This window comes from Barbus barbus (assembly GCF_936440315.1).
Source record: "Barbus barbus genome assembly, chromosome: 29".
Classification (NCBI taxonomy): Eukaryota; Metazoa; Chordata; class Actinopteri; order Cypriniformes; family Cyprinidae; genus Barbus; species Barbus barbus.
The window spans coordinates 7,615,813-7,876,876 of record NC_136757.1 but is presented as its reverse complement, the minus strand read 5'-3'; the positions used below and the strand labels follow the sequence as shown (position 1 = coordinate 7,876,876).

The 261,064-nt window shown below is 38.0% G+C and overlaps 5 protein-coding genes across 8 annotated transcripts; 3 read left to right on the top strand and 2 right to left on the bottom strand.

Annotated features, from left to right (window-relative positions):
- Positions 1-2,504: 2,504 nt before the first annotated feature.
- LOC306848915 (protein mono-ADP-ribosyltransferase PARP14-like) lies at positions 2,505-15,527 on the top strand (the record flags this gene model as incomplete). The annotated part of the gene is made up of 17 exons (XM_079383708.1): positions 2,505-2,682; positions 4,062-4,180; positions 8,852-8,882; positions 9,133-9,336; positions 9,664-9,897; positions 10,005-11,908; positions 12,101-12,337; positions 12,494-12,703; positions 12,796-12,904; positions 13,009-13,158; positions 13,254-13,316; positions 13,414-13,596; positions 13,711-13,917; positions 14,003-14,608; positions 14,717-14,865; positions 14,982-15,156; positions 15,247-15,527. 17 exons carry the CDS (start codon positions 2,505-2,507, stop codon positions 15,525-15,527), a joined length of 5,040 nt encoding a protein of 1,679 aa, XP_079239834.1.
- Positions 15,528-52,856: 37,329 nt separating this feature from the next.
- Positions 52,857-71,866, bottom strand: LOC306848911 (GTPase IMAP family member 7-like; the record flags this gene model as incomplete). The annotated part of the gene is made up of 4 exons (XM_079383704.1): positions 52,857-52,996; positions 53,090-53,270; positions 62,533-63,203; positions 71,749-71,866. The coding sequence occupies 4 exons, from the start codon at positions 71,864-71,866 to the stop codon at positions 52,857-52,859; spliced, it is 1,110 nt and encodes a 369-aa protein (XP_079239830.1).
- A 10,233-nt stretch (positions 71,867-82,099) lies between these two features.
- On the top strand, positions 82,100-192,150 carry LOC306849518 (nuclear receptor subfamily 6 group A member 1-A-like). Of its 2 annotated transcripts, XM_079384609.1 has the most exons (10): positions 82,100-82,295; positions 84,522-84,557; positions 178,635-178,865; positions 180,757-180,812; positions 185,594-185,760; positions 186,002-186,211; positions 186,314-186,568; positions 188,389-188,510; positions 188,748-188,900; positions 188,994-192,150. In XM_079384609.1, exons 1-10 carry the CDS (start codon positions 82,235-82,237, stop codon positions 189,128-189,130), a joined length of 1,428 nt encoding a protein of 475 aa, XP_079240735.1. In that variant the 5' UTR covers positions 82,100-82,234; the 3' UTR covers positions 189,131-192,150. The 2 variants fall into 2 exon arrangements, with proteins under 2 accessions (XP_079240735.1, XP_079240736.1); XM_079384610.1 differs by lacking the exons at positions 82,100-82,295; positions 84,522-84,557 and adding an exon at positions 166,337-166,490.
- A 15,377-nt stretch (positions 192,151-207,527) lies between these two features.
- LOC306849506 (nuclear receptor subfamily 5 group A member 2-like) lies at positions 207,528-221,378 on the top strand. 3 transcript variants are annotated; one of them, XM_079384589.1, is made up of 8 exons: positions 207,528-207,748; positions 209,232-209,356; positions 209,975-210,116; positions 211,080-211,564; positions 212,738-212,896; positions 215,255-215,374; positions 215,485-215,629; positions 219,186-221,372. In XM_079384589.1, exons 1-8 carry the CDS (start codon positions 207,727-207,729, stop codon positions 219,434-219,436), a joined length of 1,449 nt encoding a protein of 482 aa, XP_079240715.1. In that variant the 5' UTR covers positions 207,528-207,726; the 3' UTR covers positions 219,437-221,372. The 3 variants fall into 3 exon arrangements, with proteins under 3 accessions (XP_079240715.1, XP_079240716.1, XP_079240717.1); XM_079384590.1 differs by lacking the exon at positions 207,528-207,748 and adding an exon at positions 208,775-208,964 and having other exon boundaries at positions 219,186-221,378; XM_079384591.1 differs by lacking the exon at positions 207,528-207,748 and adding an exon at positions 208,825-208,975.
- On the bottom strand, positions 221,179-246,094 carry LOC306848910 (adhesion G protein-coupled receptor D2-like; the record flags this gene model as incomplete). Its single annotated transcript, XM_079383703.1, has 24 exons — positions 221,179-221,292; positions 221,483-221,541; positions 221,669-221,819; positions 221,915-221,968; positions 222,096-222,137; positions 224,366-224,486; positions 224,934-225,049; positions 231,600-231,733; positions 231,840-231,993; positions 233,155-233,257; positions 233,370-233,473; positions 234,199-234,322; positions 234,423-234,475; positions 235,444-235,549; positions 235,881-235,983; positions 236,101-236,226; positions 236,316-236,427; positions 237,148-237,426; positions 237,596-237,681; positions 238,147-238,275; positions 242,327-242,956; positions 243,467-243,712; positions 245,910-245,970; positions 246,053-246,094. 24 exons carry the CDS (start codon positions 246,092-246,094, stop codon positions 221,179-221,181), a joined length of 3,249 nt encoding a protein of 1,082 aa, XP_079239829.1.
- Positions 246,095-261,064: the final 14,970 nt, after the last annotated feature.

Below are 261,064 nucleotides of genomic sequence, written 5' to 3'. Positions count from 1 at the left end.
GAAGACACCTACTGGTCAAGACATCTTAAATGCAACGATAAACAACCCAATAATGGCTTCAATGAAACAACAACATGATGTATTTTCCTTTGCTTTATGTAACACACTGTAACTGTGATACCACGTATAAATGTTTTCATTTAAAGGTGCCATAGAATGCATTGATACAGTATTTTAAATTGTTCTCTGATATCTACACAGAAGGTATGTGGCTTAAGTAAGGGCAAAAAATCTCCAGAAACGATTTTACATGTCCATTTACAACCCTAGGATTTCTGCCTAGAATGAAACGGTCTGTTATTGGCTTATTTGGCAGGGTCATGAATAATAATGAGCTCTGCTCTGATTGGCTGTTTCACAGTACGGCTCATCAGCAAGAAGGAAGCACAGGGAGGAAAATATATATTTAAATACTTTCTCTCGCAGTTATATCGTCGGGTAATTATACTGTATGTAAAACGCGGGCATCAGGGAGCCGTTATTAATATGCGAGGCATTGAAACTGCTTTTGAAAGATCCATCGATCGCGTTATAGTTCACTTTCAAGAGACGCGATCACACAAACTATGTTTACATTATGGAGCAACAGTACTTACCACACATTTCACAAGATCAGATGCTTGTCAGTGGTGCTCAGGATCTGTAAGTCATTCGCCATCATCCTCATCTCTCCTTACTGAGAGTGAAATCTTATGTACTGTAACAGGCCACCGCTAGCGAGGAGCTAACCATGTCCCTTTAGTGGCTCGCGTTATTTGCTTTCTGTGCCTTTCTGAATACAGACACCAACCCATCCCTGCACTTCACACCCCCTGCACGGCCTGGAACATAACATTTATTTTGTTATTTTCGCTGTTGTCCGCGCTTGTTTATTTACAATACCTGCAGAGCTTCTGATGGTTCGGCCGGCTTAGAACAAGGGTGGGTTTATGCAAATGTTGGGGGCGTAGTGATCCCGACTGTTGCGTCACAGTCGGTGTTATGTTCTGATTCGCCTGTTTTTCAGTGGTCTTTTTTAATCACGAGATTTACATATGAAGGAGGAAACTATGGTGTTTGAGGCTCACTGTATGTCATTTCCATGTACAGAACTGTTATTATTTAAATATGCCAGGGTAAAGACAGTTTTTCATTCTATGGCACCTTTAATAGGTCTACAGAGGTGTTTATAATTCTTTTGGATGGTTTATGCAATTTCCTCGTTATATACCCGTCTTGAATCCGTGACGTTACATAACAAATTCCCGATTTGGAGGTAGGCCTACGATGAATGACAAAAAATAAAAAATGTTTTGCACCAGAACGACCAGACACAAGAACAGTTTCTTCCCTCAGTCAATACATCTCATGAACACTCAACAATAAATGTGGAACACACAACTAATACATTATCCATTCACCACACTCACTTATTTAATTTTTGTTTTCTAATTTCTAATCTGCACATACTTGACCTGTACATACATAGTTGTCTATATTATATATATTAGGGCTGGGTATTGTGACCAATTCTGCGATTCGATTCTTATTTTTATGGTTTCGATTCGATTCGATTCGATTTCGATTTCGATTCGATTCGATATCGATTAGCTATCAATATTTCATTTAAAATGTTAGTTTTGCAGACATGGGATCCATATTTTGATATAAATGCTGGTAACTGAAACGCTCCTACTTAAGTTTATTACTGAAATACACATCTACATTAATAATAGGGTGCACACAGTTGTTTTTTTTAGTGGAGCAATTCGAAAGATAAGTGAAGTGACATTCAGCCAAGTATGGTGACCCATACTCGGAATTCGTGCTCTGCATTTAACCCATCCAACGTGCACACACACAGCAGTGAACACACACACACACACACACACACACACACACACACACACACACACACACACATACACACACACACACACACACACACACACAGCAGTGAACACACACACACACACACACAGCAGTGAACACACACACTGTGGCCAAGCCTAGCCCTGGGTGAACCGCCTTCTTGATCATGGTGTCTCCCCTGCCAGTTAAGTATATCTATAGATGGTGACACCTTCAGGACGAGAGGTGAATATTCATATCCTCTTACGTAAAGCACGCGCATTAAGAATCGATTCGGGGATTTCCCGAATCGATATCGTTGCGTTAAACTGAAGATCGATTAAAATCGGAGAATCGATATTTTTTATCCAGCCCTAATATATATATCTCGTAGCTATATATATATATATTTATTTTTTTTAAAGCTCATTCTCATGAACATAAAACAAAACTAGCTACGAGTGCGGAATATAATTATTTTGTATAGGCCTACAGCTGTTTTTGGGTCAACGTTTATATAAATAACGACACTGCTATAGTGCCTGAGTTTAAAAAACAGACCACGCTCTCAGTTTCAGGGTAAATTTATGCAGAAACGAAAGTGAAAGTTAGGGCGGGATCAGCTATAAACTCTCGACTCGCAGGTCATTCCCTAGTTGATCAGAAGGATCGCGATGGACGAATATTATCCCATCATTGTAGAGGGGGGCTGGGGGCCTGAACAAGCTAAAAGTGTGAAAAATAAACTGCAGATTTATTTCCAGAGTAAGAAGAAATCTCAAGGAGGAGACTGCGTCCTGCAATATAATGACGGAAGCAACTCCGCTACGATTATGTTCAAATCGTCTGACAGTAAGTGCTGAACACAAAAGCAAATGTTGACAAAAAAAGTTTTCGTTATCAAGCTTTCCTGACACCTAAGGTAATATCGGGCTCAAATACAAAGTGCGACAAACTCTCGCAAAGTTAGCACTTACATAATCTGTGAATTTTAACGTTCAAATCATAACCAGCTAACAAGGCCTGCAGACCAGAAACATACGTGACAAAAACTGGCTTTGTTTTATTAAGGCTAGATTAAGAAACAAGCCCTTAGATTAAAAAAAAAATAATAATAATATGAAAACAATAACAACAGTGATAACACTATTTTAATGTTGTTACATTGTTACTATAACAGTAGCCTACCCGTTGTTTTACATGTTACAGCAATCACAGTAACAAGGACACATTCATATAAAGTCTGACAAAAATAATATATTTTTGATACAGATATTTAAAAATACATGACAATATAATAAAAATATACACATACAAAAAATATGTAAGATGTGTTTAATACTGCTCATACAGCGGCCCTCAATTTATTTAGATGTCAAAGACTTGTTAAATATTTGTAATATGTAATATATTTAAAAGTAATTTTGTAACATTTGGATGCATATTGATCTATAGGAGAAATATACTACTGTGGGGAAAAATGCATAAGGAGCTGTTTCCATATGTCAGCACTTCTCTTAAGAAACCACTCTTGGCGTCTCTCTGTTGTATCGCTGTCGTAAAATCACAGAACAGTTATTATCAATATTTGTTTACCAAGCAATAGCCTTTCAGTTTAACTTAATTTTAATTTGCGCTCCATGAAAACGACGTCAATGACTAAGCAGAGGCCACACTTTTATTGAAGGCAGATGGGGCCAAAAGTCTTTAAACAGAACGCATGAAATTTGACCGTGTCAATGTCCGTGTTAATGCAGCAATTTTGAATGTTTTTTAGTATAATAGACAAACACATTCTGGCTGTGTTAAGGCATCAATTATCATTGTGTTTCTTTGGTACATGTAAATACACACAGTTTTTCCTCATTAAGAAAACGAATTTGAACATGTCTCTCAACTCACAACTTGTTCAAACTTGTAATAATTTTCAAAGCAAATATACCTATAGATTTACCTACATAATAATGCTTACTTTAATTCACTGTGGCATTCCTTATACTGATATATTCAGTGTTAGAGTAAATGAACTTATATTACACTGTAAGTTGATACTTTTCTAAGAGGAAACCTTTTCAAAACTAATATAGACCATTGTCACATCATTGTTACTCATCACATTATAATCACATTTGCTAATATCACGTAACATGATATACTGTGCAGTATAGCTTACTGTGATGATTTCTAAGTGTTGTGATGTATCTGACTAAGTCTGATTGTTTGTGTTTAAGTTCGAGATAGCGTGCTCTCAAAGGAAGAACACTTTATTACCATTGACAATCAGAAAATCAAGCTGAAAGTGTACAAACCCAGTGATGCAGAGGAACAAGCAGACAGCACTGGACAACAAGTGAGTAGACTTATTACAAACCACAATGCTTTTACAATCAAACCTCAGATGAGTGGCTTTGTAACTCAAACCCTTTAGATTGGATGAAGTCACTATAAATGATCAGAAAGGTATATCATAAAAATATTAATACAGCTTTACGGTTGCAATATATTTGAATTTTAGAGTTTCTCTAAGAAGATGGTTGTCATTTCTCTATATTGTTGAAAAGGCTGGAGTAGAGAGACCAGTTAACTAAACAAACTTTACATTTGTGTGATTTCAGACGGAGCAAGCATGTGGATATCAGGAACCAAGTAAGTAAATCATCTGAACTTTGGTCTCTGGATGCTTACATGTATGTAATCTTTATTGGTTAAGTTTTTTTTTTTTTTTTTATGTTATTGCGGATGTAATATTCATTTTTGATGGTAAAGTTATAAGTTATGTAGTTAATAATTGATATAAAAGATTTTGTTTATTAACTGTATCTGACACTGCTAGCTGACTTATACAAAAATATTTAGCATTGAGATTTAATAAATATAACACATTAATTATAGATAATAAAATATCAGGTTCACTCTCAGAGAAAAGGTCACTTGGGCAGTACCTTTTCAGAAGGCACAAATATGCTCCATTTAGGTACAGTACTAATATGAAAACTTGAGGTACTAATTTGTATCTTTAAGGTACTTTAGGGTACACTCTTTAGAGGTAAATAAGGTACAAAGGTGACATTTAATAAATGTGTGTAACTTTTATTTTGCCTAAAGATCAAAGTGCCTCTCAGACTGATGTGGATGTGAAGAAGCCTGAAGGGTCAGGTGCTGTGGTCCTGGAGGACCTTTCAGATGATGTTAAACTAAATGTTTTGACTCTTCTGGTGGAGAACATCAGTAGTCTTCCTGAGAATGACTTTAGCATGGAATTAATACCAGAATTAAGAAAAGCTGTTGTGACCTTTAAAAATCCCAGTGGTAAGTTATCCTATAAAACATACATTTATATTTTTTAATCATAATTTCAACAGATTTTACTTAGTCTTTTTTTAATTTAAATTAATTTAGTTTAATCTTGATAACATAACACTTGGGGTTTATGTGATGGTCTTTTTTAGACTCTGGAAGGTATTGTTATTTGAGTTTATATCACTGAAATTATTATTATTTGTTTTTTAACATAATACCTTTAATATTTTGCTTGTATACATACTTGTATGTTGTTATTATGGCTGGATTAAATGTGTCCGGCACTTTTTTTTTTTCCCAAAATTAAATTTTGAAAACAATATTTAACTTAACAGCTGCAGAAAAGTTCCTTGAGGACAGCAGGGCAAATGAAAAGTTCAAGCAGTATAATCTGAGGGCCTATGCACTGGAGAGAAGCACATGTGTGCGGGTGGAGGATCTTCCAGCTGAGGCCAACAACAACAAGATGCTGCTGGAACTGTATTTTGAGAAATGGGGTGGTCCAGTAGAGGAAGTTATCACAATTCCATCAGAACAAGCAGCCATTATCGTCTTTAAGGAGGAAGAAGGTAAATATATTTGCTGTTGCTGATAGCCTTTGCTATTACTAGACTAAGTATAACTTGTCAATATCAATGCATTGATTCATTTTGCCTACGTCTTTCATTCTTTTCAGCCAAAGACAAAGTTTTGAAACAAAAGAACAACATCTGTGATGTTCCAGTCAAGATATATCCCTACTTTAAATCACTGGATACAATCTTATATGGTGACAACAGGCCACATTTGAAGCTGCCTGAACCCATTACAGTCAGTGTACATCCTGCCATCAGGGAGTTCATCCTCAAAAAAGAGCAGATTTCCTCCATTAAAGACCAGATGAGCTCACACTTCTGCCACATAAACATGGACAAACCTAAAGTTTTGCTCAGTCCTGATCCAGCATTACTGAAACGGAAAGGAGTTACCAGAAGACACATTGATGGCTGGAGTAAGAATGCCATTGATGCTTTTATGAAAATCATCTCAAACTACACAACATCTGAGTTTGCCGTGTCACCCGCCTTGTGGTCTACAGTGGAGAGTAATGTTAAGGAATTAGTGAAAGATCAGGTTTTCATAGATTTGGGTGCCTCTAAAGGGGTGCTGACACTGGCAGGAATGACCCATGAGATAATTGGACTGAAGTCCATACTGGAGAAAATTTTAGAGAAAGCAAAAAATAAAATAGAAAGAGAGAAGAAAAGTGTGACAGGGTATATGGACATTTCTCCTGCCATGTACTCTCTGCTTGAACAAGTGTACAAACCCAGTGATGCAGAGAAACAAGCAGACAGCACTGGACAACAAGTGAGTAGTCTTATTACAAAATGCAGAATTAGGACCACAATGCTTTTACAATCAAACCTCAGATGAGTGGCTTTGTAACTCAAACCCTTTAGATTGGATGAAGTCACTATAAATGATCAGAAAGGTATATCATAAAAATATTAATACAGCTTTACGGTTGCAATATATTTGAATTTTAGAGTTTCTCTAAGAAGATGGTTGTCATTTCTCTATATTGTTGAAAAGGCTGGAGTAGAGAGACCAGTTAACTAAACAAACTTTACATTTGTGTGATTTCAGACGGAGCAAGCATGTGGATATCAGGAACCAAGTAAGTAAATCATCTGAACTTTGGTCTCTGGATGCTTACATGTATGTAATCTTTATTGGTTAAGTTTTTTTTTTTTTTTTTTATGTTATTGCGGATGTAATATTCATTTTTGATGGTAAAGTTATAAGTTATGTAGTTAATAATTGATACAAATGATTTTATTAACTGTATCTGACACTGCTAGCTGACTTATACAAAAAATATTTAGCATTGAGATTTAATAAATATGTCACTTTTATTTTGCCTAAAGATCAAAGTGCCTCTCAGACTGATGTGGATGTGAAGAAGCCTGAAGGGTCAGGTGCTGTGGTCCTGGAGAACCTTTCAGATGATGTTAAACTAAATGTTTTGACTCTTCTGGTGGAGAACATCAGTAGTCTTCCTGAGAATGACTTTAGCATGGAATTAATACCAGAATTAAGAAAAGCTGTTGTGACCTTTAAAAATCCCAGTGGTAAGTTATCCTATAAAACATACATTTATATTTTTTTAATAATAATTTCAACAGATTTTACTTAGTCTTTTTTTAATTTAAATTAATTTAGTTTAATCTTGATAACATAACACTTGGGGTTTATGTGATGGTCTTTTTTAGACTCTGGAAGGTATTGTTATTTGAGTTTATATCACTGAAATTATTATTATTTGTTTTTTAACATAATACCTTTAATATTTTGCTTGTATACATACTTGTATGTTGTTATTATGGCTTGATTAAATGTGTCCGGCACTTTTTTTTTTTTTCAAAATTAAATTTTGAAAACAATATTTAACTTAACAGCTGCAGAAAAGTTCCTTGAGGACAGCAGGGCAAATGAAAAGTTCAAGCAGTATAATCTGAGGGCCTATGCACTGGAGAGAAGCACATGTGTGCGGGTGGAGGATCTTCCAGCTGAGGCCAACAACAACAAGATGCTGCTGGAACTGTATTTTGAGAAATGGGGTGGTCCAGTAGAGGAAGTTATCACAATTCCATCAGAACAAGCAGCCATTATCGTCTTTAAGGAGGAAGAAGGTAAATATATTTGCTGTTGCTGATAGCCTTTGCTATTACTAGACTAAGTATAACTTGTCAATATCAATGCATTGATTCATTTTGCCTACGTCTTTCATTCTTTTCAGCCAAAGACAAAGTTTTGAAACAAAAGAACAACATCTGTGATGTTCCAGTCAAGATATATCCCTACTTTAAATCACTGGATACAATCTTATATGGTGACAACAGGCCACATTTGAAGCTGCCTGAACCCATTACAGTCAGTGTACATCCTGCCATCAGGGAGTTCATCCTCAAAAAAGAGCAGATTTCCTCCATTAAAGACCAGATGAGCTCACACTTCTGCCACATAAACATGGACAAACCTAAAGTTTTGCTCAGTCCTGATCCAGCATTACTGAAACGGAAAGGAGTTACCAGAAGACACATTGATGGCTGGAGTAAGAATGCCATTGATGCTTTTATGAAAATCATCTCAAACTACACAACATCTGAGTTTGCCGTGTCACCCGCCTTGTGGTCTACAGTGGAGAGTAATGTTAAGGAATTAGTGAAAGATCAGGTTTTCATAGATTTGGGTGCCTCTAAAGGGGTGCTGACACTGGCAGGAATGACCCATGAGATAATTGGACTGAAGTCCATACTGGAGAAAATTTTAGAGAAAGCAAAAAATAAAATAGAAAGAGAGAAGAAAAGTGTGACAGGGTCCATGGACATTTCTCCTGCCATGTACTCTCTGCTTGAACAAGTGTACAAACCCAGTGATGCAGAGAAACAAGCAGACAGCACTGGACAACAAGTGAGTAGTCTTATTACAAACCACAATGCTTTTACAATCAAACCTCAGATGAGTGGCTTTGTAACTCAAACCCTTTAGATTGGATGAAGTCACTATAAATGATCAGAAAGGTATATCATAAAAATATTAATACAGCTTTACGGTTGCAATATATTTGAATTTTAGAGTTTCTCTAAGAAGATGGTTGTCATTTCTCTATATTGTTGAAAAGGCTGGAGTAGAGAGACCAGTTAACTAAACAAACTTTACATTTGTGTGATTTCAGACGGAGCAAGCATGTGGATATCAGGAACCAAGTAAGTAAATCATCTGAACTTTGGTCTCTGGATGCTTACATGTATGTAATCTTTATTGGTTAAGTTTTTTTTTTTTTTTTTTATGTTATTGCGGATGTAATATTCATTTTTGATGGTAAAGTTATAAGTTATGTAGTTAATAATTGATACAAATGATTTTATTAACTGTATCTGACACTGCTAGCTGACTTATACAAAAAATATTTAGCATTGAGATTTAATAAATATGTCACTTTTATTTTGCCTAAAGATCAAAGTGCCTCTCAGACTGATGTGGATGTGAAGAAGCCTGAAGGGTCAGGTGCTGTGGTCCTGGAGAACCTTTCAGATGATGTTAAACTAAATGTTTTGACTCTTCTGGTGGAGAACATCAGTAGTCTTCCTGAGAATGACTTTAGCATGGAATTAATACCAGAATTAAGAAAAGCTGTTGTGACCTTTAAAAATCCCAGTGGTAAGTTATCCTATAAAACATACATTTATATTTTTTTAATAATAATTTCAACAGATTTTACTTAGTCTTTTTTTAATTTAAATTAATTTAGTTTAATCTTGATAACATAACACTTGGGGTTTATGTGATGGTCTTTTTTAGACTCTGGAAGGTATTGTTATTTGAGTTTATATCACTGAAATTATTATTATTTGTTTTTTAACATAATACCTTTAATATTTTGCTTGTATACATACTTGTATGTTGTTATTATGGCTTGATTAAATGTGTCCGGCACTTTTTTTTTTTTTCAAAATTAAATTTTGAAAACAATATTTAACTTAACAGCTGCAGAAAAGTTCCTTGAGGACAGCAGGGCAAATGAAAAGTTCAAGCAGTATAATCTGAGGGCCTATGCACTGGAGAGAAGCACATGTGTGCGGGTGGAGGATCTTCCAGCTGAGGCCAACAACAACAAGATGCTGCTGGAACTGTATTTTGAGAAATGGGGTGGTCCAGTAGAGGAAGTTATCACAATTCCATCAGAACAAGCAGCCATTATCGTCTTTAAGGAGGAAGAAGGTAAATATATTTGCTGTTGCTGATAGCCTTTGCTATTACTAGACTAAGTATAACTTGTCAATATCAATGCATTGATTCATTTTGCCTACGTCTTTCATTCTTTTCAGCCAAAGACAAAGTTTTGAAACAAAAGAACAACATCTGTGATGTTCCAGTCAAGATATATCCCTACTTTAAATCACTGGATACAATCTTATATGGTGACAACAGGCCACATTTGAAGCTGCCTGAACCCATTACAGTCAGTGTACATCCTGCCATCAGGGAGTTCATCCTCAAAAAAGAGCAGATTTCCTCCATTAAAGACCAGATGAGCTCACACTTCTGCCACATAAACATGGACAAACCTAAAGTTTTGCTCAGTCCTGATCCAGCATTACTGAAACGGAAAGGAGTTACCAGAAGACACATTGATGGCTGGAGTAAGAATGCCATTGATGCTTTTATGAAAATCATCTCAAACTACACAACATCTGAGTTTGCCGTGTCACCCGCCTTGTGGTCTACAGTGGAGAGTAATGTTAAGGAATTAGTGAAAGATCAGGTTTTCATAGATTTGGGTGCCTCTAAAGGGGTGCTGACACTGGCAGGAATGACCCATGAGATAATTGGACTGAAGTCCATACTGGACAAAATTTTAGAGAAAGCAAAAAATAAAATAGAAAGAGAGAAGAAAAGTGTGACAGGGTATATGGACATTTCTCCTGCCATGTACTCTCTGCTTGAACAAGATGGCCTGGAAAGTGCTAAGGCTGTTTATCCAGACCTGCACATTGACTACAACAAAAAAATGAACAGATTAGATTTATCAGGTCTTCATACAGAAATTCTCATTTTCAAGAGTTGGGTCCTTGAGAAGAAAATAAATATGAAACAGAAGCACTTACACATTAACCGTTCAATCCTGGAGTTTCTGAGATCATGGGATTGTGATGAAATGTCAAGAGATCTCTTTATATCTCATGGAATACCTGCTGTCTACACAATCGAAAATGGAGATATTGTTGTGTTTGGGAGCACAGAAAGAGCACTTGCTGAGGCAGAGAAGAGAGTGAAAACAGTTCTCGCAACCAAAGACATCATTGTAGAAGATCAAGGTGTCCTTCAAATGCCAGAGTGGCAGGATCTCAAAAAACAATTGCAAAAATTGTTCAATGCTTCCAAAAAAACATCTGTGATTACACATTTATCTAAACAGAGTGACAAGGTAATGGTGACTGGATTCAGGGAACCAGTGATGGAGGTCAGTGCAAACTTAGGATGTTTCATTGAGAGAAACACAAGAATTGAAGAAACAGTTCGTGTCAAATCACATGCCGCAGTTGATTTCATAAAAGTCCGAAAATCACACTGGCAGACTTTTATTAAGTCTGATGAGGTGAAAGTCTGTTTTGATTCAAAGAGACCCTGGATCAAACTGTCTGGAGTGCGTACATTTGTCCAGCCAGCTCTGACCTTCTTTAAATATTTGGCAGATGGTCTCTACACGGACACACTTATAATTAAAAAGGCAGGAGCAAAGAAGTACTTTTTGGAGCAGGGTAAAATTATGCTTTCAATGCTGTTGAAGGAAAAAGGATTTGTGGTGGTTCTTCAGGAAGATGATATGCTGGAAGAGGAAGAAGCGGAATTTACTGAAGGAAGTTTTGAAGATATTGGCCAAGTCTCTTGTGAGGTTCGAATACCAGGTGGAGTAACTGTTACTGTCAGGAAGGCTGCTTATAACCCCAAAATGACTTTCCCTCATCAAGCCAAACCCCATGGGCATAGTGACTATGGACAAGGCTATCGTGGAAATGGGCGTGGAAGCTATGGTCAAATAAACCAAGAGTTTGAAGCTGTCAAAGGCCGTGGTAAAAGAAACTTTGAACACAAAGCGCACTGGAGAAGAGAAACTTCAAGCTATGGTGGCAGATCAGATAAATCTGAAGGCTTGAGTGTTCTTGAGACCAAAAATACACAAGAGGGACTAAAAATCATTCTGAGCAAAGGGAACATTCAGGATGGAAGTGTAAGTGAATCTAAGATTACTTGTTATTGTAGAAACATGAATATAGAGTTATTTATTTTGATTGAATGCCAGTAAAAAGTATCCTAAAAAACCTTTGTACAATAAATATCTATTTTAGAAGCAACTCTTCTTAAGATATTATACTTGAAAAATTCATCTCCCTTTACAAGTGTACATTTGTTTATTCTGCAGGCCGATGTAATTGTAAACACCATGTCGGAGGACTTGGACCTCAGTAAAGGTGCCGTCTCCAAAGCACTCCTACAGACTGCTGGTCATCAGCTCCAGTCAGAAATCACCAGAGCTGCTCGCTCAAAGAATGTGAATTATGGTGAAATGCTCATAACAGATGGTTATAAACTGAAATGTTCCAAGGTCTTCCATGTAGTTTGCCCATTTTGGCACGGTGGACAAAACTCAGAAGATAAGGTGAGGCATACATTTAAGCAACCTTTATCAAATGTATCCTTGTTTTTCGATCAATCATTTTTATGTTGAATTTAAGTGTGTCCCATATGTAACCAATGTATTTAGATGGTACTTTCTTAAAAAAAATAATAGATATATTTATCTACAATTTAAAAGGTACTCGTTCAGATCATTAGAGATTGCCTGAGAACAGCAGAAGCACAAGGATTGGCTTCAATCTCCTTCCCAGCTATCGGGACTGTGAATCTTGGCTTTCCTAAAGATTTGGTGGCTAGAATCATGCTGACAGAAGTCCAGAAATTTAATTTCACAAACCTTCAAGAGGTAACTGTGATTGTGCACCCTTCTGACAGGGAGAGTGTAGAGGTGAGTGAAATAAATTTAAATTGAATTTAGATATTCTAACCTAGTTGCTCATGTTAATGTTATCTTGCATATTTCTGTGTTTTATCTATTAGAGCTTTACTAGCATCTTTAGACATGGGATTAAGGGTCCCGTCACAAAAGGAGCACACCGACATCTCATGCCTAAAATGAATCTTTTTGACAAATCAGCTCAGACCTCTGGTAACACTTTCTTATCTGAAGTCCATTACACACGTTTTTGTTTTTCTGTTGTCACAGAAAACATATTGAACATTATTATGAATATATTATTTTCTTATAATTAGGGGTCATTGGTAAAGTCTCCTCTCCCTCTCTTGGGGTGCACACTATGCAGCTGGGGCAAGTGACTCTGGAGGTTTCTTCAGGAGACATAACTAAAGAAAAAACTGATGCCATTGTCAACTCCTCAAATCAGACATTTTCTCTGAAAGCAGGTCAATACAACTTTACATACATGGTTACTTATTTTGGTTTAATTTATAACTAATTTCACATTCAAAGAGAATCACAATTTGTATTTGTAATCTAGGAGTGTCCAAGGCCATTTTAGATGCTGCTGGAGTGCAAGTTGAACAAGAATGTTTACAGACGGGTTTGTATACTTTCAAATTAGCCATTTCTTCTAATTTATATTGAAACAGAGATTTGTTAAACTTAAGATGCCATTGGTAAACATATTTTTCCAATAGTGGGATCATCAAATATACAGCAAACAGAGATTGTGACTTCAGCTGGGCGGCTTCCATGTAGAAACATCATCCATGTTATTGGACGCAAAAGTCCATCTGACATTAAGGATGTTGTTTTGTCTGTTCTGAAGTTATGTGAGTCACGCCAGATTACTTCTGTTGCCTTCCCAGCTCTTGGCACTGGTAAGACGCTTTGTGCATTCTTACTTTTCTACACCTAGTGGTTGCAGTATATTGATTATATATTTATTTATTTATTTTTAACTTTTTTGGGTAAATATGTCTCTAACCCTTTAGGTCAGGGAGGTGTAAAACCAGCTGATGTTGCAGATGCAATGGTTGATGCAGTTGTTGACTTTGTAAAGAAAAAGAAACCAGTGCATGTACGGCTTGTGAAGTTTCTTATATTCCAGACGAGCATGGTGGCAGTCTTTCACCAAAGCATGTTCAGAATATCTGGTGAGAAAGTAGAGGAAGATAAAGTTCTGCTTACCAAAATTAGAGGTCAGTAATAAATTATAAAAATGCTAATCCAGTTCATTATTCTTTGTAAAAATACAGTAATGAATTCCTCTTTTTTTCCATCAAGACTTTTTTGGGGGGGAGAGTTCAGAATCTCCCACAAATGAAGAGTTTTTAATGATTTCTGAAGAAATTGAGCCAGCTGTGTTTCAACTGTGTGGGGAGACACCAGAGGACCTGAGTGAAGCCAAGAACATGATCAACAGCATGATATTACAGGAGCATATGACCATCCTAATCCGTGATCCAGCCATTGCTCATTTCACCAAGGAGGATGGAGAAATGCTGAACGCCATGCAGAGGGAGCTCACAGTCAGTGTTCGGGTTGAGAAGAAAAGCCAATACTCTGTAATCACACTGGAGGGTCTGACAAGAGACGTTCACACTGCAGAGACTCGTATTCGGGACATGATCAGAAAGGCGGAAAGGAATGAAAACCGAAGGTGTGAGGCTTTTATCATTAGCAGTGTGGTTAAGTGGCAATATCAGGAAGATGGACGGGGCATCAAACACTTTGATATATTGACCAATTATGACCTTGAACAGGCCTTTCAGAAGAGACAGCCTTCAGTGAAAATCAAAATTAATAATGTTGAATATCAAGCCTTTGTACTTCGCAAAGTGGCCACAAAAGGGCATCTGAGGATTGAGCTGAACAGAGTAGATCTAGAAGGTGAGATGATTTTAGTAATAAAAAGCAGAACAGTTAGTCATTAGCTGGATAAAGATGTCTGTTAGAAGGCTATTAAATATTAGTTTGGGATCATGTTTTTGTTCACAGTTGCAGCTCGAAGATCTTTGCCTTCACACTGGGAGGACATGAAAGGACAGTCAGTTGTTCTTGTAAAACTCACAGCAGGCTCAAGGGAATATGCAGAAGTGGAGAAGGAGTTCACAAGCACCAGACTATCCAGTATCAGTATCATTACAGTAAGACAATACTGAGAGAGAGGAGTAATGTGTATTTAATAGTTTTAAAAAGTTCTGTTGTCTAAATTTAGTACAATGGTGTAATGCTGTTTTGTTCATTTTTTTCTTTTCTTTAGATTGAAAGAGTCCAAAACAGTGCACTTTGGAGAAACTACATGATCAAAAAGGAGGAACTGGAAGACAAAAACAAACACACAAAAAATGAAAAGCGTCTTTTCCACGGCACTGGCCCTGATAAGACAGATCATATCAACAATCACGGCTTCAATCGCAGCTTCGCTGGCATGCATGGTATATCAGTCAAATTCAGTATAAACTTTATTTGTGCTTGTATCCATTTGTCTTTTAAAACAATAATGTATTACTCTTCTCTGATTTTAGGAGCCATGTATGGGAATGGTACATATTTTGCTGTGGACCCAAATTACTCAGCCCAAGGCTACTCTCAACCTGATATCAACGGACACAAACGCATGTACCTCGCCAGGGTGCTTGTTGGTGACTTCACTCAAGGAAAAAGAGGCCTTCCTGTTCCCCCTACCAAGAGCTCCAGTAGTGCTGATCTCTATAACAGTGTGACTGATAATATTAACAACCCAACCATGTTTGTGATCTTCAACGATGTACAAGCTTACCCAGAATACCTAATCACCTTCCGGTAATGATTATGAGATCTCAATTTCTGTCAGCTAGTGTTTTTGTTGTTATTTTGATGAAGTTGAAAACAATATAAAATATATACTTGGAGGAATTACAGAAATGGTTAGAATAATCTTTGCTGTGTAAATAAATAAATAAATAAATATGAGAGAACCATAAACCTACTTCCTACTTTAGTGGTTTAATTGTATGGTCCTCTTCTAACCTTATAGGGTTAATAAGCAACGGTTTGTTTTTATCCTGCTAATTTAACATATTGAGTAAAAGCCTGCTAAAAAATGGGTTCAAGCTAAGCATTTCTGCTTTACAGGGGATGAATGACAACTGTAAGATCACATCTGATTAAAAAATTATATTATGTAACATTAAATTTAACAAAAGTCTTGACTGAACCATTTAGCAAATAAAAGATTCTTTGAAACCTACTTTAATCATTTCAAATAAACCTAATTTTATGTTACTAATTACATTACATCTCTATAATGTTGCTGATAAATAAACTGTTTTTGTTCTTAAAAGAAGTGTTTTTGTTCTGGAGATGAAGTAAATAGTGTTGCTGACAACTCTTACAAATCCATTATTTATTAGCGAGCAAAAAAAAAGCTCTCAAACACCAGACTCTTCCTAACCAGCAACAGTCAATAATAGTCCAGACTATGGCCTCACGTCGAAAATAACTTTAAATCCATATTCAAACTGGACCGTGATGTGGTAACCACCAATAGAGTCCTTCTAAAATGCATACAAATACACTGTCTCAAACTCTTAGCATCAATCCAAACACAGGCCATACATGCATGTAACATCTCTGCAGAAAACATCAGCAATGCAAACTTTAAGTATAAAAAAACAACTCCTTACTTTAGACTGGGCTTAAAATGACACATTTCCCAACCAGGACACAGCACAATACCTGTGTCCCACAGTGGAGTGTGCACCCTTCGAAGACCGGATATGCAATGTGATTGCGTCACACCGACACTACGAAGACTGTCCCAATAGGTGTGTTCTACTTGAAGCGGCGCTGCACAGAATGATCAGTGTATGACATCAAAGTGCCGCAAGAGCTATTTGAAAGCATAAGGATCTGTCTGCTCTCTTATGCCTCTTGCGGTGTCATACACTGATCATTCTGTGCAGCGTTGCTTCAAGTCAACACACCTAATGTGAAGTGCATGGGCTCCGAAGTGCGTATTTGAACTGCAATTGTGTCACAGCGTCACGACGTAAGCTGTCCCAATTCAGGATGCACCCTCCGAAGACTGCATTCCAAGGCCGATTGGTTCGAAAGCGACATCAAATGCGTTCTCCGTTTCCCAGGAAAATGAAGCGCACATCTGATGGACACTTTGCACCCTACTCTATCCCAGAATTCATAGTGCACAGATGAAGACGGTGTTTATATTCAAAGAACAGGGCATGTGAGAGTTCTTTGGGGGAATTAACATTGCAATGTAAGTATTGTGTTTTCGATTACTAAAATAGCTAGCGAAAGTGTTAAGATATTTAGTGGTAGCATTTAATTGTTATATATAAATGATTTAATGTTCTATGATTTGACAGTTTAGTGATTTGATAGTGGATAAATAATGTGTTTTTTTTTTTTAATCTACAATTTATCATTAAACTGTGTCAATTAATAAATTACCTGTTTTTATGTGGTACCAACTAAAACTCCTTTATATTTGTACAGAGAAACTTGAAGTTTTTCTTCTAAAGGGGACGGTAATATGGTAGAAATTCAAGACTGATTACATTTTTTTTTTTTAAATCAAAAATAATTCTAAAGAAACATTCCAAATGTGTCATTGAAATCCTGTCTAACAGGTCTTGGTGTTCAAAAGTAATCTGTGAGGGTGCACCAGTGACACTTCTTCATAAACCTTGGTAGCCTATTCAGAGAGACAAAGCCGAGAGTTGTTGTTATATATTTCATCAGGCTCTGAAAATTCTTCAAAAAGAACACAAAGAATGGCTTTCTCAGCTGCCATAGTTGCCATAACTCTTGCGTCATCAGAACAGCGTGTTCAACGCACCACCGTTTTCATTTAAAAACTGTTTTGCACCATTTTGTCGGGGATGAACACAATCCTGATTTCAACTGAATAATATCTGTTTACTTTTGTCTTTTTGGAGCTGCTTTACAGCAGAATTATTTTCTTGTTTATCTTGTTTTGTAGAAAGTGCAAAATAAAAAAAGTGACTTGACTTGACTACAATTGTAACAAACAGTCCACTGAAGGTGAGTTGTGATGAACCAAAGTACAGCTTTTATTCAAACAAGGTGAAATCCAAAATACAAACAAAGACTTCACTTGAATAGTGAAGTCTTATATTTAGGTCACGTCCCAAAACCATTCAAGGTGGCGGTTATTAAGCCTCTTATTAAGAAACCACAACTAGATTCAAATGAACTGGCAAATTACAGACCCATTTCAAATCTTCCGTTTATGTCAAATTTTTTTGAAAAAGTTGTGTCTACTCAATTATGCTCCTTTTTGCAAAAAAATGATCTCTATGAAGAATTTCAATCAGGTTTCAGGCCCAATCATAGAACAGAAACTGCACTTGTTAAAATTACGAATGACTTACTACTTGCTTCAGATCAAGGCTGCACCTCATTGCTAGTATTACTTGATCTTAGTGCTGCGTTTGACACTATAGACCATAATATACTCATAGATCGTTTACAAAACTATATTGGTATTCAAGGACAGGCTTTAAGATGGTTTAGATCCTACCTGTCCGATCGCTACCACTTTGTTCATTTAAATGGGGAGTCATCTCAATAATCACCAGTAAAGTATGGAGTACCACAAGGATCTGTCCTAGGTCCTCTGCTATTTTCAATTTACATGTTGCCCCTTGGAAATATTATTAAAAAACACGGGATAAATTTTCATTGCTATGCTGATGATACTCAATTATATATCTCAACAAGACCAGATGAAACTTCTCAACTATCTAAGCTAATAAATTGTGTAAAAAGTGTAAAAGATTGGATGACCAATAATTTCCTCCTATTAAATTCAGATAAGACAGAGATATTACTTATTGGACCAAAAAACAGTACACAGAATCTCGTGGATTATAATTTGCAACTAGACGGATGCACTGTTACGTCCTCTAAAGTCAAAAATCTGGGTGTAATATTAGACAGCAACTTGTCCTTTGAAAATCATATTTCCCATGTTACAAAAACAGCATTCTTCCATCTTAGAAACATTGCCAAACTTCGAAACATGCTACCCGTTTCTGATGCAGAAAAGCTAGTTCATGCATTCATGACCTCTAGACTGGACTATTGTAATGCACTGCTAGGTGGTTGTCCTGCATCTTCAATAAACAAGCTACAGATAGTCCAAAATGCAGCGGCTAGAGTTCTTACCAGATCAAGAAAATATGATCATATTACTCCAATTTTACAGTCTCTGCACTGGCTACCTATTCAGTTCCGTATCATTTACAAATTATTATTACTTGCCTATAAGGCCCTAAATGGTTTAGCACCTGTGTACCTAACTTGTCTTCTACCACGCTACAATCCAACCCGCTCCCTAAGGTCGTAGAACTCTGGACTTTTGGTAGTACCTAGGATAGCAAAGTCCACTAAAGGAGGTAGAGCCTTTTCACATTTGGCTCCCAAACTCTGGAATAGCCTTCCTGATAACGTTCGGGGTTCAGATACACTCTCTCTGTTTAAATCTAGATTAAAGACACATCTCTTTAGCCAAGCATTCACATAATGCATCTTATAATCTTGTACTGCAGTTATATCTGATCAGACGTACATTATTATTATTCTTTAGCTTGGGTTGAACAATTTATTTTTGCTTAGATGGAACAGCAGCTACGCTAATCATGTCTCTGCTTGTCTCTCCGTTTCTGCCACGGGATTAACATCCCGTGGTAGCTAGGAATTACAGAACTTCAGTCTGGATCCAACCATTACATGATCTGAGATGACCGAACACCTGAGATGGAGGATCAGCGCCGGGAGATGACGTATGTGTCCCTGATCATAGGCAGAGGCCAGACACCTGGATGAACGCCAGAGACAGATCCCCATTGAGGACCCCGCCACTTAGACAGCCATCGGAAAAGACCACTGGAACCAGCTGAGCCCATTCAATCTGACTTGCTGCAGTTTGGAACTGAACTGCTGGTTTGTTTGGCCAGAGGAGAATTGGCCCCCCCGACTGAGCCTGGTTTCTCCCAAGGTTTTTTCTCCATTCTGTCACCGATGGAGTTTTGGTTCCTTGCTGCTGTCGCCTCTGGCTTGCTTAGTTGGGGACGCTTCATTTCCAGCGATATCGTCGACCTGATTGCAAAGACACTATTTAAACTTCTTGACACATTATTTTCCTTTTTTGATATTGTGCAGTGCTTTGTCACAATTTGCATTGTAAAAAGCGCTATATAAATAAAGGTGACTTGACTTGACTTGACTTGAATAGACTTGACTTGGCATGAACAGAAACACAAATTAACCAACAGCAGGTTAAACAGTTCATGTGTCATATTCTCATTGGTTGTCTTAGTCATGTGTCCTGTCTCTCATTGGTTGGTTATGGTCAGGTGTATTTTTTCATATAAATAGCCCTCATGTTGCCTTTGTTCTTTGTCGAGTATTGTCCCTGTGATCTACTGTTGGTGAGTTCATGTTTTGTTCAAGTCAAGTCGAGTCAAGTCAAGTCAGTTCATGCCAAGGCAAGTCTTTGTTTGTATTTTGGGATTACTTTTGAATAAACTGTAAATGGGTTCTTAAATTCGCCTTCAGTGGAATGTCCGTTACGGAATACTCAACCTCAAAATGAACCCAGCAGTTGCACATCTGCATTTACGTCAAGGCCATCGGACTATTGAGGATTATGTGGAGGACTTTTGCGAACTCTCTCATTGTGTGGAATTTAATGATGTGGCACTAAAGGACTTTTTTTTTTTTTTGGTTTAGATGAACCCCTTCGTTTAAGTCAGCCAGGGGGTAAGATTTGTTGGTCACTGGAATGATATATTGTCTTTGTTTTGTTGCTGGCTGGTAAACCATTTACTGTGGAGACTGCTGATGAGGAACCCTAGTCGCGTGAGCATCAAGCAGGAGATCGTTTCAGCGCTCAGTCTATTTTTGCTGCGCTGCTCACGCTCCAATAAAGTGACAGCACACTTTTGATGGACAAAATAAATATGATTTCACACAAAAACTGCTATAAGCGCACAGAACAAGCATAAAATGCACAGAATACGCATGTCTAGTGTGTTTAACAAGAATTGTTGTCAAAAGAAAATGAAGAATGCAAAATATGTAGGCTACAGAAGATATAAACCTGTTTTTAATTATTCAGTTTGGATGCAAGTATGGTGTACTGAAAAAAAAAGCCAGAAAATATGACAAACTTCTAGAGCTGATTCACGGCAGAATTGAATGTTTTTTTTTGCATCGAGAAAAAGCTGCTTTGACGCAGTTTTGGATTACATAAAGCACTATAATAATAATAATAATACATTGAATTAATAGAAAATAAACATATAGGCTCTAGCGCTACACAATTTGACCTCATTCATGTGCAGCAATGGATGACACGAGGCTGATCGTGGAGGTGGAAAAACACAAAGTGCTTTATGATCCCACCAATAAATATTACAAAGATTTATCTTCGAAGGAAAAGGCCTGGGTTGAAGTTGCTTCTGCAGTTTCTTCAGATGGTAAATTATCAATTTCATATTTAACTGTAATAAGTTCCATAGAGAAAAGTGGACTAGGCTACTACATTTCTTTCTGCCATTAAAACATCATTCGCTGTATTTTTTAAATATTGTATAACAATGTATTGATTATTTTATGTAGCTCAGTCACTTAGCACAGTGATCACCAGAGCTGGGTAGTAACTGATTACATTTAATCTGGATTACGTAATCAGATTTAAAAAATAAAGTACTTGTAATTAGAGTAAATTACATTTTAAAGTACTCGTAATCAGACTACAGTTACATTTTTATGGATTACATGATTACATATTATTCACACAATTGCAATAAATTATTCATAAATGATTAATTCTCCCTAATTTCTCTTTTTCATCTTTTGCATTTTCCTTTCTAAAATAGCCTAGCGATTATATACATATTATATATGTATATATAGTCCAGTTTTGTGGACATTCACACAGAGACAGCATTTGACCAATGGATAAAAATAATTTCAGGTTTAAGAAGGGTTTCAACATTGCATCAACTACTGATGAACACATTCATTTTTATTTGAATTATTACTCTGTAGGTTTTTTTTAACCATGTGTTATTAATTGATTAAAATGCACATATTCACATTATTTCTTAGTTACATGTAATGCAGGCATTCCAAAACTTTTTGTCATCTATACCTTATTCACCGAATATATTTGCTTTAACCCTTTGGGGTCGGCTGTATCTCCGGCGATACGAACTCGGTTTTTTTAAGATAAGTGCAAAAGACATTACAAAAGCTCTGTTGATTTTGGTCACACAAATAAGTGTTATACATCAATCTAAACTGTTAAGTGTCATTTTACCGGTCATTCACAACTCTACACCACCCTGCACACCTACAGCTCACCACAGCCCGGCAGGGGGCAACTGCGACTTCACGTGGTTTTATACCCATTGTGTCTGCACTGAAGCTGTGCCGGTCAGCAGGTAAAATACCACAGAGTTACAACAGAGAAACATGTCTGCAATCCCGCGAGGAGAAATGATACATCATACACTGAACCTCAACTCTGAACTTATTCTGTGAGCTCAAGATACAGTAGAGCCTGAGTAGGCAGTAGCTCAAGGAATGACGAAGCAAACCTTTATTTAATATGAGAAATAATAATGCCTCTGTGCACACTGAACTAGCACATTTGACTAGTTAGCAGTGTATATGATTTTGGACAGGCATACGGTTTTGAATCAGTATTGAATCAACTTAAACATTTAGAAAAGAACAGATGGAGGTAGGTAGTGATAAAGGACATTTAACACGATATGCGTGTGCATGAGCACACCTACAGGCCACAAAAAGAAAGCATCTGTGCTTATATTAGGCTTGTTTGAGATGCGCCTCACCTGAAATGTAGGCAGCTGCAGTGAGGGGAGGAGTGAAATAAGCGCAGTCAAGATGGCCATTCTGACCTCTCCAAGTGGAACGAGATCAGAGGTGGATATCGCGTTATTCTCACTCATGTGCTGTGCTGCTGATAAACATGATATAATTTCAGTTACTTTTATATGAAAATAAATATGATGAACAAGACACTCGAAGTGCTTGCTATTTAATAACATACGAAAGGCGTATTTAGCATCCATTTTTACTTTAATGCACGCATTTATTTTAGATTTTTATAGAATTATGACAACAATAATATCTCACACAGAAATCGTTAATGTTTGGGAATATTCATGCATAAATACATAATCACATGAAATCAGATAAAAAAAAAAAAACATTTTTAGAAGAGAATGCAACATCATGGTTGTCTGAACCAATGAGCATTAAACTGTGTCGTCAGTCAGTCGTTTCCCATCATGCTTTTGATCAGCGCAGTCGGTGGAGAGCAACTGCACCCGACTGCACAATCGGATAGTGATAAAGGACATTTAACACGATATGCGTGAGCGTGAGCACCTACAGTGTCCCCCTGCTCTGTATCTCTCTTGCTCTCATTCAGATCATCAGCTCAGCTCCAACAATGAACTGTATATTAAAAGCTAACAAAAGCAGTAGCATTGACAAATAACAGCGTATCTAAAAGTATGAGACAACAACAAACAAAAAACATACCTTTAAAAGCCATGTGCTTGCACAGGTTCTGCACGATCCTGTTCAATAAATCCTCTGCGTCTCATTCGGGCATAAATTGATAAGCAATATTGACAACGCCATTGTTTACAATACAACCCGAGTGCATGCCGCTGAAGTGAGGGGCATGACGTTTACGGTTTAGCGAATCATAACAATCTGAGGCCATCGCGTATTTCTGAGGGAGGGGCTTCATAAAACCAGGAAATCATCAGCGCGTTTACACATAGAACCTGGGCGAATTCCAAACGGCTTTTTTGCGCCCTTCAAGGGCACTTCGGGAAGGGGACGTCATTAGGGACGTTCCAAATGAAAGTGAGCAACTGATTCTCTTCACGAAGGGCCCTTCCAGAAGTCCATTAGCGAAGGGAACATGCGATGGTCAATTCACGGAAGTGATTTCCGTTTGTGATCATGTGATCTTCAGTTAGCAGCTCTTGCGTTGCATTTTAAAGCAAAGTTGGGCTTGATTTTGACGTCACATACAAACGTAATTAGAATAGGCAAATTAAATTTGTCTTTATTTTAATGTGATACAAAATATTTTTGTCAAGAAAATATTTTTGTCAAGAAAATATTTTTTGATAGAAATATGATTTAAGATGGTTGTGTAAGTTTAAGCACGTTTAGTTTAAAAAAGTTTATTAGTAAATGAGACAAAGACAATATTTAAATAAAATAATAATAATGAGAAGAAATATTTATTTGCAACTACTGATGGAGTGCTGAATGCTGCATGCATGCACAGCGTTGTCCTTCACCGGGAGTTCCAAATGTCGTCGTCGTGACGTATTGTCAAGTATGGTGACCCATACTCGAAATTGGTGCTCTGCGTTTAACCCATCCAAGTGCACACACACAGCAGTGAGTAGTGAACAAATGCGCGCACACACACACACACACACACACACACACACACACACACACACACACACACACACACACACACACACACACACACACACACACACACACACACACACACACACACACACACACACACACACACACACACACACCCCCGGAGCAGTGGGCAGCCATGCTGCGGCGCCCGGGGAGCAGTTGGGGGTTTGGTGCCTTGCTCAAGGGGGAGCGCTGGACATTCCCTCCCCCCACCTACAATTCCTGCCGGCCGGGGGCTCGAACTCGCAACCTTTCGATTATGAGTCCGACTCTCTAACCATTAGGCCACGACTTCCCATAGATGCAAATACGAGACAGTAATGCCCTACACCCTTAAAAGAACACAGGGCTCTGCCCTTCAAAGGGAGTAGGGCGTAGGGATGCTCACTTCCATTTGGTATTCGCCCCTTACCGACAAGAAGTGAAAGCCCAGCAGCAGCCTAGCTTCCGCCATTTTGGAGTGAAAGCGACTCAGCACTCCACTAGCTTCTTGCTGTCGCTATGGCAAATATCAGCTGCTTTGTTTAAAAAAACGTACATTAAAGCTGAAATATAACTTGAATGATGACAACGTAACGCACAATCACTAAACTAGTGATCATCAAATCCTTTTAACAAATTATTCCACAGACTTTGTGTTTAAGTCTTCCCTTTTTTCCCAAAAGCCTTTGCTCTCTAGAAACCTTGTCAGTTTCTATTGAAATTAAGTTCAAGTAGCCTATTAGCATTATAAACACTGAATTAATGCCAACATATGAAATTAAATGAATGAAAGAAAAATTAGGAATGTTGGGCAATAAATATATAACAGGAATATAACAGCTTGACAGTGTGCTGTTTTTGCAGTATTGTCTTATTTTAATGTCAGAAAACTTATGTACCATTGAGTTCTTTTATTCCACTTTTGACTTCTCTTTCGTTGTTATTCTGTCTGTGTATCTGAGCTTTTCTCTGCTACTGAAGCGCCACCTGGTGACTGTTACCAAAAAACCACCATCGCCTCTTGGTGATGAAACAAATCGTCGGAAATTGTTTCACGCGCTCGGTTTGGCCGCCTTCGCCCGTTTCAAGTGTGAACAGCGCGTGTTTTTCTTGGCGCCCATGTTAACAAATGAGTGCATTCACACCGGGAGCAGGAGCGTCGCGTGAGCAGCGCTGCATAGATCGTTTCGGCGCTCAGTCTATTTTTGCTGCGCTGCTCACGCTCCAATAAAGTGACAGCACACTTTTGATGGACAATCAAACTGTTCCATCACGTGACAGCCCCATACTCTTAACCAATGCAGCCTGAGCCAGAAAGAGAATTGATTAGTTCACCTCCCGAGTCTCGCGTTTGAGTCGCTCGTTCATCACGTGACCACTTGCCGGATCAGTATAGGCTACTATAAAGTAAAACTATATTTTTTGTATGTTGGATCATATTTAAGAATTACCATAAAATTATCAAAATATGTGTAATAAGCATTTTCCTAGAAATAAAAATGGTCTGTTCATTTCTGTCACTATGTTTTTGTTACTGTTTCTTGAGGATCTGTGTTATTTTATAAATAAATAAAAGCCCGTTATAAATAAAATATTGATTGGTGTGACACGTGTCCCGAAGCCTCATCAGCGTCGCCCTGGTAACCCACGAGGAGCACCTGAAAGTCCTCATCCCGGGCTGATCGGTCACGGCTGCTGGCAAATCAATGGCCGCCGCCAACCCGAACACAAGTGAGTGATCACTCCAGAAGACTGGATGTTAACGTCTGTTCAGGGGCCGGATTCACGAAACATTCTTAAGAAGAAATTTCTTCTTAACTGCCATTTTCTTCTTATTTTTTAACTTAAGAAAAAAGTTAAGAATATTTTGTATTCCCAAACATTCTTCTTAAGAATACTGTTATCTTTTTTCTTAAGATTGTTCTTAAGACAAAAATGAAGAAGAATTCAAATTCTTGAAAAGAATCTTCTTAAAAATCATCGTAAATAACTTCTTAAATTTAGGACAGCCCCAGACTTGTCTTAAATCCAAAACAGTAAGAATTATTTAATGAATTTATTGGGTTATTTCAAAATAATTGTTATATTTAAGCATTACAACAATGTTAGCTACATATAGCCTAATACATAGTATGACTATTAATAGCGATGTGCGCGAGTTTTCTGAAGCGACAGCGATGACTGATAATGTAAACAATGATCGGTCATGATTAGCCTAGCTGTGTGTGACACTACTGTTTGCTAACTTCAAAACTCAGTAGCAACTCTACAAAAACGAGTAAGATAGGTAACTTTAACTGGACGCTATTATTTTAGCTTATAAATACGACATAATCTTTGGCAGTATGCAGCGCATATGACTGTGTAACGCGGATACACATACCGGAAGCGTTCACATAGTCGACTATGCCACCCAGTACCCCGAGGCCGTTCCCCTACGAAAGGCAACTGCTAAGAACATCGCCCATGAACTATTCCTCCTGTGTAGCCGAGTCGGCATCCCAGCCGAGATCCTGACCGACCAGGGGACCCCCTTCATGTCCCGGCTAATGGCAGACCTCTGTCGACTCCTCAAAGTCAAACAGATTCGAACGACCGTTTACCACCCTCAGACGAACGGCTTGGTCGAGCGATTCAACCAAACCTTAAAGCGCATGCTGAGGCGGGTGGCAGCAGAAGATAGACGCGATTGGGACCAGATGCTGCCCTACGTCCTCTTCGGCATCCGAGAGGTCCCCCAGGCTTCTACGGGGTTCACCCCCTTTGAGCTCCTGTTCGGGAGGCAGCCCCGGGGCCTCTTGGATGTCGTAAGAGAGGCGTGGGAGCAGCAGCCACCCGCCCAACGAACCTCGATCGAGCACGTCCGTCTGATGCGAGAGAGAATCGACAGGGTGATGCCATTGGTCCGGGAGCACCTCAGTCAGGCACAGCAGGCCCAGCAACGACATTATAACCGGGCAGCGCAGCCACGGGAGTTCCGGCCGGGAGACCATGTGCTGGTCCTGGTCCCGAATGCAGCCTGCAAATTCTTAGCCACCTGGCAGGGGCCATATACCGTGACCGAGAAGGTGGGCCCGGTCACCTATCGTATCCGCCGGCCTGGACGAAGGCGCCAAGACCAACTCATCAGGCAGCGGCCCTATCGTGTACCGGAGGCTCGGAGACACGCCATCGAAGAGGAGATCAGGGAGATGTTGAGGTTAGGGGTAATCGAGCCATCACGGAGCCCGTGGTCCAGCCCCATCGTCATGGTCCCGAAGCCGGACGGCACCCTCCGCTTCTGCAACGACTTCCGCCGCCTCAATGAAATCTCCGAGTTTGACGGCTATCCAATGCCCAGGGTAGACGAGCTGCTGGACCGGCTCAGGAGGACCCGGTACATCTCGACACTCGACCTAACAAAGGGGTATTGGCAGGTCGCCCTAACGGAGGAAGCCAAGCCCAAGACTGCTTTCTCCACCGCCAGTGGCCACTGGCAATACCGGACCCTCCCGTTCGGCCTGCACGGGGCACCGGCGACATTCCAACGGATGATGGACATCCTACTCCGGCCGGCCCCATCAAGCCTACGCAGCCGCCTACCTGGACGACGTCGTCATACACTCGGAGCGGTGGGAGGACCACCTCGAGCGACTGCGGAGGGTGCTGGGAGAGCTGCGAAAGGCTGGACTCACTGCCAACCCCCGAAAGTGCCACCTTGCCCGGGCGGAAGCCAAATATCTGGGGTTCCAGGTGGGACGGGGCCTGATCAAGCCCCAGGAGGCCAAAGTGACAGCCATTCTCTCCGCACCACGACCCGCAACCAAGACGCAGGTGCGGGCTTTTCTGGGGTTGGCAGGGTATTACCGATGTTTTATCCCTAACTTCTCCTCCCCAGCAGCTCCCCTGACAGACTTGACCAGGAAGGGGCAACCGGAGAAGACACCTTGGGGGCCCGTGGAAGAGGAAGCGTTCCAGCGGATCAAGACTGCGCTGACATCAGAGCCAGTCCTCCGGGCCCCGGACTTTAACAGCCCCTTTCTGTTGCAGACCGACGCCTCAGACACTGGGTTGGGAGCCGTCCTCTCCCAGGTCCAGGACGGTGAGGAACACCCAGTGGTCTACATCAGCCGGAAGCTGACCCCGGCAGAACGACGCTATGCCACCGTGGAGAGGGAGGTGCTGGCCGTCAAGTGGGCAGTCCTGGAGCTCAGGTATTATCTGCTGGGACGAAAATTCACTCTTGTCACTGACCATGCCCCTCTGCAGTGGATGGCCCGGGCGAAGGACACCAACGCCCGGGTGACTCGATGGTTCCTGGCGCTCCAGGACTTCCACTTCAGCGTGCAACATCGAGCAGGGACGGCCAACGCCGACGGACTCTCCAGGATCTGGTCAGCTTTCGCAAGTCTGTCAGGGCACACTTCCCACCCAACCCCAACCTCCCCGTTGTGCAGGACGACCAGAGCAACGCTTGGGGGAGGGAGTGTGACACGTGTCCCGAAGCCTCATCAGCGTCGCCCTGGTAACCCACGAGGAGCACCTGAAAGTCCTCATCCCGGGCTGATCGGTCACGGCTGCTGGCAAATCAAGCGGCGGCCATATAAGCCGCCGCCAACCCGAACACAAGTGAGTGATCACTCCAGAAGACTGGATGTTAACGTCTGTTCTGATCTTCTCCCACAGAAAGCCCGTGACCGATCAGCACCGCCCCGCACGGACACGCCGCTCTGGGAGCACCAGGACTACCAGCACTACCAGCACTACCACGGATGAGCACCCCGGCACGTGGTTTCTTCACTTTTATTAATAAATCCACCCTTCGGGGACTTCCCTGCCATTCTCTGTTGTCGTGTGATTCCTCACCCCGCCACATTGGCTTTTCCTTTGACTGTCAAACACTAGGATTAGGCTATATAATAAAACAATATCCAAGCCTAAAATTACAAAGCACTTATAGTTTGTTCATTTTTGCTCCAATTTTGACTTTAGCTGGTATAATTGTTTTTCCTACTTGACATATTGGTCTAATATTTGTATAAGAAGATTGGTCAAAAAGGACACAATGACATAAAGTGAAAGCAAATAAAACTTTGAATTTGAATGATTAATGTTAGTTAAAAATATTAAGGTTACGATAACGTCAGCTTCAATGGTTGTAACCCAAACTGACATGAAACTGGAGAATTCAAGTGATTTACTTAGAAATATAGTCTGCTTGGGTCACACAAAGTTCAGCTGAAGGACTGCTGTCACTCAAGACTGTCACCAAGGGAACAGTGACATTCCACACCAATCCCCCTTTGTTTAGCACTAGGTGAGGGGCAGAGAAGAGCCTCAGACAGATGTTAACATCTCAGGAGAATGAGCACTAGAAAAAGGAGTGATGTTTGGACTCATTTTGTGGCAACTTCAGCCACTGAAGCAAAATGCAACATATGCAAAAAAGGAGGAAGCACTTCTAATTTGAGGAGGCACCTTAAATCCTCACATCCTACTGTGCTGTTAGCACAAGTTAGAAGAGAGACTGAAGATGATAACCCTGCAGCAGCTGGAGCTGTTTCTACCACCAGCACTTCCACGGCTTTGGCTGGCACGCTGACCTCATCTACCACATCCAGTACACCAGCAGCACCCACCACCATCCAAGGACCAGTTAGGCTTAGGAGGCCACAACAGCAAACTTCAATGAGCAGTTTAGACCCGTTATCCCAGGTTATACCGGGTTTTTACAGTCAATCCCATGTCCTACAAATAAATACACACACGGTCGAGGACAAGGTAACAAAGCTGACAATTTCTATTTTTTGTGTGTTATTCATATGCAAGTTAAATCCCTGGAGATAGATCTAATGGCTAAAGACATACCATCCATCCCGTTACGAGAGCTCTCTCTCTCTCTCTGAGGTGTTATTAGCGAGGTAAAGTCTTATTATAAATTTAATGTTTTTTTTAAAATGTTTATTAGCCTATTGAAAATGTTTGTAATAGCTATATATACAAAATGGATCGGCATTAATTTAATATCCCCTGAAATTTGAATAAACATGACGGATACAATCAAAAAGACATTTAAGCTAACTCGGAGTGATTTATATGTTTATAATTAGCTATTTACAGTGCAACATCTGCATATGAAGAGTTAATTTGCAAAAACAAATAACTATGTTTTTAACAATTCTCAGAGATCATGTTTCTTCATTGTGCATTCCAATTAATCTCAATCAAACTGCAGGTTATTTTGACTAGGTTAAAAATAACAAAAAAACAGCTAATTAACAGAACAAAACACAATAAAAACATAACATAATTAAAAACATGATTTAAAAAAAAAAAAAAACACGGAGGTATCTGTTTTTGCAAATAAACTCTTCATATCATGTTACAGTGCTTATTGTATCCTTCTAATAATGGATACAGCACTGATGTGGGCATCCTGGAGATAACATATGAAATAAAAAAACAAACAAACTTTGAAGTCGCCAGTAAAGACAAAAACATTGGATGAATTTAAAGTTTTTACATTGTAATGTAATGTAGATAAAAAACCCTTAATTGCTACATGTACTGTTAGACTTCACTTAGACTAAGTCGCTTTGGATAAAAGCATCTGCAAAACGATTAAATGTAAATAAAAAATATGAATTTATTCGAGACCTGTACATCCACTGGATCCGATACCTCTTGCACAGGGGGGCCACAGAGAAGATCCATCGGGATCCCGAACTTTCTGTTCCACTGTTCCACTTTTCCCGCATCCTGATTGGCCCGTCGTCTGTCCCGCGATTGGACGGACTGGTGTTCCACTTAGCGTGCATCTATATATGGTCATGCCAGGTAGGTTCGCATTGGTCCTTCTCGAGGTTCCACTAAGCGTGCACCCTGATTGGCCCGTGGGCGGGACCTCTAGCCAGAGATCGATTGTCATCGTCGGCATCCTCGTCATCCCTGTTTCATCTATATCATCTTTTTCGGACATTCATTGTTCACTTTTCGAATTTGAAAAAGTAAGAGGGTATGATTTCGTATGATTTGCTAATTTTCGTATGGTTTACTAATGTTTTGGTACTGTAAAGTGATTTAAAGTCAGTGCCCTTTGATGTCAATTATGCTTTTACTGCGATCATAATTGTTAAACAAAACAAAAACAAAAAATCATGTTTACAATATTATACTGTAGTAAAAGCAAGGTAATTTTGTGTGTACTGGGTTTTAATACATAGTTGAGCTATAGTTACAGTATACCCATGTTCAGCACTTCACGTTTGTTATGTACCTGATATTATTTAAAAGTATAACTATATACATTTTCTATAAGGTTACATTGCATGTTTTGTTGTACAGTAATACTTTACAAGGTGCAGGTCTCAGCAAAAGTGACCCAGCTATGTGTGGGGGATGGTGGGGTCTTAGCAGGGTCATGTACAGGTGTCTGTGTATGACCTTTCTAGCCTTTGATCTTTAGCTCTTTTTGAGTAGAGTTTTTGATTTTATTGTAAATTTGTCTTCACTCAAATTTATTTATCTGTTATTTATTTAATTTAATGGCCAAAAGTAATGCCTAGGAAAATTAGGCATTTTTCTAAGTGCATTTTGTAGTTGTACTTGGAAAACTCAAGAATAAATGCTTATTGAAGAATGCCCGGGAGAACCAATATAAATGAGAACCAATGAAATATTAATATCTGATTATACTAAAGTCAGTGTATATATTTTTTTCCTGTGCCTTTATTTTTCTATGAATTGTTTTGCACAGTAAAATAAAACCCATCAATTGTGATAAACCAACAAACTAAAAAAGCTAATATTGTGCAAATATCCCCTTTGAAATCACTTTTTGCCTCTACAGAAAATCTGATGAGTGTATTTATGTGTTTTTTGTCTTGTAGATGATGGATTACAGTGCCCAGTTCCGCAAGGAGGCCTCCGGTGAGCTCACCCTTAAGCCCTCGCCTGAGGCAGTGGCTCTTGCTGCTGCCTACAGGAAAAATCCCGCTCCGGGACGCTCCTGGCCTGCTGCAAGGGTGAAGGAGGAGGCCATCGCTCGCGTGGCAGCAGCTGGAGGTGACCCGTCCAATCACCAGCTTGTGCTGAGTGAAAGCGCCCTGCAGTTTGGCCAGTACCAGGGCAAAACCTTTAAATGGTTGCTGTCCAATGATGTTGGTTATGCAGCCATGGTGCTGGCCGTGCATCAGCGGGAGCGTGAGGGCGGCGACACCACTCAGTCTACTGTCATGGGCAATAAAGATGCCTTGCTGCGGTACGCTGGCCTGTTTCCTGATTTTCTGGCTGCCATCAGAGAGCGGAGGGTTAGAGAGGGCACCAGCCCAGGAAGACCAGGTCCTTGTTGGATTTGGTGACTTTGCCACCATGTCTTTTAAGGACCTTTAACAGAAAAGGGTATGGAGCTCTTAACAGACTACTGCTAGTTTTACTTGATCTTACATCAAACTGATAACATTTAGGGTTCAGACACACTCTCTCTGGTTAAATCTAGATTAAAGACACATCTCTTTAGTCAAGCATTCACATAATGTATCTCATAACCTTGTACTTCAGTTATACCTGATCAAATGCACATTATCATTCACTTGCTTGTATTGAACACATCATTTTTTGCTTGATTGGAACAGCAGCTATGCTAATTTTTTTTCTATTTCCTTCCTTCTTTTTTTTTTTTTTTTTCTGTTTCTCTGTGTTTTGTTTCGAGATGGGCGTCACTGAAGCTTCAGTCTGCATCCAACCCTTAAAAGATCTGAGATGACCGAACACCTGAGAAGGGATGATGCCGGCCCCTCAGAGGACCTCAGATGATGCAAACATAGAAACTTGGCTATAAATTGATCAAAAATAAGCAGAATGCCCGTCCAGGAACAAAGATGGAACTTCTGCAAAAATACTTCAAGAGAAGGGATTCGGAGATGCTGCCAGAATCGGCACCTCCAGGTAGAAATCTAACTTATCTTTGTTTTGCTTTTTATCGTATTGACATTTTTGTACGAACTTCACACAGTTATTTAACTGTACTTCATCATTTTAGCATACTGTAAAGCTCATTTGAAACAATCTGTATTGTTATTATGCACTATATATATATATATATATATATATATATATATATATATTTAAAGGTGACTTGACTTAATTAACACTGTTCCTCCTGATATTAACAGTGGCCGCCTCCAGTTCGGCTTCAGCAGAGGAACCATCGGATGAAGATCTTCTTGCTGCAGCGGCACATGTAGATGTTCCAGGTGAGCATTACCTTCTTTTTAGTGGGTTTAAATTTGTGGTTTAATTTAAGAGTACTGTGACTTTGTACATTACATAACCTGTTTTGTTATTATGCATTATCAGCCTTCATGGATAGTTTTGGAAACAGTAAGGTAGGAGGTCGTGCCGTGCCATCTTAACGTGGCTTTCTTTTTACACAATATAGCTTTTTTTCCACCACCGCTGCCATTTTCTTATTCTGCTCGGCTTTGGGCATCTATCTTTTTATCGCCACACATTTCTGCCTGTCATCGTCATCTTTTTGTCATCGCATCATTTATTATCATTACATAGATTGCTACAGCTGCAGTTATTAATCTTAACATACTACTAATGTTAAACAGTAGTACTAATATCTTGCAGTAGTAATAGTAATTGTATTAGTCATATAATTGTAAATAACACTGGTATGTGTATCACAACCAAAGGTGGTGCTACTTCTATGCATCTCATTTGCTTTTTGCTTTTCTGCCATGCAGCTGATGTGACTCAACCGTCTGGTCTGCCAGAACCCCAGAGAGCCGTGGCACCAGAAAAGCAGCGTCTGCCCACAGAAGAAGTAAGTAAAATGCTCAAATCGTTAGTCAAAATCAGCAGTGGAAGAAATAGACCCAAATCATTTCACTTTCTCTGTCTTCCTCACACAGCTGCTGCTCCCTGAAGGCTGGAAACAGACCTTGCCAAAACAGCAGCATCTGTGGGTCAGCAAGGCTCTTTTTACCAAAGATAAGTCTGGGAAGTTGGCACTGACTAAAAGTCTGCGTCTCTGGTGGTTTCCTCCTGGCCCCCGTCCTTTGTATGTTCAGCCTCCTTCATCACCTGATGGCTTTTTTCACGCCAAGCTGTTCCTGTGGGTCCCTTACCGCATGTGGGCATACAGGTTGGTATGCACGCAGACTGCCAACCTGTCTTCGCCTTGGGATACAACTAACAGCCTGTGGCATGTACAAGACTGTAAGGCGGGTCTTGGATGTCAGCGGCTGGTATTTCATGGGTACTGAGTACCTTGAATGCCGGTCCTGCAAAAAGAAGCTGGCAGCCTGGTCAAAGGATATCTTGGACCAACTAGACCTCGTCCATCGTGAAAAGTTTCCTGCAGTTTTGACCTACAGGTTGGCAGACTTTTTATTAAGGTTACTTTGAACATGAGAAAATGGTTTTACAGATATCCAGATTCATGCCAATTTACATTTATTTGCATGCTGCTTTTCACAATACAAATCATTTCAAAGCAGACAATGCATGTTCCTACATTGCAATTTACAGTAAATGGTTATCAAAAGATAATGATGCGCATATCATACATTATATGAATTTATGGCAAAATCACTCTGGACCCCTCACATCCAGCACACAACCTCTTTGAACTGTTACCGTCTGGTCGACACTACAGAGCTCTGAGCACCAGAACGACCAGACACAGGAACAGTTTCTTCCCTCAGTCAATACTTCTCATGAACACTCAATAAATAAACGTGGAACACACAACTAATTCATTATCCATTCACCACACTCACTTATTTTAGTTTTATTTTTCTAATTTCTAATTTGCACATACTTGACCTGTACATACATAGTCGCCTATATTATATATTGTGTATTTTTTTTTTTTTTTGCTGCTTTGTACATTGGTTATTGGCTATTTTTTGTTATATTACCTGTGTCCTGTCCTGTTGCTGTCTTTCTGTTGCACTGTGGAGCTTCTGTCACTACAACAAATTCCTTGTATGTGTAAACATACTTGGCCAATAAAGCTCATTCTGATTCTGATTTATGGTTAATGAGATGTAAAGAGATGTTTTTGTTGTCTAATATAACACCATGGTTTTCACTATAGTGGATGTATTAACATATTGCGCTGTATTCTTTATTCTGCAGTAGAGCCCTGCGCGGGACTGTTTTCTTCATCCCGCTCCCGCCCGCGCCCGCCGAATTTCTGACCATTACCGCCCGCTCCCGCAACGTGTGTGTTACACTCCCACCCGCTCCCGCAATATGTATGTCCACTCCCGCCCGCACCCGCAAAACTCTGAGAATTTATTCCCGCACGATAATAGAGATGCATTGATTTTGTGTCTTCTCCCGTCCCGCAGGAAAAAAAAAAAAGTATTGTATTGCTATTATTAAAGAGATTCATGTTTGTTTCTTTCCCTGACCTGCATGTATTCTGACGCACTGGTAGGGAAGCTGAATATAGCCTGGGCTATCGGGGACATCTAAAACGCTTAGGCTACCGAGCGTTTCTTTAGACTTCAAGTACTTTGATTTTGTTGACAATGACATCATGTCGCTAGGCTACCTCCCGATTCCGCAGTGTTTTTTTTTTAGCCGCCCATTCCCGCCCGCAGCAAAGTTCAAACCGCCCGCTCCCGCGAGATTTGCGTTGGGTCCCAATCCCAATGCAGCCCTCTATTCTGCAGGCTGCCCTGTGATAAGGAGGTCGTCAGGATGATGCGGGGATGCACGCTGGGAAACAGTACCACTGCCCTGTTTAGGCAACTGTGTGTCAGGCACAGAGAGCAGTGGGTTTCGCAGTCAGCCGAATACCTCTCTGTGCTTGGGAAGTTTATGTCCCACACCACAGACCCCAGCCGTCTCGCTGCCCAGATGCCACAGATGGTGCCTGTGCCCTGCCCGGGATGGCTGCTGTCAGTATACGCAAAAGATGTACTGACACGGCTCCCCGAACTAAAGGCCAGGGTCACCTCCATTTATGGCTCCATCTTAAAGATGGATTCAACAAAAAAGGTAAGATGACACAAAATCACAACTTCAGTATTACTAGAGATGCAGGCTTTTCACAATATTTAAAAAAAAATCCTATTTCAGGTCACTAAGAAGCTTGCTGGTGAGGCAGCTGGAACAGCAGCATGGGTGACCGACGTGGGCAACGAGTTTGGACAGGTCCTCATGTGTGTCCTTACGGCAACAGAGGGTGACGGCCTGCTTCCCATGTGCTCCGGACTAGTGGAGCGCTACAACAGAGCTGGAGAAGCTCCTCCAAAAGTCCTTTACATGGCCTGGGACTGCTGCTCTGCCACGGGCAAAGGCAAGGCAGCTGCTCTGTTTGCAGAGTGGGACCAGCTGGGTGTCAGGTTGGATGTGTGGCACTTTATGCGGCGGTTCGCAGTAGGGGTGACCACAGACTGCCATCCGCTGTACAGCGTATTTATGAAAAACCTCTCCGCTTGCATCTTCGAATGGGATGCTTCAGATGTGGAGAGGTTAAAGGAAGCCAAGCGCTCATCTGGCTGCCAGCCCACCTCCAAAGAGCTTGCAAGACATTGCCGCCGCCGCACTCGAGGGGCTCAGGAGACTAAACAGCTCATTGAGAAGCTGCTTAGGGACTTCAGGGGGGCGACAGACACCATGGGCGTCCAGCTTTTGGACCAGCAGAGGATGCAGGAGATCTGGCGTATCCAGCAGCGCCACATCGAATGTATCCAGGACCCTCCAGGAGTACAGCTGTACAGGAAGACTGGACAGGTGACCAAAGGAGGTGTCATTCTGCCAGTCTACCGCTGTGCACGTGGCTCGACGTCCCTGGAGTCATTCCACCTGCACCTGAATCGCTTCGTGCCAGGTTTGCATTGCACAACAATAATAGGCTTGTGTGTGCACACTTCAATGTCCTAAGTGAGCAGCTTCTGGGCCATAAAATGCTGGAGGATGTCACCAGCCCGGGTGAATACACAGGTATTGTGTTCATGCACATTTGCCACATACAAGTAGAAGCTGTTTTTCACCAATGCGTTGGTAAAACATCTGCGTTATACATGGTGATTACACTGTGTATTTCTACAGGTGAGCTCATTGGTGTGGAGTGCTTGTACTCGCAAACCAAGAGGGAATTTCAGGAAGACTTTGCGGCAGATCCTGACGTTCCAGATGGGCTTCAGGAGGAAGACCTGGACGGTGCTCTGGATCTGGATGGGGATGAAGGGTTCGAAGACTTTTATGAGCCCCTTGACTTTATGGAACTCACCTGCGATCCCCTGCAGCCCATTCACCAGCAAACTACAACCCTGCTACCTCCTGGTCTGCCATCCTCGCAGTCGGATCTAGAGTCTTCCTTGCCTGGGACAGCCACTCAGAGCCAGGTACATGAGGGCCCATATAGCAAACAACACTGAGGTTTTATGGGGTGTGGGGAGATAATTTTGATTTCATTTAATTTACATAGTAAATAAATCATTTCTTGAACATATGTGATATGACCATAATAATTGTATTTATTTATTTTTATGTACAGATGGAGAGTCTGGGACCAGATGGCCAACCTGGCTATGACCATGTAGTTAGGTTGGCCAACTGTCTGGTTGACCTGCGCCATCAGGGATTTGTCACTCAGCAAAAGGTGGATGAGATAGTCACTCTGTGGGATAACTTGTCAGAGGACAACAAGGGCCCACTCATCTATCCCCCTCGCCACCGTGACAGAGTCCTGAAGGGCAGGTTTAAAGTTAGTCACTCAGCAACCAGCGTGACTCCTGGCACAGAGAGTCTAAAGTAGGGCTGTGTATTGGCAAGAATCTGGCGATACGATACATATCACGATACAGGGGTTGCGAAACGATACATATCACGATACAGGGGTTGCGATACGATATATTGCGATACTGTAAGCAAGGCGATATATTGGGATATTTCTTATTTTAGGAATAGGATATATATTTTTTAGGAAAGCTATCATTAAGAACACACCACCATATGCAAACCTTAGCAAAAAATAAATAAATAAAAGTAGTTTAACCAGAACACACTGCAGAACACACTGGGATCTGCATGTGCAATAATCAGTCCCTATAACATTCAACATTATTGAACTACATACGTCATATGTAAGTCTTTGTTTGTACATAGGCACAATTCCCGAAAGAAGAGACAGGAGAGGGAAGTACTGCAGCAGAACACTGAGCCCTTTACAGCTCCATTGGTGGCCTCTGAACTCCTCCCACCAGTGCTGTCAAAAATTCCTGAACCACTTAAACACGGACACTCAGCCTTTGAGTTTACCATCAGTGAGGATGGTTCTGGACAAGCAAGACCCTCTCTTGAACCTACATCCACTGCCGCACCTGTACCTGCTGTAGCACCTGAACTTCTTCCACCACCTGCTGTTGCACCTGTACCTGCTGCACCCATGTCTACAAATACATATAATTTTAATATGTCTACAAATAATTTGCTTTTTTGTTAATATGTCTACAAAGAAATTGTTTTTTTTGTTAATATGTCTATAAATAATTTTTTTTTGTTAATATGTAAATAAATACTTTTTTGTTAATATGTCTACAAATTAGTGTTTTGTTAATATGTCTACAAATAAATTGTTTTATTTGTTAATATGTCTACAAATAAATACTTTTTAGTTAATATGTCTACAAATATCTGATTTATTAGACATTTCAATACATATATTTAAGAATATAAATTAAAATATTGCCTATATAAAAATCAGTGTTTAAATATAAAATATACACTATAAAATATTGGTTGTTTAAATAAAAATATTTTATGTAATAAATACAGCATCCAATAAATGTATGTTTAAATATCTTTAAATACCTTACCTCTGCAAAGCAGACAAATCATTAACTTAAAGCTTATTTTAATAATGTGTCCGTGCCACAAACTCAAAATCGTTGTGATAAGAATAAAGACACTCAGAAACTTCTTTTGCATGTCCATTAAGCCAAAATCTATTTATTGCACACAGAAATTAAATATGTTTTTAGCCTTTTTAGTCATTTTTTTTTTCTCTTTTTTTTTCTTAGAAACAAAATCAGAACAAAGTTAACAGTGGAGAGCAAAAGGACATTTGCCGTGTGCAAAAAATGCATAACATATCATGACTCTGAAGTGCTGTTTTCTTTTCCACATTCTCTGGAACAACCCTCACAGACTTTCAGCGTGCATGCCTGTAAAACTGAAATAAAATGGGTCAACATTTGCGTGCAACACTCTTACGCAATAATACTATGGCCTTGCATAATTAAGACCAAATATTACGAGAGAAAAATGCATGTAGATTACCTGCCTTACAAAGCTCCCTCACTTTGGCGACAGTTCCTTGGTTTGATGAGCCTGAAGCACCGCTACAGCCTCTTCAACCTAAACAGTGCAGAAAAGATCAATAAACAAAATCTTTGAGACTAAATGTTGAGTACATGTTTTGAGCGGGTGAACCTTGGAGTGCAGGGTCTCTGGAGACTCAAGCATGTGCAGTAGTTCAGAGTTGTCAATCTCCAGCAGCATGCCTGTGATCTTTCCCGCAAGAGTAGGATGTAAGGCCTGGATAAGTGGATACAGCCGCTCACCATGCGAACAGATTGGTCATTTTACTCATGTTACAATGTAGAATACACACTGTTAATGAGCAGAATTGTTTATTCAAGTTTAGGATGCAGGTGATATTAAAGAAGTATACCCTGTGATTAAATATTTTTGTCAGTGATAGAAATATGATTTAAGATGGTAGTGTAAGTTTAAGCACGTTTAGTTTAAAAAAGTTTAATAGCAAATGAGACACAGTGAGACAATATTTAAATAAAATAATAATAATAATGAGAAGAAATATTTATTTGCAACTACTGATGGAGTGCTGAATGCTGCATGCACAGCGTTGTCGAGGTAATATTTGGTCAGTCATTCCCTTCACCGGGAGTCCCAAATGCAAATACGAGACAGTAATGCCCTACACCCTTAAAAGAACACAGGGCTCTGCCCTTCAAAGGGAGTAGGGCGTAGGGGTGCTCACTTCCATTTGGTATTCGCCCCTTACCGACAAGAATTGAAAGCCCAGCAGCAGCCTAGCTTCCGCCATTTTGGAGTGAAAGCGACTCAGCACTCCAGGAGCTTCTTGCTGTCGCTATGGCAAATATCAGCTGCTTTGTTTAAAAAAACGTACATTAAAGCTGAAATATAACTTGAATGATGACAACGTAATGCACAATGACTAGACTAGTGATCATCAAATCCTTTTAACAAATTATTCCACAGACTTTGTGTTTAAGTCTTCCCTTTTTTTCCCCAAAAACCTTTGCTCTCTAGAAACCTTGTCAGTTACTATTGAAATTTAGTTCAAGTAGCCTATTAGCATTATAAACACTGAATTAATGCCAACATATGAAATTAAATTAATGAAAGAAAAATTAGGAATGTTGGGCAATAAATATATAACAGGAATATAACAGCTTGACAGTGTGCTGTTTTTGTACTATTGTCTTATTTTAATGTCAGAAAACGTATGTAACATTGAGTTCTTTTACTCCACTTTTGACTTCTCTTTCGTTGTTATTCTGTCTGTGCATCTGAGCTGTTCTCTGCTACTGAAGCGCCACCTGGTGACTGCTACCAAAAAACCACCATCGCCTCCTGATGATGAAACAAATCGTCGGAAATTGTTTCACGCGCTCGGTTTGGCCGCCTTCGCCCGTTTCAAGCGTGAGCGGCGCGTATTTTTCTCGGCGCCCATGTTAACAAATGAGTGCATTCACACCGGGAGCAGAGCAGGAGCAGGAGCAGGAGCAGCGCGTGAGCGTCAAGCAGGAGCGTCGCGTGAGCAGCGCTGCATCGATCGTTTCGGCGCTCAGTCTATTTTTGCTGCGCTGCTCACGCTCCAATAAAGTAGTGATGGGATTTATGGCTCTTTGAGGGGATCCGGATCTTGGCGATCCGTTCCTTTCAAAGAGCCGTTCAAAATAACGGCTCTTTTTAAATATTTAGTCAGTTTTAAGAAGCCAGCTTGGGGGCATCTCAGTTTATCCTGGAAATAATCACTGGGAGGAATGATGAGGTGAGATTTGTAGTCAAATAATTAAAACTCAGATATCACACACCAATATCTGAGTTTGAATTATTCTGAAATATTAATTATTACCTCATGTGACGGCAGCGTGCACAAGTAATGGCTCCGCTCCTACCCAATGACAGCGCAGGGTTTTTTTCCACTGGAGTACTCACGTGAAGGATGCGTGCACAAATATCATCATGCTGTTGATGTGACCCTGCGCTGGGTGCGCCCCTCCCCCTATAACTGTTCTGTCTCGCGGAGGAGCCAATTTGTGTGCATCTGTGTGAAACACGCATAGGAAAAAAAGAACGACAGAAAGAACGGCTCCCCCTCAGCCGCGACTCGGCTCCCATCGTTCATGTTTATGAGCCGTTCAAAAGAATCGGTTCGTTCGCGAACGTCACAACTCTACAATAAAGTGACAGCACACTTTTGATGGACAAAATAAATATGATTTCACACAAAAACTGCTATAAGCGCACAGAACAAGCATAAAATGCACAGAATACGCATGTCTAGTGTGTTTAACAAGAATTGTTGTCAAAAGAAAATTAAGAATCCAAAATATGTAGGCTACAGAAGATATAAACCTGTTTTTAATTATTCAGTTTGGATGCAAGTATGGTGTACTGAAAAAAAAAGCCAGAAAATATGACAAATTTCTAGAGCTGATTCACGGCAGAATTTAATGGGGGTTTTTTGCACCGAGAAAAAGCTGCTTTGATGCAGTTTTGGATTACATAAAGCACTATAATAATAAATTGAATTAAAAGAAAATAATCATATAGGCTCTAGCGCTACATAATTTGACCTGTGAAGTGACATTCAGCCAAGTATGGTGACCCATACTCGGAATTCGTGCTCTGCATTTAACCCATCCAACGTGCACACACACAGCAGTGAACACACACACCGTGAACACACACCCGGAGCAGTGGGCAGCCATTTTATGCTGCAGCGCCCGGGGAGCAGTTGGGGGTTCGGTGCCTTGCTCAAGGGCACCTCAGTCGTGGTATTGAGGGTGGAGAGAGCGCTGGACATTCACTCCCCCCACCTACAATCCCTGCCGGCCCGAGACTCGAACCCGCATCCTTTGGATTACAAGTCCAGCTCTCTAACCATTAGGCCACAACTTCCCTCATTCATGTGCAGCAATGGATGACACGAGGCTGATCGTGGAGGTGGAAAAACACAAAGTGCTTTATGATCCCATCAATAAATATTACAAAGACTTATCTTCGAAGGAAAAGGCCTGGGTTGAAGTTGCTTCTGCAGTTTCTTCAGATGGTAAGTTATCAATTTCATATTTAACTGTAAGTTCCATAGAGAAAAGTGGACTAGGCTACTACATTTTTTCTTCTGCCATTAAAACATCATTCGCTGTATTTTTAAATATTGTATAACAATGTATTGATTATTTTATGTAGCTCAGTCACTTAGCACAGCGATCACCTGTCTTTTTTTGTACAAAACATCATAAACGGTGGATGTCCTTCCTCTCAACGCCGTGGTGTAATATTAGATGGACAAATTTGACTGAAGTCTAAAAATGTTCTTCAAATGTCTATATCAAGATGTACTGTAGTATACATTAAACATGTTTATACTTATTAAATTATAAGATTTATATAAAATATAAATGTTTCATAAATGTTTAATTTGCATGTAATCTTCTGCATATACACACACCTTTCCTGGTCAATCCTTTTGTATAATATAAATGAAACATGAACAATCGATTTTTAAGAAGAATTTATTTACATAAAGAACATAATATGTACACTGTTTTAATTAACTTTTATTTACACTTTTTTTTTTTAATCTGTAAAGCACTCTATATGTTCTTATCATAGTATTCCCTAAACCATTTGGTCCTGCCATGCAACTCAACCGAAAAATGTGCAAAACCTTTCACGCACGTCATACGCTTCTCTACTCCCCCGGTTTCCACCCATGTTTCTGACCGCTGGCAGCACATTGCCTCTCTCTTCAGCCTCATCCAGCCATGTTTGGTTCTAAGATGGGGTCATGAGGTAATTATGCAAGATACATGTTGCCATTACCACAGCATCTGCATTTTCTGGCTTCATATTCAGTCTTGTGTGGAGTACTCTCCATCTTGCTGAAAGAATCCCAAAGGCACACTCAACTACCATCCTGGCTCGAGATCCCGGCTCCTATAATTGAAAATGCGCGTCCATCTTGGAATGTTGCTCCCTGGAAATGGACGCATCATGTAGGTCTTCAAGGGGAACGCTGCATCTGCAACCATGGTATACGGCATGGGACCCTGAACACCAGATCTTGGTAAAGGGTTATCTGCTGGCACAGACAAATCTTTTGACTCCATGCCCCCGCAAAAAAAACTAAGTAGTAATTACACTCATATTATGAATAGAAAGTATAGACATACATTGCAGTATCTTAATAGTCAGCCAATTACAAATATTAAACAAGTTAAAAATATATAATGAATATTCCAAAAACAAACAACAACAAAAAGTATGAGAGAACTTACCCAGTGTTTGAAATTTGTCCGCCTTCAAGTCGAAAAAGAGCACATTCTATATCGAAGTCTGAAACGACACGATCGAAGCTGTTTTCTTGGTTGCGTTTGTTGTTTACCATTTATATGCAAATGTTGTGCACCACCCATGTTATGCAAACTTTCAAGACTATCAAGTTTATCAATGACCAATTTGTACAAACAAATTTATAGTTGTCTATGTAATGAAATGCTCACCTTGCTTTGGAGCCGCTGCGGCCGTCACGCTCTACAAACGCTTCTGGTGTGAATAATACTCTGGCGAGTTTGCAGCTGCAGCTGCGCTCATGCTTGCGGTGTGAAACGGATTTGTTTCACCGCATCACGACAAAACGCTCCGCCCATTAGCTGACTGTTGCAAACACATGTCGCTCTCATTGGTCGAAAATCTTGCTGCGGTCTGAGGAAGATTTCCACGGTACATTGGTACAGCGAGCCGCAGTGCTGGAGGAATAGCGAAAAAGGTTCATTTAACCGGCCTAAAATAAGATTATTTTATAAAACGTTTATTCATAATTACACTTGTTGGCTTATTGCTTATTTATTTTAGCTATGTATGATGCGCCAGCAGCACCAAGTCACTCATATTTTTTCTGCTGCGATCAACAACAATTAAAAGACGAAATTGTTCTAAAATGATTACAATCTGCATAAGAAGTTTCCTAGATCCTGGCTTTTATGATTTTAGAACATTTTATAGAATCAAACGTAGGTAAAACTAGCTGTTAATCCAACCTTTATTTGTAAATTACCAGTAATACTGTTAACATGCTATTTCAAAAGGCAAAATGTACAACTCAACACTTAATTGAGAATATTTAGTTTGGGCTTTTGCAATGTATTGTTGATGATCATATCATCAGGTGCATTGCTTTGCTTAACTATTGCAGAATTGAGAGCAAACCCAACCTGTGCTTGAGGCTGGAGAGCTTGTGGAGACATTGAGGAGAAAGTCTATCTTTTTTAAGTGGCTAAAGGGAGCCCTTTTGTACTAAATAACCTTTGTCATGTTCTGCATCTCAACCTGTTGTTCAGCACAGCTTCTGCTCCTTCCACCCAAAGATCACATTGTTAGCCAGCCACAGCACGTGATGGTGGGTTTTTATATCAGAGTTTTTAGATGCAGTCTTGACTTAATCTTTGCATTGTTAAAAGTGATTGTGATTAACATTTACAATTTTGTAAAAAATTGCAAGATGAATATCAATGGAGCTACAGTTGGGACTGTAGCCTGTCACCCATATGGGCAACGCACATGGACAGTTTCTCAAACTACGATGTTCACAGGTACAGTAACTTGCTTTGCAAAAAAATAAAAATTATTAAACATAACAGCTATTCATGCTTAAACGAGGGGCATACATACATTCTTGATATGTAAAGCTTGCCAGTAAGAAATGGAGATTAAGTCAGAGTGGAAATCAAACACATAACCTTAAATAAAATTAAATAACAGGATTGCATGTGGAAATAAAATGGTTTAATTTAATTCTCTCTGTTGTTTATGCTCATTAGTCTTGTAAAGCTGTTGTTCACCAGATTGATGCTCAGGGATGTTCAACATCCAATGTACCTTTTAAAAAGATCCTATATTCTCTAAAAGTCTCTAAACTCTATTAACATTTACATTTATTTCACTATTAATTGTCATTCACCTACTTATAGCTCTGTAGAAAGTTATTTATCTTTGTGAGTGATTGTGATACCGTTCGTGCAAGTTTTGCATAAACACACTTACACAAACATGTTCAAAAATTTGTCAGGCAACAATGAGAGACTTGATCATTAGCTGCAGACCTTTTTAAATTATTTATGTTCTCCGTTTGAAAATATTACATTGTCAATTTATTTTGCTTATTGTTAATATTAATATTATTGCTGTAGCTGTTTTAAAAAAAGACATGCTGTTTTCATTGTTATGATATGACAATGAAATTGAACGAAAACAGAGCAGCTGCCATGTTCAGCAGCATGAATGATCTGGTGGTTCGTTTTGATAGGCGGCACTTCATGACACTGACGGCCACCTGCTCTGTGCGCTGTTAATGGCAAAACAAAGGGATGAGGGAGATGTGGCCCTTCTGCAGGAAACGAATATAGGAGGGAGCTGTAGCAATGCAAGGGCAAGCAAAGAATGAAGTCAAGAGGGCACATACTTGGGATGCACCGATACCACTTTTTCCAGTACTCGCCCGATACCGATACTTTAATTTTTGGTGCTTGCCGATACCGAGTACCGATACCGATGTTTTTATTGTATTTGTACATTTTTTAAATATTGGGTAAAGAAAACAAATGAGTATGTAAAATGCTAGTTGATTAACTTCATTTATCAAATAGATACTGTCAAACCAAAATTTATTCAGACACCTTCAACATTTCTCACATTTTATTCGCTATAGTTGAGAAAATGCTAATAAAATATTACAAGAACTCCAAGTTAAACTGTGTCAGAACAAATTTAGCTTGATAATACCTTTCTTTCTATCAATCAATCACAATTATTCAGACAGCTGTTGGTATGACAATATTTACACAACTATCAATACTTTGTCGGGCCACCCTTAGCCTTAATGGCAGCCTGTAGTCTCCTGGGCATGCTGTCAACCAGGTTCATGAAAGCCTGAATTTCAATTTTTTCCATTACTTGGTCTGAATAATTTTTGGTCTCACTTTTGTATCAATTTTACTGGTAGTCCACTGTATGAAGAATTTTTGGGTATAATTTGTCACAGTTTACTTTATCTTGCTATCCTCAGTTACTTAAATTAACTATAGTGTCCTGCACCCACTAGTAAAAAAAAATCAAAAATCAAAAATTATATCTGGTCTCTGAATAATTTTTGGTTTGATTGTATATTCTTCAGGTTAATTTTCACACTTAATTATGCCCATTACAATGTAATTTACAATTTTTTGTTACTTTCACTGTTAATTTTTTATTTATTTATTTGCTCTATGGTACATCATCTTAAATAGCATTAGAGCTGCTCCATTGCAGCGGCTCAATGCTGTAACCACGCTTTTTGCTGTAATTATGCAGGGAACCACTCGTTATAAATCAATCATTTTCAGATATAGAATTTGTTTTTTTTCCATCTGAAACATGCTGCGATTTAGATTTCAAAGCCATATAATTGCAGAAACACGCATGAAGCAAAGAAAACACGCACAGCGCGCGCACTTATGTGTACCGGAGCAGATGAGAGGGACAAGTACAGAACAGCCTAGCGCATTTCACACAGGCTGATAGTTTCACTTGTGTTTCACTCGTGTTCAATGCTTAAGGTTAAAAATAAATGATGTTTAAAGTGAATGAATGCCCCTATATGTTGTCATATTTACGATTTAGTTTTAATTCAAATGATGCGTGCTGATCGAACATCAATAAAGATCACACCACAGAAGTGCGCGCGCTCTCTCTATCTCTCTCTCCCTACTGTTAAGTAACTTGTGCATTGTTTTACTTACTCGTTTTTGACATTTCCGACCGAAGTACAAACTTTCCAGTGATATCTGTGAGAAAGGGATATTCACTCGACAAGCTTGCGCATCTGCGCCGCCGCGCGCTGGATCCACTCAGCGTGTTTTGCTTATCAGCTTGCTCACATCAGCTATACAGGCATTAATACTCAATGTTTAACATTATATTCATTGCATGTACATTTTTAGACATCCTTAATCTCTAATAACTACATTCTGCTGTCTGTTTTTCTGTTTTTGGTGTTTCTTTGTCTGAATATTGCACTGATCACATGCGTGGTATCAGCGTTTAGTATCGGGGCATTTTAACGAATACGAGTACATGAGCTCAGTATCGACCCGATACCAGTATCGGTATCGGTGCATCCCTAGCACATACAGAATACGTTTCACTAATTTTACACCTTTATCTTATCTGAACATACCAATAAGTGAATATTTTCATATGGACTTGAGCTTTCAAGTGAGCTTAATTGTCATTCTGCTGTGTGTAAAGATATACAAATGAAAATGTGTCTCACATGATATGAGAACTGTGCTACATGTGTAAACATGAATGAAGTCCTGGAATACGGAGGGGGAGTTTACTAATCCATACGACATAACGAGATACTCGTAGTGGCCAGTGGGGGTGATTTAGGCGGTCTTCCACTCGTCCCCCTCACGTATCCGGATGAGGTTATACGCGCTGCGGAGGTCTAACTTGGTGAACACAGCGGAGATGTTCTAGTGCCGCTGGGACGAGGGGAAGTGGATAACAGAATTTCACCGTAGCCTTGTTGAGTGCCCGGTAGTCTATGCAAGGTCTCAAACCTCTGTCCTTCTTTGCCACGAAGAAGAAACTCGAAGCAGCAGTGGACGTGGAAGGGTGAATGTAGCCTTGTTGCAGAGCCTCCTCAATGTACTCCTCCATGGCCTTCTTTTTCAGGGAGAGATAATGGGTATATCTTCCCTCTGGGCACTGACTCACCCTGAAGCAGATCAATGGCACAGTCCCATGGCCGGTGCGGGGGTAACTGGGAGGCCCTCTTCGGACAGAACACATCCTTGAAGGGGGCATAACAGGTAGGAATCTCCACTGACTGTTTGTCGACGGGGCTCTCAATGGAGGTGGAATTGACTGGGAGTGTAATCGATCGAGGAGATTTGGGTTGAGGTGTATGTGGAAAACAGTCAGGGAAGCAGTTACTGCCCCACTTCAGGACCTCACCAATTTTCCAGGAGATGATGGGATCGTGTTGCACAAACCAGGGGTGCCCTAAGATCACATCAGCAGTGGAATCCTCCAGAACCAGAAGATGTAGCGTTTCCTCGTGTAACTGTCCTACACGCAAGTGAAGAGGTCCCACGCAGTGACGCACCTGTCTTTGGCTGAGTGGTTTGCTGGTCACTGATTGGACTTGGTAGATGGTTTTGGTGGAGGTGGTCGAGAGCCTGAGTTGGCGGCAGAGATTCCTGGAGATGAAATTACCAGCTGACCCGGAGTCGAGGAGGGCTTGTATTGCAAGGGAGACACCGGAAGCAGTAAAGTTTCACAATACCGGTGAGGGGCTGCATATTTAATATATCAGGCTTAAAGACACTCACTATAGGTCTTGGTGGACGGATTGGGCATGTCGCAATCTCATGCCCACCGGAACTGCAATATAGACATAAACCAAGGGTCAGCCATCTCTGCCGCTCTGAATAGGACAGTGGAGTGTTATTGATTTGCATGGGTTCCTGACCTGGTTCTGGAGGGCTGATGGAGTCTGGCCGGTGAAGGAGTGGAGTGTAGGAAGATTGCAGCTGTTCTTCAAAGCAAGATTGCATGCGATTGGCACATCGGATGGATAGCTGTATGAACCTTTCCAGACCACAAGAGTCATCATAGGCTGCGAGTTGGAGCCGCAACCTTGGTTCGAGGCCTTGTCGGTAAGTAGTGAGGAGCGAGTGCTCATTCCAGCCGCTGGCCGCTGCAAGGGTTCTAAATTTCAGAGCATAATCCTTAACAGGAAGGGAGCCTTGGCGGAGCTGATAGAGTTGTTCACTGACAATGGTGTCACTTGCCGGTCTGCCAAACACTTCTCTGAAATGAGCAACAAAATTATCGAAGGAAAGGATTACAGTACCAGCTTGTGCCCATATGGTTTCGGCCCATTGGAGGGCTTGCCCCTTCAGCAGGGAAATCAGAAATGCAATCTTGGCTTTTTCGGTTGGATACAGCTGCGGTTGCATCTCGAGGACCAGTGAGCACTGAATCAGGAATACGTTGCACTGTTCCGCCGAGCCAGAGAAGGGCGCTGGTTTGACCATGGGACTGGAAATTACTGGAGGAGAAGGAATGATGTTACTGGTGCCCGGCTGTACAGGTGATGGTGGAACTGGTGGTGGAGTGAGAACCCGCTTGAGGGCATCCACGATCTCCTGGAAAGGGTCGGGTGCACTCATGATGTGGACTCCTTTGTAGGTCTGATCTTCTGTTCCGGAATGACCCTCGGACAAAGGAATAAAGGTACAACAGGTGAGTTTATTATCAGCAATGGGTGTGGGTGCAGATGAAAGGTGAGTGTCCTGAGTGATGAAGGGTTTCTTGACTTGAAGAAGCTTGTAACCTTGATTCTTGTTTCGCAGGAGATCGTGGGATGGAGATGGAAGTAAGCACACACCTCGGATGATGAGTATGGAGATGATCCACAATGCGATGGAGAGAGGAGAGGACGTTGGAGCTAGGAGCAGAAGGTAACTCTGGAGAAGACACAACAGGTAAATAAACAAGGTAGGTATCTCAATGTATCGGTAGGATATCATGGAGAGAGTCCACTATGTCTGAACGAGATCGGACATCGAGTGAAGTGAGGTGTGTGTTTATAAATGCTGGCCGATGAGGGAGTTGATGACTTGCAGGTGCGTGTGGTTAATACTCAGTTGATGGAGTGCGTTGTGATTGGGTGAGTGAGCCTGACCGATCTGTGACAATATGAACTTACACATATATAGACCATTATAAATATGGTCTAAACTCACAGTCGGTGTAAGTTTTCTCACTTTTATTTCACCTCTATATCTAAGGCACAACCTGATATTGCTGAGTGCGACATGTTCCTGGGTCAATATCTTTGTTGACTCTGGAACAGCATTGTGATTAACCAATCAGATTTCAAGAACCAGTTTATAATTTTTGTGAAGTTTAGGATTACAATCAGTGTTTGGTGCCTGTGCATCAGTGTAATTCATCTATCAGTTCCTCTGATTTTAGGGATTACTTATGGGTAAGGTTAGGTTTAGGTGTAGGAATATGGTTAAGATTATATTTTTGGATTAAAATGTTGCTCCAGGGTCAACAAAATATGTTGACCCAGGAACACGTCTAACTCGGCAATATCAGGACGTGCCTATCAGGACGTGCATATCTAAGGCCGATATGGATAAGGACTACTCACTGAATGCTTATAAATCACAATGTGTGTCTGCCTTAGTCAGGGCCTGTGCAAATACCCGTACTTGAGGTCTTGCACTTGTCCACATGTTTACTTACATGACGAATTTCCTGTATTTGGCCCAAGTGTTCAAGTGGGTGTGAATCTGCAACTGTGTGTAGAACTTTTGTTTGCCTGATGGGACACACTTATAGTGTTGTAAATCTCAGTGTTTACAGAGCTTTATTTTTTTCTCCACACTTTGCATTTCATCCAGCATGACTGCTGTCAGTATATGCAAAAAGTGTCCTAATATCGCTTCTGGAACTAAAGACAAGAGTGACTTTCATCTATGGTAGAGCCCTGCATTTCGGCCCGGGCCCGATGGGCCCGACTTTTTTATGCCTCTAGGGGCCGGGTTTCGGGCCAATTTTCACGTCACAGTTCAGACGTGGTCCGGGCCTCGGGCCTGTTTTGGGTTTGGTTTATATTGTAGACATCCATCGAGTAGTGATGAAAAAAATTGCAGCGCTGGTGGAAACAACACGAGACCGTGCCGCGACTGAGAGCAGCTCGATGGTGTTTAGTGTCCCGCAGCAGCAGGTGCGCAAGTGACTTCAGCGCAGCTGAATAGTTCTGTGTTCAAATGCACGCAATAGGCTAAAGCTTGCTGCAAATCCCCAGCAAACATAAACATGAATGTGTCAGCGGGAAATAGTAAGGAGAAATTTGAATTATTTACTAATAAACTAATGTTTTCTGAGTCTGTGTTGCAAGGATGAAGTTGCTGATCCTGACTCGCCGTCTCCTCATTAGACGTGCCTTTAGAGAGAAATGCATCTTTATTGATTATGATTAAGACTATAATAAAAGAGTTTTTGTTTTCGATTTTTTTATTTCGTTAAGTAATAATTGAAAGCTTTCTATAGATATATTTATCATGTCTGTGAGGCATGTATTCGCTCAGCTTTGGTTAATTTTTGTGAAGCGCTCCTGTTCAAGACGGCAGAAAGCGCATCATGTTTGTTTTCTTTGTTTTATAAAAGAACCTTTTGTTGGTATTGTGAGTGTACACAAATACAAGTAGACCCTTTACAGGTCCGAATGATGTATTACTCTTACCTTTATCAAAAAGTGTGATGTAAGCTATTTTTATTTGTTTCCACTGAAAGCAATCCATGTGTTTGCTCTGGTGCCTCCATGTCCTGCAGAGCGCGCTTCAGCTTCCACTCTCCACACAAACTTAGATATAGGCTAGCACACATTATTATTATAGCGCAGGTTTAACGTTTAAACATTGTTATATACTTGAACTGTTTTAGTATATCTATAGATTTTATTTTAGGCAAGTCGTGATGATATGAGAAGGCTAAATTTATCAAACATAGGCTATGATCAGCTCATGCGCTGGCCGCTTGGTCGTTACTTAAAAAAAACAAAAACTTATAGGCTATTTAACGAACAAAAATGCTCCAAACGTTTTTCTAAATTACCTTAATAAAATTTCTATTTTAATAGCCGAAACAGTAGTATAAACTGTTTTAGGAGAAGGGGGAAAAAAAAGAAGGGCTCGGGTCGGAAATTCTGATAAGCTGTCGGACTCGGGCCGCGCTAGGGCCTGGGCGTCTTGGGCCAGGGCCGGGCTAGGGCCTAAATTTGAGGATCTATGGCCCCATCCTAAAGATTGCCTCCACCAAAAGGTAAGATGACTCAGTTGACGTTTTGGGTTATTTAATTTTTTACATTGTAAACAGACAGGTTCTGGACTTTTGATATTAATACTTCTTTTCATTCAATTTTAGGTCACAGAGAACCTAGCTGGTGAGGTTGGTGGCACAGCAACATGGGTCATAGACATAGGCAGCGAGTTTGGGCAGGTCCTCGTGTGTCCTCACGAAAGCAGGGTTCCCCATGTGCTCTAGACTGGTGCAGTGCTCCTCAACAACTACTGCTCTTCCATGGGTAATTGCAGAGCAATTGCAGTGTTTGGTGAATGGGACAAACTGTGTTTTTTTTTTTGGTATCGTTCACAGTAGGCAGTAGTGTTGATGATGCACCAGGAGGTTGTATGGCCTCTGCCTGCAGCTGAATGGGTTCTGGGGAATCAAAGCTGAGCTCCATGATTTTGAGGGGCTCACCATCCAAGTCCATATCCTAAAACCCCTCATCACTCTCCAGATCACTCTCTAGGTCTTCATCATGAATCCCATCTGGAATATCAGGATCCGCACTGAAGTGTTCTTCAAAAGGTTTATTTGTTTGGGAATAAAAGTGTTCCACACCAGCGAGTTCACCTGTAGACATTCAAAGTGTAATGAGCACATGGGTGAAATGCAGGTGTCACAGCTACTAAACATAAAAGTTTCATGTGAGCACAAACATGGTACCTGTGTATTCGCCAGGGCAGGTGTAGTCCTCTGCCAAATTAAGGACCATAAATTGCTGGCTCAGGATGTTGGTGTACTGCTGCAGTTGGCCACCGCAGCAGATATCCTTTCTGCTGCCACCTTCAACAGCAGCAACCACACGAGCCTCATTCCATTGTACACGCCCTTCCAGAAGGTATATCTGAAAGTGAAGGTCACTTGCAATTGGACCATGACACATACACTCAGATAATTGAACAAATCCTCAGGTGAATTGTTGCAAATTGTTTCACGCGCTGATGAATTGGCCGCCTGATGAATAGTTTCACCGTGCCACTTCCAAACCACTCCGCCCATTAGCTGCTGACAAACTGTTTTAGACACACTTTAAAGAAGGTTCCCTTAAACTGTCTAAAATATTATTATAATATTTCAGTAATATTTTGTTACAATAGCGACAAGTTGGCCAAATACATTTAGCACCTTCTACAGTTAAACAAACACAAAAAAACTCATGAGTCATTTTTACAGCAATATTATTTTTATAATTTTTTTTCATTAAATCTAAAATATTTATAAAGCATTTAATGTTATTAAAGTGGAAAGAGTGGAAATGGCAACTGAGCTGAGTGATCCTCTGCTGCCATCTACTGGTTTTAGTGGTAATTTGTTTACCCTCACCCTCCCACCCATTCATGGATGATATCATCTCCATGAATGAAAATGAGAAATGCAGATCTTCTCATTTTTGCTCACTTTTTAAGTTAATTTTACTGCACAACTGTAGAATTTTAAAATAATAAAAGGTTAAAAATATAACATTTCGAAAAATGTGCACCATGCATGAACAGGACTTGAACATGATTTTGCATCTCTGCTTATCTGAGGTTGTCTTGTATTCAGGACCCTCCTAGAGTGCAGCTAAACACCCACCTGATGCCCCGGTCAGGCAATGGCCTAATATTAGTATGGACTGTAGAGGCAGTAGTACATCTGGAGCTTTGCTCCATTCATCCAGTGGGGAGGGTGAAGTGGGATGTTTCCTTGAACCGCTTGGCTGGGCTCTCAATCTACTTCATGACCAGGCCTTAAGGAGGCTGGTGGAGAACTGCCCTGCACTGAGGGGAAGGACCAAGATTCAGCTGTTCAAGATCAGTCAGTGGACTCTTTCTTTTTGCCAAGTAGTTTCTATGAGATCCAGTAGTAAAAGTAATTTCAGAATGTAGTAGTGCAGTTCTCACATTCAGTTCATCCTATTATTTGTGCCATGTAAATAGGTTCCACAAGTAGAAGTTGTAAGCATTACTCTGAGTTTGCCCTTAACTCAGATCAGCATGGTGTCTCACATCCCACTTCCAGTGGCCATGACATACAACATGAATGGACAACATGAGTGTCTGCTGAACCCGGGACAGGACTGCACCCTTCCCCTTTGTTGTCAACTTTGACATGTCAGGTCAGGCCATATGATGTGGGCAATAAGCTCCTCATCCTGACACTCTCCACTCCACCAGAAGCTCCAGGACCATTCTTGGGCAGGACAACACTGTGAAGGAAAAGCAGCAGAGATTTAGCTCAGGAGCGAGAGCTGCTGCAAACTGCTCGAAAAGAAGACTCATGAGAAGACCGCACAAAAGAAAGAGTTTGAGTTATTTACTATTTATTGTATAACTAATATTTATTGTTGTTTTGCATGTTGTATGTGTTTGGGATTTTTTTGGGGGGGTGTTTTGGGATAATGAAATGATTTGTGAAGGATCATGTGACACTGAAGACTGGAGCAATGATGCTGAAAATTCAGCTTAACTTCAAAGGAATAAATTATATTTTAAAGTATATTGAAATAGGAAACCAATATTAGAAATTGCAATAATATTTCACAATATTAACCCTACCATTTTTCTGTATTTTTGATCAAATAAATATAGCATTGACGAGCATAAGAGACTCCATTAAAAAATATTAAAAATCTTACTGATCCCAACCTTTTAAACAGCAGTGTATAATATAATGTAATACAAAATGAAAAAATTAAGCAGATATTGTTAATGAATTCCTTTTTTTTAGGTCAATTATTTATTAGGTTTATAATATCACATAATATAATATAATAGCCAATCATATCAAAACAAACAATCATTTAAACTAAGATCTGTAAGCTAAATATTTTCAAAGAATGTGAACATGTGAATTCTTTTATAGCTATAACATCCCTATGAAGTACAGTGTGCACAATACACCTGTGTGTGACTGTAAATATCTGAGTTTTGTTACCGTTGCCCATTATCCGCTATTTCCACCACTTAATCAAGCCACTCTTCTTTAATACAAGAGGACGTTTTATTTCACATGTCAATGCGTTTGCGTTGGCTCTCGATTTGAGCTATTTCGTCTGCAACCATTAAAGTATTCGGTTTCTACAGCGACTCATTTGGAGCACATCATTCTCTTTCTATGAAACCTGTAAACCGCATTCACCGGTTCTAATTCTATAGCGACACCAACTCTGTAGCAGTTTGCCCAAACATTGCAATTCTTTCGTTTTTACTAAAATTCTATCAAATGGCTTTCCCAATTAATTATCGCGTGTGCGCGGCACATTATTTATCTGCGCGCAGCTTAGAGGGAACATTGAGGGGATAAAGAAGGGTAGCTTGAATCACAATGCCAAATACTTTTGCCTTTGTTTGTAAAATTTAAAGTAAAAACCAATCAGCATTAGCCTAAATATTTCACTTTCTCAGTGGTTACAGTTGAGGGAAAGCATTGCAACCAATCATCACAGAGATGTCATATTAGTTTAAACTGCTCCAGTGCTGATAACCTAGAAACTACCTAAAGCGGGGGCTTCTCAAACCTGAGATCTTCTATCTCGACTCATCAGCAATAAAAGCTAAAATGAGATGGTCTAGCAAATCCACATGACTACCTCATAAAAGTTTAATTATAATTAGCCTACATATAATTAAAGTCACTGCTGTCACATTTGAATTACTAATGTAAACGGGGCCAAAATCGGCTGAAAATATCAAACATGTTTGATCTCCTCCGACTGGATGGAATGAAAGTCTCAAGCTAAAAAAGCTAAAGTCTGTGACCATCATACACATATGTGATTTTCAGTCAACTCAAATCTACAGACTGGCTCAGAGTCGGACCTTTGGCAACTAGCATCAGCTTCTTCAAACTGTAAACTGGTGGAAAACCGGGGCAAAAAAATTGTGTAGTGCATGTATTCCAGCCTTAAGAGAATATAAATAAGTTGACATCCATTTAATAAGAGGCTTCACTGTATCTGATCAAACTGAGTGCCTTGTTGCTTGATTTTAGTGTTTTGTTTTTTTAGTGATTAACTTTGTACCTTCAAATGAAACATTTTTCAATTATTCTTTTAAAAACTTTCCTTAAAATAAACAAGATTTTTTAATAAAACATGATGTGAGCTTAATGGTAACGGGTGTGCTTAAATACGGTGGCCCAGTAGTGCACAACGCAATTAAAAAAGCAAACATAAGCTCACAACACAACGACATTAAGCCACAACACAACGGAAATGCTACCGACCACAAGGGGGGCAGTGTTGATAGTTAAACCCCGATATTTTCTCGAGACATCACAAGAAATACTCAATGTAAGTGATTGACCTTAATATATGTAATCGATTTTTAAATGATCAACGTGTTTTCACTGAATGTTTTGATATCCTGGTATCTTAAATGTATCGATTTATGAATCGAGCAGAAAATAAATCAATATTATTTTCGATTTGGACAGTTTAGTTCTGCTCTTGCACACAATGGACACAATGGTTTACTTATATCCGGTGCTGTGCCGGAAGCCATTGTTCCTTAATGCGTAGAGCTTTCAAAATGACAAGAGAAGAAGCTGTATGGAGTTCATAAAGATGATTTTTCAGATTACAAGAATTTCCCCAGATTACTGTAAATGAATTTCATCGCACGAAGAAGGGCATTAAACATTTCAAGGTACATCGACAACTTTAGGGTGAGTATTGTTCTATTGTCTTCTAGCAAATCTAGCTAATAAGGCTGGATAATGTTGCTGCACCGATTTGATCAGCGCTAAAATAGCAGGGCTAAGTTAGAGTTTAGCTTTAAACTCCATCCACTGCAGGTTTTTGTAATTCCTAAGAGATAGTAGAAATAACAGCAGAGCTCCCGGTAATCCACGTATGTTTGCATCTGTGGCTCTGATAGGAACGTCTTCACTTGATATAAAGTATTTTAAATACTGTTCCCATATTTAGATTGCCATGTATCTTAATAAACCTTAAGTCTGACAGATTCTGGCAGTTATTGTTATATTTTTAGCTTTTATTATCTATAACCTGAAGCTTGAATTGCTTACATTTAATATAGACCTCTTTTAAAATATTACTGAACTCTTTACAGTGTATTGGCATGTTTGTAACATTATATAGAATGTCAATTTTTCATAATTTTTAAAATATAGTTTAATTTACAATGTAACAATTTTAAATGCAGCTGAAAGTAATTTAAAATGTACCTGAAATAAATTCAGTATGTAACCCAAAGTAATTATCTTCACAGATTGTTTTAAAGGACTCCCATCCATACTGTTGCAGCACTGTACCAGACAGCACACTATTCAGAACTGAGAATCAACGCAGTTCCTCCTGTACAGACCTGCACTGAAATGGAGCAGAGCTGGCACAAACCTAGAACAATGGTAAGTGGTAAGAGAATTATCAAATTCTTTAGTGAATGACATAATTAATAATATAACATGCCCCATTGGTATGCCTAGTGAGTCAAGCCAGGTCCTGTCAGTGGGACGGTGGTCCTGTTTGCAAGAGAGTGGTTAAGGTAGGAGTAGACTGTCTAATATTGTTACATCATCTTTTCATATCTTTCTATATTCATAATGTATAACATGCCTGTATGATTAGCCCTAGCAGAAAAAAAGATAAACACAATCATATTGAACATGGCTCAATTCATAATGTATGCAACATGTAATGACAGGGTCAATTTACACTATACCTCTGTTTTTCATCTCAGGAGAACGCTTTACAGTGGTGTCACCAGCGATCTGCCTGACCTCCTGACCAATCAGTCCTCCCAGTGGCAGAAGTGTTAAAAAAAACATACCATTACACTACCATAGTTATTAGTATTTTACATAACTATTGACCTATCAGTCCTCCAAGTGGCAGAAGTAAAATAAAAAATACAATACCAGTTATTAGTATTTTACAAGACTATTACACTGTATAAAAGTTTCTAAAATTTACATGTTTATATTTACACGTTTAGATTACACTAGTGAGCAAGAAACCGTATTAAAGTTAAATATATTTGCATTTATATTATATTTAATTTACATTTTATATTCTAGTCTGTACAAATAAAACCAAATTAATCCATCCCAAGTGTTTTGTGTAAGGCCAGATCTCTCTGTGGAAGACCGACTGAAAGGTGGACCATGAAGAGGAGGAACTCACTGAAGGGATGCAGAGACGGACACTGTCAAAATAAATTTTAAATAATTATGATACATGCATGTAACGTGTGCATCAAAAAATTAAAATATAACATTTTCTTTCTCTGTCACAAACAATATAATATCAATATTTACCATTGCATTGCTTGTTACTCCAACTTCACTCCTCGATGTAGCTGTCCTTGCTCTGGTCACACGTACCATGCTGTGGGATGCAGGTTCAATATCTCTCCAAAAGGCCATTAAATGGTTCTACATATCAAATCTAAATTGGATGAGACATGTTTTCAGACAATACACACCACACAATGCAATAACAATGCCAGTTAGTTTGCCTACACTGAACCTGAAGATTACTTTCAAAATTTACATGCAAGTACTCTTATGAAAAAAAATATTTTAGCTGGGATTTTAGCTTATTCTCCCTCATGTCATTCTAAACCATTATGAATTTCTTCTGTGGGAAAAAAAAAAAATCTAAATAGCTGATTGACAAACATTATTAAGAACATTTCTGAATGCCAATGAAGAAAGCAAGCCGTATGGGTTTACAACGACATAAAGGTGAGTATATGATGACAGCTTTATTTTTTATTTTTGGGTGAATCATCTGTTAACTCGTTAACACGTGTTGCCCAGACCCACAAAAGAGCTTTTTAAACAAACAGGCAACCACAACGACAAAGAAATTCACAATAGGCCTACACTGTGCTCGGTAATATAGTAAAGTATATTACCCCCTTTCCACCAGCTGGAACCAGGTGCTAGTTCAGAGCCAGTGCTATAGCCGGTTCTTAGTTAGTTCGACTGGCGAGCCCTTTAAGAACCGGTTGCTTTTCCACAGGCTAGAGAGCCAATACAGAGCCAGGTCTTACGTCACTGAATACGTTTCATGTTTCGGTTCACTAGCGAGGCACAACAGGCTTGTTCGAGGTGCATCAGCGCCATGCAGACCGATCGATCGGCACACAACACACTAAAGCACCGCAAGAGCGATCCAAAAGCATAAAGAGCAGTCTGCTTTCCAGTCGCTCCCGCAGCACCCCGATGCCTCGCACCGACCGGTCCGCGCAGCGCCGATCCAACCCGAACAAGCCTAAACAAACTACCAGCAATGGCGGACGTTGCGTTGCTATTGATGTTCATGGCTTTGCGACCCTACATTGGCATCCAAACACAGGGATTCACACGTGTTCGCGTTTAGCTGCTATTTCAAATATGGCGGTCCAAGTTTCTGTTCGTCTTGTTGGTCACGGTAACCCCACCCCCAGCTCCTGACGCAAGCGGTTCTTCCTTCTAGCCCAGCAATGTTTTGGTGCTACTTACGAACTGCTTTTCCTGGTTCGGAGCTGGTGCTTTGGGTGTCGAAAAACAAAGAAACGGTTTGAAACTAGGCTCTGGCTCCGAACCAGCACTGGAACTGCCTTGGTGGAAAAGGGGTATATGAGGGTTTAGATCTTACCTGGTGTAGAACCCCATGCTGTCGTCTTTCTTGAAGTATCAGAAGTGATGTTAAAATCCTTACTTCTACTAACGTTACTCTGAATCCACTTATTACGAGTTTCTTCATCCAGGGGAGAGGTGTGAAAAACCTTTGAGAAGCCTCACAAAACGGGACATGGAACTCTTGCCATGCATAGAGTCCATTGCCCGTTTCTGCAGACCAACTGCCTCCTAGTGGTCGGGAGCATTTCCATTGTGTTGTGAGCTTATGTTTGCTTTTCTAATTGCATTGTATTGTGAGCTTATGTTTGCTTTTCTAATTGCATTGTGTTGTGAGCTTGTGTTTGCTTTTCTAATTGCATTGTGTTGTGAGCTTATGTTTGCTTTTCTAATTGCATTGTGTTGTGAGCTTATGATTGCTTTTTTAATTGCATTGTGTTGTGAGCTTATGTTTGCTTTTCTAATTGCATTGTGTTGTGAGCTTATGATTGCTTTTTTAATTGCATTGTGTTGTGAGCTTGTGTTTGCTTTTCTAATTGCATTGTGTTGTGAGCTTGTGTTTGCTTTTCTAATTGCATTGTGTTGTGAGCTTGTGTTTGCTTTTCTAATTGCATTGTGTTGTGAGCTTATGTTTGCTTTTCTAATTGCATTGTGTTGTGAGCTTATGATTGCTTTTTTAATTGCATTGTGTTGTGAGCTTATGTTTGCTTTTCTAATTGCATTGTGTTGTGAGCTTATGATTGCTTTTTTAATTGCATTGTGTTGTGAGCTTATGTTTGCTTTTTTAATTGCGTTGTGTTGTAGCTAAATGTCGCTGTGTTGTGGCTTAATATTGTTGTGAGCTTATGTTTGCTTTTTTTAAATTGCGTTGTGTTGTGCACTACTGGGCCACCGTACTTAAAGGGTACAAAAATGTATCCATTAAGCACAGCCAGACTTTATGCATTTAATGATGTATATCTTAATTGAAATGCTTTTGTCATTTAAAATAAAATTAAATATTATTGTGTGAGAGATTAATATTTCTATTTTAGCATAACGTCTTGTACTGAAACCAATAACTTGGACTAAAAATGTCTCAGTGTAGATTTTGGTGAGCTTAATAGGTACGTTTACCCTATTTGTCCTTTTATGGAGCTGCTGTTATCTGCCTGCACCCGCCCTGCAGATAGAAGTCCACATAGATCAGAGCACAATTGCTTCCCTATAGAGGCTTGTGCATTGTAAGTGGTTTAAAAATTGTAAGTTTTAAAATTGACAATGCATTGCTGAAAATGTACAAAAACGATTCAATTGAATCTAATTCTATTCTACTTGCAGATTTAGAAATTTTAAATAAATCATGCATTAAAACGCGTATCATAATAGTTTTATCTTGCCTTTTTAATTTCTGTACATTTTCTATTTAAATGTTTTGATGATGGTAGGCTACTTGTGACCTTGAGTTCTTTATTCAAAGTTCTTTATTCAGTTTCTCATAAACACTCATGACCTTGAGTTCTTTATTCAAAGTTCTTTATTGAGTTCTTTATTCAGTTTCTCATGAACACTCAACAATAAACGTGGAACACACAACTATAATACATTATCCATTCACCACACTCACTTATTTTATTTTTATTTCTAATTTGCACATACTTGACCTGTACATACATTGTTGTCTATATTATATATTGTGTTTTTGCTGCTTTGTACATTGCCTATTTGTATATTTGTATATTATTCTTTTATTATCTGTGTCCTGTCCTGTTGCTGTCTTTCTGTTGCACTGTGGAGCTTCTGTCACTACAACAAATTCCTTGTATGTGTAAACATACCTGGCCAATAAAGCTCATTCTGATTCTGATTCTGATTTATAAAAAAAACAACAAAACAAAAACAAAAAACAACACACACGTATAATCATTAGGCTACTATTTTCAGATCACAGTATGCAGTTACTAAACATTTGTATAAAGAAACAGAACAGGATAACTGAGTAAGATCCATATGCACAAGTTTACTGAAAAGTTAAGCAGACAAATCATGTACACAAGGGCTGCACTCAGAATTCAAAGTGACAATAGAATAGAACGAAACAATTTAAAAGTGAATAAAAAAAGTCATCTATTATAAACAATGACAAGATTTAGCTGAATTGCATGAGTGTTTTCCCCCTTTTATTTGTTACTCTTTAAAAATCTTCAAAAATGTTAAATGCTCTTTTTTGTCATGCTGAACTTCTGAAATAATTCTGAGTATCGTCAGAATCTCAGTCTTTGCAGTGTTTAATTTGTGAGCATTAAACTGTGATGATCCAAACCTAGATGACCCAGATTTTTGGTATATTAAATAAAGTAAAATAAAATGTGTTCTATAGATAAATGGACTTTACCTAAGAATTTGTTGAATAGTTCCTTTAAAACAAGTTTCAGCTTCTCTAAAAATGAAGGGTCTCTCTCAGCTTCATATCTTGCCTGCTGAGCATAATCATAATCCAGCGTTTGTATTGCTGTTTCAAAGTTTTTTCCTTGAAATCTGCCAATAATAAGTGCTACCTCGCTCTTTCTCTGCTCCTCTCTCTCCTTCAGGATGCGTTGTTTTTTTTTCTCAATTGCTCTCTCTACTTTTTCAAGCATCTCACTGGTATAGTATCGACCACCATTTCCACTGACCATTTTATCAATCTGGTCGAGCAACTGAATGACCTGTTCAGGATTTTTTTCTTCATTGTTGAACAAATGGTATCGTCCATAGAATGTTTCGATGAAACTGAGCAGTTTTGGGCTGTCCCTCACAAATGTGTGAATGTTTTTGTCCTTCAGTCGATCTCCATGAGTGAACAGTAACATGGTGTATGTGGAAGATTCCTCACCAAAAATTGTTTGGATAATTCTTACTGCTTCTGCATCTTCATCTGTGAATCTGCCCAGTTGAATCACAATTAAGAAGACATGTGGACCAGGAGCAGAGAGAGGAATACAAAGTTTATTTCTGTTAATCACCTCATCTACAGTTAGGCTGGTGTCAAACAGACCTGGAGAGTCAATTACAAATATTTTCCTGCCATTTATAATTGCATGAAACTTTTCACATTGCTTAGTCACAGAGGAGGATGATATCTCTGATTGAAAAACACTTTGTCCCAGGATGGTGTTGCCTGTTGCACTTTTCCCCGCACCTGTTTTTCCAACCAAAAGAATCCGGAGAGGATTGCCTGGATGATGCACTGAACATTAACAAGAATGAGACAATTTTTTGAACTCTTGGTAATATATATATATTTTAAGATTTGTTTTGGCATTTTGCCTTTTATTAAAGGGATACTCCACCCCAAAATGAAAATTTGGTCATTAATCACTTACTCCCATGTCGTTTTAAACCCGTAAAAGCTTCCCTTTACGAAAAAGAAGTTTATTATTAGTATACTTCTTTTAAAGTAAAAATAGGAAAGTATACTTTAGTCTACTTTTTATGTACTTCTCAGAAATGGGCTTTATGTACTTCTCAGAAATATACTTAAAATGACATTTAAGTATACTTGACTTATACTTAGAAAAAGTCTAAATATATTTGAGGTCTACATTTCAGTGCCTCTCCATATGAAACTGGTTAAATGTACATTAATTTAATCGTACCCTGCGATACATGAACAGTGTTGATCCTGCATGTTGTCATCCGCGATCGTTATGACCGGAATATGAGACTTCTCCCGCTTGCATTGAGATCTGTAAACCCTTGCTTCAAGTTACCCACCGTGGTGGTGTTGTGCCCATTTTCGACTCCCTGCCAAATTATTATCCCCCTCGTTGAAATCGCTACCTGATTGCCTAATCCTAACCCCTCCCCCACACCTAACCCTAAACCTACTAATACTAGGGGGGTAATAATCTGGTGGGGGTCAGAATTCAGCACAACAGTGGCCTTCTGTGTCCAAAATTGTGCAAAAACATTGTGGGACAAGGTTTTCACACTGCAGCTGTCATTGTAAGACTGAGCAGCTCCCTTTGTTCATCTGAGGGAGCAACAGTAACTAAGGGGTGGGGCTTACCGATTGGTCAATTCATAGTCTTTTTTCAGTTTACTTAAAGTATGATGTAAAGTTCACTTAAATAAAACTTACGAGTATACTTGCAGTATAAACTAATAGTTTACTGAGACTATACTTCAAAGTATAGTAAAAATGCTACTACAAGTATTTAATTATTAAACTATCAGTATACCTATAAGTTCACTTTTAGTATAGTTGCAGTACAAGCTAAAAACTTTGATGTAAACTAGTTGTGTACTTAAAGTTTACTACTGGTATACTTAAAGTATATTTTATATACTAGAAAGTGGGCCAATTTAGTCCCAAGGAGTATTGAAATAGTACACTTACGAGTATACAACTAGTACACTGATATTTGTATACTTACTACATAAAGTATACTTAAAAATATACTTGAACTTTACTTAAGTATACGTAATAAAATAAACTTGAAGTATACTACTTCTTGGTAAGGGTCGTTCATCTTCGGAACACAATTTTTTTTTCACAAAGCTTTTACGGGTTTGGAACGACATGGGGGTAAATGATTAATGACAAAATTTTCATTTTGGGGTGGAGTAACCCTTTAAGATAGGACAGTGTAGTGGCGACAAAAATCCAAAATCAAAGTGGGAGGGAGAGGGAAAGGGAAAGATCGAGTCGGGATTCGAATTCAGGACACCCATAGCACAATAGCGCTAAAGGCTGCCCACAAGGCTATCGGTGCGGACAACTCTTTTTTAATATATTTACATTTTAAACATCTATTTAAAAGAACCATTAAATATATTTTAGTTTTTTTGTTAGCTTTGGTACTATTTTCACAAGCAACTGGTAAATTTTCAAAATTGTTCTAATTACTAATTTCACAACAGATCATCAAAAGTGCACTTTTTTTCAAACATTTCAGTGTATTTTCAATTGCCTTAGTACAATACACACAATCACAAAGTATTCTTTTCACTACACAAAATAAGTGTTTCATCTATATAAATGTTTAATTCACAGTGACTGCCTTTCATAAAGCTTTTATTATCAAACTCATTTCCACGTCTTCTCTTTCAGTTTAATGCATTTGTCTATTATTTCATGTAATTCATCTTAATTTTTAATCAGTGAACCAATCATTTGGAATATCTAGAGATATCTAGATATAGATTCAATAGATAATTTTTTGCACATTAAGTGATTTGTCTTAGATGATAACCACTATTTTGTATGTGTGTGTGTGGTTCAGGTAGCCCTATGTTATGGGAGCAAAATGTCCCCACAAAGATGGCAATATCTGAAATACTTGTCCTTGTGGGAGACTTTTTTTTTCTATGAGAAAAAAATTAATTGTAAGGGTAGGTGTAGGATTAGTGTAGGGGGATAGTTTGTACAGTATAAAACCCATTACTCATATGGAATGTCACCGTGTGTGTGTGTGTGCGTGTGTGTACGCGTGTGTGCGCATATGTGTACCTTCTTAATCATATTTTTACATTTTTATTTTTTTTTGGCTCTTGAAAGAAGTGATTGTTAAAATTTGAAAGAAGACCTTACTGTTGTGTTTTGGTGATTAAACCAAATGTTCTCAATACATACAGTGGGGGAAAAGTTATTTGATCCCCTGCTGATTTTGTACGTTTGCCCACTGACAAAGAAATTATAATTTCTATAGTTTATCATTTTAATGGTAGGTTTATTTGAACAGTCAGAGACAGAATAACAACAACAACAAATCCAGAAAAACGCATTACAAAAAAGTTATCAATTGATTTGAATTTTAATGAGTGAAATACAGGTGCATCTCAATAAATTAGAATGTCGTGAAAAAGTAAATGTTTTCTTGTAAGTTATTTCAAAAAGTGAAACTTTCATATATTTTAGATTCACTGCATGTACAGTAAAACATTTCAAAAGTTTTTTTTTAATTTTGATGATTAGAGCTTTCAGCTCATGAAAGTCAAAAATCAGTATCTCAGAATATTACAATATTTACATTTGAGCTTCAATTAATGACCATCACTACAGTATAAATTCCGGGTATCTCTTGTTCTTTGAAACCACAATAATGGGGAAGACTGCTGACTTGGCAATGATCCAGAAGATGAACATTGACGCCCTCCACAAAGAGGGTAAGTCACAGAGGGTCATTACTGAAAGGTGTGGCTGTTTACAGAGTGCTGTATCAAAGCATATTAAATGCAAAGTTGACTGGAAGGAAGAATTTGGGTAGGAAAAGGTGCACAAGCAACAGGGATGACCGCACGCTTGAGAATGCTGTCAAGCAAAGCTGATTCAAACACTTGGGAGAGCTTCACAAGGAGTGGACTGAAGCTGGAGTCAGTGCATCAAGAGTCACCACGCTCAGACGTCTTCAGGAAAAGGGCTACCAAGCCACTTCTGAACCAGAGACAATGTCAGAAGCATCTTACCTGGGCTGTGGAGAAAAAGAACTGGACTGTTGTTCAGTGGTCCAAAGTCCTCTTTTCAGATGAAAGTCAATTTTGCATTTCATTTGGAAAGCAAGGTCCCAGAGTCTGGAGGAAGAGTGGAGAGGCACAGAATCCATGTTGCTTGAAGTCCAGTGTGAAGTTTCCACAGTCAGTGATGATTTGGGCTGCCATGTCATCTGCTGGTGTTGGTCCACTGTGTTTTCTGAAGTCCACAGTCAACGCAGCCATCTACCAGGAAATTTTAGAGCACTTCATGCTTCCTTCTGCTGACAAGCTTTATGGAGATGCTGATTTCATTTTCCAGCAGGACTTGGCACCTGCCCACACTACCAAAGGTACCAAAAGCTGGTTCAATGACCATGGTGTTACTGTGCTTGACTGGCCAGCAAACTCGCCTGACCTGAACCCCATAGATTCTCTATTGTCAAGAGGAAGATGAGAGACACCAGACCCAACAATGCGGTTGACCTGAAGGCCGCTATCAAAGCAACCTGGGCTTCCATACCACCTCAGCAGTGCCACAAACTGATCACCTCCATGCCACGCCAAATTGAGGCAGTAATTAAAGCAAAAGGAGCAATGAAATCCTGCAAGGTCCCCCAGCTCAAGAAAGTGCATGTACAGGCCCGTCTGAAGTTTGCCAATGATTCAGAGGAGAACTGGGTGAACGTTTTGTGGTCAGATGAGACCAAAATCCAGCTCTTTGGCATCAACTCAACTCGCCGTGTTTGGAGGAGGAGGAATGCTGCCTGTGACCCCAAGAACACCATCCCTACGGTCAAACATGGAGGTGGAAACATTATGCTTTGGGGGTGTTTTTCTGCTAAGGGGACAGGACAACTGCACCGCATCAAAGGGACAATGGACGGGGCCATGTACCTTCAAGGCCAGGGCATTGAAGCCAGACAGGGCATTGAAAATGGGTCATGGGTGGCTATTCCAGCATGACAATGACCCAGAACACATGGCCATGGCAACAAAGGAGTGGCTCAAGAAGAAGCACATTAAGGTCCTAGAGTGGCCTAGTCAGTCTCCAGACCTTAATCCCATAGAAAATCTGTGGAGGAAACTGAAGGTTCGAGTTGCCAAACGTCAGCCTCGAAACCTTAATGACTTGGAGATGATCTGCATAGCGGAGTGGGACAAAATCCCTCCTGAGATGTGTGCAAACCTGGTGGCCAACTACAAGAATCGTCTGACCTCTGCGATTGCCAACAAGGGTTTTGCCACCAAGCACTAATGGTGCTTTTCCACTGCATGGTACGGCACAGTGCAGTTCAGTACAGCTCACTTTTGGGGGGTTTTCCACTGGGTGCAGTACCTGGTACTTTTTTGGCGCATTTCTACTGCGTGGTACGACTCGGCTCGGCACGGCTCCGAACAGCACGATATGGCACAGTTCGGCTCGGGTTGTGTTTCCACTGCAGTTTAGTACTGCTTTAGGGTTGGGCGGGATTATTCATGTGTCGTTATAGTTGCGCCGCCTCTACTGCCGTGACTCCTGAAAAACATTTTTAATTCCGCGTCGCTCCATTAAGCTCTCGCTGGATCCGCTCCTCGGCTATCAACGAGAGGAACGTCTGTACTTCTTCAACAGACAACGAAACAGCCATTATTTGGTTATTAAAAGAAAGGTGCGCTCATTCAAAACAGTTGCGTTTAATCCTTCACTGGCTGTGCTGATTTAAATCTAGCGGGTCTGTTGGGTCTCGTGCCGCAAGTTCAATGACGCAGGCAGTGACGATTTTCTCCGGCCAATCAGTGATCAGCAGAGTTTACACGTCATGTTTTGGTAACGGTACGGCTCACTTGGAACCTCGGCCGAGGTGGTACTAAAAAAAGTACCAGGTACCAGGTACTGTACCCAGTGGAAAACCCCCCAAAAGTGAGCCATACTGAACCGTACCGTGCTGTACCATGCAGTGGAAAAGCGCCATTTTAGTACCACCTCGGCTGAGGTTCCAAGTGAGCCGTGCCGTTACTAAAACATGACGTGCGCCATAAGTGTCAGGTATGGGTGAAGGGATGAGAGCGAGGACTCACTTGCAGGAGGAAATAGGGCTTTATTAATAATAAAATAAAATCAACAAACAAAAACTACCCCATAGGGGAAAACAGGCAAGGCAAGGCTTCAAACAGGGTAACATCAACGACGAACCGTCACAGGACTGCAAACACAAGGAGATTATAAAGGGAGCAAATGAGCAGGGTAACAAGATAACACAGGTGGGGCAAATTAACCAATAATCAGGAAACAAGGTGGGTGGGGTCAAGACAATTGACATGTGAGAAAATGACAAAACAAAACCACAAAAAAAAATGACTCACACAAAACAAAAACACAAGCACATGACCAGCAAAACAAAATCACTAGCCATATGCAAAGGAGACTCATAGGCTGCATGTTCACAAAACATGACAAACGTGAAAGCACGCAGCCAGTGAAAAAAACACAAGCTGCATGCAACACAGAACAAGACAAAACAAGAGAAAGCACGCAGCTCGTTCTTCGGCACACTTGAAGCTGCGCGTTCACCAGAAAACAAGACAAGAAGGGAGTGTCAGGGCTCCGTCACAAAACCATGAATAAACTAGACCGCAGTGACAGAACCCTGACACTAAGTCATGTTTTGCGAAGGGGTCAAATACTTATTTCACTCATTAAAATGCAAATCAATTTATAACTTTTTTGAAATGCGTTTTTCTAGATTTTTTTGGTTGTTATTCTGTCTCTTACTGTTCAAATAAACCTACCATTAAAATTATAGACTGATCATTTCTTTGTCAGTGGGCAAACGTACAAAATCAGCAGGGGATCAAATAATTTTTTCCCCCACTGTATCACAATGATCTTGTGTTCTGAAACAATGATTATGTGGAATGAAAATATGTGCAACTACAATGAAATCATGAGATCAGGTTTTGAAAGAATGACTAGTGGTGTAACAAGTGTGATCAGTTTAAAGTTTTGGGTCACACTTTATATTAAGTGGCCTTAAGTACTATGTACGTACATCAAAAATAAGTACAATGTACTTATTGTGTTCATATTGGCATATACACATGCCTCAGTATTGCAAAACACTTTTGCTGCTATTGAGGTGGGATATGGGTAAGGTTAGGGACAGGTGTGGTGGCATGGGTAAGTTTAAGGGTGGGTTAAGGTGTAAGGTTCAACAGTGTAATTATAGGTATTTTTAAAAGTATAAGTACAATGTAAAAGCATGTATGTACACAATAAGTGCATTATACCAAATGATTAGTTTAAATGTAAATACATAGTAGTTAAGGCCACCTAATATAAAGTGGGACCAAGTTTTGTACTAAGAGTTTTGAAAATGTACACCTTACTTAGGTAAATAGTACCAAACCAATTAAAAAACAACAACAAATAAAAAAACTATAAACCACTGTAATATCATTTATCATCTTGACAGAGCTTTGTGTTGTAAAATTTAAACATAAAAAAAGATAATAAATAACTTACATTTATCATCCTCATCCTGTTTTTCATCCTGTTGCTTGAAGAACAAGAGATGACTTATATAATATTACAAATCTTAACACATTTGGCCACTTACATCACATAAAACTTATAAACATATAATCAGCTTAGAGTGGAAAAATGACAAAATACACATTTAAGCATACCTGAATCTCTTTTGCAATAATAGTGACAATTATACAAAGCATCAGTAGTTCTGTGATGAAAGATGGAACCCAAGATTTTGAGGCCATTGTTGACGGTCCAGGAGCTATTAAGAAAGTCATGCAAGTTTTTTTTTTTTTTTTGTACATTTCAAATATGAAAATGCTGATAAAAGATCAATATTTTATCAATTATTTTATCAATAGTTTTGTATTTGTATTTTTTGGCTTTTGATTAATAACAGATGCAGTGAAAAGGAGACAGAGATGCTGTGACATCTTTTTCAGCAAAGTTCTATCAATCAAAAACAACACTTTAAAAATTGAATTACTGCAGAAAAGTTATAATAGGAATATTTCAGTTCTCCTATTAAAGAAATATTCCACATAGCCTTTGAGCTCATGAACAAGTATATTCCATGTCATAAGTTTTAAGCTAAATACATCTTACTCTTTTTATGGTATATAATTTCTAATCTATCTTGTATTTGTTTTATACTAACTCTGTTTGCTACTGCTTTATCTATGAATGCTTTTTCTTTCAAATGACTGACTGTAAAGACTGTAGAATGTTTTTCATTAAATAGCTACTTTAATCAGCTGATGTTTATTCAGTACAAATAGTAACCATTTTCTATAATGGATGCAAAAAAATTAAGTTTCAACTCACCTTTAAATAAAGAGTATATCGTGCAAGTATAGATGTAAACTGGGCTTGGTTTTTCTTTCCTATCAAAAGTTTCGTTTACTCCTTGTAAAACTTGCTAGGCTTGCTTTACCGGAAGGGTTAGACCTACCTGTAGACTACCATAGACTAGCCCAGTGTTTCCCAACCTTTTTTTTAATGGGTTTTGATATGTACAAAATACCACAGCACACCATAAGCATTACCAAAAACAAACAAACAAACAAACAACAACAAAAAAAAAAGATAGAAAGGGGAAAAATATATTTTTTTATTTTTTCCCCCCAATAATTAAACAGTTGGTATTTTGGCTTTATATATGATCAGACATTTGCACTTAATTTCTGAAAATCATACTCAAATGGTGCTAATGAGGTTTTTAACGAGCCAGTGACCGAGATCTGTGTTTTGTCCATCATTAGAACGACCGCATTAAATTTATAACATCACGTTTTCATCAGTTTGCAGGTTATAATGTTTATTGTAGTTATATGGGCGCTCAGTTTCTCTTGTTGTTAATACGTTTGGTCAAAATCTCACAATATAAAAGACGAACAGCTATGATATTTAAAACGTACTAGTGTATTGGCTACAACTAGACAGCAAATGCTAAGACTCTTCTCTGCTCTTCATACACACAAAAACATTAGCCATTATAGACAGCATTTCTTGATAAAGAAAACGCTATACTTATTCAAATATCAGTTCTTTATTTACCCTTGCATTGCAAAGAAGTAGTTCCCTATCGATTCGGTCACTCTACATTGCTTTGGGAAATATCCTTTCCTCAAATACTACTGAAGCCTTATTGAATCACACCAGTGAAACTGGCCAATGGTGTTCAAGCGCGTGGAATATGAGAGGGAATCCCACTCTATATAAAGCAGTGCTTGTACGTCATCCATTCAGAATCTTTTCCTTCAGCCAACCTTCTACAAGAAGCAAGAAGCCTATCATCAAGACTACTCACCGTGATCTACACGCTGTAGCAGCCATGCCTTCTCTTCCCCTGCTGTGTTCCGGTGAGCTTCGGAAACAAGGATGACTCGCAATTGCATGGAGGGCTCTGAAGAGGAGGATGATGCCATTTCGGTGGCAGCGTCTGCGAGAGAGGACTAATCTAACAGCCCGCTGGATTACACGGCGGCCCACGGCAGCGGGGGACCTCCATCACAGTGATGTGATGTCGAGCTCCTAAGCGTCCTGTCCAAGGCAGTTGATGAGCTCGGTTTAGAGTGGGCGCCTCCTGCCGAGCCGGCCAGAAGTCGTCTGGACGAGTGGCACCTCCAGTCAGATCTTGGCCGAAAGGACACCCCGCGGAGACCCGGCCCCTTTTTCCTCGAGGTGCACGACAAGACAAAGTCGTGGAACGCACCGCGCCACTCACCAGTCGGGTGCATAACCCGGGAACCGCTCTCCTGTCTTCTGTGGATGGAGCTGTCATTTGCCCCGTGTTGTCCAGTGAGTCACGCAGCTTTGCCACACAGATTTTGATAACTGGACAGTTAAATAAAATATGTGGTGCGCCAAAGAAATAGACTAAAAGGGTAATGTGGCTGCAGAGCCGAGGTACATACATATTTCTGCAATAAGCAACTAATACTTGCCATATATAATCTATGCCTACACAGAAGTAAACCCTGTCCATTTCATTTGTTAGTCTGGTTGTTTGATGAGAGGGAGATGAACGCAGGAGTTGCAATAAATGCTTTAACAGCGGAGGACTCTTATTCTGTTGCACAGAACTCAAGACAACATGATGACGGCACCATTTCCTTTATGCTTGACCAATCAGTGAAAAGGGGCGTTCAACTCCCTCCCACACGTGGAAATCGAACATTCAAGCTGTTTATCCATTTACTACCCCGGAATGTAAAAAGGAAAAATTAGGGGACCTATTATGCCCCTTTTTACAAGATGTAAAATAAGTCTCTGATGTCCCCAGAGCGTATATGTTTCATTAGCAGTGCTAGCCTTTGCAAATAAACATTCCACTATTAGTACAAGCCTGTTATCTTTACAGAAAACTACTCTGTTTCAAAGTCAGTCATCTGATTATACCGTGCATAATACATTCAGGATAAAAATAACAACATAGCTGGTCTCATGCTATCACAAACTTTATAAGTTCCACATCTGATTATGAGCTCGACAACTTCATGCGATCGACTCACATTGCTTTCATACGCAACTTTTAACTACCACATTCCTATTCACAATAATTCTGGTAGCACTTGAAGGCAGCATCAGTGAAAACAGGCAGAGACAATGATACATTTAGCAAGAAGCCTTACAGAGTGCCAAGAAGCTCTTTCAGAAGGGCAATTTGGAAAACAAACGTGTGATACTTACTTTGTCTGGAGCTGACGTTCGTGCACAAAGCATTGGTATTGATTCCTAAACATATAGGGGACGGTTACTGATTTCCTTCGAAAATGAAAAGAAACAGTGTCCTCGGCTCAGATGGGGGGAGATTATGGCGACTCCTATTTCTGTCAGGACCACTATCGTCAAAGATGACTGACAATTAGCATACAGTTTGGATTGGCGGTATGGTTCTGTTCTGGGCAAGAACTCCCGCGCATCCATGCAGCCTAGCATGGATAAGAGCAGGGAGAGCAGCAATAACCCCCCAGGGTAAACAGAACAGAACCAACATAAATGTATTGCAGGGGTGGGCGATATGAGAAAAATATAATATCACAATTTTTTTTAGAAATATCGCGATTTCACGATTTTATTACGATTCTTTGTCATGTTGGTTTTTCTATTTTGTCTGCACAGTACAGTCAAACTGATTTCCCTGTTATAAAGACAAAGCCTTTCAAGGTAACGAAATATGAATCAGAATGGTGGATATTTAGGCCAAAGTGGGTGAAGACAAAAATCTTTGTCATTATTTTATTCGTTATTAAAAAATAAGAACAAAGATACACATTATAAATACACATAATATACAAATAAAACAAACAGTGCTTTATTTTCAGGTAAAATTAGGCATAATTAGCAGGAGCATTCAAGAACTTGAATGAACAAATATAACAATAAAAGTCTATATAGATTGATTCCTATTAAAGCAACTGTATTACTTTTTTTCAGTCAAGAGTAGAGAGTTATTTTTTTTTTCTTTGCGTTTTGTTGTTTTAACATTAAAGAATAAAAATTCTGTTATCTGTCTGTCGATTCAGTCATAGTGTTTTATATTTATACTATCATTTACTCACTCAAAATTAGTTTTAAACCTGAATGAGTTTCTTTCTTCTGCTGAGCATAAATGCTATTTTGAAGAAGGTGGAAAACCAAACAGTTGCTGGTCCTCAGTGACTTCCATAGGATTTTCTTTCCCTTCTATCAAAGTCAATCGGACCAGCAAGCAGCAACTGTTTGGTTACCCACGTTCTTCAAAATATCTTCTTTTGTGTTCAGCACTATAAAGAAATTAATACAGGTTTGGGACAACGTGAGTGAGTAAATAATGACAGAAATTTAATTTTTGGGTGAACTATCCCTTTAATGACAGCCTGCTGCATGTTTAATACTGTCCCTTTAAGACGTGTATGCATCTACTTTCATTTTAGACATAATCAACTGAGTCTATATGTAAATCTTGTGTGTTTTGACAGTATTAGTTCAAAAGATAACTGATAGACAGGCGTTTTAGTGCGCGCGCTTCAGGTGTACGGGCTCAGAAAAAAGCGCACGACAGACCAGCAATGGAAAGCTTAACCGGCAAGGCTTTAAAACACGCAAATAATGTACTTTTGTGATTGCGAATAAGTGCAGTGTCCCGTGAGTGTAACTCTACTGCTAAGTTAACACTGATGTGAATGTATGTGGCGCTGTACAATACATAGAGAAGGCGGCACCAGAACTGCAGCTGATATAATGTGTGCTGGAGCACGATACTATTTCTTCAAAAGCAGATCGTGGAGACATGATTATCGTCCACGATCAAAAATCGTCATATCGAACACCTCTAATTGCAGATATCATTTTAGTTCAATATTTTAATGTAACATTTTAGAAATTAGTCTGATTCAAGGATAATCAGAAGGCTAAATCCTGACTGACAAGGGGAGGAGTCGGGGATGGAGGTGGGTAATTAGCTATTGAGCAATGTGAAGCTGGTGATAATACTGAAGGACCATATACAGGTGCTGGTCATAATATCATGAAAAAGTTGATTTATTTCAGTAATACTGTTCATAAAGTGAAACTTGTATATTAGATTTATTCATTACACACAGACTGGTATATTTCAAATGTTTATTTCCTTTAATTTGGATGATTGATGACTTATGGCAACTAATGAAAGTCCCAAATTCAGTATCTCAGAAAATTAGAATATTGTGAAAATGTTCAATATTGAAGACACAATATTGTATTTGGCTTAAAAGCAAGAGTGTTTTACTATGAATAGCCTACTGAATGGATCCGTATATTAAAGGCAGGCGATTTAATGGTCTTTGGCTTCTCCCTGTGGTCCTGTTTGGTATTGCAGCTTGACTTGTGCTAATTTGTATCGAAAACTTTTATTTAATTATTGATTGATTGATTGTGGCACTATACATACATTGTGAATTATTAAAAAGTACTTATTTATTTAATATAAATGAATAAGGGGGGTCCGGGTGAGTACTTTTTTCCACTTCAAGCACTGCTTTTGACAATGAAAACTACTGCAAAAATGTTCTTCAAGAAGTCTGTAACAAGACACAACCTTTGAAGATAAAATAGAAGACTGTATTTATTTTAAACAAAATTATGTAGTGGTTTCATTTCCTATAGTATGTGTTCTATTATAGTTCTGTGGCTAAAACCACCATCAAAATGCTTGTTTAATCTGTAACAAGACACACCCTTTGAAGCTGTGATATAAAACTGTGTCATAAATTAATTTATGAAAAATTAGATTTTCAAATTGGAGGTGGAGGCGTGATAGGCTGTGTGGTGGTGCCCTGAACCCGGTCACACGCAGACAGGTACTGCAGGGTCCTCTCCTTCCAGTCCTCACTATGCTGTTCACATAGTTTGTGATATAGCATTGTGGTGCTGTTGCCGAGAGAGCTCTCCCTCATCAACTTTGCCATATGCATATCACAAGAGAACCTGTTAAAATAGACAGACCGAGGCAAGGTTTATTAAAGTTAATTTAAAGTGTTATTTTTTTCTAATGCAAAGGTGTGATGTTTCCCACACACACAAAAAACTGGGCTCAATGGGGGGTCGTTAACTCCTGAACAGGTGACTGGTGCAGTGTCTCAAGGTGTTGGGATGCTATTGTTCTGAGTTTGACACCTCTGAAAGGTCAAGCTAAGCTCAATGGGGGGCGGGGGGGGTCGTTCACACATTCTGAATAGAACCTTGATCGGCAGACACAGTGTCTTGTGAAAAAACTTCAAAAGAAAGATAAGGCTTGCTTTTTGTACAAATTACGTTTAATTAATTTTTAAAAGTAAATGTTATTTTAAAGTAATTTAAGTTGCATTATTACCATTACAGCCTTAACTGCACCTGCCAATGTATTTTTACCTACAATAAGAATAACTTTTTCATGACTCACCGGTAAGTGAGGATAGCTGGGAACATCCTGCTGTGAGCCGGATCCAGCTGGTCCAGGATGTGGTAGGACCACGCGGCCAGCTTTTTATGGCAGCGCTGACACTCCAGGTATTCTATCGCCAGAAAATACCAGCCGTGTAAGTTCAGCACCCGCCTCACTGTCTTGTAGAGCCCACAAGCTGTCTGCAGTTTGGTGAGCTGCAGATCAGCTTGTAGGACCACATCCTGTAGGGCATCCACAAAAAAAATTCAAAAGCTTACGCACAGCTGTTATTTGTTGATTTTAGTTCTGCTTTGAACACTGTTAAGCCTCACGTTTTAATTCAGAAATTGAAGACATTGAATGTGAATCCATTTTTAATAAGATGGCATTTTTCATTGACTAACCGGACACAACAGGTTAGTGTTACGGGGCGAACGAGACGTGAGACGTGCAGATCCATTTGCAAGCTTTATTCAAAGGCTTGGTTACAAATCAAGCAAGGTTCATTCAGTAGCAAACAGGAACAACACAGGCAAGACAAAGAGTAATCCTAGGGCAAGCATGGGTCGAAGATCAGCAAACAATATCCAACAGGGCAAGACTAGGGCATAATCCAGGTACACGAGCAATAGTCCAAGAGAGGTGCAAACAGAGTCCGTATGGCAAGGCAAAGGGGTGAACCCAGAAAACACAGGCAAGAATCAAAACACTAGAAAACACGCAAGGCAAGGCTATGGTAACGGAGTCGGCTCCTTAGAGTAGCTATCGCTAGGAGAGTGATATACGCTATTCAATACTCGGCAGGGAGGAAGAGGAAGTCCATGGTTTATGTAGGGTGTGTGATCAGTGCAATCAGCTGTGTGTCGTCAGTGCAATGGATGATGGGAATTGTAGTCTGAGGTGGCGTGCAACAGTTAGTGTGGTGCAAGAGTCCATGTGGTGAGCGAGTGACCTCTGGTGGTGCGTTAACGGAAGTTCATAGACCAGATTCATGAGTTAATAATACTTTATCAGAGTTGAAAGGTATTAGCACAGGTGTTCCACAGGGATGTGTTAGTTCTCCTATACGTTTTACATTGTATACCAACGAGTGTTCAAGTTGTGACTCTACTAACCTTATAGTGAAATTCTCAGATGATACTGTCACGAGGCCGGACTGCAGGTCTGCCCTTCCCCACCAGAGGTCGCCATCTCCCTTCCTTCCGGACTCCACTCACAGGATTACACGCATACACCTGTTTCATTGCACACACCTGGCTAATCATTACACCCACAGCTGATCCCCATCACCACGGACTATATAGCTTCCACCTTCTCACCACTCTGTGTGCTTTCATTATATGTTTGTTACCCGTGATTCATGTCCTGCTTCCGTTTCTGAGATCTGCTTATGTTATGTTTTGTTTTGGTTTCTGTTTATTGTGCCGGGTTGGCCTTTGTGTTAGTTTGTTTTATTAAAGACACCTCCCTGCATTCTTGGACCCAGACCTCGTTTCTGTAACGCTCTGTGTCGTGACAGATACAGTGATACTTAGTCTTCTATATGATAATACTGATTTGTCAGTTTATTTCTCAGAGGTATCAAGGTTTGTAGAGTGGTGTAATATTTAAACAACCTTATTTTAAACACAAAAATGAGAGAGGAGATGATCTTTTATCTAAGATCAATAGGTGATCACACACCAGTTTTTATACATGAAACATCAATTAATCAAGTATGTTCCTACAAGTACTTTGCTGCATATGGATGATAAAATAAATCAGTTGGGGGATTAATGTGGATGCAATTTGTTCTCGTGTGCAGCAAAGATTGTATTTTCTGCGTAGATTTAGGATTTTTGGAGTAGAGCAGAAAATCATGTATTTATTCTATCAGGAGGTTATAGAGAGTATAATTAGATATGGCATTACGGTATGGTTTGGTAACCTCACAATTCAGGTAAAGTCTAAGCTTGCACGCTTGTTAAAAATAGCAATGAAGACCATCGGGAGAAAGAAGTATTTGTCACTGTATGAACAGTCAGTCCTTAGGGAAGCACATAAAATTTTAGCTAACCCATTAAATGTACTGCATGCAGAGTATGAATTGTTGCCTTCTCGAAGATGGTATAGATTTCCAATGTGTAGGTATAATCATTTTAAAAAGTCTTTTATACCTATGTGAGTTAAAATGTTAAATAATTAATTATTGTTTTTTCAGGGTTAGTATAGGAATTTATGTGTTTATTGTGTGTATATTGTTATTTATGGACCCAATGGCCTTGCCAATGTAAACACCTTGAGTCCAACACAAATTTCTCCTTTGGGCACAATAAAGTGTGTTTCATTTAATTTCATTTCAAACACAGCGGCCAGGTAAAGCACACGTCCGGTGATGCTGGAGGCTGATGATACTGCAGACATGGCTGAGGAGGGTACCACCACAGCACTGCCCTTCCACCCTGGTTTCGGAAGAGGGAGCAGCCGATCCACTCGTGTTGTTCCTTTGGAAGGGAGCGCTTCCAGGCCTCAGGGAGAACAACCTATACACACAAAAATATTTTATATATGAATAATAACAAATAAGCAGTGTTGTGCAAGATACTTCCAAACTGTAATACATTACAGATTACTTGTTACTGTTTAAGAAAAGTAATTCCTTACCGTACAATATTACTGTCTCAGAATTGTAATGACTCCTGTATTACTTTTGAGCTACTTTCACCAAAATATCTACAGAAGTACAACTTAACATTCTAAAATGACAAAATGTACTAGTGCCCTACCCTAACGGCAAAGTGTTTATATTTCGTTCCGGCTTTTTATTAAGTTAATTTAGAAAAAATGTTTGGAGCATTTTTTGTTCATTAAATACGTTTTTTCTTTCTTAAAGTAACGACCAAGCGGCCAGCGGCAGAATGGCAGGCTGATTATAGCTTATGTTTGATCAATTTAGCCTTCTTAAATCATCACGACTTGCCTAAAATAAAATCTATAGATATACTAAAACAGTTCAAGCATATAACAATGTTTAAACGTTAAAATCGATTCTAAATTGAATAGGCAGCCAGTGGAGGGCCCTCGGTATAGGGGTGATGTGATCATATTTGCAACTGTTTTGAATAAATCTAGCAGCAGCGTTTTGAACCAATTGTAGGCGAGTGATTTGTGATTTTGAAATACCGTAATATAGTGAGTTGCAGTAATCTAAACATGAGGTAATAAAGTAATAAATAATGTAAGCCATTACCCTGTGACAACCTGTGCCAGCAGCCAAAAATTAAAGTAACTAAAAAGAAATGAAAAAATTAAAGTAACTTCACTAGTAAATCCTTTGCAGCACTTAGTGAAGCTTTGGCTGGCAGAGTAACAGGTCTTGTTGGGCCCCATAGTGTAGTTATTTCTTTATAATTTTATATTTTTAGTTTGAACCCAGTTTTCATGGAAATATTCATAGTTTTAAACATTTGTATTTTAAATTTCTTGTTTCCTGTTTTTCTTTGCATTTATATATTTTGCTTTTTATATTTCATTGTTTTAATTGTGAAGTTAAAGAATTTCAAAAACAAAGAGCAGGTGTATTCACTCTTTGACAGATGAATAGAATTATCTGTAGAACTTAGTACATTTTTTGAAGTCTGCAAAATGCATTTACTGGGGGCATGGTGACACCTTAAGGCCACATGTAGAAATAAAGGCGTTTCTTTTGCATTCTGTGAATATGTTGCGTCAATGATTGCAACAAATACATAACTTTGGAATAGAAATAGAGAGCAAGCAGCCCATTGCTTTTTCAGCCGGAGCTCCTCTATCGGATCAAACAGTGTGATGTTGACCAAACTACAATGCAGCACAGTTCCAGTCTGTTCTATACAGCAAAAAGAAGAGACTATATATATATTTCAGAAGTGGATCCGAATGACTTTTATGCGTCTGTTTGCGGAAGGATTATTACCATTTAAAACAAGTGTGGGCTGGATGTTTGGTGAAGTCAGATTTCTAAAGCTTTGCTGACAATAACTAAGACACACACACACACACAGACACACAGACACACACACACACACACACACACACACACAGAATACGTTTAGCTGAAAAGATCAGTATTTGTTTAATTAACTTTACTTAGACCGGTTTGCTCCCAATTGTGTAAAATAAAAATAAATAAATAAATGAAAAAATAAATAAAAAACTTCCTGTTTTTCTCAACATTCACACTTATTTCTTCAACACACAATTTCACACACCACACTTCACTCAATCTTTCCTTCTTTGAAAAACCACAAACAGAGTTTTTTGAAGACTCGTAATAACCTGCAACACCTGTTCACTTACTAGCCCATCCCACATCAAATCAGCCCAAAAGTGAACTGTACGCCCCCCAAAACACCAGGAGAGGATGCTAGAGAAGAGGATGCACACAGAGAAGATGTATTTCCACAAAACGTTACGTAACTTTGGCAGAGATCTTCAGATGCAGTGTTCTCTTCTGCTCACCAAGTCTGCCTTTATTTGATCACAAATACAGCAAAAGCAGTAATATTGTGAAATATTTTTACTATTTAAAATAATTGCTTTCTACATGAATACATTTTTAAAATGTAATTTATTCCAGTGATTTCATAGCTGAATTTTCAGCATCATTACTCCAGTCTTCAGTGTCACATGATCCTTCAGAAATCATTCAATGCTGATTTGCTGATCAAGAAACATTTATTGTTATTATTATTATTATTATTATTGTTGTTGTTGTTGTTATTTATATTTTTTTATTTTTATTATCATCAATATTTAAAACAGTTGAGTAAATTTTTTCAGGATTCTTTGATGAATAGAAAGATCCAAAGATCAGCATTTATCTGAAATAAAAAGCTTTTGTAACATTATACACTATACCATTCAAAAGCTTCGAGTCAGTATAATGTTTATTTATTTTTTGCTAAAGAAATTAATACTTTTATTTAGCAAGGATGCTTTAAAATGATCAAAAGTGATGATAAAGACATTTATAATGTTACAAAAGATTTCTATTTCAGATAAATGCTGTTCTTCTGAACTTTCTATTCATCAAAGATACCTGAAAAAAAATCCACTTGGCATAATAACATAATAACAATAAATGTTTTTTGAGCAGCAAATCAGCATTGAATGATTTCTGAAGGATCATGTGACACTGAAGACTGGAGTAATGATGCTGAAAATTCAGCTTTGAAATCACTGTAATAAATTACATTTTAAAATATATTCAAAAAGAAAACAGTTATTTTGAATAGTAAAAATATTACAAAATGTTACTGTTTTTTGCTGTACTTTGGTGAGCAGAGGAAACTTCTTTAAAAACATAAAAAATCTTACTGTTCAAAACTTTTTGACCGGTAGTGTATTATATACATTCATATATACATAGGCCTATATATAGCCTAGTTAATCATATTCTCTTTTTATGTTGGTGTTCATTTCGTTAATATGCTTGTTGCATAACAGTTGTAACTTCCTTTGTAAATAATGCCACAGGAGCAAGAAACATTATTACCAACATTCACTTTTACACAAAAAAATACGATAATTTTGTTTTTGTTTTCTTTGTTAAAAAAGGTTTATGCATAATTTAAAGTAATTTATAAAATGTAAGAAATTTGGTTTCTTATTGTATTTTCCTGATAAAATGTATAAAGTATTGTTTTTACATTATAAAAAGCACATTAAAGCAGCGTTTTTTCCTGTTACGTCATCGATGGGCTGCGGTGATTGGCTGCGGAGCGTAGATAACCCCGCCCACACTGGGAGCACGCTTGTTGGACGCTGAGCTTCGAGGCAACAGCAGAAATGATGGAAGTTTGATCCTGTAACCAGTGAACTTGTTCATTTTAAACGTGGCATAAACAACAAAACGGAGAGAGTGCAACTTCAAGGAAAACAAACAAGCGATATGGTGGACAAAATACACGGGATTGACTTTTCCAAGAAACATTTTGGGACGACAGCCAATGGTAAGATATGTTATTCTTTTAATTCAAAAACGTTTTATTATAATGGCTATTATAACGGATTCATTGAGTTTAATACCCATAACAGATTACTTAAGAAGTCTTTAAGTGTCATTTTCCCCGCTAATTTAAAATGGTCCCATTACCAATGATTTTATATATCCAATTTACAAATAACAGTATTTACAGTAGGGACGATGTGGTCTTATGTTTATTTCTTTCTTTGAGAAATAAATACAGAAGGAGCGATTTTTAGGAGGACAGGAGTAAACAACAGGAAAGTTTTTATTTGGACATGGGTCACTGGTCTTTAAGTGCTTGTAAAATGTGAACTTTTGAACTTGGGGAAACCTGCACCCCCATCCAGCAAATTCTAGGATCATTTAGGGATTTGTGGCCACAACCTGGTCATTACAGCTTTATCTAAACAGCCTCCTTATCTGTACCACACCACCCAGAAATTTCTAAATTAAGCCCTAAACAACTTTTTTTTTTTTCAGTTTTAATTAAAGCTGCAATCAACGAGAATCGCCTGACTGTGCCATTATTATGCCTTGGACTAGAATAATACAACAGAAAAATCTGTTATCATTTACTCCCCCTCAAGTATTTTCGGACATATATGACTTTCTTGCTTGCATGAAGCACAAAATGTTTATAACTTTCAAAGGATGTCCTGAAGACTCTTTTCCATATAATAAAGGGGAATAGGAACCGAGGCTCTCATGCTCCTGAAAAGACAAAAATAAATCTACAAAATGCATTGGGGCAGGTCAAGATTTGGGATGGTCTGATCTGATGTCACAGCAGCTGTTATATTTGAATATATGTGGACATGTTGAGAGTTATGGCATGGGGAATTTTCAATGATGAACTCATATTGATTGATTGTCTTAAATTTCAGTTTCTTCTTGGAAGCGCACATATGACACGGTGGACTTTTCTGGTGCTTTCCATCAGTTTTGGAGCTCAACAGTGTCAGTCCCCATTCACGTTCAAAAGTATAGAAAAGAGCAGCTTGGACATTCTGCTAAAGTTCTTTTGTGTTCATCAAATGAAATCTTATGGGTTTGGAATACCTTGAAGGTGAATAAATGATGCCTGAATGTACATATTGAGAGGATCAGTTCTTTTAATGTAATTTAGTCATTTTTAAATTGAATTACAGTCTGATCAATGCAGATCTAGATAATTAATGATTTCAAATAAACCATTTGCATATGTTACACCAAACTACATCAGGATTGTCAAATAGCTACAAGTGTGTCTGTGATTTAAAAAAATATGCCAACTAACACAGCAGGTGAATACCACCTATTTTTTTCGTGGTGTGAAGTTGAAGGTGTTGGAGACAGAAGCCTGTGAGAACTGAATGAGTCGTTTCTCTCTGTCCTTCAATCCCCCAACCCTTAAGTAATTCTTCTTGTAACTGCATTAAATGTCCCAGGAGACCCCAGACGTCAAATACAGTGGCGTCAGTCGGGTCACTTGTTCTTATTTTCAAAGGTTTGTAAACAGTCAATCAATACAGCCATTCAAACCAATCTTTACAAATTAGGACCTCAATCATAATATGGCTTTATACAAGTATCTTCATTGTTGTTATTTGACAAAGTGTAAATTTGCTTGTAATCTAAAGAGTAGTGGTTTATAATTGCAGGTGATGTAACAGGTTTCCATACATTAAAATATCTGTGCTACCATAGTTTTTCTAATCTAAATGAAATCAGTGTTTTACTTCACAACCCAGCAACCGTAGTGTGACTTAGAGATGGGACTGGCTTCTTATCGACGCCTTGTGATAATTGGGATAGATAGGGGAGATTTGAGCCATAAAATTCAGTTGTTTGATCTCAGAGGGCTCTTTGATGGACTTTTGCCCAAAGGCAGAAAGAAAAGAGGGCTATGTTGTGTAGACCGCAACCTAATTCCTGGAAGCTGAGGTTACATGCAGAGCCATTGCTATGGAAATAGACCCTTATAATGTCATACAGCCCAAGGTCATTCCTTCCACCTTCGGCTTGTATAGAAGAGTGAAGGGCGAAGGCTAACCTACCTCTCGTGCTTGGCGGTCAGATGTGGTTTGCAGTGCTTTTTCATGTGTGTTTTTTTTCCTTTTTAAATATTTATTTATTTATTTGTTTTGATGTGTGTTTGAGACACATTCTGTGTCTATATTTATAACTGTATGCATTGCAAACTTTATATAATAACATTTTCTAAATGCAGATTTCCATGGTGATCTATTGGATATTGAGGAGCAAGGTAAGGTCAATATATTTGTAAACAAAGAATGAATTTTTTATTTTATTTTAATAAAAGTGTGGCTTAGATCAGTACATAGTTCATTTTTATTCTTATGGATTAATTGACTCCTGCTGTGTTCATTTTGAATAAAAAGCATTAAAAGGTCCTTTTGATAGATTTTGGAAGTAAAAAAAAATCACTATTTGATGGCAATCTCTGCTGTAAACCCAGGTTATAGTGTGTGAACATCAAATGTCCACCAGGGGGCTTCCCTCCATCTCTAAACCGCTGCTTTTCGCTGTGGTGCAACAACCAAAATGTTGCCTAACATGTATTTGTGCAGTTATGAGTGTTGTGTGTTTTTATTTGTGTTTGCCGTATTTGTAGTTACTAATGTTGCAGGGCTAAATGCAACGACACATGATAGACTTCCTCCAATCCGATTCAATCCAGAAGAAGCTGAATAGTTTCAAGCTATAACATTACACATAGTGATCTAAAAGCAGTTCTCTGTTGAAATTAAGTCATAAATGGGGAAAAAAAGAGTTAATTTACTTTCAGCTACTCCATCAGACACTGTTTTTATTCTTAATCCAGTTCACAGAATTTTGTTCACAATCCAGTCCCAGTGAACTATATATCTTATGAAACTGAATGTAACCAAATACCTTCCTGCTTCTTTACATCACTTGTGAAGGCAGCATTTTTCAGCTTTCGGATGCAGCTTGGAATTTTGTGTTACATTCCAGGATTGCGTATTCCAGTTTTGACCTCTGACCTTTGTCGTGATCATTTGGCTGGCTCCATGAACATTAATAATACACTCATGCTGACTATGCAGTTAGATTGCTTGGCTTAATATTCTTCTCAGTGTATAGATTGGTTATTTCTATATGGGAATTTCAATTTGCCTTCTGAAGTCACTGTGATTTGGACATGATATCAGTTCAAACTCAGATTTAGAGTTTGTTTTTTTTTATGGTAGATTTCCAGGTTTTATATTATGCCAAATTGTTAAATAGCCGATTTATTCATTTTTCTGAAACTGAAACTCTAGTACATTATACTCCTATATCAGAAATGTTTTTTAATGTGAGCCAGCAGGGTTACCTATTTTAGTTTTAGCCCACTAACTTTGGTTGAGTGGCCTAATAGTGGATGAATTGATTGTTTTCACAGATATCGATATGTCCAGGTTCATCTCAAGTTCATTTCTTCCTCTTTTAGTGCTGGTCATTCTCTACAGACTCTATTGCCCTCTGTCTTTCCCCCTCCTTCTGGTTTTCTCTGTTTGTACGCTGCGGTGCCAGGTGGTGGCTGTAAGAGGAAAGGTCATTCTCAGTTCAGCCATTGCTGACCTCAGTGTGACTGCTGCACATAAACCTCTGTGACGCTGTGATGAGGGAAAAGAGGCATGAGGGACCTGTTGAAGCAGCACACCAGAGAAAGGCCTCTATTGTTACTGAGGGCTGGGATTGAATTATGATGTAAAGCATGATGGGCTGTAAACGTGAGGGTGAAATAGGTACATTAGCACTGCACTCTGATGGGTTTCTGGGTGAAATTGGATATTTGACAAGAGAGAATATAAGACAAGATTTTATTTATTAGGAATTGATTAGATGGTGAAAAGTGGCTGTTGCATACATAAATGATCATACAGACTGAATGTGAGCTTGCCAAATCAGTGATGACATGAACTTTATATATATATATTTTTTAAAGGAGGACATATAATTTATATCAAAAGATTATGAGAACTAAGTATATTTACTTTGGAATAATATCCACCAATAAATCATGCACATTATGACCAGTAATGTGCATATATGAAAGTTTAAATTGACTGATTGAACCATTTAACTTGGTCTGGCATTTCAAGCTTGGTTTAATCTTTTTAATCTAATCTTTCTCTTCTCTGTAGCAAATTAATATTATGTCATGAACCATAAAGTTACCAATCCGTTTGATCACTACTAATACTGATTACTCAAAGCCACAAGCTTCAGACTTTATGCACAACATTGACTCATGCATTTCTGCTGAAAGCGAAGACCCAACTTTGTTATGCAAAACCCTCTTTCTATTAAACATATTTTATTGGACCGTCCTACTTTTAATCCAAGTAGACAACATATTTGTTCAGTAAGCTCACTTCAGGACTTTTTTAACAGAAAATGTTTTAGAAGTTTTATCATTTCAGTGTGAAATCATATTTGCTGTGCTTTTTTCTTTTTGTTTGGTTTTATTTTATTGTATCAATGTGACAATTGTTTATTTTGTAACTCTGTTCTTGCCATGAAAATAGCCTAAGTTGCTGACATGGCATTAAAAAAACTATACTGCTGTACTATACGACTCAAACTTTATGCAGTTATTTATCTGGGAGTTCTGGGAGTGCAGGCATTTAACAGTCTACTGGGAAAACAACGTCGTGTTTACAACTTCCCAGACTTTTACAATAAAAGCTTCAGTGGAAAAATTTGATGCTGGATTTGGAAATTCTAATAAAAAAACATTGAATATTAACCCTTTACTTGGCTGGTGTATGTACATGTGAATAATGTGCAATTGGGCCCCAGTATAATAGTATTAATAATAAAAGTAATTCTTTTAAAATCCAGTTTAAATTTGCCAAGTTCTTAAAATGTACTCAAAAGCTACAGCTGTGATTGCCAGAAATTTATCGTTAAAAAACAAATTCAGTTATTACAGGATGGCATACTGGTGCCTGTATATTTTACAGTAATATCATTATGTAATGCTAATATATCAAGCTACTTTAACTAGCAAAATCTGTACCTTTAAAATGTACTAAAATAGTATAACCATAATAATAGAGAGTTCAATATAAAGTCACATAATGACTAAAAACATGGCATCTATCTATCCATCTATCATCATAATGCAATAAACATTAACTAAACTGAACAAAACATTACTGATAACAAAAAATAAGAAACACTGCATCAATAAAATTATAATTATATATGGTGTCATATAGCGACTTATGTTCTATTGATTTTCACCATAAATGATAAATTGTATAGTTTTACTCGCAAAAGCTCTGTAGTATTTTATAGTAAAATTACAAATAAATTAGTTTTAAAGCATTTATGTTTACAGTTGACAGTACAGTAATAATTCAGTTACCTTATTAAGAAGGTTTTTACTGTAGCATTTTACAGTCTTTTACTGTAGCATTTTAATATGGTTTTAAAAAACTTTTATACCCTTTTCATGAGCTCTGAAATGACTCTAAAATGGGTTTTAGCATCTAAAACCACCCTGTACTTAGCCACCTCTGAACAATATAAAAAGCAAAATAGAAAGGTAAATGCATAGTGACATTAATTTTAATTGCAGTATACTATATATTGTATTTGCCGTGTTGATTTGGTAGTACTTGCGGTGTTAAGTGATGTTTTTAGTCACTGCACATCCTCCTTCATTCTGGCAAGTCTATAATCCAAATCCAGTTGCAAAGTAAATTGTCAGTTTGCCTGTGTGTGTGTGTGTGTGTGTGTGTGTGTGGGGGCATGTGTGTTTTGCAGGCTAAGTTCAGCATTAGTTTCAGTGCTAATAGAGTTGTGTAGGGCCTAAACCCCTAATAAAAGAAAAGCACTGCCCTTAATCTGAGCAACCTGTCAACTTCCTGATCCATCCCTCTGGTTTCCATGGATACTCCAGCTCCCCGTCCAATCCCAAGTGTGTGTGGCTGGCGTGACCAATGGGATTAGGGGGAAAGGGGGCCAGTCAGCACGCTGGGTGCTGTGTTAAAGCTGGGGAGGCATTGAATGTTTTTGTTTGGATTTGTGGAGAGGGTCCGCCGTTGGGATGTTGTGTCTGGCACAAGGGTTGTGTTGTGTGACCTGTCCATGCAAAGGAACACACACAGACACACACAGTTTATTCATTTGGCAAGTATCACATATACGCTGAAAAAAAAAAAAAAATGAAATGGTATTTTCTTTAACATTTTCTTCATAAAATGCACTCCAATAATCTTTTCATTGTCTTCAAAGTTTTAGTTGTTTTTATTTTTTGTGTGTGTGTGTTTTAGTATCATTGAGGTACCGTTTTTCTATTTGTTTTGATTTAGTTTTTATATGTTCTGTTTTCATTAATTTTTGGTGAAGTGTTTTTAGTTTTTAGTTTTTTTTGTCGGTTTTTTTTTCTAATTAATTTATTTTAGTTTTAGTTATTTTACATAAGCTTAACCTAAATGAAAAATGCTGCCCTGTCAGTGAAAAAACGAAAATATATATATTTTTTCTTTTTATAAAAATATTTTTAATTAGTTTTTGTTTTTAAATTTTCTATTTTTTTTTATTTTATAGTTAATTTTAATGTATTTAACATTCATTTGAATGTCTTAGTAATTTGTTTTTACATTTTTATTATTTTGCACTTTATTTTATTTTATTATAACGTTTTTTAAATGTTTAATTAAATTAAGTTAAATTGTATTTTTTTTTTTATTTTATTTTAGTTATTTTAATATATCAACTTAAACCATATGAAAATGAGAAATGTTTCCTTGGGCAACTAACTTAAAATACATTTTTAAAAATATATTATCGGTTAAAAATATTTTTGGATGACTTTGGCTTTAATTAACTACAATAACTTTTTTTTTTTTTTTTTTTTTTTTGGCCTAGATAAATTAATTACATTTGATTTAATGTGTAGAACTGGATGCAATACTTTTTTTTTTTTTTTTTTACAAAGGCTAACACTTGTAAACCAATTGCATCTCTCAATCACATGCAGCTGCATATAATGGACTTGTTCTAAATATATGGGCACCTGACAATAACTATCAGCAGTTTGCTAGATTAAGGGGTGGCATATGTTACCCACTGACACATCTTACCTCACTTTCTCCTTGTACTCCAGGCACCAAGTCAGAGTATTATATGAGCAGATGCAGTTTTGTGTGGGTTTAATTGTGATGCTGTAGTTGAGGCAAACGCAAGGGGGCAGTGGAGGGCAGTGGACCGAATATAAAGGGCTTTTGCTCCTCATGTGCCCTCGATGAACTCAGCACCCAGATGCAGACAGTTGGCTCCGTTCCAACACATGCTTCTCTGCTGTCCTCACATAACAGGACCAAACACATACCTTCCCTCTCTCTTCTTCTCTCTCTCTCACACACACCATTTCTTTCTTTCCCCTTTTAACTTTCTTATCCGTTTTCAAACGTTGGCGGCAGGTACATTCTCAATTTAAACACTTTTCATTTAAATAGTTTCCAGACTCTTTATGTTTCGGGGGTTATTTTATGAAACATGCCTTTTCCACTTTGAGGTGATTTTGAATAATAATAATAATAATAATATTTTTTTTATAGCACCTTCTGAAACCCAAGGTTGCTTTATAAAGTTAGATGACAAACAAACACCGCAAAACTAAAGTCCACAGACAAAGAGCTGAAGAGTAATATTCAGAAAAAATGTGTTTTTATTTTGTAGAATTAAGCATTCTAACAAACATGTACTGTTTAGGCAGTTATACTTTGTATTTTGCTTAAGCTATATGATCTATGAACTATATCATATGATATGAATGAACTATGAATATGAATCTATAAAATGCATTTAATATTTAAGGTAACAAGGTTGACTGTTTCATTTTGTCATTACAGGCCTTGTTTCAATTGTAAGCTAGTTACAAAGTGCTACAAAGATAGAATGTAATATTGATATTTCTATATACATCCACTTATCAGTTGTAAATGACTTACAAACACAGACAGTAGATTTGGCTGAAAAATTAGCATTTTGTAATAAAATTGTAACAAAACATTATATAAAGTGACAAAAAAGAGAGTTTACTTAAAGGAAGGATGATGTCGTTAAGAATTATTTTAAATTATTTATGGTAAATATACAGGGAAATTAAAAAATATTTTTTATTTAACGTATTTTCAACTAAAACCTTAAATTACGAATGGAATCTATCTATTTGTATGTATGTGTGTGTGTGTGTGTGTGTGTGTGTGTGTGTAAATAAATAAATGTATTTATTTAATGTACATTTACAAATACAGCAAAAAGGTACAGGAGTTTTTTTAAAAATATTTTTTTTATAGAAGTATGTCTGAAATAACACATTTTAGAACTTTAAACTATGTGCTGGCGATATGATTTGTCATGAAAGAAATGGTTTTGAACTTGAGAAATGCAAAACGGAAGCTTTTTCACTAGTTTGTTGGAAAGCATGTTTTTTTTCTTTTTATGCTTGATGCATCTTTTGCTCGTCGTGTTTGACTGGGGGTCAGGCTGCCGGAGTGCTTCCTGGTCATCCAGAAATGGGTCAGACTGTTCTCCTGTCACTTCCTGTAGCATCAGCGCATTCAGTGAGGGAGAAGGGGATGTAACTAGCATGAGTCACTGATTTATGTGACAGACCCGCACACTCGCATTTCCTCTGTGCGTTACATAGCCTGCCGCGTGATTATCTAATCAACCCATATCATACTCAAGCTATCTGAAACAGAAGCCCACTATGTAATTACACAAAACAGATTTTCATGCTTCATGCTGTCCCACATTGTGTAAATTGACTATTTTGCTTACATAAAACGCTAAATAAATGTGACAATTATGCTGTTTATGTGCAGTTCACATCCATATTCAGTGATCTGGACTGAAAACAAATGCACATTATAGAATAGAAGGATAGAAGCAAACATTTTTATAATTTACTCCCCCTTACAGTACTTTCATCCTCCTTGTAATATTACTGAATTAACATGCCACTTTGTACTCTTAACTATTTAAGTTTAATTTTAAGTACACTTTTAAACAGTTAATTTGATGTAAAATCAAAAGTTTTACTTTAAAGTATGTTTTAAATGACTGTTTTAATCATATTTTGGCATACTTTAAAGTGCACTTGTTTTGATGTGCGGACTAACATACTAAAGTACTTGATTATAGGCTACACAAAAAGTGCACACAAAATGTATTCTCGTTGCTTCATAACATTAAGGTTGAACCACTGATGTCACATGGACTATTTTAATGATGTCCTGACTACCTTTCTGGGCCTTAAACGTTTCAGTTGCGTTGCTTTCTATGCAAGGTCAAAAAGCTCTCGGATTTCATCAAAAATATCTTAATTTGTGTTTCGAAGATGATCAAAGGTTTTACGGGTTTGGAACAACATGAGGGTGAGTAATGACAGAATTTTCATATTTGGGTGAACTAAACTTTTAATGTAATTTTTAATGCACTAAAATGCAACTTAATCAGTTCAAATGTGTAATTACAAATATATGTAAATACATGACACGTTTTAACAGAAATGACAGAAGTAGTTAATCCTTAATGCTTGTCAGTACATTTGGTTCTACAATTTAACCATATTTCAAAGACAATAGAAGTAATTATGAAATTAAACTTAAAGGAGTTCTTTTTGTAATTGCATGTAATATAAGTTTAAATTATAATACATTTTCCTTTTTATTAATAACATGTAATCAAGTGTTACACTTAAGTATATTCCTTAAAGTATATTATCTCCATAATATGTACTCTTTTTAAAAGTATGCTAAAGTATACTTATTTTTCACAAAGGTATTCATAGAAAACTTTCCTCTGCACATTTATGAGAAATAACAATGTCTGATTTGTAAATGAATAGTTCTTTTTGAAATATCAAATTTTTTTTTAACCAGCCTGAATGATTTTTTTTATTAATATCAGTGAATAACAACTTAAAACATGGTCTGTCCATTTTTTTCTTGTGATTCTAGTTCAGAAGAAGCACAAGTCCTATAGACATCTAATTTAAAAATGAATGTTTTTGCCCTGTTTTAAAGCTTCAGTGCCCATTCATTGTAAATGCATGGAAAAGAGTGACCAGTCTTCTGATTTTTTTCCTTCTGTTACACAAAATAAAGAAAGTCATACAGGGTGGAAACACATGAAGATGAACAAATGATGACAAAATGTTCATTTCTGGATGAACTATCACTTTAATTAAGTGAATTTTCTGCAGCAAAAAAACAATTTATTGCTGAAAAAAAACAAGTCCAAGTAATCAGAGGCCAAGACTGCGGTCAGGGCTCTCTCTGCAGACTTCGCTTTGTTTGCATGCTGTGGGTTTTAATGCTATTATAGTCCTGTGAGTCAGGTCTCTCTCAGAGTCACAGCATAGTGCCAGTTTGGTCTGGTCACCATAGTAAAAGCTCCATATGGGCAGCAGAGACACGAACCCAGCCGTATTCCTCCTTCACCTCAGACACTTTCCACTGTAAAAGACAAATAGAGAAGAGAAAGAGCGGGACTTGGGAGAAGAGAGAGGAAAAAAATAAAACGAATGCTTGGTTTAGGCTGACTGGAAAATGTCAATGTGTTAGAAATTTCCCAGCACGTAAAGCAAACTAAACAGGGCAATTACGTTGGGATTGTTTCCAGATGATTCTATCTCTCTTCCTGCTGAAAAAAGGGGAAACAAGCTTTTCAAGAACTGAGTGTGTTCTGTTCGCTTGTGCAGAAAGGTCAACGTGGATGAGTGCGAAAAAGGTGTTGCTTAGCTCCTCAGTGGTTACTGTTGCATTTTTATACATTTATTTATTCAGGAGTGGGTTTTTGTGCTGAGTTGTCATCTATTTCGAGCCAGATTTATTTTAGTATGATGATGGTGAGAAGTCTGGACCGGGTTTAGAGGTCAGCCAAGGCACAACCCAGCAATCCACCGACCAGACAATAGTACTGTTTAGTAACCGAATACACTGAGAACTTTGTTATATGAATTTTCAATCGGTCCTGTGTTTGGTTGCATACAAAGGAAAAGTCAGTGTCTTTAAAGGAGTCTTTTACAAAAAGAAAAAGTTTTGCACATGTGACGCGTTAACCTGTGGTGCTCGTTAGGGAAATGCAAATTCAAATCCGGCTCGCAACATTTCATTCTGATATTTCTTTTCTGAAGATATTGGGAAGTTTCTCGAAGAGCTATGCAGTTGTTGAAGTGTCTGAAGAGCATTTTGTCATGCTGGAGTGTGTTATGGTAGTCATTTTTTTTTTTTTTTCTTTTTTCTTTTTAGAGATAGAAATAATGGGGTGATATTTTTTATATACTACTGCAGTTTTTACTAATATTTTGAATGGCCTTTTATTTTATTTAATATTTAGTTTTATTTAATATTTATTTTTTTTCAATTATAATTTTTATAATAATGTATATTTTATTTATTTTCAGTAATTTTAATTAACTTATTTTGGTTAGTTGCCAAGGCAACATTTCTCATTTTTGTTTAGTTAGGTTTTTCATGTAATATTTTCATTTTAATTTACACATGTTTTTTACATTTACATTTATTAATTTAGCTGATGCTTTTATCCAAAGCGACTTACAATTGCTATATATGTCAGAGGTCGCACGCCTCTGGAGCAACTAGGGGTTAAGTGTCTTGCTCAGGGACACATTGGTGTCTCACAGTGGATTCGAACCCGGGTCTCTCACACCAAAGGCATGTGTCTTATCCACTGCGCCATCACCACCCTTTTAATAGTTTTAAGTAACGATAATAACCCTGTTGATGAGGGAAATCAGTATCAGGAATTGTTGCGAGCCAGATTTGAACATGTTTTTCTTGAATGAGCACCACAATCTCATACTTTGCTTTTTCTGAAGAGAATGTGAGTGAAGTTTGCTCGCAAGGGCATTGTGGCTCAGTGCGAGGGTGTTCCTGTGCGGTTCCTAAGGCGTCTCAAATGATTTTAAGCGCTTGGAATGCAACTTCCAGTTTTCAGGGTGTTTGTATCACTCAATTTATCCATGTTCACAATGATCCAGACCAGAATATGTGAGTGGTGCGGAGCAGAAGTGGAATAGGCGGTGCATTGGTGGGATTTCGCCTCAGGCAAAGCAAGGTTTTTGGAAAACTGGAGCATTTGTGTTTGCTTGGAGCAATCTTGAAGCACGGCCCGCGGCTTCTTGTCTACAGCTGAAACTCAGCCGTGCTGGTATTCAATACAATAGCACTCTAGTTTGTCTAATATTGCTTATATGGTCAAATTTCTAATGTATCTTTCATCTGTGAAGAAATGTGTCAAAAACATCTTGTTATTATGATACACAAAGTAGATGGTGGACTTACCTTTCCCCTTTAGTCTTTGCTTGTGTTCTACTGTCCTTACAACACTACAAATGACTCTTCCCAGGAATCCCTTCACCCGTCCTGCTGTTTTTGACTGAGGTTCTTGCACCGCAGTTTGCATTCATTGATCAGTGAGTTGTGTCCATTGGAAACCCACCGACAGCAATGAATGTTTATTGCAGTCATTAGTGGGCTAATACACCCATACTGCTCTTTCCAGATCCGTTTCTAGACTGCTCCGCTTACGTCGTTTTTTTGGCCACCCTCAGGGTACAGTCAACGGTCGATGGTTTGTACAGAATCTCAAAACTCACCGACAGCGTTGAATGTTCACCAAGGGACCAGCAAATCTTGTAGGACAATGTGCCTTTTAGTGTAGACCTACTGTTGAAGCACCAGGTGCGTTTTGGTAGAAAGCTGATCAGAAGTTTTACTTGAAGTTGGAATGGAATTAAAGTCAACATGAAATGGTAAAACTAAATAAACAACTATTCAAAAAAATAATTGGACAGCATTGATTGGAAAACTAAAAACACAATGATGTTGCCTTTTAAAGACCCCATGAGATTGTTTCTGTGACTTTTAATCATGTCTATTAGCATTTGTTTGCTAGTTTACTCCTAAAAGTTGAATGACGATGACTCATCCTGCACTACACAGATAATTGTCCAATCAGATGCTCATTAGAATGCGAATGCCCCGCCCCCAATACCACCTGTAAATGACTAGCAAGTAAAATATTTAACGTCTCACACAAACTTCCCATTTCAGCTGGAAAGACGTCAACACATGACTAAAAGCGGCATTGATTAAGCAGTTTCATGGGGTCTTTAAGAAAATCTGAAGACTAGAATTCGACAAACACATCACAACATGAGACTAAATACAAGTGTGAGGTTGAAACCCAATAAACCTGAACGATTCCTGGCTTTTACGGTTCTTTTTAATGTCTGTCTCCATCTCGCCCTCTTTTTCGCTGTGTGTCCCCCCCCCCCCCCCAGGCCTGTTCTCTTTACCCTGATCTGAACCCCAGTCTGTGTTTCCTGTGTGAGAGCTCTTTGAGGCAGGCATGCATTATTAATGCACCCATTTGACTGCTCCTACAAACTACACAACCAATCCCGGCGACTTTTAAACGCACTATATGCTGTCTTTTTTTCCCCACCCCTCCACTCTCTTCTTTCGCACAGAAATCAAGAGGGCTGAGTATGCTGGGGGATTTCAAAAATCCCTGATTAGAATATCATGCAAGGTATGACATGAAAAGAGCGCGCAAGTCTGTGCGGTTCTTTTGGATGCGAGTTTGTATGGATGGGCATTTGACATCACAAAGAAAGAAAATATTTAGGGCTGCAGAACTAATCAAATAGTCAAGGTTATGATTACGGCTGCAATTAAGTGTTTTTAGCTGGAATGGCTTTTAGCAGCCACAGACATGCCTGTTGAGCACAGGTGTTTCCAAAAGGGGATACTGCTGGAGCCAATTATTGTTGGATATGTAACTAATTTTTGTAAAAAAAAAAAAAAAATAGAATTTTGGCCAATACTTGTCATTGCTATTGTGTATATAACATCCAATATTGTATATTTAATTCTGCATTCCCTTATTTTTACATTTAGATTGTCTTCATCTAATATAACTCTTCAAAAACACTAATTTAATAACAGGTTCAGTTTACTTTTTAGAAAATCTAAGAATATAACTTATCATGTTGTGATGCATAAATTCACTTGTAGCATTTACAGTGATTTTTTTTTTTTTTTCTTTTTTTTTTTTTTGTGTGTGTGTGAGAGATGTATTTAGTCAAAATGGTTTAGAATTTTTATATCGGACATTTATCGTTATCAGCTATAACATGAAAAATAATTACTAGCTCATCAGTATCGACCAGAATTTTAATATTGGTGCATTCCTAACCTTTTGAAAAGAATTGTGCTTAATCCTATTGGCTGTGCACTTGTAGTATACTTAAATCTTAAATGTATACATAAAAAAAACAAAAAAACTGTACTTATAGATATTAATGAAAGAAAAAGCCAACTGAGTGTACTTAAAAGAGAGCATGCTTTCATGACTATATTTCTTAAGTAAACTTTAAAAAGTGCATTTTGTAATAAAGGGTCAGGAGCAATTATGAAATTAAATTGAAAGATGTACTTAAGTAGTTTAACAAAAGGATACATTTTCATTTAATTGCAATCAAGTGCCCTGAACAATACACTTATATGCACTTAAGTCTATTATTTTAAAGTATATTATTTTCATAATAGTACTCTTTTTAAAAGTATGCTAATGTCTTTTCACAAGGGTTCCAAAAATGTAACCTTAAATTAAAGATAAGAGGATAAAGTTAAACTTATTAACTGTCCCTCCGATATTAAAAGTAAATGACTCTGCAAAATTATTAAAATAATAATTTTGATATACAATGTACACCATCATATTAGTTCAAACAGTCACATAAAACTGTAAACTTGCACGTGATGGGAATGTTATAGTATTGTTACATTGCTTGCTTTCTGTGTATAATTTCATAATAAACTAATTCAGTAAGAGCCAATTAATACATCTACAAAATCTTTGATTACAGTGTGACCGAAGTCATAAATGTGAATTTTCCCCCCAATAATCATGCAACCCTTAGCTGTATTAACGAATACCATTCAGATCCTGACTTGAACTAGGTCTTTACTGAAACAAAGAGCTCTAGCGTTGGGTTATTGCACCTGGTTTCAACTAAGTGGAACAGTTTTACGGCTGGTGGCCTGCATATGTGTGTGTTTGCGAGCAGCTGAAACCCCCAGCTTTGGTGAACCCCTTTCACACACCTGCTCACACCAACAAGGGACGACCAGTGGACTGGTTGCACGTGTGTGTGTGTAAAGCCTCCCTCAACATCAAGCGAATGCATCGTAGTCTCTCTATCCTCTATGAAAAAGGCAAACACATTAGCACACGATCCTGATTTCCCTCATTTATCTGAAGCATGCTTGCTTACAGCGTCGGACTGAAGTGCACTCGCTGTACATTTTGCCATTTCGCTCTGTTCCAAAAACCAGATCCAAGCCATGAAACATCTGGTTTGTAAAGCGGCGAATGGGAACGGGAACTTCCCCTTTAGATGGCGCGTCCAGCGAGTCTTTCAGGCCGCGCTTCCTGCCTCCCGCTGCTAGCTGTGTGTGAGGAGGGGGAAATAGACCTCAGGCACCCTCTTCTACTTTTACAAGAGTGTAGGAGTGCTGAAAATGACCAATTTCACACCACTGCAGCATTCATTTGAGCAGATATGCCCAGAGACTGCTTTAGTTGCAGCTAAAAATGTCTCCTTTTTGAGGCTGTGAACTAGGAATGCACTGAGAGAGAAATTTTAGATAATACTGATTGCCAAAAATGTGTGTGTGTGTATATGTATGTGTATAAATGAATAAATTATATTTTTAAATATATGCAAATATATAGAAAATAAAAAAATTATATATTGATTTAAATTCATTTAAATAAACATTCCTTTTACAAAGTATTTACTTAAAGTTCACTATAATATTTGAAAATTGTTGAACTGGATTTGTGGAACTACTTAAAATAGTCTTTTGCTTTAGTTTTATAGCTTTTTTGCTTTTTAGACTTTTTGCTATAAAATATAATATGTAATAGAAGATTTGCATAACTGTGTAGTACATTTGAAATATGGCACAGTAGTGATAAAGATTAAGTGATAAAATATGCCTAGATTTTCATTTTCTAAAACCATCCTTGATATTTTTCTGGTTCTAAAATAGGCCTAAAACTCGCCTAATCAGACGACAATAATTTGCTTGAATTGCTTTTGCTTCTCTTTTGTAAGTTGCTTTGGATAATAGCTTCTGTTAAATGTATAAATGTACATTTTAGATTTCTTTACTACCTCAATATTATTTAACTTCTGAAGTTATTGCTTTTTTTTTCATTGGTGTCTCTCTTTTTTTCTTGTACTTGTGCAAAAAGAAACTGCACAAAAAATCTTTCCAGACTCTCCTCATCTGCCATTGGTCAGACAAACCAACAGTCCTGCCTTAAACTATGCTGTGACTTAGTGTCTCTGCATATTCAATAAATAGTTAATTGAAAAATGAAATCACTCATGTAATTTCTAACTTGTGGTCAAATAAGTACAAGTATGTTCTGCTGAACAACTTTTAGAACACATGAAATCATACAGGTTTGGAACAACATGAATGATGATAGAACGGTCATTTTGGGTGAAGGATCCCTTTAAATTGGAATAGATCAAACATAAAGACACACTTCAGCCTTAAGTGTCTCAAGTGATGAAATATAACTCTCTTAAAGCAGCATTTAAATCGAACACAACTAACCCTGCTGTGTAAAGACCACAGGAAAGAATCGGAAGCATTTGATCTGTCTCTCCTCTCACTCCTTCTCTCATCACTTCAGCCATCCATCTATTCATCCTCATCTCTCATCGGTCTATCTCTTTCTTTGGGAGTTCAAAGACGGTCTCTTCTCTCTTTTAACCCCCCCCCCCCCCCCCCCCCCCCCCCCCCCCCAGCCACCCACCTCCCCGTATCTCTCGTATCTCTCCTCTCTTTCATAGCCCGCTGGTCTAGCCCTCATTAGAATGGTGAGGACTTGAGCTGCTGAATATGTATGCCGCTCAGGAGAGGAGGGATTGTGGATTAAGGAAATGAAAGAGGAGGCTGCCGGGTCTCTGATGTTGGCCGTGACATTTCCATGATGGCGGCTGTCTGCTCCCGTCACATTGGGGCTCATTGTTTGGGGTCAGACTCAGAGCCGAATGACTTTCACTTCTCCATCAGCACGTCTCTTCGTCAGTCAAACTCACGAGGCGTTCTGCAGGAGAGAGAGAGCGACAGTCACTTAGACACTGACCTATTTACTGCAAGTGTCAGAAAACAGACACCTCTGAAATGAGGAATGCACCAAACAAGACTGTATTGATATTCCATAAACATTCAGATTTTTTCTGAACCACTAAACCTAAATAATTAATAAATATTAACTATAACTATGTATGCGTGTGTGTGTGTGTGTGTGTTTTGGCTTTAAGAAATGTAAGAAATTCTAACATTTTGGTGGAACATTCTACATTGATAGAACATCAAAGGTAAAATTCTAATTCAAAATTCTAATTGAAAGACATAATCGTAACATTCTGGATACAAAATATGAGTCATCTTATTTTTGCTTGCTGATTTGTAATTGGCTTTCTTTCTTGCATCTATTGGCATATTGAATTTTGATTGGTCTTGTAATCTTGTAAAGCCTAAGTGTATTTAAAAAAAAAATAAATAAAATCAAGGCATGTATTTTCTTCTAGGAAATGCAAAGTTTTTTCATACTTTAGTGATAGAAAAGGATGAAAATGAAATGAAAATAGCCGAAATCGATGTTCAGTAATGCCATCAAAACTCATTTTTTCAATATATAGCTATTATTTGAAGTTTAATAAAGCATAACGTAACCTTGATGAGGTGATACGCCACTAAATTAGTGTTTGCCTAAAGATGTATAGAGCCAAATAAAAGCTTAACACACACACACACACACACACACACACACACACACACACACAAACTTGATTTGGACGTTTAATCCGGGTTTAATCTGTTCCGTAGACGCCACGCTGCCACAATGTTGGCTTCAAACTGAAGCTAATCTCCATTGCTCGCGTCGGATTGCTCTTTATCGCCACACACACACACACGCGCTCGCTAATGCGGCTGTGGAAAAGAGTAAAATTGATACGCTCAAGCTGTGGGGCAATTACGATTACTAAATGTTGATGCATCCCTTTGTCCGTGTGTGAGCGAGTTACTGTCTGTTTTCACATAACCTGCCATATCATAATTGACATTAACGGTGATCAAATGACGTCAGTTAAGCATGGAAAATGTGCACATCCTATCCGACTTGATGTGACAACTTGCATTCTAGCGAAAGGCGTCGGGGTCACCCGTCTTAAGTGGTTTGCACACATTATCATCCAATACACTCGATAAATGCTGCACATCCGCGACTCTTAGTTTGTCTTTGCTAATGAGGCACTCGTAAAGTACTTAAAGCGTTTCTCTGCATTTCGAGAAAGATGCTGAAACCCTGACGATCACTGCGGGTTGATCTTAAAGAAATCAGGAGGCTTCTCCGTTCACATTTCAAAGAGCGACTAAAGCTCAGTGGATTAGAGCGAGCGAGTGGTTTGACAGGCCCTCGGAAAGCATTAACCACAGCGCTGGCAGTGCCACAGCTCTGACTCTCTTCCCTTTGTGCGGGTTAAGAGCATTATCATACACGCTCCCCTTCTTATGCTGCAGTCTTCACTCCCGGCTCCACTGTTTCATATTTCTCTCACTCCCGTCTCCGCTGGTCTCGTGCACACACGAAACCTCAACCACACACCTTTCGTTCCTTCAGCGAGTGTGAGGTGCTTCGGTAATGCGTTACAGAGAAACTTCAGTCCTTATCTTCTGCTGAGGCTGCAATCTTTCACAGGTCAAACCCTTCCTGTGTCTTTTTCCACATCACTAAATGGATTTGAACAAAGTAGGTGCAGGTTTTGACAGTTTTTATTGATTTTAGATGCAAATGTGGAGTGAATGGTATAGGTGCATGTTGCAGGCCAAATGCAAACCTAAGTTTCCCATATGAGAGGCACTCCTCTGACAAAAATAAGCATTTTTGTTTGCTCATTCTAGGAGTAAGCGGCACTGACAAAGGACTCTAAGGATTTGAAGGATACCTGGTTAAAACGGATTCACTTTATGACCCAAGACTAAAAAACTGTTTCTTATGTGAGATATTTTGAAAAAACATTTTTGCCTTTGTTCCACAAAAGAAGCGATGCCATACAGGTTTGCATCCCTACCAGTCTTGATGTAATAAAATCTGTTTAGATTTTAGACAATCCAAGATTCGTTATGTCTATTTCATACCATATGATGGCTAACCCGCTTTGGCGGGAATACATTTTTCCGCACATGATCATAAGATCACTCACTCCAGTATTCACGTTGCATTGAATAAAAGTCATTCTTATCCTCTGAAAGGAAGCCTACCCACTATTCCTTCTTAATTTCAGACAGGGCGCAAAGGTATTTCTTTGACTTCACACGCTCATGTAGGCTTTGGCTGTGAGAAGACCATAAACTACTGAAGGATTGTACGGCTTACACCTCAAACGGCCGCTGAAACAGTGTATAGATGATGGCGAACCTGTAATTTCACCTCCACAGTGTCGAAAACAACGCGACACTTGAAAGACCGACGCAATCTCTGTGATTTTTATTTACAGCGTGTTGTTTCTCCAAACACGCGCTTTTCTCAGTTCAACCCATTGGGAGAGAGCAGAGGAACAGCAAACAGATGTGCTAAACCGCAGCGGCACATCTGCGATGGAGGGGTGCCGTAATCTGCAGGTCCGGCTGAATCAAAATAGGCTGACCTATTCTCTCCTGTCTGGTGTGTAATCAGAGCAGGGGTGATGGAGCCGAAGAGGATTCCCGCCGATGGATTAGGCTGCCGTATTAGATTGAGAATGATAACGGATGATGGGAGGAAGCGGTTTTTTATGTGTGTGCGCGTTACTCAGACAGGTTTTACAGCATGTTGCTTAGGGTCTGCCATGTGAGCCCTTGGTCGGTGGGTCTGATTAGGCCACTCTTCCTCTCCGCCTTACAGTCGCATCAAAGACTTCCATATCCTGTCCCACACTCTCCCGCCCCTGACGTCCCATCCCCCCAGACTCAGAGCTGTCTGATAATCTTGCGCACAGAGTGTGTGTGCGTATGGAGCTTTGTATTGGCTGGCTGGAGACTGTGAATCCTTTTTTTTTTTTTTTTTTTTTCTCCAAGTTTGGGACTTATCTCTTCTTAATTCAAAGGCTGAATGGGGGAACATCAAGCGGTGATATGATCTTTGACAGGATTTTTCGTGGCAGATCAGTCAAATGCTCTGTGAGTGAAGGTGGGGGGAAAGTTTGTGTGAGTGCGTTTTGTGTTCCTGCCTGTATTGGTACAACTGAACAAGACTCTACATGTTGGGTAATTCAAAGCGCCTGCCATAAACACTGTCTGTATCCTGAGCAGGACATTCTTGGACATAAACGCGTTTTATTGCGTCAGACTGGTTCCTCTGAAGATTAGAATCACGTCGGTGTTGCTGGTTTGTTTGATTATCCAGGAATAAATATTTTCAACCATCGGCTTGTTTAACTATTTAGTGATGCTTTGAGGACTCAATAATGCACCTTCTTGTCGCTGTGGATTAAGACCCTTGGACAAAAGCATTGAAAAAATAGGTAGATAGCGTTTGCTGTCTCTCAATACATTCCTAGCCTTGTGACCCCCACCCACACACACACACTCGCATGCACAAAGAAAAAAAACACAGGCTCCTTGTCATAATTACAGACGTTTTCCCTCCCTCTTGTTTTAGCAGTTAAAGTGAACTCGCTGCACTTTTTTTTGCCTTGTACAAATCTGCCCGATCTTACACCCCAGCACAAACAAAAACAGTGAGAATCCAGCTTCATGCAGCATCAAACTCTTTGCTCCTTTTCATATTTCAAGAGCAAGAATCTGGCAACCTCTAACTCATAGGGGCCCCATCGCTCACCCCATCTTTCTCACTCTCCCAGCAACCGGCTGACCCTGAACAGCTCCGGGCCTGGATGAAGCTTGACCTAGTCTGTCTGGAGGGGGTCTGATGCTTTTGTCTCGCTGTCTGCCTTTAACCCCCCCACCACACACACCTCCTCACTTCTGAACGCTCTTGGCCACATCGCACCGTCCCGCAGTGAACCGGACGGAGAACCTCTCCAACTAGGACAAGGCTACGAAACCTGCCGCACAGCTCATTCACAACCCTCTCTCGTGTCTGTCCCAGCGGTACGAGTAGCGGGGATAGTGGAACTAATAGGGATCATCACGGTTCGTCTCTCAGACGGCCGTCTGGACTCGGTCTGGCCCGGGAGCTTTGCATGTGAAAAGCGTAAGCCCTCATTCAGAATTCAGATAACAGAAAAGCAAACAAGCACATAACGGCGGAATGCACTGAATGAACCCTGGCAGAGTGAAAGCGCACGGCACACCGCCGCGTCACACTCGAAATGACTTTTGAGCCACAACAAAGGGATAGAAATTAGAAAAAAAGTAGAGGTTAGGAAGTGAAATTAGATTAAAGTACTTACCCCTCACAGTAAGGTCACCCGAGCCCACTTGCTGTTTTGAGAATAGCGATTTTTAGATGTTTTCAAAAATGTTTTTTTTTTCCTATCAAAAAGTAGCCTCCCAGATCTTGAGTCCCTTCTTGAGTGCAATATGAGTTAACTTCCAAAATAATCTGTCTTTTCTCCATTCATTTTTTTTTTTTTCTCACATCTTTCTCTCCCTCTCTCATACTCGTTCGCCCCCCCTGCATTTGCTCCTGAACCCACACGCAGTCGGTTACAAAGCAAACTGTAGGTACACAGAGTCCTCAGCCGGTCCCACACACACTCACAGCCTTGTCTCAGGCTGCTGGAACGGGCTATATATGACTCGGTTGATGGACAGGGGCACATTCTGTCAGGTGACAGAAATAAGCTCCTCCTATTGGCTGGCTGAGGCCAGCCCCGGGGCTAGAGTGCTGCGATTGGCTGCTTTTGAGGTTGCTGAAAGAAGAATCTCTCAGTATTCCAGACTACTGTTCTGGCCGAGGCAGGGCAGGACTGCTGCACTCTGTCAGTCGTAACACCAATCATTGCAAGTGAGAGAGCGAGAAAGAGAGAGGAAAAAAAAAAACTATTTAGCTGCTGCGGACAAGAATAGTCAGAGTTGCAAATCTTGTGTGGCTATTTTGCCTCAATAAAAGTGTCAAGTAGTGAGGTTTAGGAAGCAGGGATGTTGGTTGCCAGCTTCTTTCAGTGCTGTGTTTCTCATTTAATGCAGAAATACAGAAATAACATACAGAAAAACATGTTTTGTTAGTTATGGTTACAAAATGGAAAACAAATATGGTCTGTCTTCAGAATTGCTTTAAAACAATCCAAAATTTTCTCTAGTCTTTTTAGTTTTCTGTCTTTTTTTTGTTGGTAATTTAAATGGTTCAAGTTTTGATTTTACTTGAAGCATAATTTTGTCAGTAGAATGTTCTTTGATGACTGGCTTTTTGATGACAGTAATATTAGATGAAAAGGAACATGGCAATAATTTTTTGAAACACTGTTTACAAAAAATAATTGTTAATTAGCTCACATAAAACCATCATATATATATATATATATATATATATAATGTATGTATGTGTGTATATGTGTGTATATATATGTATATATGTATATGTATGTTTTGAATATGCTACTGATGTAACAACACATGTATTCTTGTATATCTACATACCTAAGTGTCTCTAATGGCAAATTAGAAAATTCTAACAATTTCAAAGAATTCACAACAGTAACATCTAAACATTAGCTAATTTGTAAATGCAGATATTCAAATTTGGCACATGATGAATATTTGCACCAGATGACGTCACTGACATGTTGTATATCTAGTAACCTAGTTTGAGATTTCCAAGGGATTGCGTAAGAGAAGATTACCAACTAATAACTTAGGAATTTCACATACATTATTTTAAATAATTTGTTTGTTTTTCATTATGTAATAACTTTCTCATATATGCCAATTTTGTGTAGATGATGGCATATAATGACAGTTTTGTTTTAGAAGTTTGTTTTAGTTTTTTTTGTAAATGTAATGCTTTTAAATGAATAAAGTTTACAATTAAAAATGTTCAAATTTAGTTGGTTGAATACAGTTTGACACTAAAGTATGGTTGTTGTTGACTAATAGTGATTGCAGTTTTAGTAAAATGGACTGAAAGTTTTGTCAAAACTTGCAACAATAAAGCTCAATATTCTCAATGTTAACACTGCAAATTAGAAAATCATCCATCATATCTGTTATCAACAGCTATCGAATCAGCCATAAATGGGTACTTCGCTACTCGAAGACTTTGAAATGTCCCCCTCCCTACATGTTCAGTTGGTCTTTCTCCCTCAGCCTGGTTTTATAGTCTGCTATTGTTTCCTGTTGCTGTTCAGATGTTTCAGATAAGGCTGCAGTCATATCTCCGAGGTGATACGAAGCGCCATCATGCTTTATTCTGTTCCATCCATCCTGCTCGACGATGACGACAAAGCCAAGCTGGGACCGGAACCAAATGCTTTCATTCTTATCTGATAACGTCTCGCCCACAGCCATATAACTCATTTTCCTCTTGTTCCTCGTCTAGCAGCTTCTCTCCTTTCTGGTCCTAGTGCGAACTCCTTGGAAAAGCAGGCCTCTGTCGAGATTGGAGTGTTTTCGCCATGCCTTTGCATCCAAATGCGTGTCCATATGCATGATTGTGTGGCACAGCGAGCAGTCAGATGGAATAGATGTGAGTTGTGCCCAAGATGGCACCCCGATGCCCCCAGCGTAAACAGAGCATGAGTGTGGATGAGCAGGGCCGAGGGGCGGGGACAGACGAACCGTAAAATCATCTCGTTAGTCTCCTCTGATTGTCACATCCGACTGAGGTTGATGTGAGGAGATTGCTAGGCCCATTTCTGCTGCTCGGCTCTCTGAGCGTTGGCCTTATCCTGCTTCAGCTTCACTTAGCAGAGCATTAGATCTTCGCTCAGATATGCTTCCTACCCCGTGCTTCCTGGCACAGGGAGTCGCAACGCAGACATGTTAATTGAATGTAAACCTAGCTGTAGTTGTGTACGCCATGCAGGGCTGGAATCGGCTGCTGATGTGGGTGATGAAATGTGGAATTTGCTAACATGCTAAAAAGCAATTTCCGTTCTATGAGGATTGATTTGAGAGTTGCGAAGTGTCACGGTATTTAGCATGATTTTCTTTTCTTTAAAGGGATAGTTCACCTAAAAATGACAGTTCTGCCATTTATTTATTCACCCTCACAAAAGGACAGTGGCTGTCAAGCTTCAGAAAGGTACAAAAAATGATCAGAAGTATAAATTCACAAAATGCAACCAAGAGCATTCATTTTGATGTGAACAGGCTTTTGGTCGGAGTATATGCCATATTGAGTGTTACACAGTTGAAGTTGATGCAGATCACATGTAATATTCACAACATTCAAAACTGTTTTATGGAGATTTTGACTACTTAACATTTTAATTCCGTTTCAGATTCTAAAAGTTTTGTTTAAATAAACACTAAATGCTGGTGTTTCTCTGACTCTCATATTTGTTTACTTGTGCATTTCATGCAGTTGCCTCATTCAGAACAGAGAAAGCCACCACGATAATGGAAATAGTGCTACAGTAAGCATATTTGATTTCAAAGCATTTTAGCTGTTTCTTCTTCCAGTCCTAAGGCTGCCAGCTCTGCACTGCATTAGGGGTACTGTAGTTCAGAAATATAATTCAGCTTTGGTGGGAACAAAGGTGTTTGGAGTTGCCATGCTAGGCTTAGTGCTCTCTCTCCACGGACACATTAAAAACAACATCTGGGCCGTCTGGGGCAGTGCTGGCCACATGTGCAGTCTGAGTGAACTAAGCCTGGCAATAAAGTATGTAATCTCTGCTCGGCCTTTGTCTCAGATCAGAAATATACACAGGCTGAAATGAAGTGTTGCTTGCTTTTTATGACAAAAACATTTTAAGAAATGTTTGCTTTTTCAACTTTAAAGATATGTACTGTAAATAAAATCTACAGATGCAAACATATAGGGTCTGTTTTCTCAAAATGTGTTTTTACACAAATTGAGCCAGAAATCTTGGCTTCAGTAGCACTTGCATACACCAGACTTTCACCTGTTCTTTTCCTATCTATAGTTTTTACAGAGGAGTTTGTTCATACACCAAAAATATGTGTGAATTTTTCACTCCAATATTGCTAGTTGGCTAATTTTCACAATTACAAAGAAATGGCAAGTAATACAATGAATTAAACGTGAAATTTTGAAGTAGAAAAACTGAAAGTATTTTCTTATCAAACTTACTCATTTTACATTATACTACGTCAAAAAACATTTTACAGTATACATAATTTGCCTGATTTATATAAGATATTTTATAACATATATTTATGAATTTTTTTTTTATTTATTATTTTTTTTTTTTTAATGTTAGCTGTGTTTCCATCCACTGATTTTCATGTGAATTTTGGGATATCGCATTTAAAAAAAAAAAAAAAAAAAAAGTAACTGGAAGGAAATGCCAAGATGTGCATAAATTCAAAAAATGTGCAATAAACAGTGGAAACCCATTTTACCAAATAAATTCCATTATGTACAAAAAACCCCCCCAAAAAAAAAAAAAAAAAACTTGTTACTTTGCTCAACAGATGATGTGACTGGATAACTGGACAAACCAGTGGATCGATCTGCGTTTTGTCTGCACACTCTAAGGTGTAAGAAATTTCTAATTTTATTACAACTGTTGCAGCAGCTTCCATTTTTCTTAGTGATATTTGGCGCTGGCTTATCAGGAAGCTACGATTTTATTCTTTTCAACTCACTGGATGGAAACGGTGCTGTATTTGCAAATGTTTTATTTGATATTCCAATTTTGCGTTAAATTTGGCAACTTTGTATGGAAACAGCTATTGTAGCTGTAAGTATTTTCTGATTTATTGAGTGTTAAGAGGAGAAATCCAAAATCTCCCGAAAACACAATCACACAAGCATTTAGAACCTGGCCTTATCCAGTGTTCAGGCTATGGTGTGTTTCTGGTTGGAACGAAAGTGGGTTGGTTAACATATCTCTCCATCTGAAACCCAAGGTGGACAAACAATAACAGGGAAGCACTTTCTCCAGTTCAACCTTTGCAAACTTCCCCTCAGTGAAATTCCCATTCCATTCCCCTTCAATTAGAGCGTCATTCAACCAAACAAATCCTACACCCAAGTCTGCTACCTACACATACTAACACACCCATTAGAAGGGGGAATAAAGATGAGTTCGTTTATTTTTTACTTAACATAAGAGTTAGTCGAGAGTAAAGATTGAGGAAGGGGTCAGGCTTGAATTCCCCCCAAATGAACCCATTGAACCTAAAATACGCTCTAAAAGTGATTGGCCTCTTCCTGTGCCGCCCCAACTCAATGAGGGCTAATGTTTAAGAGGCTCTGTGCAAAACACAAAGTCATTCCAAGCTTTCATATTTGGATGGGGATGAGTTTTGTTGTGTTTTTGTGGCTCTGTGGCCTTTGAAGCTTTGAAAGGTTATCATATTTGGAGTGTTTGGACTCTTGTTGCTGTAGTTTTGCTGTTTGCTCTCTCACTTCAGACAATTTCATCTGTGAAAGTCATGCTACAGAACTTGTCTCCCCCAGCCGGGCTAGATGTGCTTTAGCCGGTTCTTTCTGCTCACTTATGGCTTGGGTTTTAGATTTTGGCAGCAGTGGTGGTGGCGGCTTGGGCGGGAATGAGAGCCACATGTCGAGTGCTGAACCCTGCCTGCAGTGAGCTGGATTATTTCAGGGAAAACCCTCTGCTTAGAGCGCATTTTTACTCTACTCTGTCACCAAGCAGAGATTCGCGAGCCCTGCTGCTCATTATGGTGTCAGCACAGTCGACTGGAGACTTGGCAAGCCACGTGTGATGTCATAACTAAAACGGTGTTCGATTGAAATTTTATTATGCCATTATTGAATGAGAGTCATGGAGTCAGATCAGCTGCGCTGGCTGCATTGTTTAGGAGTATATGCATTGATTTATTAGTAGTGTTTGCAACTCTGAAAATGTACAGAATTAAAAAAAACAAATACACATTTATTTGAAACGTTATTTTATTCAAATGTTTATTTTGAAATAGAAATCTTTAGTAACATTCTAAATGATTTACTGTTACTTTTGAGCAAGTTATTGCTTACTTGCTGAATGAAATAAAGTATTAATTAATAATAAAGTATTAATTTAAACGACTGTGGCAGGAGAGCACCACCACAAATTCCCATGAAAAATAAAATAAAATAGTTGATTTGAAAAAAATCACAATATTGATTATGAAACCAAACAGAGCATTTCAAACAGTTTATCTAGACTAAATAGCCCCAAATTCATACTTTTTTGTTTATTTATCGGATATTAAAGTTAAATTGAGCTGCAATATTTGAAATACCGATTCACAAAATTAATGTGCTAAAAATTTAGACAAGATAAAGCTTTTTCTAAATTGAGATTCTTGCCAAGTATGGTTTCTATTAAAGTTCGAGGAAGGAAAAAATAACAAAAGCAACAACTGTGATTTTGTTGGAATGCTGAATGTAGACATATAACAGACAAAAGTGAGTGATTTCAGGGAAAGAATAAAACACTGTTGAAGTGTTATGATCTTGAGTAGTTTATAGTGTTATAGAGTCATACACATCTGTGAATCGTGGACGTTTTGTTTGTTATTATATGGATAGACAATGGGACGGTTTTGGTGGAATGTGATGTGAGCAGAGAGGAAAGTAAAGCAAACACAGATTGTTCTCTGCCACTATTATCCCATCAACACAAAGAAACATTTCCTAACAATAATTCCACATTTAACACGGAGCATGCTTGTCTCTCTTTGTAAGAATGATCTACATTTTAAAGGGATCGTAGGAAAAAACGATTTTCTTGGTGCTCTGATAAATCAAAAATGACATGTTTAATCAGAGTGGATAAAAAAAGTCAAGAAAAACTGAACTATGACTACTTTTGAAGGAAACCATCTTAAATTAGAATAATTAGGATTGGAGATGACAAATTTGTTATCTGAGCTTAAATTATCTCAGCTATGTCCAATTTATCCTGCTCATCTAAACTGAAGTCAAAAGTAAGACACGCTCATGAATGTGATATACCGATATATTGATTTAACAATATATTGGTAACTATAGTCATTGCAGCTAATTGTTAGCCAAATATTCTTAGATCTACACCCAAAAATCTTTTGTTTTATTTTTTGTTTTGAGGCATCTGTCAAAATGGCTTTATGGCTGTAATTAGCACTAGTGATTTCCTTCACTGATAATTTAGATCTTGTAATGTTAGACAGATTTGATCTTGTGGTTGTAGTTGTAAACATGACGAGATCACATAAACCTTGTCTAAATATTGATTTTGGGACTCAAGGAAAGTTTGTCTGTTGCCGTAGTGAAGTGTCATAAATCAAGACTGTCAAAATTCCCATCTTCCATTATTACTGGCAGTTAAACTCAACTTTGTGAAGATGATTTCTCCAGGAATGTTTCCAGGTCCTGACTATGGACTGGATAAGGTACAAACGTTAATAGAGAAGTCAAAGGAATGTGTGTCAGACTGTTTTAACATTAAAAAAGTCTTAAATGCTCACCAAGATTGGATTAATTTAATTAAAAATACATTATAAATTGTGAATTATTGTTATTTCAATTTAAAATAACCGGCTTCTATTTAAAAATAAATAAATAAAATATTTCTGTGATGCAAAGCTGAATTTTCAGCATCATTACCCCAGTCAGTTCAGTTTCATGTAATGCTTCAGAAATCACTCTAATATGCTGATTTTCTGCTCAAGAAACATTTTTCATTATCATCAATGTTGAAAATAGTTTTATTTTTTATTTTTTTATTTTATTTATTTTTTCAGAACAGAAAATAAAAATCTAACATTGTAAATCTTTACTGTCACTTTTGATCAATTTAATATGTACCTGCTGAGAAGTATAAATTTAATAGTTAATTTGTTATGCATTCAGTGGCAATGAAAAGTCTGAGAAATTCTGTTAAGGGAGCAGAGAGACTAGTACATTTTTATCAGTAGCTGAAAGACATTTATTCTAGGTCACAATGCAATAATGATCAGTAAAACACATAGATGAATAGGCATTGGTGATCTGCAGAAATCCAGCAGTGTCAGTTTTTGTGAGAGCGTGAATCATTTGCCCACCATGTAGTTATTTACAAGCATGTAATTCTTAACAAAATCACATCTAAAACTTACTTGAGCAAGGAAATGCATGTCTTTTTCACCAGTTTTTTTTTTTTTTTTTGGCTTAACTACAGCCCTTCACATTTCACACACTCTGCATTTGCAGAATTACTGTCTGCTTAGTTTTTAACAGCATTTTTAATTACATTAAAGCTATATTAGTTTGCAGCCCTGTTCAGTCACTCTGAAAGATCTTTGGGTGTCGATTGAGTGGATTTGAAGATAGCCTCCGGTATGTAAACTGCAACTTATGATACTGTGACAATATAAAGTTTCAAAAGACTGGGGATTTTTTTTCTTTTCCACATTCCACATGCATACTCATAGCCTGTAATTGGTGTAACTAACAAATAATTTTTAATGCAATCATATGGGTATGCCTAACTTTCTGTGATTTCAACCAGTTCATCGAAAGATTTGTTGGTGAAGTCTTTGCTCTGGTAAACACGCATTTGTCATCACTATGTCTACTAAGATCCTTCAGTGCTTGTGTGTTCTGCACAGAAACTTCATGGTCCCTGACATGATCCCCACCCCCAACACACACACACACACACAAGGAACTTGGGGCCCCCTAACCGCATCCTGCAGCTGTCTCCCGAGTGACAGACTCGTTTCAAACAGTTTTAAACTCAGCTATTACCTTTAGCTCAATGAGGCCAGCCCAAACCGGCACATGCTGTAATAAGGTCTGATTTGTGCAAATTTATAAACGAACACACAAAAAAGTGTGTGCTAAAATGGGAATAAGTCACATTTTTTGGTGAAGTGTGTTGAAACTGAATATAACGTTTGCTGCGACTCTAGTGGACATTGAGAGATTATTCTGTTCTTGTGCTCCTCTAGTTTTCCTAAAGTAAACTGAACATGAAAGTTAACTTACAATTTTAAGTCAAGCACAACCACTTTTTTTTTTTTTTAAGTTGAAACACATTATTACTTTTTCTAGTTTGAATTTTAAAGGCAGGGTAAGCAATTTCTGGAAGCCAATGTTTCTATTTGAAATCACCAAAACAAACACGCCCCTACCCCAAAAGGGCCTCGCCCCTATTTTGATAGATCCGCCCCACATATATGTATGTAGCCTACGCAACCCAGGCAACGATTAGTTCTGTGAAACTTAAGCCGCTTTTCCACCGTTTCCCCCAGACCTGTTGCTGTCTGCGTTTCCATCGCGGTCTAAAGTACTGTGGAGATTAGGCAAATAGTCAGGTGACATAACGTTAGGTCTGCACGCGTTTCTTAATAAGTTCTTGTTCTCTCCAGCGCTGGAAAGCTGATCCGATATTTACACGGGTAAAGAGGAAGGGATGATCGCGGTTACTCGTGCTCCGCACTGCCGTTAGGCGTTTATACAGCGATCTGTCGCGCCACATCAAAGATCGCCAAATCGGCATGTATTGTCTGAATTTCCTGAAAAATTGAATGATTTGCCCTCTTCACGTGCGTACCGAACCGAAAGTCCCATACCGAGAATTTTTGTTTTATTATTAATTTAGGGCGTCTTCTGAGACACTTTTCACACCTTTACACTTATTAAAATACATTTTCGTCAGTCTGTCTTTCATCAATTATGGCATGAGTCATTTAATTTATAAATTAGTAGACCGTGATGTCATCCTCAGTTAATTTCTCATCCATAGCCTCTGTGCAGTCAAGTCAGTAACATTGCTAAATATTAACTGTCCCCAAATAAGCAAGCCAAATCTACAGCAAGGAATCCAAACTCCATCGGTGACAAAAATGGAGAAAAAACCTTGTGAGAAACCAGACTCAGTTGAGGACCAGTTCTCCTTATAGTGTGGTTTAATTCTAGGATCCATCACGAAGCAGAACTTTCAGTATATTTCTTCTAGTTCCTTCTGCTTGAAGATCAGGATACATCATGCCAGCATTTGGTGGTGGAGTTGAAGCTGGGCATAGGGTCTGTGCAGAAGGCTTGCCTGGTTCTCGTAGTCTTTGCTGGAGATCTGTTCCGATGGCTGTCTAAAAACAGGTTCAAACGGGGTCAAAAAAAAAAAATTTTAGCTTGTCCACTTGTGGAAAATGCATTCAAACAAATGGCTTTTGCAGTGTAGATACTCATGAAGTCGAATGAGTTTGAACTGGCACAGAAGACCTTATGTTTGCCATCCACTGACCTAACGTGAGCATTATGGGCCGTGTTTTGAATAAATGCACCAAAAAGTGGCAAACCAAACTTTATGGTGTGCCAAAACACATCAGGATCACCTTTACCATTAGTATCATTTCCATTCCCTTCCTTTCCTGCTTGCTTGAGTGCAGTGTAATGGCTTCGTCTTATCATATTCATGCATTGCATTCATCACAGGAGACACATTTAAAATGTTAAGACCAGGTGTAAACGGTAATGCATCTCAGCTGACCACTTGTGACTGGATCACTGAAAATGCATCTTAATTCCAGGTGGAAACAAGGCGTGATGAAACTGAAGTAGCAACAGTTTTTCTTCTGTATTATGACATACATCCAAGTGTAACCGATTATCGAAAAAGAAAGAAAATGTAGGATGGGGCTCAGTTTTGTTAATTAAATTGAGACATATGCGTTATACCCAAAAATGAATGTGAGCTTCCAGTCATTATGCATACAAAATTATTACAGAAGTTTGGCAACTCAAAAAAATGAAAATATAAATGCATAAATAAGATTTATAAAAAGGTGAATATTTAATTTCATGCAGACTTTAACCAAATTCAGACAGGAACGTCAGTGATTGTGGATTTCTTTTTTTAATTATTTATTTTGCACAGTGTTTTGCTCCTGAGCACACATTCATTATGGATTTACATCTGTTTGCTTGCTTTCTAGGTGAAATACCAGTTGATGGTCCCAGTACTGCATAAAGGCATCCTATCTGATATAAAAGTGCATTGCAATCAATAATAACCAGAGGCAGATCACAGGCTGCTCAGATGTGATCCTCAGAAATGATAGATTTTCTTATTTTTAAAATGTATTTAATTAAAGGAAGGAATTATGTAATTATTTTAATTAGATAATTAATCACATGCGATGTCTGTTTCCACACTGTTCATGCTGCGCAATCTCCCGAAGTTCCCACATACAGACAATAGACACCCCCACATAATAATACACTACAGAGATCTCAATCCGGTCTGAATCAATACCTCAAATTGCAGAATTACCTTGTTCAGAATTAAACATTTTGTAAATGTTTAGAAAACGAATCCCATAGTTCTTCTCGTGCCATTGTTTTTAATGTTGAGCGCTGTGGGAACGTCTGTGTGTGTGTGTGTGTGTGGTGTATTTTTGGGCTCCCTATCGCTATTGTGGTCCTGCTAGAGATCTTCTGAGGCCCTAAAATCTGTACTCGACACAAATAACTTCTTACCTATAAACCCAACGTGTGTAAATTTTTTTTTTTTTTTTTTTTTTTTTTTTTTTAGATTTCGAACCCGACTGGACCCGAACATAAATGGCATTGACCCGCAGTCAGTAAGGAAAAATCCTGGTGTCCTGCGATACTTTATATTATTGTCTGTCTAATGGATAGAAGTTATTTCTGAGTTTGGCTTTCAGTTGTGACCAGCGGATTGGAAACATAAACATGATAGCTCAATAAAAATGAAAACGATAGCCTAATAAATCATAGATTCGCTAGTGTTGTCCCATAACTTTTGGCATAAAGATATTTACTAGGGCTGGGTAAAAAATATTGATTTCTCGATTTTAATCTATTCTCATTTTTATAAGAATTTTTCTTGAATCCCAAGAATCGATTAGAGCCTGTTTTCAGTTAATGAACGGAACACCTCCCATTCAATAAATCGCAATAAGCTTTATGATTTATTACTTGTGATGTGAAACAATCTCAGATTTCAAATTCTTACCATTTTATTACAGTATTCAAACAAGAAATGGCCTTTTAGCACTAATTAATGTGGAGTGACAAATCGCTGTAGTGCCTCAGTTCAAGAACCGGCAGCATGAAGCGTACATGAACTAATCATATCCTCTGCTTTAATGCAGTTACAGCACGAAATAAACATGAATAAACATCCAAAAGTATGTCAAAAGAAAGATAATAACTTGAAATCTGTATCCCGTCTCATGTAATGGCTCAATCAGCATTTCAGCCACTGAAAGACGTCAATATACTGTAACAGCTTGTAAAGAATGTCACCTAACATCAAATTTACCTTAGAAAAAACATATTTGGTGACCATGAACTCATTAGTTAGCTAGAGAAATTAAATCTAGCGAGGAGCATTTTGCTAAATATATGCACTACAGTATATATAGTATATTATAATTTTTACTGTTCTTCAAGGTTTCATTTATTTTTCAATATATCCATCATATTTTTATGACAGCCACCATTTAAATGTTTAAAGGGGTCATATGATGCTTTTTTTAAAGATCATTATTTTGTGCATATGGTGTAACGGAATGTTGACATGCCTTAATGTTAAAAAAAACACCATTATTTTTCAAATAATGTACATTGTTGTACTTCCTCTATGCCCTGCCTCTCTCAAACGCGTCATTTTCTACAAAGCCCCTCCAGTGCAGTCTGCTCTGATTGGCCAGCTGACAAAGTGCATTGTGATTGGCCGAACACCACAAGCGCGCGTCGGAAGTGTAACGCCCCTTACCATAATCGTGAGCTTCAGCTTTCAAAGTAAATATAAAGACAGTTAATAATACCCTTAGTTTTACCATCAGTTCAAGCCTGACAGGGGAACAGAGTCGTGTAGCAGACACAGTGATGATGCTCGTATGTATTTGCAGTACACAAGCCGCGGTTAAGACAGCTCACTCCACTGTGATGTGACCCTGTCGCGCGCTCTCTCTCTCTCACTCTCTCACTCACTCACACACACACACAACGTGTTACTCTACACCAGTGGTCCTCGCTATTTTTTTCATGGGAGCCGCACTGATAGGGCAAAGTCAATCGGAGAGCCAGTTTTACGGCAAAGTATCAAAAGTTACATCCAGTCATAAATAGCATGTCTTTTTATCAAGCTGTCATCCCTGATATGGAATGCAACGCAATACAAAAGGTGCTATCATTCTTTAACATTTACCAGTCAAATTTGTAACTAGGACAAGATGATTTAAAAAAAAAAAAAAAAAAAAAAGCAGGTTGACGGAGGTCGATCGGAACGAAACTCAGTAGGCATGTTCGACTCATGGCCCTAAAGGTCTGTAAGAATTTTGAAAGAAATAGGCTACTAGTTGGCACTATCGAGCTTTTGGGCTCTGTAATCTGTAAAACCTACTTTTGCGAACTAGTCCCTGGTTTTTCGCTCAATCTTGATCAAACCACTGCAGTGATTAATCTCTGGACTCTCTAGATCAATAATTATCGAAAAAAAAAAATTATTTTGTCCTTTGGTTAGCTATAATTGTCTCATTTAAAAAGGGGGCGTGGCCACACATACCCTAAAGCCTATAAAACCTAAACAAAAACTTGAAACATTACGAAAGTTGGTGAAGGCATGTATGAGATGACTGTTAACACGCATGAAAAGTTTCATGGAGATCGGACCATATGTGGCGCTATAACAGTAAAAAAATCTTTCAAAAACACAATGTTTCAATTGTACATGAACTTAAAGGTCCCATGACATGCTGTTTTTTTTATGCTGTTATATAGGCCTAAGTGGTCCCTAGTACTGTATCTGAAGTCTCCTTCCCGAAATTCAGCCTTGGCGCAGAATTTCAGCTACTACGAGCCAGTCCCACAATGAGCTTTCCTTAAGACGTGCCATTTCTGTGTCTGTAGCTTTAAATGCTAATAAGGAGGAGAGAGGCAGGGTAAGGTGGAGGGTGCAGCTTGCGGCCACGGTACCATGCGCTAATGTTGACAGTGGTTGTATCGCAATGGCTCGTAGACACGCAGTCGTTTGCTTCTCAGCTTCTCAGTTTGACCCAGACTCTGATCCAGATGGAGAAGCACCGGATGAAGTTTCAACTCAGCGGCTATAGCAGGACGTCTCCGAATGGTTAGTTTAAAATATTGTGTCTGGATACGGTCAGTGTTTCCCACACATAGACTTTACCTGGGCGGACCGCAACAATATCCACCGCCCGTTGCCATTAGCTCCCGTGTCTCACACACACACGAGCGCGACTTTAGAACAATATTTTGTAACTTTCAGACACTTTTGGCGGCTTTTTTCCCATAACGGGTACATACTAACAAACCTAGCGACTTTAAAAAAAAAAAAAAAAAAAAAAAAAAAATATATATATATATATATATATCTCATTCTATTGGAAGATGTCTCCAGTACTGCCCCGCGAGCGCGAGGTCTGACTCTCCCGGCGCAGTGTCGCCTCTCTCGGCGTCCGTTCTGAGCAGCGAGCGGCAGAGAAGCAACGCTTTCAGTTTGCCTTAAAGCAGCAGACTCATCAATAAATCATTTACAAAACAGCGTTTCCAAGCACTTGTCGCTTACTGACTGTTTGGACTTTTAAATATGAACATAATTTGTCTGTTAATATGCGCAGTTTATTACTCAGACGCAAAACAGTAATATAGCCAAAACCACTGTATATAGTCGCTTTTTAGTGTAAGTTAGATGTATATTCATTTTATCAGACGATGTTGCGATTTTTATAAATCCGGATTTAAGGAGTATAGTGAGAGTGATTTAGCGTTAACATGTATTATTAATGGGTCGTGTTTACTATTTATACTTGTTTTATGTATGACAACAGAAAATATGTAAATGTGAACGGCTTTATTGGGCATTCAGTTGTATTACAGTATGTGACCGTTCATAGAGTAGAACAGATCTGAAGTGCCAAAAAACAATGCTTCGCTCGTTTGCAAGCCATGATGTCTCTCGAGGAAAAAAAAATTGCGCTCTTCTCGCACGGTCGTAGCTCATTTTCTCATGGGCGGGCAAAGCAGAGAAAGGGGAGGTAACCTTTCCCCGTATGACGACATAAAGGGAAGATTCCAGATTGGGCCATCTGAGCTTTCGTTTTCTCAAAGGTGAAGCAGGATACCCAGGGCTCGGTTTACACCTATCGCCATTTCTAGCCACTGGGGGACCATAGGCAGGCTAGGGGAACTCATATTAATGTTAAAAAACCTCATAAAGTGAAATTTTCATGCCATGGGACCTTTTAAACTGTAAAACAAAGTTCATATATTGCCACATACACTAGTTATTCATATCTCATGATAGATTTCCTCATTCTGAACAACTTTGTCTCTAGGATCAATGCCATCAATCAAAGTGTTATTTAAATATTCTCAATTATGTTCAAAACCTACTTTTGCAAACTAGTCCTAGGTTTTACACCCAATCGGAACGAACCACTGCAGAAATGTTCTCTGGACAGTGAACATCAATAATTATCAAAAAAATCTTGAAATTTCAACTTATTTTCGCAATGGGGCCCCAAAAAGTTTAGAAGTCGCGGGCCAATTTTACGGAAAAGGCTATAACTCGTGAACGAAATGAGATATCTTCACCAAACTCGGTTACGCATATGTATGAGCTCAATCTTTGGTCAAATAAAAAAAAAATTTGTGGTGCTATAAAACAAATAGCGGAGCTCTGTCAGTTGGTGGTGCTATAAAAATGAAAACTATAACTGGGTAAACGTTGGTCCGACCAACTTTAAATTTGGTATGCAGTGTCTTAGTTCAATGTGGCACAAGTGACCATGAGGACATTCGCTTGTCTCAAAAAACATGGCCGCCATCGGCCAATGAAATTTAAGCACCTATTTGACCAGGTCAACGGTGGTCGATCGGAACAAAACTCGATGGGCATGTTCGAATCATAGCCCTAAAGGTCTGTAAGAATTTTGAAAAGAAATTGGCCACTAGTTGGCGCTAACGAGAGTTTTTGTCTCTGTAATCACGTGGTCTTTCACAAATCCACACAATATACATATCATTCAATAGATCTCCTCATATCGAGCAACTTTACCCCAGGAATTATTGCTGTCAATCAAATGGTTAATTAAATATTCTCATGTTAAAAATCTACTTTTGCGAACTAGTCCTAGGTTTTTCGTTCAATCTTGATCAAACCACTGCAGCGCAATTCTCTGGACTCTAGATCAATAATTATCAATTTTTTTGAATTTGTCCTTTCATTAGCTATAACGAGGTCATTTGGCAAAGGGGTGTGGCCAAACATACCCAAAAGCGTATACAACCTAAACTCTAAACTTTACGAAATTTGTTGAAAACATGTGTAAGATGACACTTAACGGGCATGAAAAGTTTCATGGAGATTGGACCATAGGTGGTGCTAGAACAGTGAAAAAGGCCTCTAAAACACAGTATTTCTATAGTGAATGACCTCAAATTGCAATAAAATTTTCACTTATAAACTATATCTTCATATCATACGATAGATCTCCTCATTTTTAACAACTTTGCCTCAAAGCTGTCAATCAAACGGTTCATGAAATATTTGAGATTATTAAAAAAAAAGAAAAGAAAAAAAGCTACTTTAACTAATGAAGTAGACATGGTTTTTAAAAGCAAAATCAATAAAATCAGTGCAGTACTATTCTCTAGACTCTCTAGGTCAATAATTATCAAAAAATGTTGAACGTATGCATTTGGACAACTACCGATCATTTAATATCTTCTTTACATAGTGTACCCAAAGGCCTATGAATCCCAAAAGAAATCCAACAAATTCTCAAATCTGTTTAAAATGATGCATAATTTCATTCTAAACAAGCATGCAAAATTTGAAGAGAGATTGGGCAAAAAAAAAAAAACACTGTAATGGTTAAAAACACAGTGTTGTATGAGAAATTGCAATTTATAACCACTACATGGCAGCGGAAGACCACTAATGGGCTTATTCAAATAATTCAGTGGTTCTCAAACCTGTCCTGGAGTACCGCCAGCCTTGCACATTTTGTATGTCTCCCCTCATCTATCACACCTGATTCAACTCATCAGCTCAAGTGCAAGACCTGAAGTGTATCTGCAACAAAGTGAGTGTGTGTGTGTCTTAGCATATTTGCTGTGTATTAAGTATTTTTAAACCTTTCATTTCTCCCTGTGTGTGTGTTTATGTGACGGAGAGAGAGACAGTTTTAATGAATTCTCCATTGTGAATGTGTTCTATAGTCAGCCCTGCATTTCACGTTGGCCTAGACCTTAACGTAATAAAAGTCATAAAGGCATTAAAGTGCTTAAACCTGCATGGAGCTCTCTTCTAACGAGCCGGAGATCTGAATCGGGTGTGTTCAATAAGCAAGGCAGCACACAGCAGAAGGTCTCCAGTAATGGAGCTGAGAATCCCTATTTTATATTTACAACAATGTGTGTCTGTGTGTTTGTTTGTTTGTGTGTATGTATTAGCATGCTTACTGTGTATCAGTGTTGTTAAACCTTTCATTTCTGTCTGTGTGTGTATGTGACAGAGAGAAATACGGTGTTAATGAATTCTCCATTGTGGATGTGTTCAGGTGTCAGACCTGCATTTCACATTAGGCTACACCTTAACATCATAGAAATCATAAAGGCCTTCAAGAGCTTGAACCCCGGTAATCGCTGCTTGCAGCTATATTTATTTTATTTTTTTAGATATAGCCTTTGTGCACAGCCAGCCTTGTACTCTCCAAGGTTCACGAAACTGTCGTCCATAAAATGCATCGCACATATTCGAAAATTTGGGTTGTGCTGTTCTGTTGTAAACAAATCTTAACAATGATTCCTAATTGCATCTACTTTCGGAAACCCAAACAAAGTGCTTTCGCATAGAAACACACAGCGTCTCCCTGACATGGCTGCATAAACACTACTGCGGTTACTGAAACCACGACTTCTTTCTTTGCGTGCACATTTGGGCAGCATTACGCAGATATTTCCACACAGGATTCCCGCGGGTCCTTAAAGTCTTAAATTTATTTGATCAAATTTAAGGTCATAAGTCTTAAATTGTACAAGAAAGTCTTGACGTGACGAATAAACTTCAAAAGGCTATAAATAAATGAGCGCAGCGCCTCTTGCTGGAAGAAAATGAATGTGCATCTTGAATAAGGCTGTTGTTGCGAGTAGGGTATTCCTGCAATACCAGAGGCTGTAGTTTCAGAAATGGATTTAGAGGACCCTATAGTTTTTTTATTTTTATTATTATTATTATTATTTTTTTTTTTTGAATGTATGTATTATGTCAGGTCTTCCAGCCAGTTCTATCAAACCTTTACAATTAATCCAGAATGCAGCATCTAGATACATTTTTAATGAGCTAAAAAGAATGTAAGAGAATGAAGTCACACCCCTCTTTATCAATTGGCACTGGCTACCAATAGCTGCTCGCATAAAATTCAAGGCATTGATGTTTGTGTACAAAACCGCCACTGGCTCTGCTCCCCTTTACCTAAATTAATTACTTCAGACTTATGTGCCTCTAGAAGCTTGCATTCTGCAAGTGAACATCGCTTTGTTCATCCCAAAGACGCACACAATCACTTTCACAGACTTTTAAATTAAATGTTCCCTCCTGGTGGAATGACCTGCCCAACTCAATCCGAGCAGCTGAGTCCTTAGCCATCTTCAAGAATCGGCTAAAAACGCATATCTTCCATCTTTATTTGACCCTCTAACTCTTTTAGACTTGCACTCTATTCATTTACTGCTTGTTTTCTTAAAAAAAAAAAAAACTAACACGTAGCTTTTCTAATCTTTTTGTATTCTATCTGTTTTCTTTTTATTTATTATACAATTAACAAAAGCAAAAAAGGATTCTTAACACTAGCTTGCTCTATTCTTTTTCTATTCTATCGGTTTTCTTTTTATTTATTATATAATAAAATGAATAAAAACTTAAGTGTACTGTGTTAAGCTAACGGAGACTTGTTATAGCACTTGCAAGTTGTTGCTCTTTTGTTGATTTTGATTTACTTTGTCCTCATTTGTAAGTCACTTTGGATAAAAGCATTTGCTAAATGACTAAATATTAGTGGCTCATACTATTTTATAGCACTTGCTATTCAATTCTGTATATTATTATTTTTAAGGAATTGTGTAGTTGTTTAATTGTATACACTTAATTATTGTCTTAACCAACTCCTAAACCTAAACATACCCGTTGGTAACCCTCTTGGAATATTTAACCTAATTTATTTAAATATATTTTATATATTCTGGTTTTAAATTCAGTTTTCTTGGAAAGAAAGACTTGTCTCTGTGAGAGACTTCTGTTCATTAGCCGCAGTGCTTCACATCTGATGTGTGACGCACTTAAAGTGCAGTAAATGGTAAAACAATTGCAGTAAAAATTAGTGTGATTTATTAGTACTTTAATGTAAAATAATTTAAATACAAATACTAATTTACAACATCCAGCAGCACAATGAACTGTTTTGCACAGCTAAAAAGGCTAAATGGAGATTGCTGACTCCCCCTCAAACAGTTCGCGGTAGCTCTTACATTAAAAATAAGATGGAAAGATAGCAAATGAATAGTTTCCATGGATCTAGTCTCTGCATCTGTTTGTTGGATGTTTTAATGGGGTCTCCTCTGTTGGAATAGATGGCACTGTCCCAAAAAATAGGGTCAATCCTAGAACTGCAGCCTCCGGTATTGCAGGAACATTGGGGTTTTTTTGTTCAGACCAATGTGAAAATCGACCCATGTTTTTACCCTGCAAACACGCAGAGCTGTAAATCTGAACTGGTAGATCGCTAAGAAGATAATTCATTATAAAAATCTAAACAGTAAAATGTGTTATTTGATTAATATAATAATTTATTGATGATAATTGTTTAAATTAATACTTTTGAATCATCCATTTTCTTAAAATGGATTAAAGGCTGAAGTGTGAAGTGTATCATTTTATAAAACTTTGTTTTTGTGAAAACTTCTATCTGAACTGTAAATCATGCTTTTTAAAGTAATTTTACAGTTTAATAGTTTACCATAGACATCGCCCTACCCTGATCATATGGTGTTAATTTTATTTGTGCAGATCTTAAAAAAGGACTTAAAGTCTTAATTTTGAGCTTAAAATCCTGCAGCAACCCTGTCCACATTGTGACGTAGATATGTGGGGGTGTGTTTTGAGGCGTTTTAGCCCGGTCTGGATCAGACTTCTCTCTTAGATAGAATGCATCCTTTTGTGGGAGACTTTGAGCTTTGTAGCTCTGCAGATCGTATACATGCACAAACGGCTACATAACACACTAAAGAGAAGGAAAACAAGAAATCATATGACCCCTTTAAACGAATTGGAGTAGAAATGCAATTATGTAATTGTAACTTAATTGTTATAAAAACTTAATTGAGTGTAATTTAAGTGTTTGTACATAAATCTGCTGATTTTAACCTTCAGTATTATAGTAATGTACCAACTGATTAGGGGTGGCACGGTTCGCGGAAAAAACCCGAACCGCACGGTTCTCCACACACGGTTCGGCACGCGCTAGGACCGCGGTTCAACTGAATTCTGACAACGCATGTGGTTTGTTATAAATAACACGTAAAACAAATAGGGTTCGGCTAATGTATGTTTCTGTTAATGGATGCGCATTCTGGCTTCCCAGTACATTATAACAACAGCGATGAGAAAAAAAAATAAGTGGACAAATCATTCACTCTTGTTCAATGCGAGTGCGTATGCTGGAATATGAGCATTTATTCCGTCATCACCTGGGTGCTGATAGCGCGCGCACAGGTGAGACCTGAACAGCACACGTTGATATCGGTGTTTAGACTAAAGTCATGTAAGCTTTGCCAGCTCAAATATTTAAGAGCCAGAGGACGCGAGCTCGCGCGCGCAGTGAGAATATTTGTGCATGCGTTCATCAGAAGCGCACAAACCTGCGCCTCAGAACGCGCGCAAATATGAAGCTCTCTCTGAAGTATTGTGTTTTAATGGATAAATTCACACAAAATTCTGTCAAAATGCCCGTCTTGGTAAGTATCCTATAGCAGACATAGCCGGCTGGGCGTACAGTATCAGTGCTTTCTCTTAAAGTGACAGTTAATATTAAATAAACAGCAACAACAAAGAAATCACTCACTGCTCTTGATTGAATCGCTTTTGTAACTTTAATAAAGAGTAATATTTAATTTATACAGTCAAATATGCAATGCTGTTTTACCTTTGATTACTTTAATCATACTTCAATTTCTGTACCTAAAAAAACCCCCTGAAAATCACTGATTATTTTATTTGTATCTTTACTCTATTGTATTTTTATTTGTGCTGTTGCTTGTAGTTAAAGGTCTGCTTTTATTTGTGTACACTCACAATGAAAACAAAACAGATTTTATATATATAACATGTAATAATATTTAGCATTTTCACATCAAAATAAAAGAAACTGAGCAAAGTAGATGTCTTTTTTTCCCCTGTTGTACCGAAATTGTATCGAACCGTGACCCCCGAACCGAGGTACGTACCGAACCGTGACATCTGTGTACCGTGCCACCCCTACAACTGACTCATGTATATTTTACAGTATTAGTTGACTTTTTTTTTTCATTAAGAAAAAATGGCATGTACTGTACCTGATATATATATCCAGAATAATCAATAGTGAATTGAATCGAATCGACTCAAAAGCTTTTAAGTCAGAATCAAATCGAATTGTGAAATTTGTGTCAAAACCCGTCAATCAAAAAAAAAATGATTAAAGAATTTGGGTCTTGTCGGGTCCATTTGGAGAAAGCACATTTCTATCATGACAACTCTTGGAAGATGTTAGCGTGGTAATAACAATATTGATCTATTTGGTCTTGGCAGAATAGATCCGCTACGGTGCTGAATTGCTGCTGCTGGTTATTGGTGTTGTTATAGATTATTTCTACTGCTGCAAAGCAAGTACTGCCAATACATAAGCAAACATGGTGCTGTGAGTATTTAACACATACTGCTGCTGCACAAATAGCATATGTATAATAACCCGTAGCAGATCTATACAGGTGGAGCTGGGGAAGATGGAGGATTTCAGAAGAACTGCTATAGTGACTAACCAGCCATTTAAATGTAAAGCAGTAAGCTTATTAAGCTTATTACTGTCTTAGGGATGTAACGATTACCGGTTTGACGATAAATCATGATAAAATTCCCCGCGGTTAGTATTACCGTTTCATATTTTAATTATCATTAAAACCGTATTCGATTACCGTGATTTAAACAACTCGCGATAATTAAATACTGTCCAGCATAAAGCAGAGTTTTCAGTAACAGTGTCACGAGCGCACAGCAGCACAGTAGTTTCGTTGAGTGAAAATAGGGCGGAAAAGCTGGGAGGTTTTAAAAGAGTGCTAAGGGAATTATACAAATTAATATATCAATGAATTAATCATATGAATGTACCTCTGAAGGATCTGACTGTCTTCAGAAACAATTCGATGGCATTTTGTTTTCATCTTCGCTCCATGTAATACCTAAAGGAAGTGTTCGCGGAGTTCACGGGAATCAGCTGTAATTCAGCTTTTCCGTATAAAGCGCCACCTGCTGCCAGAGAGTGGATTTACAGACACTTAATTACATTCAGTCTGTGTGCAGTTTCTGTCTGGCCAAAAAATTGACCAAATTTGCATGACCTGCTGTAAATTTTAACCGGTTGATGAAAAACAAACTTATGTACATTTAAACAATTCAGATATGCTATATAGGATTATTTATGGAGCAGATAAAATACATATAATCATTTATTAATTATCATTTTAATTTAACCCTTTTCTTTAAAGGCTGAAATGTGTGGTCTACCTTTATGTTAAACTTTTTCAAAGCTTTATTTGAACATTTACATTATTTATTTGAACATGCTATTAAACTGGTGTCAGTCAAATTGTCATTTAAAATCCAGACCTCACTGGTAATGTTATTGTTTTAGTGATTATGCAAACAAAAAGTCATTTTATTTGCTGTTTGTTGATTTTTAAGTATGAAACTTGGTGAAGTGATTTATGTTTCGGTACTTTTTGAACATCTCCAGCACATTTTAATAATACCGTGATAATACTGATAACCGTGATAATTTTGGTCACTATAATCGTGATTAGAAATTTTCATACCGTTACATCCCTATACTGTCTATGTAACATGAAATAGTCAGCTTGTGCCAAGTAGTTTAATGCTGTGCATATCATCAGTTTGAGTTAAGGACCCATCAGCTTGCAACTTTTGCTATTTTTCTAACATTTTAAATGTTGGTATTAGTTGATTTCATTTTTTTAAATCTGAATAAAAATCAGTAAAAGGTTGACCTTATCCTACAGATTTCTGTAATTTTTTTGAATCATTGAATCAGCTGCCTGCAGCACAATAGGTTTTGGAACACAACAAATGTGTTACAGCAAACTCATTCATCATAATGTTAGAAAACATATTTAATTCAGTCCCTGGGAGAGTTTTTAACCTGCTGATTTGAGCTCATCACCTGTCCCAGTCAAATGACTCGTCAGTGCTTATTGTCTGTCGTTTCGCCGCCAGCCCGCAGTGAACCATGATCCTACTTATCCAGTGAACCCCCGCCCTCCTCTCTCCCTCTCCCTCTCTCTCTCTAACGCTCTCTGAATAAGTGGGAAACTAGGTCATGGAGCCAGGCTGCCAGTAGTGGCAGTGTTCTATGTCTCTCTTTTTTGAAGCTTAAATAGGCCTTTTATGTAACATGGGGGTGGGGGATACATGTGCGTGTAGACGGTATATGGATGTGAATCTCCCAGCAGCTCTGGAAGGGAAATAGTCTGAGGAATTACTATAAACTTCTCTTCCTTTTTGCATTTTTTTAGTTCCTGGAAAAAATAGGCTTCTTTTATCAAACGATTCTGTAGCATATCCTTTGAAGTAGATTTTCCATGCTTTGCACACTCAGCAACCATAGCTGCGCATGTGTGAAATAGATTGATAGGATTAAGAATGCTTTTAATGCTAAACATTAAAAAAAAAAAATCTTTGTATGCAAGTGATTTTTTTCTCTTTTGTTTTTATAGGTTCTTTTCTTTTGCTTTTACCCATATTTTGATCCACAAAACTTTTTTTTTTTTTTTTTTTTTTTATATCTATCTTGTAACACCTGTACGGTGTTCTGAAAAATGTCATTTCTGTGTTCATGTTGATTCCATGCTGACCTTTATAAACGTTTGTTTTCAGCAAATGTTTTGATTTAGTAACTCAAAATCAAGAGGCATGACTGTCAAATAAACAGTAAAATAAATATTTCCTTATACTTTGTATCCACTTTAGTGTACGTATTATTTATTTAAAAAACATTTCCAAAACACATTTTCCTAGGTAACATTATTATAAAAATAAACACATTTCTTTCAGTTTTCATTTTAAATTTGTTATTTAATGAGTCATTTTTATTAGTTGTTTATTGTTGTTTTAGAACATTAACTTAAAATTAAAAAAAAAAAAAACAAACTAAAAGTTAAAGTAAAAATAAAGTTACAAAAGTTGCAAAGGCAACATTTCTCAAATTCCTTCTAGGTTTTTAGTTTATCATTTGTCATGTTTATTTTATATTATTTTAGTTCACCAAATGATTTTAATATTTTTCGTTTTAATTGACAGTAATGGCCCTGGATTATCGTTCGTGTGTGTGTATACAGGTGCATCTCAATAAATTAGAATGTGGTGGAAAAGTTCATTTATTTCAGTAATTCAACTCAAATTGTGAAACTTGTGTATTAAATAAATTCAATGCACACAGACTGAAGTAGTTTAAGTCTTTGGTTCTTTTAATTGTGATGATTTAGGCTCATTTAACAAAAACCCACCAATGCACTCAACAAAGACCAATTTTTTATTTTTTTTTAATTGTTGGCCTTCTGGAAAGTATGTTCATTTACTGTACAGTGGTGTGAAAAAGTGTTGGCCCCCTTCCTGATTTTTTTTTGTTATTGCATGTTTGTCACACTTTAATGTTTCAGATCATCAAACAAATTTAAATATTAATCAAAGATAACACAAGTAAACACAACATGCAGTTTTTAAATGAAGGTTTTTTTTATGAAGGGAAAACAAAATCCAAACCCACATAGCCCTGTGTGAAAGTGTTTGCTTAATCACTTAAATAGGACCTGCCTGACAAAGTGAAGTAGACCAAAAGATCCTCAAAAGCTACACATCATGTTAAGATCCAAAGAAATTCAGGAACAAATGAGAAAAAGTAATTGAGATCTATCAGTCTGGAAAAGGTTATAAAGCCATTTCTAAAGCTTTGGGACTCCAGCGAACCACAGTGAGAGCCATTATCCACAAATGGTGAAAACATGGAACAGTGGTGAACCTTCCCAGGAGTGGCCGGCCGACCAAAATTACCCTAAGAGCGCAGTGACGACTCATCCAAGAGGTCACAAAAGACCCCACAACAACATCTAAAGAACTGCAGGCCTCACTTGCCTCAGTTAAGGTCAGTGTTCATGACCCCTCCATAAGAAAGAGACTGGGCAAAAATGGCCTGCATGGCAGAGTTCCAAGACGAAAACCACTGCTGAGCAAAAATAACATAAAGGCTCGTCTCAGTTTTGCCAGAAAACATCTTGATCCCCAAGACTTTTGGGAAAATACTCTGTGGACTGACGAGACAAAAGTTGATCTTTTTGGAAGGTGTGTGTCCCATTAACTCTGGCATAAAAGTAACACAGCATTTCAGAAAAATAACATCATACCAGCAGTAAAATATGGTGGTGGTAGTGTGATGGTCTGGGGCTGTTTTGCTGCTTCAGGACCTGGAAGACTTGCTGTGATAAATGGAACCATGAATTCAGCTGTCTACCAAAAAATCCTGAAGGACAATGTCCGGCCATCTGTTTGTGACCTCAAGCTGAAGCGAACTTGGGTTCTGCAGCAGGACAATGATCCAAAACACACCAGCAAATCCACCTCTGAATGGCTGAAGAAAAACAAAATGAAGACTTTGGAGTGGCCTAGTCAAAGTCCTGACCTGAATCCTATTGAGATGCTGTGGCATGACCTTAAAAAGGCGGTTCATGCTCAAAAACCCTCCAATGTGGCTGAATTACAACAATTCTGTCAAGATGAGTGGGTCAAAATTCCTCCACAGCGCTGTAACAGACTCATTGCAAGTTATCGCAAACGCTTGATTGCAGTTGTTGCTGCTAAGGGTGGCCCAACCAGTTATTGTGTTTAGGGGGCAAGCACTTTTTCATACAGGGCCATGTGGGTTTGGATTTTGTTTTCCCTTCATAATAAAAAACTTCATTCAAAAACTGCATGTTGTCTTTACTTGTGTTATCTCTGATTAATATTTAATTTTGTTTGATCTGAAACATTAAAGTGTGACAAAAATGCAAAAAAAAAAAAAAAAACAAATCAGGAAGGGGGCCAACACTTTTTCACACCACTTTATATGTACCCCGTAATTGGTAGGGGCTCCTTTTGCTTTAATTACTGCCTCAATTCGGCGTGGCATGGAGTTGATCAGTTTGAGGCACTGCTGAGGTGGTATGGAAGCCCAGGTTCTCATCTTCCTCTTGACAATACTCCAGATTCTCTATGGGGTTCAGGTCAGGTGAGTTTGCTGGCCAATCAAGCACAGTAACATCATGCTCTTTGAACCAGCTTTTGGTACCTTTTGGCAGTGTGGGCAGGTGCCAAGTCCTGCTAGAAAATGAAATCAGCATCTCCATAAAGCTTGTCAGCAGAAGGAAGCATGAAGTGCCCTAAAATTTCCTGGTAGATGGCTGCGTTGACTGTGGACTTCAGAAAACACAGTGGACCAACACCAGCAGATGACATGGCAGCCCAAATCATCACTGACTGTGGAAACTTCACACTGGACTTCAAGCAACATGGATTCTGTGCCTCTCCAGTCTTCCTCCAGATTCCAGACCTTGATTTCCAAATTAAATGCAAACTTTACTTTTATCTGAAAAGAGGACTTTGGACCACTGAGCAACAGTCCAGTTCTTTTTCTCCACAGTCCAGGTAAGACGCTTCTGACGTTGTCTCTGGTTCAGAAGTGGCTTGGTAGCCCTTTTCCTGAAGACGTCTGAGCGTGGTGACTCTTGATGCACTGACTCCAGCTTCAGTCCACTCCTTGTGAAGCTCTCACAAGTGTTTGAATCAGCTTTGCTTGACAGTATTCTCAAGCTTGCGGTCATCCCTGTTGCTTGTGCACCTTTTCCTACCCAAATTCTTCCTTCCAGTCAACTTTGCATTTAATATGCTTTGATACAGCACTCTGTAAACAGCCACACCTTTCAGTAATGACCCTCTGTGACTTACCCTCTTTGTGGAGGGCGTCAATGTTCGTCTTCTGGATCATTGCCAAGTCAGCAGTCTTCTCCATTATTGTGGTTTCAAAGAACAAGAGAGACCCCGAATTTATACTGTAGGGATGGTCATTAATTGAAACTCAAATGTAAATATTCTAATATTCTGAGATACTGATTTTTGACTTTCATCAGCTGTAAGCTCTAATCATCAAAATTAAAACAAAACAACTTTTGAAATGTTTTACTTTACATGCAATGAATCTAAAATATATGAAAGTTTCACTTTTTGAAATAACTTACTAGAAAAAATGAACTCTTTCACAACATTCTAATTTATTGAGATGCACCTGTATATACAGTGCCCTCCATAAGTATTGGAACAGTAAAGACAAAATTGCTCTGTTGGCTGTGGAGTCAAGACATTTACAAATATGATTTAAAATATTAATATGAGAGACAACTACAAAATGTCACATTTTATTATTGGGTGATTTCAACACATACATGTTTACCAGCTAAGAAGTTCAGCACTTTTACAGTTTAATCCCTCTATCTGATGTGAGCATAAGTATTGGGACAGTTGCCTCACAGGTCTTTCTAATTGATCAGCTGTGTCCTGTTGCATTAATTCTTCAGATATTAAAAGTAGGGAATGTGTTGTATCAGTTATATCCATTACTTCTGCATTCTGAATCTTGCATTTGTTGACACACACAAACCAGGATGAAGACGAGGGAGCTGACTTTGAGAGAAAAACAAGCAATTTGGATGCTAAAACGGAGGACGTCAGTTAGAGCTATAGCAAAAACAAAGGGCATGGAGAAATCAAGAGTTTGGAAACCACCAGCGATACCAGCAATCAACAATGACCTGATCGGCTGAGAAAACAACAGTAGTTGATGACAGACAAATCATAAAAGCTGTGAAAATGAACCCTAAAAGATGTGTCTGTAAAATCACCAACAACTTCCAGAAAGCTGGGGTGATGCTCTGACAATCTACTGTCCTCAGGAGACTTTGAGACAGAAATACAGATGCTACACAGCAAGATGCAAACCTCTGACCAGCACCAAAAATAGAAAGGCAAGATTAGAGTTTGCAAAAAAGCACAAAGGTGAGCCAGAAGAGTTTTCGAACTGTGTTTATGGACCGATGAGACAAAGATGAACCTTTTATCTAAGTGATGGGAAAGCAAAAATGTGGAGAAAAAAAGGGAACTGCAATGATCCCAAACATACAGCCTCATCTGTAAAGCATGGTGGAGGTGGTGTCATGGCATGGGCATTCATGGCTGTCTCTGAAACAGGCCCTCTCAACTTTACTGATGACTTAATGTATGATGACAGTAGCAGAATGAATTTGGAAGGGTACAAAACCATCTTGCCTACCAATATTCAAGAAAGTGCCACCAGATTCATTGGGAAGTGCTTCATATTGCTTCAGGACAATGACCCAAAACACCCTGCCAGTTCAGTCAGGGAATTTATAAGGGCAAAGAAATGGAAAGTCTTAGATTGCCCAAATCAATGTCCAGATTTAAATCCGATTGAACATGAATTTCACCAGCTGGAGAGGAGAGTAAAGGCAGAAACTCCCCAAAACAAGCAACAATTGGAATCGGCTGCATTAAAGGCTGGGAAAAGTATTTCAAAGGATGAGACCAAGAGTCCGGTGATGTCTATGGGTCACAGACTCACTGCTGTGATTGTGCGAAAGGGATCTGCAACTAAATAGCTTTTAATCTTTCATATCTGCCTTATGTTCAACTGTCCTAATACTTATGCTCACATCAATGAGTGGGATGAACTCTAAAAGTGCTGCTCTTTTTATTTGGTAAAATATCTGTGTTGAAACGGCTAATAATAAAATGTGACATTCTGTAGTTTTGTCTGATATTCATCTTTTAGTCATATTTGCAAATATCTTGACTCCACAGCCAACAGAGCAATTTTGTCTTTACTGTTCCAATACTTATGGAGGGCATTGTATATATTGGGCACATATTGTTTTTATAGAACTGTCAAGATAATTATTTTCAGAAATTTAAGATATTCGTCATAGAAGAGGGGTATTTTTTTTTTATGTGTTTTAGTATGACTTGATAAGCAAAACGACTGCTTTATAATGTCCCGAAGTTACATTTACAACCATGGCTGTGGAACAAACGCAGTCTCAAGGCATTCCATACTGTCCAGATGTTTGACCCCCTTGTTTCCTGCGCAGGAAAGCATGTGCACATCTGCATCCTTTTCTTGCGACATCATTATCTGCTGCTGCATTTCGTTACAGGGTAAGTCCTAAACCTGGGAGAATGGATATATAGGATAAGGGAGTTAATGAATGTTTTGACATTTTTCAAACCTACAAACAAACTCTGGAGTGTTGAAAAGAGGAGCTGAGAGGAACAGATTGCATAGCCGCCCGTCATAATGCAGAGCTTTGATCTTCCACCCTGTCGTCTTGTGTCAGAGTTCTTTGAACTGAGTGCTTGGGGTCAAACATGTGGGTGTTGGGCGTTTTAATAGGGTTTCCTGTGAAATGGACCCTCATGAGAGGTGAACGAGGGCAAGGAAACCCCAGACGCCCCTCTGTTGGGTCGGGTCGTAGAGTGACAACACAGACATGCTCTTCAGTGCCTTTTGTATTGTGTGTATGAGGGTGAGTGTTAGACAAAACAAAAACACAGAGATAGTTGACAGGTGTCTGTCTGGGCTTGTCCACCTTTGAAACACGCATTCTCTTTGACTGACTGTCCTGCCTTATTTTCATGTATTTGTGTTCATCTCTGTCCTGAAATCCGTTACTCTGATCATTCAGAAGAGATGCTTGATCTTACGACGAAATATTCTGGGTTTAGTACGAGTTCAGCATTTGTGACAATGAAGATTACCACAAAAATGTATTTCCACCCTTTTCTTTTAAAAGAAAAAAAAAAGACTATAGAAGTGATTGGGGCCAATCTGTAACTGTTAAAATTTCTATAGAGTGTAACAGTGTCTGCCCTCTTTTTCAGGGGTGCTGGTTCCAGAATATTTTTTTTTCATACATTTTTTCACATAAGGACTTAAAAAAAAAAAACTTTGTTAAAGCATTACAAGTCATGAACCAAACATAAAAATGTAAAATAAAAATATAATTTAAACACTTGAACATTAAAAATATAAATATTTTATTTATTTCACCTGCATTTCAGTGACCATTAACCAACATGAGAAAACTCTATCCATGCAAACTGTTAAATTATTGCAATATTAACTTCCGCAGAGATATTTCAAGTAAATATTTTATTTTAAGGGGTTTGGCTGACAAAAATGTTTGGGAATCCCTGCATTACATGAACACATATTAATAAACATTGAAAACAGCAATGACATTACATGCCCACAGTCTGAAATAATATTTTTGTCCCGACTTCCAGAATCAACCATTTCTGAAGGTCACTGTATATGATGATGACAATGTGTTTCACAGCTATACATCACCAGTGTTTAGTAACATCTTGTAAATATAGTTCAAGCTAAATAGCATGACAGGATTTTAGAAAGGAAAATTTAAAGAGGAAAAAATAAGAATTACGGAGAGTCAATAAATTGTAAATAATGAACTGTCCTTGTGTGAATGTAAAATAATCCATAAAAAGATAACTGTAATCTGATTGAGCATTTTAAAATGTAATATTCTCTAATTATGAGTAATTACATAATCCAGATTAAATTTAATAAATTACTACCCAGCAATGAAAATATGCATGTATTTATAGTATTATATTAAATGTAAGTATTTTTGGATTGTAGGGAGACCCACTCGATCATTTGCTTTGCTTCATGAGAATGGGCCGAGCTAAATATGGATTGCGTTTTGCATACTGCTACTCTGATTGGTGGACTTTTTGGCAGAGAATCATGGGTAATGTAGTTTTTCACCACAAATTCCGCTATTAAATGATTATTTTTTTAAATAAGTTAAATTAATGCGAACAGATGGGTTTGACAAAAGAATATTAAGCGTAGCGTTAGTTCTGGCAGGTCACGTGAGTCAAGCTTGCATCAGCTGACTCTCAACTGATCACATCTACCTATAGGTATACGACACAACGCGGCATTCCTATATAAGTGCTATTCAGTATTATTCAGCAGCTTGCTTGCTCGGGAGCAAATTACCCTCCTCCATCCCCAACTCCTCCTTTCGCCACAGTCAGGACTTGGCTTCTGACATCCCTATTGAATCAGATTCCCTGGTTCTGTTCTGTTAACCCTTGGGGGGTTATTATTGCTGCTCTCACTGCTCATTCATGACAGGCTGTATGGATGGGCAGGGTGTTTTTGCCCAGAACAGAACCATACCGCCAAACCAAACTGTATGCTAAGTGTCTATCATTGACGATAGTGGTCCTGACAGAAGTACAATCAGTTAACACCATCAGAGCTCCCAATAGGTCTGTCTTTTAAGCTTAATCAGTTATTGTTATAAAATGTTTTACTTCTGGAACCCAACTGTTGTGCTCAATGGTACAGCAACAATATATGAACGATATGCTTACTAACCTTTTCTGTGTAAAGTTATATCTAGTTTTACAATTGCTGTTGGAATGTCATTGTAGCACCATAAAACCCTAATAGACCATAAAAATGTTGAGAACATCTTTACAGCTCAAAATATGTTTTAATAGAATAAATAGAAGTTAATGTAAGTTTTTTTTTTTTTTTTTTTTTTTTTTTTTTTTTTTTTTTTAAACTATAAGTTCCGTATTTATTAAAATATTATTTTATGTACATTTGTTCATTTTGAAAATGTTGTTCTGCTTTTGATAGAAATCAGCATATCATCATATTACAATGATTTCTGAAGGATAATGTGACACTGAAGAGGGGAGTAATGATGCTGAAAAAGCAGCTTAACTGGTAATGTCTATACTGTCACTGATTATACCCTTTTGGGTCAGTTTCATGTGATCCAATCTTACATATGAGCTTCTGGAGAATTGTTTAACCATAATGTCAGTGCAGTACTTTGAAGTGTGTTGCGTATAGTAACTTTATATAGTCAGTCATTGGGAGTCTGAACAAGGGAGTATATTTACATTGCAGTGGTGTGCTGGTGATCCTGTAAACATATGGATTTAGCACACACATTCCCTTATTGATGCATTTTCACTGCTTTCTCCTTCAATCCAATTCCTTAGTGATTCATTACTGACTCCAAAAAAGGAGGCCAATGAATAAAATGGCCTCCGTTTCCTTTTTTCTGCATCTCTTTGAAGTGTTAATGAAGCAGCGGCTGTGTGATTAAGTCGAGATGGCTATCTGAACCGGCGTACATCTCCTCGTCTTATGCGTCAAAGCACGATAGCACAGCCCCAATGTTAGACAAGAGACACTGGCTCTTTCTCTCCCGCTACTTGTGGTGCCTAAATTATTTATCTGGTTTGGGGAAGCCCAACTCACTGAACAGGAAGAGAGTATTTTTAGCCTGAAGTCGGGGGTGTGGAGGTCTGAGAAAGCAAGTCTTCCTCCCGGGACGCTCTCGCGCCCTTCTTCTCTCTTCATTCTTCTCTCTCGTGTCATTTCCTCTCTCGCTTTCTTGCGTGAGAAAGATCTGAGTAAGGATGAGAGACTGTGTTACTGGGTTACCCAGTTCTGTCATTGAGCGCGGGGATGCTCCTGCCTTGAGAACTTCTAAAATGGTGTGTCATGAAGAATTTCGTAGGACATTTGGTTTACCATTGGACTATTGTTTTCTCACTGCTAACATGTCCTCGTCATTTTAACACAAAGGCATGAGGCCTGTTCATAACATCACACTGACAGGTTTTTCATAAACTCCTACTTTTCTTCCTATAAAATTGACTTAAATGGGACATAGGATTCCCATTTTCCACAAGTTATTATGCTTCTGTGGTCTTCATGAAATGTCTGCAGCATACTTTAGTTAAAATTCCCCAAAAGTAATGTAAAACAGCACCCTTTTTACTTTGTCAAAAACAGCTCTGTTCACAGTGAGCTGTTTCAGTGCATGTCTCTTTAAATGATAATGAGATACTGCTCACCCCACCCCTCTCTTCTGTTTTTTGTGTATTTGGTGATGCATTACCATCAAAAACAAAACTAATCCACTGCGTCCTTAATAGCTCTGATGTTGGGAAATAATAAAGACTCTTATGTTCACTTTTAGATCTAACTACAAAACACCTGCATTGCTTATGAGACATTGTTGTCGTTACAGCTGCTTGAGTGCAGAAAAGATGGTGGATAAAGTACAATTGTCTAAGGGTGGAAATATGTTAATACAGGACAGTCCGTCAGCAGTCGTGGATGGGTAAAATAAAAAATTGAGACTTTAGGTTTTTGTAAAAACAAAAATGGAGTGAATGGATTTTTATCATATGAACCCATCTTTCATTCACCAGTACACTCAAGTGTACTACAAGTGGTAGCTAAATACATTTTTTTTAAATACAAAAATATTATGTTAAAAGCGCAATTTAGTTCATATTCATGGTGTCTCAAAATAGCACAGTTGAGTACACTTAGATGATCTTAATTTTATCTTTACTAAAGTACTAAAGGATAATTTTTAGTATATTAAGGACAAAATTAGTGCGCGAAAATAGAGCACTTTAAGTACATTATGGAAGTGTGTACTTGTTTTTCACCTGGGATGCCAGGTTCACATATAGGCCTACTCCGTTTGCAGTGTGTATGCAGTCCATGTGTGGTACGTAAGTGGTGCAGAAGCTGCAACCGATCTGTGGCTGTTTACCACAAACACAACATTTATCCATTATTTTGATTTCAAATCCAAACATTGTCACTGAAAATGCTTTTTCAGCATTGTGATTTATTTTTTTTACACAGTACAGTAATACAATCTTTCATAGGCGTGTTTAAACACAATACATATAAGCAAAGCAACACATTATTCAATGCTTTTTACTTTTGCATTTACTTCTAGATTTATATATTAAGTTGCTCAAGTGGCAAAACATTTACCCCCGGTTTCACAGACAAGTCTTAAGCCTAGTCCTAGACTAAAATGTAATTATGAGCTGTTTCAACTGAAAAAAACTTGCAGTGACTGACTGATCATACAATGTCAGTGCCTTTTTGTTTTGTCTCAAGATGCACACCAGTAATGTTTTTTTTTCTAAGCATGTTTATAAAAGTTACTTAAATGTCCTAATTGAACAATGGCCTGATCCTGGCTTAGTCTAAACCCTGTCTGAGAAACCGGTCCTTAACTTACCATTGACAGAAACAGTCAGCACTACTGCCTGTCCTTTTTGCATTTAAATCTTTATTACAAGCAATCCTGCGGTTCATAAAGAACTTTATTTTTCTACCTCCACGAGTACCATTTATTATTACCTTGTTTATCTAAAAGTGCTCTTTCCCTTTAAACCTAGCCAAAAAGCCCTATGTGTTGACTGTGAAACACAGTAGACTAATTATATGCATTTATGGTGTTATTACTACATTTTCGTGTCAATCCATGGTCATATTTACTGCAAACAATGCGCGGTTACTTTAATTCAGTGGGTGCAGTGGAAACGATCTCTGCACTGCTGCAGACGCACCGCTCCTGGAACGCACCGCCGGACCGCAGCCGTGTGCAGTGTTAACGCTCTAATCCCTTATGATGAGCACAGAAAAATCGCATACGCACTGCAAACGGATGTGAACCTGGCATTATGTGTGTGTGTGTGTGTATGTGGGCATGAGCGCACAGTCTCCAGGAGAGCGTGCGAGCGCTGAATGTTTTAAACCCTGGCAAGAATTAAAAAGAAATGCAATTTATAAACTATAGTGACGACGCGACCCTGCCTCGATTATGCAAGTGACAGGTGAATAAAGGCCTCCTGTGGCGAATCAAACCATATTTACAATCTTATAAACACTTTTCTCTCGCCTCCGCTAACTGTCGTACTGTAAACAAACATGCAAGAGACTAGCATTTCTCACAGGTGCATATGCAACGCATACATCCTATTAGGGATGCAACGATTATAGATTTTGCTGGTACGATTATTGTCTGATGAATAATCACGGTTTTACGATTATGACGATTATTATGCATTTATTCATTTCCTAACATTTAATAATGTATAAAATCACATGAACATTCTTTAGATGTTAAAGTGTTATTTATTACTGGCTTTTGAAACAGAAATAACACCGTAACCAACAATACAGCACAAAATAATAATAAACAAACAACAAACAAAAGTCCATCTCTCCCATTAGAATTAAAAAAGGTGACCGCTGCTCTGTAAACATCCATGACAGTATTTCTCTTTTGAAAATAAGAAATGGAAATAGATCACAAAAGTATTTAATGTTTTCAGTTTGTACATTCTTTACATTTCTTTTGGACCTGGGGTAGAGAATTTGGAAACATGGTGAAAAAGAAATCTTGTTGGTTTTTACTTATGAATAATACTACAACAGGAATAGTAAATAAATGAAATGAAGTATTATTAATATACAACTAATAACTTTATTTATACCACAGGGGAAACTGTTACTAATGATGGAAATAAAGTGAAATATTATTGTAATCAACTGTCATCCATACGTATTCATTTTAATAATCTTTATAATAATTCATATGATTTTACATGTAGCCTGAGAAAATCATGTCTATTGTTTTGGTTTGTGAGATCGGAGATTCATTCAGGAGGACACAAACGTCTTGAGAACGCTGCCCGTGACTTTTATTAATTAAATAAATGAAATAGCCTACTGGAGAGACACAGGCTGTTTCTCAGTATGCGTTCTTCAGCGATCTTGCGTACTTGTGTTCTCGTTCTATGTCATCATTAACCGCCGAAGTTCAGTTCCAATTCTCATGAACGCAAGTATAGAGGATGCATGAAAGTGTCCGGATATGTTCTTGAAATTGAGGATGCATCGAGTGCAGACTTGAGAGAATCGAGCCGTTAGAAATCCCAGAAGACGTTGTGGGCGGCCGGTGTACGGAAGCCTGTAAGCTTTAAACTCGCTCTCGCTAATACTTGACGGCTCTTGAAGTTGAAAGTAAACATTTATCGTTTTGTTTTGGTTAATTTTAATAAAGTTATAAGACCCGGAGAAAGTCTGTATTTTTATTGGCATATTAAAATGAATCTTAACAATAAAACATATAATGCTGTAAAATAAAACACAATACAATTATATGAAAGTTTTATATATATATATATATATAGTTAAGCAAGAACGCAGTGCATCTCAGTTCTCATAAGTGTGCGTTCTGTGTTCTCGCGTCCTTCCGAGTTCGTTCTTCCAAGGAAGCTTAGCAAGACCGATCTCCACGAGAACGCAAGTCCGTTCTTGGAATTGAGAAACAGACACAGACACAAGTAGGCTAATTCACACAGGCAACTGTCACTTCTCTCTCGAATAATTAATTCAAGTAGCTAAATATAATTAATTAATTCAAATAAATGTGATCTTACCGCACTATTTAATCTCTTTCTGATCTGAAGCGGGCAGAATGCTGAGCTAACGAGCCGTAGCTTCGCGTCAGGTGGTTCTTGCCTTCATGTCGTGCATTAAAATCATTCAATGTACAGCTAGCCGTGCATTATCCCATATGTATTCGCTCTTTAGCATTCGTTTTTTTACGGCAATATTTAAATGACTTCTTGGTGTACCCAAAATGGTCCCACACTTTCGACAGGCATTTCTCTGGTGGAAATAAAGCTTCGCTGTTTAGTCCCTCTGTCACTAATCTAATGCTGGTAGTAGCCGTTGTGTCTCTGATAAGCACGTAATTTTAAGCTGGTGCACCACTAGTGTGACTTTGTTTTCATTTTGCACAAGCTGCCACAGTTGAGTTCCGTGCAACAGAAACACTCGGTTTTGTGGAACCTTTACGATTAATTAACCGTGACGTTTTAAAGTGCGGTTAATCGCGGAACCGGTTAATCGCTGCATCCCTACATCCTATGTCATCCGTCCAAAACTGCGACTAGATAAATGCAGAAAAAGAGATGGCGGCAGTAATTGTGGGGTGGCCAGCCCTAGCCCCGCCTCTGCGTTAATTGAAAAAAAAATTATCGCCTGCGTTAATGCGCTAATTTTGACAGCACTGATATTTTTCTTACAAAAACTTATCGATTCGCTACAGGACGCATTTACCCGGAGCTGTGTGAGGCACATTTTATTATGGATGCATGCACTTTATTTGACTTCTTTTGGACTGTTAAAAAAAATAAAACGCCCGTCCATTGCCATTATAAAGCTTGGAAGAACCAGGACAATTTTTAATATGACTCCGATCGGATTTGTCTGAAAGAAGAAAGTCATATACACCTAGGATACCTTGAGGGTGAGTAAAACACTGGCTAATTTAAATTTTTGGGTAAACTAACCCTTTAACAAAGGTGCGATTAAAAACATACGCTGAAGCAACCACATTGTTCTACCTTCTTTCTGTGAGGTTTTAAGCTCTTTTCTGGATGGTTGTGAGTCACTCACCAAACTAGTTATGTGATACAAACGTCAAAATGTATTAGTTTGCAAATCACACACAAGTGTTTTGCATAGCATAGTATTGTGCAAGGAATCATGCAAAAATAAGTCTTTAATAATTGATAATCTGCCCTGTATTTATAATTTGTGTGACACGGAACAAAAGTTGTTGGTGTTTTTACTGCTTTTAGTGTTAATTCCAGCTGGAAAGTGTCTTCTGAAGCCATGAAACATACTGTATTTATGTGAAGAAAGCCCAAAATCTTTTCCTCTTCCGTGCAATATTGAATTGAATACGAGCATGAATGACATTTTTTAGTGTTGTTGTAATGGGAAGATGATCAGTGAATGAATTAAATTTTTGTTTGTTCCTCAAGCAAAGTGATCAAAAGTACAAAGAAGTGTTTACATTCTTAAAAACATTCCACAAAAAAAGGGGTTTGGAACAACATGAGGGTGAGTAAATGGCGACAAATGTGTTTTTTTAGGTGACCTGTTCCTTCTAAAAGGCCCCATAAGGCCTGCAGCCTACAGAAATTCTTAAGATAACAAAAACTTGTTTTGCCGCGGTCATGTCTGTTTGTGTGATAAGCCGCTAAGGTTATATATCATGATAGTTCCTCTTAGTCATTCTAACTGATGTTGACGTTATGCTTGAGCACTGCCTTAAGAAAACATATTGTAGAACAGAAAGCGAGTAGCTGTTGTAATGGCTGTAACTTTTTACCACCTAAAGAGTGAAAAGAATAAGGGTACATTGGCTTACAAAAAATAAGCAGACTTGTTTTTGCTCAATGTTTAGTTTTCCAGTTTCTGCTACAGTGTAGTTCTACCATTAGCTATGCATCACTATGTTCTTTATTCTTACAGGCACAATATGTACGATTTTTGTAATAGAATATCTAAAAACTGCTTGCACAGTGTGATTATATTTGGTTATACAGTTGTGCACTTAATACTTATGTTATCCCAAAAGTTCAAAAATTTGTAAATCCAGAGAAATTCCAGTTTTAAATAATGGCTCTTCCCTGGTCATTGTAGCTTATCAATGATGTAATATCCACACTATTCTCAGTTTCCGCTTGTAAAAGCTATGGCAACACATGGACACGAATGCTGCTGTAGAGTTAAACTAAATCCATTATACGGCAGTCATGAATAAAATGAAATTGAAGTGAAAAATGTTGACCGCAGACAGACATTAGATCTGCTCAATGTCGGTAGTGGGTCGCGACCCGGTGGTTGGGGACCTCTGTGCTAAGGTATGCAAAAATTTAATCATAATCATAGTATGAGCTAGGGATGGGTACCGAAACTCGGTATTAAATCGGTCTCGGGGCTAAATTATGAAAGACCGGAGTATCGATAAGCTCTGACGTTATCGGTACTTCTGTCGGTATTGGAGAAATTAAGAAAACACACATACATTTATTGTTGCTCGCTCTCTCTATATATATATATGCGTGTGTGTGTGTGTGTGTGTGTGTATGTATCGCCAGCTGTTTTTATGTGCAATAATATTCAAACATTTGTCTATGATGCATTTTTGCTATGCGCATTTCAGAAGCCAGATCGCGCTCACGCGGAGGAGCTTCAGCACACGCAACATGAAAGTCCTGTTTAATTATGATAGAAGAGAGAACCAACTATTCAAACATCTGCTCACACTTTAGCCCTGTGGCTGTTATATTAAGCTAAGTATTTTTGTTTTTTTTCGATTTTGGCTTCCAAGGATTATAGCCGCATTTCTTCTAGCACAACTCCCTTCCCTTCATAGCGGCGCGGATTCGTTCCTCCGAACCAAAACTTAACATCTGAATCAGCTCAATCGGTGATTGTTGTAAAATGCCGTCTTTACTGTTGCTACATTGCAGGACATATTTGATAGTAAAAAGTTGAAAGTACAATCTGCACAAGTGATGCTCTTCCCCAGGCTGAAATGTGTGTGCGCGCGTGTGCCTGTGCGGCGGCGTGCTCCAAAACGGACAAGCAAAGTACACTTTGAGCTTCGGGCGCGTCGAAATAACACACAAAAATATGCCAAAAAATGCGTTGCGTGTCAGTATATTGTCTTAAAGTGTCAGACTGGAGCTTGAGCCATCAATGTTAATCAAAGAACAAAATGCAAAGAGAAAATCACCCACAGCTCTTAATCTGAACAACGTTAATAAACATAAATCTATCAGTACATACAGTGAAAACTATGCAGTGCTCATTTACATTTGATTACTTTTGTAACTATTACTTACCTGAACATTAATATTAGTAGACCTTCGTGGAAAAATGAAAGCACTGTTTATTTCATTTCGTTTGTGTGTTTGTTTTATTGTATTTGTCAGTTTGTTTTACTTTGTTTCTTTGTTCATGTTACTGTATCTTATCTTATGTATATAAAACACTAAAAATTTTTAGTGTTTTATATACATAAGATAAGATACTGTAAGAATATGAACAAAGAAACAAAGTAAAACAAAAAGTACCGATAAGAATACCGTTAAAGTACCGGATCGATAAGCAGTATCGGTAAGAGTAGTAATACCGTTAAAACCTTAACGATACACATCCCTAGTATGAGCAGAATTTTCCTCTTCTCAACAAGCCATGTGATTTGATGAACCATTCATGTCCATAGCAGGAGTTATTCCAGTATCTTTGCCTCAGCAAACATCGCTAAGTACGCTTAATATAATAAATTGCAACCCAACCGTGAACCAGAGTAATGTAGCACAATACATTAGCATAGGATTTAACTCCTCCTTTTCTCATCTACCCAAAATTCCCACTCCCAACATATCCTTTTCTCCAATGAGCATAAAAACAGAGGCTCACCGATTATAAAAGAACATTGCTGCGCAAACAAACACACAAAGCAGTATGAGAACAGCACTGCTGCGTCCTGCATATACAGCAGCAAAGCGGGGCAGCACGCGGCCGGCCCTTTATTTGATGTAATATTATTTGACATATTGAGACTAATTTTTTGCCTACAGACCTAAACAGCTGTGGCCTAATTCTGTTTTACCCTCCCCCCCTTCACTCCACATTTTGCCTTGTAAGGCTGAGGTATTCCTGGCATATGAGGTTCGACAGTGCGCTGCGTTGTCATACGCTATGACCACCCAGTGGACAGGACAGTAGCCTTGGGATTAATATATGGAAGGGGGTCAGGCCGGGCCCACAGGCTGGGCTCTGATGACTGTGAAGGGAAGAGGAAAGAAGGGGGGTGTGGTGATCCAACTGTGTTTACATATCCCCTCTCTCCCGTGCCGCCCGGCGTGCTAATCACCCTGCCAAGTTAAATGAGCATTCGCTCATGAAATCTGTGTATATTCATATTTCTCTGGGGAACAAATAATGGGGTCAGTGCCAGGGTCAAAATGCAAACATGTTATGCGCAGCTAATGACTGTTGTAGCAGTTTTGTGAGTCATGTTTATAGTTGTTGATGTTTGTCTTCTGATTAAGCGCCCGTTATACATGTTTGTTTTTTCATTTCCACAGCGCATATGCAATAAAATGCTAAATATACAGAGGTATATGGTAGTGCTTTTCACTATTTGACATGTTAAAGACTGCTCACACAACCAGCATAATACTATTTCTTTAGGCCAGAAAACCAAAACAATCAAGTATTATTGTGTGATTTTACCGTCTACGCTAGTTTACGTCTTGACTCAGTGTTTCATGTTCATCAGCTCTGTTTTAATACAAAGATGTCAAGTGTTTGGTTATGTTTTATGTCATTGCTCTTCGGTTTCTTTTCGGTCATTCGACAAAAAAAAGTGCCATTTGTGGCCGTCATGCATATGTGAAATTGTTTTAATTTTGTAATTAATACCTTGTGACTTTTTTTACTATTTATGGTAATATACTATAGTTTTTGTAAATACATTCAGTAACCATATTTTATTTTTAAGTGTTCTTTCTTTTTTGTTATCTTCCTCATACCTGTTTTTCTTTTTCAATTTCTCCTTGCTGTATTAACAAATACAGTAATTTTCATAAACATATGTACAAATAATGCTACCATTTTGTAGCTTTTATTCTTTCTGTATACGCTACTATTCAAAATTTGAGTCATTCGTATTTTAAGTGATTTTAAGTCTCTTATGTTCACTAAAATTACAGTAAAGTGTTGTAAAATACTATTATTTAAAATGACTGTTTTCTATGTGTAATTTATTCCCATGATTTAAAGCTGAATTTCCAGCATCATTAATCCAGTCTTCAGTGTCACATGATCCTTCAGAAATCATTCTAATATACGTTTTTTTGCTCAAGAAACATTTCTTATTATTATCAATGTTGAAAACAGTTGTGCTTATTATTTTTGTGGAAACCATGATCCATTTTTCCAGGATTATTTGATGAATAGAAAGTTTAAAGGAAGCGGGGGTTTTTTTTTTTTTTTTTTTTTTTTTTTTTTAGAAATGTAAAACGAATAATCCCCCAAAATTTAATCATAACTGAATGTTAACATCTTAAAAAAAAAAAAAAAACCTACTGACCTCAGACCTTTTAAATGATCTATATTTTATTAGATTTTTTGTTTATATAAGGTTAAAAAGATAGTTATTTTCCCAGGTTGTGCATCAACCCTGCTGCAATCAAATATTTATATTCATTTTATAAAAATTTAAAAGCAAAACTAATAATGACATTATTATTATTATTATTATTATTATTATTGTTTCATTAAGTGAATTTAAATTTAGCTTTAGATACATCGCAGTTTTTTTTTTTTCATTTAAAGATAAGATCTTTCTCATAAAATGTATAAAATCCTACACATTTACTTTTAATCCCTAAAATTGACTTAACTAAACAAAACATGACTCTCTATCCAGCAGTTTCATTGAGTGACCCTGTTGATACTCACTAATACGCTTAACATTTAGCCATCTTATTCAGATGGTCCTCTCCTCTTGTCTCGGAGGATCATGCGTACCTGTTCAGAACAAATACCTGTGTGGAAGAGTGCATACCAGCGCTATCACATCCGACAGGCTACGACACGTCTGGTGAAGCGTGCCGAGGACAGCTGAGCGCGTCATCAGCATACAGATCGAGCAGACGCTGTGTAGATCCGCCTGAAAGATACGTGTGATGATACCCTCATGCACAACAAAATGAAAATGTTAAACTAGTGTGAAAGTGGATCCTTTAGACTTTAGGGCTGTGTTTCACTTGCATTCATAGTACATTTCTCATCTGTAACTTTGTTTGTTGCACATGTCATAAATGTAATAAAACAAATAGAGTGTAAAATAGTTGCATGTGCTATAGGTATATGTCTTTTTAAAGAATTATGTGTCATAGTGCTTGTGTTACAAGCATCACTATTATTTTTGGTCAATGTTAGACTACTACACACATAAATGTCATCTTAAATCGTGCAACTTGTTGAGCAGAGGTGTAATATTACTTTTATAAGCGATCTAACTTATGATTGTCATCTGGTGTATGATAAAACAGGAGAAAATGTCCTATCTAACGTTTTTGGCTCCACAACAATATTTTCCTTTCTTCTTTTATCTGCGGGCACTCCAATTTTTGTGTAAATATATATTTATTTTGATTCGATTCAACACAATGCGATATGATGCAATGGAGAAAATATGATCACTTATTTCTTTGGTTCAGACAGACAGCAAATCATAAATTAACTTATGTCTTCTGACTTCTAACGCCTCGAGGCCTGTTTCATAAAACAAGTTTACCAAATGAATAAGCCAGGCTTATTTCAGTTATTCTGACTCGTAGTCAAATGATTTGGTTCCATAAAGCAAATTTAACAAAGATCAACCTCAGTCACTGAGGCTACTTATGCTGGAAAGGGCAGGCAAACTGTCAGGCTAAGCTAAGCTCACTGACTAATAGTAATGCAATGATATTACCACTGACTCTCTCACACACTATCATAGCCATGCAGCCTTTCTCTCTGGTTTTATAACAGCTGTACCTTTTATAGTTAGAACAAATAGCTTTAGTACATTACAAACTAGCATTGCTCTTTAAAGCATTAACAATCACTAAACTAAAAGTTCAAATCACAAGTAAAACCACATTTTAATTGCTATAAGAAACACCAATTAACTCATCTGAGCTTAGTAATTAGGACTGTATTAGCTTACATTGTATTTACCCATTACAATAGTCCCTTTACAGTTACCGCTATCATAAAATGCATACTTGACTCAGATATTGCTCTCCTATTTTAGCGCGCATGCGCACTCGTCCACTCGCGGAAGCCCACTTCTGACAGCAAAATGGATATATTTAATATTTGCTTGACTTTCTAACATTTACAGATGAAAAATATACTTGTGACATGTCAGTTATGCACTGAGGAAAACAGAAAGTCTCAAATGCATTAAACAGCACAGATATATTCGCTGTTTGCTCTGGTAGATCGATTTGATCCATGATCGACATTAAGGGCTGTTTAAGAATAAGCATCAACAAATTAGTTAGATTGTGTGAATTTACATTGTTGTTTATAACCACTTTAGCCCCGATTGATTGGTTAGGTTATTTCAAGTCAAGTTTTGGACTTCAATCCCCGCTTGTCCTCGGGTCTCCATGCTGTTGTGATTCATCATATTCATGCGCAGCGGAAACCGTTTCGAGAGGAGAAATCAATCTACATATAAAATATTGGTCACAAATTATTGGTCACTTTCTAAACAAAAGCGCATCCACTAGTAATTATATATAAATAGATTGTTTTTTGTTTTTTTTACCGGTGCAAATATGTTAGAAACTATGCATCACTATACAAATGCCAACTTGTATCCGATGCACACTTTTTACACCGCATCGTTAACTTGTTAACTTTTTTTGCCGATGCACCGAGCGAATCGGGAAATCTTCCCATCCCTAATGCATACATACATACATACATACATACATACATACATACATACATACATATTCTTCAGATGAAACACAGTTGTTAAGAGATTAATTGAAATAAGAATCAAATCTTATTTTTATTGTTGTTTGTAACTTATTTTATATTATTTTGAATCATTTGAAGACTTCTTTGGGCCCCTGGTTGAGAACCACTGTCATAGACTGTGATATCAGGTCCCTCCTTCAACGAGAATCTAGAATCCACCTGGCAACCATTTAGCAATGTATTAAAACCACTCAAAACACCTTAACAACTGAGTAACAATGCCCAGCAGGTATTACGTCACATGAAAAAACTCAGATTGGTTTGTTGTCTGTAGTGGATTACACGTGCTGAAGAGCAGCTATAAATTCAGGATGTTACACCACAGCAGGTGTGCCTCTCGACTTAAGGTGACACACACTCCTCGGTCCAGACCGACAGGATGTCTACCTGGAAAAGATCCATTCAAGCTGCATGATGAGCTATAGTTTCATGTTCTAGTCGTTGAGAATGAAGGTTGGCCTGCATTCCTCACAGTCTGCGTGTTACGGTGAGGAATGAGAGCTTAAGCATGCCAGATTTACAGCGAGTGCGTCAGCAACACTGCCATTCAACGCCCCAGTGACTATCACTCACTATCAAGCTCTTCACAATCCCTCAAATACAAATCCTGATCTGCCTCATTTTTCACCTCTAGAGGCAAGACTGCACAGTGAGCTTAAGTTTATTTTCTTAACTAAGTGTTGGAAGCTTGTAGACACATGAAACCAATGTTGTTGCTTTTTAGTTAAAGGGATCATTTACTCAATTTAAAAAATCTGTCATCAGATACTCACCCCCCATATCATTCCAAGCCTGTCAGACTTTCGGTTTAGAATATTCACGCAGCTCCTTTCAGTACAGTGAAAGTGAATGGTGAACAAATCACACACAATCACATAACCGCTGTGAATTATACAAACTGATAAGTGATAGTGAACTAACTTTTATAAAATAAAATGGGTAATTCGTGTAATTCTTAATTGAATGTAAAAAGACAAGATAAATGTTTTTGGTACTGTATACATGACTAAAACTGAATGCGTTTTAAAATTAATATATTATTTGCAAATAGTTCAAATGCATTACAATAAATTCTAGTTCTTTTAATATTTTTCTTTATTCCCTTAAATCCCTTTGCAATCAATTTGCAATCTAGGATTATTATAATGGTAGGTTTACACACAACAAAGATTGTACTAAAAATGGAAAAGTTTTTCCCTTCCGTTTTTGAAAGGTTTTACATAAAGACGACAACATTGTCAATCATTGACCATCCTTGCTCACAAGGATCCACAAAAACATCTACAAATGCTGTATTATATATGCCAGGCCAGTAGATGGTGATGTCACTTTGTAAAGAAACCCTACACACCTGGGCATATGCGCATTCTTTAAGTATGTTCTCTTGCATACCTACTGAACATATAATGCTCATGATGTCACCATTTCCACAAATTGCCATTTCAAAAGTTTTCCAGGTTTTCAAAAACTTGCACTCTAAAGTTTGCATTTTCAGGCCCCCAAAATGTTTTTGTTGTTGCATAGTGTTATGTTTAGTATGTAAATGCCCCCTCAAACTAAAACTACAAATAAACAAAAAAAAAAATTGTTACTTGAAACAAACTAATATATTATTAAACTAAAATGAAATTATTCTTAAAAAAAAAACAACTTAAGTTAAACTTAGTTTATTGATGCACTAAAATAACAAACTAAAACTTAAATAAAATGAATAAAAACTAAGTAGACATTTAGAAACAAACTAATAAAAATGTCAAAAATGGACAACAAAATTGCTAAAACTTCTTAAAATTAACATGAAAGATAAAATATAACCGTTTCATTGAATGGAAACGAGCAGCGTGAACATCCTGCAAAATATCTTTGTTCAAGAAAAGAAAGTCATGTGGATTTGGAGTGACGGGAGTTGAATTGTCCCTGTAGCCTGGCCTTCTTTATTCGGTGTTGTTTATAGTGACAGCTTCTGATCTGGAATCTGCTGTAAAGTAAAACGCCTTACAGACAGCTCTGTGTCCAGCCCAGTTATGATTACAGGACGTCCCAGAGCTAATAACAGGCTTGGCCTCCCTCAGTTCCTGTAGCCAAAGAGCTGTAATGTTAACGTTAGACACACACGCGGTGTCATTATGCTCCACCCTGAGCCTACAGAGGCGCCCAGCCTGTCATTTCACAAGGCAGATCACAGGCAGGGGAGCGGGGGTCTTACACCACGGCCCGTACCACTCAAATAAATGAAAGCTTCGAGTAGGAGGACGGATGAAAAGAAAGCGATCGGCTGGTGTCAAGAAACTATGGCGACCCAAGATAAGAAAAAATAGGAAACCGACATGGCAAAAGTTTCATGACTTATTGGAAACTAATGTGGCTAAAGATGACTCATGAAGAATGAAACCTCATTCCTGTGGCTTGTTGAGGAGAGGTGGGATTTTGTTGTGATTTATGATTTTTGTCTGGCAGATGATAAAGAGTCCTATTGGTTTGCATTGAAGGAGGGACCCGTGTCATACAGTATCTATTGATTATAATTTCATGGGGTTGGTAAACAACCGCCCTAACAACTGCATAGCAACACTCTAAAAACACACTGAAGCCCATTGCAGCCACGTCACAACCATCCACTTTTTTTTTTTTTTTGCACCGGCAGACAACACTTTTATTTTCTTCATGAATGTAAAAATCTAGTCTGCACTTTTCTATGCGAAAATTTAACACAGATGAACAATATAATCACATTCTGACACAATAACATTTACTTACTTTTTTCCATATGCTTGAGTGAATGAGTAAATACACGACTGTTCATAAGATTTTGCTTTTTAAAAAGTAGGTCTATCTTATTACTGAATTTATTATACAATAAAATATTGTGAAATATTATAAAAAATTTACATCTTTTGTATTGTAATCTATTTTAAAATTTGTTTCTGTGATGCAAAGCTGAATTTTCAGCATCATTACTCCAGTCTGCTGTCACATGATCCTTCAGAAATCATTCTGATAAGCTGATTTGCTGCTGAAAAAAAGATCAATATCGAAAACAGTTGTGGTGCTTCATTTTTCTGTAAACTGTGGTACATTTTATTCAGATTCTTTAAAATTAGAAAGTTCAAAAGAACATCAGTGTTTTGAAATAGAAATCTTTTGTAACGCTGTGTCTTTATTAAACTTTTGAACCTTCTAATTGTTTTTCTAATTTTGTGTCCTAGCTGAATAAAAGTATTAATTTAAATTCTAAATCTAAATTTATTATACAGTAAAATATTGTGAAATATTATTATAATTTTAAACATCTCATTTCTATTGCAATATTTTAAAATGTAATTTATTCCTGTGATGTTGAAACTGAATTTTCAGCATCATTACTCCAGTCTTCGGTGTCGCATGATCCTTCTGTAATCCCTGATATGATTTACTGCTCCAAAAAAAAGTGTGTGTGTGTTGAAAACAGTTGTGCTGAGTCATATTTTTGTGTAAACCATGATACATTTTTTTCAGGATTATTTAAAAATTAGTTCAAAATAACATCTTTAAAAAAAAAAAAGGCAATCTTTTGTAACATTATGATTTTTGAACCTTTTAATTGTTTCCTAACAATTTAATGTGTCCTTGCTGAATAGAAGTATTAATTTCTTATAATAAAATAAAAAAACAAATGACCCCAAGCTTTTGAACAGTACTGTATGTGAATATAAACTTGACATACTCACTAAACACTTTTGTTTTAAAAAACAAATAATTAAATAGTGGAAAACTTTCTGATGCAATTAAATTTAGCCTTTCAGCAAAAATAATTGGTTTGAGTGGATTTATTATAGTCGTTTTAATATTTGTTTACTAAATTCAAGGAAAGTACAAAGAACTGAGCTGGATTCAGGTCGCCGCTCATGCACCACCATGAAACAAGTCATGTTTCACGTTTAGAGCAAATAAAACGAATGAATTGAGCAAATAAAGTTAACAAATTGAAATAGACAGAAAAATCAATTCGGAACAAAATGTTCAACAATTGCGTTGCGCTAGATCATTACAATAGTTAAACTGATCGAGCAGCAAAAATCAATTTTCTGCGTGTAATTCCACGAGTGAATACACAGACGCAGGGAAAATCGCAGATCGAGTTTGTTTGGAGTCGCTGATGCCGTGTTTGGGAGTTAAAGATCATAGACCGGCTTAGGGATGAACAGAGGGTTCGAAGAGATACAATTACACGCCTGCATCATCAGCATCTCCTCCTCTGCATTAGTTTGTGTGTGACACTGTGGCCTTTAGTGAGGCGATGTGAGCTTCGTGTGGGCCGCCTCATCATGAATAAAATAATGTTGGTATTTTAGCTGCGTTGAGTGCAGGGAGGGAACTGGAGCAAGAGAATTGCGGCGAGGTTCACGGCTGTTTTTTCCGCAGGCGTGGAGCGTGAAACGCGCTAATGTGATCTGACAGTTCTGGAGCAAGTAGAGGAGGGCTGGACAGAAAAAGGAGGAGAGAAAAAGAGGGGCAATGAGGAGAAAAGAGAGGGGGGGGGGGGAGACAGCGAGAGTCCAGGAGAGATGGGGGATGATGTGGATGAGTGTTATGTATTGAGGTCATGAATGCATAAGGCTTGATCTTTTGTGACCTCTGGAGTCCCTTTCTTTTTCTTTAAGTGATCAACCATTTGTTCACGGAGTGACGAGGTCTCGCGGTGAAAGAGAGTGTGTGCAAACATCGGCGTAGTGCGATATGCCCTATACATTATTTTCTGTATATTCACTCATTCATTAAGGACTCTTCGTTCTTTGTTGAAATGTCAATGCCGGCATCGAACCGTGAAAGAAAAGTTCAACGTCATCTGACATTTTTAACTTCATTTGACATAGTGATGGAAACGCTTATCTGACAGAAGAAACCCTCGTTGTCTCCTTAGTTTACGACTTTGTACAACAAATCAAAAAAAATGTCAGATTCGTTCAATAAATATTGTACATCATTCAATTTTCTGCACTGTAAATCTCTGCGGTGAAATATTTAAAGAGTTTAGCCAGAAATGAAATGTCATGTTTTCACCCTCGTGCCTTTTTCAAACTCGTACGACTGACTTTCTTCTGTTGACCACTAAATGATAAATTTAGAAGAATGTTTACGCTGCTCTTTTCCTTACAATGAAAGTAGATGAGGACCAAGGGCTGTCAAGCTCCAAAAAGACAAAAAATAGGTTATATCATAAATGTAGTCAATACTAGAGCCCTGCACTTCGGCCCGGGCCCGATGGGCCCCGACTTTTTTATGCCTCTAGGGCCGGGCTTCGGGCCAATTTTCACGTCATAGTTCAGACGCGGGCCGGGCCTCGGGCCTGTTTTGGGTTTGTCCTTATTTTTATATTGTAGACATGCATCGATTAGTGATGAAAACAATTGCAGCGCTGGTGGAAACAAGACGAGACCGTGCCGCGAATGAGAGCAGCTTGATGGTGTTTAGTGTCCCGCAGCAGGTGCGCAAGTGACTTCAGCACAGCTGAATAGTTCTGCGTTCAAATGCACGCAATAGGCTAAAGCTTGCTGCAAATCCCCAGCAAACATAACATGAATGTGTCAGCGGGAAATAGTAAGGAGAAATTTGAATTATTTACTAATAAACTAATGTTTTCTGAGTCTGTGTCGCAAGGATGAAGTTGCTGATCCTGACTCGCCGTCTCCTCATTAGACGCGCCTTTAGAGAGAAATGCATCTTTATTGATTATGATTAAGACTATAATAAAAGTTATTTTATAACAAACAGTTTTTGTTTTCGATTTTTTTTTTATTTCGTTAAGTGATAATTTAAAGCTTTCTATAGATATATTTATCATGTCTGTGAGGCATGTATTCGCTCAGCTTCGGTTCATTTTTGTGAAGCGCTCCTGTTCAAGACGGCAGAAAGCGCATCATGTTTGTTTTCTTTGTTTTATAAAAGAACCTTTTGTTGGTATTGTGAGTGCACACAAATACAAGTAGACAAGTAAAAAAAAATAAAAAAAAAGCCCTCGTAGGCTATTTTAATTTGTTTCCACTGAAGTAAATCCATGTGTTTGCGCTGGTGCCTCCATGTCCTGCAGAGCACGCTTTAGCTTCTACTCTCTGCACAAACTTAGATATAGGCTAGTGCACATTATTATTATAGCGCAGGTTTAACGTTTAAACATTGTTATATACTTTGAACCGTTTTAGTATATCTATAGATTTTATTTTAGGCAAGTTGTGATGATATGAGAAGGCTAAATTTATCAAACATAAGCTATGATCAGCTCACTATCTGCAGCTGGCCGCTTGGTCGTTACTTTATAAAAACAAAAACTTATAGGCTATTTAATGAACAAAAATGCTCCAAATAATGCTCTAAATTAACTTAAAAAAACAAAATGAAATATAATAATTTTGCCATTACACACAAAACTGAACTATTTTAATAGCCGAAACAGTAGTATAAACTGTTTTTTCAGGGAAAAAAAAGACTGGCTCGGGTCGGGCTCGGGCCGGTAATTCTGATAAGCTGTCGGACGTGGGCCGGGCTAGGGCCTGAGCGTCTCGGGCCAGGGCCAGGCTAGGGCCTAAATTTGAGGCCCATGCAGGGCGCTAGTCAATACGTCTTATATTTAAGTGTTCTGAAATCATACAGTGTATGAGAGTAACACTCTGAAAATCGTATTTATATTTTAAAAAAGTACTTAAGTTACAGAACTAAAAATATTTCAAAAGAACAGACAAGTGCGAATTGAATGTAGTGATTTTAGACACTTAGATGCATGTTAATTGCAATTAAATGAGATAGGTAGATAGATTTTTTTTTTAGGTTTAAATTAAATGTAGTTAGTTGAACGTTTCTTTTTAACCCACTTAAAACTTGTAGTACATCTCTGTGTAATTTCATAATTACTTATTGTCTTTGAAATATTAGTTTGCTACAGGATGGACTGAAAAGCATTCATGTTAAACAAAAATATACTTAATGTCATTTCCATTAAAACTTTGTATATTTCAATGTTTATAACTACAAATTTGCAATGAAGTTGCTATTTAGTACATTTAAAATGCATTCATTTGTATTGTAATATTCAATAACCCTACAGTTAAAATTATAATCAAGATGTTACATGTACTTTAGCATGTTAGTCGACGCATCAGTTTGTTTAAAACATGACAAAAAATTGAAACAAGGATTTAAAATGTACTTTCTAAGCCCCCTTTTTTTTTTTTTTTTATACAAGATATTTGACCATCCCGGGTCACCATTCACTTTCATTGTATGGAAAAGAGCAGCTTGAACATTTTGCTTAATTTCTCTTTTTTTTTGTTCCATGAAAGACAAAAAATGGGTTTATGCAATTTTTATGGGTGAGCTTTTCCTTTTAAAAATGAACTACATCATCTTAAATTGTATGTTGCAGAATATGCATAATACATGCATACCATAACCACAGTAAAATATATTTGAGTTTAACATGCTCTAATATCCAGTGCCAAGTGCAGATTTTCCATGCCAGTGGTAATCTATATCTATTTTTCAACACTTAATAGGTTGAAGACATTTCCTCTAACTACTATTAGTGACAGAAGAGGTTATTAAATATTTGATTCGCCGTTTTAATTATTCATCAGATTTGTCATAATCACATTTATCATGTTACGTTAAAGTTGTGTTTTACACTGTTGAGTCAGATGTTGGCTGTTGGTGTGAATCTGAGTAGTTTAGATGCATCTCAATCTTGCAGTCTTGGCAGCTTCTCAACACTCCTATTGCCCCATGCCAAGAAAAAGCAATACCTGCAGAACTGAAACTCCCATTACTATGCATTTATGTAATGAAAAAGGCCGTTTCGAATAATTAAACAGTATGGCGTTAACTGCCACGCTCAAATAGGGAAAAGTTTGCATGTTTAAGGAGCCAGATGAGACCCATTTTATGAACTTTTAGGGAATTTAGAGCAAGCACGCCTGAGGAAAAAAAAAACTATGCTTGTTATTTCGGGATTTATTAATTTATTATTCTTGGAAATAAAATCTTAGGTAGTTCGGCATTCTCCAAAATTAATAATAATATTATTATAACAAAACTGCTCTACTACTAATTTATTTTGGAAAAATTTTTTTGTTCATCCACCAGAAGTCATATGGTACAACCAAAAATGTTGTACCATCAAGTGGTGCAACCAACATGCAGCAAATGATAGAAAGTATCCTCATGCTGGTATGTCAATGTAAAGAAGTCTCTAAAAATATCAAATAATTTGACGTCTTTATGACAAGGAAAAAATAGTTTAGACTGCAACATGTCATGTGGTTAAACTCCCTAAAACCGTAATGGTATTCATTCATTCATTCATAATTATTATATTTGTAAAAATATATTTTTACTTTATTTCTAAAAATGTTTTTAAATATAATTTTAAAGTACAATTACTTTGTTACACCACATGATATTTTTAAATCACTCATAATCACTTCATAAATACAAATCCAACAGTGCATGTTTGTATAAATATTCGAAATAGTCTCTCAATCAATATAAGCTCATGAAGCAGTATGTATAATCATTATAAAATAAAGAGCAAAATGCTTAAAAATAGTTTAAAAGGAGAGTTTAAAAATGGGTTAATGCATTATAGCGTGTCACACCGCCATACACGTCAACTTCCTGAAAGTATTCAGTCTCAGTGCAGTGCAGGTGTTTGTCTGACTCCTGAAGTCAGTAAGTTTGTTTCTGAATGGACTTTTGCTTTAGGAATCCTGACTGAGGTGATTTATTGGAATGCTACCCAGGGCTGTTCCTGTGCTTGGGTTGGAGAGGTTAACCATGCACCGCCTCAGTCATCTGCATCCCTGCATTTTCTCTAATTTAAACCATTGTCACCAAATTCCCAAAACTGCTCTACCAACCATATAGAGGTAGAAGCCACCAATGAGGAAGATGCACAAATAAAAAACTGATACAAACCGCAGTTCTTTAGAACACTACACTAAGTTATTCACGTGCTGGTTTCGGTCATTTAAGTTGAGTTTTGTTCTGATGTATCATGCTTATGGTGAGTCACAGTTTTAGTGAATACATTTAGGTTTCTTTTTGAAAGTTCCCTGAGGCAGATCACCTGATTTCCTAAAACCTGATTTAACGATATTAACAGTAACACTTCCTTCCAAGCCACAAGCCTAACCCATAGCTAGAATTAAACTGTATTGTTCTCTGTATTGAATCTATTCATGTCTCTGCTGCAATCTGTGCATTAATGTTTATTTGCACTATGTCTGGCTGGGTGGAACATGGGAGTGTCACTCATCTCTCTACAGCTCACTGCTGCTCCCTGCTGGCTCAACTGAATAAGTGGCCACTTTCTTTTCTCTTCTTTTTTCTTCTAACGTTCTAACAGAATAAGATGTTTTGTTTTGACACAATTTAAAATACTTTAAAAGAAAATTTAAAAAAATTAAATTTTGAAGGATAGATTATAATAGCTTTAATATTTAATATATAAAATGTAAAACAATTAATATATAAAATGATGTCTCTTCCATTATGTTTGTCCAAATTTTGCTATTTTGAGTGTTATGTTAAATTTAAGTTGAAAAATGTTCAAATTGTTAATATTCTACTATAAGTTAGAAACATTTAGTAAAAATAAGTTATCACACAGAATATGCTATATATTATGTAACTTTATATCAAAATCCACTTTACAGTTTTGATCAGATCTTTATTTTAGGACATATAAATAATTCTTGTTGCTTAAAAAACAACATTGAAGAAGTTTCTCACAGTCAAAATTGCCCCAATTTATCAGATATTTCTAGACCGCTATAGGGGAGAGTGGGGTAAAATGTGTCCGTTAGAAAGCTCTTGCCGCTTAATGTAGGAAACTGCACAATTTTTGTAATTTCACTATATATAAAACCATTAAATATAATACAACTGCCTGTGAGTTGTGAGATGCACATGAAAAAAGTAATAAGCAATTTTATGCTAAAAATGTTTTAAATTTTACTCAGCAGGTAAAAGAAAGCAAAATATAGATCAATAGATCATGCATGTTGTTGTTGTTTTTAATGACTGTGGAATACTGTCAGATACTTTTGCCAGTTAACTGTGATAATGAACTTTGCCTTCAAATTCAGGGAAAACAAGTACATTGGTCTCATTTTTAATATATTTCATATATTTCTTCAAGAGAATGAGGAGCTGGAAAAGTGAGTTCCACCTTTTTAAAGAACATGATTAAAAAAACAACCCTTTACACTTGCACACTCTATTCTTTTTATTTATTATATATATAAAAACAACCTTGCTACATGTACTATGTTAAACTAGCTGGGTCTTGTCACAGCACTTACATAATGTTGCTCTTTTGTTGGTTTGATTGCTTCTATTGTCATCATTTGTAAGTCGCTTTGGATAAAAGTGTCTGCTAAATGACTAAATATAAATATTGTACTACTGTATACTACTGTAAACAATAGTATCAGGAGTGACCGTTACAATGTGATGAGCTTCAGAGATCGATCAGTAACCAAAGCCTTCAGAAGAGAAGAGGCAGGCTCGCTCGTAATGTAATCTGCTGTGTCCTAAATCCAATCTCGTCTGGAGTGGCCGTGACCCCACATAACTCAAGTCACTCATTCATCATTCACATCACAGCTTATGGAATAATTAGCAGTGTCTTAAGATCAATTTCCTCTCTTCAATCCTGGGTTGGTGCATTTGTTCTTTTGTTTCTGTTGAATGTGTCAGTGTGGATAGTTTGACTGGTGGTTTAGCAGTGTGTGCCTCATTGTCATCAACTATATTTATTTATTTTTTGACCACTTGACAGCAATATTCGAGAGGGGACCGGAAATAAGGGCAAGGGAGGGAAACAGGATCATAAAATGATAAACCTGTCTCGCATTTGAGCACAGTGACTGAACATGTTGGCGAATTCTATCTAGAGATAGATTAATATATCAGCTATTAATCTGTCAATATTTGTCATTTTGATATTGTTGGGCAATATCACACTTGACTAAAATAGCATCAGTGGTAATTCTCCCTTGTGTAAATAAATTTCAAGATTTAACAACAGCCTTGTCAAGGGATAATAAAATGTTTTTACCAGGTAATAAAACATTAACTTTTTATATTTACTAAGTAGGGTTTAAACAATTTTGAGTGCATCTCATTTAGCACCTGCATCCCTGCTCTGTGAATATTGGCATCGGCTGTTTGAAAATCCATACTGCATGACCTCTAGCACTAGATGCTAACATGGGACAAAAATGTTTTAAAAAATATTTTGAAAAACTAAAAAAAAAAAAAAGATGGGCCATTGTCGCTAACATTTGGCTTTCTCTCCTGTATTGAACATTGTTGTGGCAAATTCTGATTATTTAAGTTTGTCAGCAAGGGTAACATCATCTGGTTGACATAAATGAGGTTTGACAAATGTACTTTTTTTTTGTGAAAAATAATTTAGAATAAGTTGACAAGATAAACTATTTGTTGAAAAGGGTAAAACAAATTTTAAGCAATTTAACAAAAGAATAATATATTTATTTTTGGAACATATACATTACAGTTAACATAGAAATGTTTTTTAAAGAAATAATATTATTTGAGAATAATAGTATTAAGAATAATATTATTGTATTGGGCAAAGATGTATTAGTTTGTTCAAAACTGACAGTAAAGACTGTTCAAATTGATGTATTTTTTACTTTCTATTAAGTATCTTTTAAAACAGTATCAGTTTCCACAAAATTCCAATTCCAAATGTTATTTGTCAAAATGTGCTTAGTTGTTGTGTAAATGTCAGTGTCAAAGTTTGGGGTCAGTGAGGTTTTTTATTTTTTTTAAGAAAAAGTATTTTATATTCAGCAAAGATGCATTAAATTGGCCAAAAGTGACCGTAAAGACATTTAGAATGTCACAAAGATTTCTGTTTAAAAAAATGCTGTTCTTTTGAGCTTTCTTTTCATCAAATCATGGGGAAAAAATGTATCATGTTGAAAAATATTAAGCAGTATGACTGTTTTCAACACTGATAAAAATCTGAAATGTTTCTTGAGCAGTAAATCAGTATATTAGAATGATTTCTGAAGGATCATGTGACACTGAAGACTGGAGTAATGATGCTGAAAATTCATCTTTGCATCACAGAAATAAATTACATTTGTAAAATGTATAAAAATAGAGGACTGATTTTAAATTGTAAATCATTTATGTATTGTTTTTAAAAATCAAATAAATGCAGTCTTGGTGATACATGGGTCACTTCTAAACAGTGACAGATAAATCTGAACTATAGGCCCGAACACAGGCCAATATTGGATAACCACTAGCCTACAAATATCTCCAACCTTAAAACAGATGAATTGGAAAAAAAAGGCTCATATCTGACAGCCTCATGGTTTTATATGTTAAAAATACCCATACCCATCATCAAAACACCCATATCCTGTGCATATCATTTGGATGTAAACATAATCCTGCTGCTGTCTTCCGTTGCTTGTGCTTCATCAAAATAATGCTCTGTTTAGGATTATTAGCTGGTATGAATATTAATTGGGCCGTTCCCATTACCCAGCATTGACCCTATAATAATAATAATAATAATAATAATAATAATAATAATAATACATTTATTTTATATAGCGCCTATAAAAGTTGCTTTCTCAAGGCGCTGTACATAAAAGCTTACATAAAGGAAAACACAACAATAAAAACAATAAACTATAAATTCAACAAAAGATAAATCACAAAAAGCAATGCAACAGAAAACTAATCAAATAAAAGCATTCCTGCAAAAGAATGTTTTGAGAGGTTTTAAAAACAGCTAAATAATTAGCATCCCTAATGTCAGCTGGGAGAGAATTCCACAGTTCTGGAGCATACGTTGAGAATGCCCTGTCACCCCTAGATCGCAGCCGTGTTTTAGGAACAACTAAGAGACCATGCTGAGATGATCGTAAATTGCGAGATGGCGTGTAAGGTGTTAAAAGATCTGCCAAATACTGTGGAGCGAGACCATGCAGAGCCTTGTATGTAAGCATTAGAATTTTAAAATGTACAAGGTATTTAACAGGGAGCCAGTATAACGTCTCCAAAACAGGAGTTATATGATCACCAGCCCTAGCCCCGGTTAATATTCTAGCTGCTGAATTTTGCAAGTATTGCAATTTGTTAAGGGAAGATTTGGACACTCCAACAAGGAGAGCATTGCAATAACCAATTCGTGAGAAAACAAAAGAGTTAATCAATCTTTCAGCAATAGAAAAGGGCCACATAGGCCGAATACGTGCAATATTTCTAAGATGGAAAAAAGGAGGTCTTTACCGTGTTCTGTATAAAAGGCTCAAATGACAAGGTGGCATCAACGATAACACCAAGGTTTTTTAGTTTACTTTGTAGCTCTAGGGCAACACCATCAACTAACAGAAGCAGCATTTCACAGTTGGTGGGGAGAGACCAGAAGCATAACTTCAGTTTTATAGCTATTTAGACAGAAAATTGTCTTAAACGTAATCTCAGAAATACAGTTGGAAAGATGAGAAACATCTACAAATTGACCAGGTTGAGAATATATATAGATCTGAGTATCATCAGCATAGAAGTGATAACTGAGGTTAAGGGATCTTAATACCTGACCATGAGGATAGAATGCTAAAAAAAAGGATTAATGCTAAAAAACAGGGGACCAAGAACTGAGCCCTGTGGGACACCAGTACAAACAGGATCCACACCAGATCTGGAACCATCCATGGAAACAAATTGACTGCGACCCATAAAATATGACCTAAACCAATCTAGGTCAGTCCCAGATACACCAAAGACAGTTTCCAGTCGATTAAGTAAAAGCATGTGGTCAACGGTGTCGAAGGCTGAACTGAGATCAAGTAAGATGAGAATCGAGAGAGAGCCAGAATCAGAATCTAACAGTAAGTCATTGACAACTTTAACCAAGGCGGTTTCAGTACTATGCAGCTACCTGAACCCAGATTGAAGGGTTAAATGATTGTGTAATTGAGGCGAAACAACACCCTCTAAAAGTTTTGCAATAAATGGAAGATGTGAAATTGGACAAATTGCAGAGATCGTTCCAATCACTATTTAGCTTTTTTGAGATAGGAGTGACAGCAGCAGTTTTAAGTGCTGTTGGCACAACACCGGGGGACAACGAGTCAATTAATATTGTAAGAACAGCAGGGCACAAGTAACCAAAACAGGATTTAAATAAACTAGAAGGCCAAGGGATCAAGTATGCAAGTGGAAGCTTTCATACGAGAGACCTGTGCACAGAGAGACTCAGAAGTGACTAAGGAAAAATTAGAGAAGGGTGTACCGGAAAAACTTGGTAGATTAACTGTAAAAACATGAGGCCTAGAAGAACTAAGAATATCTTTGCGAACATTGTCAATTTGTGAACTGAAAAAATTAAGAAAATCATTGCATAACTGAACTGACCCTACCCTTAGGTCCACTCGTAGCCCATGCTAGTGCTTCCGTCCGCGCACAAGCTAGCAGGAAATGCAACATATTTCGGTCAACTTTGACCTATGGGTCAAAGCAGCTGAATATGCCATTCATCCTGCGCGTGCTAACTAGAATGGTCAGGAAGAATACGGCAAGGTCAAGGGTGACACATGGTCTCTTCCCATTGGCTAATCTCCTGTTCATCAAGTTTGATCACCTATTAAAAATGACAAGCCAAGGTCAAACCCACACAGCAGATCCTTTCAGACTGAAGCTTGTGTGTTATATTAATCCTCTCTTTAATGATGGCTCAATGCACGCAGACAAAAATGTGGTTTCTATCCCCCGTTCCCTTGTTAACTCGGTGCACAGTCTCACAAGGTTAATATTTTAATAAGATTAATTACTCTAGCCAGTCTAATTAGATTTAAACTCAAGAGAGTAACGTAAACCGTCTCTCTTTAAACACATGACTGAGTTATGCCGCCGATTGAGGCGGAAAATGCTTTTGTTGCGGTTCATAAGGGGAATATGAATGTTTCAAATGCACTTTATACACCAGGGAGTTTGAGTAGATGCATCAAGGTCATAATATTCAAACACGACACTTTGCTTTGATTGCTTCTATTATAAACTCCATCAAATTTCATAAAGCCATAAAAGTATCGATTGGATGATTCCACATCGATTCACTCAGGTTTTTAAATCTCACAAATGCCTTGTACGTTATAACAGCACTTGTGTGCCATGTGTGGGAAGTATTAGAAAAATCGGATACATAAATATAAGGAATCTTGTTTATAATCTCATTAATGGTTAAAATGTCTGGAGGTTAATTTGTCTCAAGCTTCATTCAGATACGAGTGTATTTGTGCAAGCTTGGTTAGTATTAATTCAGTCTGGCTTCATGCTGGGCAAAACTGGCGAAACTCAGTGTGGTTTCCCTAATGCTGTTATGTTCTTTAAGGTTTTGGTCTGGCAGAATGTACCAGTTCTGTTGCTTTTAAATGCTTTAGTGGGAATTATTTGTAGTTGCGTCGCCAAAATTCGAGCAATCAATCACTTTGAACGTAATGTTGGCCTACTGAAGTTTTTGTAGCAGATTTATCCGCTTTAGATGATGAAATCGGCCTGAAGTCGAGGAAAAAAACCTGTTTAGGTTTCTGAGAAATTCCTCGACAGGGCTTTTTTAGGTCAGGTTGTGCCTGGGAGCATATGGTGAAGGCCCTCTTAGAGAGGCATTACTGCGAGGTAATCTGGGAAATGACACTGGTGTGTGCTGGGAACATTTGTTGTGCTGTAATATCGCTTCCTTTATTCTTTTCTTCACACGAAACATGTTTATGTTATCAAGGCCAACAACAGAATGCTTCTCTTTGCCAAACTGTTCCTTCCTTTACATTAATTTACTATGGAAATCAGTTTTACAATTAGTTACAATAAAATCATAATAAATCATTATTGGGATCTTCTGAACCATGTCAGAATCTTTTTTATTTTTGAGTTTTGTGTTTTTATGTTTGTTTTGTTTTGTTTATTTTACTGTTTTATGTTTTTGTGTGTTTTGATTTAGTTTAATATTTTTTTTATTAATGTTTTTGATTTTTGTTGAATTTTGTTCTTTTTGTTGTTCTAATTTTTATTTGTGTGCAAATTGTTAAGTTTACTTTTGTGTTTTAGGTTTTATGTTTTGTTTAATTGTTTTGTGTTTTTTGTTTTGCTGATTTTTTTTTTTTTTTTTTTTTGTTGTTGAATTTAGTCTGTTTTGTTGAATTGTTTTGTTAAATATTGTTTTATTTTGTTATTTTTTTTGTGGTTTTATTAAATTTCATTTTTATTTTATTGATGTGTGCTGATTGTTGAATGTTTTGTTTTGTTGAATTTTTTTTTTTTTTTTTTTGTTTTTTTGAGTTTTGTTTTTACTTTGTTTTATTGGTGTGTGGGTGCTAAATAATAGTTGAGTTTTGTTTTATGTTTTAAATTTTTATTTTAAATTTTATTCATTGTTTTGTAAAAAAAAAAAAAATTTTTTTTTTTTTTTTTGAATTTTGTTTAATTTTGTTTTTGTTTTGCTGAATTTTGTGTGTGTGTTTTCTTGTTTTGTTTCATTGATGTCTGGGTACTGATTAAAACGGTAACTGTAGTATTTGTCTTTTGCATGTAAAAACAGTTTTTCATAGTAATTTTTTTTTTGTAGTGGGGGAGTCTCTAGCACTTGAAAGGTGAAATGTGTATAAACGGTAAGAATATCTGTCCAGATCAAATACCTTCACTGTTGTCCTCCCATACAGAGCATGTGCAACACTCAAGGTTTCTAAATCAGGCGTTTGCTTGTTTGAGGTCTGACCCCAAGTCAATATTTAATGTTTGGGTGTATCTAATATTATTGAGACATGTTTGGAGATGAGAAGGCATTTGTAAACAAAAAGCACGACTGTGTCACTTTGATTGCTGAATGTCCGCAGCTCTATATGAAGATAATTAAATGCATTTAGCTTATGTGTCAGCGGTAGCCTTAGGGTCAAACCTAGCCGTGTCGCAACAGCTGCAGCAGAAACTTGAACCTCCTCCGACTTCATACTCGACTACACCCGCCCCTCCTCGCCTCTACATGACAAAGTCCAGCACAGCCCCTCCTCCTCCCTCACCCCCTTCCTGACTCTCCTGTTGCATTTGAATGTGAAAAGCCTCTTATGTGTGGCTCGGGGAGGGGGCGTCATTAGCGTTAGCAGAGGCTAATGCTATCATACGGGCTTGAACTGGATTGGGGTGATCTTCTCTTGACTTCGGGTCCTAGAAGCACCCATAATGTGTGCTTTAATATGAATTTAGAATGTTTTAGTTTAATATTGATTTAGATTGTTAAATAAAAACATGCCTCAGCCCAATTTAATTCTACAGTTTTTAACTATGGGAGTGTTAAGAAACTATTTGACCAAAAATAACCCCTTTTCTGTAATATGAACTTTTTTTTATATTGAACAATATATCACAAAGTACAGAGTAAACATATTGTGCCAGCACTATGGTATAGTAAATCTGTTATTTTTTTTTTTTTTTTTTTTTTATGAAATCGAGCTTATTGTCATTGTGCAAGTACAACAACATTTTGTCTTCCACTGGTTGTTCTATAATATTTAGTTATTTTAAATAAAGAAGAAACCAACAAATATAAAAAACACATGTAAAAACAAAGAATATATATATTTTTTTTTGTTCTTTAGTGATTAAATGTACAAATATGGAGCTTGTGAAGATTGTGTAGGCCTATTACTGAATCACTTGGCTGTTTATTAGTACTAAATATAAAGAATGGCAACATGGGAAAACATGGCTTCCAGTTAGCTGTTGTGCTTCAAGCTTAGCATGCTTTGACAACACAACAGCTCAATTTAATCTGTCCATGCATTCAGGTTTGCAGCCTTTGACCATCCGTGCACTTCTGCTGACTTTGAAAGAAGCCAACGAGAGAAAGGTAGAGCGAGTCAGAGAGTGAGGGAGGGGGCTTGCATTGTTCAGCAGAAGGGTAAAATAGGGCTATCAGTTCCACTCAGATAACCCCCGCATTGCCATTGGCCCTCCGGCCACACCGTGACCCCTGGGGCCTGAACTCAGTGGTCATGTGACCGGGCTGAAACTGACCAGCAGGGCTGAGGCTGAGAGGCGGATCAGTGAGAGTCAGAGCAGAGGAGAGGAGGGAGCGAAGAGAAAGAAGAGGAGGACAAGGAAAGAGAGTAATGAGGCCTATGCTGTTCCTTAGGTGGATACATGTATGAATGGATGACAGGGAGACCTGGAGAGACATGAGATGGATTCGTGGGAAGGTAAGGAAAACGCCAAGAAGGGAGCAGAGAGCAGATTTCATAGGGATGGGGGTTTTGCTAGCAAGGCTGATATCAGATTAATCGTGTGTCTAATGTACAAGCAAATAAGTCCCATTCTAGTGCTATTAATGTTACTGAAAGGTAACCCTGCTAAAGCTAACAGCTGTAGAGAAAACTGGACTGTGCATTTTCTTTTTTTTATAGGATATTTCCTCTTGAAACCTCAAAATCCTGTTCATTAAATGTTAGTAATGCCAATGACTATTTCATTCAATTATCTGCATATAAGCCCATTTTTAACTTGAATGTCAGTCACTTCCAGTTATTTTAGCAGTACAAAAACAGTCTGTTTTGCTGCTTAATATTGCAAACTGGTATATGCTCTCACATTAATTTAATTTATTATCTTAATCATAAACTGGTCTGTAGCGCAAATTTTCATTGTTTACAGCACTTTGTTTATTATTCTACTTATAGTGATATGTCTTGCATATTCACAACAAAGCCCAGTAATCCTTTATCCGTCATTCTTGAACAGTATTTTAATTGATATCCACAGAGAGGAAGCATATTTACTGTAGGAAAGTAAATTGAAGCTTAGTAACCAATTTGTCGGTGTGTTTATTCAGTTGACCTCGGTAAATCAGGTTTGGTTTTGGAAAACACTGTATTTGGCAATCAGAGTGTGAGTGTTCAGATCGTGTTAATTGATCTGAACGTAAATGTGTAGTTTATTCATATTATACAATGAGACGTGTTGCGCCGTTCAGCTAATTTGTTCCCTCTCGCTCAGGAGTTTGGTTGTGTATTTAGTGGGTTTATGGCGATAGTGTGTGTGCTCTGTGGTATGCGGGCTGTGGCCCATCTGGAAAAGGTTTTCTGTGCTGAGCAGGCAGCTGTCTTCAAAAGATGCGAGCGGGGGTCAGCGAGGCTCCACGCTCATCTGGTTAAACCCCCGATACATTCACACAACCCCCACGCATGCTCCCCGCTTGGGTTTATCACTGTAGCCCAAACTTCAACCCTCAATGCTCAAGATTTTATCAGTTTGGCCACATAATTGTATCTCAGTTTGCTCTGTAATGACGATAGACCTTTCTGGAGCAATAGCACTCACTGTGACGTCACACACTACATTAAAGGTCAAAAAGTATGGCATCTTAAAGCGGTCACTGGGCGGCCTTGGACCTTGACACCCTTTTGCAACTCCTTAACAAAACTACTATTATAAAATCAATATCTCCCACCATTAGTCCTCCCAAAATTGCAGCATGTAAGATTTTTCTTGTTTCATCCATTGTTCCTCCTGCTCGTTTCGTTAACAAAAACACAGGGTTGAGAAGTGTGAAGCGCACGTTAAACGCAGATGTGCTGGCTACTGAATAAATGTGATATTAGCTTTCTGTCTGCACTGTGTTAGTTTTAAGTCAAACTTTTAGCCCACCAGCGACCTTCCTCAAAGGCTGGTGTGAAAATGCATTCACATAATGACGGAAGGTGCAAACGGCTCTTCCAGTGTCTGTCTCATTTACTTATTTCAGGTGCTTTCATAAAAAAACACATTTTGAAAAGTGAATGCGATTCGGAAAAGGTGTGATCTTGCGTTCAAATTCGGTGGCTATTTCGAACAGTTAAAGTACCCGGAGGCTTGTTTAGGAATTAATCAATTCGCAACACCTTGCATGTTTTATATAGTTTGCTTTGAGGCTAACTGAAACAGCTTAAAGGAAATCTTCACACATTTTCTTAGTCTAAATGCACAGATTTATATAATCATCTAAAAAAACAAAAACAAGCAATGCAATGAAAAAGCTATTACGAAGTAGTTTCATATATTGCGAATATTTCAAATAAGATTCAATGGCATGTTTCAGAATGAATTGAATACTTCTGCTTTTCATGTTGTTGCTCTTATATAACATTGATCTAAACAGCGTAGACAAGAATTTAAATATATATATAATCTAAATATCCACACACTTCTACATGTAGAGGTGATTAGTGATAGACTGACCATTATATCAGCCAAGCCAGTTTAGGCCAGTTTGAGCAAATGCATCAGCTAATAATCACTCTGTTACAGTTAATGTGTTTGTTCTAGCAGCAGCCTTAACAGTTAATAAATATTAATAAACATACTAAAATGAATTAAAAGTTCTATTTTGATAATGCTATTAGTATTACATTAAACATAATACATTAAATATAAATTTTAAAAATACTTTAAAATATTATATTATACCCATTGAATTGTCATCCTTCTTCGATTATGATAACATTAGCCACTGATTTTAATGGTCGGCCATTTGAAACCCATATTGGCCTTTTGTTATGCATTCTTAACAAGCGATTATGATAAGAGGTTCGCAGAGGAACCTGGATGGCATTGTGGCTTTGTGGTCGAATTTGAATGGATTGGAAACTCGATTGGAAAATGCCACAGTATTGTACTGGAGGGTGAATATGTTCAAGGGTGGTATGTGAAAACACTATTGTGTGTGTTGGGGAGCTGAAAGGACACTGTACATGACTCCTCCCCCCTTTAATCCTATTCTCCTGCCGCCCATCTCCCCTGTTATTGTTTCCGACAGAAGGGGGTGATCTCTCAGGGTCTTCACTCATCCCTCTGTCTCCTCTTCCTCTTTTTCTTTTCTCTCGTCTCTGCTGCTCCATTTTTCCATGCATTTTTGCCTCTGCTCCATTCGTCACTCTTCCATGCAGGAAGTCACCTCTGTGGTGGAGGGGTGTTTGTGTGTGTGTGCATACACACGGGGGAAGGGGATTCAGGCGATGTGAAGATCAATAGCAGCACAGGACATCAGGGAGTACAGATTCAGCCATTCTGGGCTAAATTTAGTAACTAAAACCTATTCAGGAAGCAACCTTTCTGCTCCCCAACAAATGAGCCCTTATCAAGATCTACATGCTCCAAAATAAAGGGTTTCTGCTGCAAAGCCATAGAAGAACCATTTTGGTTCCTCAAAGAACCTTTCATGGAACAGTTCATAAAAGAACCATGTTTGAAGAACATTTAAAAATCTAAAGATTCTTTTACTCCATTAAGAACCTTTTGTGCAATGGAAAGATTCCATGGATGTTAAAGGTTCTTCATGGAACCATCAATGCCTTTATTTGTGAGTGCATGAAAAACCCATTGAATTCTACATGAAATTTTGAAGAGTATTCGAACAGTATTTTCTTGTAAAACGATCTCCTATAATCTTTATGTACATCACTAAACCCAACCATCCTGCTCATCCTGTGCTGAGATCATTAGGAGACGTGAGGCTGTTTCACACAGAAAGCCCGATTAAAAAAAGGTGTTATTTTGACATCATTGATGTCAGTGTTCATTGCTTTTCATTGATTTATTGCTGTGTCTTTTTGTATTCTCAAATGAGGGCCGTACTGTAGCTGAAAACCTTCTGGTATGAGATCTTTACCTCACATCTCTTTTTCCCCATTAGACCAGAATCATATGTAATTTGATGAGCTTATTATTATTAGACTTATTGTTCATCTAAATGGTTTTTACGTCAATCACTTTAGATGAAATAACTAAAATTTTCCGAGCCCTCGACTGTATTAATTTGTTAACCCATAAACCCAGATAGCAGATCTCAGAAATGGTGAGCTAAGAAAAACATCTGCCCTTGTGATGAGGGATCAATAGGGTTCGGAGTCTTGTGTAATGTTTCCAAATATTTCAGGTTTTGATGCGTTTTATCTGCTGACGGCCTTTATTGATTTTGTTAAGCTAACTATGCTACTGAGAGGCCAAACAATGCCCTAGATGTTGAAACGCAGCGATTTGGATGAACGCGTCAATACTCTGATATAACTTCACTCCTGCCGTTTGGCTGTGAGGTTCAAATTTTCACTTTTGTTTCATCAAGGTTTCAGATAACTGGACTTCGGATGGCTTAATTAGCTGGTGATATAATATACGTGATTATTAAATAGCTTGGAATCAGTACAATTTTTATATTTTTGAAAGAAGTCTCTTTCGCTCAAAGCTGCGTTTATTTAATTAAAAATAGAGTAAAAATGGTAATATTGTGAAATATTATTTCGATTTAAAATAACCGTTTCTGTTTGAATATATTGTAAGATGTAATTTATTCCTGTGATCAAAGCTGAATTTTCAGCATCGGTCTTTCAGTGTCACATGATCCTTCAGAAATCAATCTAATATGCTCATTTGCTGCTCAAGAAACATTTCTTCTTATTATTATTATTTTATGAATGCATCCTTTCTTAATACAAGTATTATTTTTGTTCTTATTTCTTTCAAAATTATTAATTTATTAAAAAAAAATCTTATTACCCCAAAACGTTTTAACTGTATCTTGTATCTTTTATCTTTAACTGTATAAGCATCTTTAATAGCTTAAAATCTACAATGGTTCCATATGGGAAAAAAACATGCAAAAATCTGGTTTAAATCCAACTGACAGAATGGACTGTTGTCAGAAACACATTTACATGAAGCACAAAGCTTTTTCTTAGAGCTCCAGGATTAATCCAGTCTATGTAAGCAGAATGGTTTGCTTTACATTAAGCCCGAGCCTCAGTGTAATTACCACATGCTAATTCCAGGCCTCTTGTGATGGTTATGAGATTACTACAGTGTGCAGGTCAAAGGGGGAGGGGAGCAGAGTCTTCTCATTCTTTCTTTCATTCTTTCTTTCATGCTTTGGGTTTGAGAAAATCTGAGCTAGTCATGACTGTGGAAGTGTGGAGCTCAGATGATTAACATAACACAAATTAGATCTCAATTGATTTTTGAAATAATTTCATGTATAGACAGATTTGACAGGGTTAAGCATTTGAAAAAGTGAAAGGTGTGCATATAAATCATAAGTACAAGGAAGAGTTGAGTGCTAAGAGCGGAAAAGTACAGGACAGTCCCCCCACCTCATGCCCACTCAGCTAGGATTGATTTGAAATGGAAACGAAAGACAAAGCCCTCGAAGAGAGTTAGACCTCTGTCTTTCTCTCTCTCCCCATCCTCCGCTCTCTGCTCGCCTTCATCTGTTCTGTCCTCCCATCCTCCGCTGCTGGGACGCTACACCTGCCCGGACACATGGCCACTGGCCTGCCAGAGATGCTTTACAGAAAACATACACATTCACCACTGTAATCAGAGTTTCTGTAATTGACTTTACACTCTTAATATATTTTTATTTTACACTAGTAACAAAGGAAATTATACACACAAAAAATGGTGCTATATAGCACTAAAAGTGATTCTTGGCTCGTAATCATATGGGGAACCACTTTTGGTGCTATATAGCACCATATCTTTAAAGGTGCTTTACAGCACCTTTGTCAAATGATGCCATGTAGAACCATAAGAGGTGCCATATTGCATTGTATTTCTTCAACAAAAATGGTGCTAAACAGCACCAACAGTGGTTCTTTGGCTCGTAAAGAACCTTTAAAGGGGCTTAACAGGTTCTTTGTACGGCAGTGGTGCTATATAGCACCTTAATCACCACAAAGAACCACTGAAGAACCATACAGGAGCTTAACAGTTTCTGTATATGGTAGTGGTGCTATATAGCACCTCAGTCATGCCAAAGAACCGCTAAAGAACCACTGATACCCCCTTTCCACCAGCTGGAACCAGGTGCTAGTTCAGAGCCAGTGCTATAGCCGGTTCTTAGTTAGTTCGACTGGCGAGCCCTTTAAGAACCGGTTGCTTTTCCACAGGCTAGAGAGCCAATACAGAGCCAGGTCTTACGTCACAATACGTTTCATGTTTCGGTTCACGAGCGCGGCACAACAGGCTTGTTCGAGGTGCATCAGCGCCATGTAGACCGATCTTGATCGGCACACAACACACTAAAGCACCGCAAGAGCGATCCAAAAGCATAAAGAGCCATCTGCTTTCCAGTCGCTCCCGCAGCACCCCGACCGGTCCGCGCCGATCCATCCTGAACAAGCCTAAACAAACTACCAGCAATGGCGGACGTTGCGTTGCTATTGATGTTCATGGCTTTGCGACCCTACATCGGCATCCAAACACGGCAAATCAAACGTGTTCAGTTGCTATTTCAAATATGGCGGTCCAAGTTTCTGTTCGTCTTGTTGGTCACGGTAACCCCAGCTCCTGACGCAAGCGGTTCTTCCTTCTAGCCCAGCAATGTTTTGGTGCTACTTACGAACTGCTTTTCCTGGTTCAGAGCTGGTGCTTTGGGTGTCGAAAAACAAAGAACTGGTTTGAAACTAGGCTCTGGCTCCGAACCAGCACTGGAACTGCCTTGGTGGAAAAGGGGTATGAGTGGTTACAGCACCACAAGTGGTTCCCCTACGATTATGAGCCAAAGAACCACTTTTTTTTTTCTTTTCTTTTTAATACAGCAAAAACTTTATATAACATTTTATGTCAATGTATAATATTGTGAAATAATATTACAGTTTAAAAGTAAGAGTTTTCTATGTGAATGTTAAAATGTAATTTATTCCACTGATGTAATGGTGAATTTCCAGCATCATTACTCCAGTCTTCAGTGTCACATGATCCTTCAGAAATCATCCTAATATACTGATTTGCTGCTCAAGAAAGATTTCTTATTATTATCAATATTGATCAATTACTTTTAATTACAATAAATAGAAAGTTAAAAAGAATTAATTTTAAATAGAAATATTTTGTAACATTATAAATTTCTTTACTGTCACTTTTGATCAATTTAATGCATTCTTGCTGAATGTAAATATTAATTTAATTATATAAAAAATCTTAAAAAATATAAATAAATGTTCATTGTCATATTTTCACAATAAAGATCTATTGATCAAAAGTTGTCACACACTTGACTAGAAATGTTTCTCATGATGTTAAAAACATTTTAATCTATACGTTTTAACTAAATGCTTGAAATTAATTTTGTAGACCAAAAACAACTTGTCTACACATATGGATTTCTGTGTAAGTAATCTAAAGTCTAGATATAATGAGCATTCATTGTGAGATTTTCTCTTTTTTAAATACTGTACTTTTGTTGATCTGTGCTTTCAGTCAGGATACTCATATCAGTGTTGCTGTTTAAACTGCAGGCGCTGCATTTCCTGCTTGTGGTAAAGTTTGGAATGAAACCCAGCCTGACCTCAGGGTAACAATGCAGGTTTTAATAGGTGCAGTGGGGGGTCTGAGCCCTGTGTGTGTGGAGGGTGGGGACACAGCCCAAAGCAACAGGAAAGATTCAAATCAATTGTTAAACCTGACTTTTTTTTTATTCTGCCACACATTCAACACACCTCTTGAGAGTCACTTGGGATGGATGAGGTGAACAATGAGGGAATGAATTTCTCCCCAAATCAAAAGCAATAAATAAGAAATATATTTTAACCAAATGTTTTTTTTAAGACCATTTAGATCAGCGCTATCCAAACTCAGTCCTGTAGTCCTGCAGAGTTTAGCTCCAACCCTAATTAAACACACCTGAAGCCGCTAATCAAGCTCTTACTAGGCATATTAGAAACTTCCATGCAGGTGTGTTGAGGCAAGTTGGAGGACTCCAGGACTGAGTTTGGACAGCCCTGATTTAGATTTCTTTTCACATGATCCTTCAGCAATCGTTCTAATATGCTGATTTGCTGCTCAAGAAACATTTTTTATTATAAAACAGTTGTGCTGCTTAATATTTCTGTGGAAACATGATAAATTTTTGCAAGATTTGAATAGAAACTTTAAAAGAACAGCATTTATTTGAAATAGAAATCTTTGTGCCATTCTATTTGAATTTTTTTTTGAACGTTCAGACAATTTACTGGTAAACATGCCATAAAAACGTTTTTTTGTTTTTTTGATATAATTGTCACAATGCAATTCCTCAATATAGGCTTATATTGAGGCTTATATTTTTATTTAAACGGTATATAATTCCTTTTTAATTTTATTTTTCATTGTGGACTCCGCTGCGGCCTGGGCATATTTTCATGAGATTTCCACAAGGAGAGGCAGCGAAAGCTAAATAAATTTTTTAACTAACATTCAAAAGGATTGTAAAAATTCCAGAAGCTGTGAGTCATTTTCCCCAAATAAGCGTGGCAGTTGGTCGTAGCAGCTTTTCTGGAGCGTGCATGTGAGTGACAGGGCAGAATGAGACGGGGCGGAGGGGTGTGAAGTGACGCTGTGGGATCAAGTGTGTGAAGGTGTGAGAGAACTCCAGGTTTATAGGGTGGCCATGCACTTGAAAGAGAGGGTGACAAATTTAACCAATCAAAGAAGGCCAGGGTGTGAATAAAGGAAGCCAACTTTTGAAGCGGTGTTTTCTCATTAAAGGAAGTCAGTCATTTCACATACACTGGTCAATAATTTATGGTTTCAAATGCCTCCTGCATAACCTAACATCTGCTAGGAATTCCAGGCAAATGGTTTGGGTAACAAGGAAGGGTCAGTGTTACAGTACCGCATATGGGCGTCCTCTCCAATTGACAAATGTCACCAAGGTATGAAGTCACAGCCAAAGAGTATTTGACTTTTGTGCTCAATCCGGATTCATTTACTCAGCCAATAAATGTTGTCTTTTGTGTCACGTTTATTAAAATAATAAGGTTGATTTTGTGTGTTAAAGACAAGCAGTTTATGATTTGGTAGCACATATATCAGTTTTAGTGCTGATAAACAGTAAAAGAGTGGCAATGTGTAGCTTTGAAAGGCCTGTATAAACTTTATCTGACAGTAAGCTCTTGTATTTGTGACTCCTGCAGTCTAGTATAATAAAGCTTTCGGTATGTTAAAGATCACCACAGGTATCTCAATGCCAATGTCCTTCAGATGGCAATAGCTTTTAGAAGTCTCCTATTCTCCAGATTTAACAGATCGGTAAGAGTCTGTTCGCATATTCTCACCCAGTGACTCTGAATGGGAGACAAAAAGGGACACGAGACCCACCAAGTAGGTTCAATATAGTGGTTCAATATTATTCAGCCTGTTGGTGATATGAAAGACATCGTCAAAATAGTCCATCTGCCATCAGTGCTTCAATGTGAATGTTATGAAGTGACGAGAATACTTTTTATACACAAAGAAATAAACAATTCAGAGTTTATTCAACAATTCGTCTCCTCCGTGTCTTCTCCGAGTCACCGTAGTGTGGCGCAGCTGACACAGATGCAGTTTGCGTACAGCGGATACTCTCCAAAATGGTACTATGGTGATGCGGAGAAGACAAAATGTTTAATAAAGTCGTAATTGTTCTTTTCTTTGCGTACAAAAAGTATTCTCATTGCTTCATAACATTCAGATTGAACCACTGATTATTTTGACGATGTCTTTCATACTTTTCTGGGCCTCGACAGTGGTATTTACTTGACAGTCACAAGCCTCCCGGTTTTCATCCAAAATATCTTGAATTGTGTTCCGAAGACGAACAAAGCTTTTACGGGTTTGGAACGACATGGGGATAAGGGATTAATGCCAAAATTTTCATTTTGGGGTGGAGTAATCCTTTAATATTTTGTGGAAAACCATTTTTTTTTTTTGGATTCCTTGATAAACAAAGTTCAAAACAAAAATGTTTATTTGAAAAAGAAAATGCTGTACTATTGGTCAACTGAATGCATCCATGCTGAATAAAATGATTAATTTCTTTAAAAAATATCTTACCACTCTTGAACGGTAGTCTATATTTTAAATGTTTAATATCAGACTGATTGCTTTTCTTGTGACCCTTTTACTGATAAAACAGAATACAAGAAAAATATTTACTGATTATTTTCTTTCCCAGCAGTCATCTGTCTGAAATTCATTAGTCATCTATCAGTTCATTTGTAAATCATTTCAAATATTTGTTGCAAACCCCCATGCTTAAAGTCAAAATACAAACCTTTAAACCCTCTCTGAGAGACTAAACATTGTAAAGTAAGACTGAAAGCCCCACACTTAACATTCGTATAACCCTCGACTGTATCCCTGCACTGTTGACCCTCAGAAAACACTGAAGCATCGCCGCTTTGAAAGCCCACAGAAAGGCGGCCGAAAGAAAAGGCAGCGTTTGCACTGTAATCATACTGTCCTATAGAGGAGTAAAAGGCATGTCAGATGGTATGAATGGCCTGTTCTTGACTTGGCTGTAATGACGGGCCTGTGGAACTCCCTCTCATATTGAGAAAGAAAAGCCACATTTTCTGTCAACAGCAGTGTTTTTCCTTTTTTACGCTCTTTCACGCAGAAACGATCCTTGTTTGTGTTTATCCGTTTGACGTTCTGCGACGCTTTATCCTGACATTTCCACTTCAGTAAGCTGTGGATCGTTCACCACGTTATGCTGAGAAGCCGGAATCATTTAGAATTTTTCGTTTCAATTAATTTCGTCAAGTCATCACTTAAATGCTGATGTTTATCACATGCTGCTGTATTAAAAAGTATATTTGATACATGAGGCTTTTATGGCTCATAGTGTAGTTTAGTGAAAAATATGGATGAAAAAAGACCTCCCAAACAAACAAAAATATGCAATTTGGTGCAGTTGCTTATGTTTGGATCAAAAAATATGTATGATAGCTTGTCACATTTTAACATGATTTTTCTAAAACTGATGTTTGAATAATCAAGTAAACATAAATTGGTTCAGTCCAGTAAATTTTAATCTTGAAAACTTACCAACAATATAGTTCATCTTCCCTTTACTTTCGAAAAATCAGTAACGACTTAGCAACAAAAAGACTCATGGACCACGACAATTATACTAAAAGGCCTTTGACTTGATAAACTTTTTACAAACTAAAGCATTCTTGATAGCATCTGATTAATTTTTTGAGTCTTTTTTTTATTATTTATTTGATTTGAGTGATTTTATTTTCTGCCACTCAGTTTGACTCCCAAACAATTGGTTTGATTGAATCTTTAAGAAGAATCGGTTCAATAGAATGATTCATTCCCAGCCTCTGTCTCTCCTCCGTGGGGTTTATTTGGTCTTGTGAAGGAGCAGCGGTGTTGATTGTACAGCTTTTTTAGGCACATGGGGGCCTGTTTTAAGTGTTAGCTGATCTCATAGTCCTGACAGCGGGCGAGCGGGACAGAGGGTAGTAGGGGAGGAGGAAGGGAGGGTTAGTGTTTCCGCTGCTCTTGGTTTGAACCCGTTCTTCGCTAAGTCAGCCGTGACGCCACAGCCGCGGTGAGCAAGCACATTCCTCTCGCACCATGCCATTCACCGTTACTATGGCACCCAACCATCTGGTCAAGGATCCTGTTTTGGCCGGGGGAGGGTGTGTGTGTACAGTGTTTGTTTGTCTTGGTGTTGTGGGAATAGGGTCCTTCAATCTCAATTATTTCTAAATTGCCTACTTTTTTTCTCTCTACAAATGAATCCTGATGATTTTGTTGGAAGTTTCTTGAAAGTAATGTGGCATGATGCATTTAACTTTAATTTTCTTATGCATTTCTGGGTAAAATTGGATATTAATGTGAAATAATGCATCAGATTTTGAATGAAAGGCGAAAAGTAGGTGAAGAAATTATAGGTCAGCCTTTGTAACGTCAGGAAAAAGTTTTAGATAAATAAAAATAATTAATTCAATTTCTCTTTTCTGTGATGGATAATACTTTTATTCAGAAACGATGGATTAAATTGAAGGAATATGACTAGTAAAGATATTTATAATGTTAAAAATATTATAGTTTAAAGAAATGCTGTTCTTTTGAACTTTATACTCTTTAATCCTGAAAGCAATGTTTCACTGTTTTCACTAAAATATTATGACGCACAACTGTTTTCAGCATTGATAATAATAATAATAATAATATATGTTTCTTGAGAGCAAATCAGCATATTAGAATGATTTCTGAAGAGTCATGTGACTGAAGACTGGAGTAGTGATGCTGAAAATACACAGGGATAAATTACATGTTGAAATATATATTCAAATACAAAATAGTTATTTTAAATTGTAATCATAGTTCACAATATCCCAGTTTTTTCTGTATTTTTAATCAAATAAATGCAGTCTTGGTGAGCATATAAGAGACTTCTTTCAAAAACATTACCATTCAAAGGTTTAGGGTCAGTTTAGTGTATGAATGTATGTACAATAGATCTAAATGATGGCCAAATAATTGATCTAAAATATACAGAATGCATTCGTATGTCTACATATGTTCTTAATCTCTGTCTGTTTGTGTGTTTCTCTCAGATGACCAGGCTGAGCAGCGCTCTTGTCTTATTTGCGGAGACCGTGCCACAGGACTGCACTATGGCATTATTTCCTGCGAGGGCTGCAAGGGCTTCTTCAAGCGCAGCATCTGCAACAAGCGTGTCTACCGCTGCAGCCGTGAAAAGAACTGCGAGATGTCACGCAAACAGCGCAACCGCTGCCAGTACTGCAGGCTGCTCAAGTGCCTGCAGATGGGAATGAACCGCAAAGGTGAGCCAATACAGTCAAATCTGTCACCTTGCTTAAACATACAAGTAATTCCAGCTTGAAGTGGTTTTGCATGTTTTTTCATGTTGAAGTGGTTTTGCAAACTGATTCAAGCTGGATTACCAGATGGTGGGAAACAAAGTTGACCTGGTCGGCTTGAGCTGGTTAACCAAAATACAGCTTAAACTAGTATGACCTGTCTTTTTTTCCTTCCACAATAGAGATCAGCATGACTGGCTGATCAGCATTTACTAGCCAAACCAGTTCTGACCAGTCTGAACCTGCATGGAAATTCGAGCTTGTCTAATTTGGTCTTTTCAACAGGGACATTAATTAGTCATTGTATTGCTTATAGGTAGTTTGGAAACAACTACAATTGGTGGAAAATATATTAAAACAATCACCACTGCCCTCTAGTGACCATACCAATAATACACAAGGGCTGAGCTAACAAGGTGCTTGTAATTTAGATACAGTACATCTCTGAAGAAAAAAAAAAACACACACCATAGATAAGGAAAGTCACAGATCATTTAACAGAAATAATATACTATATAATATGTGAACTGAACGTAGTGTTTTTGGACAAGTGCCTGCTAATTGCAATTAAAAGAATGTAACCTACTGTTTTAAATCTATATTAAATGCAACTAGCAAAACCATTTTTTGACCTACTTAAGTAGGACTTAAGTATATATTTTTTTATCTGTAATTTCATATTAACTTAGTTATAATAAATGTCTTTGAAATATGGTTAAAGTACTGCCAGATGTACTTCATTTATGGTCAAATAAAATATACTTAACTGCCATTTCTATTGAAACTGGTATGTCATGCATTTAATTATATTTGTAAATACATATTTGTAATGATGAAGTTACATTTTAGTACATTAAGATATATTAATTTTAAATGTAAAAGTATTTACATATGCTTTGCTATATTAGTCAACACATCAAAATTAGCGTACATCTTTAAAGCATGATACATTTTTACAACTAAATAATTACAAATTTAGCATTATTATAAAGTGCACTTTTCAAAGTGGGTTAAGAAATATAGTCATGAAAGTGTATTTCTTTAAGTACACTTAAGTGGCCTTTTTGCTTAATTAATATTATATTATCCACAAATAGAGTTTAAAAAAATATATACTTTAAGATTTGAAGCACACTACAAGTACACATTCAATACAATTAAGCACACTATTGTTTTGTTTTAAACAAATATAACACATTTAAGCGGTTTAATCTCATTAGATGAGCCACATTTAAGAATTGAACATTAATTAACTAAATTATACTTATGAATAAGCTATTTAAATATTACATCTTTTAAATCTGTTGTTGCCAGTTTATAAAAGCAAAAGCCAATCTGAAATGGCACTTTACAGTGATTTTATCACAGTTAAGGGGGTTTATGCACTCAGCAACAAGCCTTATTTGTGGACACATCCTCAGTAGCTAATTGCATTTACTGCATTATCTAAAGATTTTTAGACTCAAAACATTGATGCTAGAAAACTCACATAATAGGTTACTCATCAATACAAAGCAAACAATTAATGTTCTGGCCAAAGAGCGTTGTCAAAGTATGAATTATCAAGCAACATTTCCAATCCACCTTCAGCTGTACTTCAGCTTAGATTATTTTTTTAATGTCTGCGTTTCTTCCCCAAAGTTTTTATGTCATTGAAAGCATGCCGTAATTGTTTTTTTTTTTTTTTTTCTTCAGCGGTTAACATCTAAATTGCTTGCATGAGGCATATACAAAGTCATTTATCTTTCATTTCCATCTGAATGCTGAAAAGAGGCGAAGCATTTCAGGATGTCTCATCTCGAAGGTAAAATTCTTTTTGAATGGACATTCAGCTCATTATTTGGGTGTTTTTCAGCAATCAGAGAAGACGGCATGCCGGGAGGCAGGAATAAAAGCATCGGTCCTGTACAGGTACCCATAACCCCTCATCCACATTCATCACACCAATACTTTTCTTACAAAACAAAATCGACTTGTCCTGTCTAATGCAATGCGATGCCGTGCCCTGATCTCTGTTCTTTACCGCTCGTCTATACTATACTTCATTAGGACTTTTTAAGTCACAAATTAATTACTCTGTCCTCTCGAGCTTCTCATCGGTCTTTTGTCTCTCGTGTTCACTGCGTATTAAAGCAGCCATGCTGTTTGCGTTCATGCCCTCTCCAGGTGTGAATGGAGGAAATAGAGCTGATTAGTTTTGGTGCAAATGAAGACAAGCGGAATAGAGTTTTGGGATAAATAGCCCAACGTGAAAAAAGCCCAACGTGAAAAGCCCGATAAATGGCCTTGTGACCTCAGTGTAATTTAAGGATGTCAATTTCATTAGAGGAGTTGCTGTTCTCAAGGCCAGAGCACCGTTGAATGGATTGCCTTGTCATTCTTCGCATTCATTGTCAGCTGACCTCATTAAATCATTGTGTTTAGCTGCTTTTCTGCATTTGCTTGAATAGCAGCATTAGGCGAATGTATTTAATTCTCAAATGAGGAAATATGTTGTTTTGTGACCCTCCACATGCCTAATAATCCAAAACATGGCCTTTGATATGAAGGTTGGTGTTTTTAATGATGTTGAATGTAACTTTGCTTCATGTTTCTCTGACATCATGCTGAGACTATTACTATTAGACTATTAGACTTAAGAGCCCATAAAGTACATTCGGTGAGCGATATTGAAGCGTTTACCCTGATGAGCTGTATTTATTGTGTTGTATTTGACAGGACAAAGCGGGTATAAATGTTTAGCTTTGCTGGTCCATGTAGTGCTCTTGTTTGCACCTGATCCCAGCATTACAGACCGCCATCTTATTGACTCGGCCTAATTGCCTCTGGAACACACAATAGCTGGTTGCTTTACCTTACACAGAATAAAGCACTGTTAAAGATGGCTTGAACCCATTAACTGTATTGAAAAAGGACTTTTTAGTCCATGGCCTTGGCTTAAATGCTGGTTTGTCTCTTTCTGTCATATTTTTATGAAGAGTTGAAAATAAGGCTCATGGAATCGCTGTTTTTTGTACGCGAAGTTCGTACAAAATGTCTTTCTCCGGCTGCACCTGTCCTATGGTCTATATTGACTACAGGAGGAATCGACAAACTCTCTCACATTAGTTAGTTAGTTCACCCAAACTAACCGTCTGTCATAATTTACTCGCTTTCCGCTTGATTCAAACCTGTGAGTTTCTTTCTTCTCTTGAGCACAAAAGAAGGTATTTTGAAGCTGATTTTTTGATATTTTGAAGTTGACAGAGCCATTGACTTCTATAGCATTTTTGTCCATAGTAAACAATAGGGGTGTAAATTGGATGGTTCGTCACGATACTATACGATATCAATTCTCATACCCAGCGATACAATATTTGCCGATACCTCAAAAAATTCTACGATACGATTACAATTTGAGTATATTGATCGTTATATCGATATTATGATATTATATAACTATTTTAAAGAAACGTCTACCTTTTTATTAACTCACAAATACAACTACAATTTATCTGACATTTTCACATCCTGTAACTCAATTGGGACATTCACAACAAAGTTAACTAAATAATAAAGAAAATTAACAATTGAGAAAACTATTCTGGCTGCTACTGCTACTATGGGCTCAGTGCTAAAAATCTTTTCTACAGATAACCAAATTACAAACAATAGCAAAAAATAAATACAATAGAGAACAAAGACACAAGTTCAATAAACAGTGCTTTTCAAGTCTAAAATAAATTTTCCCGTAATGCTACAGTTGTCACATGAATGTTTCCGTTTAGTTCCTGTTTTTCCTCATTTGGCTTAGTTCTTGTACTAATTATTAGTTTCCATGGTTTTTGATTAATCACTCCACCTGTTTCTGTTCTTCCTAATTACGTTCCCTGTTTATAAGTCCTGTGTTCTCCCCTGGGTCTTTGTCTGTTGTTTTATGTCATCCTGAGTTGGAAGTTATTAAAAACTGTATTGTTCAAGATTATCCTCGTCTCCTCGCTGCTTCGTCCCCGGCGTTGCGTGACAATAGAAATGTAATAATCAAATGTAAAATAACTGCATAGTCTTCACTGTATAAATTAAATATAGATTAATCATTTTTGATGTTACAAAGGTTATTTAGTCAGGAGCAGTGAGCACTTGTATTTTTCTTTGACAGCATTAGATTTATTATTGGTTTGCTGTCACTTTATGAACGAAAGCACGGATTTAATATAGCCTACTCATAATAATATATGTATGCCCGGTTTCACAGACAGGGTTTAGACTAAGCCAGGATTAGGCCATAGTTAAGTTAGGACATTGAAGTAAATTTTATAAATGTGTGCATTAGAAAAACACATCTTGAGACAATACAAAGGCACTGATATATTTTAAGATCAGTCAGTGCAAGTTTCTTTCAGATGAAACGGCTCCGATTTACATTTTAGTCTGGGACTAGGCTTAAACCTTGTCTATGAAACCAGGGGAATATGTTCAAGAACCCAATGTCACTTTACAAAATAATACAAGCAATTGGCAAACAAAATACACCAAACAATCAGAGGGAACGTTCAGACAAACAAGTGTTGACAACAAGGAACTGCAGGTAATTAACAACAAGAGGACATGTTTATACTGATACACATGACTTTTCTGTCCCAACTGTTTAGCCTACGTTTAGACATATGTCTAACCGACTGTGCTTACTAGGATATTCGCCAAAACGCGCATTTTGATGTAATTTTGTCTGTAATTATTCATCAATGCACAAAAACGTGGAAGAGAGATCAATTTAGTATCCGCGTGGTGTAGACGCGGCTGTCTGTGTGCGTACGCAGAAAACTTCTCACACAGCGCTCGACTGTTTCGCCAACAATCCCGCCTTGTGCCTTCGGGCAGTCCTTATATCAAAGTCTCTTTTAAGGTATTCTATAGTCTTTGCTTATATCGAGTCCTGATACGTGAGTTCGAACGAGAATGCACGCATAGACGGACATTATGTGAAAATGTGGACAGTGCCAAAATAAAGGTGCCTATTTACTACAGATATCGTTATTTTACACGTGGCATCGATGCATCGTATTGTCAGACATCGTATCGATCCATATCGATGAATCATTATAGCACACGTACATCTCAAAGACGTCTATTTGATGTCTGCATTTTACATCTGTAAGACGTATTTTTTTTTTAGGGTGTTTGCTCATCTGCAATACGTCTATAGGACGTTTCCTTTTAGAGGTCAAATAGAGGTCTATTAGATGTCTTTTAAGATGTTTATGATTTCGAATGTATGTAAAACTGACATCTGAAAGACGTCTGCTAGATGTTTGTAGACAGCAGATGCTTTCCAGATCAAGAGATCTTTAACAGACATCTTGCAGACGTACATGTGCTATCTGGGATACACCCTAGTAAGCAATTAAATGGCTACCGTCAACTGTTTGGTTACCAGCATTCTTCAAATTATCTTCTTTTGTGTTGAGCAGAGGAAAGAAACTTATACAGGTTTGGAAAGACTTGAGGCTGAGTAAATGATGACAGGAGAACTATTCCTTTAAGGTGTGAATACAGAGAATTTTTGCCAAAAGTTTGCAGGCAAAAAGGTCCATTGTCTATTTTAGTGTAGTGATTTATGAAGCACAACACACACAAAAAACACTTTCATACCAAGCAGCTTTTTGTTGGACAACGTGGCAAATTAGCAAAATCTGCGTGAAATAAAATCTCTCCCAAATTTCCCCATCGCATTATTCTATGAATCTACGCAATATTCCAGTAAATGTGCTCACACATCTTACTAAATATTTTGCACAGTCTTAGAATTTGATGAAAAATGTGCAAATCCTTGTGACCAAACTGAACCTGTTGCGAAATCTGCATGAGGAAATGTTTTTCCCTCACACCATGTCCTAACTTGCCGCGACACGCACAATTTCTATTTTAGAAACGGTTACTATTTCCGCGACGTCAAGGCTGGAGCAACAACATACAAACTATATGAGACAGTAGAAAATCTCAGGTGATTATGGCCTTTATTCAAAGTTAAACATGTCTAATGTGAGTTGGAATATCATTTTGTGTGACCTTATAGCCATACTGAAAGCAACATCAGATAGGCTAGTTTACCTCAGATCCTGAAAATAAATGTAAATATGTACAACTAAGAACTCAAGCGTATTCCATAACTAAGATGGTATCAGTCACTCAGTATGTACATTTTACAATGTTAAAAAGGTTTAATATCTGTGAATTAGATTAATAAATCCATTTTATTGCGAGTGCATTGCACTTCCAGACAGAGCCCGCACACACACGCTTTTGATTGGTTGTGATTAGAGCTGGACAACAATTAATCACATCAAAAATAAAAGATTTTGTGTATATAATGTGTGTACTGTGTATGTTTATTATGTATATATAAATACACACATGCATGTATATATTTAAGAAAAATGTTATGTTTATATATATATATATATATATATATATATATATATATATATATATATATATATATATATATATATATATATATATATATATATATATATATATATATATATATATATATAAAACATGAAATTTTTTCTTAAATGCATGTGTGTATTTATATATACATAATAAATATACACAGCACACACATTATGTAAACAAAAAACGTTTATTTTGGATGCGATTAATCATTTGACAGCACTAATGTAAATGCATTCAAAAATCTCTCTGTGCAGATTTCTGATGAGGAGATCGAGCGGATTATGTCTGGACAGGAGTTTAAGGATGATGCCAACATGCCGGAACACACTTGGGGAAACAACGGCGACAGTGACCACAGTTCCCCTGGCAATGGCGTCTCCGATGGGAATCAGCCATCGCCTGTATCCACACTTTCATCCAAGTGAGTATTCCCTTCTCCGCTGCAAAAGCAGCAGTTTGTGGGAATAATACACAAAACGCAAAAGGACAAATTTACAGATTAGATTACATTTAGATTACAGGCTTTAGCTACAATGAACATGAATTGAAAGACAGGATTCCTTTTGTATTTGCCTCAAATGCATTAAATAAAGTTTTCTTCACAAAAGTACAATGTATTGTAACCTATTTTTCTTTTCACTTTCCATTTCTTTCCCACACAGTCGCTCTGTGGAGCTGAATGGCTACACCGCTGCTTTGAGGGAACAGTACATCGGCAATGCAATGGCTCAGCACTACCAGTTCCTGCCTCACCTGTTTGGATACACCGCCCAGCCCCGGAGTCTGTACCCCCAGAGTCATACCCTCATCAGCCAGCTGGTGGCAGCAGAGGAACTGGCCCCACTGGGCACACCCATGCTCATTGAGGATGGGTAAACATTCATTCAAAAGCCATGCGGGTTGTCAATCATTTTACAGTTTTTGCAGTCATAAAATGTACAAATCCTCGCGTAATGATCCTTTCTCTTGCGCAGGTATCGGGTCACTCAGGTGGAGCTGTTCGCACTGTTGTGTCGGCTGGCGGATGAACTTCTCTTCAGACAGATCTCCTGGATTAAAAAGCTTCCTTTCTTCTGCGAGCTGTCCATCGAGGACTACACACGGCTCCTGAGCGCCACCTGGCAGGAGCTCATCCTGCTGGCCTGCCTGACGGTCTACAGCGCCCAGGTGCTGGGTGACCTCGCCAACGTCACCGACAAATACACCCCGTCAGACGATGAGCTGCAGAGGTGAGGAATGTACAGCTTATGTCACACACCTTTTATTCGCTCATCTATGATTTTCAAACATGTAGCTGATCAGTTTGGATCATTAATAAGAACCAATACAGTGATTCATTGGAAATCACTAATAAGAATCTGGCTGGGCCTGAGAAATATCTCCTTCCTGCTCTTCTGTGCATGTTGGGCTTGTAGTGATCCCTAATAGTGTTAAATCATGGTAGTTAGACTGTTCTCCATGCTTCAGGTACTCTCAGGAATCTCTGTACAGAGGTGGAGACCACTGTGTGTGTATGTGGGAGAAAGGCAGAGTAAAGCAGACGTGTTATGTCTGTCTGTCTGTCTCTCCCTGTATTCTCTCTATCTCCTCAAAAAAATGTGGCTTTAATGTTTGTAATAAACCTTTTGAGATGCACTGTTGCATTTTTCACGTTTTTTTGTTTTTTTTACAGATTAGTTTAATACAACAATCTGAGTGAAAGGATGTATATTTGCAAATGTTGTGTAAAATAAGTGTTTAATTTGATTTGATTTTGTTAGTTTTTTGTGTTTTTGAAAGAAGTCTCTAATGCTCACTAAGGCTGCATTTATTTGATCAAAAAACAGTAAAATAGTATTATTATGAAATATTATTATAATTTTAAATACCTTTTTTCTATTTGAATATATTTCAAATTATTATTCCTGTGATCAAACCTGTATTTTCAGCATCATTACTCCAGTCTTCAGTGTCACATGATCCTTCAGAAATCATTCTAATATGATGATTTGCTGCTTAAGAAACATTTATCATTATCGGTGTTATTAACACTTAATATTTTAGTGGAAACTGATATACATTTTCTTTTTTACATAAATCTTTTGTAACATTATAGATGTTTAGATTTGCATTTCGGTCTAATTCCAGGCCCTCGTGCACATTTCTAGAGCTATGTTTAATATACCTGTAGCCTGTGAAATACTAGTGCTGACATGGAGGGGGTGTTTGTGGTGTGTGTAAATTAGTCCGCAATCACCTGACCTCTGAACCATCTCTTCTTGATCTCCTGGGTAAATTTACTGTTGCATGCTGGGCGGAAATGCAGGTCTGAGGTAGTGAAGCATTCCCATTTACTGTGCAGGTTCACGCTGAAGATCATGACCTACCTTTAGGGAGAGAGTTCAAAGAGTCTGGAGTAATTAAAGGAGAGCGGCAGATAAACGTAGAGACCGATCGGTTTTAGAACAGAGTGACAACAGGCTGAGAAAAGCACTTAGACCGAATGGTGCTGGTACGTCGTGGCATGAGTTCACTCTTTAGTGATGGTTTTAGGGAGTAATTTAGCACCAAGGTACGCCTCATGCTGTGCTTTATTGCTTTAATTCTTATTTCATTTCTGTTATTACACAATTCATGTGGTCTCCCACTCAAACAAAGTCTTATTATCTGATTAGTAACATAAATTAATCTCATAAACTCTGGTTTAATGGCTAAGAGGATGTACACAAATATAACCAAAAAGGAAATGGAATCAGGTGATAGACCAACATTTTGCCACAGGTTTATTAAACTCACATGGTTTCATATTTCATTAAATTAAAATATTACAATTACATTCATATTTTTCCATCATATGAAATCTAATTTATATAATAAAATGATGATAATTTTCCAAAATGTGATAATTCAAGCACATTGTTACCATAAAAATCAATTAAATTCTTATTTACACAACTTCACATTGCTAAAATGTAAGCAACGTGTCTGATTGGAATTGAACATTTCAGTCTGGGTTTATTCTGTTCACTCAGTCATAAAATCAGATCTATGTCACATGTATTGTGTGTAGTTTCAGTGAGGATGGGATGGAGGTGATGGAGAAGCTGATCTATCTGTTTCGTAAGTTCCATCAGCTGAAGGTCAGCAATGAGGAATATGCCTGCATGAAAGCCATCAACTTCCTTAATCAAGGTAAAACGGCAGGTATTTCCATTTATAATACAATATTACATTATATACTGTGTGCTGATGCTCTTCTGACTGGGCTGATTATTGATCATCTGATGATAATCACTGCTCACTGCATAAGCACTTAAACGGATCTTCAGAATCAACAATAATAGAGCCATAATATTATAACGACATGAAAAGCAAATGTTTAATTTTCATATATTTCCATCATCGTAATGTTTCTTTGTATGTGTCTAGATATCCGCGGTCTGACCAGTGTGACCCAGCTGGAGCAGTTGAACAAACGTTATTGGTACGTTTGCCAGGATTACACCGAGTACAAGTACCCTCACCAGCCCAAACGCTTTCCCGAGATCATGATGTGTCTGCCAGAAATCCGCTGCATTGCAGGTAAGTCCAAAAACAACACATTTAAAGTATTTTTTTTTTTTTAAATGGCATCCGTTTAGCGGTCAGATTTCACTCTTCTCCCTCGTTTTTCAGGGAAGTTGGTCAACATCCCTTTGGAGCAGCTCCCCCTGCTGTTTAAGGCAGTATTGCACTCCTGTAAGTCAAGTCTGAACAACCACAGGACAAGCTCCTCCCCCTGTGTGACAAAGGGTACCGCCCCTGCCAACTAGCCCCACCCTCTTGAAAACACCCTCCCCATCTATTGCACGGGGGCGGGGTGTTCTCTAGGGGTGGGGCTCCCGGTATCCTCCTCCTCCGCCTCTCATGAATGTGACAAGAAACTATTTTAATGCGTTTTGTTTAGATTAGTGTTGTTTTTTCTCTCTATTTATTACCAGACAGAGCTGAATGTATGTTGATCCACACTGTGCACATGCTCCTTTTCACATGAAAATGCACAAAAAGCGCAGTGGATTTCACACGCTTCAGTCCAACTGCGATATGTGACGTGTAACCACTGATAGATCTACTACTTGGTTTTATTGTATACCTCTGTTCACTTTCTGCCGATAGGGACAGTTAGAGGAATTGTTTTATTGAAAGACTACCTCAGGAAGAAAACGTTTCACGTGCTCCCTCTCTGTTTTGCGATGCTCCGGGCCGTTGACACTGTGCCTCGTGTTTGAGAACGTCTCGTCATTTCTTACGCGTTTGCGGTGCGCTGCAGTTCTCAAACACACGCTCGGTAGTCATGTAACCTAATCTTTCCACACAAGGCTGCGATGGAGAGCGTGATTGTTTACACAAAAGAGAGTTGTACGGGAGAGTTTCACAATCATAGGCTGGGGACGAAACGACAACAGAATATGTGTGTTGATATTGTTGAATTCTTTCTTTTTTTTCTTTTTTTGACCAAATTTGGAGAGAAGTAAGCCCTGGTTGAAAATACGAGAGACTTCTGGGGAGAACAGCGGTTTCCATCATCAAACTCCACACTCCACATGGTTTGCACTCAGTCCGGCAGTGAAATGTGGTGTATCGGCTTTCTTATTTAGGAAAAACAATCAGTTCCTTAATTTGGAGCGCTCGTTGAAGGATGTAGAGTTTGACCATGAAGTATTTATCAGCGTTTTCCACCATCAATGATTAGCATCAGATTTGGTTGCAAAGTTTTACCACCAAATGCTCTCAAACTAAAATAAAGGGCATTTATTTGAGTTAAGATGGAGAGAAGTGGATTTCCTCACAGTCTAGTTTGCACTGGTCTGCTGCTGGTTCCTTCCCTCACGTTGTAAACAGGGTAAAGTTACTGTTTTTATATTTCACTCGCATCTCTCTCTCAGATATCACAGTGCTGATGTACTTGTAGGTTTAGTAGTTTGTAGTATTCTGGACATTGTAGGTCCTTTTTAGACTTTTTTTATGTTTTGTTTTTATGATTCTGGGGAGGGGGAAGTGTTGTTTTGAAGACTATTTTGATTTGGTTTTGAGTATTACTGTAAACCCGATTAGAGAAAAAAAAAAAAAACATGACTGAGATGCTAGCTAGTCCGGTTATAACGAGCCATCCACGCCTTGGAGGTTTTGGTTACGATTCGTTTCCTCGGTTGGTTTTTACCCAGGCGTCAGTGGATTGTGCTCACTGTAACTCTCATCATTTCAGACATTCCAAACATGTTCGATATGTGTCGTAATGTTTACATATTTGCACCAGACAATGACAAAGAGGCCCGCGCCAAAGACGCATGTTCAGCCTGGTAACGGCCCATCTCAAGTGCAGCTAAACCTCGGTGGCAACATTTGGCGTTGTGCTGTTTGGTGGACGCTTCACATCTGTCTGTATGCCGCTCTGCGTGTCCTTAATCTTAAACGTTTCATCCATCCCACACCGCATTCGTTTGTGTCCCTTCATTCATCGTCGTTTCATTTTGTACGTCGTTTACTGTGGTAGATATCGTGACTCTTCTTTTCTCGCGAGGGCTTGTTTTGGAGTGTGAGCTAGCGGAATGTCAGACGTCTAAACTCTTGATACGGTGGAAGTCTGCGATACTACGCATTTGTAAGCCTTCGCTCACATCAGAATAAAGTCAAAGTTGGAGATTTATCGCAAACCAAGCTGCTATAAACACCAGCCCTCCTGAATTGAGTTTCTCAGACCAGCATCTCTTAACAGTTTTGTTAATCTAGCTTTTGATGGAAGCTTTTGAATCTCAGAAGCTTTTTGAATTCTTTAAAAGAGCCACACGCCCCATCTAGGTCTTTTTTGTTTTCTGTCGTTCCTTCATATTTTACAATGTGTCCTCATTTGTTTCTTTTTATGCATTTTTCATTGAAACTACCTCTTTTGTGTGTCATCATGTAGCGTGCTTTCATTAAGGAAAAGTATTGATCGTTATTTATTGGTTTCAAAGCACCAGTGACAATGTTTCTTTGTCCGTTTCATATTCCATTCTGGAAACTTCAGAGTTAATAGTTTTCATCATTCATATTCCGTCATTGTCTTAAAATAATTCCTAAAATAATGCCTGATAGACATCAGCTGCTGCATATTTACCTCACTCTTCAATGAAGACCATTTCTCAGTGCAATTATAACGTGTGAAATGAACAGTATTATATTCCTAGTTGTAAACACTGTTTGTGAATTGTTTTCATGAAGAATGTATTTTTTTGCCTATATGACTTTATTATTATTTCTCAACTGTTTACACGCTTTTTGTCAGTCCATTGTAATCATGTTAATGCTTTGACACTTTTCAGCCAATCAGATTTCTTTCTTGATTGTTACGGGTATGCTGATTGGCTGTTGAAAGACTATCATAGTGCTGTCAGTTTTACAAAGCCAGGGAACTTATTTCAGTCTTGTACCAGTTCTCTTTGGGATTCTTCTTGATCCGGTGGGAAGCGTATTAGAAGAAACATTGGTGAATGTTGGGGCTTGAGCAAACCATACAGAGCCAGACGAGAGGTTTTGAAACATGGGCGATATCTCAGGGAATAGACACGCTCCTGAAAACCCCAAAACAACTCTAGCACATGCTAAATGAACTTCTGTCTGTTTGTGTTGGCATCAGGCGTGTTGATTTTGGGAGTGTTGTCTGAGGTGCTTTTCCTAACCTGTGTCACAAACCTCTTCTTCTGCTCCTCTGACTTTTACTACCTGTGAAGAATGTAACCCATATGTGTTATAAAGCATGTTTAGAATGTTTTAGGACTTGAAACCAAATAAATGTGAATCTTATGCAACTGTGAAACAGCGTCTTGTCATCTCTTCACGTTTTAATGTTGAGCTTTGCTGTATGAACCATAAAGTGTTTCATGTATCACAAATATGCAAGTTGGTGAGGAATGCTTAATTGATATGTTAAATAAAATAAAATAACTTGAGTATGAAAAACCGCTTCTCAAATTGGCGGTGACTTCACAGATCTTGATATTAACTGTTTGTAATAAATACAACAATCATTTATTTAATAATTTAATATAATTTATTAAAATATTTAATTTATTTTCTAAGAATTTTACAACAATATCATTCTTTTTAATTAATATTTAAGTCATTATGGTTAAAAATGCATATATGCACAATAATAATAATACATGTAATAAAATAAATATCAAGAAATGTGTAAATAAAGTAAATAATGAATATAGAATGTATAGGGAAAAATGGAACAGATATATTTATATACAAAAAACTACAATGTATACAGATAACTAATTTTTGTAACACTTTATTTTAAGGTGTCCTTGTTACATGTACTTACTATTATAATAACAATTAATTATGCGTAATTACATGCTAATCCTAAACCTAACATATAGTAAGTACATGTAGTTAATATTACAACGAACATTAAAATAAAGTGTAACCCTAATTTTGATCATTTTAATCAACAATAATTCTATAAATGAATGGTTGCACTTTATTTTACAGTACGTGAACTTACATGTACTTACAGTGTACTTCTAGTGTACCTACCTAAGAAAGTACTGGTAATACAGGGTAACTACATGGGTTAGGGTTAGGTTCAGGGGTAGTACCTAGTCATTGTAATTACTATAAGAAATACATGAATATGAAACATGAGGAACAGGACTGTAAAATAAAGTGCTACCAAATTAATAACTAAAAACTGTAACTTTTCCCCATTACAAAATGTGACATTCTTAATGTTACAACCACCCAAAATTTAATATGAATTTAATTAATAATTTGGTCCTTTTATATGGTATGATGGGAAGACATGTATCATTATTCATTATAATTCAACCCTGTTTCCAAGTCATTAAAACGTGAAAAAAATATCAAATGTTTTCTTTACTTGTAATTTTATTAATAAACCAAAATTTGGCCCCTAACTAATTGAATGACAGCTTAGTTTATGCATAATTTTCAAACGTCTTGTTTTTATTATATTTTATTTCTTTAAATTTACACATTACATTTGGATAAAATTTTGATCAAATTGCTAATTTAGATGATAAATGGATGTTTAAATAATCTTTATAATGTTTATTCCTGGAAAATAAAATCATATAAATGAGGGTTTTATGCTGTTTAGATTTCAGCCTTGCAAAACTTAGACGTTATATGACAAAAAGAAGTACAGAACGGTTCATATAAAGTGTAGTTTGATCTTATTTAGATGGACGATTATGGTCTTTCATATTTCTTTTAATATTTTTTATTTTTTTTATTTTAGGCCCTATTTTGGACACTATTCATGTTCTGTGTCTACAATAAAAACAATCCATAATTTTTCATCAATAATGTGAATGTTCTGTATTTTTCTAATCTCCTCCCTTCAGGTTAAACTGATATCATTTTGACCTGTCCTTACAAGTCAGCAAATTCTTTTCCTCACTAATACAGATGAGCTTGACCCCATCCAGTCAGTGGCTTCACCAGTTTGCTTGTGCCAAAGACACTGGAGTTTCATCATTTAAACACAAACAGACCAATGGCACCTCCACGAAGGGTTCTCATCAATCCAAACTAAACTAAACTCTGCATGTGTTGCACAGAAAGTCCATCATTGCAGAATGAACAATATTTATGCACTGATAGTGCCGCCTCACTGAGCTCAGGCTTGTCCAGGTCGTGTAAACACATTTGACAGAGAGACGACTAACCAGCCTCATTGCTCCACTGACTCAGCTGATTTTTAAGTTTGCAAATAATACCCATCTCGCAGATATATAATGATTATGGTAAAGTTGATATTCTAGATCAGGGTTTGCCAAACTGGGGTTCACATAGAAACTGCAGGCAGTGTGTGATTTGAAGAAAAGCTAATAATTCAATCATAACAAATTAAATAAATACAAATTACACAACAATATAAAAATACACAACAAACAATATTTACTAAAAAGTTAATATTTTATTTGTACTTTTTTACCTGCATGTCATGTTGATGATCATTAACCAACATCAGAGAACTGTGAAAATGTGTTAAATTATTGAATCAACTTGAAATTTCAGGAATACTCCCAAGTAAATAATTAATGTCAAATGGGTTTTGATGATGCTCAAAGGTTGCAAGTATTCACATAACAATTTAATAATATAAACATTTTGGAACATTATTGTTGATTATTGCTCTTGATATTGTAATGATTACTGATGTCAATTGATAGAATACAGTAAAAGAAAATATTTTTGTTTTTGGGGAAACAGCATGTCAGATTCTGACTACACAGACAAAACAAGCTAAGAACAATTTATGAATTAATCTGTTGCTTTTTATGCATTAGTATCTTCAGGTGTGAGGCATATATATAACAGATTTATTTTAACTGTGCCTTTTTTGCCCTCTTGTCTTGAATTTGGGGGGCATTTTGGTGGCATTTTTGCCCCAAACCCTCGTTAATTTCTTTGTAGGTGCATGAGGATTATGAATATTGCACGAGAAGTTCATCCATTGCATAATGGTTTTCAGCTCTGAAGGACAGTTTTTGTTGCAAAAGTAGAGGGCAATTAGTAGAGATTTATTTGATTTCTGAGATTTCTCCAACAAAGCAGAAGATTTTTCCAGAGAAGCTGAATAGAAGACATATGACATGAAAATAACTGTCTGCCGGGTCTTAATTTCCCTTAATGTTACTCCAGGCATCTTTTCACAACAAGACAAGCCAAGTCAATATTATTTGTATAGCGCTTTTAACAATACAAATTGTGTCAAAGCAGCTTTACATCGGCTCGATATGAAGCTGGGTGGCTTTACAGTATTTAGACGGGGAAATAGTTTGTTGAAATAGTGTCATTCTCCTCTGGCCAGACAAAATCAGCAGTTTAAATCTAGGCTAAAGCAGAGTCAGATTGTGCAAAGGACTCAACTGGTTCCTTTGGTCTTGTCCTGATGGCCGTCTTGGAGACAGGGTCTTCACTGGGGATCAGTCTCTGGGACTCATCTAGGTGTCCTGGCTGTAGAGGTCATCTCTAGGTGCTGATCCACCATCTGATCTGGATATGGATAGGATCCGAGTGGCTGCAGTGACCACACAGCAGAGAAAGAAAACAGAGTTATAATTAAAGGTGCCATTGAATGGAAAACTGTATTTACCTTGGCATAGTTGAATAATAAGAGTTCTGTACATGAAAATGACATACCGTGAGCCTCAAACACCATTGATTCCTCCTTCTTATGTAAATCTTGTGAATGCAAAAGACCACTGAAAAATAAGCGAATCAGAACATAACACCGACTGTTTCGTAACAGTCGGGATCACTAATAGTTATGCCCCCAAGATTTGCATATATCCGCCCATGTCCTAGGCTAGCCGAACCATCAGAAGTTCTGCAGGTATTGTGAAGAAACAAGCGAGGATAATAGCGAAAATTGCAGATCATGGAAATAAATGTTATGTTCCAGGCTGTGCAGGGGATGGGACATAATCTCCGTTTCTGGAGATTTTTTGCCCTTACCTTAGCCACATGCCTTCTATGTAGATATCAGAGAACAATTTGAAATATTGTATCAATGCATTCTATGGCACTTTTAAGAATTAGATTATTAACTTATCTCTTTATTTTCTTGTCAGGTCTGAAGTGTTACACTATAACTTTTTTTTTTATTGTTTAGAAATTATTATTATTTGTGGAAAAAAAAAATCATATCCAGTAAATCCTCAGAAAGGTGTTTGGATCGGAATAGTGCATAATGCTTTCTTTTCTGAAGACAACATGCTCCGTTCAGTGTGTGAGTATGTTTATGAATCATACAGAGTGCTGAGCTTTGATATAAGTGTTTCTCTAATGCATCTTATCATTTCAGTAGAGACGTGACACAACAGTCATCCTGCCGTAAAGACAAAACAACCTTAATGTCCCAACACATCTTCATTCATGAAAACCCTGGTGAACTCAAAGCAAGAGCTCATCTAAAAATAAAAAGTTGGTCCCCGTCATTCCAAACCTGTGAAATGTTTTTTACAGGTTGTAAAACGAGATAAAAACAAAAAAAAAAACAAATATATATATATAATGAATTCTCATTTTTGGGTGAACCATCTTTTAATATATGCCTGTAAAGACAGCTTCATGCATCATATCATGCATCATTACGGACATTTTTAAACCTATATTAAGCCTTATATATGTATCATATTCGATGTGCTAATTTCTTCTTCTTTTAACATTTATTTCTTAACAATAAAAGCTACAGAACTTTGATCATAACAAGCATTTAAATATAATTTTAAGACTTTTTTTGGAGATATAGTGACAACAGATATCTATATGCATTATATGTAAGCAGTCCGCTATAAATAAAGATCTCATTGATTAACAAGCTATCAGAATTTTATCTTATTTTTAGTCATAAAAATATCAGCGACTGCACCAAATTTCATATTTCTACTCAGTTTGGGCCTCTGAATAAAAATGATTATCAAATGTGATACTCGTCAAAAAACGCATATGCAAACTTTATTTTTATTTTTAATTTTTTGTCTAAAGTTTCAATGAAATGACTCTTTTCTGACTCTTATTTCTTATGTCAGTCTTTTACAGGGTTAAGAGTATCAATCTCTGAATCTTCTTACTTTGACAAGGGCAGTAAGAGCAAGAGTTAAAGAGATTTTGTTTTTTCACTTCTGACCTCTCTGACCATGTCCTGTTTGGGTTATCATGGGACTAATTCTTGGTTGTCAGCATTTGCATCACAGTTGTGTTCGTGGTCGGGGGTGCAGGGCATGTAACTTGTTTCTCAAGGCCAATTGACAAGCTACGGCCAAACGCCATCCCTCTTCCTCGTCTCCCTCCTCCTCTGCTTTGTAGATGTGCCCCTCTCACATCTGGCCTTCACAACTACACACTTACTCAAGGCTGAGGATGTGCGGCCCGCTCTCAGCTCCCACCGTCCGCTCCTATATATAATGTATTACTGTACTGTCAAGTGTGTGTGTACTGGTGCACATCCAGGCGTAATCGTGTAGTGTGTAAACTGTGTGGAAGGGAGTGGCTGAGAATAGACTTTAAGTGATTTTGTATTTTGTCTTGTTTTCATGATCAAGGTCACACTATGCAAGACGTAAAGCACTATTACCTGACCATTTGCAATATGTTTACCATTTATTGCTGAATGTTGTGTCGTCAGCTTCAGAAACATCAGTCTGAGAGCTGAGTGCTCCTAAAGCAGATGAAACGTTCTTGAAACCGAGTTTGAACAGGTTTAGTGGGTTCAGCTTGTGGTGGGAGCTGCAGGTTGCAGGGGTCTCAGCCACAGCTGTTCCTCCACTGGTCCTTATCTGTCATAACACAAAATTATTATTAGACAAAAAAATGAGTGTCTGCATGATTTCAGAGCTCCAGTGCTGATGCTTCAAAGCAGAAAAACTTAAGATCTTTTAAAGTAAAACATATATGGGAGATGATGAAAAGAGATTTTTGTTCTGAAATCTACATTCTTAGACGCATTTATATTTTTAAACTTGTTTGTATATTTGAATATATTTGAAGGATTGTGGTTAATGTTAATACACTTTTTGTTTTCGAAAGAAGTCTCTTATGCTCACCAAGGCTGCATTTTAAAATGTTAACATAATTTAATATAATAATTTTAAATGTGTTTTCTATGTGAATATACAGTGGTGGCCAAAATGATTATAACACTAGTATTTTCACCAGCTAAAAATTTTTTTTATATCAGTTATTTCTATCTTTTGCTGTAGTGTGTCAGAGGAAATATCAGTTTACATTTCTAAACATTCATTTTGCCATTATAATTTTTGTTTGCAGTCTGACAACAGCCAGTGCTCCACACAGAGATCTGGTCTCATCATTATCCAGTCTGTCTGGAATGACATGAAGAAACAGAACAAGTGCACTTATGGCAAAAGCTGCTTTAAACGCAAAGGATGGTCACACCAAACGTTGATTTAATTTAGGCCACCGTGCTGCAGCTCAGTTTCAGGGTCTTGGCAATCTTCTTATAGCCTACGCCATCTTTATCTACATAAACAACCAGCAACAATTATTTTTTTCAGATCCTCAGAGAGCTCTTTGCCATGAGGTGCCATGTTGAACTTCCAGTGACCAGTATGAGAGAGTGAGAGCGATAACACCAAATTTAACACACCTGCTCCCCATTCACACCTGTCTCAACAAGACCAGATGAAACTTCTAAACTATCTAAGCTAACAGAGTGTTAAAAATGTTAAAGATTGGATGACCAATACTTTTCTCCTATTAAATTCGAATAAGACAGAGATATTACTTATTGGACCAAAAAACAGTACACAGAATCTCTTGGATTACAATTTGCAACTAGATGGATGTACTGTAACTTCCTCTACAGTCAAAAATATGGGTGTTATATTAGATAGCAATTTGTCCTTTGAAAATCATATTTCCCATGTTACAAAAACAGCATTCTTCCATCTTAGAAACATTGCCAAGCTTCGAAACATGCTACCTGTTTCTGATGCAGAAAAGCTAGTTCATGCATTCATGACCTCTATAGACTGGACTATTGTAATGCACTGCTAGGTGTTGTCCTGCATCTTCAATAAACAAGCTACAGATAGTCCAAAATGCAGCGGCTAGAGTTCTTACCAGGTCAAAAAAATATTACCCCAATTTTACGGTCCCTGCACTAACTACCTATTAAGTTCCGTATCAATTACAAAATATTATTACTTACATATAAGGCCCTTAATGGTGTCCCTAACTAGTCTTCTCGCTACAATCCATCATGCTCCCCAAGGTCACAAAACTCTGGACTTTTGGTAGTACCTAAGAAAGCAAAGTCCACTAAAGGAGGTAGAACTTTTTCGCATTTGGCTCCCAAACTATATGGAATAGCCTTCCTGATAACATTTGGGGTTCAGACACACTCTCTCTGTTTAAATCTAGATTAAAGACACATCTCTTTAGCCAAGTATTCATGTAATGCATCTCATGATCTTGTACTGCAGTTATATCTGATCAAATGCACATTATTACTCTTTATCTTGGGTTGAACAAATGAATGAAAATAAATTTTTACTTGGTTGGAACAGCAGCTACGCTAATTATGTCTCTGTAACTAGGGATTACACAAGCTTCAATCTGGATCCAACCCTTAAAGATCTGAGATGACCGAACACCTGAGAAGAGATGATGCCAACCCCTCAGATGATGCTGACTCTGAAACAACACAGAACTACCAAATTTTGCTATAAGTTTGATTGCTGCATATAACCATTGCTGTTAATAGTGTTCATCATCTGTTTGATTATGTCATTAACTGATTTTATGCCATATGTACATCAACTTGACATAGTCACCACTGATAAGCTACTACTAAATATATTGTAGAAACCTAATTTCCTGTAAAGCTGCTTTGCACCGATTTGTGTCGTGAAAAGCGCTATACAAATAAACTTGAATTGAACTGAATTGAATTCAAGGAACTATCTGAGAGGTAAGACTCAAACCAGTGGAGTGCGTTTCCTGAGATGCCCTTTGCCAATAGGGTTGACAAGAGGATCTGGTGGTTAACTGTGTCAAAACAGCTGACAGATCCAGCAAGATAAGTATTGAAGATTTGGAATGCGCTCTTGCCATTATTAGGGCTTCAACAACTGAGAGCAAGGCAGTCTCGGTTGAATGCCCACTTCTGAAGCCAGACTGGTTGCTGTCCAGAAGGTTGTTCTGTGTGAGAAAGGCTCAGTTGTACACAGCTCGTTCAAGTGCTTTTTGCAATGAAAGGAAGAAGGGAAACCGGTCTGTAGTTCTCTAAAAGAGGTAGGTTAAGGGTGGGTTTCTTAAGTAGTGTGGTTATACGAGCCTGTCAAAAATCTTGGGGTGATTCTGGAGACAGACCTTAGTTTTTAGTAGTCATGTCAAAGCAGTAACTAAATCTTGTCGGCACCGATAGCCCAGTGGTTAGTGTGCCAACATATAGAGCAACTGTGCTTGCGGCGACCCGAGTTCGATTCCCATCTTGAGGTCCTTTGCTGATCCTGCCCCCCTCTCTTCACCCAATGCTTTCCTGTCTGCTCTCAACTGTCCTATCAAATAAAGGCAAACAACCCCATAAATATAACCTAAAAAGCAGTAACTATCATCAGCATACTATCATCTCTAAAACATTGCAAGAATTAAATGTTTTGTTTCCAGTCCAGAATTGGAGAAACTTGTTCATGCCTTTATCACCAGCAGGGTGGATTACTGTAATGGTCTCCTCACCGGCCTTCCCAAGAAGACCATTAGACAGCTGCAGCTCATCCAGAACGCTGCTGCCAGGATTCTGACTAGAACCAGAAAATCTGAGCATATCACACCAGTCCTCAGGTCCTTACACTGGCTTCCAGTTACATTTAGGATTGATTTTAATGTACTTTTACATAAGTCACTCAATGGCCCAGGACCTAAATACATTGCTGACATGCTCACTGAATATAAACCTAACAGACCACTCAGATCATTAGTATCGAGTCAGTTAGAAATACCAAGGGTTCACACAAAACAAGGGGAGTCCGCTTTTAGCTATTATGCGGCCCGCAGTTGGAACCAGCTTCCAGAAGAGATCAGATGTGCTAAAACATTAGCCACCTTTAAATCCAGCCTCAAAACTCATCTGTTTAGCTGTGCATTTGTTGAATGAGCACTGTGCTACTTCTGAACTGACTGCACTGTATTTTATGTATAATACAATTTAAAATTAATTTCTATATCATTTTAAAGTTCCTTGTTATTATTATTATTATTTTTAATTCCTTGTTTTTATTGCTGTGATGATTATTTTTAATTACTATTTCACTTCATTTTATGTAAAGCACTTTGAATGACCACTGTGTATGAAATGTGCTATATAAATAAACTTGCCTTGCCTTGCCTAAATGCTGAGGGAAAACACCAGTGTGAAGGGATGTGTTAATGATGTGAGTGAGTGCAGGTACTACTGCAGATGAGATGGAATAGGATCAAGCGGACAAGTAGTAGGATGATTAGAAGGGATGATTATTATTATCATAATATTTTTAATAATATTTTTGATGGAAAACATAATTATGTTTGTTAGGACTCTTTGATCCAAGTACATTATTTAATTTAAGTTCACTAAAAGTGCTTAAAATACAGTTGAATTAATTATTTTATGTTGATGAAACTTAGCTGTTAAGTAAAGCCATGAAAACCATTTAACCACATTGACGGTACTCTTTTAAAGTTACCTGCTAGCTAATACAAATATGTGCTACAACAAACAAAGCAGTTTGAGTTCTGTTTACTACAATCAGTTTTTGAGTTCACATAACGTTTTTTATTAAGTAATTAACTTTTACTAATGATTGAGTGTTATGACCTCATTTAAATGAATTTCATTTAATAAATCTGACTGTACAGTGCATTTAACTAGAACAAAACAGGCCTTTTCAAGGTTAAATATATAATATTTTAAGAAGAAACAAAATCTACTGAGGGTAACAAACCTTGTAGCTGTAAGGGGGATAAAATTTCCTTTTTTCATGTATAATTTTCACATAACTCACACTGAATTCTGGAGGACAGAAGTTTTTTTAATTGATGATTTTTCAAACAATGAAAGACAGAGTAAAACTATTTCTGTCAAAGAAGTTATCCAAACCATTATGAAACACATTTTTATATATAACTAAAGGAATGTCACATTACTGACCCGATGACAGTTGACACTTCAGCTGCACTTGAAAATTTGAACGTATCAAACCAAGTGACCTTTCTTTTAAAGAAAGTCACTTTTCAAGAAAAACATTTCACAAAAAGAGTATTTCACAAAAAGTATTTAGTCTCTTGTTCATGTCATCTGACATCACGCATCCAATAAAATCACTGCAACAAAATGACCCAGAAAAATGTAGTTCTGAGAAAAGCTCTGGCATAATTTCTTTGATATTTTTGTATCTAATGCAGTGACATTCAAAGCATTGTCTGTCTAAATACTTTTTGTATAAAAAGGCAGGTAAAGGAGTTGTATGTCATTTATGCAATGTGAGGAGCAATAGTGAGGCATTGAGGAGATGTTTGAGGAATGTTTGCGTACAAGGTTGCATCTGTCGGAATGCATGTCAGTTTGATGAAGTGTGTGTGTGTGTGTGTGTGCGTGTGTGTGTGTTGGTCTGGTGGATTTAGGTGGGGTATGGTGTGGCTGGCTGCTATCAGTTTGGTGGTTTGGCGTGTGTCAGGGTCGAGGGGTAAGGACATGCGTGTGTGCGGCTTCTCTTCAAGCGTGCCTGTGTGTTAACAGTGTGTGTGGCGCGTTAGATGGCAGGCGTTCGGCGTGTGTCAGGGTTGAAGGGAATTAGATGAGAGGGGAGAAGTAAGTGATATAGAGGAGGAGAGGACCACACCTGTAGCCGGCGCACTCCAGGAGCGTGTCTGTAAGGACACAGCAGACGCATGTGAGAGGCCTGTTAGATGCCAGAAAACACTTCATTACTGTAGGCCAAAAAGGAGTCATCTCTTTTTGGGTTTGATTAAACTCATCCCTGGTGGAAATGAGTAGGGTCATGTTGTATATTACTGAAGTCTGTTGATTTCAGATGTTGTATAATAAGAGTTTAACATTCCCCTCTGGATCATAGTAATCAGTAGTAATCATTAATAATAATTAACAATAATAATAATAATAATTACACACACACACACACACACACACAATTCAAGTGCTGTGTTGGTTTTAGAAATTGTATAAAAATAAGTTGTCAACATCCCCCTCTGAATCATTATAGTAATAATACTTTTACTTTATAATTTATAAACTAGGTCAGAACATTTTAAAAAAATATGTTTTTATTTAGCAAGGATACATTACATTTTTAAAGACACTTATAATGTTACAAAATATTTAGGAAATAAGTTTAAAACAAATAAATCAAATCCCGAAAAGAACCTTGCAAATCAGATAAGAAGAAATGTTTTTGAGCACCAAATCAGCATACACTAAAAAAATGGTGTAGAAACCATTTTCACTCAGAAATTGCTAGTAAATTTAGTACAAAGGAACATCAAGTACCACACTGAATTAAATACTTTATTACAAAGTATTAGAAAGATTTTTTGTAAAACATAGTCCTGTTATTCTAGTTATTTACTATATATATATATATATATACCTTTGCGTCACAGTAATAAATTGCATTTTACATTACAAATGAATGAACTTTTTAAGAGTACACAATATCGATGATATAGATATAGATATAGATATTTTTAGCCAGAATTCATCATCTTATGCATGTAATAGGCCTATGAGAGTAATTTGGGGCTGTGGAGAGCTGTGTGATTTGCACATTTGTCAATACAAATAAAAAAAATGAATGCAGAAGTTTTGGACTGAACAGATATTATTCAGAAGCAGCATTTTAAACTACTGAACGCAACCACCAACACTGAGAAAGATGTTTATTGTCTGGCTGCACTAATTTGGCCATGACTGTATTTTCTAAAGGGTTTCTCTTATGTGTCATGTCAGGTCACTCATTGAGATGAATGAGAAGAGAAATAAAGAGTGAATGTGTGTGCTTGCGAGTGTGTACTGTACCTACAGGCTCGCTGCGGCCTTGACAACGTGGGGGATGAGGAGACTTTTCTGGCACTGGATCTTACCAGCTGCTGGAGTCCAGATATCTCATGTGTAGAGACTGTCCACAGAGGGCCAAAGGGGGACTGAGTTTTGCTCAAAATTTTGATTCATCTGTTTAAGATACTATTCATATCCAAAGGTTGGCATGCATGGACTTCTAAGCTCCTTTTGAGGACAAAAGTGTGTTGTATATTGCACTAATAGTGCCAACAATTAAACTGTTTTATAGCCAATTAGAACATTGTTACCAGAATCTGATATTGCTCCTAAAAAAGCATGACAGTATGTATGACGAGGATTGTTTCTATATTGAGACATACTCCATGTGCCTTGTTGAAATGAACATCCTGTCAAGATAGACTGCCCTACTACTTCGGTAAATATATTTATACCGTATGTGTCCAAGGCTGCCTATGGAATTGGCCTTCATGTGACTGTCAAAACGTGCGCACAGCATTGTTGTTTATGGACAAAGTAAATCTCTTAAACGGGCACCAATAGGAAAAGAGCCCATCGTAGTTATAGAAACCCTTCAAGGGCAAGAAATTTCTCAAGAAAACCCCGACCCCTTTCCAGAACATCTCAGCCTGTTGTGAACTATTGTTGAGGCCATTTTTGTGTTTTCACCCCTGCAAAGGACAAGGGTGACGTGTGTAGCATTTAAGATTGAAGATGTGACAGCTAGACAGCAGAAAATGTGCACACTCTTCATAATAATATTAATAATAATTGTGTATATTGCAATGTAAAAAAAGCGTGCATTATTTAAGGTTTTTTATCAAATGGTTCTAAATATTCATGCATTCATGCCACCCATCTGCTAAAACCAGTCCTTGAGGGAATTGCTGAGGGTTTATATAGAAGTTATTAATAGAGGACTATGCATTATTCTTAAGAAAATTATAAAATTACATTTGGAGATTTAGGATTGGCTTAGAAACCCTTGTACTAGAAGAAAAATCTATATAAAATAATACCCCATTTAGACACTAAAGCCACATTTAAAAATGTATGAATGTAATTTAATAATATTCAACAAAATATCAGTATAATTGGCGGTTCTTGTCATTTTGTGAGGTCTCAAACGATACAACAATAGATATACTCTTTTAAACAAAGACAAAGGTATTGTGACAGTTTATGGTTGTCAAATGTTGATGGATTTTGTGAGGAACTACACCTGTGGTTTCTCTGACAGGACACCAGTGTGACCTTGAGCAGAACTGACATCTGTAAAACCTCCTTGGGATCAATTGATTAAAATTTCTTGGGAAAATGGCTCAGAAAAGTGAAGTTCTATTTGTTTGTTGACCTAATATTTTTATATAGGCCTATGTGATTATTCATATTTTCAGTTAAATGAAAATGCATTATAGGCCTATTAAATGCAATTAATTGAACTTAAGAGTACCCTTTTGGCCATTTAAAGGGGAAAATACCATGGAAGTCATTTGCTGGCGTCATCTGTTTGGTTACTAACATCATTCAAAACATCTTTTGTGCTCAGCAGAAGAAAGAAACTCATACAGGTTTTGAACATCTTGCAGTGAGTATAGCCTAAATGAAGACAGACTTTTTTTTATTTTCGGATGAAGTATCCCTTTAAGTACATCTTTATAGCCTATGCCCTATGTAATTTCAAAATTACTTCTATTGTCTAGAAATATTTACCGATTGTACTGGAAAAGCATAAAAAAAAATCCCACTTCTATTGCTTTGTCGTGTTTCAATATACTTGAAATTTTACATTTGCAACGATGAAGTTGCAGTTTAGTAAATATTAGCATTAAATGTAATATTGAGCAACACACTACAGATAAAATTACAATCGAGTTGCCTACTTTACATGTGCAGATTAAAATAAGTGTACTTCTTTAAAGCGCGACAAAAGATTATTAAAACATAATTATTTAAAACTATTGCACTTTTAAGTTCACTTTTTAAAGTGGAATGACATGTCATGAAAGCCTGTTCTCTTTGAGTACACTTAGGCTATGTTTCCTTTTATTTAATCAAAATTATAAAATCATTTTTTTTTTTTTTTTTAAATTAAGATGTGAAGTAGCCTACACTACAAGTGCTCATTTAATGCAATTAAGCGCACTTTTTATTTACAGGGGTTTCCAGTATCCCTTTGCTCTTCTCTTAAAAATCAACCGCTCGCCAAATCAGCGCTTCTTTCCATGCAAAGAACGAGATGTGGCTCCTCGTCCTCATTGTATTCATTCACTATCAGACATTGATGTTTCAGCAGAAGACGGAGGAATGCTCGCCAAGCAAAAATAGTCTCTCCGGAGTCAAAGCATCGCGGTGAAGCGCTTCATATCAGGACAGAACGCCAAACCCGAGCAGTGCAGCCACAGCAGCCCGGCATAACACTGCTAACCTTGACAGCGGTAACTGATACACTATCACGTCTCTCACCGCGACACAGTTTAACTGCATGAAGCGACGGCCACTTCTCATACAACTAATACAATTTAGACTAGAGATTTGACTTCAGACAGTCAGCCTTTATGGTAAATAGACTATAAATCAATGTAAGCTTTATTTATATTCATTACGAATAAACATGCAGCCTAATATAAAAAAATATGCATGCTTTTCTAAAGTTGCATTGCCTAAGAGTGGCCTACATCGCGACAGACCAATAATACATTATATTCCCCTGAGAGCAACCCATTTTGTCCACTATTACTCATGGATATGATGGGTCTGTGACAAATAAAGGGCGCCTGAGATGTTAAATGGAGAAATATTTTACAAAACACACCTTTTCAAAAGTTCATAGAAATGTAATCTTTGTAATCAGTTTGGTTTGTGAAACGCATTGATTCTATTTCGTGCCATCATTGGATTTAATGACTCCGAAATGTCAAGTGGTGTAACCACTAAGGAAAAAGTTACTGAAATATGTTCCTTTCATTTTCACACAATAGTCATTTTTATAAAAGTTCTCATAGGCTAAATCATACTTTTTTTGTGAGTCACATCATGAAGTTTTTAGAGTTTATTTGATTTCAGCAAAGCGTGCCTTTTCGTAATGAATAGCTACATCAATAAATCTAGCCTAACGATAACAAACAGGGTCTATAAATGACCTCTGATTTATGGTTTTCTTAACAATATATTAATAGCTAACATTTAATTTATTTTTGTGAATACATCCGGACGGAAGAAAAATAACGAGTGTTACGTGAATTACTTTTTTTTTAAATGCATTTTGAATGTCTTCATATTCAGACTTTGCCACATCACTGACCCCTACATTTCTTTTTGTATATCTCAGAGAAAGAAGGCAATAACTGTTTTGAGTCTTGGTGTAGAGGACAACCTTGGCTTGTATACGAGATGCCAACATAATTATATCAGCTAATAAGGTAGTTATATCACTGGATAATAATACACTTATTTTAAAACAACGAAGAGAGAGAGAATAAAACAATGAAAACAACTTAAATAACAAAATGTAAATTCTGTAATGTATACCAATCAGTAAGTGTGAATGGCCAACCTTTTTTTTTTTTTTTTTTTTGCTGGTCTGACAATAAAATAACGCGTCTGTAAGGACTGGCGCGCATCATCTTCTGGAGAGCTGTCACATGAGCGCGTTATCCAATGAAGACCTCTCTAACACTCTGATCCAGCGCGGAGGAAGACGTCCAGACGTCGAGGAAGACCGCAGACCTGTCTGGTTCGCTCCTGAAGTTTCTGAAGGTCTGGACGGACCGCGTTATTCACTGGAGCTGAATGATAAAGACGCTCGTTTGAAGCATGCTGGACGCGCAGATGAACGGTAAATCTCTACATTAGGTTTGCAAAAACAATAATTCAGAAAAGACTTCGTTCGAAAATGCGCTTTGCTTTGCCTCATTCATCCTCGTCGCATTTTAAGTTTGAGTTCTCACGCTGTGAAGCACAAGCAATTTTATGTGACAGCTACAAAGCATCGAAATACAGAGAAATGAATCTGAACAAGAGAGTATAAGCGTCTCGTCTATAATATGCCATACAATTGTTTTAAACGGCGCAGATGCAGATACATAGTTTCTCTAAAAACTGAATAGGCCTTTTAAAATATAAATGTTATTTTTTTTCTGCCAGTGAATTAGGAAATAGTCTGCATTTGATTTGACATTCATTTTCAATTAACCTAAAGATATGTAGCTGAACATGGGATATCAAATATCTCTTTTTCATTTATACAGGTAAGAGAATATTGTGGTTAAATAGGTCCAAATATTAAATTAAACTGACACTGACATTAAAAAGGCTATTAAGAAGAAAATATTCAATTTATGCCATCCATTAAAATCTGAGAATTTTTTTCTCAAGCAGCCATTTCTTTCCGTTAAACTTTATCAAGCTTAGCTTTTTGCATCAGTTTAATATTGGTATATTTTCTTATATTAAATTTAGCTATATCAAATATATGCACACAAAGCATCAGGGACCTTTTCTGTATCGTTAGTTATTCCAAAACATTCAGAACATTAATTCGACTCTTTTTATTATATAATTTCAACACTTTGGATATTTGGTCTGCAGTTTTAATTTCCATATAAGAATCGTTGGTGTTCATCGAAAATATTCATTCATTCGTCAGTAAATGTCCATTAATATAAAAGTATAGTAAAAGTAGAATCAAATATTTTTTTGCTATTTGGAGTACAATTGCTTTTGATAATTGCCCGCTCAGTTAATCAGTAGCTTACGAAAACTATTTAGCTCGTGCGTGTGTGTGTGTGTGTGTGTGTGTGTGTGTGTGTGTCATGAAGTGGGCGTGGGAGTCGGTCGGTGGGTGGGTGGTCACGTCCATATAGGAGGCATGGCAAGAGTCAATATCAAATCCATCTTTTCCTCTGCGTGTCCAGATACACGATACAACAGATGCACCGAGAGCTCTAGATCTCCAACATTATTATTATTATTATTGTTTTATTTTATATTTTTGATTTGATACTTTTACACAATCTTCGTTTTATTTGATCACTGTTCAGGGATACGCTAAGGTATTTTATAGGTATTTTATAGCACATGCTTTATTTTATGTGATACAGTTGTCTTGTGGAATTGATGTGATGTTTAATTATAATAGGCCTATTATACTGTGGTCAGAATGCACATGCACAAATAAACGGAAATAATGTAGGCTAGTTATTTTTTCATTAATATATATATTTTTTAAACAAAATAGAATTTATAAAATAAACTTTTTTTTTTTTTTTTTTCAAATGATCATAGCATTTCTAACAGAACCACATGCTTTGTTGCCCCAGTCACAGACACATCTGTGAGGGTGATGGACTTCACAGCAGATGAGGAGCTGGAGGAGTTGTGTCCGGTTTGTGGAGACAAAGTGTCCGGATATCATTACGGCCTTCTTACCTGCGAAAGCTGTAAGGTACGAGACAATTTCTCTTTTGTTATCGCTTTTTTATGGTAAATATTTCGGAAATGCTTAATAATTAGGCTATAAACCAAAAACTTTATTAACAGTGGAGGCTTCCATGATGTAGCTATGAAAATCATTACTACATAACAGCCTTTGTTAATTTTAATGGAATTTATTTAGTCATTATGTGTTATTATTTAGTAATTGTTAAGTAATAACATCATTTGGTTATGCTTTATTATCCTTGTTACTGCATATTACATGCTACTTAGTAATAACAGTATATTATGAATAAATGCATGCAAATAACCCTAAACACGTGTTGTTGATATTACTCAGTAGGCTACTTAAATTTAATTGCACTGTAACAAGGACACCTTAAAATAAAATGTAACCCAATATCTTTTTTGGTTTCATTATGTATGCAAATACATACTGCATTTGACTGTCAACAAACAATCTATTCACATTTACATCCATATTCCTGTAAGAAATTCAAAACTCATTTTTTAGATGGTCTGTTCATTTAGAACAGCTCAATATGATCACAGGCTATATTGCTGTTGTTTTAAACGGTTGTCGCAGCTTGACAGAATATAATCTTTATCATGTGCATTATCATGACAGGGTTTTTTCAAGAGGACGGTTCAGAATAACAAGAGATACACGTGCACACAGAACCAGGACTGTGGCATTGACAAAACCCAGAGGAAGAGATGCCCCTTCTGTCGCTTCCAGAAGTGCCTCAGCGTCGGCATGAGACTCGAGGGTGAGCCGTACTTCTCATTAGAAAAGTTTCATGTGGAGAAAACAGACAAACTTTTGCTGTAAAGAAGCCAAATCAAATGTATAAGATGTCTTGTCATTTAAAAAGCTGCCCTGAATGTCATGATTATATTACTTTTGTCTTGAACAGTTGAACCTGAGAGAATATAATGCTTATTATATGACATTAAATCATGTATTATATGTGTTTATGTTATATTTCGACAAGCATCGCTTGTCATTAAAGACATTTTAGTAAAATATAAAATATATCTGGAGAAAAGGGAAAACATTTTATGCAATATTTCATTATTATGATTGAATTAATGTCATATATAATGACACTCAATATGGAGTTTAAACTCAGAAGATGAAAAGATTTCATAAATAAATAAATAAATACAATTTTCTTAAAAGTAATAACACATTGACACATTGGGCAGCATGTATCTATACCAGTTAACAGCTTGTTAAAAAAATATTTTAATATTTCATAGCCATTTATGAACAAGTGACCTAAGCTTATTTTCTTCCAAATTAATTTAAATTATTATTAAATTATTTATTTTTTTAAAGTTTCAGGGATGGAAAATATCCTTGTCAGTGTCTTATTTTGCTCTCTGTGCGCGCGATTCCCAGGCTGAGTGCAGAGAAGCACCTGTTTCCGCGCGCGCCTGTGACACATTCCTCACGCGCTGATAAGACTGGAGGATTCATGTTGAGAGTTCACAAAAACCAGCCCGGAAAATGTCCATATGAAGAGAAATATCCATTTGCTTTTGCCCTGACTTACTGAAGCAAAACCGTGCCAAGCATTCCTTGCTTTATTTGGCTTTTTATCCACTGTGCTCCTAAAATAGGCTTAAGCTTCCAATTGTATCAGACAAACAGCACGTCTACAAAATGTATATAATATTTGATAAGTTTGATTTGCATCCTATAACACTCTCAACCTCTTTCCTCCCAGCTGTCCGTGCAGATCGAATGAGAGGAGGAAGGAACAAGTTCGGTCCCATGTACAAGCGGGACCGTGCCCTGAAACAGCAGAAGAGAGCTTTAATCAGAGCCAGCGGCTATAAGATAGAGGCCAACCCATCCCTCCTGTCCAGCACCCAGACAGAATACCCGCTTCCCGGATCGCTCTCAGGTCTCCATCCCACTTCTCTGTCCTCTCCGGAGTACGACTGCCCTCCTCTCTGCCCCCCGGCCCTGGGTGTAGCACTGCACAGCTATGGCTCATTCCCGGCTCAGTACCAATACACTGCTCCGTCCTTACCCAGTAGATCGATTAAAGCCGAATACCCAGACGCATACTCCAGTTCACCAGACTCCTCACTAGGGTACCCTTACCCTGACGGCTGCATGACTGCGTCCCCGCACACCAGCCCCATGAACCCCGGCTTTCCCCCACTAGTGCTCGAGCTGGCCAGCTATGATCCAGATGAGGAGCAGGTATGAGTTAAATCATCATTTCCCACGAAAAAAAAAAGAAAAATCTACTTTATTTAGCCTATAAAAATGACTTTAAATTGGTGTAACCAATTTTTTTCAGGTTAATTTATTCAGATTAAATGACTTGAACAAAATCAGTTAACTTAGATGTTACTAAACTAAGCACAATTTTGTTTACCTGAAAAATCACTTTTTCTAATAATGAAAAAAAAATTGTATCACCGATTGAACAATAATTCAAATACTGTCTTTACAAAGTTTGTATACAACACAGTTTTTACAAACCTGTTCTGAATGCAAAAGAAGATTTTAAACATTAAAACAAACATCGGACCCCATTGATTTTGCCACTTAATTTGGTCATATAGGTTTGGAATAACATGGAATGTTTGGGTTTTTATTTTTGATTGAACTATCCCTTTAAAGGGAGGAGAATTCTGGGATTTCAAAGGGTACATTATTCAATTCTAACCTTTGGTATTTCTAACTTAGATGGTCAAAACAGACCAAAGACAAGTGAAACATTTTTTCTTTATTTAACTATTATTAATATTAATGTTTTTATGAATTGGATGGTTTAATAATATAATATTTTTTTGGTATCACTTAAGATTCCTTTTGTTAACAAAATTAACTACTGTTTGTTTGTTAACATGAACTAACAATAAAAATACATTGCATTTATTAATCTTTGTTTATTTAAACATTTACTAATACAACAGTACAAAATCCATTACAAATAAAACAATACAATAATCAATAATTGTATCTGATAATAATATTTAATGGACCTGAGCTAACGTGAATTTACAATGAGCAATGTATTATTATTATTAACTAAGATTACCAAAAATTAATAAACACTTTTTTTATGTATAAATGTATTGGTAATTGTTAGTCCATTAACTACCTTTAGCTAATAGAATCTTAATGTAAAGTATTACCACTTTCTCAGTAGTATTTTGTATTTTGAGGGAACTAAACAACATTTGCCACTAAATTATATGGCATTTATTTCAATATTAAATAAAAAAATACTGTTTCATACTGTTTTTTCAATTATGCAGTATTTAAGTTAAAAACAGAGCAAAGGTGTTTAATATCACACACCATTCTTATTCATTGACTTCTCAATTTGACTTAGCTTCTCTGTGTTTTGCTTCATGTTTCCAGGTGAGAGGGAAGATCTGTGCGTACCTTCATCTGGAGCAAAGCGGCAAGGGGAAGCTGGACAAACCGCGGCCGTTCAGCCTGTTGTGTGTCATGGCAGATCAGACATTGTTCTCAATAGTCGAGTGGGCAAGAAGCTGTGTCTTCTTCAAGGAACTAAAGGTACAGCTCTGAGATAAGACAAAGTGCATGTGATTGTGTGTGTGTTTATACATGTGGACACATCTCTGATCATCCAAATGATTCTCTGCAGTGTTTAGTCTAATAGTATTTTGTCGCCAAACCACGTATCTTACCGAAAGATAACATTTAGGGACACCAAGGCATTCAGATATTGTGAATGTTTTGTTGCAGCATGTTTGTCAAGCAGTTTTAAAAGTAAGATTACATTTAATGTTTAGATTGTAGTGGTATCACTGATATGTGTCAAAGTCCAAATTCTTGCATCAGTTTCCAAAAAAGTTTTGGATGGATGTTAACATCCTGTGAGGAATTTTGGCAAAAAGGCATCAGATGTGAATTTGGAATCTCTAATTTGGACACTCAGTTGCTATATTCACATCAGGGAGTGTTGCAAATCACAAAAGATGTGTTGTTGCTGTGGTTCCGAAACAGATACAGTGTTGACATACACAGAATTTGCCCTCTCAAAGCTCTCACCTCTTATAAATGTCTTAATCATTGGTCTCGACTCATATTAGATGGAATATTCGCTCTATAAATGACTACATTTTGCAATGAATTCAAGCAAATAATGTCGAATTTCTAACTTTGTTTTTGCACATTCACACCTGCATGACCGTCGCACATTTTTCACACAGTTCATTCCATTCTGCAGCCATGGCAACTAGCATTCTGCCATTGCTTGCATAAAATGTGTCAGAGTTTGAAAACGCATGCCAGCGACCGACTCCTGCAGACACAACGCTTTCAGAAACACTTAATTACATTCCGTACAGCGATAGCTTAGCAATTGTTCCTGACTGCTGAAAGGTATCGTGCGATGTGGAAAATGTGCATTTGGATTGAAAAGCATTTTAATAAACTCAATTCAGTGCATGTTTGTATACACACTAGGGAGGGTTTGTATTCACAGATGCAAGAGAGGTCAAGTTTCCGGGGCTTGAGGCTGTGGATTAGATGTGGATATACGGTTTGAGTAATTTTGTCTGGGCTGTGGTTGATAAATGTAGTGCTACGCTTCTATTAGGGCTTTACTGCCGCCCACTGTGCGTAATACTGACACAACGTGGCCTTCAAAACGCTGCGTACTGTATACGGACAGAGGATTAGTGGGGGAGGAAGACGAGAGGCCGATGAAGGACGAGAGGTGAGAAGGTGCCAGAGGTCATCATTTGGTGCACATAAATACAGAGCATTCGATGTGCGCTCGACAGTTGCTTGACACAAGGACTCTCATTCCCTCGTTTTATGATCTAGCTGTTCATCTGTATACAAAGGTTGTATTTCTTTGGGTTTTAGACTCAGAGATGACAGGCTCGGGCTTGTGATTTGAGTAAAAACACCTGAATGGCACACATTTATTGTTGTTTAGGCCTTTTGAGACTTTTTATTGCGCGGAGAATTGTTGACAAGGCAATTAAATATTTGTGACTACATTTTTTTTTTACATCAGATTTGTAATATATTTTGATTTTCCCAAAAAGTTTGCAGCTATTTGATATTGCCTGTATAGAGTTTCTGAAGCTTTTATCACAATACACACGCACTCAGTTATGGGCAAGCTCTGAGATCTCAAATCAAACCATTCACTCAGCTCTGTTTACAATCCTTGTTTCGTTCCAAACCTGACTTTCTTTCTTCTGTGGAACTCAAAAGAAGATCTTTTGAAACATTTCTCTGTTTTTTTGTGAATACAGTGAAAGGCAAAGGTCTCCAATGATGGCTTGGACCCCTTGGACAGAAACACTTTTTCAAAATATCTTCTTTTGTGTTCAACTGTGGAAATCAGTGGGGTCCAAAACAATTTTGGACCCTATTCAGAATTATTTTAGTATTATTTCTATGCTATTATTGTATCTATTAATGTAAAATCCCATTAGATTATAATATCATATTCGATTTTTACTTGAGTAATTAAAAAAAAAAAAAAATTATTCTTAAATATTTATATTTATCTTTTATTTACATTTCAGTTATAGTCCACCATTGTGACTCGCATTCTAATTCCCACTCCTGCACCGAAAGACTCGGGTTCAACATTTCAAATTTTTGTTTATTTTTAAACTTTAGGATTTTCATCTAATTTTTGTTTTTCAGCTTTATTTCAATTAACAAAAAACAATTCTTCATAGTTTTATTATATAATTTAATAACACTGACCCCATTAAACAAAAAGACAGACTTTTGTGTTCCTCGGATAAAACATGATAAAGTCATGTGGGTTTGGAATGATGGTGAATAAATGATGACAGAAATTCTGAATGAACTATCGCCTAAAATGTACAAAAAATAATACTGTAAGCATGCAATAACTCTTCATTTCTCTTCATGATTTAGGTAGGAGATCAGATGCGACTGCTGCATAACTGCTGGAGTGAGCTGCTGCTTCTCGATCATATCTGCAGACAGGTGCATCATGGGAGAGACAACAGTCTGCTACTCATTACAGGACAGGAGGTGAGTGTTTCCAACCGTCATCATTAAAACATACGGGAAAGCATCTTTGTTTGAAGAAACGCAGAAGATGTTAGTATGCGAGAGTGTAGTGAAGGTGCTGTGTGCTGTAGGTGGATCTGTCGGCCGTGTCTGAAGCAGGACCTCCTCTGGCCAGTATGGTGCAGAGAGGACAGGAGCTGGCCATGAGACTGCAGCTGCTGCAGGTGGACAGAAGAGAGATGGCCTGCCTGAAGTTCCTCATCCTCTTCAACCCCAGTGAGTACGACTGCATCCCTATTCACACGCTTCTGTTCTGATTGTACTGACTCTGTCTACAGAGTGGAACTGAAGAAAAATTATGCAAAACACAAAGAGCCAAAAAAACTGGTGGGATTGTATATTTTAAAATTCCACTAGGAATTTTTAGACAAGTTGTAACACATTTTATTCCACTGAATATAAAGTAGGTTTATGATTTAATTATACATTTTGTATAATCATAGACCGTTCTCAACTGGTGGGCCTCAGCAAACTTCATGATGATTTAAAATTATTTAAAATAAAAACAAGTATTAAAACAAACCAACATTTCTTGTTTTAATGGAAAAGTCATGCAAATTAAGGAAATCTTATAACCTCATGAGCATTTTTATACATTTTATGAATATAATATGCCAAGCTCCAAAATGTTATATCATGTAGAAATTAATAAAAATATAAATAAAAAAATATAATAAATAATATAATATAAACATAATAATATAATAAACATTAAAGCTGCAGTCCGTAACTTTCTTTGGTTAAAAATGATCCGAAATCAATATTTGAGCAAGTACATAACCAGCCAGTGTTCAAAACTATCACCTTACTTTAGCCCGATTCACAACGGTTATCTAATAATAATGTTTTCTAATTTGAGTGGTACGGGTAGGTTTTCGTGGGAAATTCGAGCATGTCACTGCGTCATTACGTCACGTCTGTAAACATAAACAAGTTGTCCCGGCTAGTAGGTTATCGCATGTGAGGATCCTGCAGGTGCCTGATCATTTATAGCCTTTTCTCACAGCAGCTAGAATAATTAAATTCATCATTTTGATGGCGGATTGTAATCCAGAAAGGATTGTGTGTTTATGAAACACATGTGAATGAAATTAAATTATATTCCTGTTTTAAATGTGCTGATTACAGCCTGGGATTACATAAAATTGGTATATTAAAGAAAACCAGTTTGAAGGGAGCATAATTAGCTTTTTAGGTTAAAATAATTTCTTAATATGAAATTCGAATGGTATGACAATTAGATATTAGACTGTACAGAAATTGAAATCTACACGCTAATACACACTATACTCGTAGTCACGCAATGCTGATGTTGTTAACATGAATAATTTGAGAATAAAGTATAACAATACAATAATAATTTGCACGGTTTGGTGCGATTTGAGCTAACCGATCGTTAGATTTAATCACCATTGGTAGCGAGATTTATTGTAATGTTTTTTTTCCTCAGTTGGTCAGAACAAACATGGCAGACTTGTTCAGATGACAATATACGGTGAAAGTTTTTATTTGGGTCATATATTCCAAGACGTAGGCTAGAATCTGTGATTCTGAAGTACAGTGAATATCCACACTGGTGTGGTGACTGACAGCTACACATTCACCTCAAAACATCAGATTAATCCACGCTAGAGCCGTGCCAGAGGACATCCCACGCAAGAAAGATAATTCCGCAAGTAACTGCAATTCTAGGTTTTCAAACAGAGATGGCGACAAAGAGGCAAAACTTACGGACTGCAGCTTTAATAAAATACAATAATATAAAATAATAAATATTCTTATTCTTAGTCCATAAACCAGTAGATCACAAACAACTGGGTAATTGGGCTTTTTGTGGTAGAACAGTGAGTCTTGAAGTCAGAACCACTGCCTTAAAAAAAAAAAAAAAAGATTAAATATATGATGATTTTATGACAACATGCCCCAATCTTAAGGCTAGATGAGGTAAGTTGTCACAATGGAGCCTGTCATGAAACAGTCCAGTAGAGATTAAACAAAAATTTGAACAGTTGAATAGCTATTAAACAAAACAATTACTGAAACAGCAAGAAATGTCAGACAACACAAAAATGTCAAACCACTGACTGGACAAAAAAAGTAATACATTGTATAAAATTACAATATTTCAACACGTGACAAAATTTGTATTGCTCCGATACAAATGTTACATCTTGACATTCCTAAAAAAAAACAAACAAAAAAAACCTTGTCTTCTGGCCTACATTATTTAGTGACTCTATGTGTGTGTGTGTTTGTGTGTGTGTGTGTGTGTGCTAATTTGACCTTCTAATTTCATATCTTAAATGAAAACTAGCCCTTGTCTCCCCTTTATCATTTAATCAATATTTTCTACATATTTTGATGGCACTTATTGTACTCATTATATCCTATATTTAATAAATATAGTGGACACCAAATGAAATAAACACAGCAGCTCTAACTTGTGCCTAGCAACAAACCTTTTCCTAGAAATGTCTGATTTCAATTTCATTAAGCACAATAAACAAACAGCTGAAAAGAGAAAACTGGATTTGAAAGCGAAAGAATTTGTCATCTCCTCTCACTCTGTCACATTGATTTTTTTCATTCTTTGCCTAAATGGAAGCAGCTTTATTGAGCAACTTGTGTCCTTCAAATGTATTGAAAAGATTATTCAACATGTTAATTACTGTGTGAATGGCTCTTCTGATGAGCTCTGCTAATGCTTTAAAGCTCTCCATTAATGGGTCCGGGTATTGTCACCCAAACACACATGCACGCACACAGAGACACTACAGCATAAAACACACACATCTCTTCTTGGATTATATGGCTATGTTCAGACTGCCCAAATCCGATTTCTTCTCTGACATGTGACTCAGATTTGTGTTTTAATAAGAGCACAACTGACATGAAATCATATTTTTTTAGATTCTGGTTTTAGGCTATTTACATGTGATACAAAATCAGATACTGGTCAGACATTTTGCAATGCGAGCTCATTCTGAAAGGTCATTCGTGAAATTTTCGTGAACTTTTGATCAATGTGAAGTGAAGTGACATTCAGCCAAGTATGGTGATCCATACTCGGAATTCGTGCTCTGCATTTAACCCATCCAACGTGCACACACACACACAGCAGTGAACACACACACACCGTGAACACACACCCGGAGCAGTGGGCAGCCATTTATGCTGCGGCGCCCGGGGAGCAGTTTGGGGTTCGGTGCCTTGCTCAAGGGCACCTCAGTTGTGGTATTGAGGGTGGAGAGGGTGCTGGTCATTCACTCCCCCCACCTACAATCCCTGCCGGCCCGAGACTCGAACCCACAACCTTTGGATTACGAGTCCGACTCTCTAACCATTAGGCCATGACTTCCCTTGTTAGTCACAATTCTGACAAGAGTCTCTCCAAAGATTTTACTTTTGTCACTCGGTTAATATGGAAGGCAGCCATGATGGTAGTCAGTCAGTGGAGGGACAGTGAGGAGTAAGTATTATGGTGACAGCAGTGATGGGCATTTTCAAAATACAGCTTAGAAATCTATAAATCATTTGCAAATCATTTGTTTTGAACCAGAGGTTTGGAGTGCGTATGCAACTGCCAAAGTCACTTGATTTCAGTAAACAAGGGTTTTTTTTAAACAAAATGTTTCAAAATTTCAATGGTTTGTTGCCGGGGGGTATGGCTTTTACCTGTTTTATAAACATGTAGACATTTTTAATGACAAATTTGTGTAATTGACCTTTGGTCAGGAATTTGAATCAAGATAACTTTGTCTCTCGTCTGCAGATGTGAAGCTCCTGGAGAACCAGCAGTATGTGGAGAGCATTCAGGAGCAGGTGAACAGCGCTCTGCTCGAGTACACGCTCTACTCTTACCCTCAGTGTCTGGACCGCTTCAGTCAGCTCATACAGCGGCTGCCTGAGGTCCGCTCGCTCAGCGCGCAGGCCGAGGACTTCCTGTGCTACAAGCACCTGTGCGGAGAAGTGCCGTGCAACAATCTGCTCATAGAAATGCTTCACGCCAAGAGGTCCGTGTGAAAGTGACACTGCTTTGAGAGTTTAAGCCATATGCACAAAATGGATGGTGAACAGTTTTCCAAAGGGAATTTTTCTTACCTTATGTGATGAATGTACAGAATTTTTTAATTCGTGTTATTTTTAAATCATTCAAGCATGACAATCATTGGTGGATGCGAAGGTGTTTTTATAGTAGTGTTTTCTCTTCGTGCCGTTATACTCTTGGCTAAGCGTGATCTCTGTAGTCTAAGAGCGATGTTTCATTTGAACGCTTATTTATGCATCTCAGTTATTTTATCTTAATGCTCCTGTGCTTTTGAATGGATGATTGTAATTTCTTTGTTTTTCAAATACATTTATTATGTTGATATTTAAAAAACATTCCAAAAGGCCTGATTCGAATGAAACAAAAGAAGGTATTTATTGAAATAATGTAATTAACAGTATTAATTAAACTATTTAAAGCACATTTTTACATAGATTACACATTTATTTGTCTTTCCATTTAACTGAAAAAATCTGGTTGCAATAAAATAAAATAAAATAAAATAAAATAAATGACACATTGCAGTTGTTTGAAGACTGTGTGTGTGGCGGTCTAAAAGCAATTTTACGTTGAATGGGCTTGTTTCTAAAGACAGACATGCTGCTCCGCTCTGAGCATCTCTTCAGTCTGCCAATAAAAAGAGGTTATGGGAAGGTCAAAAAACACTCACACGTTGCCACCTTTGTGAGCGTATAAAAAGAGAGTGCGTCTTTTAAAATCCATTTGAACCAATTATGTTTCTATTCATTTTATATTCTAATCAAGTGTATCATTTGAAAAAATTCAGTATTCACGAATGACTACAGAGATACACACTTTCCATATCAAAACAAACAAATTAGTTTTAATAGTGGGAGTAAAAAAGCCATACATAATGCATTTTATATGCATTGTATAAAAATAGGTAATGTACGGTGGCCGAGAAGTGCAAAACGTAGTAATGCCTATTACAATAAAATACTTTTTTACATTTTTGCGTTATTTCAATTGGGTAGTAGAATTACAGCATGAATAAACAACAAAAAAAAAACATTAAAAATAAATGCAGTCATGATAAGATAATCTTCACATGCTTGCTATTTTGAGCACTAGACGTTTTTTTTTTTATATATAAAAAAAAAAATTTAAATAACGTGTTATTGAAATGATATATAGATACAGTCTCTTCAGAAAGACCAAAGAGCTGATAGGTTTCATTGCCCACAGTTTTCTTATTCGGCAAAATACTGACTGTAAATCTCCACGGATGGGCTGCTCGTTCCCTACCGAAGTCGAAAATCACTAAAAACTCATTCTGTTGTCTGGTCACGATTAAAGGTGTGATGATGCTCATGTTGTCCATTTTTAGTACTGTGAGCCTCTGTGCTCTGACAACATCTATACATTATAAAATGATGACCATATACACAACGTTGAGAATTCTGTACGCTCCGTGCTGAGCGCAGTCTCATTGAACATTTACTGAAAGAGTCGTTTCATGTTTATCAGAAAGCCTTTACTCACTCAACACAGACTGAGCTCTGGGAATGAGACGGCCTGCAGGATTGCGGAGGAGGCAGGGTTCGCTCCTCCACAGAGCGAGCTACGTCTTTATCCCAGGATAAGTCACGAGTCCATGCAGAACTGTAGTGTAGTTTTCCTCTCAACAGCCTGTGGTGAAGCAGAACGGGAAATAGCAGCATGAATTTTAATGGCATAATTTAAAAATACCAACACTTCACACTGTGCTTCTGTTTTGACAAATTTCAAGCTCAGATTTCAAGTTCATCAGTCCTGTGCTAGTGAAGAACTGTTCTTTACCTGAGGGCTTAAAGGCTGTCAGCTGAACCACCTGAAACACAAAAGTATGCTGTAAAATCAAGCCAAGTCAATTTGATCTGTATAGCACTTTTCACAATACACACTGTTTCTATTTATAACAATTGGTAATTGTGACGAGCCTAATTATTATTTGATTATGTATATTATTGGCATGCTGCGTATATAATATCAGTATAAAATATGTTTGGTTTGCAGGTTACCTGACTTCTTTTGGCTGGTTTTAATGGAAAATTCACAATATGGTCCTCTTTAAACCGTTCTAACATATAAAGAGGAAACCACAGAAATGTTGCATGCAAGCAAATTAGTTTTTTCTAAATTTCATGTTGACTAAAAGCAACAGTAAACTGAGCTGCAGATGGTGGATATGCATGAGTTTCACGTACCGTTCTTAAAGACGAGTGAGTTGGCTGTGGAAGTGGTGATGGGAGTCGAGCTCTCGCTGCTCTCTGGGCTGGAATGAGTCGGCAGGCTGTGTACCCATGAAGCATTGGGAGATTTCTGGGAGGGCAAGAAGCTGATAGGCTGTGAGCAGTTCTGCAAGAGGAAATGACATTAAAAGTTAGTACAATAACAGAGAAACAGATTTAAACTATTAAAATCTGCACAAATACGGTAATACGGTTACTTACTGTAAATGACAAAGCTTTTCGCTTGTCCTGAATTCTTCTTATTGCGTTTCGCACCTACATTATCATAAAACATTCAGAAACAGTATTATGTTGCAATTTAGAAACGAAAATCACACAACTTCCTCGTACTACTGAAATATAAGAAAAAAACATTGATAGATAAATTTTGTAGAAGTCATACCTCACTGTTGTAAACCGCATAAACCAGAAAAATATACAGGCCCTAGAATGAGAGGAGAAGGTTAATAAAACAACATTGACGCTCACTCAAGCTAGTGATTATTATGCTAACAATGAGCAAAAAAACGTTTAATTTTATAAAAGTCACTAAAAGATGTTTACATGTACAGTTAATTTATCATGGTGTATATGGGTCATTCTACTGTACATTTTGCAACCATGTCAAAGCAATAATACATTAATAAAAATAAAATGTAAATAATTGATAGTGTCAATCTCATAAATGTATGGATCATTTTTCATCTCCAAATCTACAAATTATTTAAAATAAAAATTATATAATGCGTAAGGAAAATGAAGCTGATTTTTTTTTTTTTTTTTTGGGCTCATTAGTCATTCTCTGGGCACAAGGGATTAAATTAAAATAAAATTCAAATTCAATGTAACATACTATACCATACAAATAATAATCATAATGATAATAACTGTTTTTTTTTCATTAATTAGATTTTTGTTTGCATTACAGTAACGAGAATTTGGGGAGGTGGAAAAGTGTTGAATTGCACTGAAAATAAAGTGTGTATGCAAAATAATTTCTAGTTTTTATATTTTCAGTTTTGGGGTATAAAATGACAGGAGATCAGAACAGGTTTTGTGGGTTTTTTAATTAAGCAACAGAAACTAAATTAAATAATTTTAATAAAAATCATAGTATAATAAACATTAAATTACACTTTGATAATGTTTAATATATAGTTTACTCATTATCTATTTATAAATATAATTCTTATATTTAAACAAAAAATGTAGTACAATCTGAAGATTCAGTGTCTGTGGTGTAATAAACAGTTATTACAAATATTTTATTATAAATAACCAGGAAAAACTTTTTAGTTTTTTGACATTTAGCTCAAATCTTAAAAGTTTTATTCTCAGCTCTTGTTAGCAGTTAGTGTTGAATCAGCCATATATTACAGCTAACAGGAATGGTCCAGATACTTCCTGCATCTTTGCACTTGCTCTTCTCAGAGACCTCTGCTACATAAAACATCCAAGACAGATCTGCACTGGCTAATTATATCATAAGAGTTTCCTTCCAGTGATGGACTCTGCTCATGTGTCTCCTCCTCTCCCCTATTTTCTCTATCTGTCTTCTGCTTCTTTTATCTTTTTCCCAGACACACAGTAAATCTACATTAACAAGCTCTGGGAGGGAATTCAGCTCTCATTCAATATAGACATGGGAGGAAGAACGAGACAGCTCAAGAGAGCTACATGAAGCTGAAAACAGAGAGAGGAAGTTCATTTCAAATGTGTTGACAGACTGGAGTCTGATTAAGAGGAAAGCCAAAACGTGCATGGAAAGTCAGAGCTGGCTTATTTTGACAAAAATGATAAAACATAATTATTTGTGTCAATACTGAGATCACAGTTATCTAAAATGATTACTCATTGACTTTGGAAACATCATGCATTTATTGAACTGCAAACTTATTTTTAACAGTATATTTCCTTGAACTTTAAAAATAATTCCGCTGGAAAAAAAAAAAATGTCCATAGGTTTAAATTAATAATTATATTTTAGTAAGCAGAAGAAACTATAACTGCTCCAAAAAACCTGAAAGTAGCCATATGGGAGGTTTACCTCAAATCTCCAAAAATCAAAAAAATGTATTCTCAAAAATTCATAGCAGTTAACATAGAATAAGCCATATATTACATCTAATATATACACACACATTAAAATGAATAAAAAATAAATAAATAAATTAGATCAAAATGAATAAATATTGTGGAAGCACACCATGGCAGTGTTATTTTAGTATCATTGGGATAATATTATAGTTTTTATTGATATTTTGAATCGGTTTTAATCTTTATTTTTTCTGTTTTAATTTTATAGCAATTTTGGTCATTTTTAGTAGTTTTTGTTTTATAAATATACAGTACGTCTATATAGATTTAAATAATTTTTTATAGTTAAATTATTTTAGTACTTTAAATTGAACTATATTCAAATTAGAAAAGTTTCCTTGGAAACCAGCTAAGTTTCTTTTTTTTTATTTCAGTTAATGTTTATTTTATTGCAAGTAACAAAAATATTTATAACAATGCACCACTGTAACGGAAAGGGTTTATAATACAAGACAAAACAACAGTTCAAGTCCATGTGACAACAGAATTTTGATTTCATTATCACTGGAAGCGAAAATCATAATTGAAAATAAATGTGAATAATCGCCCAGCCATCGAATAAGTGTTGTGTGTTACCTGAAAAGCATTGAGTGCGATGAACAGATAGGCCACGGCAACAGATAAATGCACCAGCACTCCACACAGCCAGGTCAGACCTAACACTGGTAACAGGATCAATACTGGCCTCGTCGCTGCCCTGCATGTGCACACAAACACAATTTTAATCCTTCATATTACTGGCAGCCAGGAAAGCTGAATGCATAGGCTAGGCTGCTCAGTTTTACTTCAGTATGACTTCAGTATGACTCTTCTTCAAGGACACTCCGGGTCTCTGCTTAACTAGCTAACTATACAGACACTTCTGGTTAATTTCTTCTCATTCATTGTAGGAAGTATCCATATAACAGGACAAACGAGTCTCTGTGGCTATTTGTATGGTATCTTCTCAAGTCCAGGTGGCTGATAGGAATAAATGAGTTACTGGCGGACAGGTGTTTTCTCGCTGCTTCCTCTGTTCAACAAGATAAGAGAAGAACTAGAAACGTGTAAAATAATGAGAAATGACTGGCTGAACCTGCTCTCTATCTTTAAACTCTGGCCTGTTTTTATTTCAAAGGAAGTTGAAAAGTGAAACAACATTCACCATGTAAGATCCAGCGTGTGAAGTTTTGAATCAGAACTGAGGGTCAGCATTTTGGCTCTGCGACGTGCACTGGCCACTGTGACCATTACAACCCGAAAAAGCACCACAGCGTTGACCTAAAAACAGAGAACCAGAGTTAGCATTTCAGTTCCATAGCTCCAAAGTAAATGGGTTATTTTAATTGTTTTTTGGTTAAACGCCTAAAATAATATATGTGATGAACACAAGCTCAAAATATTTTTATGTTTTTTTATGTTTTACAGCCTTGTAATGATCACATGGTTGTAAATTATTCTATCTCAAACTTTTAGGGATTTTTTTTTTTTTTTAAATAAAGACTGAAAGAGTTGTTGAAGGAATAATGAAGTCATGTGTAGTTCATTTATAGCACATGTTTAGCTTTTTACATCTGGATACTGTACTTAGGCTTCGAAATTAATCAAATTTGTGAAGATTATCATGATGCGCAAAACATACAGCAATCAGAAATTTTTTAGCTTCTAGAATGAAGCAAGCACTGGCAGGGATGCCGGAAGTGTGGCCTCGAGACGCAGCGTCTCGTTCCCTGGAGGAACTGGTGTTACATACGTAACCTAAGACGTTCCTCTTCAGGAACTCGAGCTGTTTCCAGAGATGCTTTGGGGAACGAGATATCCACTCTGCCAGACTTACCAATCCCTGCCCAATGTGTATCCCTGCGGAGCACATCTAGGGCGAGAGGACGGAAGAGCCTGGAGTGGCCCGCATGTCCAGGCCGTAGAAACTGACACAGGTCAGGGGCATAGACCATCCTGCAGCGTTGCATATGTCCTGTATTGAGACACCTGCGAGGAAGGCCTTGGAATGAGTGGAACTCCTAGTGGAATGAGCTTTGACTCCCATCTGTGAGGGGAGGTCAGAGGACTCGTAGGCAATGTGAATGGCATCGACAATCCACCGGCTGAGGGTCTGCTTTGAAGCAGGAAGACCTCTCTTAGGGGGACCATAGCAAATCAGCAGTTGGTCTGCCCTTCTCCACAGGGCAGCTCTGTGGACGTATGCGTCCAGTGCTCGCACTGGACACATACAGTTAAGCCTTTGCTGGTCAGGCTCCCGAAAGGGAGGAGGACTGAAGGCCTGCAGTTCGACAGGCTGTGGCGTGACAGAAGGAACACAAGGGTACAAAAAGGCTTTGGCCATGCCGGGCGCAAAGTCCAAGTGACTAGGGGCCACTGACAGGGCCTGCAGATCCCCAACTCTCTTTAGAGAAGAAATCGCCAGAAGAAACAGTCTTCAGGGTGAGATGGCGATCTGAGATCTCCTCAATAGGCTTAAAGGGAAGCCTAAAGAGAGCATCCAACACCACAGCCAGGTTCCAAGGAGGAATCCGGGACCGTACTGGGGGCCTTAGCCTCAGTGCACCATGGAGGAAACGTGTAACTAGGGGGTGTCTACCCACTGACTGTCCAGCAAGAGAGGCGTGGTAGGCTGAAATTGCCGCCACAAAAACCTTCAAGGTGGAGTGGGTTAACCCTGCGGAAAGTCGAGCCTGCAAGAACTCCAGCACTGTACCAACTGAGCAGTTAACTGGGTCGAGCTGGCGATCTCCGCACCATAAAGTGAAGAGTCTCCACTTCAGGGTGTACAGTTTCCTCGTTGAGGGAGCTCTGGATTGGAGGATGGTCTCAACAACCTCGGTTGAGAGACCGGAAGCTATGAGCCGTGCCCCCTCAGTCTCGACAGGATGTCTGCTCCCACATTGAGATGTCCACGGATGTAAACTGCTCTTAGTGAGAGAAGTTTGCCCTGGGACCACACAAGGATCTGGTGCGCCAGCCTGTACAGGGGGCGAGACCGCAGACCTCCTTGGTGGTTGATATAAGAGACCACCGCTGTGTTGTCGGTGCGCATCAACACATGGTGATCTCCTAGGTCTGGGAGAAAGTATTTCAGAGCCTGAAACACGGCCAGCATCTCCAGCCGGTTGATGTGCCAAGCGAGATGATGACCCCTCCACAGACCGGTGAGGGACGTGTCCGTCGCTAGCGTTACGCGGCGACACTGAGCTCCCAGCACCGGGCCCTGAGACAAGAACCAAGGTTGTTTCCACATGTCTAAGGCACATAGGCACCGCCACGTGACCTTGATCATGCGAAGCGGGTTTCCCCTTGGGGAGAACCCCTTGGTCTTGAGCCCCACTGTAGGGGTCTCATGTACAGCAGGCCAATAGGTTGGACGCAGCTGCCATCAGACCTAGGAGTCTCTGAAACTGCTTGACAGTGAGTGATTGGACTTCTTTCACTCTCCTGACTTCCGTGACAATCGACTCGATTTGAGCAGGGGACATACGTGCCTGCATCATGGTCGAATCCCACACCACACCAAGATAAGTGGCTCTCTGTAATGGAGAAAGAACACTCTTCTAGGCGTTCAGTCTTAACCCCAACATTTTCATGTGAGCGAGAACAACATCTCGATGTTGAGCCACCATCCGCTCTGATTGAGCGAGAATCAGCCAATCGTCGATGTAATTGAGTATGCAGACGCCCTGTAGCCGCAGCAGAGCTGCGTCCATACACTTCGTAAAAGTGTGGGGTGAGAGTGCTAGGCCGAAGGGAAGAACCCGATACTGGTAACCTTTGCCCCTGAAAGTAAACCTCAGGAACTTCCTGTGAGTGGGAAGGATGGAGACATGGAAATATGCGTGTTTTAGATCGATCGCGACAAACCAGTCCTCGGACCTGATTTGAGACACGACCTGCTTGGGTATAAGCATCTTGAACTTCAGTCTGCTGACTGAGCGGTTCAACTGACGCAGATCTAAAATGGAACGCAACCCTCCATCCTTCTTTGGAACTATGAAGTACCGTCTGTAGAACCCGGGCTCTCTTTCGTGAGGAACCACCTCGATGGCCTCCTTCCTTAAGAGAATATCTACCTCTTGTTCCATTACCAGAGCCTGCTCGGGGCCCACCAGAGTGGAATTCACCCCGTTGAATTGAGGCGGACGAGAACTGAACTGGATTCTGTAGCATCTCGCAGGACCTACTGAGACACATTTGGCAGTAGTTTCCACGCTGCGAAATAGTCTACTAAGGGAACCAGTCCCTCGAGACTGGCCTCTGGTGTAGACTGGTGTAACTAGCTGCTCCAGAGACCCCCGGAGGGGTGGCGAGCATCTCAGCTCTGCTATGCTTCCGGGTGGAAGAGACTGAGATGTGTGCTCGCTGGAGATCGCTGCGCCCTGGAACACCATACGTGGCAGGGTTAGCAGATCGATCTCCTGAGGGCACTGGGGCGAGACGGGCACCATGCGCTGCGGTGATTGTCGCTCTTCCCCAGTGGGGGCTACCCTCATAAGCCCTGGGCCACCAGCCTCAGGGCTTCTTGGCTGAAGACCTCTTCGCCTGAAGAACGGACTGCAGATCTGGCTTAGGCTGCGAGGTCATCGACCACCCCTTCCTACCGCCCCGGCCCTGATTTTTATGTGGGGGAGTACGGGCGGCGACACTCTCTTTTTGAGCCTCCCTATACGAGGAGCCAGCATGCGGCAGGGGCTGCTCTCGCCCAGCAGCCCCCTGAGCTAGAGAGCGGCGAGGGAGAAACCGCTGGAACGCCGTCGCCTGCCTCCCGGCCTCCTGGTGCCTGACGGGCACGGAGTCGAAGTTCACGAATGTCCTCCGCACTAAATACCTCGCCCTCATCCAACTCCTCGACCTGCCGCCGCGTAACCCTTGCCCACCAGCGCTGACGATGTGCACAACGGCTTGGTGGGCAGGGTCGGAGCCTTCAGAGACGACGCAGCGTCAGGGGACAGATAGCTTGCAAGCGTCTGTTCCACACGCGGCATCGCTCTGTAACCGCGCTCACTCGTCCCCATCACATTACCATAGTAATCCGATAAGGGGAAGAAGAGGCGGGCCGAGAAAGGTTTCCCCCAAGACCTCGACACCTCAGTGTGGAGATCGGGGAAAAAAGGCAGGCTCCGATGTGGAGGTGGAGTCTTAAACCGCAGAAAGCGCTCATCTAATTTGCCTGTCTGTGGTTCAACAGGACACTCGGCCTGCCAGTCGAGACTCAACTTGGCCGCGGCACGAGTGACCACCTCCACAAGCCCCTCATATTGGGGTGAAAGAGGGTGCGCAACATGCTCAACGTTCTCTGTGTCAACATCCTTGGAGGAAGACCGGAGAAATGCCACGGCCGCTGCTCGAGGGGAATTATCCGCCTGGCGGGCTTCCGATCTCGGGGAGCGGTCATGGGATCTGATGGGTGAGGACGGAGATAGTGACTTGCTCGTCTCCGATCCCTCCATCAGATCCCATTGCGAACCCCATGAACGCCGCTGCTGCTCCGCCTCGGCGGAAGCGGGGCCAGTGCCGCGGGGAATGCTATTGAAAGAACCCTCGCTAGAGAAGAGGGCCTTTCGGGAGCGAAGCACACGCAAAGGGAGGCTCTCGCAGTGCGGGCAGTCAGCCCCCTCAAGAGCCGCCTCCGCATGCCTCGCTCCCAAGCAAACCACACACAAGCTGTGTGTATCACCTGCACACAAAAACCGTTTGCAGGGAGGAACACACTGCTTGTATTGTGATTTGCTCTCGTGCTTAGCCTTGTACTGGCTTTTTGGCATTTTTATTGTTTTTTCATTGACAGACAGACAACACTAAATAAGACTCACAGAGACACAGAGCGCTAGCTGAATGACAGAAAGCTGACGCCGGTTTCACCGCACGTGCTTTTATACCAGCTGGTCATTACGTCACCTCGCCCGTGACGTCTCGCCCATCCTTTGGACAGATTTCACTTGTATTCAGAGCCGGTTACGCTGAAGGCGTTCCCCAAAGCGTCTCCGGACGCAGCTCGAGTTCCTGAAGAGGAACTGGAGTTTATAATTTACAGAAATGCACAATATGTGTTTTATGCTTGCAGAAAATATGCTTCCTGGTGATATAATCCCTTAATGTGCAAAAAACTTTAAATTTGAATTAAATTTTTAAAAAATCTGATAATTAGCATTTAATATCCATATTGCATTCATAAATTATGCATTTAGCTGACATTTTAATATAAAGTGTTCTTTTTCAGTTCAGACTGCTTTAAAGCCATGACGAAACAGAAGTAGAAAGTGTAACGTATCTGAGTGCAATGTATTATCACACAAAAAAAAAATAGGGCGGGACTTAATTCTATCCAACTGTTGTTGATTGGATGGAGGAAGACTGACTAAATGATTGGAGAAGTCCAGCATACGTCACCAGAGAAAAGTCTGTTGTTTCACCAGAAGATCCAGGTATGACATTTTGATTAAACATTACAAGGTTAAAGGTGCCATAGAATGCAATATTTGAAATTGTTCTCTTATATCTACATAGAAGGTATGTGGCTTAGGTAAGGGCACGAAACGGTTTTACATGTCCATTTACAAACATAGGATTTGTCCCTAGAATGAAATGGTCGGTTATTACCTTATATGGAAGGGTCATGAACAATAATGTTGAGCTCTGCTCTGATTGGCTGTTTCACTGTGCGGCTCAATGTTGAGCTCTGCTCTGATTGGCTATTTCACAATGCGGCTCAATGTTGAGCTCTGCTCTGATTGGCTGTTTCACAGTGCGGCTCATTTCAGTAGCTCACACAGCAGGAGGGAAACAAAGGGAAAATATATATTTCAATACTTTCTCTCACAGTTATATCGTTGGGTAATTATACTGTATATAAAATGAGGGCATCAGGGAGTCGCTATTAATATGCGGGGCACTGAAACTGCTTTCGAATGCACGAACGCTTTTTAGTTTCACTTTCACTTTCGAGATTTGCGACCGCACATGCTCTGTGTAAACTACAGCGGCAGTACTTACAACACATTTTACAAGATCAGATGCTTGTCAGTGGTGCTCAGGATCTGTAAATCATTCACCATCATACTAAGTCATCTCTCCTTACTCCATTTATGTGGTAAGTTAAATCTTATGTACTGTAATGTAACATGCTACCGCTAGCAAGAAGCTATCCATGTCCCTTTAGTGGCTCGTGTTATTTTATTAGAACACGTTATTTGTTTTCCGTGCCTTTCTGAATACAGGCACCAACCCATCCCTGCACTTTACATCCCCTGCGCAGTCTGGAACATAACATTTATTTCCATGATCTGCCATTTACGCTGTTGTCCTTGCTTGTTTCTTCACAATACCTGCAGAACTTCTGATGATTCGGCTGGCGGCTGGCCTAGAACATGGGCGGGTATATGCAAATGTTGGGGGCGTAACTATTAGTGATCCTGACTGTAACGTCACAGTCGGTGTTATGTTCTGATTCGCCTATTTTTCAGTGGTCTTTTGCTTGCACAAGATTTACATAAGAAGGAGCAATCAATGGTGCTCACGGTATGTCATTTCCATGTACAGAACTCTTATTATTCAACTACGCCAAGATAAATACAGTTTTCCATTCTATGGCACCTTTAAAACTTTTTTTTTTTTTTAACAAACATATGCACAGATGAATCGTTCAAAAAAAGATCTATAAAATGCATTTAGGAAATAGATTTCATGCTGACTTTAAAACCATCAGAACTATATTGCATATACTCGTTCACTCAAAAGCAAATAAGAGCTCCATTGTGACAATTATTCTGACACAAACACTCACACACTCACTCGAGGAAGTACGCACTTGTGAAATACTTACGGCCAAAACAAAGAGCACAGGCCCTGCAAAAGCCCAAATAACGTGCGACTGAAGGTTCAGCCAGCAGTACTGCTGTGCTTTGTACTGATCCAAAGTGGCTGCCAAGGTTACAGCAACTATAATAACCGGCAGCCCTAAGACAAAGCAAATACAGACACAATGCATGAGAGGAAGGTTAATCAAACAGAACATGAATCATAATGATTTACACACACACACACATACACACACAGCTCTCACCCCAGCCCAGCACATAGTACAGCTTCATCCGCCTCTCCTCGCTGATGTTCACAGAGACCACTTTACTCCAGAGCAGCAAGCCCTCCACCAGCATCCAGCAGAAAGATGACAAGAAAAACAGATGCAGGAGCGCCGTCACCAGCCAACAGGCTTCCTGCTCCACAACAACATACACATATTTTATTCAAATGCTGACAAAAAAATACATCCATACCTGCCAACAGTGGTACATCAGAGATGTTTACTAGAATGCAAAAATACCAATTAAAAAATATAAATAGGTGCACTGCTTTTCAAAAGTTTGGGGTTGGCAGGATTATTGAATATTTTTTAAACAAAGTATGTCTTAAGCTCACCAAGGCTACATTTATTTGGTCAAAATTAATAAAAACAGTAATGCAGTGAAATATTTTTACAGTTTAAAACAAATGTTTTATATTTTAATATATTTGAAAATGTAATTTATTCCTGTGATCTAAGCTGAATTTTCAGCATCATTACTCCAGTCTTCAGTGTCACATGATCCTTCAGAAATCATTCTAATATGATGATTTGGTGCTCAATAAATATTTCTTATTATTATCAATGTTGTAAACAGTTGTGCTGCTTAAAATTTTTGTGGAAAACATAATGCATTTTATCAGGATTCTTTGATAAAGTTCAAGAGAACAGCATTTATTTGAGACACATTTTGTAACATTTTTACAAAATATACATTATAAAAATTATAAATTATAAAGTTACTCATTATAGTCACTTTTGAATGGTAGTGTATGAAATTTATTTCTAAAGAAACCACGACTATGTGGTAATTTCCCAGCTGTTTTTTTATCAATACCATCTGATATTTATGGGAATATTTTTAAATAAAAACCACCAATATCAAATTACTCAGTCCTAACATCCTCTTTTCATATTTCACCAATCTAGTTCATCGTGTTTTTTTTTTTAAATATAATTTCAGACAAAGTAATAAATATTTTTTCTACATCACAATCATGAAAATTTAAAGAGAAAGAAAGAAAGAAAGGTAAACGAAAAATAGTTTGGGACTGTATTTCAGATAATTTCCCTTAATTTAAGTAGGTAATATTAGTATCTAGCAGCATTATTAAAAACACACACACACACACACAATGGCTGCTGCATTGAACGTGTGATCTGGCAGTGCTGATCGTTAACTTTTGGTAAACAAACTATTATTTTTGTAGTTCTCGAGCCTGTTTTATCAAGTATTATGTGTTGTGACATACTTGATACATAAAATTACAGTGATAAATAAAAAAGAATACGTTGACAGATATAGAAGTCACACCTGGTTTCCCTCAGCCCAATTGCTGAAAATAAGAAGTAACTGAGCTACAGCCAGCGCCACTATCAGGTTTTTGTGAACTGTAGTCCGATCTGACTTTGGAACGCTAGAGGGAGACAGAGAGCAACAGGTAATGCAATGCCAGGTAAGACACTGGGTATGAGCACTATACTGTCTGTTGTATGGTTATTTTTGTGTAATCACACAGAGAAACTCACCCAACAGTCACGAAGAGAATAAATGTGAAGATGAGACCACACAGAGACACACCAGAGCCAATCAAACTGAAGATCTGCAGGCCTGTCTCATGATCAGGATTTGGCTAAAACACACAGACAAAGAATTTAAGTAGGATTTGAATTTTGATGTACTAGTGATTTTAAAAAAGTGCTGTAAGTGTTGGTTTTTTCATGAATTACCCACAAAAGATTACACACTCATTAAATATAACATAAATATGCCTTCAGTAGATTTTTTAAATATATATATATATATATATATATATATATATATATATAAACTGGTTCAACTATATTTACTTAACTATATATTCAAACTATATACAAACACATTTTGGCTCTTTCAATTGAACTCTTTCATTCCTATAGTGGTCAGACTATAGTGGTGTCCTCATCTGCAACCAGGGTCATTATTGTAACTGAAAAGAATTTTTTGGCAACTGAAATAAATGTGAAATCAAATAAAATATAAATATTAGAGTAAGATATATATATTACATTTATATTTTTTAAAAACCTAAATTTGAAAATTAGAGATGCTGTCTTGGCATCTAACTGTGTAACAAATATGCTTAAGGTGACGTACAAAAATTATTAAAACTGAAGCTGAAATAAAAATAATAAACTAATCCAAAAATATAAAAATAAAAGACAATCCAAAATATGAACTACAAATATAATACTAAAATAACACTGCATAAGCCTGTTATTATTTCATAAGCAAAGTAAATAATTATTGGGCAAACTCATTTACAGTCTCCAGTTTTTATACTATTAATTTTTTTTTGCTTATTAAAAACCTCTTTACCTGAACTTCGGAGATCTGTAACAGCAAGGCAAAATTGGTAGTGTGGTTACAGGAACAGGAAGTTGAATTATTCTTTGTGGAAATAGAGGTGCAGCCCTTTGTTGACCACCCTCCCCCCTCTGGCCTGAGGTGTCAAGACAAAACAAGATTTCATCACTTATCCAAAATATAAATGAGAGCATTTGAGAATTTACAAATTAAATAAGTACGTGAAAATTGCTTACATCAGGTCAAAATCCCAAAAAGAACAGATAGGTGTCAAATTCAGTGAACTGTTCTAGAGAGTGAACAAGAGAAGCATAGTAGTTGAAGGGCATGACTATCCATCAACACAGTAAATTCAATCCTGATCAATTCTTATTTTAATCAGTTAATCTAAAATGACAGATCATACTACTGTTCAGAAGTTTGAAGTTTTATTCAGCAAGGATACGTTAAATTGATCAAAAGTGACAGCAAAGACATTTATAATGTTACAAAAGATTTCTATTTCAAAAAAATAACAACAACAAAAAACTGTTTTCACAAAGATATTAAGCCGTAAAAACATTTTTCAAAATTGATAATCAGAAATATTTATTGAGCAGCAAATCAGCATATTAAAATTATTTCTGAAAGATCATGTGACTCTGAAGACTCTCATAATGATGCTAAAATTCATCTTTGCATCATAGGAATATAAATTACACTAAGTTTTTTAAAAACATTTTAAAACAAAAAGCAGGTCTTTTAAATTGTAATGATATTTCACATTATTACAGTTTTAGTGTATTTTTGATCAAATAAATGCAGCCTTGGTGAGCATATGATACTTCTTTTGCTCCCAAACGTTTGAATGGCAGTGTAAATTTAAAAGTCAATCTACGTCTTCAGAAGACTTGGAATATAACATGCATATACTGACTACTGTTAAGGTACTTTTAAGATGCTTTCTGTCCTTTTGGAGCTTGAATGCCTCGTGACTAAACTGTATGCAAAAGAGCAGCTTTGACATTCAGCAAAATCACCTGTTCCATGGAAAAAAGGAAGTCATTTCGGTTTGTAATGGAACTCACATGTGGCTAAATGATTCCTATAACTCTGAAAGTCTATGCTAAAATTATTTTTTAATGGTTTCACTCAGGCATCCAAGACATTTCGGATTATCTCTACACTGACTTTAGCCAAAGCTAATTACAGAAATGAGTTCATAGTTTCAGAAAATATGCTATCACAATAAAAAATGATACATTTCATTTCTTGTACCTGAATCTTGTGCTGGAGTGTGAAGTTTATGGCCATGCTGATCGGTTGTCCATCTGCCAGCACTGTACTAGAGATGACCGATGAGCCCAAGACTGTTCGCACATGCCTGATTCACACAATCACACCATCAACACATTCATGTTGTAATTACACTGAAACATGTAATAACAAGAAATATGCAAATTCTGTAATAAGGGATTTGAAGTATCACACACACATTTAAAAATAAATGATCGTTATTGGCATCTATGGTTCCATGAAGAACCTTTAATATAAATGGAATCTTTCCATTCCACAAAAGGTTCTTTACAGTGGAAAAGGTTCTTTATAGAAAACAATGGTTCTTTTAGGAACTGTTTACTGGGAAATCAAAAAATGGTTTCTCTTTGGCATACTGTATTACTCATACTCATCTGCATACTGTATTCATATCTTACCTATGAGATCCATCACTGACTATAGGAAAAATGTTCTGCTCCCTCTCTGAGAAGCATTTTACAGAGCTATACCATGTATACAGCAAAGTCACCTTTTTGAAGCCTAAACAAGCACAACATATGAAAAATAGGGGAAGGAAAAAACACATCCTGGTTTCACTATGACAATCAAAAGGTAATACACTGTAAAACTTTATATCCTGGTTTTAATTATCCATACCATTGTTCTGTAGTTCCTTCATGTTTTCAGCTAGGACAGAGATGCAGTCACGATTTCCCACATCCAACCCACAAAACGCAGAAACGTGAGAACCTTCAGACAGCAGCTTCTGCTGGACCTGCAGCTCTGCAACACAGGTCCACAGTTTTTTTTCATTTGGTTGAAATTTCAGTGCATGTCAGTCTTGTATGCCTCTGTATTTCTGTGTAACTTACTGATATTGTCGCTGTGTATCTGCACACTGTCTGTGTTGTCCATCAGCAGAGAGTTAAGGTTGCTCACCATGCGGTCTACAGTCTGCATAACCGCCATTGGGCCCTTCACTACCTACAAAGCACAGATTTGTAAAGAAATGAAAGGTTTTTGAAACTACATTTGATGGCAAACCCAATAAATAAACAAATTCATTCATTCATTCATTCATTAAAAACAAATCTGAAATAACCACTCACACTGTGTGTAAAATGCAAGCTAATATTAACTTCATAATTGAACTCATTTAACAGTTGTATAAACAAAATATCACACCAATTGTGCTGTAGTGATAATATTTGGTGAAACTGCTCTTGTGATATTGCTTATATCTAAAACAAATTTTTGAATGTTCATTAATTACTGAATTATCAAGTATCATATAATGACACAACTATAAGTATTGTGGTCAGTAAGATATTCTGCATAAGTCTCTTATGCTCATCAAAGGCTGCATTTATTTGATCAAAATACAGTAAGAACAGTAAAACTGTGAAATATTATTACAATAATAATAAAAAAAAACTGTTCTAAATTTTAAAATGTGTTTTTTTTCCCTGTGTTGGCAAATGATTAATTTTCAGCATCATTACTCTAATATTCAGTGTCACATGATCCTTCAGATTCTAATATGCTGATTTGCTGATCAAGAAATTAGATTATCTCTAATTTATAAAAGACATTTGCAAAAATGCTGTCAAGAGGTGTGTCAGACTATGAGATCATCAAATATCTCTTTTAATAATTAGTAATTAATCAACACAAAAGAGTTAACGAATAGATCACTTCAGTCACCTCTTTGATGCTGTTCCATTTACTGACATTGTCTTGGCTGATGATTGAATCTGCAATGGTGATGAAGCCCCGAGCGAGCCTCTCTGCATCGCGCTGGCTATGGTTGGCAGTGCTGAGCAGGTCAGCGACCCGAGAGAGAACATGCATCAGAGAGACCATGTCCCTGTCCTCCAGCTGCTTCTGCTTCTTCAAAACAACCTGCTCAGACACGTTCAACAGACGGGACACTGAGGTCCAGCTCTGCCCATCTGCAGCATCAGAGAACACATCATCTGCGGTCTGAGAGTAATGGGACAAAATACAAGTTAGATCGTCTTTTTTACTTTATTTGAACATTTTTTAAATTGTATTTTTTTTTCATCATTTTTGGTTATTTACAATGATAGTGTGCTAATTCTGTGTGCAAAATAGTCATGCTAAGAAAGCACTTATTAGAAATCGACTGTACCACGCCATACTGCATGAGACTTTGCATGAAGGAGCTTGGGTTGGACGTCAGAGATATTTTCAAGTCCTTCATCTTCAGATAATGGTCTGTGGATCAGAGAGCTGCACTGTCACTCTGTACACACTCACAGCTCACATACTTCAATACATTTAACTCCCACTTACAGTCAAACCAAAATTGATTCAGACACCTTCAACATTTCTCATATTATCACAGTTTATTCGCTATAGTTTAGAAAAGAGTTAAACTGTGTCAGAACAAATTCACCTTGATAATGTCTTGATAAACTTTGATAGAAAGGCTGAATAGCTGTCACCTCTTAAAATTTAAGTACACAATTATATAATACCAATTTAGCTCAACCAATTACCAAGCAATGCTTAATTTGGTTCAGTCTGTGGTGTAAAAAGTTTGCATTAGCAATAAAAAAAAAACACTTAAGCAAAACATGGTCAATAATTTTTGGTCCACAATTTTTATAAATTCTACTGATAGTTCACTGTATGAAGAATATTTGGTTTGACTGTACATGCTCTCTCTCACACACACACCTTTGTTGACTCTGCAGATGAAGGGGAGCGTGTGTGTGCAGGGGGCAGTGCTGTACTGAGGCTGACGGTCAGACCAGATATTATAAACCTCACATTCCATTTCCTGTTTCTGTGTTGTCTTCAGGGACTCTGCAAAAACAAGCATATCAACCACAAGTTAATTGAAATTTTACATTTATTATTTTTTTTTTTTACATTTCAGCTGAAAAAACAACTACAACAAAAAAAAAAACTTATAACACTAAATCTATAAATGTAATTAAAAGTAGACATTTTAAAGCACCTAACAACACTTCGAAATGCATTAAATAGCACATTTTTAATTTTAGGCAAAATATAAATATTAATATAAGAATAAAATATAAATTAGTTTTATATATTGAAATAAATACTGAAGTAATTATATAAGAAGATCAAAATAGATCCAAACTGTAAGATAATAATAACAATAATAATACAATTGTTGATGTTGTTGTTATTAACATATACTTTATTTTTTAAATATTAGCCTAATGGTTAGAGAGTCGGACTCGTAATCCAAAGGTTGTGGGTTCGAGTCTGGGGCCGGCAGGGACTGTAGGTGGGGGGAGTGAATGTCCAGTGCTCTCTCCACCCTCAATACCACGACTGAGGTGCCCTTGAGCAAGGCACCGAACCCCAAACTGCTCCCCGGGCGCTGCAGCATAAATGGCTGCCCACTGCTCCGGGTGTGTGTTCACGGTGTGTGTGTGTTCACTGCTGTGTGTGTGTTCACGGTGTGTGTGTGTTCACTGCTGTGTGTGTGTTCACGGTGTGTGTGTGTTCACTGCTGTGTGTGTGTTCACGGTGTGTGTGTGTCACTGCTGTGTGTGTGCACTATGGATGAGTTAAATGCAGAGCACGAATTCCAAGTATGGGTCACCATACTTGGCCGTATGTCACTTCACTCACTTCACTCATTATTATTATTAATATTATTGTTAGCTTACAGATTGGATCTATTTGAATTTTCTAAAATTTAACAAAATTAAAATTATCTTATTAAACAGATAATAAATGTAATTCAAAGTAGACATTTAAAGTTACACTTAAGAACACTTAGAAGTAAATTAAAAAGCAAATATGATAGTAATATTATATGTTTTAAATATTCAATTAAACAAAAACTTCTATATCATCTATCTAGAGTTGAGGTCAAAAGTTTACATCCCCCTCAAGTATTTTACCAAAATAAGAGGGATCATACAGTGCACGTTATTGTTTATTTAGTACTGACCAGAATAACTATATGCCTACATATAGTCCACATGAGAAAATAATAGCTGAATTTACAAAAATGGCCCTGTTCAAAAGTTTACATACATTTGATTCGTAATACTGTGTTCTTACCAGAATGATCCACAGCTGTGTTTTTTTGTTCAGTGATAGTTGTTCATGAGTCCCTTTTTTCTCATAATTTAATGAGTTTATTCTCAACATTTTATTTCGACTTTTTTTCTTGAAATTTAACAAGCTTTTTCTCGAAACATAACAACTTTTTTCTCGTAATTTAATGAGTTTAATCTCAAAATGTTTTTTTTTATTATTGCTTGGCACTAATCCTCTTCCGTACAACACAGTATTAAGAATTAAGTGGATGTAAACTTTTGAACGGGGTCATTTTTATAAATTCAAATATTATTTTCTCTTGTGGACTACAGTGAGGAAAAAAATTATTTGATCCCCTGCTGATTTTGTACGTTTGCCCACTGACAAAGAAATGATCAGTCTATAATTTTAATGGTAGGTTTATTTGAACAGTGAGAGACAGAATAACAACAACAAAATCTAGAATAACGCATTTTAAAAAAAAGTTATAAATTGATTCGCATTTTAATGAGTGAAATAAATATTTGATCCCCTATCAATCAGCAAGATTTCTGGCTCCCAGGTGTCTTTTATACAGGTAAGGAGCTGAGATTAGGAGAACAGAAACAATCAGATTCCAAACTCTCCACCATGGCCAAGACTAAAGAGCTGTCCAAGGATGTCAGGGACAAGATTGTAGACCTACACAAGGCTGGAATGGGCTACAAAACCATCAACAAGCAGCTTGGTGAGAAGGTGACAACAGTTGGTGCGATTATTCTCAAATGGAAGAAACACAAAATAAATGTCAATCTCCCTCGGATTGGGGCTGCATGAAAGATCTCACCTCGTGGAGTTTCAATGATAATGAGAACGGTGAGGAATCAGCCCAGAACTACACGGAAGGATCTTGTCAATGATCTCAAGGCAGCTGGGACCATAGTCACCAAGAAAACAATTGGTAACACACTACGCCGTGAAGGACTGAAATCCTGCAGCGGCCACAAGGTCCCCCTGCTCAAGAAAGCACATGTACAGGCCCTTCTGAAGTTTGCCAATGATTCAGAGGAGAACTGGGTGAAAGTGCTGTGGTCAGATGAGACCAAAATCCAGCTCTTTGGCATCAACTCAACTCGCCGTGTTTGGAGGAGGAGGAATGCTGCCTGTGACCCTAAGAACACCATCCCCATCGTCAAACATGGAGGTGGAAACATAATGCTTTGGGGGTGTTTTTCTGCTATGGGGACAGGACAAATGCACCGCATCAAAGGGACGATGGATGGGGCCATGTACCGTCAGGGCCAGGGCATTGAAAATGGGTCATGGATGGGTATTCCAGCATGACAATAACCCACAACACACGGCCAAGGCAACAAAGGAGTGGCTCAAGAAGAAGCACATTAAGGTCCTGGAGTGGCCTAGTCAGTCTCCAGACCTTAATCCCATAGAAAATCTGTGGAGGGAACTGAAGCTTTGAGTTGCCAAACATCACCCTCGAAACCTTAATGAGGATATGTTTTGCGAAGGGATCAAATACTTATTTCACTCATTAAAATGCAAATCAATTTATAACTTTTTTGAAATGCGTTTTTCTGGATTTTTTGTTATTTTGTCTCTCACTGTTCAAATAAACCTACCATTAAAATTATAAACTGATAATTTCTTTGTCAGTGGGCAAACATACAAAATCAGCAGGGGATACATTTTTATTTTTCCCCACTGTATATTGTGGCGGGAGGAGCAAACAACAGACACAGTGGGCATGGCGTCAGGCCTCGGAGAGGCTTTTATTAAACAAAAATATCAAAATAAGTGTCCAAGGGGAAAAAGTGTCCAAAATAAACGGTGAATCTGGTGTCCTCGACGTGCTACGGGCTTGTGAAGGAGGGCAGTGTTCGGGAAGGAAGGGTCCAGGTAAGGGGCAGAGTCTGGTGGCCGCGCGCGTCCCCCTCTCGGGACCGGGGCGCATGGGTCGGCGGCTTCTTCTGAGTGGCATCATCCATCCTTTGCCCGTGGCGCTTCCGGGGGATAGAATGGCCTGGCATCCTAGCCCGTCAGCCGTCAAACAGGTGAGGAATTCCATCCATACTTTATGGGTCCGGCAGCTCACGTCTCCAGTGGTGCGGGAATCCCTCGACGCTCCCTTCCTGGACCCACGAGGCCACCAGCGTGCATGCACGGGGAAGAGACCGGTCTCCCGAGGAGAGGCGCGCTCGGCATTTAAACAGCGGCGGTGATGCGGCTCTATTCACATCAGGTGCGCCTCATCACACGCCGCCAGCCCTGGCTGTTCAGCGCCACTCCTCTCTCACACACCCACTCCCGTCGGGAGCCTGGTGAAGGGCGGCGAATACAGGACGAGGTGGTGGTGATGATAATAAGGGGGGAGGCAGCCGACTCGTCACAATATGTAAACATCTTTTATGTGAAATATCTTATTCAGGTAAATACTAAATAAACATTAACATGCATTGTGTATGATCCCTCTTATTTTTGGTAAAATAATTAACATTTAGCAGATTATGAAAGGGGGATGTAAATTTTTGACCTCAACTGTGTCTGTCTGTCTGTCTTATATATTAGACTAAAGACTGTGTTAAAACCATGTATTATTATTTGTTTACAGACACTTTGATCCTCTGATGTTTAATAAAAAGAAGTATGTTTTAAATATTAAATTATTAAATGTAAAAAAAATGAATATTATAAAAATATTAAATATTTTAAAAATGCTCAAATGTTTAAGCATATTTTATAATAATAAAAATAATAATAATAACAATAGTTGTTTTTGTTGTTGTTATTTGTAGGGTATTCTAATATTTTGACAGATGGATGGTTAAATGAAGCTAACCTGGACAGGTGAGTGTAGCAGACACATTCTGGACAGACTGATGGACAGTGAGGCTCCAGTCCTGCCATCTGAATAAGGCTCTGTGATTGGTCAGCTGTGAGCAGGTGTGCAGCGCCGTCACCTGTTCTGACCTCAGAGCTTCATCCCAGACGCTCAAATCAGTCAAGTTTCCAAAAAACGGCTCAGTGAAATTCCCACCAAAAGTATCCTGGTCTTGGCCCAATATAAATATCCCGTCTCCGTGAATATTCTTTCCATTTTCCCGAGGTTTCCCTTTCTCTGAATCTCCCGTTTCCCCGTCCACGTAAATGGCCCAAAATCCATCGCTTGAGCGCCACGTGACGCAAACATGGTGCCACTCTCCATCAACGGGCAGCTCGGCTTTGTAGCCATGATGCTGTCCTTGAATGAGAAGCGCTAGGCGGACTTTTCTGTCGTCTGTCTTTCCGCGCAGCTGGAATTCATTGACGAAAGCGCGCGCTGCGTACGAGAACACCGTGGACACGTCATTTTGCCGCGGGTCCCACTGCACTCGCAAGCAAACGCTCACCGCGGACAGCCGCGGAAAAGACGCGTTCACACGCGCATAGCCGTCCTTAGACGTGAAAGATAATCCTCTGAGGATCGTTTCTGTGTAGTTACAGAGATATTGACTTAAATTCTCGGAGATATATGACCCTGGACCACAAAACCAATCACAAGGGTCACTTTTCTTCAAATTGAGATTTATGCATAATCTGAAAGAATAAATAAGCTTTCCATTGATGTATGGTTTGTTAGGATAGGACAATATTTGGCCGAGATACAACTATTTGAAAATCTGGAATCTGAGGGTGCAAAAAATCTACATATTGAGAAAATCTCTTTTTAAGTTGTCCAAATAAAGTTCTTAGCAATGCATATTACTAATCAAAAATTAAGTTTTGATATATATACGGTAAGAAATGTACAAAATATCTTCATGGAACATGATCTTTACTTAAAATCCTAATGATTTTTGGCATAAAAGAAAAAATTATCATTTTGACCCATACAATGTATTTTTGGCTATTGTTACAAATATACCCCAGCGACGTAAGACTGGTTTTGTGGTCCAGGGTCACATATTGACATTACAACCAACATCATAACCAAACTTACTTTCTTTGGGAAGGTCCAGATGAGTTGTCAGGTTCTTTTTTTTTTTGGTTTCAAACCAAATTGGGCCCTGCAGGCTGGAGTTAGAAAGTAACTTCTGGGCCCCCTCCTCATCGTCTTTGACCCCTGAGGTTGTGAGGCTGCTGGACTGACCACGGCAGTAACGCAGAGCTTGTTCGAAAGTGAACGATGTGTTCACAAGATGGTACACTGCATCCTTCTGGATGAGAAGGTTAGAGTCTGGCACATCTGCAACAGGTTGAGATCTTGTGAATCAGGATTTTATGGCCCATATATGATATAGGGAGAAATATGGCGCTCATCAGTTGTACAACCCGAATTCCGAAAATGTTGGGACATTTTTTAAATCTGAATAAAATGAAAACTAAAAGAATTTCAAATCACATGAAACAATATTTTATTCACAACAGAACATAACATAACAAATGTTTAAACTGAGAAATTTTCCAATTTTATGCACAAAATGCTACAGGTCTCAAAATAGTTGGGACGGGGGCATGTTTACCATGGTGTAGCATCTCCTCTTCTTTTCAAAAGAGTTTGAAGATGTCTGGGCATCAAGGTTATGAGTTTCTGGAGTTTTGGTGTTGGAATTTGGTCCTATTCTTGCCTGATATAGGTTTCCAGCTGCTGAAGAGTTTGTGGTCGTCTTCAACGTATTTTTCGTTTAATGATGTGCCAAATGTTCTCTATAACTGAAAGATCTGGACTGCAGGCAGGCCAATTCAGCACCCGGACTCTTCTACTATGAAGCCATGCTGTTGTAATAGCTGCAGTATGTGATTTTGCATTGTCCTGCTGAAGGACACAAGGCCTTCCCTGAAATAGACGTCGTCTGGAGGGGAGCATATGTTGCTCTAAAACCTTTATATACCTTTCAGCATTCATAGTGCCTTCCAAAATATGCAAGCTGCCCATACCGTATATACTTATGAACCCCCATACCATCAGAGGTGCTGGCTTTTGAACTGAATGCTGATAACACGCTGGAAGATCTCCCTCCTCCTTAGCCCGGGGACACGACGTCCGTGATTTCTAACATTAATGTCAAACTTGGACTCGTCTGACCATAGAACACTTTTCCACTTTGAAACAGTCCATTTTAAATGAGCTGATCTGGACCATGTTCACATATGGCTTCCTTTTTGCATGATAGAGTTTTAGTTGGCATCTGCACATGGCACGGCGGATTGTGTTTATCGACAGTGGTTTCTGGAAGTATTCCTGGGCCCATTTAGTAATGTCAATGACAGAATCATGCGTGATGAGTGATGCAGTGATGTCTGAGAGCCCGAAGACCACGGGCTTCCAACAAAGGTCTTCGGCCTTCTCTCTTACACACAGAGATTTCTCCAGTTTCTCTGAATCTTTTGATGATGTTATGCACTGTAGAAGATGAGATATGCAAAGCCTTTGCAATTTGACATTGAGGAACGTTGTTTTTAAAGTATTCCACCATATTTTTACACGCTTTTTCACAGATTGGAGAGTCTCTGCCCATCTTTACTTCTGAGAGACTCTGCCTCTCTAAGACATCCCTTTAGTAGCTTATCATGTTACAGACCTGATGTCAATTAACTTAATTATTTGCTAGATGTTCTCCCAGCTGAATCTTTTCAAAATTTCTTGCTTTTTCAGCAACTTTGTTGCCCCCATGCCAATTTTTTTGATACCTGTGGCAGGCATCAAATTTGAAATGATCTCATTTAGGGGATACAAGTGTAACATTTCTCCGTGTAAACATTTGTTATGTGCTCTGCGTTCTATTGTGAATAAAATATTGGCTCATGTGATTTGAAAGTCTTATAGTTTTCATTTTATTCAAATTTAAAAAATGTCCCAACATTTCTGGAATTCAGGTTGTATTCAGAGGCACAAACGTAGCAAAATTATGCAGTTTGGTGCAGATGTTGTTATTTATGGCCAAATGTTACATAAAATAGCATGTAAATGTAATTTGTCAAACTCTCACAATCAGTCTTAAGATATGATGTTTAAATGATTAGTTTTCTGATCAAAGTTTTAACATAGTACAACACGATGAAATTAACATTCCTCAACAGTCTAATGGGTCGTATTTAATAAACATGATTAAAAAAAATATCTATGGTATATAATCAAGTAAACCTAAGCTTCTTCAGTCCAGTAACTGATCACCTTAATATATTAACAAAATATAACAATATATATATATATATATATATATATATATATAGTTTTTCTTACATTTACTTTATAAAAATCAGTAAAGATTTCACAGCAAAAAGTCACATTAACCACGACCTGAAGGTGGACACTTTCACAACTAAAAAGCCTTTTATTTGCTAAAAAGTATACACTATCAGTCAGATGATAGAATGCATGTACATTGTGTCTTTATAGGCTTAATTATTGTCTGAGAGGCACAAATACAATGTTTACTCACCCAAAAGTCCTCTTTCTGCCATGTCTGACCATGATTGAGTTGGTTCACAAATACCTTTAAACTTCATTGAAAAAACAGACCAAAATAAGATCATACTTGAAGAATTTAAAAAAATAGATAAACAAATATGATTTAAACATTACCACTGCATTAGCCAAAATCGCTCCAAAGAGCACCGGGGACATCTTCACATCTGGATAAAAAATAAATAAATAAATAATAAATAAAAATACTTTAAATAACAACATGAAAAATGCAAACCAAAAAAGATATGTCAACTGTCAGGAAAACAGCTATGTGCTAAGTCACAATGACTTTGTTCCTCAAATTTAAGTTCCTTACTCTTTTGTAAAACATAAATGTATTTCTGAACAGCCATATGAAATACAAAACCAGATATAACTGAAGTGCACAGGGAGTCAAAAGTATGAGACCACAATCAAAGAATGTTTTTTGTTTTTAAATTATTAATAAACAAAATAAATACGTTTTAAGATTTAAAAAAAATACTTTCATATTAAATTTACACTGTAAATGATTTTCATTTTAACTGTATAAGACTTTAAAAACGCCACAACTTATATATTTTTTCACTGCTAAGCTATTTAGATCTAATTGGTCAGTTAATACAGTGCAATAATGTTAAATGTATAGTTTGCGGAAGTGAAATTTCTGATGTGAAGCTTCACATTTAATGGTATTTGGTTTAATTGTGTTTTGTAAATAGTTTTTGTGCTTAGTTATGTATATTAAGGTTTAAGTAACATCCTTTGTTTTTTAATTTATGTTTATTGCATTATTTTAGAGTCGTGTGTTTTCCATGATGGTGTTTTGTGTTTGTGTGAATGACCTTCTAGAAATTACTATTTACCTCAGTTTATGGAAAGGCTACTTGTAATGAAATTTGATTAATCATATTAGAACACATTAGATATTAGAGAAGAATGCAAAAAAGGGTTTCAGTAGTGGTATCAGATTTTGTATTGAATTTTAGAGATTTAACTTACAGGTGTATTTGTAGCACTGCCTTGTGCTGCTTGCCATGTGATGATCTTCCACGGTTCGAGTCCTAGCATCCATACACTTGTTTGGACTGTGCTGTCCACTAACACTATCTTCATCCTTCAGCTTGCAAGTGTAATATCCATTCCAAAATCCATATCAGCCAGACCGTCCTCCTTCTTGATCCCGGTGTGTGTGTGTGTCTCTGGCTCTGGGAAGGAGGTGAGTGCAGACCCCCTCGCAGATGTCCAGCCCACCAGATCAGCCGTCATTTTAGTACTGCGCTTTGTAATGCTAATGGATGTCATTTATTAAAGTAGACTTCTTGCACAAGCAGTGTGAAAGTTGGCACTCAGAGTTCATCAAGAGCTGCGGGAATCCTACCAATGCAGAATGCCATTTATTTATGTCCAGTAGTGGACAAACTTCACACACACACACTACAACACTTGTTCAAACGGTGAGATGATCACACACTGTAAGTTGCATGCATAAACTGGCACTAGTGAAAGTCATTTCCACCATGATGTTTGTTCAGCCTTTTTTTGGCTTGTTGCATTGAAAGCCTCTTTATAAAGTTGGTTTGTTTTGTGTAGGCTAAGCTTTAGTGTCCTGTAGGACAACAAAAGCAGTGACATCACTAATGCACAGTGTACACCAGCAGTCCAAAGAAAACCTGCTATCAGTATGCGCTGTAGGCAGGAGCTCAAGCAAGACTATTGAGTGCAGCATCAACACCAGCAAGAGCTCTGAGATCACGGCTAACAAACTATCTAATGAATGGCCTCGTAATGCATTTCAAGCAAGATCAAGGCAAAAATCAAGATCAATGCCTTTAAAATTCAAAATATGTGGGTCAAAATACCCTTGTTTTATTTGTAACATCTGATATATTTCTATATCTATCTAGACCTATACTAAAAAAACAATCTGGTGTAGAAACTATTTTTGCTTAGAAATTGCAAGTAAATTAAAATAATTGCACAGAAACGGCAAGTAACATTTTTTAAGTAGAAAGAGTGAAATAATATTCTCTCATAAAATGTAATTCATACATTTTTTACAGTGAAAGTTTACGATTCTGAAAAAAAAGTGTCCTTAATAAGGATATTAGCAAATAAAATAAAATATTGCCCCTTCATGTAAAAGTTAATATTTGGCACTGATTTACAAATCTGTATATTTACAAAATATGCCCTCCTAAATGTGGGGGGAATCAAATATTGATTTTTTTTTTATATATATATAATCTAAAGTGCTAGTATAAGGCAAGACGATTATGTTATAGCACAATTTCTGGCATACTTGTATGTAAAATATGCCCTCCTTAATGTGGAGAAAAAAAAAAAAATGAAAATCAAATATTGGAAAAAACATATTGAAAATATGTAGTGAAAAATTAAATGCCGGCTCCGAGCCTCAGCCGTCCTCGCCATATTGGCTCCCACACAGCAGTTTGACTTGTTTGCCAAACAGGGGGCTGGGGCACCAGAGAGAAAGTAGGAAGACTAGTTACTAATGCAGTCAAGGTAATCTACAACAATACAAATGCCATTTACTAGAGAAAACTAAGTTTTGTTGTCGTTATTGTTCCACAATTCAGTTGACCTTTACGAGGACCCTCCTGTAACATGTACAGATGGCAGCCATACTGGATAGAGTAACTTAAGTTACAGCAATGAATCCTGGGTCATAAAACGCAGCACTGCTTTGGGCTTAAATGAGTATTACTGCCTTAGAAGAAGGAGGAGAAGTTCAGGCATTTTCCAAAGGAAACCCAGAGCAACAGACAACCGCAGTGTGAATAAAAGTGGAGAAGTACCTTTTAAACAGTCGCTTTGTCATGGCAGATGCTCAATCACTCGCTAAACAGCTGATTAGTGCTTTTCCAAAATGACTCAGACAAAACCCATGCTAGCTAAAGGGGTTCAAATGAAGAATTGGGAAGCTTAAATGCAGGGGAAAATGGTCTAATTTCCTGTTAATGTGTGTGTGTGTGTGTATATATATATATATATATATATTAGTGCTGATTAATCATGATTAATCAATCGCATCCAAAATAAAAGTGTTTGTTTACATAATATATGTGTGTATACTGTGTATATTTTTATTATTATTAATTATTAATTAGCACAAGCAGCACAAGTACTTATATATGTATATATATATTATTAGCTTTTCTAAAATCACTCAGGCCAAATCCATACTTGCTAATGGGGTTCAAATGAAGAATTGGGAAGTTTAAACACTGGGAATTCAGATTTATTAACTTTATAAACAACACATGTAGCAACAAATCTTAAAAAAAGGAGAAAGTTATACATCTCTGAGCAATGACTTAAAAAAATTTATTAACTTGCAATGAGAGTGATTTATATTTGCATTTCCGTACATATTTGCAATTAGCAGACAAACCCTTGATATATGCCTTCCATCAAGAGGTTTGAGTGGGACCTGAAACAACAGAACAACAAATCTCGTCTCATCTTTCAGTAAGTCCCTCCCTCTTTTTCGGTTCGGTTCCATCTACATGCCGAATGTAGCCAGCTGCTCCTTTTAATCAGCCTTGACCCATCATGCATCCAGAGCGAACAAAAGCATACAGGCATTTATCTTCCTTCCCTCAACATTACACTTAAATTCACTGACAAGCCCCTTTCTCTTCCCTTCACATCCACTGTAGCCCACCACCGCCATCACTTGTTGCACATTTCCATGGCAACATTAGCTTTCTATCAATGGCATGACAACGCCAAATTGTATCCCAGCCTAGAACAGGAGAGACAAAGAAACCATGACCTACATGTAGAGAGAGGAAGCAGATCTTCCCTGAAGAACCCACCGGAATCCACGGGATTGAGTTTTGTACATGTTTTTTGGTTTCACACCCCTGCCATGTGATCTGTGATGAATGAAACAAGCTTTTAAGCTTATGGAAAGACAGACATGCAACGTGAGAGTCATTGATATGAACAGAAACTTGTGGAAACATTTTCTTCTTTGTCTCTCTAATTGTTTAATGCATTCGTATCCCGTTTAGTTTGACTTCTCCGCTGTGAAAAGGATTGATGAAACCTGGAAGCTAATGAATGAAAGGGGACTCAACCTTACATGTGTCAGTGGGTAAACTGTGTGTCATACTCTAGCAAACCCTGCATGATTTGGGTCACATAAACCAATTAGAAAGGGTCCATCATAAAGAGCAGCAAGATGATTTTTCTAGATGGACCGTATAGGGTTTGGGAAAGTCGTGGCCTAATGGTTAGAGAGTTGGACTCGTGATCCAAAGGTTGCGGGTTCGAGTCTCCGGCCGGCAGGGATTGTAGGTGGGGGGAGTGAATGTCCAGCGCTCTCTCCACCCTCAATACCACGACTGAGGTGCCCTTGAGCAAGGCACCGAACCCCCAACTGCTCCCCGGGCGCCGCAGCATAAAATGGCTGCCCACTGCTCCGGGTGTGTGTTCACGGTGTGTGTGTGTTCACTGCTGTGTGTGTGCACGTTGGATGGGTTAAATGCAGAGCATGAATTCCGAGTATGGGTCACCATACTTGGCTGAATGTCACTTCACTTCACTTCACTTCACTTCACTTCACTTCGTATAGGTACAACTTACAAACAATAATGCCACAGTTTATTCAATCAAATAATATATATCTTTTTTTTTTTTTTTTTTTTTTATTTGGTGCAACTTAAAATATTATACTAATAAATGCTAATAATAATGCTATAGTTTATTCAATCTAATTACTGACGTTTTTTTATTTAAACAACTTTTTATGTATAATGTTAAAATAATAATGCAATAGTATAATGCATATTACTCATTCATTCATTCATTAGAAATAATGATACAATGATGATGCAACCTAAATAATAAAGCCATAGTTTAATTAGTCTTATTAACATTTAATTATTAATCAAATGTAGTTATTAATATTTAGATTTTAATGTGTATTATTATCATTATTATTTTATGTATTTAATTATTTTTAAGTGGACCAGTGGTGCAACTTAGAAATCATAATGCCATACTTTAATCAATATTAACTATTTATTTAAATATCTTTAATATTAGATAGATGGACTAGTGGTGCAACTTAATAATGCCATAGTTCATTCAATATAATTGTCACGGTGCACACACAAGGAGGACACAGGAACATGCAAACGAGGATGTAACTCAAAATATAGTCTTTAATGACGACATCGATGCAGGGCAAGACAAGGCAAGGCTGACACAGACAGGAACACCGGGGAGTAACGAGTAGACCAGACCAAATCAAACCGAATAGACAGGACTATAAATACACAGGATAATAATACATACACAGCTGGAAACGAATTAACTAATAATCACACTAGACGAGGACAGGAAACAAACCAAATATGGACATAAGAGGCAGGAACACATGACACACACGACAGATGACTGACAATAATAAAGGACGTTTGTTTATTTAGGTATTTGTATTTAATAATTAGTCTTTAATTTAATAAATTGAATATATTTTTGTTTTGTTTTTCTTTGCCATGTGCACCATTAGTGCAACAATTCTATCTTTCTACTACATATTGTATAAAAAAGTTGATATCAGTACACTTAGCCACATTAGCTGTAGTTTCACTGAACAAGTTAAAATCCTAGCCCTGTGTGTACATGGTGAAACAACTACTAGGAGTGTAATTTTACAGTGGAGAAGCAATTCAAACCTTCATTCAATGCAAAGAACCTCTGGTGTCATACCTCAGGAGAGACAGTAGACAACACAAACTATTCTCACTTTTAGATAAACTCTGACCAAAAGCAGCCCTGTATTATTTGATAAAACTGACATGTAAATTTTTTGAACATAAAATAATGGAATGTTCTCTCGTGTACAAACATTCATATCAGACACTTTGTGTGCGGCATGTTTGTCAAGGCCTATCTCACCACAGCAGACACGCTTTATGACCATCCTCACTCTCGACCATCAGTCCGGCCCTCTGACGGCCAACAAATCACCATAGAGACGCTCTTTCAGAAGGTCTGCCATAAATGCCGAGGGTGCCAGTGGCAAAACAAAGAGGTGTGAGAGAAAAAAAAAAACAAAACTGGACCAATCAGAAAATGCTGAACGGTGTTAGATGTGCTGGTTTTGAATGGTCACATGACCAATTTGTCCTAACTGACCACAGACTTTAGACTGTCATAATGAGCCAGTGGGAGGACACATGTTTGATGGCATGAGCTGGAATGGCTTCGGTGTGCATCTCCTGTATTGTAATATAAAGAGAATAATCAGAATATGTTATGTTAAATTTAATTAAATTAAATCTATTTAAAACTAAAATTTCTTAAAATTGACACAGGTTTTAATTATGTACTATATATATATATATATATATATATATATACATACAGTATATATAATATATACAGTACATAATTAAAACCTGTGTGAATTTTAAGAAATTTATATATATATATATATATATATACATAGCCATCAGCCATTTTTGCTCTGACATTACCTGGTAATGTTGTTGTTTTTTTTTACACAGATTTGAGAAAAGTCACAGGTTATAAATATAAAAATATTTTTCATCTACAATATGTGATTTAAAACAGCACAACTGAGTAATAGCTAGGCTACTATCAGAACTTACTCACGTCTTTGATTATGCAGCGCTTTGGACCAATGGCAGAGAGTAATTACAATGACATTAATATAACACTCTGTTATAGAGCTCAGACTAAATGTATTCATCTGTGGTTGTAAATAAAACAAAGGTCATAATGATGATTTGTTTCTGTCTCATGTCAACCAAGTGCCAAGGAGCATGTAAGATGGTAATGGTGGGGGATGGGCAATCATCCTCTGAGGATGAAGATTCGGTGGGGCTGCCCCCCTCAGGGTGTCGCAGCCGTCGCCGAATCGGACCCAGAGCTGACGGCCGTGCTTTCCCAGGCAAGATGATTGGCTCCTCGGCACGGGCCATGGCTTGCGACCACGCCCTGCCCTGGTTCCTTTCTTCCCGGAAGTGCACGAAGAGCTGATGAAGTCGTGGACGGACGCTTATTACGGCCAGAAGCGGCTCGTCTGCCTCCCCCATCCTCGCTACCCTCGATGGCGGGGCGGCTAGGGGGTACGTTGACATTCCCCAGGTGGAGAGTGCGGTTGCGGTGCACCTGTGCCTGCAAAACGCCACCACTTCGTCCTCGTCTCCCGTCCAAAGCCAGTATGCTGACGGCCGCTCTCACGGCCAAAGCTTACAGAGCTGCGGGCCAAGCCGCCACTGTTCTGCATGCCATGGCTATCCTGCGAGTACACCAAGTCAAGGCATTAAAAAGGCGGGTATGTCGATTGTCCCTTTGGTGCCACTTGCATGGAGTTCGGGGGCGTGGCTTGTGCTGCCCAACCCATCCTGCTGGCTCATTTGCACAGTCCGACTCGGCTATGCGATTCAGTTCGCCAGGTGACCTCCCAAGCTCAGTGGCGCTCTCGAGACTTCGGTGGCACTTGTCTTGTGCGAGGAGATTGCTGTCCTCCTGGCAAAGGATGCAATCGAGCCGGTCCCTCCAGCCGAGATGAGGCAGGGGTTTTACAGCCCTTACTTCATCGTACCTAAAAAAGGCGGTGGATCCTGGATCTGCGAATCTCAAATCGGGCCCTTTTCAAGCTCCTATCCAAGATGTTGACGCAGAAGCGCATCATCAGATGCATCCAACCCCAGGATTGGTTTGCAGCGGTTGACCTGAAGGATGCTTACTATCATGTCTCGATTCGCCCTCGACACAGGCCATTTCTACAAGTTGCGTTCGAGGGTCGGGCATGGCAAAAGTCACAGAGGGCGCCCTTGCCCCATTATGGGAAGTGGGCATCAGGCTCCTCAACTGTGTCGAGCATGGCCCCGCACGCGAAAACAGTTGTGCGATCACAGGGACCTGGTGTTCCGGCACCTCAGCCAGTTGGGGCTTCGGGTCAACTGGGAAAAGAGCAAGCTCTCCCCCGTGCAGAGGAACTCTTTTCTCAGTATGGAGTTAGACTCGGTGAGTGTGGTGGCGCGTCTCACCAACGAGCGTGCCCAGTCCATGCTGACCTGCGGTTTCCTTCAGAGGCAGGATGGTGGTGCCACTGAAACACTTTCAGAGGCTCCTGGGGCATATGGCATCTGCAGCCACAGTCTCGCCGCTCGGATTGCTTCATATGGGACCACTTCAGCACAGGTTACACTCCCGAGTCCAGAGATGGGCATGTCGCAGCGGTACAGTTCGCGTGACCATCACGCCAACGCGTTGCCGCTCATTCAGCCCCTGGACGGACCTTGTCTTTCTACGGGTTGAAGTACCCTTAGAACAAGTGTCTCGGCATGTCGTTGTCACGATGGATGCCTCCAGTGCGGGCTGGTGCGCTACATACAACGGGCAGGCAGCCTCGGGGTTCTGGACAGGGCCTCGAATGCTTTGGCACATCAACTGCCTCGAGTTGCTGGCAGTGCTATTAGCCTTGCAGCGGTTTGCTGCTGCTTGGCTAGCACGTGTGATCCACACGGACAACACTGCAGTTATCTTGTACATCAACTGGAAGGGTTGTCTACGATCACATCGCATGTCACAACTCGCCCGCCATCTCCTCCTCGGAGATGCGCACCGTCCACATCCTGGGGGAGCTCAATCGTGCAGACGATGGGCTCTCACGACAGCTCACATTCCCCGGAGAATGGTGACTCCATCCCGAGACGATCTGGCTGTTCTGGAGTTGATTCGGGGAAGCTTAGGTAAACCTGGTTGCCTCCCACGAGTCCTCCCACGGCCAGTTGTATGACTCCCTGACCAAGGCCCCCGAGGCACAGACACACTGGCGCACAGCTGTCCTTGGGTTTTACGCAAGTTTGCGCTTCCCCCAGTGAGCCTTCTTGCACAGACACTGTGCAAAGTCAGCGAGGACGAGGAACAGGTCCTGCCGGTTGCGCCGTTGGCCCACCCGGACCTGGTATTCAGAACTCACACTCCTCGTAACAGCCCCTCCTGGCGCATCCCTCTGAGGAAGGACCTTCTTTCTCAGAGGCCCGGCACCATGTGGCACCCACGTCCAGATCTTGGAACCTCCATGTGTGGTTCCTGGATGAGACGTGGCAGACTTGAGTATTTTGTCTACCAGCGGTGGAAGACACTTTCACTCAGGCCAGAGCCCTCTCTACGAGGCAAGCTCTTGCCTTAGAGTTGAGTCTGTTCGCGATCTGATGTTCTTCTCCCCGAGAAGACCCCTGAAGATGCACGACTGGAGTAGTGCTTTCTTTCCTGCAGGAAAGGTTGGAGCATAGGCTGTCACCCTCCACCTTTGAAAGCGTATGTGGCTGCTATCGTTCCTGTGGGGTGCCAGAAGGTTAAATCCTCCTAGACCACCCCTGGTGCCCTCCTGGGATCTCTCTATCGTCCTGGCTGGACTCCAGAAGGGGCCCTTTGAGCTGCTGGTTTCAGTCGAGCTGAAGTTCCTGTCTGCTAGGACAGCACTACTGACCGCGCCCACTTCCATCAAGAGGGTCGGGGACCTCCAAGCATTTCGGTGAGCAAAGAGTGCCTTGTGTTCGGGCCAGACTACATGTTGTCCTGAGACCCTGGCCTGGATACGTGCCCAAGGTTCCCACCACGCCCTTCCGCGATCAGGTGGTGAACCTGCAAGCACTGCTCTCGGAGGAGGCAGGCCCAGCCTTGGTGTGGCTGTGTCGCGTAAGAGCGCTGCGCATATATGTGGACCGCACCCGGAGCGTTAGAAGCTCTGAGCAGCTCCTTGTCTGCTACGGAGGTAAGAAAGGGAAGGCTGTCTCCAAGCAGAGGTTGTCCCACTGGATAGTGGATACCATCGCTTTGGCATACCTATCTCAAAGTGAGCTGTGCCCCCTGGGGGTGTGGGCTCACTCCACACGGAGTGTTGCCTCTTCCTATGCTTGACGCACGGCGCCTTTCTGGCAGACATCTGTAGATAATAATAATAATTTGTTACATTTATATAGCGGTATAAATGCCAGTATACATATATACTGGCTGGTGTCACGCTTGCTGCGCCATTCCCCCTCACCCGGGGATGTGAGCGCCTTTTTCCTCCTCCCCGGACGGCGAACCCTGGTGGAGTTCCTTCAGCACCCTCGGCAGTCAGACTGGGCGGAGCAGTCTGACACCAAGCCCAGTACTGTTAGCTCGCACGGGTCTCCGGTCAGCCCCTGTTCTGGGCTAGGTGTCCATATGGCTTGATTCCCTACGGGCAATCCCATATGTGTAGTCTTCCACGGTAAGGTTTCCCCCTCTGTAAACCTGTGTCTTCCCTTTGACAGAGCACTCTGTCTGGCTCTGTTGGCAGCTCTCCTCCCTACTCCTAGGTAGGCCTCTTTCATATATAGTACTGCCCCAGGCTGGGTCAGTCCATATCAGTGTCTCCGCATGTTATCTCTCTTTGGGCAGGATGTGGCCTCCGTAGCGCCCTTCTCCGGAAGGCTCGCTTCCCTATCGTTACTGCCAAGCTGTAACAACAAATAGGAAAGACTTGAAGCAATCTTTCGTTGAAGGTTGAAATCCCTTCTAAATTCTGTGGTGAAAGGAACTGCGGCTTGGCTATCTCCAGCAGCGATGTACTCACCTGTGGTCCCTGCGGGTACCAAGGTCAGCAAATTTGCGCTGGGGCGATGGGAAGGTAACGACCTTTGCATGGCATTTGTCTGTCACGTGCTTGCTTGTCAACATTTGCAATGCTATAAGGTTGTAACGGGGTTCAGGTTGTGGCGCTTTCCATGGACCCCTAATGTCTTCACGACATAACTCGTAGTGACCGACAGATAGGGAACGTCTCGGTTACATATGTAACCCTCACTCCCTGATGGAAGGAACAGAGACGTTATGTCCCCATGCCACAATCTTGAACCATCGCTGGGTGCCAGGGACATGTTCTTGTCTCCTCACCAGAAAACCTGATGAGTGGATGCACCCGTCGCCTATTTATACCCGTATGCACGGGGAGTGGCTAAGGTATGCAAAATCCACTAGCCAATATTCATTGGCGTTTTCACTTAAAGTCAGAGATGATTGGGGCTCACAAGTGAATCCCCTAATGTCGTCACGACATAACGTCTCCTTTCCCTCCATCAGGGAACGAGGGTTACATACGTAACCGAGACGTTCGACAATGTGGACAGATCATGCATTGCAACCTAAAAGATTATCAAAACTGGTCCAGGGTTAGTAACATAATTTGATCACAAAATCAAGTGCAATGCTTTTCTACATTCTTCAGGCTCGTGGTGCATTATATTATATTATATTATATTAGATTAGATTATATTATAGGCCTTTATTTATAGCCTTACCTTTAGTGATATGTTATATAGAGTCCACCAGATATAACTACATTCAATTCCTTACACTCTATTCAACCATGGCTTAATAGCCAATTTCCACTAGCTACTTCCTGTGAGTGTGCGAGACTTCCGGTTCAGTAGTCGGTAAAACTATTTGCACTACAAACCAGTATGTTTATGATTGCGATAATAGATTTAACAATACGAAAACAAATATCAGTCTGCAATATTAAGTAGCATAACTGTTTTGGTACAGCTAAAATAACTGGAAGCAAATGACACCGCTAGTCAGCTTTATTAACTTGCTTTTTGTTTGATGCTTTATTCATTCATATATTTTAAATAAATAATATTAGGTCGCTATATTTCATTGAAGGCAAGGTACGTAGTGTTGCACTGCACAGAGTGGCCACAAGGTGTCAGTGTGTGTCAGAAGGGTGCTGTGGACTACCTTCCAAATGAAAATGCAAGGTATTCTTTATACAATGTATGTGTATACACACACATACACACACACACACACACATATATATTCACACATATACATACACATATACGCAGGGCTGAAGTCTCACACTGAACCGGAAGTCTCGCACACTCACAGGAAGCCATGATTAAACAGAGTGTAAGTAGTAAAATAAAAGATCAGTATAATAATTTAATGTAGTTATATCTGGTGGAAACTATATAACATATGTCACTACTGGTAAGCCTATAAATAAATGCCTATATAATATAATATAATATAAAATAATATAATATAATATAATTATGTTACTAACCCTGGACCAGTTTTGATAATCTTTGGGGTTGCAATGCATGATCTGTCCACAAGAGGCCATTGCTGAACAACTGATCTCTTTATCATCTTACATGCTCCTTGGCACTTGGTTGACATGAGACAGAAACGAATCATCATTATGACCTTTGTTTTATTTACAACCACAGATGAATACACTTAGTCTGAGCTCTATAACAGAGTGTTATATTAATGTCATTGTAATTACTCTCTGCCATTGGTCCAAAGCGCTGCATAATCAAACACATATTGTAGATTAAAAATATTTTATATTTCTAACCAGTGACTTTTCTCAAATCTGTGTAGTAAAAGGTAATGTCGGTGCAAAAATGGCTGATAAAGAGTTTTAGGCTGATGATACATGGGGCAACTTTTTGAGCAATGTCTCACTTGGCAACCAAGTGAGACACATGAAAACCAAGTGAGACACATGGCCGATCTAAAGTATCCAGATGGAAATTTATTTCCCATTCTTAATGGGAAAGTGCACAAGCAACATTTCTCCAAAAAGTTGCCCCGTGTATAATCAGCCTTACAGTTGTTTTACTCATTTTGTTTTCATGTATTGAGACAGACGGCACCTCTCTTTGATGTGGGCTGAGTGTGATCCAGGTGAGCGTGTTTACACTCTCTGCAGGGGTCAGTGTGTGCACATGGGGTGTGTGCTGTCGCTCTGAGGTAATTTGGGGCTCAGGACAAGTAGGGAAGCTCAGTCATGAAACCTCACAGACCCTTGGAAAGGACGGCTCTAGGCCACCACAAGGACCTGAGTGTGACTTATTGGACAGAAAAATTGTTAGTTAAATAGTTAAATAGTTAATAGTTAAAACAGGTCAAATATATACATACATTTAAATACATATTTCTTGGAATTTAATATAATTTGAATTATTTTTACTTTATTTATTTAAATTCAAATCCTGTAAACTTTTGCAACCTCAATTCAAATCCAGGAACTAAAATTGTAATTGGCACATAGCCTTGTCTACCCCGGACAGTATATTACAGTTCAAATGGAGTCTTTTGCAGTACATTCCTCTTTGTCTTGTCTCAATATAGTCGGCACGACTGATCTTCTGTTCGTTTCCCTGTGGCTACTGGAGCCGCAGTTTACATCAAAGGGGGCAATAGAGTACTGGGCCAAACAAATGCACAAGTAGTAAAACTTAACAAGGTGTGAATGTCCCCATGTTGCCCTGTCCCAAGTGATGTGTAACACTGGCCTGTTTGCTGTTTTTCGAATGTGTGCATTTTCTGACCGACTCTATGTTTTGGGGTTACGTGAGGCGAGTTTGCATGCATTAAACGGAGAAAGCTGGCGGTAGGTGCCAGCTCTTGTGGGGGGCAGCGGGCTGATCTGTTTGTAAAGGAAACATCAGGTGTTTGAAGCAGCTCTGTCTGTGCTTGCACACGCTGATTTATCTGTGCATTTCAGAATTATGTTCCTGACCTCTTCACCTCAGTGCCATTTGTGTTCTTCCCCCCGCTCTGTTCAGGCAATAAAACAAGCATGTATCTGCACCCCCCTGCCCACCTCCAAAGAGTTTCTCCTGCTCCGGTGTCACCCATAGTTCAGTGTCCGTGGACGGACTGCCAGCCGGCGAAGCGATGTGGACTGGGGCGTGGGGGGTGGCTCTACCGAACGGTGCATTCCAGAACAGAGAAAACACCTCTCTCCCATCCCCAACACACGCTTTGTAACTGGAAGCCACAACACAGACGTGAGACTGTGCACACAATAGGAGCTGGTGAGCTGCACGGCTTGATGTGGTGAGATGGATAAGCCGTGAAAGCATGAATCAACAGTGAGAAATGTTAATGGGGTTATTACGCCATTACGCTGATCAATGAGCATTTTAAGAACGTTTCATGACTGATGATGCCCTCACTTATCACAGGAGAAATACTTAATTAATGTCACAGGACATTTGATGTTTGGACCTATTGATGTCTCAGTTGGCTGACGCAAGCACCAAGGATGGGGCCGGTGTCCTGGGGCCTTTGCCCTACCAGGGGTCTCGAGCTGAGAAGGCCCAAGAGTGGCCTGAAACCTGAAAACAAGGCACAGGAAATGTAATATAGGGAAACTGTATTAAAATGCATGCCAATGTCTTGGCAAAATGTGGAATAAATAAACGATGAGGAAAATTTAGCTTTGCCATCAAAGGTATAAATTACATTTTGAATTTGATTACAGTAGAAAACACTTATTTTAATTTTTTAAACTATATTTTTGATAAAATAACTAGCCTAAATCATGTAGTATGACTGTGATCTGGAACATACTACATCCATCATGTTGTCACTGTCATGTGGCCTACCATCGTCAATTGTGTCGCTTCATTGCTATTCACAAATCCATTGATTGCACACTTCACAATCACGGCGGAGAGTATTAAAATGAATCACACAATGCGATTTACTAACATTTGCGTTTGTCAAATTACTGGTATTTGCGCATTATTTAACGTCCAAACTATATAAACAATTTTGCACCTGTGTCGTAAGTAGATCACCCGTATTGAATTGAATTGCGCTCTGGTGCTAATTTGCCCTATTTAGTAAATCTGACCCATAGTGTGTTCGAAAACTTGTTTAAAAACAGTCATTGTGTTTGCAATTCCATTTGGTGCCACTAGTCGTGTAGAAATTATACCAATCATCTTTAAATTCTGAATTTGGCCAATCCTGAACAAATTTGCCAAATGACTTTTGATTCTTATTTTGATTCCTGATTTTTGTCGTAAAAATATTATTTCCAGAGGCTAACATAAAATAATGCTAGTTGTCACGCTTGAGTTTAGAGACAAAATGATGACTGAGTGCAGAGAGGATTCTGCTGAGGACCTGATGTCAGTTGTGGCTTGCATGGATTGCTTCACTTTTTTGTTTTGGAAATTCTTTGCTTCTACCTGTACACGAAAGGCTTTCCTAAATTGCATGAAGGAATGCAAAGTCAAGTGATTAAAGGAGCAGAGAGCAGGCGATGTTTCAGTGTAAGGGGTACTTAGTATGTGA

Excerpts from the sequence above, each read along its gene's own strand:
- LOC306849518 (XM_079384609.1), top strand. The coding sequence starts at position 82,235 with ATGGTGGACAAAATACACGGGATTGACTTTTCCAAGAAACATTTTGGG. Across the intron at positions 82,296-84,521 it reads TTTTGGGACGACAGCCAATG|ATTTCCATGGTGATCTATTG; the intron begins GTAAGATATGTT and ends TTCTAAATGCAG. Across the intron at positions 188,901-188,993 it reads AGAAATCCGCTGCATTGCAG|GGAAGTTGGTCAACATCCCT; the intron begins GTAAGTCCAAAA and ends CTCGTTTTTCAG.
- LOC306849506 (XM_079384589.1), top strand. The coding sequence starts at position 207,727 with ATGCTGGACGCGCAGATGAACG. Across the intron at positions 215,375-215,484 it reads TACTCATTACAGGACAGGAG|GTGGATCTGTCGGCCGTGTC; the intron begins GTGAGTGTTTCC and ends TGTGTGCTGTAG. Across the intron at positions 215,630-219,185 it reads CCTCATCCTCTTCAACCCCA|ATGTGAAGCTCCTGGAGAAC; the intron begins GTGAGTACGACT and ends TCTCGTCTGCAG.